At 40.4% G+C, this 249759-nt stretch overlaps 2 protein-coding genes and 1 non-coding gene across 17 annotated transcripts; 1 reads left to right on the top strand and 2 right to left on the bottom strand.

Annotated features, from left to right (window-relative positions):
- The first annotated feature begins 34681 nt into the window (after window positions 1-34681).
- PPEF1 (protein phosphatase with EF-hand domain 1) lies at window positions 34682-146795 on the top strand. 4 transcript variants are annotated; one of them, XM_039365395.1, is made up of 19 exons: window positions 41149-43102; window positions 60172-60210; window positions 62919-63105; window positions 67781-67908; window positions 79140-79200; window positions 80959-81140; window positions 81923-82037; window positions 88175-88221; window positions 92495-92661; window positions 94761-94797; window positions 95016-95165; window positions 95992-96321; window positions 96950-97135; window positions 97909-98051; window positions 100234-100340; window positions 114088-114251; window positions 115399-115483; window positions 116770-116930; window positions 145319-146795. In XM_039365395.1, the coding sequence occupies exons 3-19, from the start codon at window positions 63054-63056 to the stop codon at window positions 145493-145495; spliced, it is 2292 nt and encodes a 763-aa protein (XP_039221329.1). In that variant the 5' UTR covers window positions 41149-43102; window positions 60172-60210; window positions 62919-63053; the 3' UTR covers window positions 145496-146795. The 4 variants fall into 4 exon arrangements, with proteins under 4 accessions (XP_039221330.1, XP_039221329.1, XP_039221328.1 ...); XM_039365396.1 differs by lacking the exons at window positions 41149-43102; window positions 60172-60210 and adding an exon at window positions 34682-34873; XM_039365394.1 differs by lacking the exon at window positions 60172-60210.
- Window positions 35608-35680, bottom strand: TRNAV-UAC. The gene has a single exon. It is a non-coding gene; the product is annotated as a tRNA-Val (tRNA).
- LOC120318111 (phosphorylase b kinase regulatory subunit alpha, liver isoform-like) lies at window positions 65550-241050 on the bottom strand. 12 transcript variants are annotated; one of them, XR_005559414.1, is made up of 35 exons: window positions 240507-241050; window positions 222031-222251; window positions 212134-212292; window positions 210958-211005; window positions 207332-207500; window positions 206465-206547; window positions 204360-204440; window positions 202269-202367; window positions 199506-199652; window positions 199293-199346; window positions 194682-194804; window positions 193957-194052; window positions 193283-193390; window positions 192756-192834; window positions 190251-190385; window positions 188544-188653; window positions 186913-187057; window positions 175716-175794; window positions 174909-175075; window positions 173223-173396; window positions 171547-171635; window positions 170426-170559; window positions 168113-168269; window positions 166729-166808; window positions 165983-166061; window positions 165740-165869; window positions 160308-160409; window positions 160049-160167; window positions 159026-159055; window positions 156227-156280; window positions 150575-150748; window positions 147845-147898; window positions 144477-144677; window positions 135759-136193; window positions 65550-65836 (listed from the first exon to the last, which is right to left on the bottom strand). XR_005559414.1 is itself a non-coding variant. In XM_039365385.1 (34 exons), the coding sequence occupies exons 2-34, from the start codon at window positions 222106-222108 to the stop codon at window positions 136020-136022; spliced, it is 3711 nt and encodes a 1236-aa protein (XP_039221319.1). In that variant the 5' UTR covers window positions 222109-222251; window positions 240507-241050; the 3' UTR covers window positions 134375-136019. The 12 variants fall into 12 exon arrangements, 8 of the variants coding, with proteins under 8 accessions (XP_039221319.1, XP_039221323.1, XP_039221320.1 ...); XR_005559416.1 differs by lacking the exon at window positions 65550-65836 and adding an exon at window positions 87314-87433; XR_005559413.1 differs by lacking the exon at window positions 65550-65836 and adding an exon at window positions 129122-130907.
- Between the last annotated feature and the right edge of the window lie 8709 nt (window positions 241051-249759).

The following is a 249759-nucleotide window of genomic DNA, read 5'->3' on the forward strand; positions in this document are numbered from 1 at the left end:
AAATATTAGAGCGAGTGGTAGAGTCAAAACCAGAACTCTTTCTATTAGGTTTAACTATGCAAAAGCATGATAAAGGCGTGCTTTATTTAATGTTACACATTTTAACGGCTTCCAGACTGGTTTTTGCTCAAAATGGTAAGGAATAAGGGAACTCCAATGGAAGAAGAGATCCTGCATAAAATTTTATCATGTGCTGAGATGGACAGGCTTACAATGATTATGAAAGACAAGACAGAACACGAATACTTCAAAATCTGAGACACATTTTACCTTTGGTATGAATTAAGGAGAACTGCTCGGACTTCAAGTTAATGGTAGAATTAAAAGATATATATATAACTGTACATATAATTGTTTTCTGAGGTTTTTGCGGGTATTTGTATGTAGGTCTTTGGTTGTTCGGGTTTTCTCCCACGTAAAATTGGAAGTGTCTTGGCGACGTTTCGACGAAGTCCCATTCGTCATCTTCAGGCTGGTGCTTTCAGCTTCGTGCTTTGAGCAGCAATGTGTGGTCTTAGCTGTTTATTCCTTTTAACTGCCAGTGGGGGTATGAACTGATTGGGTGGGAGCTTGGCTGTGTTCTGATTGGGTGGAGGTGTGTTCTGAATGGTTAGGGGCTTGGCTGTGCTCTGATTGGCTGGGGGAGTGTTCTGTTTGGTTGTGCTCAGGTTAGTCTGAGTTGCAGAGGGGTTTAAGATTTTGGGCTGCCTTGCTATTTTCTGGCTTCGCGTTCGTGGTCGTGCCTCCTCTTCATGGAGGGTGTCAGTTTGCTTCATGTATGGATTGGAGGGGTTTAAAGTGGCTAATGATGCAGCTGTGGTCTGGCTTCTGGTTTGTGGTCATGCCTCGTCATCGGTGTGGCTTTGGGTTTGTTTTTTGCGTGGATGTGTGGTGGTGACATCCTGTATGGTTTTTGTGAGTGTGGGTCTGGTATCATTTTTTGTGTTAGGGAGTCGTTTGTCAATAAGGGCGGGTTTCCAAATGGCTGGTAGGCGGGAGGTATCATCTCGCTTGTTCATGCTGTGTGGGCGTTTTTCTATCTCGATGGCTTCTCTGATTATTCTGTTATTAAAATGTTCACTTTTGGCAATGGTTCTGGTATTTTTAAAGTCAATTTAAATTTAATTGTATATATAATTGTATTGTATAGAAGGATGAAGCTTATATAGAGGTTAAGAACGATGTATTCAGTTTTTGTACCATGAGAAACAAACTGTTAGGAAAATTCATTCTGGAATGTCATGTTTGTCCATTTTTGTTTTAATTGTATTATGAATAAAAAATTTTTTAAAAAAACTTGATGACCAAAAAAAAGGAAAAAAGTGATAAAGTACAGGTAGTCCTCGACTTACAACAGTTCACTTAATGACTGTTTAAAGTTACAATGGCATTGAAAAAAGACCATTTTTCACACTTATGACTTTTGCAGCATCCCCAGGATCATGTGATTTACATTCGGATGCTTGGCAACTGATTCATACTTATGACAATCACAATGTCCCAGTGTCATGTGATCACCTTTTGCAACTTTGTGACAAGTGAAGTCAATGGCCAGGGGCCGTGGCCAGCTCAACATCGCTCAGGTTGTGGGCACCTGTGGGGATTGCGCATGGGGCTGGGGGGAACCGTGGGTCTCTGGTGGAGGGGGTGGGACTGGGGTAGGCACCAGGGCATGGTCCACTGGAGGAGCCTTGCCATCCCTCTTGGGCTGCACGTGGGACTCCTGGGCAGTGGCATAGGCTTTCCAGAGCCCTGGGCAGTGGAAGGCAAGCACCCAACCTGGCCCTTGAACTCTTGGGGTACCAGGTCCCTGCAGCCCAACCCACTCCAGCCCCACTTCCCTGAGGGGGCGCCTGGCTATGCTTATCTCTTCGTCAAGGCTGATGATGATGATGTGCCCACTCTCCTTGGGCAGGTTGCTCATGGTTGGTGCAGGAGGGCAAAGTGCTTGGGTCAGAGGGAGGCCCACTTCCTCTCCATGTGAGGACACCTGGCTTTGTAACCAAAGCATCCTTAGCAATAGTATGGGAGACCATCAGGACAGGCCAGAAGGAGGGGGCAAGAGGATGGTGAAAGGGCAGCAGGGCTGCTGGTAGCCAAGTGCTAAGGCAGGATTTCGCTCAGTCCTCCCTCCCACTTATTCCAATCTTCCTCGTTCCTTCCTTCCTTGCTTGCTCCCTCCATCCCTCTTTCCCTGCCTCCCTGCTTCTAATCCCAATCTCCTTCCTTCCTTCCCTCCCTGCTCTTATTGTCCCATCCTTCCTTTCCTCCCTCTCATTGTCTCATCCTCCCTTCCTTCCCTCCCTCCCTCCCTCTCATTGTCCCTTCCTTCCCTCCCTCCCTCTCATTGTCCTTTCCTTCCCTCCCTCCCTCTCTCTCATTGTCCCATCCTTCCTTCCTTCTATCCCTTTCCTCCCTCCCTCTCATTGTTCCTTCCTTCTTTCCTTCCCTACTTCCCTCTCATTGTCCCTTCCTTCCTTCCTTCCTTCCTTCCTTCCTTCCTTCCTTCCTTCCTTCCTTCCTTCCTTCCCTCCCTCCCTCCCATTGTCCCTTCCTTCCCTCCTGTCTCCCTTTCTCATTCCCATCTCCTTCCTCCCTCCCTCCCTCCCTCCCTCTCATTGTCCTTTCCTTCCCTCCCTCCCTCTCTCTCATTGTCCCATCCTTCCTTCCTTCTATCCCTTTCCTCCCTCCCTCTCATTGTTCCTTCCTTCTTTCCTTCCCTACTTCCCTCTCATTGTCCCTTCCTTCCTTCCTTCCTTCCTTCCTTCCTTCCTTCCTTCCTTCCTTCCTTCCCTCCCTCCCTCCCATTGTCCCTTCCTTCCCTCCTGTCTCCCTTTCTCATTCCCATCTCCTTCCTCCCTCCCTCCCTCCCTCCATGTCCAGGAAGGGAAAATGAGAGGGGGAGGGGCTGCCGCACAGCCGCACAGCCTTAAGAGCAGAGTGACAGGACGATATTTGCAATGAGGGAGGGAGAAAAACAGGCACGAAATGCAGCAGGGGAAGGGTCCCCCCTCTGTGAGGAATGAAGAAAGGCAGCATCCCCTGAAGGAGACCAACAAATGGTTCTCACCCACTTCACACATCTGGCTCTATGGGCTCTGGGGGAGGGGATGCCGCGAGTGGAATGTGTCCACATTACTTGTTCTATGCTGCCCAGACCCCCCAGCCTGCCTGGTTTCAGCAGGCAGCGGAGTGCTCTCATTGCACAGAGAGGCTGGGCAAGGCGAAGCTGGCGAGAAGTCAAACCTGTCTGGGCGCATGCAGAGGAGGTGGTGAGTGCTGCGTTTCTTGCCTGTTTTTCGCTGCCACCTGTGTGCATGCCCAACATGGATGGCTGCCACAGAATTTGTAGATCAGCTCCTTTCCTCTCTCCCTTCCTCCTCCTTCTTTTCCCTTTGGTGCAGCTCCAACTGACTCCTCCTGTTCCTCCCAAGGCTGCGTCTTTTTTTTCTTTCCCTCTCCCACCCAAATTGCCTCTTTTTATATCCCTTCCTATCTCTGCCCCCCCTCCCTTTCTCTTCCAGGTGTGCTGGAAGTGCCAATTCTGGGACCTTTGCCTTGCCCCAGCAGCCCTACAGCTCCTGATGACTCTCTCACAGCAAGTCCTGCACTGCACCGCTTTGGCTCGTTCTCTCCCTCGCTACACTTGGCTAGGCTGGGCAGGGTCGTGTACTACCTGCCAGGTACACCGGTTGAAAAGTCCTGGACTAGAAGACCTCCAAGGTACTTCCAGCTCTATTCTATTCTATGTGCATTGTATGTGCAATACATATAAAACTAGATCACTGATTATGTGGTCACAGCCACCATCATAAAATTTTGACACCACCCTCCTTCAGATATCTCTACTTATAATAATAATAGTAGTAAAGTTGGAAGGCACCTTGGAGGTCATCTAGTCCAACCCCCTGCTCGGGCAGGAAACCCTACACCATTTCGGACAAGTGGCTGTCCAATTTCTTCTTAAAAACTTCCAGTGTTGGAGCATTTACTGCTTCTGGAGGCAAGCTGTTCCACTGATTAATTGTTCTCACTGTCAGGAAGTTTCTCCTTAGTTCTAGGTTGCTTCTCTCCTTGATTAGTTTCCACCCGTTGCTTCTTGTCCTGCCTTCAGGTGCTTTGGAAAATAGCTTAATTCCCTCTTCTTTATGGCAGCCCCTGAGATATTGGAACACTGCTATCATGTCCCCCCTTGTCCTTCTCTTCGTTAAACTAGACATACCCAATTCTAGCAACCGTTCCTTATATGTTTTAGCCTCCAGTCCCCTAATCATCTTTGTTGCTCTTCTCTGTACTCTTTCTAGAGTCTCAACAACTTTTTTACATCGTGGTGACCAAAACTGGATGCAGTATTCCAAGTGTGGCCTTACCAAGGCATTAAAGAGTGGTATTAATACTTGTTGGAGTTCCATCTACTCCAGATAAAGAACATATGCTCTTTGTTCTGTAAAGTAAGCAGAAAATGCTGCTACATAGGAACAAGTATGGCAATTATGCAGAATTTTAGATTATACATTCTTAGAACCTGTAAGATCAAGAAATACATTCTGATAGCATTTTATATGTGTATTTCAGCCAGATGCATTAATGCTGCTGGAATGTACATAAGCAAACATGCTACACTAAATAAAGCAAGATGGAGATTTAACTCATGTAGGCCCACTTTGTATCTGAAATTAGACCATGGGTTAAACTGTGATTAAAGCAGATCACCACAGCCTTTTAAAGGCATGCATGGGAATTTATCTTTCCTTGACCATTTTCTCTTCCAACCAGGCATTTTCCATGTATTTCCCTTCTATTTCCATGCTCCCTTCCAGATACATTATTGTTCTCTGATTTATGAAGATGCTTTATAATTGGTTGTACAAGTCTGAGTAATATGGGTTAATAAATTAACATTATATATTTTCTATTCAGATACTACCATTTCTGAATTTCAGCAGCCTAAAACTGGTATTCCTAGTTAAACAGCCAAAGAAAACATTTGTCTTTTTACTAAACAGTGCTGCCAAATAACAGATGGAAGGGGAAAACCCAGTAGGAAAAAACAGTATTGAAATAAATCACATTGTATTGATAGTGTGGTCTCCAACAAGCAGCTGTGGCAGTTGCAGAGAAAATAAAAGGATTTATGAGCCACAGTTACAGTATGACTGTTAATTGAAAGGGCAGAGCTTCTGCTCCATATCAAACCTGGATACGTGGAAGCAAAAATCATGCTATGTACTATATTAGGAATTACTGGTCTATCTGTAAACCATGTGTAAGCTACATTAATTAGAGAACCCTGCAACCAGAATATTAATATCAGTATATGGAGATTATTATACAATATACATCATACAATGGCAAGGTATGGTAGTTTTAAGGCATATATTTGTGCAAATTGACATGCATTTAAGATGGAAAATGTGAGATCTAATCAAAGCAGGTCAAGACAGAAATTATATACATAGGAAAATTTTATCTTACAAAGTACTTTGTAGAAGACACAACAAGTTGTGAGAAATTTAGAGCACAAAATTGTTTTCCAAACAAGTGATGATTCCCACGTGAATTAAATGAGACAACTATGATCTGATGGACAAATTCCAAAAGATATGGGGAAAGTGCAAAGATGGGAGTGGCTAGCATCTTTAATGGAGTGCTCAAGCCTTGTTAGAAATACAAAAATGTATAGAAATTGTGTCATTGGCAATCATCACAGAATGAGGTATTCTGTTGTAGTGTCAACTCTACAATGATCTTGGCTGAAGCCATTTTGCTTGTTCTAGGTTACCACAAAAAAGGGAGGGGGTGCAGAGTATTTTTGCTAGTCTAAACAATTCTGGCTTCTGTGGGAACTCATTCTATCAGTTAGCTCGTGGGCTGGACGCTTTGTTAGAAAGTCCGCCAAATTATTATATTGGGGAATGTAGCTGATTGCATAGTGCTGGGGTGGGAAGTTTGACTTTGCAATAGTGTAACTCTTTGGTGGGAATTTCAGACTTGGTCTCACTTTTGACTGTGCCAATATTTTGTAATCAATAAACATGTTCTTTGAGGAAATCTCTAGCCTCGGAGTCCTGATTTTGTTGGTCTTATCATCAGAACCATGACATATAGTTGGGAATCTGAACTGATTCTTTTGAAACTCAAACCTAGCTTGGTTTCAGATCCAAAAAATAGACTAGGCCAAGAAATCAACTTCATAGCATTGAAAGAAAAATTTTCAGCTCAGGTCCAAGCTGGGAATAAGAAAATGGAGATTGCTTTAGGAAAGAAGGTCCAATTTATTGAATTGCCAGAAACTTCAGTGACACAGCATGTGTTTCTGGGGTAGCTGACAAAATGGAGCTGGGAGTGGGTTTTTATACTTTCTTTGGGCTTTGTGTTTGGAGTTGATCCTGTTTGAGGTTGTTCCTGTTCCTATGAAATGAACTTTGACCTGAGGCTCAGTGTGCCCTTTTGGTATTGTAATGGTGGTGGGTTAATCCTATTATGTCCTAAAGGTCATGTCCTGCTTCTCTGGGACTGTGGCTGATGATTATGTTCTGTGTTGGATTTTTACATGAGGAGTTGCTGGTTCTAATCCTATCACTCTGCTGTTGTTAGCTATCAAATCTTGCTCCAAGGGATTTCGAAAGATCCTGTCTTGAATGGGCTTCTGCCCAGTAGTATTTGCTCATGAATGGGGCCTCAGTCTTTCTGAATGGGATTATCAAAACTGCATTTCTACAGAGCTGGCCTGCTTAGTTTCCGCTTGGGGCTATTAAGAAAAACTGGGCCTGTTTTTCTGCCTTTAAGATCCTTGGGGAAATATAATTTTCTGCCTTTTTAATATTCCCCAAAATATTTCCTCCTCTGGAGAGGGGCTGACTTCCCACAATAGGAAAGCTAAAATTACTGAAGTGTGAGGAGAGTTATCAACACTCTAAAGCAACCTACCTCAATCTTTTTATCTTGGAAGAACAATTTTCAGGGTACATAAAAATCTCAAAAAATATGAAAATTCCACAACTCTTACAAACCATTTTACAGTGTTTATAACATCAGCAAAATGGCAGGCTGGCAACTGAGTTGTGGTGTGTAAAAAATACCTTCATAAAACATACAATAATAGAGTTGGAAGGGACCTTGGAGGTCTTCTAGTCCAGGAGACCCTATACCATTTCAGACAAATAGTTATCCAGTCTCTTTTTGAAGAGCCCAGTGCTTTCTTGTAAAAATAGTAAAGCCTTCTGGATTATGATTTGGTGGAACATTCAAAAGGTTTTTTAAAAGGAAGATTAAGTTTACTCCCCAGTTGTTTCTTTTGGGTATTTTTGTGGATTTTGATGCTAAAGAAACTATTTTAATGTTGAATTTAATAACAGCAGCAAGATTATTGGTGGGTCAATATTGGAAGAAGGATTCTCTGCCTTCTTTAGAAGAATGGGTAGTTAAGGTTTCTAATTTAGCAGAAATAGCTAAAATTTCTGCTTATTTAAAGGACCATTCACAAGAGAGATATTTTAATGTATGGAGAAGATGGATAGAATATGTTCAGAAGAAGTATGGAACTACAAAATTTCACTTATTTTATGAGTAATGAATTTGTTTATAAACTTATGATGTTAAAGTTTGAAGAGAATTAAGGGTTAGTATGATTTTGGTTATTGTATAATTAGTAAACTTAAATAGATTATGTTTAATATGTTTGTATAACCCTGTACTTGGTTCTGGGAAGTTGGGGTGGGGGGTAGGGGTAGGGGGATGGGGGGAAGATGGGTTGAAGTTTAAGTAGCTCAGATAAGTAGAAATAGTTTTATTGTATATAATATTGATGTTTTAATTTGGAGAGAGGAATTGCTCGGGCATTTCCCCTGGACCGCATCTGGAGCGAGAAGATAGGAAGAAGGGGAGAAGCAAGTAAGAAGGTTGAGGAGAAGGAGGAGAGGGGGAGAGTGAGGAAGAGGAAGAAGAGGGAAAGAGGGAAGTAGGTTAGAGGGTGGATGCGGTTTGGGGGGAAATGGGTGAGCAATACTGAAAGTTGTGTGTATCAATCTGCTTTATTTTTTTATCTGAAGTATTTTTATGAATGTAATGCATTGTAAAATTTAAAATAAAAATTTTTTATGAATGTAATGCAAAAATTTAAAATAAAAATTTTTTACAAAAAAAAAAAGAGACCAGTGCTTTTTTTGTAAAAAAAAAAAAAAAAAAAGGTGCCGGAACTCACAAACGTCATACAACCCACTTTGACTACCTTACAAGGTTTACCTTTGTAGTTGAAAAAAAACCCTTCAATTTTTAATGTATCTAAAAGACTAGGATTTTGTTCAAGGTAAGTTAATACTATTAATGTTACCATGCACTGTGTGGCTTTAAATTACAAGAAGGCATTTTATTAATCTTTTGAGACATTTACCATTGACATACCCATTTAGTTTAATGAGTGGAAATGTCAGCTTTCTATGTGGAATGAAATTGGCCCAATAAAACAAAATTTGGTTGCTTGTAAAAGGTTGAATTATTTTTAAGAAATTGTCAAACAAGCTAGAAAAATTTACATTTGGAGTTTAATATGGATATTGACTTGAAACAAATTAAAGTTGAAACTTTGTCAGTGAACAGATTACTTTTAATTTACTTTTAAGTTAAACCCAATTTAATAAATAGATCTGATTAAACCTCATACTGTAGGTCTAACTTTACATCTGACCGATACATAATTAATATATATTATTATTAATAATAATAATACCTCCAAATCACTAGACATTGGCTTTATTGTTATTCTTCCCCTCTGCAGTTTGAATATAAAGTATAAAAGACTAAAAAGAGATTTTCGTAGACATCCCAGCCTTTGAACTATCCAAGGAACTGAAACAGCAAAGTTTTGCTGTCGGGCAAGCTTCCACACCAGCTGCCTTTCTTTCCTCTCGCTTCGCCTCTTTTTAACCTCACATCCCACCTTCTGTAAGGGAAGGCAAAAGGCTTGCTCACCCTCTCATGAAAGATGGCCTCCATGCTTATGTGTCTCCTACTACCACCATCGGCTTACCACATGGTCTGACCCAGCCAATCAAGCCATGCTCTGGCTATGGTGCTCCGGCACCTCATGACTCTTCCTAGAGGAGGTAGACAGCGCCGGAGGGGACCCCGCTCGCATTGTACCGCCAGCGGGGCATTTTCAAAAGCAAACAAGAATAGGAAGGGAAACAATAGGAAAAGAACACAGCTCTGGAAAAATCCGTCAAAAAAATGTGCCAGAACTTTGTTCTGGTGCGTTCTATGACAAAAAAAGCCCTGGAAAAGACTGTAAAATTCATGTAAAAATTCCACCCATTGCAGGTGCTAGCATTCATTCTGCTGAACCAGTTAAAGATGGCTGCTCTAAAGTTTGGCAAAGTCCCTGGTAGTAACCACATTTCACCTGAAATTTACTAATGGCTTGTGGGCCTTTGCCTCGGTCTTTCTTTTATAACAGACTAGATGCGATTCTTGCATCATTATTTCAGATATATTTCCTTATTAGATTCCTGAATGCTTTCAACAATGGCAATATTTCCAATGTACTTGAAAAGTTCTTAAAGCTTCAAGAAGATATTCAGCTGTTACTTTGAAAGTAGTTCATGTTGAACTGTATAGTACAAACATCAGAAGATAACCATGTTTTATAACATTTTGTATTATGTCATAAAATGCTTTATGATAATGTTTATGATAAAATGTTTTATAAAATTTGCCAAACTTAAATTCCATGGAGTTTGGATGCATTCTGTAAGTGAGCCATTTGTCAGGACTCCAAAGAAAATTATTGTTTCCCTGTGCCTATTTCTGAACCAGTAACCTTTCTTTGGGGCCTGCCATTCTGTTTGGAGGGGGGGATGCCTTGGGGATGCTTTGCACTGTCTTGCTATTGTGCCCTTCCCCCAGGGGATGGAATGTATCACCTTTATCTGAGAGATGGTTGCGCTTGGACCCAGAAGGAAATGAAAGTGAGGGAGACCTTGAAAGAATGCACCAAAGAACCCAGTTAACAAAACACCATGCCACTGTGGATTGGCTGGAATTCAAATGAACACTGGAATTCTGGAAGGGGGGGAGAATTGAATATTGTTTTTAATATACTGCTTTTGTAGGTTTTCTCAGACCTCACCTTGTTTTCCCTGCTATCACTAGCCCCTAATGAAAGTTCCTTTTGAGACAATGCCTGTTTCAAGAGTTCTGCTTTTTTGGGTGGCTTAGCTGAGGTAGATCCTTACATAAGGCAAGATCTGCATAGTGCCAGCCCAGAGAGGCAGCTGCCCCAATGAGGTGGGTTGCAACCGATGTGCCCCTTCCTAACAGCAAAATGGAAGAGGGTGAAATGAAGAGCTGGAATGGAGATATTACTCTGGCAAACCCTGGGGAAAGCACTTCCAGGGACCTGGGAGTGGCAGAATCCTTGGCAGAAAGTGATCAAGCTAGGTGGTCACTCGGGGTCAGAAAGAAAGAAGACTGGGAAGGAAAGGCTCAGAAAGTAACTCTCATGCAAGGTGGAGGAAAGAAGAAAGCAAAGAAGAAAAATCCAGATCCTATCCCTCCTGAGAAGGAACTAGTGGATCCAAATTCAGAAATGATGAAAGCAATCTTAAAGCAGACAGTGGAATATGTGCAAGAGTCATTCGAGGAATTAAAAGCCCATCTGAAAGAGCAATCGGAATTGGAGGAAGAACCAAAGGGGGAAGCTGGCAAAGAAGAGCTAGTAGGGCTTGAGGTGGAGATGGCAGCTGCCCCCCTGCAATGGTGGCATGATGGGCATGACTGCCCCAAAGACCCAGAGGGGGGGGTACCTCAATCAGCGGAGGTGAAGCCAATTCTGCTGGGGGTGAAATTCTATGGGAATCCCAAGAGACTGGGGTTCTTCCTAGCCAAGTGTTCACCTACATGCAGATATATGGGAGAACACTGCCTACAGATGAGGAGAAAGTCAGAGTGATCACCCTGGTGCTGGAAGACACTGATGCTGATTGGATGGTGACTCTCTACAACTGCAATGCTCCAGAACTGAGAAATTTTAACCAGTTTACAGAAGCCCTCCTATGCCACTTCGAAGATTGCCTGGCAGACTGGAAAGCCTGTGACCGAATAAAAACAGTGAAGCAAGGGCAATCACCAGTAGCCAAGTACACGGAGGAATTCCGAGAGTTGGCCAGCTGCTTAAATTGGCCAGAAGACATCCTGATAAGCTGTTTCCAGGATGGCCTGAATGAAGACTTGTACAACACCTGTGTAGCCCGTGGAGCTCCAGGGTGACTGTACAATTGGTGCCTCCTGGCAGAGGAGGTGGAAATAGATCAACACAATCATCAGCACCGTCCGGTGAGAACCAGCTTGAAGCCAATGCCTGAGAGGAGACTTGAGACCGCATGAGCAATGCTGATCCCATCCTGCTCCATGTCGTGTTTCAAAAGTGGAAAGGGCACTGAGCAGTCAACTGCCACAGCAAAGGGTCGGCAAAGAAAAGTGGCCATCAACCGGCAGGGAGACCTACAAGTACCACACTGCACCTAAGGGTAGTGCCACAGGGGTCGGTCCTCTCCCCCCTCCTATTTAACATTTATATGAAGCCGCTGGGTGAGATCATCAGACAGCACGGGGTGAGGTTTCATCAGTATGCTGATGATACCCAGTTATATATCTCCTCCCCGAGCTCTCTCAGTGAAGCGGCTGATGTGATGGGCCATTGCCTCGAAGCCGTGAGGGTCTGAATGGGGGTTAACAGACTCAGGCTCAATCCTGACTAGACCGAGTGGCTTTGGATGTTGCCTCCCAAGGATCATGTCGACTGTCCAGTGTTGACTCTTGTGGGGGAAAATATATCCCCTTCGGAGCGGGTTCGCAACTTGGGTGTCCTCCTTGATCCACAGCTGAATTTGGAACATCATTTGACAGCTGTGGCGGGGAGGACCTTTGCACAAGTTCGCCTGTTGCACCAGTTGTGACCCTACTTGGACCGGGAGGCTCTCCTTACAGTCACTCATGCCCTTGTCACCTCACGTCTGGACTACTGCAACGCACTCTACATGGAGCTACCCTTGAAAAGTATTCGGAGACTACAGTTGGTCCAGAATGCAGCCGCGCGAGTGATAGTGGGTGCTCCTCGATACACCCACGTTACACCTATCCTCCATGAGCTGCACTGGTTGCCTATTGGTCTCCGGGTCCAATTCAAGGTGTTGGTCATTACCTTTAAAGCCCTATATGGCTCAGGGCCAGGCTATTTGCAAGACTGCCTACTACCTCATAGTTCCCTACGTCCGGTTAGATCCCACAGGCTGGGCCTCCTTCAGGTCCCGTCGGCCAAGCAGTGCCATTTGGCGGGGCCACGGAGGAGGGCTTTCTCTGTGATGGCGCCCACATTTTGGAACCAGCTCCCCCCGGAGATTAGGACCGCTCCCACCCTGTTGGTTTTCCGTAAGCTGCTTAAGACCTGGCTTTTCTGGCAGGCCTGGGGTTTATAAAACCTGACCCCTGGATGATTGTTCTTGTACTGTTTGTTTTGTTATGTTTTATGTGTTTTTTATTGTTAGCTGCCCAGAGTCTTCCATGCCCAAAGATCCCAACAGCCAAAATACTGGCTAAACTTTTTGTGTAGCACATCTACCGATTTCATGGTGCCCCACAATGCATAATTTTGGAGAGGGGGGTTAATTCACCTCCAAGTTCTGAAGAACCTTTTTGGACCTCTTGACTTCTAGTCAAGGGTTATCATCTAGTCATCATCCTCAAACGAATGGGGGGAACAGAAAAATTGAACTCAACTCTAGAATAGTATCTAAGATGTTTTATCGACTATCAACAGGACAACTAGAATGAATGGTTGCCTTTTGCTGAGGTTGTTTACAATAATGCTGTGCATTCCAGTACTGATTATACCCCTTTTCAGGTTGCAAATGGTCAAACATTTGTTCCCATACCAGACTTACCCACTAAGGAACCAATATTCCCTCCTTGCAAGAGCCATGGATGGTAAGAGCCATGTTTTGAGACAATGCCTGTTTCAAGAGTTCTGCTTTCTTGGGTGGCTTAGCTGAGGTAGGTCCTTACAACATTTGAGGAATCTTGCTTCAAAATATTTTGCCCTATGATGCACTGTTTCATCCAGTTAAAGGTTACAGACACAAGAATTTAAGTTTTATATAGATAAACTACCCTGGAAACATATCCTCAGTCTAAGGTATGGGCATAATTGTCCAAGTAGCTCCTGAACAGATCAAGTTTTAGTTCTATATCACCTGATAGAAATATCGATAAGATAGTTATTATTTTAAAGATTCCAGTTGACTTTAGGTGAGTGTTCAGAACCATAGTGCAATATTGTAGAGGAAAACTAGCTAATTCTTTTCAAAAGTTGAAAGTGATTATTTTTACCGTCCCCAGATATACAAGCTGATTTGGATAAAATAGGGACAAGAGATAGAGCAAGTGAGGAATTTTAAATACTTGGCGTGCTTCAAGATTTGGGCTTGTGGAAAGCACACGTGAACTTTAACAATTCTAAAATTACTGAGAGAAGACAATATTTGTAGCTCAAATTTGACCTCACCATTCTAAAATCCTTTATCATTTCTGCAACTATTCAGTGCTAGACCAAATGGTTTTAAGTAGACTAGGAAAAATTTTCAACGTGGCCTCTCTGTAGATTTTCAACATCTTTTTGGATTCACCAAGGACAAGAAAATAAAAGACTTTTAACAGAATCCTACAATGAGACAAGTCAGAGACCAAGTGAAGCATCCTAGATAGCCACTGATTTATTATAGTATATCACTTACTTTGCTATTTCAACCTATTTTTTTAGAGTCATGTTTAAAAGTTTCCCTTTTATTTGAGAAATTGAATAAAATCTCTATAGTTTGCTGATATTGATAGCTCCATCCTTCATGTGTTCCTACATTGTTCTCATACAGTCTTGAGATTTATTGATTGCTAATCATAAAGAGGTCTAAAAAACATATTTCTCAAGACTATAATAGAACAATGAACTGAATCTTTTCTTATGAGAAATGAAATGAAAAATGCTTTCAATCTCCTTTGTTCTTACCTACTAATATTTATTTAAGCATTATTCTTCAGAGAAGAGTGTTCCATTCTACAAAGCCATCCAAAATTATGGAATTTTATTTCAAAATTGGATCTATTACCCACTCTAGCATTCAGTTTTTAACCATAAAAGCAAAAACTATTAATATTAATTTAATATTGGTAATAGAACAACCCGAAGTGCATTTAGCAACATTTGGAATATGTTTTATTCTCAATATTCTGGAAATAAAGAAGAAACATATAAATGAACATACATCTAGTCTAAACTAGAGCAATAAAAATTGACCATTTTATAAATACCATAATTGTTTGTCTAATGTTGGAAGCTCTTTGTTGTTTTATAAAATTATATATATATATATATATATGTGTGTGTGTGTGTGTGTGTGTGTGTGTGTGTGTGTAGGTCTTTGGTTGTTCGGGTTTTCTCCCACGTAAAATTGGAAGTGTCTTGGCGACGTTTCGACGAAGTCCCATTCGTCATCTTCAGGCTGGTGTTTTCAGCTTCGTGCTTTGAGCAGCAATGTGTGGTCTTAGCTGTTTCTTCCTTTTAACTGCCAGTGGGGGTATGAACTGATTGGGTGGGAGCTTGGCTGTGTTCTGATTGGGTGGAGGTGTGTTCTGAATGGTTAGGGGCTTGGCTGTGCTCTGATTGGCTGGGGGAGTGTTCTGTTTGGTTGTGCTCAGGTTAGTCTGAGTTGCAGAGGGGTTTGAGATTTTGGGCTGCCTTCTTATTTTTTGGCTTCGCGTTCGTGGTCGTGCTTCTTCTTCATGGAGGGTGTCAGTTTGCTTCATGTATGGATTGGAGGGGTTTAAAGTGGCTAATGATGCAGCTGTGGTCTGGCTTCTGGTTTGTGGTCGTGCCTCGTCATCAGTGTGGCTTTGGGTTTGTTTTTTGCGTGGATGTGTGGTGGTGACATCCTGTGTGGTTTTTGTGAGTGTGGGTCTGGTATCATTTTTTGTGTTAGGGAGTCGTTTGTCAATAAGGGCGGGTTTCCAAATGGCTGGTAGGCGGGAGGTATCATCTCGCTTGTTCATGCTGTGTGGGCGTTTTTCTATCTCGATGGCTTCTCTGATTATTCTGTTATTAAAATGTTCACTTTTGGCAATGGTTCTGGTATTTTTAAAGTCAATTTCATGTCCTGTGGCTTTAAGGTGTTGGACCAGGGAAGATGTTGGTTCCTCTTTTTTGACTGAGTTCTTATGTTCTTCAATGCGTGCACTTATTCTTCTGTTGGTTTGTCCGATGTATGTGGTGGGACAAGTGGTGCATGGGATTTCGTATACTCCTTGATTTTCTAATTCAATTTTATCTTTGGGGTTTCTAAGGATGGTGGATATTTTTCTGTTTGTGCAGAATGCTGTTTTGATGTTGTGTTTATGGAGGATCTTACTGATTCTGTCTGTGGTGCCTTTTATGTATGGGAGGAGGGCTTTGCCGTTTTCTTGTTCTTTGTCTTGGATTTTAGTGGGGGTTTCTTTTTGGATTAGGTTTGTAATCTTATTTCTATGGAATCCATTGGATGTTAGTACATTGGTGAGAGTGTGTAGTTCGGGTTTTAGGTGTTGTTCGTCAGCTAAGCATTTTGTTCTGGAGATGAGTGTCTTGGCTACAGAGTTGATCTGTGCTGGGTGGTGGTGTGAGAGAGCGTGCAGATAGCGGTTTGTGTGTGTTTTCTTCTGGTAGATGGTGTGTCCTAGGGAGCCATTGGATTTCTTGTAGACTAAGACATCCAGGAAGGGAAGTTGGTTGTTAGCTTCTGTTTCCATGGTGAACTGTATTTTGGGGTGTAGGCTGTTGAGGTGTGTGAGGAAGTTGTCCAGTTTTTCTTTCCCATGTGGCCAGATTATGAAGGTGTCGTCTACGTATCTGAGCCAGAGTTTGGGTTTGTGATCCGATTTTTCTAGAGCTTGGGTTTCAAAGTGTTCCATGTAGAGGTTGGCAATGACAGGTGAGAGGGGTGATCCCATGGGTGCTCCTTCTGTTTGTTTGTATTTTTGTCCATTATAGATGAAGTATGTGTTGGATAGGCAGTGGTTGGTCAGATCTAAGATGTGTTTGGGGGGGTTATATTTGTTTTGAATAGCTGTCAAGGCTTCTTTGATAGGCACTTGGGTGAAGAGGGATATGACATCGAAGCTCACTAGTAGGTCGCTGGGCTGTAAGTTTTGTTTCTTTATGATCTCTATAAACTGGAATGAGTTTTTTACGTGTGAGGTGATGGATTCTGCATAGGGCTGTAGTTGTTTGGCGAGAAATTTGGCTAGGTTTTGTAGAGGTGAGCCTATGGAGCTGACTATAGGTCTGAGTGGGGTTCCTTCTTTGTGTATCTTGGGGAGACCATAGAGTTTGGGGCATCTGGATGATTTCTCTCTGGGAATGATTCTTTGTTGGATCTCTTCGCTAATGGGGGAGGCTTTTATTTTGGATCTGGTGGTTTTTTCCAGGTAGGTGGTGGGATCTGTATTTAGGGGTTTGTATGTGGAGTCTTGGAGTAGGTTGGTTAATTTGGTTTGGTAGTCAGATGGAGGTGTTTTGACAACTGAATTGCAGCAGGAAAGAGAGAGCGAGGTCCCCCCAAGTGGGTCAATAGGAGAAATACGAACGGAGATAACAACTGTGGGGGGAGGAATAGGAAATACAGCATACGATAGAGCGCTCGGACTACAATCGCACATGCCGGGGGGAATGATTTACCCCCCGGGGAGTGAAACAGACACTCTCATTATGCTAGTTGGGCTGGTTTGTGAGAGGGAGGGGAATAGCTCCGTAGTGATTGATCCCTTGGGAGGACAGAAGACTATGAACGGAGCGTGCCTGAGAGATTTCCGATGAAGGATGAGGACAGAAGCCCCAAATGGAGTGAGCAACAGATTGACCGGTTACGAGCTAGGCAATGCCTTGCTGACATGCACACACTCCAGAATGACTCCTCCCAAGAATACAGGGAGGAGAGTGATGATAGATCTAAGGGAGTGATTGAAAGGAATAGGAGGGAGAGTGGTGCAGGACGGGATGGCACACGGGGGCTACGATCTGAGAGAACAGGAGGATTGGAATGTGGCTCGGAGGGGATGGTTGGAGGAACTAGAAGGAAGCAGAAAACAGCAACTACTGCCCGTGACAGACAGAATCACAAACGGGAAACTAGTGAAACATGCACTAACTGCAAGGAAAGGGGAAATACCCCAGCTAATTTTAGAACTAGCGAGAAAGACACACGTAACAGCATACGTAGAAAGGGTGAGAAACAACTACACCCCAATGCAGGACACACACTTGGATTACAACACACACAGCTGGGACCTATAACACGATCCAAGAGCCGAGCGCAAATGATTGGAGGCTGCATATAAGCCCTCCCAACGACTGCCGTTTACACCCTGATGATGTCAAGAGCTCTTGACGAAAGCTAGGTTTAGTAAATAAAAGTTTTAACATTTTTAACTTTTGTATAATTTTATTCTCTTGGTGTTCAACTATTTATTGATTCTAATATGAACATACCCAAGAGTCATATTTTTACTTGCATAGCTGATATATATATATATATATATATATATATATATATATATATATATATATATATATATATATATATATATAAATGCTTTGCTCATACAGGTATTTTTAATGCATAAAACTGAAAAGCAGCATTTATTTTCCTTGAGAACTGAGTTACAAGCTGCTGAATTCTAGGGAATGGAGTATAAATGGTTTCCTGTTTAGAAGAAATAAGAGAGCCAAAAAACTTATTGAAAACAGAAGAAATTCTCAATATTGCAGCAATACAAAATACATTATTCATTCTGGATTTTTATTTCAACTATATCAAAAAGATTACAAAATTACTAGCTTTTGGGAGAAAAACCTAGAAAAAGGGAAGAAAAAAGGCTCAAAATATATTTTACCACATGAAATATTTGTTCCTTATAATAATTGATATGCCACTTACTCATAGACTCTAGGTCAGGGGTAGGCAACCCAAAATACTCAAAGAGCCACTTGGACCCGTTTCCCACTGAAAACAAAACACAGGGAGCCGCAAAACCCTTTGGATATCTAAAATGAAGATAAGACTGCATATATCCATATATATATGGATATATGCAGTCTTATCTTCATTTTAGATGTCAAAAGGATCTCTCTCTCTCTCTCCCTCTCCCCCTCCCTCTTTCTGCCCTTGGTCTGCTAGTCTTCTTCCCCCTGTGTGTGTGTGTGTGTGAGAGAGCACTTGCGCTTCCCCCCCTTTCTCTCTTTCCTCTCCCTCTTTCTTCTCTCCCTTTCTTTCCTCTCCCTCCCTTTCTCTTTCCTCTTTCTTCTCCTTTTCTCTTTCCTCTTTCTCCCTCTTTCTATTTACTCTCTCCCCCTTTCCTCTCCCTCTCCCTTTCTTTCCTTCCTCTCTTTCTCCCTTTCTTTCCTTTCTCCCTTTCTCTCCTCTTTCCTTTCCTTTCTCCCTCTTTCCTCTTTCCTTTCTTTCCTCTCTCTCCCTTTTTTCCTTTCTCCCTCTTTCCCCCTTTCTATTTCTTTCCCCCCTCTCTCTCCCTCCCCTTCTTTCATCTCCCTTTCTTTTTTTCTCCCTCTTTCCTTTCCTTTCCCTTTCTTTTCTTCCTCTTTCCTCTCTTTCTCCCTTTCTATTTCTTTCCTCTCCTCCTTTCCCTTTCTTTCATCTCCCTTTCTCTTTCTCCCTTTCTTTCCTCTTTCCTCTCTCCCCTCCCTTTCTTTCCTCTCCCTTTCTTTTCTCTTTCTTCTTTTCCTTTCTCCCTTTATTTCCTGTCTCCCTCTTTCTATTTCTTTCCTCTCCCTCACCTTCTGTCATCTCCCTTTCTCTTTTCTTTCTCCCTTCCTTTCCTCTTTCCTCTCTCTCCCCCTCCCCCTCTTTCTCTTTCCTTTCCCTTTCTCTTTTCTTCCTTTCTTTCTTTCCTCTTTCTCCCTTTCTATTTCTTTCCTCTCTCCCCCTCTCCCTTTCTTTCATCTCCCTTTCTCTTTTCTCTTTCTCGCTTTCTTTCTTTCCTCTTTCCTTTCTTTCCTCTCTCCCCCTCCCTCTTTCTCTTTCCCCTCCCTTTCCTCTCTCCCTTTCCTCTACCTCCCTTTCTCTTTCCTCTTTCTTCTCCCTTTCTCTTTCCTCTTTCTCCCTTTTTCCTCTTTCCTCTCTCCCCCTTTCCTCTCCCTCTCCCTTTCTTTCTTTCCCCTTTCTCCCTTTCTATCCTTTCTTCCTTTCTCTCCTCTTTCCTTTTTCTTTCCTTTCCTCTTTCTCCCTTTCTCTCTTTCCTCTTTCCTTTCCTCTCTCCCCCTCTCCCTTTCTCTCCTCTTTCCTTTCCTCTTTCTCCCTTTCCTCCCTTTCTCCCTCTTTCTATTTCTTTCCTCTCTCTCCCCCTCTCCCTTTCTTTCATCTCCCTTTCTTTCTTCCTCTTTCTCTTTCTTTCCTTTCTCCCTTTCCTCTTTCTCTTTCCTCTCTCCCCCTCTCACTTCCTCTTTTCTCTCTCCCCCTCTCCCTTTCTTTCATCTCCCTTTCTCTTTCTCCCTCTTTCTCTTTCTTTCCTTTCTCTCCCTCTCCCTCTCTCTTTCCTCTCCCTTTCTCTTTCTTCCTCTTTCCTCTTTCTCTTTCTTTCCTCCCTCTTTCCTCTCTCTCTCCCTCTCTTTTTCTCTTCACCTCCCCCCCCCTTTACTAACAGAACCAGTTCACCGACCAAAACGTTTAACTTCCTCCTTTAGAGATGGGCAATGTAGATTCACCACATTCTGACAAAGAGAAATGCCAGCACCTCTCATCAATTCTGTTGCAGGGACAGCAAACGCTGTATGTTAGCAATATCTGGAGAGCTACAGTTCATCCGCACCCTCCTGAAAGGCTGTCCCATCCATTGCAATGTCACGCTTTGAAAGGCCCCTCCCCCTCCTCCGCTTCAAGCCGACTGCACCCAGCAGGGAGCCTCAGTAGCCGGCGCGGAAGGGAGCAAGGGAGGAAAAGAGACAGACCATCTCCTCGCAGCTCACTTCCAATCCCGAAGTGGTGAATCCTGCTTGAGATTTGGGACTGAGAGGGGGGAAATCCTGGCTCATAAGCTGCAGGGACTTCCAACCACAGAGCTTGCTTGGCTCTGTTCCCAGCCAGCGCCACGCGTGCACAAAACAACAGCAACAAAATACTGCGATCGAGACTTACCCGCCTGCCTGGCTCCCGGGCCTCGGTAGCAAACCATTTGAAGCAAGCAGCCTCGTTCACAGAGAGGAGAGGAGAGAGTGAGGGCGGATGAGCTGAGTTTGTGGCAGGGATAACAAGGGTTCGGGAGAAGCTAGCACGAAAGTTCCGTGTCTTTTGACTTAGCTCGCCTTGTCCCCCACTGGTTCTTTGCCCGAACAAGTCACCCTCTCTCTTTCTCTCTTTCCTCTTCCCCCCCCTCCAGATGAAGAGAGAGAGAGAGAGAAAGAAAGGCAGACGGCGCCAAAGGGGCAGGGAGGGGACGGAGGCAGGAGGCGGTAAAAGTCGCTGAAAGGTGCCCGGGACCCCACGGACCAACCCGGGGAGATACATGGTGAGCTCGGCTGCCTAGGGAACGGCCTGGGGACGGCCCAGGAAGTGATGCCCCCCTGCTGCAGCCTGCCTGGCCCAGGGAGACATATGGCCGGGTGAATGGCCCAGGGACGGCACAGGAAGCAATGTCCCCTGCCACCCAGCCCGGCCTGGGGAGACGCGGCCGCCGCCCCAGCCAGGACTGCCACCTGGCCCGGGCAGACACATGGCCGGCTCGACGGCCCAGGAAGTGATGTTCCTGCCGCCCCAGCCGGGACTGAAGCCTGGGGGGGGCAGCAGGAGGAAGGAGGGGGAGGGGGGAGGAGGAGGCTCCGGAGCCGCAGGAGATGGCTCAAAGAGCCGCATGCGGCTCCGGAGCCACGGGTTGCCGACCCGTGCTCTAGATAGATGGAAGCATTACCATGCTGAAAGCATTAAAATCTTGTGACATATAAGATTAACACATGAAAATCCATTTAGCTGCATTCTGTTAAACATCTTCTACTCCAAAAGCCCTGAAAAAAGGATTGTCTTCTAAAGAACATCAGTGAGGGCTAATAACAGAATCAAACTATTCCATAGTGAGTGAATTAATATTGAAAAGGACACTCTCTGGGCCCCAACTCCCTGATTCTCTAGAAAGTAGGTACTTCTCCCTGGTTGAATCGTAAATTCCATCTGAAATAGACACACCAAAGACAATAAATACTTGAAAGATGTAAGGTTTCACAGGAAACTAACAGTATCTTGACTTGGGCCTATTGTCAACTAATGTTCCCATTTAGGATTAATTTCCTAAATCAGTTGATGACGTATCATCCAGGGTCCTCTGTAGTTAGAGTACAACTACCTTCTCAAGAACCTTGCTAATAAATCCAATCGTTAAATATCTAGGACACGTGATGGATTTTTGAGGATGGGGTCAGAAATATATCTTCCTCTCTGAAGGATGCATTCACTACCTTCTGTACCCATGATATCTCTGGCCATATATATAACCAGGAGGCCCATAGATTCAATTTACATCAGTGGTCCCCAACATTTGCAGCTTGGTGGCCTGGCTTCAGGGGAGGGGAACCGGGCTGCACAAGCAGCGGGTGGGTGCACACATGCACATCTTCATTCGCACGAGTGGTGGGCTGGCATGCATGTGTGTGTGTGCTGGCCTGCCACTTGCATGAGTGGAGCTGCACATACACATGTGTGCCGGCCCACCTCATATGCTGCCCGGTTCTGAATAGGCCACAGCTCGGTAGTGGGCCACTGCTCAGGGATTGGGGACTCAATTTACATCATCATCATCATCATACAGAGGACTCTGATTGTGTCACAGGCTTGAAAGAAACAAAGATCATCTCACAAAATGTCATCCGTGTCATTGCATTATGTCTTGCTCATCGAGCATCCAATTCATAGTGAATTTCAGTGACTTTGTTCTCCATGGGCCTCGCAAATTACCCAAATTGGTCAGGAAAATCTTCCAGATCCATAAAAATTGGTCATTTTAAGCATTCAAACATAGCTTTAAAATATTATTTTTTATTTTTTTGTTACACTATTTACAAGTACTTCTGAAAACTGCAGATTCATCTTTCTCTTCCTTTTACATATCAGTTTATTTATTGCTTTGATATTAGGGAAGAAGTCTACCATTTTTATATTTTTTACTGAGAAATCCTATGTAAAATATAGAGATGTCATAGCGATGTAGATTTTGGCTGATGCTTTTTGCATACTATTTAAAAATATCACATAAGGCTACAAGCCAGTACTCACCTTATTTTCCAACTCTGATTAATAAGAAAATTGGACAAAAAAATTATCTGCATGATTATTACATTGATCAATGGTGATTCCTCAGAAAGTGGTTGTGAGCCCTCTCAAGTAAACCAGACAGGAAATGCAACATGAAGCATTAATTCTACTTTATTGTAAGGGTACTGTTATGTATTAAGACTCGTCTCTTCACTGGCCAATTCTCCTTCACCGATAGACCCCGAAGGGGGTTGAAAGTCACCCTGGAGGGGCGACCACTGATAAGGAGGCTTTCTGGTGACTGCGGGAGGGCGGCAGCTTCTCTCATGGCTCCAGCTAACTCCTTAGGGCCAACGGAGTAAAGATCGCCCTGCAAGATGGCTGATCATGCAGCTGGACCAGCCAAAAGTCACAAGAACAGGTAAGCGTTAAGAACCACCGCGGATGTTTGTAAGGATGTAATTCAGGCTTATTTAAAAGAAGCAAATCTCCCAAAGGTTCCTGAGAATATACTCCAGAGATTAAATGAGAATGTTTCAGTGATGGAGATATCAGAGGCAATAAAAAAGCAAAAGAAAGATAAAACACCAGGACCTGATGGTCTTCCTGCTGAATTTTATGTAGCGTTACAAGATACTATAACTCCAACCTTGAAAGACTTATGTAATGAAGTTTTTACACAGACAAAAATACCAGATTCATGGACTGAAGCTAACGTTACTTTGATACCCAAAGAAGATATTGATCATAAACTAATTAAAAATTACAGACCAATATCACTACTAAATGTGGATTACAAAATCTTTGCTGCAATAATGGCAGAAAGAATGAAAAACATTTTGAATGAATTTATACACCCAGACCAAAATGGTTTCCTACCAAAAAGACAGATAAAGAACAATTTGAGGATTATTTTAAATGTTTTGGAGTACTATGAAATTCATCCAGGGAACCAGATGGCACTTATATTCCTTGATGCACAAAAAGCCTTTGACAACTTAAATTGGCAATTTATGTTTCAACAACTCTAAGAAATGGACTTTGGTGAAAATTTTAACAAAGCAATTCAAGCAATTTATAAGAAACAAACAGCAAGAATACTTTTAAATGGAGATTACACAGATGGATTTGAGATTTAAAAAGGCACTAGACAGGGATGCCCATTGTCCCCTCTGTTGTTTATTCTTACATTAGAGGTTCTGGCAAGAAATATTAGACAAGATACAGAAATTAAAGGTCTGGAGATTAAAGACCAGATGACTTGGCCTTTGCGGATGACTTGGTCTTCATTCTAGAGGAGCCATTGCAAACAGCCGATACTCCTCCAGAAAATTGAGAAATTTGGAGAAGTGGCTGGTATGAAAATAAACAGGGAAAAGACTAAAGTAATAACAAAAAACTTAACAGATAAACAGAAAACCCAACTCGCTAACATGACAAATCTTCAAATAGTTAAAAAAGTTAAATATTTGGGTATTTATTTAACGGCGAAATATATTACACTAAAAGAAGATAATTATGAGAGATTAATGAAACAAATAAAAATAGACTTGGAAAGATGGGGAAATCTTCAACTATCACTTTTAGGAAGAATAGCGATGGTTAAAATGAACATTTTACCAAAGCTAATTTTCTTATTTCAAACAGTGCCTATTAAACTTACTAAGATTTTTTTTGATGATTTAAATGCAATGATTCTAAGATTTATATGGCAAAAAAAGAAAGCGAGAATCAAATGTAAATTGTTACAAAATCTAAGGATAGAAGGGGCTTTGGACTTCCAGATTGGAAACTTTACAAGCGGCTATTTTGCTTTGGCTTAAAGAATGGATTGTATTGAGAAATAAAAGATTGCTTTATTTAGAGGGACATGACCTTCAGCTAGGTTGGCATGCTTTTATATGGTACGAGAAATCTAAAGCAAATAAGTACTTTCAAAATCATGCGATAAGAAACGTACTACTTTCAGAATGGGAGAAAATTAAACATAAAATATATATGAAAATACCTGAGTGGCTTTCAACAATGGAAGCATTTGCTTATCCAAATCTGATTAATTATGACAAACTGGTTAGTTATAAAGATATTTTAGACAAAGAGGGAAAACTTAAGACAGGCAAACTTTACAACTACAAGATATTGACTTGACATGGTGGTCCTACTTGCAAATTCAAACAAGATACAAAAAAGATATAAAACTGACAGGTTTCTACAAAGAACAGACCCCATTGGATAAATTTTTTTAAAAAACAGATGAGAATTTGATTAGAAAACTCTACAAATTTCTTTTAAACTGGAAGATGGAAGAAGAACAAGTGAAAGAAACAGTGATAGTATGGGCAAGGAACTTTGGATATTCTATAGATTTGGAAGACTGGCAAAAACTTTGGGATAAAAATATTAAGCTTACAAAAGCGGTAGCATATAAAGAAAACTTATATAAGATGTTTTATAGATGGCATATGACACCAGTTCACTTAGCGAAAATGTTTAAAAATGTCTCAGATATTTGCTGGAAATGTAAACAACAGCCAGGCACTTATTACCATGCCTGGTGGACATGCCCTATCGCTAAGAAATATTGGTCTAAGATCCATAGATGGTTGGAAAAGATGATGAAACTACAAATAGAATTTAAACCAGAATTGTTTTTGTTAGGAATATTAAGACCTTGACTACTTGATATTGCATGTTTTAACTGCTGCAAGGATAGTATTTGCCCAATTTTGGAAAAATGAGAATCTATCATCTGACCAGATTATTATTACCAAAATTTTAGAGTGTGCAGAAATGGATAGACTAACATTAGAAATGAAAGAAAAAGGTGACTCAATTTATTTTAGAACTTGGGAAAATTTTTATCAATGGTTAGAGACATGGTAGAATTTGAAGGATTCAATATTTTAGAATAGTTGACTGATTTTTAATTGAGTTCTAACTAACATTTTGATGATACAATTACTTTTCCAGATTTACTGATTTTCATTTGTTACTTTTGATTGTTAGGATTTTTTTTGAGATTTTATTAGTAGTGTTTACTTAATAGATCAATGTATTTGTTTACTAATTGTTTTTAATATGTTACAGTTTAAGCTTTGTTAAAAATGGTTGAATATGATATTTACTTATTATTATGATCCGGACGGTTGCTTGTTTGTTGAAATATGTGATTGTACCTATCCTTATTTTACCCTAATTCCTTATTTCCTTCCCCTCCCCCTTTCCTTTTACCCCTCCCTTTACCATACCTGTATTGTTCCTATTTTTCCTCTCTTATATAAATTTAATAAAATTTTGTTTTAAAAAAAAGAACCACTGCGGATGATCCGGGTGAGACCCTTCTTTTCCTCTCTTCACCCTACTTTTCTCTTTCTCTGTAAAAAGCCCTTTTGGAACTATTTCCCTGCTCTGAGAGAGCGGCGTTTGTTTGTGTGGGAAGAAAAGTGCTGAATAAAAGGACAAAATAATTAATTTTAATGACTATATTTTACTTTTATCTACTCTGGGGTCCCAAAAAAACCCTTTTATAGAGCTTTTTTCTAAAAAAAAAAGGAAAATTCATTTTATTGGTGTCTGGGAAAGATTCTGTAACCCACTGAGGACATCTTGTGGTGAAACATAATACTGCAATTGCCTGCTTCTGTTTGGAGATGAGGTTGGCTTGATCTTCAAACTATTATAAAAGGGAAAAGATAAAGAAGTTGATGCAGCTGTTAGAAATTGTGGGGGTGGACATTGGTTAACTCTTATTAAATATAGCCTCCACTAAAAGATAAAAGGACTGCTTCTAATTATTATTGAAATGGAGAAACCCTATTTACAGCTAAACTGTAAACTTATATTGAAAAAAATTCATGAAGCCACTGAGCAAGTATGCACTAAAATAAAAAAGATTACTACAGAAATAAGAGTCAGAAACCTTACTACAAACTCTCAAATTGACTTCCAGACTTCAACTGGTTATCCTATAGGCCAAAATACACCAGAAGAAGAATTAACCTATATTAAAGAGGAATTTATATTACCTTATAAGCATCCTATTGAGATTTCTGAGGATCAAAAGGTAACCTTAATCAAATTACATACAACTCCAAAAATAACAGGAATTGATGTACAAACATGACTTACTGAGAACGATGACAACTTTGATAACCAACTACTAAGCATAAAATTGGATACAACTGAATGTCTTACTCAGCTGAACCAAACATTGAGAGAATTTCTAAAGCAGCAAGGGTCTAACTACAAAGGAGTCAAGCTCCTAAAACAGAGGATGGGATGTCTTCCATTGATCCAAATATCATCACAAGGAATAAAGGGAGACCTATCTGCTGAAATAGAGGCTCTGTTATGGAAACCTTCTTGGCACAAAAAGAAAGCCAGAATAAGACTGAAAAAAGAGACTCAAAATTACATCTAATAGGTTAAAAAGGCTTTATAGAGATACGGATTGATTTAAGGTTTAAGATTCAGATTTAGAAGTGAGAGGAAAACTCGCGATTAGCAGAATATATATGTGAAACAGAGTAAGAATGTACTTTTTGAAATAATATGTTTATTTTATGTATGAAAATTATTTTGTAATGGAACGAGAATAAGAAAATGGAAGAGGCTTCAGAGATTTGGACTGATCTAACAATCAATTGAGTATGTCAAGTTAGTAAGATGATATTTTGTGTAATAATATGTGTGTTTTAGATATGATAATTATTTGGATGAGATTTAAATCCTACCTAATGGACTGAAATGATTTTGTGTTTTGTTTTGTTCTGTTATAGAAATAGATTGATTGATAGACTATATATACATAGAGTAGAGTAATATTTTTGTCTTAACTAGGATAATTATTTTGTAGTGGAAGAAAAAATAAGAGAGATTTGTGATAAAATTAATGATTTATTAGATTAAGAATTAGAATACATCTGAAAATATTAGAATGTTATTGCTGGAGTATTATGTGTATTTTAGAAGGGGTACCCAAAGTGCTAATAATATGTTTATTTAAGATTATATTGGATTATGGTAATTGTAAATTAGTAAAGCTTAAAAACAGGATTTGGATCTATATAAGTGTAATGTAGAAATGGATTATTTTAAATATGCTATACTATTTGAGGGAAACAGAGAGGGAATATCTAATGTATTAATTTAAGTATATGACTTTGTTTTGAGATGATTGATTACCCCATCACCACGGTGTTTCTCGAGCATCTTGTTGTAAAAGTTAAAAAACCAATAAACCAAAAAACCAATAAAACTTGTTTTTTAAAAAAGAAGAAGACAGGACAAGCTGTCTGCACACAAGGGATGTATTCTATGGGGGAGCAGGGTTGTAGTCCCACACACGCTCAGGGAAAGAATCTTAGAATCTCTGCATGAGGGTCATCCTGGAATAGTCAGGATGAAGGCACTCGCGAGAAGCTACCTGTGGTGGCCAGGGTTGGATAAATTGAAGTTCAAGTTAAAGGATGCCAAATTTGTCAACAGTCCAGACCTGAAATACCCCAAGCCCCAGTACATCGCTGGGAAACTATGCAAACTTCCTGGTCTAGGATTCACATAGACTATTCAGGACTCTTCCAAGGACAGGTGTTCCTCATTGTAGTGGACAGTCACTCAAAGTGGCTTGAGGTAGCACCTGTCCCTTCTATGACTACTGCCAGGACCATCCAGGAACTGCACAGAATCTTCTCCATACATGGCTTACCCAATGTAATCATATCAGATAATGGGGTACAATTTACTGCTGCAGAATTTCAGTCATTTCTAAGGTCTAATATGATTAGACACGTCACCTCTGCCCCATTTCACCCGGCCTCTAACGGCCAAGCTGAAAGGATGGTCAGGACAACCAAAGAAGCACTTAAAAGACTAACCAGGGGCGATTGGCATCACAGGTTGGCAGACCTTTTGCTCTGCCAACACATTACTCCATGCACATCAATGGTTCATAACCCAGCAGAGCTGAGATGGGGATGTTGGTTGACCACGAAGCTGGACCATCCAGACTGAATTGCAACAGAGACAGCACAGCCCAAGCCCCTGAGGAATTTGCAAGTCAGTGAATGAGTTTGGGCAAGGAACTATGGTCAAGGGGCACTGTGGGTGGTAGCTGTGGTTTGTAAGGTGTCAGGACCACTCTCTTATGAAGTGGTCCTGGAAGATGGGCGTGTTTGCACCGCTACATCGATCAGCTGCATTGGTGGCAGGCTAATCTAACCCTCACTGCCAACCAGGAGGAGAGTCAAGGATTGCCTGACAGCGGCAGCGCGTCTCGATCTCCGGAATCCTGTGTGACTGAAAGAAACATGCTGGATGATTCAGCCATGGGTGAGTCAATTCTGACCGAAGGAACAGTGCCTGCAGATCACAGCATGCTGGAGGACTTATTTCCCAGCCTTTCAGGAACTGCTCCACTCACAGATGTACAGATCTACCCAAACAGACCAACCAAAAGGAGACCGGTCTACCTGGCCAGCAAAGACAGACTGGTCTAGCTGGCCAGGCAAAGCAAACAGAGACTGGTCTACCCGACTAAAGCTGTCAAAAAGCCTCTGGTCTACCCAGCCAACCGAGGGTAGACCGGGAACCTTAGGCAGAAAGGCAATCGAAACGATCGCGGAAGCCGCCTACTTATGTAAATGAATATGTACAGTTTATGGATATGTATTGATTTAGGGGGAAGGAGTGTTATGTATTAAGCAATTCAAAGGGTCTGTTATAAAGAAACAGTTAACTGTTTGTTTTATTTGAATGATAGACTGTCTGTCTATATAACTTTAAGCCTGCTGTTTTAGGCAGGAATGAGTACTTTAAACTGATTGGCCACCGCCTAGTGGCGGTCCATATAAATATAAGTCAGGCAGCTGCTAGAGCTGGCTTCTGTGAGAACCTAATAAAGAGCTGTTAATTCTACTCTGTGTCTTCAATGCCTAGCTGTTCCCACTACACAACAGGTACATTAACAGAATCTTGTAAGTCTGAAAGTACAGATTTCCCACTACCGCTTTTAACTGCTTTATCCATTAGAGTAGATCCATTCTAAATTTCCTTCTCTGACAATTAAGCCACTGGAGCAGTGGTTCTCAACTTTTTTAATGCCGCGACCCCCAACTGGTCGTAAGTCGAGGACTACTCAACCGGTCGTAAGTCAAGGACTACTCAACTGGTGCAGCACTGTTTGCAGAATGGGACTTTTGGCGGGCTCAGCAGGGCAGAGACAGCCTGGACAATTCCTATTGGCTTTTGAAAGCCAATAGAATTAGACTCTATTCAAGAGAGTCTATTCTATTGGCTTTCAAAAGCCAATAGAATAAAAGGGAGTAGCACAGCTAAGGAAAAGGGGGAAAAAATGGTGGACTGCATTGTTTGGCGACCCCCGTGAAATGGTCGTTCGACCCCAAATGGGGTCCTGACCCACAGGTTGAGAACCACTGCACTGGAGTCTCCTGTTTCTCTTGTCTGATTATTTCCTAGGCAGCGTTTCTTCTTCTCTTTCCCCAAAGTCATTTACACATTCCATTACAGTGGTTCATCCATTAATATTTTCAATATGTTACTTTGATCTAATAAGCCCCTAAGCATATTCACAAAACAAATGAAAAGACTTATCTACATAAATACTTTATGATTGTATTTAATATTCTTCAGCGTTAGGAATGAAAATATATATCATATGATCCAGGAGACAGAGACATGCATGCTTTTCTATTTATATCAATTCAGTCAAAAGCGTATCTGTATCGTTTACATATTAAAACTTGTTATTTTATTTGTCCATTCCCTCATCATATAGGTAATGATAGGACTTGATCCAACACATTTCAAATGAACAATAGTTAGTGTGCAGGCTTGGCATTTGGGCACACAACAGCAACAGCACACAATATTGCATTCCATGGTATTGTGACCTTGGTTTTTAATTGCTTCAGATCAAAGTTTTCATAGTTGAGTATGCAATATCCACTATTCTTCCATATAGCACAATCAGATTGTAGGCATGCAAGAATTAATCAAGGGAGATAATTAGGAGAAGGACTCCTCCCTGAGTTACATGCCAAATTGAACTGAAAGCATGAGCAGGTAACTACAAAGAATAAGAGAATTGCCTTCAGCTTATATAAATGACCTGAAAGACTTGTTGGGATGCAAAGTTAATACAGGGAGTGATGGGAATGTAGAAAATTATTGCATTACTATAATAAAAGAATAGTATGCTAATAAGCAATTAAAATAGATTTTTTAACGATGAATGATGAGATAAGACATAATTGGATATTAGGACAGCATTCAGAGCATTACTAGAATTACATGAAAGTAAAGAAAGTACCAGAATAAATTTTAGGGGAAAAAATTTCCCAAGTGTTTTGACATAGGATACCATTAATTTCAGACAAAAGGTTTTGTAATAAAGTACCCAAAGGAAAAAAAATGTTTAGGTATCAGATCATTTAGGAACAGAATATTTAGAGACTGGAATTAAGATTATGGATCTGTGTCTGTATTTATATGTAATGCATCAATGATAAACAGTATGAATTTCAACTATATGACATCTAAACTGATTTTTAGAGACCCTGTATTGGTGCTGCCCAGCATAAGTAGCCTTGGGGCAAGATATATAAAAGATTTGGTAAATTTCACTATTGCACAAAAGGGTGAATTAAGATCAGGAAATGCTTCCAAAATTGAAATGTTTAACAACTTTCATGAGAATTTTTAAAAATTAAATTCTGCTTTCTATATGTACATGATTTTTTTTAAAAAAAATGTCTTGAAGATATCTGAAATAAGCCTTAAAAATATAAAACAGAATGTTTAGTCTAGTTTAGGGCTCCCAGCCAGCCCTCTGTGAATGATAAATTTATAATTACTCTGCTTACTGAAAATGCAAATGATCTGAAAGGTCTATAATCAAAATCAATGAGCAGATTAAAAATGGGACTAAGATTTAATATAAAGTAGAAAGGGTAAAGTAATGTCAACAGCTACAACAACCAATCTTCAAACTGGCAATAAAAATCTGAAGCAATAGATAGCTTCAACCTTTTAGGATTATCAAAAGTAAAGGATCCAGCAAATACGAAATACACCACAAATAAGCACTTGGTAGGGTATCAATGAAGGGCTTGGAAAAAACTTGTATTCAGACACTGTGACTTGTCTATAGCTAGAAAGATCAGAACTGTGGTGGCTTTTTTATTTCCCCTGTGACACTCCATTGGAAGCAAAAGTTGAGCTTTGAAGAACAGGATGGGAAGTATTTTAACATTTTTGAACAGTAGTATTTGGAAGACTCCTGAGAACACCACTGACAGTCATGAATATGAATAAAGGATCACTGAACAAAACAATCCAGAATTCTAATTCGGGCACAACCAACCAACTCATATTATAGTATTTTGAACACATGATTCAAAGATCAAGATCTCCTGGGAAATCTATAATGCTAAAAAGATAGAAAAGATGATAATCAGCAGTAAGGTAGATGGACTTAATTTCAATAATAATGGATGCATCAGTGGAAGACCTGAAGAGTCAGGTTGAGGGCCAATTATCCTGCAAAAGGTTTACCTTGGTGGTCACTAACAGTCAACAGTGACTTGATGACACATAATCTGTCACTAGCCTTCTGTGGTGGTAGATTCTATATATAATCTTAAATCAGCCATATTCTTCAAGAGTTATGCATTGCTTTCAAAGCTAAGCAGTCCTGACAAGATGTAAAAATATTATCATAAAGATAACTTTGAAAATATAAGCATTTTATTCAATCACAGCATCCATCAATTTCCATCAACTCCATTTTAAAAAAATACCTGGTCTTTTATGGTTACTTTACAAAACACACTTAAAAATGAGAATTCCAAGGTCTAAGAAAAAGTCTTCTGGTCCAGCAATGAAAAATGTAAAACTTTGTGTCTAATCAAGGAACTGAATAGGTTCATGGATAAGAAGTGGTATAAATGACAATTGATGACAAGTAAAAATTATACCATATAATAGAACGCATTCTGTACTGCTTACCTTCAAACCAGAAAAGACACAGAGCCACATTTTTTAGCTGGAAATACATTTTTGCTTGATTTCACCTTCCAACAGTAGCTGCTCAGTGAATGGCGTAGCTGTCTGAACAGAAGGAAGATTAACTTAAACATAGACCCATTAAGCACCTTATCCATGTTATCTCTTAGAGGTTTAATTGACTATGGTAAGCCAAATTCATTTTTGAAGGAATTTCCAAGGGCAACACTCTTTAAAATGATCTAAATATAAATATGCATATATTGTATTCATCTATTGTAGCAAGAAAAAAATCCACCAATAACTTATATTTCTTTAGCTTTATTTTAATCTTTTTTGATGTCTTTTCCTAAATGGACACTGCTGTGTACATGATAAAAAGAAACAACTGAAATAATCATGGTGGGAATATCCCATTGATTCATTTAAAAATACATGAAAGACTGATACCATCTGGAACAGGTTAGCAGTTATTATATGTTAAAAACAGATGTATCTTCAATTGGCCACAGCATCCATTTGATGTGACAAGAGCTACACAGAGACAAAGCAGCTAGTACTTGAATGGGAAATCATCAGGAAATCCAAGGTTGGAAGCTAGAGTGGAAGTTGTAAAATATTCCAAAAAAAAGCACTGCTTTGGTATGTTACCAAATGACTATATGGACACTTAAGTCAAGCTTAATTAAGAGCATCCTTGCCCTAACTTTATATTCAGTGTGTGTCAGCTCTCCATTATGCTGGAAAAGAGTATATATACATACAACTGCTTCTGTATATAGCTACTGTATATTTTCTTACCAATAATTTGTTTCCTTAAACTATGATTTGTGTTATGCCCCAAGAGTCTGGTGCTATTCTGCATATCACTCCAGTCCTTTCAGTCAATTCTCCTGTACTGAGCATCCTATTCATGTTAACAACTGTAACCATGTACTTTACACTCACATGAAGATTCCTGCAATCCTCTGGCACTGAATCAGAAATCCAAGAGACAATGATCTTAGGAATCTTCCATTACAAAATGTTATTGCCTATGGTTTGAATAGAATGGAGCTCCATGTTCATTTCTACTGTATCGATGAGTCAACCATCTAATAGAGTTGCCCTTACTTGAAACAAAAAAAATATTTTAGGCCAAAAAACCCCTCCCTTGGAATGGTGAGTCAAGTTGCATATTCAATGGCACTCAAATATTTATTACTCATAAAATATAGAACAATTTATTTAATACTTTTTATTATAAATTGCAGTTGACACATATTAAGACATGATTTAGAAGTCAGAGAGACTATGTACATCTTATACCAAGCCAAAAACAAATACTTAAGAAGACTTTAGAATTTGAATAATTTATAGGGGTATCCAATTTATCATGATTTACTTGCAAAAAATTCTGAGGTAAATATTTCAGGGAGCAACATGTGACTGAAATTTCAAGTGAAATCAAACTAAGCAACCAAACCTGCTGATTCAAAGGCCCTGTTTATCACAGTAATGCATGTTTACTCAAGAAACAGCTTCAGGGTGCCAAGAAGAAGAAGTCAGTCAATTCCTATTAGTTTCTCCATTGCAATAATCGCCTACAAGGAGAAACTGTTTCAAGCATAGAGGCAAGCAAAAGATGGATTAGAAGAAAACATTGTAATCCCTGTTTGGCAAATCTGAGAGATGAATGGGAAGACAAAGGATCAGGTGGATAGAAAAGATCAGAGTTCACCAGAATGTCCATTAGGGAATTGCAAGCTATTGCCAGAGATAGGAAACTCAGCAACTCTGTCCATTTGGTCAGCACTCGACTGGGTGACCCCTAAACTTCTCTAACAGGGGGCATCCTTCCAATAGCTCAGGGTTGAACTGTGGAATCCTTAATGCTCTCTGTGCCTGGTTGCTTGCTTGCAAACATTTCATTACCCAACCAGGTAACATCATTAATAGACTGTTGCACATATCAAGGCACTGATGATGCTACTCAAGCAACCAACCAGGCTCAGAGAGCACCAAGGCTTCCACTGGGAGGTCTCTATTCCCTCCTGTAAAACATAGAATTGTAGCTTCTTTCAGCGTCAAGCACATGTAGCGATCTGCAGAAATCGGTTCCCCACCTCCACCCCCGCATTTGAAATATTGCGTTCCTTGTGGAAAAACCGGGGAAAGCCCCTTTTTCGTGTCTGCGTCCCCCAGATGGATAAATTGAGAAGCCGCGAAACCGACGCAGCACGCGACTCCCCCATCCCGCCCAGCACCCCGCCTCCTTGCAAGAGGAGTCCGAGCGCGTGGGCGGTTGCGGGCGTGGGCGGGCGCGCGAGGAACGTATCTCCCTCCTCGCTCCCGCGTGGCAAACTGCAGCTTCTTTGTCGCGCGCTCGCGGGGAAAGCGCCTGCTTGCGCCGCACCCCACTGGCCCGTTTGTCAGCAGATACTGTCCGGTTCTGCCATGGTCCGTGCAAGCCTTAACCCACCCTCTGCGATACGCACAGAGCGAAGAGCTGGTAGATTACAAATTCGCACGTTACGATTGTGGTACGTTTGCATATCTCCAGAGGCAAATCCTGGAAGGAAGGCGGAAAGACGACAGCCGTTCAGTGCAGGGCTTCTTCCGCCATCAGGCCTTCTCAGCCCGTATATTTTCCCCGCCTGTTTTTGTAAACGTCTGCCTGAAACGCGAGTCGTGGTGCAAAGATCTTCCATGTTTTATTACCTCGGCTCTTCTGGGAGCATAAACTGAGAATGAGCGCTGTGGCCATAAACCGGCAGCCCCCGAATCTCGATGCAATAGGTCAGCCCGAATAAAAAGGCAATAGTACCACTTAAATTTGTTGGTGAGCGAGTGTAGAATTCCTACTAGTGCCTTAGTGCTTTGACTGGTTTGTGCATAAGTTTTGAATGAATGATCGATTATTCGATCGTAAAAATTTAAGGAAAGGCGGTGCTGGATGACAAAATTTCTAGAGGGGTAAGCGGTTGTTGATCCATTGCCGTAATCGTTTTACTAATCAGATTTCAGGATCCAGGGCAATTATTGACGATGCTGAACATCCTGGATATTGATAAACCTGTGTATGATTCAGCAAGCGAAATATTAATTCCCGATGGGTAGCGTTGTAAGGAGCCCTTGATCGCTTATGCAGAAAATTTGAGATGGTGTTATGAATTATTAGCTTATTTAGAAATGGAATTTGTGTAAGTTGTGAACTGCAATATTAGGTTAGAAGTTAGAACTGAAGTCTACTTGGAACTTAAAAAAAAAAAAAAGGTGGTTCCACTGGGGCTCGAACCCAGGACCTTCTGCGTGTAAAGCAGACGTGATAACCACTACACTATGGAACCTACGTGAAAAACAAGCTTACTGTAAGTCTCCCTATTCTATGTTTTAAAGGCTTCCTAGTTTGACGTGCCATGTTTTAAAGGCTTCCTAGTTTGACGTGCCGTCTGTTCTAATTTTCCCCCAAGTGTACACTGCACAGCGTTGCTAGCAGCTCTTGAACTTATCTGAGACAATACTATTCTTACATAGTAGTCAAAAATTACATTTAGTCCAAAATGCAGCAGCCTCTATATTTTGAGGCTTTCAGAATTGGGAGTACATAGCACAGATTGTGACCTGTATTGGTTGCCAATAAGTTTATTGGTCCGATTTAAAGTGCTCTTAATAGAATTCTTTATTGGCCAAATGTGATTGGACACACAAGGAATTTGTCTTCAGTGCATAAACTCTTACTGTGCATACAAGCAACAAGTGATAAATCATGATCGTAATCATAAAATACAATCATCTTGTTATAGGATCATTCTTTTTCTATAGCTGTGATAGCGAACCTTTTAGAGACCGAGTACCCAAACTGTAACCCAAACCCCACTTATTTATCATTGGATGCTGGATGGGCATGGCCCATTGGATGGGTGTGGCTGGCATGGGGGGAGGGTTTCCTTCCTTCCTTTTTCCCTCCGTCCTTTCATTCCCATTTCCTTCCTTCCTCCCCTCCCTTTTTCCCTCCTTCACATTCCCATCTACTTCCTTTCTTTCTTCCTTCCTCCCCTCATTTTCCCATCTCCTTCCTTCCTTTTTCCCTCCCTCCGTGCCTCCCTCCTTCACATTCCCATCTCCTTCCCTCCTTCCTTCCTTCCTTCCTTCCTTCCTTCCTTCCTTCCTTACTTACTTACTTACTTACTTACTTACTTACTTACTTACTTAATACTGGTGCTTCTTTGGAGCCCTGCAGAATCAACAGGGTCAGCGCTGGGCTCCAGCTGACCAGCATTTCTGGGTGGCTTAGCAAAAGCACCAGGATCAATGCAGGGCTTAGCAGAAGTGCTACGATCAGCACCAAGCTCCAGGTGATTGGCGCTTCTGGGCAGCTCACAAGAAGCACCAAGATCAGCACTGGGCTGGAGCTGATCGGTGATTCTACATGGGTGTCAGGTCTCAGCAGAAGTGCCAGGACCAGTGCTGGGCTCCAGCTGATTGGCGATTCTGGGGGGCTCAGCAGAAGCACCAGGATCAGCGCTGGGCTCTAGTAGATTGGCGCTTCTACAGAGCTTAGGAGAAGCACCAGGATCAGAGCCAGGCTCCAGCTAATTGGCACTTTTGTGGAGCTTAGCAGATCTGCCAGGATCAGTGCTGGGCTCCAGCTAATTGGTGTTTTGGGGCGGCTTAGCAAAAGTGCCACAATCAGTGCAGGGCTCTAGCTGATCGATTATTCTGCAGGGGTGTCAGGTCTCAGCAGAAGCGCCAGTATTAGTGGCGGGCTCCAGCTGATCGGTAATTCTGATGGGCTCAGCAGAAGTGCCAGGATCAGCACTGGGCTCTAGTAGATTGGTGCTTCTACAGAGCTTAGGAGAAACACCAGGATCAGAGCCAGGCTCCAGCTGATTGGCACTTTTGTGGAGCTCAACAGATCTGCCAGGATCAGTGCTGGGCTCCAGCTGATCGGTGTTTTGGGGCGGCTGTAGTTAGTGCCACAATCAGTGCAGGGCTCCAGCTGATCGTTTATTCTGCAGGGATGTCAGGTCTCAGCAGAAGCGCCAGGATTAGCACCAGGCTCCAGCTGATCGGTTATTCTGCACGCGTGTCAGGTCTCAGCAGAAGTGCCAGGAGCAGTGCCGGACTCCAGCTGATTGGCACTTCTGTGGAGCTCAGCAGATCCGCTAGGATCAGTGCCGGGCTCTAGCTGATCAGTGTTTCTGGGCAACTTAGCAAAAGCGCCAGGATGAGTGCAGGGTTCCAGCTAATCGGTGATTCTGCAGGGCTCAGCAGAATCACCAGGATCAGCCCCAGGCTCCAGAGGATTGGCGCTTCTGGGCAACTCACAAGAAGCACCAAGATCAGCACCGGGCTGGAGCTGATCGGTGATTCTACATGCATGTCAGGTCTCAAAAGAAGTGCCAGGACTAGTGTTGGGCTTCAGCTGATCACCGCTTCTGAGCGGCTCAGCAGAAGCACCAGGATCAGCACTGGATTCCACCTGATCAGCAATTCTGTGAGACTGAGCAGAAGCACCATGATTAGCACCAGTTTCCAGCTGATCAGCACTTCTGGGCGGCTCAGCAGAAGTGCCAGGATCGGCGCCGGACTCCAGCTGATCAGTGATTCTGGGCAGCTCAGCAGAAGCACCAGAATCAGTGCCAGGCTCCAGCTGATTGGTCATTCTGCACAGGTGTCATGTCTCAGCTGAAGCACTAGAGCCAGTGCTAGGCTCCAGCTGATTGGCGATTCTGCGGGGTTTTGCAGAAGTGCCAGGATCAGCGCTGGGCTCCAGTAGATTGGCGCTTCTGCAGAGCTTAGGAAAAACACCAGGATCAGAGCCAGACTCCAGCTGATTGGCGCTTCTGTGGAGCTCAGCATATCTGCCAGGATCAGTGCCAGGCTCCAGGTGATCGGTTATTCTGCAGAGTGTCAGGTCTCAGCAGAAGTGCCATGACTAGTGCCAGGCTCCAGAAGATCGGCAATTCTGCAGGGCACAGCAGAAGTGCCAGGATCAGCACTGGGCTCCAGATGATCAGGGATTCTGCAGGGCTCAGCAGAAGTGCCAGGATCAGCGCTGGGCTCCAGCTGATCGGCACTTCTGCTGAGCCCTGTAGAAGTGCCCATTAGCTGGAGCCTGGTGCTGATCCTGGCATTTCTGCTGAGCCCTGCAAAATCGCCAATTGGGCAGATACATTTGCAAGTTACAGCAGAAGAACGATACATTGCAAGCTATAGCAAACACTTTTAAAGTTACAGCTAAGCTTTTTCTTTCTCCTTCGTCAGGACAATTTTTGTTAAGTTATCTCTGAATGAAGTATAGAGTGTGTTAAGTACTCCGTTCACGTGCGAATGATGAATACTCATGGTGAAGTTAAACAGTTCTTTATTTTCTTACAGCAACACCTGGCAAAAGACAAAGGGCTCACAGGCCCCTTTTTATGGCCAGAATTCATACAAAGACAAGTAACAATAACAGAGTGTTTTCGTGGCTTGCGCATGTGCCGGCGCCGCTCTGTCTGGTCCTGGGCAGCTTTTGGAATGCCCGGGACCATTGCTACGTCCAGAGCCTGCTTTTGCAGGCTCAGGAAAACAACATCCCTCCCCCTTAGATGGAGCATAATATGCGCACTCACTTGTATGCCACACTTGGCAGAGTGTCATATAGTTCCATTTAATCAAAGGCAAGGAGTGTGGAATACTCAAGTCTGCTCCCAGGCAAACCTTTTCAATTTTTTGTAATACAATTGAATGTTTCCAAAATCAAAAAATAATACAATAATCTTTCCACGAAGTGCCCCCCCTGCATTCAGGCCTCATGAAACTAACCCTCATTGACTTGACAGCAATTTCACAAACTCTCTAAGATGTTTGGGTGGGCACTTGGCCCGCTGCAACCTTCAAAGGCCAGAAGAGATTGCCTGGCCCACCTGCTCGCCTACCAGGCAAGGCAGGCCACAGTGTTGCTGCTTTGAGCCCCCAGGTGACCCCGGTGAGGATGCCTGGCCTACCTCCTCGCCTACCAGCCTAGGCAGGCCAGGACTTGGCTGCCCCAAATACCCAGTTGACCCGCCCATCTGCTGGCTGGCTGGCCTCTCTAAGTCCAAGCCAGCATACCTTGGAGGAGTAGAAGTCCCCGGGTCCACAGTAGACCCTTCTTGGGAACACTGTCCCTCGAACCCAAGGCCAACAGATGGAGAGTGCTGGGTAGCGGAAGTGCCCCAGTACTCTGTGGCCCCCAAGCACATGCCCAAGGTGCCAGAGTCAGGAGTTGCCTCCATGGCAACCCCCTTTGCTGTTGACCTCCTTTTGGGAGCAATTGCAGAATTTGGCAAGCCCCCTGCTGGAATTCTTTTTCTCTTGCTGCTTGTGATTTGTGTGGATACCCCCGGTCAGTTTCCCTGTCTGGAGCACTATCTGCCATGTATGAATACTGTGGATACCCCCGGTGTGACTCCCTGTCTGGAGTGATTATGGATGTATGGGATGACCCCCTATCCTGTGAATTCCAGTTAGGAGCACTTGCGGAACTCTGGGATGAATCCCAAATAGCCTCAGTAGTGGCTAGTGATGGCCTGTTTGGCCTGTGACATTGAGCCTCAGAATGCATGTTATACTCCTCCTCCCCCCCCCCAGAGCAGAGCCAGGAGCGGAAGGGTGAGAGTCCAGTCTCCAACGCAGTTGGTCTATGTGTCTGCGAAGAACGTGGCCATCTTCCAAGGCAACTTCGTATGAAAGCGGTGCAGAGAGCTTGCAGACCACAGCTGTGATCCAGAGATGACCAGACCCATAGTTTCATGCCCAGACCGAATCACCCACTTGGAGTCCCCTTGGTGCCCGCGGTTGTGACACGTGTGAAGCCACCCGGTCAGGGTGCAACCTGTCCAGTTTAGTGATGAGGCGGCGACCCCAGAAGAATTCAGCAGGGCTCTTCCCTGTGGCAGTACATGGTGTGGTGCGGTGTGCAAAAAGGAAATCTGCTACCTGTGATGCCAGTTACCGTAAGTCAGTTTCTTGAGGGCATCTTTGGTGGTGTGCACCATTCTCTCTGCCATTCCATTGGAGGATGGGTGGAAGGGAGCTGATGTTGCATGCTGGATCAGATTGGCCTGAAGAAAAGCCTTTCAGATGCAATTCTTCATGAGGTTGGACCTTCTGGTGACCCAAACAGATGGATGCGATGTGGCCTTGCTTGCCACGCACTCTGCAAATGGCGGATCGTAACCTGCATTCAGCTCGCTTGTGGCGTCCTCCGCACCCAAAGCATTGAAGAGATGCTGGGGCCTTATCTGGACATTCCTTCTGCCTCCTTTCAGCTGGCTGGTGAAGTCTATCCACCTCTTCTTCAGGATCCGCTTCCGATCCTTCTCGAGCGTCCTCTTGATAGACAGTAGTTGTCTCTGGAGGGCTCCTGGTAAGGCGTAAGGTCTTCACAGCCCTTCCTGCTGCTTCCTCAGCTGTCACCTCTCGTAGAGCATCTTGGAAATAGACTTCTTCTTTAGCAAAAATCTTCTGCTGTAAGTCTCTGTTCCTTAACCCACATACGAAGCGATCTCTCAGCCTCTCTTCCAGATCCTTGAACTCACAGGGTCTGGCTGCTCGCCTTAAGGCTGCAATAAAATCCATAGCAGATTCACCTGGCCTCTGGTCCCTCTGCTCAAATGCGTGCCTCCAAGCAATAACAGACAACTTTGGCTGGAAATGTTCCTTCAACAGTTTCTTCAAGTCAGTATATGTTACTGACTCCAGAGGTTCAGGGGCCACCAGATTCTCTGCAATTTCAAAAGCTTCCTGTCCACAGTCACACAAAAGAGTTGCAGCCTTCAAGCCATACTCTCTAATTTGATTTACTCTGAAGTAATTCTCCACCCTTGCAACATAGAAATTCCATCTCTCTGGGTGTGAGACATCAAAATCAGACAATCTTCGACATCATACTATTACTACCTTCACCACTCGCTCCTCTGCAAACTTCTGTTTGGGGAAAGGTTCTTTTAGCTGAGCTCACCCTCCAGCGACGCTATACTGGCAGGCTGGGATGCTGATTCAGATGCCGTCTTCCCTCTTCAGAACTTCCTGGGTAAGTCTTAAAACTTCCTCTTTAGTTTGCAAAGGATCCCACCTTTGTCACCAGTGTTCATGTGCGAATGATGAATACTCATGGCAAAGTTAAACAGTTCTTTATTTTCTTACAGCAACACCCGGCAAAAGACAAAGGGCTCGCAGGCCCCTTTTTATGGCCAGAACTTATGCAAAGACAAGTAACAGTAACAGCGTTTTCGCGCCTTGCACTTGCGCACAAGGTCATTGCTGCTCTTCTGGTCCCAGGCAGCTTTTGGAATGCCCGGGACCATTGCTACGTCCCGAGCCTGCTTTTGCAGGCTTAGGATACAACAGAGTGCAAACAAGAAAGAATGAGCAATGGCTGGGTTATACACAAAAGATTATATTTTGATCCCTTCATTTATTTTTATGAAAACTATTTAGAGCCAGTATTTAAGGTATAAACATATAGTCAAAGTGCAGCCATATTTAACCTTGCTAAAATGATGACATACACAACTTTTGATTTGAAGCAGGCTCCTATTGTGAGCTGAGTTGGTTGAATGTCACAAACATGAAAAGAGAAAGATAAAGATAAAACAACGGTGAATTATTAATTGTACAGCTGCAGTGTCTAATAATTTTACTAGTGGTTGGAAAGCATGTGACTAGATTGAACCTATCAACTGGGTCTGGAAAGGAAGGACGTGGCATGTTCTTGGGACAGGCATAAAGGTTTATACTGAACTAATTTGGGTGTGGTCTCTGGGATTGTATTTGCCAAGATCCACCAGCCTTTGCAAACACTTCAATAAAACTTGTTTTGTTTTCCAACATCTTTGAAGTGGAATTTATTTTATTCCTCACAGTTCTAAAAGGGTTAACATTAAAAGCCACAAACACAGCTTTTTTCTACTGCTACCCCTTCCCAGGAACATCATCTCCCTTAAAATCAGATGATTACCAAGGATATTTGGATAGAATTGAAATTTGGATTTCCTCTCTGCAATAAGTGAAGTAGCAAATTATTGACTCAAAAATACTTAAATCCAAGTTAGTTACTATTTAGAATCAAACCAATATTGTGGCAAAGATGCAACAAAATGGGGTACTTTATAGCTCTTTCATTACTATATTAAATTGGAGCAATCCTAATTATTTTCATTCTAGAGCTAAAGCTTTGCAACGCTATGGTTCCAAATATATTTCCTGTTTATTTTCTCTCTGATTTCACTGTTCCCAAATTCTTTGTCTGTATATTTGCACTCAGGTAAACATTTAATAAAATATACTGCAATTCAGAAATGTTAGTCTTTTAAAGGGCTTTGATATACTTTGCTATTCTTTCTTATTCTGTGGTTTTTGCAAAGCCCATTTGGCAAGTATAATTGGAACAATGGCCATGCTGCGGGGAAAAGGCCATTTGGATAGGAAGCAGATCTTTCTGAGATTCAGGAAGCTTGTTAACAGAAGTACATTAGTGTGCCTGGCTGTCTGAGCTGCTCTTCCTATCCGCAGTACAGAGCCCTTTTTTCAAGACTGGATGAGGGAGAGGAGTTGTTTATCTATTCACTTCTACTATGCAAAATCTGAATGTGAGATCTTTCAATATAAATACAAAAGGAGTAAAAGTACACCCCTGAGGAGGCAATTGAAGGGTCTATTGATTTCATGCCATATTCTATGCACTCTGCCTGGAAAGAAGATTTGTTTACAAAACCTGCTGATGCATTGAAAGAAAGCAGGTAATTTCTGGGTGATGGGGGGGGGTCCAAGTATCTGTTAATGTTTGCTTTTGTGTGGAGGTGGATGGGTTTTATTTTTCAAAACAAATCAGCCTATGTTGAGAGAAGAAATATACAGTCCAAGAAATTATGATGCTACACACCAGTCCTAATTCTGTTGCAGCTGAAATTTATGGCTAAATAAATGTTTCTGGGATATGATTTGGATCAATAGAAATCTTGATAGAAGACGATCTCGGTGATAGTGAAAGAAGTAAGTATTGTTGCTTTTAATAGGATCTTAAAATTCACTTGTTAATCATCCCAATTTTGAGATTTCTTTGCATTTCTAAGATGTTATTAGCTTATATATTCAGCTGCATATGCAGGGATTTATCTGCCCACTTGGGCCCACAGAATGCTGTATATTTCATGGCTGTGTTCTGCAGAGGAAGGAATGGTAACAGATGCTGCAACTAATAGCACAGAGAAGAAGTTGGGAAAGGAAGTACCCTGCCAGAATGCTCTCTTGTTTGTCACTATTAAAAGACACACCTTTTTCTCTGTTGCATCTGATCATGCTACTCAGAGGAGATCTGGCTTGCAATACAGTACTGCCTCTTTCACTGTCTTTGTTTGAAATCTGACAATTTTGATTCTCACTCCACATTCTAGGATTCTAGAACTACCATTGAAGGGATTTTTGGAGCCTTCAAATAATTCTGTCAAGGCAAATGGTTGATTTTTCGTGTCTTACAAATCAAGCTATTCTTAAAAACCAAGCAAGAGTCACTGAATTTTAATTCTAGATTTTCTGTGCAAAAAGGTGACATTCATTAGAACGATAATTAAATAATCTCTTCTCAAAATCAGTGACATATTTTTCCCTTGCTTCAAGATAAAATTCAATTTGAATGATTAGTGCTAATATTTTAAAATATGAATATCAGTAGAATAATGTACCTCCAGATTTGCATTTAATTTGCTTTTATTTCAAATTTCATTATGCTTGCTCTCAGCAGCCATCTTGGGCATAGTCAAAAAAAGTCAAGATGGTTCATAGATGATAGGATTAAATCCAGCTGCTTTACATGTATTTCATATTTTTTTTAAAAAAGGCAGGGCTTCACCTGTGACATTCAGCCTCATTCTAAATTTTATCCCCTTAGAATGTTAACTAATCAATTTCACAGTAAATATCTTTACACATTATTAAACTAAGTAATCCTTAGCATAACCCAACCTCTTCTGCCCTCCTGGTATTTGAGTAGTTGCAGATGAGGTAGATCTAGTATGGAATACCCAGGAGGAAGAATGGAACTATTGTACACATAGTAGTCTTACTTTATTTGTAAAGTAAATTATATAGTATATATTCATATATAACTGAGCCCCCCCCCCCTCTCTCTCTCAGTCCAACTTACCTCAAAGGGTTGTTACTGTGGAAAAATTAGGAGGAGGCAAGAATATTAGGTATGCTTGCTACCCTGAATTATTTATATAAATAATAAAGGCAGAATATATATTTATTATATAAATAATAAGTCAGGTGAAACAGCTGCAATGACACTTTGCACAATTCTTCCCAGAGTTTTAACCCAGTTCCATCATTTCCAGGACCTCCATGACCCTCAATTTTTAAAGAAATTCTATGTTTGATAGAGATACAAAATATATGAGCATCAGAGGTGAATGCTTCACTATTCTTTGAAAGCCTATAAATTGTGTCTTAGCATTCAGCCTCAATATTTTTTCTTGCCTTGGCTATTAATTCATTTCCTTTGTTACCTTTTTTTCTAGATAGCTTAAAATCATTGCCTTCCCTTCCTGCAAAAACCTTTTTCCTCTCAATAAATAAATTTATAACATTGTTAATCAATGGAATTTGGCCTCTCCCGTTTTTTTAATCCAAGATGCCTAATCCTGCATCATGTCAGCTTTTTTCTCACCATTGAAAACAATGTATTTTCTACCCTCTATCAACCAAGCAACTTCTTCTGCTATTGAGATATTTCACTACAGCCTATGTGTATGTAGTTCTCAAGTATTACTAGAAAGAAAAAAGTATTTCAAAATCGTTACAGAAACTTCTAGTCTCAAAACATTAAATACCCTTTGTTGTGTCCTGAGCCTACAAAAGCAGGCTCAGGACATTGCATTCCAAAAGCTGCGTGGGACCAGCGCAACTGGTTTGTTGTATTATTGTCCGGGTCTCTGGTTGCTTAAAGAGGCCTGCGCGCCTGTTGCTCGTTGTTGGAGTGTTGACTAAAGGAGAAATAAAGAACTGTTAAATTCACCATGCTTCCTCATTTGCAAGCGAATGGAGTATTTTACACTGGCAATGAAGGTGGGATCCTTTGCAAACTAAAGAAAAACTTTTGAGGACTTACTAAGAAAGTCCTGAAGAGGGAAGACGGCTTCTGAATCAGCATCCCAGCCTGCCAGTATAGCGTCGCTGGAGAGTGAGCTCAGCTAAAAGATTCTTTCCCTAAACCGAAGTTTACAGAGGAGCGAATGCTGAAAGAAGCAAGTATGATGGCGAAGATTGGTCATTTGGCTGATTTTGATGTCTCACACCCAGAAAGATGGAACTCCTACGTTGCAAGGGTGGAGAATTACTTCAGAGTAAACCAAATTAGATAGGATGGCTTGAAAGCTGCAACTCTTTTGTGTGTTTGTGGACAGGAAGCGTTTGAAATTGCAGAGAATCTGGTGGCCCCTGCACCTCTGGACTCAGTAACATATACTGATTTGAAGAAAATGCTAAAGGAACACTTCCAGCCAAAGTTATCTGTTATTGCTTGGAGGCACGTGTTCGAGCAGAGAGACCAGAGGCTGGGTGAATCTGCTACGGATTTTATTGTGGCCTTAAGGCAAGCAGCCAGACCATGTGAATTTAAGGATCTGGAAGAGGCTGCGAGATAGCTTCATATGCGGTTTAAGGAACAGAGACTTATGGCAGAAGATTTTTGCTAAAGAAGATGTCTCTTTCCAAGATGCTCTTCGAGAGGTGACAGCTGAGGAAGCAGCAGGGGGGCAGTAAAGACCATACGGCCCACCGAGAGCCCTCCAGAGTCAGCTACAGTCCATCAAGAGGATGCTAGAGAAGAATTGGAAGCGGATCCTGAAGAAGAGGTGGATAGTCTTCACCAGCCAGCTGGAAGGAGGGAGAAGGAATGTCCGGGCAAGGCCCCAGCATCTCTTCAATGCCTCGGGTGTGGAGAACGCCACAAGCAAGCTGATTGCAGATTTCACTCCACCATTTACAGAGCGTGTGGCAGGCAAGGCCACATCGCATCCGTCTGTTTGGGTCGCCAGAAGGTACAACCTCGTGAAGAATTGCGTCTGAAGAATTGGGTCCCCAGCCAACATAGGGTGGGCCTCTGCACATCGCACAGGAGTATTTTAAGGACAGGAACACATAAGCCCCTTAAGAAGAAGCTGTCCATCAATTTAAGGCTGCAAGGGGTTCCCTTATCAATGGAGTTGGACACTGGGTCCGCTTTCTCCATTATTTCCATTAACACATTCAAAAGGATTTGCAGCTACAGCGGCCTTCGAGTTAAACTCAGGCCATCCAATCTAATCCTTACAGATTTTCAGAATTCTATGGTGTGTGTTAAGGGGGAGGCCACCCTTAGAGTACAACATAAGGATTTTGAAGGTCCCCTAGATTTGGTGGTTACTGGGGGTGAACACACGAGTCTTATTGGACTCCATTGGTTCGAGGCCCTGGGAATCCAGGTCACTGGGCTGCACAGTTTGCAAACGTTAAGCCTTACAGAAGTCTGCAAGGAGTTTGCAGATGTGTTTAGTTCAGAATTAGGATCCTACAAGGGGCCCCCAATTTCACTACAGTTAGACCCAAACATCATGCCCATAAGGGTTAAGCCTAGGAGGGTACCTTTTGCCCTCAAAGGCAAGATTGATGCTGAGCTGGACAAACTGCTCCAGCAGGGCATTTTAGAACCTGTAGATTCTAGTCCATGGGAAACTCCCATAGTAACGTCTCTAAAGGCTAATGGGGATATACGTATATGGGCAGACTACAAGTGCACACTGAATAAGGCACTACAACAGCACGATTATCCAGTGCCTGTGGTAAGTCACATTCTGGCCTCCCTCAAGGGGGGTGCACATTTTTGCGAAGCTTGACCTGGCACAAGCCTATCAACAGCTACCTGTTGCTTAGGCAGCTGCTGAGGCCCAGACTATTGTAACTCACAAGGGAGCCTTCAAGGTCAAGAGACTGCAATTTGGGGTAAATGTAGCCCCTGGTATATTCCAAAGTGTCATGGAAAGCACACTTTGAGGTATTCCTGGGATCTGTCCCTACTTTGATGATATCCTCATTGCTGGGGAATAATCTCAAAATTTAGCAGAGAGATTAAGGGCTGTCTTGCTTCGTTTTCGAAGAGCAGGCCTTAAGTTAAAGAAGGACAAGTGTAAGACAGGAGTCACTTCTACTGAATTCTTAGGATTCAGGATAGATGCTCAAGGCATTCACCCTGCTGAATCTAAATTGCAAGCTATCCAGTAGGCCCCAAGCCCTAAGTCTAAAAGTGAGCTGCAAGCCTTCTTAGGGCTATTAAACTTTTACCATGCATTTCTCTCACATAAAGAGGCAGTAGCAGAGCCTTTACACAGGCTCTTAGACAAGCAGGCCTCTTGACAGTGGACCAAAGTCCACAAAAAGAGTTTCAATGAGGTTAAAGCATTGCTCACTTCTAATGCAGTTTTAGCACATTTCAATGAGCAGCTACCTGCTTGCATCGCATGCAATGCATCTCCTTATGGGGTTGGAGCTGTACTCAGTCATCTGAAGGTTGATGGGACGCAGGTCCCTGTGGCCTATTATTTGAGGACTCTGTCTTCTGCAGAGCGAAATTACGTTCAAATTGTCAGAGAAGCCTTGGCCATAGTGGCTGGCATTAAGAAATTTCATGATTTCTTATATGGCCGCCATTTCATGGTCTTTACTGACCGTAAGCCTCTACTGGGGCTGTTTACCACTAACAAACAGACCCCACATATAATTACTCCTTGTATGCTGAGATGGTCCATTTTCCTGTACATTGGTCCACAAACCAGGAAAAGAAATGGGTCATGCAGATGGCTGAGCAGACTACCCCTGAACCAAGTAGAGCCAGATCCAGCTCCAGCCATTAATATTCTGTCTATTCAGGAGCTACCTGAGTCTCCCCTCAATGCTAGGGATGTGGCTGCAGAAACTGCCACTGATCACACGCCTACAGGCGTGCTGACATGGGTGTTGTCAGGATGGCCTGACAAGTGCCCGGATACTGAGTTCCAAAGCTTCTAGCTCAAGAGGCATGAGTTTTGCACTTTCAAGGGTTGCCTGTTATGGGGTAACAGGATAGTGATCCCAACCTCATTGAGGTCTAGAATCTTGATCTCTCTGCATGAGGGACGTCCTGGCATAGTCAGGATGAAAGTGCTTGCGCGCAGCCATCTTTGGTGGCCTGGCCTCGATAAAGCCATCGAGGCCCAGGTGCACGGGTGCCAAGTGTGCCAACAGTCTCGGCCTGAAATGCCTCAGGCCCCAGTACATAGGTGGGAGGAAACTCAAACTCCATGGTCTAGGGTGCATATAGATTACGCTGGGCCCTTTCAGGGGCAATTCTTCCTGGTTGTCGTTGATAGCCATCCCAAGTGGCTAGAAGTTGTTCCTGTTTCCTCTACTACTACTGCCAGGACCATCCAGGCGTTGAGAGGAATTTTTGCATCACACGGTCTTCCAGATGTTCTGGTTTCAGATAATGGTCCTCAATTTACCTCTTCTGAGTTCCAGGTTTTTCTTCAGGCCAATCTGATCTGGCATGCAACATCGACTCCCTTCCACTCATCCTCCAAAGAACTGGCTGAGAGAATGGTGCGCACCATCAAAGATGCCCTCAAGAAACTGACTTACAGTAACTGGCATCACAGGTTAGCAGATTTCCTTCTTGCACACCGCACCACACCATGCACTGCCACAGGGAAGAGCCCCGCTGAACTCCACTGGGATCGCCATCTTATCACTAAACTGTACAGGCTGCACCCAGACCAGGTGGCTTCACAGATGTTGCAACTGCGGGCACCGAGGAGACTCCAAGTGGGTGATCCAGTCTGGGCACAGACTATGGGCCTGGTCATCTCTGGGTCACAGCTGTGGTCTGCAAGGTTTCTGGACCACTTTCATACGAAGTCGCCTTGGAGACAGCTGCGTTCTTCACAGACACATTGACCAACTGCATTGGAGACTGGACTCTCACCCTTCCGCTCCTGGCTCTGCTCTGGGGGGGGGGAGGACCATAATATGCATTCTGAGGTTCAGTTTCACAGGCCATCACTAGCCACTACTGAGGCTATTTGGGATTCATCCCAGAGTTCCGCAAGTCTCCCAACAGGAAGTCACAGGATAGGGGGTCATCCCACACATTCATAAGTACTCCAGACAGGAAGTCACACTGGGGGTAGCCACATTATTCACACATGTCACAGAGTGCTCCAGACAGGGAGACTGACCGGCGGTATCCACATAATTCACAAACAACAAGAGAAAAAGAATTACAGCAGGGGCGCTGGCCCAATTCTGCAATTGCTCCCTGAAGGAGGTCAACAGGGAAGGGGGTAGCCAGGGAGGCGACTCCTGACTCTGGCACTTCCGGCACGTGCTTGGGGGCCACAGAGTACTGGGGCACTTCAGCTACCCAGAACTCTCCATCTGCTGGCCTTGGGTTCGAGGGACAGTGTTCTCAAGAAGGGTCCATTGTGGATCTGGGGACTACCACCCCTTCAAGGTATGCTGGCTTGGACTTAGAGGGTCCAGCCAGCCAGCAGATGGGCGGGTCAACCAGGTATTTGGGGCAGCCAAGTCCTAGTCTGCCTAGACTGATAGGCGAGCAGTTGGGCCAGGCAACCTCACCGGGGTCCCAGGAAAAATTAAGGCAGCCACACACTGGCCTGCCTCGCCTGGTAGGCGAGAAAAGGGGCCAGGAAATCTCTCCTGGCCCTAGGAGGTCACAGCGGGCCAAGTGCCCACCCAAACATCTTAGGGAGTTTGTGAAGTTGCTGTAAAGTTCAAAGGGGTCTGCTCGTAAGGGCCCTGAATAGGAAGATTATTTTGTATTATTTTTTGATTTCGGATACATCTATTCCTGAACAGGTTGAAGGGGTTTTGCCTGAGGGGTAGCCTTGAATATTCCACATTCAGGGCATTTGATTTGTGGAACTATATAACACTTCCCAAGAGATAACGCACTTGTGTGCGTGGAGATATGTTCCATCTAGGGGGGAGGGGTGTTGTGTCCTGAGCCTGCAAAAAGGTTCAGGACGTTGCATTAGTCCCGGGCATTTCAAAAGCTGTCCGGGACCAGACTGAGTGGTGCTGGCCTTGCGCACATGCGCAAGGCGCGAAAACGGCTGCTACTTTGTTGTGTTATTGTCCGGGTCTCTGGTCGCTTAAAGAGGCCTGCGCGCCTGTTGCTCGTTGTTGGAGTACTGACTAAAGGAGAAATAAAGAACTGATGAATTCGCCATGTTTCCTCATCATTCGCAAGTGAACAGAGTATTTTACACCCTTGTGGATTAAAATTGCACATATGTATATGTATTGCAATGTATGTAATTTATTATTGTTTATTTATTATTTTTAAATATTGTATAATAATAATATCCAGAGAGAGAATGAGACAGAGAAAATTTTAAATTAATTGTATTTATGAATTTATTGAAATTAAAATTTTATTTAAATTTTAAAGCTGCCATTTCATAAGCATAGCATTGCAGTGATTGATCTACAAATCCTTAGTTGCTGAGCAACCTTGTTTATTGAGACTGGGGGTGCCGCTAGGCATTATTTTATACATGGCACATTTCTCTGCATTTCTTTTTTGTACATTTAAATTCAAAAGTCAACAAACAATTGCTTTTAAACATGTTTATCCCACTGATTTTAATTAGTGGAAATGTTTAATATTTCGAGTGGCAAAGTTCTGTGGGATTCTCTATGGAAATAAGGACAGGTTCCGATTTTCAGCAGGAATTCAGTAGGCAACAGGACACTGATAACAAAGCTTCCCAATTTAGTTTGGACCATGGCTACAGAGCATATTGTTTGCTGGAATAATAATAAATTTGCTCAAAGGGTTTTTAGATACTAGACAATGATTGTCGTAAAATATAATTTGAATTTGAATTATTTAAATATAATTTAAATAAGCTGAGGCTTATTTAATTTTGTTTTGGAGGAGATGCTGCTTGAGCAGGGGGCTGGACTAGAAGACCTCCAAGGTCCCTTCCAGCTCTGTTCTGTTTTTTTTAAAGTTTTATTATTTTTTTAAAGAGTTCAATAATAATTATTCAACAAAAACGTGTTGTCTGAGTATCTTATTCACTAATACAAATTAAATTCCTAATCCCTAAATCTTTTCTCTAACCATTGTTAAAATAGGTCCCAAGTTTGAAAATATTTTGTTTCTTCTTTTTCTTTCAACCTTAAAGTAAGTCTGTCCATTTCCTCACAGTGTAATATTTTTTTGATTAGTTCTTCTTCTGGTGTTATTTCTTTGTTCTTCCAATATTGTGCAAATATAATTCTTGTCGCTGTTATCACATGTAGAATCAAATACTGTATGTACTTTTCTTATCAGGTTTTTCTGGCATTATACCTAATTTTTAAAAAATCAGGTTTATAGTCTATGTGTTTCTCTAACATTTTTTCTAACTAAGTGTGTATTATTGTCCAATATCTTCTTGCTTTAACACATGTCCATCACATATGATAATAAGTACCTGGTTTGTGTTTACATTTCCAACATTTTTCTGACATGTTTTTAAACATTTTTGCTAATTTTGCTAATTTTGTTGATGGCAAATGCCATCTATAAAACATTTTATATAAATTTTCTTTATATGAAACTGACATTGTCAATTCATAGTTTCTTTCCCACAAACTTTGCCACTTTTTAAAGTCTATATTATATCCAAAATTCTTTGCCCATACTATCATTGTCTCTTTTACTTGTTCATCTTCCATTTTGAAATTTAATAAGAAATTGTACATTTTTAATTAACTTTTCATCAGAAGTTAATAATGTCTGATCAAACATAGTCTGTTCTTTGTAAAATCCATATTATTTAATATCTTTATCATATCTGACTTGCACTTATAAATATGACCACCATGTTAAATCAATGCCCTAATTTTCTATCTCTTGCCTGGATTTTAAGTTCCCTTCAGAATTTAGAATATCTTTGTATGTCCATATTTTATCAAGACTGACTAGATTTGGATGTACAAATGCTTCCTTTATTGAAAGCCATCCTGGAATTTTCAAATAAATTTTACATTTTATTTTTCCCAAGTTAATAATAATGCGTTTCTAATGTAGTGGTTTTGGAAGTATTTATGTATTTTATTTTTTCCATACCATAAAAAAGCATGCCTACCAAGATGCAGGTCATGTTCCTCCAAATACAGCAATCTTTTATTTCTAAGAGTTGTCCATTCTTTTATCCATGTTAACACTGATGCTTGATAATATAAAACCCAATCTAGCAAGCCAAAACCTCCATTCCCCTTGGCTTCTTGTAACATTTTCAATTTAATTCTAGCTTTCTTTCCTTGCCAGATAAATTTTTAAATTAGAGAGTTTAAATCTTCAAAGAATTTTTTCGTCAATTTTGAAACAAAATTAGTATTTTTGGTAATATATTCATTTTCACCGTAGCAATTCTTCCTAACATCAACAGTTGAAGCTTTATTTGATTTAACAATTTAATGTAATTATCTTCTTTTATTGTTGAACATCTTGCTGTCAAATATATTCCCAAATATTTGAACTTTTTGACTATTTGCAATTCTATTTTTTCTGATAATTGCTTTTTTGTTTATCTGTAAAAATTTTAACTATCACTTTAGATTTTTCTCTATTTAACTTTAATCCTGCTATCTCTCCAAATTGTTCTATCTTTTCCAACAGTTAAGGAATCGTCTCTGAAGGTTCCTCTAGAATGAATACCAAATCATCTGCAAATGCTTGCAGTTTGTAGGTTTCACCTTTTATTTTCAATCCTTTAATTTCTAGATCTTGTCTAATATTTCTATTTAAACCTTCCCAGGTTAAGATAAATAGCAATGGGGATAATGGACATCCTTGCCTTGTGCCTTCTCGTATATCAAAATTCTATGTGTAATCCCCATTTACATTACTTTTGCTGTTTGTTTCTGATATATTGTCTGAATCGTATTTATAAAGTTTTGATCAAAGTCCATTGTTTTTAGTTGTTGAATCATAAATTGCCAAGAAACATTATCAAATGTCTTTTGGGCATCTAAAAATACTAATGCCAGTTGTTTCCCTGGATGAAATTTATAATATTCCAATATATCTAGTATTACCCTCAAATTATTTTTTATTTGTCTCTTTGGCAAAAATCCGTTTTGATCTGGATGTATAAATTCAGTCAAAAATCTTTTCAGCCTCTCAGCTATTATTGAAGTGAAGATTTTATAGTCCACATTCAGTAGTGATAATCGGTCTATAGTTTTTGATCTGAGTCAAATCTGAGTTCTCTTTTGGTAGCAAAGTAACATTAGCTTCTGTCCATGTATTTGGGAGTTTTGCCTCCAATAAAAGTTCATTACATACATTTTTCAGTGGTCAGCTTAATATATCTTGTAAGCATTTATAAAACTCTGCTGGGAGTCCATCTGGTCCCGGTGTTTTTTCATTTTTTTTGTCTTTTTATTGCCTCTGTCAATTCCATCATTGTTATTTTTTCATTTAACACAGTCTTAAAGTTTTCTGGAATTTTTGGTAAAATATTTTCTTCCATATATTGAGTCATTTTCTCCCATGGAGTTTCTTCCTTGTCATATAGTTTCTCATAGTATTTGTTGAGTCCTTGGCGAAAAGCAGACACGAGAAGCAGTTGTAGTTCTCAGTTTTCTTTTATTCTGTGTTCAGTTCACAAGTAGATGGCTTCAGCAGCTCCCAGAACCTCCCAGCTTCTTATATAGACATTTCCCGGGTCAATGCGATACTTTTCCCGCGCCAGCACCCGCGCATGCGCACGGCGCTGGCGACAGCCTGTCTGGTCCCGGGCAGCTTTGCACCTGCCCGGGACCGCCTGCAAACGCCCCGAGCCGTTTGCAAGGCTCGGGACATAACACCCCTTTCCCCCGGGCTAAAACTACTATCAACATATAATCATTATTTTATGCAGTGTTCTGCTTCTCAGTGCTCCTATCGTTACCTGGCTTTTGTTTAGCCAGCAATGTTATGTAATCCTCTAAGTATTTAGGAGACTTCCTTGCTCTCTGTGACCTTCTCAGCTCTGGGTTTCTGACAGGTGTTCCCTGACTGAAGGGTGACAAGAGCCTGTTCCCCTTATCATGCCTTGGTGCCTTCCAAGGACTTTGCCCCGATGCCTGGCCTGCTTGCTCGCCCACCGGGCTCGTCAGGCCAGGGCTTCTGTCACTTTGTGACCTGGTTGACCTGCCTAGCTGTAGGCCCTCGGGCCCCTTGAAGTGATAGCCACTGCTGGGCGTCTCTATAGAACCTCCTAGGTCCGTCCAAGACCTGTCAGGAGGCTGTCCAATCCCTAAGCCCCGTTCTGTGTCCGGGCTCGTGTGGGTCTCTGTACCTTCCCAAAACTCAGTTACTTCCTGATTTGGGCTAGAGGTGTTGCGGTCAGGACTTGGTTCCTCGACCACCTCCCTGTAAGTTTGACCCCCTATAGGATTAGGGGTAAGGTCAGGCCAACTCTGGGGATTGTGTGCCAGCTCTCTTGCGGGGAATGATTTGTTGGGATGCTCCCGGGTATCCTCCGTGACTGGAGTGCTGTGTGATGTGTGTGGACAGTGACTCCACACACATCACACAGGGGTGACTCCCTGGCTGGAGTAGGCGTGAGTGCCTGTTGTGTGGGTAAGCTCCATGAATTCCTTTTCGGAGCACTTGCGGAAGCTTGAAATGGGCCGTCAGTGGCTCCATCAGTGGAGATGGGCAGCAACTCGTGCCCTTCCCTTTGCTCCAAAGGGTCCCCCTCCTCCTCTGGAAAAGACCCAGGAGTCTCATCTGAAAGGTCCCGCCTAGGGCGAAGTTGGTCGATGTGCCGGCGCAGGACATGACCGTTGTCCAGGGCTACCTCGTAGGAGAGAGGACCTGTGACCTTGGAAATAGAAGCAGGGACCCATGTATGACCAGGCCCGTAATTGCGAGCCCAAACCGGGGCACCCACAAGTAGTTGTCTAGGTGCCCTAGGATGTGAGGTAGATGAAGGCAGTCTGTCCGGATGCAACCGGTCAAGTTTAGCAGTAAGTTGACACCCCCAACGAAGTTCAGCTGGGCTTCTCCCTGTAGAAGTGGACAGTGTGGTGCGATAAGAAAGGAGAAAGTCAGCCAACCTGTGATGCCAGTCCCCGTAGGTGAGTCTTTTCAAGGCATCCTTTGTGATGCGCACCATGCGTTCAGCCATACCGTTGGTGGTGGAAGGGTGCAGACGTGGCATGACGAATCATGTTAGCCTGTAAGAAAGCTTGGAATTCGGAGGAAGTGAATTGAGGGCCGTTGTCAGACACAATGACATCTGGGAGCCCGTGTGCAGCAAAAATCCCCCTCAGTACCTGAATAGTCTTTGCAGTGTTGGTGGATGAGACAGGTACAACCTCAAGCCATTTTGAATGGCTGTCAACAAGGACCAAGAAGAACTGGCCCTGAAAGGGCCCGGCGTAGTCAATGTGCACCCTAGACCATGGGGACTGTGTTTCCTCCCATCTATGCACGGGAGCTTGGGGCATCTCTGGGCGAGAGCGTTGGCACAGGTGGCATGCATGCACCTTAGCCTCAATATCCTTATCTAAACTAGGCCACCACAAGTGGCTGCACGCAAGAGCCTTCATACGAACAATGCCAGGATGACCCTCGTGGAGGGATTCTAAGACCCTAGTCCTCATTGAGGTGGTAATGACAACTCTGTTTCCCCAAAGCAAACAACCCTGAGAAAGGGACAATTCGTTCCTTTTGGACCAGAAACTCTGAAACTCAGGACTAGGGCAGTGCTCAGGCCAACCAGACAAAACCCAGGAACGGACACGTGAAAGTGTGTGATCTGTACCTGTTTCAGCGGCAACATCCCTGGCACTAAGAGGGAGCTTGGGCAAGGCTTGGATTGTTAGAATGTTGACAGCTGGCGCAGGGTCAGCTTCTACTACTGGCAGAGGCAATCTACTGAGGCCATCAGCATGGCCCATTTCCTTCCCAGGCTTGTGGAGTAAAGAAAAATCATATGCAGACAAAAAAATAGACCACCTAAGCATTCTGGGGGAGATGATCTGGGGAGTCTGCTTACGTGTGGTAAACAGTCCCAGCAGAGGCTTATGGTCAGTGAAGACCGTGAAATGCCTGCCATATAGAAAATCATGGAATTTTTTAATTCCAGCAACAACAGCCAGAGCCTTCCTGTCTATCTGAGCGTAGTTGCGCTCAGCAGAAGACAATGTTCTAGAGTAATATGCAACAGGAACCTGAGTTCCATCAGACCTGAGGTGACTCAGGACAGCTCCTACCCCGTAAGGGGATGCATCACAAGCGATGCACACAGGAAGGGACTCGTTGAAATGTGCAAGTACACTGTTAGAAGTGAGCAAGGCCTTGACTTCGTTAAAACAAGCCTCATGTGTTTGTGACCAGTGCCACACTGCTTGCTTGTCTAGTAGCCTGTGAAGAGGCTCAGCCACACTGGCTTTATGTGGAAGGAAGGAATTGTAGAAATTCAGGAGGCCCAGGAATGCCTGAAGTTCGGCCTTAGACTTTGGCCTAGGTGCTTCTAAAATAGCAGTTAGTTTGGATTCAGCAGGGTGAATCCCAGCAGCATCAATTTTGAACCCCAGAAATTCAGTAGAAGGCACCACAATCTTGCATTTGTCTTTTTTGAGCTTGAGGCCTGTTTTCCTGAATCTTAACAGAACAGCCCTTAGCCTTTCAGCTAGAATGTGTGTGGAGTCTCCTGCAATTAAGACATCATCAAAGTAGGGGCAAACCCCCGGTATGCCCCGTAGTGTGTTTTCCATTACGCTTGGGAAAATCCCAGGAGCGACATTCACTCCAAACTGTAGCCTTTTTACCTTAAAGGCTCCCCTGTGGGTCACAATAGTCTGAGCTATAGCAGCAGCATCATCAACAGGCAGCTGTTGATACGCTTGGGACCCTTCTTGCTTTAATTCTAATGGGAGTGACAGTGGGGTCTAGCTTTAAGGACACAGGGGGTCCTTTGAATGTGCCCAGCTGGGGGCTGAAAACATCTGCAAATTCTTTGCAGACTTCCTGTAGGTCGAGTGTTTGTAAACTGTTGAGTCCTGTGACGTGTATCCCCAGGGCCTCAAACCAATCGAGTCCGATGAGACTCGTTCGTTCACCCCCTACTACTAATAAGTCTAGTGGACCTTCAAAACTCTTGTATTGCACGTTAAGGGTGGCCTCCCCCTTAACACACACTCTTGAATTTTGAAAATCTGTTAACACAATGTCAGAAGGCCTTAACTTGGCCTGAGTTCCACTACCGAAACAAATCTTCCTAAATGTATGCAAGGAGATGATTGAAAGGGCAGACCCTGTGTCTAGTTCCATAGATAATGGAACCCCTTGTAGCTTCACCTTGAGTGACAGCTTTTTCTTAATGGGCTTGTGTGTGCCTGTCCTGAAGATGCTTCTTCGCGAAGCGCAAAAACCTACCCTATTCTGGCTGGGAACCCTGGTACCTTTCAGGCGCAGTTCTTCCTGAGGTTGTACCTTTCGTCGGCCCAGACACACATCTGCAATGTGTCCTTGTTTGCCGCATGCCCGGCAGGTAGCGGAGCGGAACTTGCAGTCGGTTCTCCTGTGGCGACCTCCACAGCCGATGCACTTGAGTGGAGCTGAAGAGCTTCCCTTCTGCTTTCCTTCCTTCGTGGGGTGGAGACGGTCGACTTCCTCGTCCGGATCCTCCTCGGAGTTTCCTTGGACGTCTGCCTGGTGCACGGATGCAACTTCTGGACTGTTTCTGATCGGCCGCATGTTTTTGACGGCGCCGCCTGCTGCTTCTTCTGCGGTGACCTCTCTTAAGGCATCTTGGAAGGACAGTTCTTCTTTGGCGAAAAGCCTCTGTTGTAGATCTCGATGCCGTAAGCCGCACACGAATCGGTCCCTCAGTCGTTCTTCGAGGTCCTTGAACTCGCAGTGCTTGGCGGCCTTCCTCAATGCGGCGATGTATTCTTTGGCCGACTCTCCGGATCGTTGATCCCTCTGCTCGAAGGTGTGGCGCCATGCGATGACGGACATCTTAGGCTGGAAATGCTCCTTCAGTAGCTTCTTTAGATCTGCGTAGCTAACAGACTCTACTGGAACAGGTGCTGCAAGGTTTTCTGCGATTTCGAAGGCGTCTTGACCGCAAACACAAAGCAGGGTGGCAGCCTTCAAGCTCTCTTCCCTCACTTGGTTTGCCTGGAAGTAGTTCTCCACCCTGGCTACGTAGGACTCCCACCGCTCTGGTTGTGAGACGTCGAACTCCGAAAGCCTTCCAACCTTTGCCATCTTCAGGAGACGGGTCTATCAGCCAGCCTACCCCCGAATGCGCACTGGATTGGCGAGTAGCTGCCGAGTCAACGCCGTTCCGCTGCTCAGGACTCACTTGGGTAAGCTTACATTTCTTCCTTTCCAGGTGATGTAAGGCGATCCCATCCTCGTCGCCAGTGTTGAGTCCTTGGTGAAAAGCAGGCACGAGAAGCAGTTGTAGTTCTCAGTTTTCTTTTATTCTGTGTTCAGTTCACAAGTAGATGGCTTCAGCAGCTCCCAAAACCTCCCAGCTTCTTATATAGACATTTCCCGGGTCAATGCGATACTTTTCCCGCGCCAGCACCCGCGCATGCGCACGGCGCTGGCGACAGCCTGTCTGGTCCCGGGCAGCTTTGCACCTGCCCGGGACCGCCTGCAAACGCCCCGAGCCATTTGCAAGGCTCGGGACATAACAGTATTCTTTAATTATCTTTTTTTATTGCTTCATTTTTAAATTGTAAACAGCCTTTTTCATCTACTAAATTGTTTATCAATTTTTTCTCCTTCTGATTTTTAAGTTTATAAGCTAACCATCTTCCTGGTTTGTTTGCATTTTCAAAGAAGTTTTGCTTTGCCCTTTTAATTTGTTGTGCCAATTTTTCTTATTCTATTAAATTTAATTTATGTTTTATTATTTTCCATTTGTCTTTTCAATATTTTCTTTTGTGGGTTTATTTGTAATTCAAGTTCTAATTTTTTAAACTCTTCTCTTAACAACTGACATTGTCTCTTTTCTTTCTTTCTTTCTTTCTTTCTTTCTTTCTTTCTTTCTTTCTTTCTTTCTTTCTTTATTGCCATATATGTTATCGCTAAGTCTCAAAAATATGCTTTGGCTGTATCCCATACATTTTGTAATGTTGTGTCTTCTTTTTTATGTTCTTTGAAGAAAAATTCCATTTCTTTTGTTGCTAAGTCTATAAATTCTTTCTCTTTTAATATAGATTGATTCAAAGTCTATCTTATTTTTTTCTGCATTCCTTTCCACACCATTTTAAGGGGTTATGATCTGCCCAAGTACCTAATTCTATTTCAATTTCCTGCATATTAACCATTAATTCAGGTGTCATCCAAATCATATCAATTCTAGACCAAAATTTAGAATAAAATGTGTATTGTGGTTTTCCTGGATTCGTTTCTCTCCAGATATCTTGTATACCAATTTCCTTGTATCATATTGAAAAAAGTCTTTTTCTTCCTTGTTTCCTTGATTTACTGCTTTTATAGTCTAATGTCCCATCAACTATTGCATTGAAATTCCTCAATTAAGCATATATTTTGATATTCCATTTCTATTATTTTTCTGTGAAGGTTTTGACAGAATTTTTCTTATTTATTATTTGGTGCATATATTGCTATCAAAATATCTGTTTTTGATTTTAAAATATTTCTATCATTAATATTCTTCCTTCTTTCTCTTTTATGACCTTTTATGACCTTGACCTTTTCCCCCCCCAAAAAAACTTTCCTTTGTTTCCTTGCATGCGTCGGCAGCGGATCATGAAGGAGAAATGGCACGGGGCTGGAGGTCAGGTAAGGAAAGAAAGGCAATTTCTGGGTGGAACAAGGATTTCTTTCCTTACCTGCCCCACTTGTTCTGAGGCCGCTTTCCGCTCAACTGCATTGCTCTTGCCAATGACCCAACCGCCCACTTCAGCAATCTCCCTTCCTGAGCCTCCAGCGCTCCACCTGCTGCTTTGGTGGTTCTGTAGGCAGAGCTGCAAAGTTCTCTGTCAGAGAAGAGAACTTTGCAGCTCTGCCTACAGAGCCACCAAAGCTGTATCTGAATGGGAGGTGAGGGGGGAACCTGCCCCACTTGTGCCATGGCATTGCAGCAGTATTGGGCGCAATACATGAGGCGGCAAACAGCCGTGTCACACCAAAACCGGCCGTTTCTGGCCCCTGCCCAATGCCACTGCCATGAGGTCACAGAACAAGCTGGGCAGTGGAAAGGAACCGGTATACTGGTTCCTTACCTCCGCCCGGCTTGTTCCGCAGTCTTATGGCAGCGGCATTGGGTGCGATACACAAGGCAGCAAATGACTGCTTTAGGAAAGAAGGTCCAGTTTATTGAGTTGCCAAAAACTTCAGTGACACCGCATGTGTTTCTGGGATGGCTGACAAAATGGAGCTGGGAGAGGTGGTTTTTATAGCTTCTTGGGCTTTTGTGTTTGGAGTTCTTCCTGTTCCTGTGTCATTGTATTTGTGGCTCTTCCTGTTCCTGTGCAATGAACTTTAACCTGAGGTTCAGTGTGCCCTTTGGTATTCTAGTGGTGGTAGGTTAATCCTATTATGTCCGAAAGGTCACGTCTTTAGATTTTGGGTGGGGAATGTAGATTTTTAGGGGTCTTTATCTTTCTAATCCCATCAGCTCCAAGCTTCCTGGCTCCAATCTTTTTGAAAGGATTATCAAATCTGCATTTGTACAGAGCTAGCCTGCTGAGTTTCTGCTTGAGGGAGACGGAGAGGTTTCTGCCTTTTAAGATTTTCTCCCATTATTTCTTTGGGAAATATAATATTCTGCCTTTTTAAATATTCCCCCAAAATATTTCTTTCTCTGGGGAGGAGTGCTGACTTCCTACAATATATTAGGACATCCTAATTGATAGTACTGATTTAGTTCTGTCATCTATATAGCAGGAATATATTTCACATTTAAGTTAAGTGAATTTTTTTTTAAAAAAAATATCACAATCACATTAGTTCTAGCAAGACTTGTTTATTGTAGCTTATTGACTACCACAGAAAAGCATCAATTAAGCTTCCCCATCTTTAGGAGGTGAGGAATTCAGAAGGCCTCTTGGGTCCTAGAGTACACAAATACCACCTTTAGATGAAGCTGTAAACATTGTAGTATATGATGACTGCTTTCCAATCCATATACCTAGTTGCTTATTAATTCTTTCTTCCTGAATCCATTTGGCCTACTGCTTCATCATTTCTGTTAAGGGTTTTGGTAGCATAGTAAAAAAACAGGACCTCAAACCCTGTTAGATGAAATCATTTTTTTATTTACATTGTGATGTAATAAGTACACATGTATAACATGACTGATAATTGTTATGAAGTTTTTTGAGGAACACAGAAGCTTTGGGAAGGAAACAGTTGATCTTATGTTATTTTGCTGTCTGTGGAAGTGGGAAAAATGTTTTTGTGCTTTAGAAGTGAAAAAAAATGTAAGGGAAAGTGGGGAACTCAGACAAAGAAAAATATTATTTTTTTAAAAAAAATGTTTTGATTCAGCCTCAAAGCAGCAACGTGCTATTTTCAGAACAGGTGTAAAAGCCAGTGTACTATTACACAATGTGCTACTTACATTATGCTATGGTAAAGGTAGCTTTAAAAATACTAGAGACAATAATAAGAATGATTTAGTTGAAGGTACATCCTTACCTTTGCAAAGTAACCAATTAACTTCTCATTGCAGCACTCTTAAATAGACAGGAACTCTCAAGGCAAATTATAGGAGAAACTGAATTTCAGAAGTAGACCAGAAAAATGAGCTTTGAAGTTGTTTCCATTATCCATAGGTAATTACTAAATTGTGGTGTTGTCTGTTCCTGCTACTGGTCTGAACTGGCAATAGGGTAGCCAGGCAATGTCTATAAACCCTAAATTTGATATTGGTGAGGGGTTTCTATCCAGCTGTGGAAAAAGCTTAATATTGGGGGGGGGGGGGAATATGAAGCTTATAAAACAGATGGCAAATGGTATCAGCAAACAGTATGGGCATATCTGAAATTTCTGGAGCTTTAAAAAAAACAACTGTGAAATGCCTGCATTACAAAATGGTAGGAAACTCAAAGGGTTTCTGAGTGCAGAAAACTAGGACTCTGAGGCCCATATGGTTCTGAGACCCCAGGTTGTTCATTCCTGCTGTTATGTGCCTTGGTTACATTTGTCCATTAGTGATCCTACTGAAATACCTCATTTTAGAGATAAACAGGGGGGAAAGTTGAGAAAACAATCCATTGCCTATATGAATATAATTGTATTGAACTACTACAATATAATTCCATTGAACTTTTTTTCCTCAATAATTACATGACAATTCTCTGCCTGCCTGATTCTGATCCTGGGATGTAAAGAGAGTCATCCATGTGAAACTGACAGGACAATAGCTACAGAACAGTGAACCCTCCTACTTTCACTGGTGTATGGATGACTCAGATAATTATATTCCATTGTGTCTTAGCAGCTGACAATACAAAATCAATGTTCATTGCATTCTTTTTTATTAGGAAAAATGAAGAACTGATTCATTACAGCATATTGTGATTAATATAAAGAGGTGCAGTTGGATCGCTATCAGCTAAAGAATTCATCCAGAATGAGGATAATTTAAACCAGCAATTCAGCCTTTACTTTACTGAGTCATGGGATGTGGCAGTTCTAGTACAAAAAGCCAAACAAGTAAATCAGAAAAAGGTAAAACTTGCTTGTGCAATACAATGTTCTATGACAAGTAATATTATTGCACTTTCTTAATTTGTAAGTTTGTGGTTGTACAATTTGCATATGTTTTGTACAATTTGCATATGTTTTGTCATTTGTTTTATATTCTGTGTGTAAATATGTAACTATCTAGGTAGACCCATCTCTCTACTTTCATGCCTTATTGTTTTGAGTGGGATCCAGCATTTCTACATCGGTGAGATGTGAGATATAAAAGATTGAGAATCACTGGTATGTAAGGCACATTAAGATCAAGAAACAGGAGCTTTTACTCAAAGTCCTGAAATTTATTTAAAGGTTCAATTCTGTATTTTAGTCTTCCACATCAAGATTCCTTCGTACCTGGGAGTAAGTTTTGCCAAACTTTTGAATAGGTTCAAATAGAATTGAATTGCACTAATTTATCTTATCTTCTTCCATCTGCTTTTTCAGTAGTTTATATTATTGTAGTTTATATTACAACTTAGCTGTTTCCCCTAAGGATTCAGGTATGTAATAAGGAAGTAGAGATAAAAAAGTATAATAAAATTAGAAGGAGTTACAAAAAAAAACCTGGAAAAACTGTAAGAACAGTATTGAAAATGCATTAACTTCCTGAAACACGCTTAACTTATATCCTGCATCTTACAATAAGCACACAGCAAGCACTACAAAACCAGTGTGTCAGACTGGCTACAGCCTGCTCCCTAGGAAAGAATGACCCTTGACTCCACAGATGTAGAGAAAAGGTACTTTTACTAGAGATGCTAGTAAGAGAAAGCCACCGGACTTAGGGGTTGCTTTGGCGTATTAGCAGTCAGCGGCATGGTGCCCTTCCTTCCCACATTTGAAGCAGCCTGTGGATCAGCATTTGGGGCTGAGGTTGTGCCCAGGTGTTCTCTTCTCCAACAGGGAAGAATGGCACCATCTGTGGGTTGATTTCCACCTCCTCGGCTAGCACGTACCACTGGCAGAGGGTCGGGAGCCTCCTCATGAGATGCAGATGTTGTATACATTGTCATTGAGCCCATCTTGGAAGTATTCTATCAAGACGTCTTCTAGCCATTCAGCTAGCCAGAACTCTTCATTGTAAGCTGCAACCCACCCACCCACCCATGACCCTGGTTGATGGTTTTGAGCAGGGTCACATCTTTCATTGGGCAAGTGGGTCTTTGAATCTTTTGTGCAGGGCCATCATGAACCAATTGAAGCTTCAGAACTCTGGCACATCGTCATTGTGGAGGAATACCATCTACTCCGTTGCAGTGCCTTCCAAAGCCATGGTCATGCAACTGACCCAGGCTACTTCGATATAGGTCCACTCCATACTCTTGCATGTAGTCTACATGGGTGAGGAAAAATCCCAGTTGATTTGGGTCTCTTCCGTACTTCAAGCCCAGGGCTGGGGCCTCGGCGCCCCCTGGAAGATGACCCCCCTTGTGGCAAGGGCTATGCTGCTTGAGTGGCTGGTGGTGGGGCTGCCTGGATTTGAGCGGGTCCAGATGAGATTGCCGCCCCTCTAGCCATGGCCACTTGCATCGTGGCACCATCTCCCACTGGTTCCAGCACCATTCAGGGCTTGGTTAACTGGTCGAGAAGTTCACCGGGTCCCAAAGGTATCTCTCAGTACTCTTCAGGCTTGCTCCACTAGGTCATTCTGCTCAGCCAGCTCCCCTTGGATTTCTTCTTCACCCCAATCGACACGCCATTCTTGACTCTGAGCTCCATGGCTTCCCCTTGTGTACGTTACCCGGAGAGGTTTTCTCTCTATCTTTTGTTCCCAGGGTGAGCGACCACCAGGGCTTTGGCACTTCCTCACTGATGCGCACGTTCCCCAACCATTTGCTCCTCTTTTGGGCGATGTGGTTTGGTGGAGGGTGGGCACAAGCTCCAGCCTCTTCCAAGCCACTTTCATGGCTTGTCATTTTTTTGTTCAGTCCCCTCAGTAGACATTGGTCTCCTGGTTAACTGTTACAGCAGAGCTTGCCTACTGTCAGATTGGTCACAGCCTGCTCCCTAGGAAAGAACGACTCTTGACTCCATAGATGCTACAGAAAAGGTTCTTTTACTAGAGTTGCTGAGTGCATACGAGTGAGGCAAGCTCTGAAGAAAAACCATGTGAAAATCATATATTGAAAGCAACCCCCAATGTCCAAAACCCTTCCCCCAGTGAGAGTAGTCCAATCAGGCTCTGTTCCGATGTTGTGGGAACCTGATGCTTCGAGCACTGTTGTAAATTCCTTTCCCAGGGCTGGCGTCCTTGAAAGCAGGAAGATAGCTCAGTTTGGCACCTCTGGTTCCTGTTAGTGTCCGTACCCCCCAAATTCTCACAGCATTCTTTCACATTTCCAGCACTCCTCCCCTCCCAATTGCCCCCTCCTCCTTGGCTATGGCAGTTGCTAGCTAGCTTCAAGAAAGTGAAGTTAGGCATCTGACACAGTATATGACAGTAAAAAAAAAACATTTTAAAATAAAAACATAATAAAATTAGTAAGATGTACAAAGGAAAAAAAAAGAGCAAGCTTGTAAACAGCGACATGCTGGAATTTTGTTTCTGTTTTATATTCTGTAATACTTTATATTGGAGCTGTGTTTGTTTTATTCATGTAACAAAATTAATGTATCATAATAATATCGCTTCACTATTCCAAAGGAAAATGTTTTGCAAATGTACTCACCAATGCAATGAAAACAGGTCCCATATGCACAGCTGATGACTCTAAAGCTATTGGAAAGGGAGGGGGGAAAACAAAGAAGACTTCAATGGAATTTCTTTTCATGCTAAAAAAGTATACATGAGGATTTTCTGTGATTGCCTAATTTAGTCATTCCAAGGATGTTTGATACCTGTATGAAGGAAAAACATGCATGAAGATGTACTCCATAAGGGTTTTGTAGGAAGTTGCTGTAAGTACATGTGTTTGCTCACCTGGACACCAAATGTTGTAGAAGGAAGGAACAGGAGGGAAGGAGGGAGATTAATTTTCTCTTTGAAGCCTTTATGTCCATTATCACTCTAACATTAATTTGAATTCTTTCATTGATTAGATAAGTTCAGTTATAGCATTTCCATATAGCTCTGAAGAAATTTTGTTTTAATTTAAGAGATATTGTTATTATTTTATTTTTATTTCTTTTATACTGTGTTTTTTATTTCCTGTGTTTTATTTCTTTGAGTCACCATGTGCGAGTAGGTGGCAATATAAATTTTCCAAAGAAATAAGTAAATAAAAATTCAAGGTGAACAGTAAAACAGAAAAGTCCTCCCAATGAAATTACAGGCTATGTGTGATAACTTGTTAATGGTTTCCACCCCAGGTGGCTTCTGCATAGAAGAGTGGGGCTTGTAAAGTACCGTAAATGCCGGCGTACAAGGCGACCCGGCGTATAAGACGACCCCCGTCTTTATAGCCGGGCCGCATTCCTAGAACGTCGTCTTATACGCCGGAAACTACCAGTATTTCCGGCGTATAAGACGACTCGGCGTATAAGACGACCCCCATCTTTGGCGCTGATTTCAGCGCTCGCGGAAGTCGCCTTATACGCCGGCATTTACGGTATATTAGAAGAGGAGTGATTGTAACATCTCAACAGAGTTGAGCACAGATAAGACAGGAAAGCTTTAATATTCAAAGAAAATAACAAAATCAAAGGATAGAAAAGCAAAAGGATCATGAAATTAATATATTTTAAAAGGGGGGACAGTATACTAGTCACTGAGTATTGGAAAAAGTGAAAGCAAGGTGTGTGTCACATTCAAATATTTTAGAATTTCATTCTCTAACTTATAGATATTTCAGATCATATCATACGTGATCACAATATTTCCCTTCAACACCAGATATTTATATGAATTCTTGGAAAGTTCAGCAGTGCCTTAGATACCTGCTGTCTTCTGAATCTTTCAGTTTGCTCCTTCAGGCATATTGAATATGGGCAATTCCTCTTGGGAAGTGCTTTGGTGAGCATCATTGATAAAATACCTTGAGTCTTGATTTATCATCTTAACAACAAAGCAGTATTTCTATTTGAATGAGAATTGGAATAATGAAATTATGAGCAATGATAAGAGCAATGCTCCAAGGGCAACACATTCCTCTGCCAAGTCTGTCATAGTAAAGGCAGGTTATAACTTGTTTGATATGATATGTATGCCTCTTAACAACTTAGTTTGTTCTACACAAAGCAACATTTAGTTTTGCTAGCACTGAATTTAATGATACCTACAGTATATTTAGCTAGGTATTTTTCTATAACTGTTAGCACCTTTTAAAACATATAGTACACATTGTCTAGGTTGCTAATGTCTTCAGGTTTGAAAAATTAGGAGTATTCATTTACAAAAAGGTCAATCAAAGCCTTAAGATTCTGTGTCACAGAATTCAGTACTATCTGCTAATCTGTGTATCTACTTTTTACAATGATACAAAGGATCTCAAACATTACCCTACAAATTATAATAAAATTATCATTGTGTTTGATTTGCAGCGATATTTATAACCTTATTGATTACCCTTCTGTATTTTACAAGAAACCATGTAATAGAAACAAATATGGAATACAGGCTCCGTGAATTTCATTCATTTTAAAACTGTAGAGCCAAAAATCTGCACAAATAATTAGTTGTCGCCAATTAATCTTATTTTGGGGGCACATCCTGTTTTGACAGCTATTAAAGCAGCTATCCTTATTCAAAGATGGTATCGGTCTTACATGGCCCAGCTAGAAATGAGGCGTCGATATTCCCTGACTATTTTCCAATCAATTGAATATGCAGATGAACAAGCACAAATGCAGGTTTGTATTCTACAACATTTCTTTGCCACAAACAGTTAAATCAAGTATACCATGTTTTCAGAGGAAGTTCTCTATAGTTTTTGTGTCTCTTAGTTTTGTGTATATTTACACATTAGAAATTGTAGAGAATATTCATAGCTCGGGTTGTAGATTTAGACAGATGTTACTATTTTGGTAATGAAACCTCTGGGAGTCAAGCAGCAAGCTTGGAGGATAAACCTCTGCCTAAATACTTCATATTGTTTAAGGCTTGCAAAATAATGCCATATTGTTGGCTTTGTAACTGGTATCTCAGGACAGTAATAATATAGTAGAAACATAAATATATAAGTTTATAAATATAACTGTATTTCTACTTTATTATTATATACCAGTCTTTTTTCAAGTGGATTTTAAACAATGCTAGTTTTCATATGACTGAAAACATTTGCCTCTTCCTAAAAGCTGACTTTTTAAAATGCACACTGGATCCAGGTTTTTCTAGCATTTAATCAAGTCTGGAATGCAAATGTTAAGGACCTTGAAGCTGGCCTTAAATCAAGTTATGACATTGACGCATACAGCACAGTATTGGGGGTGGTTTGCAAGGTTTCAGGAAGGACTTTTTCAGCTCTAATGGATAATGCGGAAGATATAGACTTGGATCTTCTGCGTGTGCAGTTCTATCACTGTTGTAAAGATTTAGCGCAAATAAACCTTTTGTTCTTATATATGTTACAGTACTTAAATAATGAAACATTTTAGAGCACAGTTTTAAATACATGGCAGAATGTTATATTGTATCTGCAATGTGTTTAAAGATGCACTGTAAAATCTTAGACCAGGGCTTTTAAACCGGTGGTACGCGTACCACCACTAGTACATCAGCACCTGGCAGGTGGTACATGACTGTCCTAGAGAAGTGGTAGCAGGGGAGGGGGATGAGCTGAAGCAGTGGCAGCACTGTACAAGCCTGAGCGACAGATGGCTAGAGGGGGCATTGTCTTACTTGAACGCCTTTTCTCAGTACGGAGATGGAGAATCCACCAAAGGGTTTTCACTGTCTGCCTGCTTTTGAGATCAAGTAGCCAAACTTGACACGCCCCCTCTTGCTAGGAGATCCAGTCTTGACGAGGGCGAAAGTGGCTGAAGGTGGACGAGGTGTTGGCTCTCAAACCCTTAAATTTGGCCTAACTGACCTAAAGGGTGGGTGTGGATTCTCCATCTCCGTACTGAGAAAAGGCGTTCAGGTAAGACAACGCCCCTTCTCCAGTACAGAAGATAGAGAATCCACCAATGGGACATACCAAAGCCTCACTGTCCTGATGGGTGGGAAATAGATAAGGCCGGACTAGTGCCCCCGGAGACCACCTGCTGAAGGACCCTCTGACCAAAGGAGGGGTCTGCCGCAACAAAGCGGTCGATCCTGTAATGTCGGACAAACAGGGAGGGTGAGGACCATGTCGCAGCCCTGCAAATCTCCTCGATGGATGCCTGAGTGGCCCATGCCGCAGAGGTCGCAGCACTATGAGTGGAATGGGCAGTAAGATGAGTTGGAGCCGGCAGGGAAGAGGACTGGTATGCCTCCACGATACAGGCCCTGATCCATCTGCCAATAGTGCCAGCGGAAATCTTCTGTCCCAGAGAAGGTGGGCGGAAGGAGACAAATAGGGCCTCAGACCTACGAAAAGGCTCTGTGCACTACATGTAATGCCACAGTGCCCTGCGGACGTCCAGTGTGTGCCACTGCCACTCCAAGTCATGGGAAGGATTGGGGCAAAAATTTGGCAAGATGACTTTCCTGTGCTCTGTGGAAGACCGAGTTTACCTTGGGCACAAAGGCGGGGTCCCGACGAAGGACCACCCAATTGCTGCAAAAGATACAACGGTCATTTCTGACCGAAAGAGCAGCCAGCTCAAAGATACGTCTGGCTGATGAGATCAAGAACACAACCTTAAGAGACAGGTTCCGCAATGGAACAGCTATGGGCTCAAAAGGTGTTTTTGTTAGAGCGCAAAGGATGTGAGGCAATTCCCAAGAGGGGTACCTGTGTACCACGGGAGGCCTGGTGTTGCACGCACCCTTGATTAAGGCTCGTATTCTGGGATGGTGAGCTAAGGGAACTGAATCAGCACAAGTGAGTAATGTTGACAGGGCCACCACCTGTCTGCAATTAGTCGCAGGGGCCAGGCCTCTGTCCAGACCATCCTGAAGATAATTTGCGATCTGAGGAATGGTCAATTTGTAGATATCTAATTGTTGCCTTCTACACCAATGGCAAAAATTCTTCCAAGTAGAATCATAAATGCGATTGGTCGCCAGGCGACGAGAGGCCTGAGTCATAGTGATTGCCCGTGATGAGAATAACTTTTGTGTCATGATGCTGCGCTCAAGCACTAAATGTTCAATTGCAACCACTGAGGGTCCGGGTGTTGGAGGACCCCTTGGTGCAAGGACACCCGATGCGGAGGAATCTCCCTCGAGGGAGACCAGGAGAGATTCATCAGATCGGCAATCCAGGGCCTCTGTGATCCGTATGAGGCCATGAGGCTCATTTCCGCCTGTTCCTGGAGCAGTTTGCGGAAGGTCGCTGGAATGAGCGGGAGGGGAGGGAAGGCCTACAGGAAAACCTATGGCCACAGAATCCGCAGGGCAGTTGTTCCCTCCGCCCCTGGAAGATAATAATGGGAGAAGTACCTGGGGAGTTGGGCATTGTTTGATGATGCAAACATGCCGAAGATCGGATGGCCGGGCCTACTGGAGATCTCGGCAAAGAGATCCGGATGCAATCCCCTTCCTGAGATGTGTTTGGCCCTGAGAGGAGCCAGGTTGGGCTCTGTCCAGGGCCCCAGTAGCCGTGTCTTGGACATAAAGAACTTGGACCTGGTGTGCCCCTGCCGGTTCACGTGGGCCTTGGACGCCACTTTGTCCATGAGGACCCATACCTGACGGTCCCTGATCCAAAGCCAGAATTGGCAAAGATCTGAATTCATGGCCCTGAGCTCCAGCCAATTGCTGTTGTGTCTCAAGTCTGCGCGGAACCAATGGCCCATTGCAAACTGAGACCGTAGAAGGGCACCCCAACTGAATAGATGTGCGACCGTCGTGATGGTGGCATGGTCCGGCTCCTTGAAAGATGATCCCTTGGACACCACTTGTGAGAACCACCCTTGTAGATATCTGAGGGTGTGGATCGGGAGCCTGACCTGGCAGTCAGATGCGCTGGCCGCTCGTTGGAATGGTCGGAGGAACCATTAAGGCTCCCGCAAGTTGAGTCTGGCCCAGGGAACTATGGCTATGCCGGAGATCATCTTTCTCAGAAGCTGGGAGATCCAGACTGGTGAAATGGTGCGGCCCTTGTACACCCGACAAGCCAGAACCCTGATGCTGACCAACCACTCCTGGGAGGGATAGACTCTGCAGTTTGTGTGTCTGTGATGGCTCCCAGGTGCAGAAAACTGGATGAGGGAACTGTCTGGCTTTTCTGGAAATTGACCGAGAACCTGTGCTGTTGGAGGACCTGAATAGTTAGTAGCTGGTCCGACTGAGCTGCCCGGAAGGACGACGCTTGGGTCAAGATTTCATCCAGTCAAACTGGACGCGTACCAGTACCTTCCGTACATGGGCGGCCAGTACAGCTGGGATCTTGATGAATATCCTGGGAGCCAAGGAGAGACCAAATCGACGGGCCTTGTACTGGAAATGCCTGCCCCTGTAAGAGAACCTGAGGAACTGCCAGTGAGCTGGAGGGATGGGGATGTGGAGATATGCCTCCATGAGGTCTATTGACTCCAGGGAGTCTCCCTGTCTGATGCCATCCAGGATGGACTGGAGTGATTGCATCGTGCATGTGATGTAATGAATCAGACCCTTGAGGTCCAGAATTGCTCTCCATCCTCCTAAGGATTGGGGAATCACAAAAAGGATGGAGTAGAATCCCCTTCCCATGTGATTCGGAGGTACCAGCTTTATGGCCTGACCCTCTAGAAGATGCTGAATGGCTTCCTGCACGAGTCTCTGTGTGAGTGGATTCCGGGAAATGGGATAAGAGATGAAGCGGTCCAGGGTGCTAACTAGGAACTCCAGGGGCAGACCAAACCAGATGGTTTGTAGGACTCAGGCATCCCTGGATATGAGTTCCCACTGATGGAAGAAGTGGGCCAGCCTTCCCCCAATGGGAAGTGCAGTGTAAGAGTCTCTTGGACCCCTTATAGGGGCGACCTGCCCCTCGAAATGGCCCCTTACATTGGTTCTGTTGCCGATGCTGAAAAACCGGCCTGTCATATGGACGGACATATGGCCTGTCCTGCCTGGCTGTGTATGAACTGGAGGGCTGAGTGGCAGTTGAACTTGCTGCCGGCTGAGAGGACTGCCTGTGGACATATGGAGCAGGACATTTGTCGGACCGTCCATTCAAGTGAGCCATGGCCTTCCGCTTGTCCTTGTTTGCCACCAGGTACGGGACCAGGACTTCCCCAAAAAGACTATAGCCCAGATATGGAGCAGTTGCCAGAGGCCATTTTGCTTTGGCGTCAGCCTGCCAGTATTGCAGCCACAGCATCCTTCTGGCTGTAATGTTGTCTGCAAGGGACCTAGATGCAAAGGTGGCCGACTGAAGCGTTGCATCTGCAGCATACTCAGTGGCTGCCACCATTTTGTTTAGTTCCTGGTGAGTCCGAATGTCCTCAGCAGGGATTCTGGCCTGAAGCTGACGAAGCCATAATAGGGTGGCCCGCACAAAAAGGATGCACAAGTGGCCGTTTTAATTGCCCATGTTGCTGATTGATGGGTCTTCCGAAAGGTGAGGTCCCATTTTCTGTCATCTGCTTTAAGCGCCTCCGCCATGTCCCTAGTGACCGCCTTCTGGGATACCAGAGGGATCCAGGCTTCGTCTACCTTGGGAACCTCCCGGGTCCCAGTGAGATCTGTGAAAGTGCTAAAAATCCATTTATCAGTCTCTCTTACTGAAGGAAGGGAGGAAGGGGAGGCCCACTGTTTTTTTATTTCTTTAAGAAAAATAGAGGGACATGGAACGTGATGTTGTGCTGCCACCGTTGCAACAAATATCGGATTTGGACTGGAATCCGATGTTGCCTGCGGCAGAGGGAACTGATCAGGCCCTATGTTTGCCGTTGATGTGGCATGCGAAACAGGGGAAGAAACAGAGTTGGAATGAACAAGCCTTCCGATGGGGGGAGTTCAGGGGAAGATTCCTCCTCCTCTGATAGGTTAAATTCCGGCTGCTTCTCGCTCTGGGGGGATGAGAATCCGCTCATGGAGGAGTATGCAGGAGATGTGGGTTCCTGAAGTATAGGAAACTCCATAGGAGGGACATAAGGTGGCATGCCCAACGAAGAAGACCCCTGCTCGGATAGATGGAAAGACCGTTCTGTTAGAGCGCGGTCCACAACCCTGGATAGCAAGACCTCAAGGCGGCTGTCAGAGAAAATGTTTCCCAGGTCTGCTCCCCTGAGGCCTGCAGCCGTTGTCGTGAAGGTGGCCCCTGGAGCTGATCCTGAGACGGTAGTTGTGTGTTGTGTCATTTTAGGTGGGGAACTAACTGTCGTGGGTGTCCCTGTGAGAGACCACACACCCTGGGATGAGGTTGAAAAACCTAAAGGAAGGTCAAATTCCGAGGCCACCAATTGATCCTTCTCCAATCCGGTCTGTCTCTGCGCTCTGGAGAACTCCTTCTCCAGAGCCTGGTGCCTACGGCTGGCTTGCTTTTCTGCCAACTTGGAAGGCTTCTTGAACGTCGTCTTGGCCTTAGATTTGCGCTTGCCTGCTGCCTCCTGTTCAGAGAATTTGTGGCAGCCGTAACTGGATGGAGGGACAGTGCCCACTGGGTGAGGCAACATGGAGTCCTCCATCCTAGTTGAGCAGTCTCAGGGAATCTGAGACAAAGCTCTGGCAGACAAGCCGTTGGTGGGAGCGAGATTGGAACAAGTAACAAGACTTCCCCTGACCACCTGACCAACAAAAAATTCTCTCTGGGCTTCGGTCACGGCAATTGAGTCAGATGCCGAAAGCACGTTTGGGGCCACTCTCTGGGCTCTGCCCGGAGGCCTTAGGTGGCCAGTCAAGGTGCACCAGAAAAAAGCCCCAATGAAGGGCGCAGAAGGCCTGAGATGAGGCCTGGCAGAGGCAATGTGAATTTAAAATGGTGGCTTTAAAACAATATGGTGGCCTGAGAATTGGGCCTAGTCAGTTAATTATTGGCTGTAAATAATGTTACAGTTGATAAGGCCTAATGGTAATCGCTGTGCAGGGCTAGAATGGTTTCTCAGCTATGCTGAAATTAATGGCCTGGAGGTATGATGGAAATGCCCTGTAATGTGTTGAGGCCTTCAGTTAATTATTTGGCTGATGGCAATGCAAGGCCGACTGCGCGGCACGCCCAAAATGGCGGCTGCGGCAAATTCTGTTAAGGCTTCCTGAGATTGATTAGAGGACTGCTGTGCAAGCCCCTGTCTCAAAAAGCAGGACTTCAATAATTTTGCTTCAGAAAACTGATTGTAACAGCAAGGAAACCTCCGTTTGAATTTTGGGCTCGTCGGCCATCCAAAATGGCGGCCTCAACTTTCGGGCCGTTTGAAACAGCCTCTGGAGGCTTGGCAAGGTAATATTAATCTGTGGGGGTAAGCTGACTGCACCGCAAAGCGCTGTGCAGGGAAAACAGGGCTCCAATTAAAACTTTGCAGAAGCTGATTGCAAAAGTGAAGGAAAACCTCCGTTTGATTTCTGAGCTCCTCAGCCGTCCAAAACGGCGGCCGCGACTTTCGGCCGTTTAAAACGGCCTCCGAAGGTGTTGTGGACTAGGGGGAAAGCTCTGGGGCTGATAGTGGCTGCAGTGCTGAGCGTCGTAGAAAAGCCCACGGGGAATTGGAAAAAAAATTTTCTTCCCCCTCCCCAGAGTCCTTGGGAAAAGAGCGGAGAAGTACTTTCCCCCCACACACACCCAGAAGCCTCAAATCAGCTGATTAGAGACTGCGCTGAGTCCAGCATCTTGGGGGAAATTAACCTTCTTTTGAGAGAGAATCAGTTATTAAGGAATATAAAATTTAAAAGCAAGTAGAATCCAACAATGGTATCTGACCTGCTAATTGAATTGAAGATCTCTAAACCTGAGAGTCAACCTTGATACGTCTTCAAGAGCTTGAGACCAAGTCAAGATTGGATCTCCTAGCAAGAGGGGGCGTGTCAAGTTTGGCTACTTGGTCTCAAGAGCAGGCAGACAGTGAAAACCCATTGGTGGATTCTCCATCTCCTGTACTGGAAAACTGCAGGGCTGTCAGGGCTCAGCAGAAGCACTACAATCAGCGCCAGGCTCCAGCTGAATGGCAATTCTGCAAGGCTCAGCAGAAGCACCAGGATCAGTGCTGGGCTCCAGCTGATCGGTTCTTCTGCAGGGCTGTCAGGGCTCAGGAGAAGTGTCCGGATAAGTGCCAGGTTCCAGCTGATTGGTGATTTTGCAGGGCTCAGCAGAAACACCAGAATCAGTGCCAAGCTCCAGTTAATCGACACTTCTACAGGGCTCAGCAGAAGTGATGATCAGCTGGGGCCCGGCACTGATCCTGGCATTTCTGTTGAGCTCCACAGAAGCACAGATCAGCTGGAGCCCAGTGCTCATAATAATCCAGAGTGATAGGCAAGTTGTTATAAAAGTGAACAACAAGAAGCCAGGAATCCAGGTGATCAAAAAGGTCTGCAAGTGAAGCTCGGGTTCATTGCAAATGTAGCTTCAAATCAGTGATGGGTTGACACTCCCACTGGGGTAGTAGAATTTTCTTCAATCTGGAAACATGGATCCACGCTTTGATGCCCTTGACATTAGCCTCTGTGGGTGAGCTGAGAAGAACTTGGTGGGACTTGACAATTTGGCAGTTGCTCTCGGAAAGTGTTCCTTTACTCAAATCCACTCTCCAGGCTGGACATACGGTGGTGCTGTTTCACAGCCCTGCAGAATCACTGATCAGCTGGAGCCCGGCACTGATCCTGGTGCTTCTGCTGAACCCTGCAGAATCACCGATCAGCTGGAGCCCAGCACTAATCCTGGCACTTCCGCTGAGCCCTGCAGAATAACCAATCAGCTGGAGCTCAGCACTGATTCTGGTGCTTCTGTTGAGCCGCCCAGAAGCGCCAGGATCAGCACCAGGCTCCAGATGATTGGCACTTCTGTGGAGCTCAGCAGAAGTGCCAGGATCAGTGCTGGACTCCAGCTGAATGGTGCTTCTGCTCAGCCCCGCTGAAGCACTGAAGGAAGGAAGGAAGGAAGGAAGGAAGGAAGGAAGGAAGGAAGGAAGGAAGGAGATGGGAATGTGAAGGAGGGAGGCACGGAGGGAGGGGAAAAGGAAGGAAGAAAGGGAGGAAGGAAGGAAGGAAGGAGATGGGAATGTGAGGCAAGAAAATAAGAAGAGGAAGGAAGGAAGAAAGGAAGGAGATGGGAATGAGAAGAAGGGAAAGAGGGAGGGGACGAAGGAAGGAAGGAATGAGATGGGAATGTGAAGGAGGGAGGCACGGAGGGAGGGAAAAAGAAGGAAGGAAACCCCCCCTGATGGTAACCACAATGCTAATGTGGCCCTCAATGAAATTGAGTTTGACACCCCAATATAAAAGGTTGTTAAGTGAATCTGGTTTCCCCATTGACTTTGCTTGTCAAAAGGTTGCAAAAGGGGATTACGTGACCTTGAGACACTGCAGCCATCATAAATATGAATCAGTTGCCAAGCATCCGAATGTAAATCACATGATCCTGGGAATGCTGAAATGGTCATAAGTGTGAAAAATGATCATAAGTCACTTTTTTCAGTGCCATTGTAACTTTGAACGGTCACTAAGCAAACTTTTGTAAGTCGAGGACTACCTGTACTTTATCACTTTTTTCCTTTTTTTGGACATCAGGTTTTTGACACCTTGCTAGACGACTGGTGGTACTCGAATATTGCCATATCCTAAAAGTGGTACAATGGGTGAAAAGGTTGAAAAGCCCTGCACTACACTGGCAGCAATATGAGTTTTCTTTGGGACACAGGAGGCAGAGAGAGAAAGGCCAGAGAAAGAAACATCTCTTGAACTTTGCTTTATCCTTTTCTCTTCCTGACACTATTGACTTCCCTTGTAACAAGCAAGCCAACACAGATAGTCCTTGACTTACAACTGTTCATTTAGATCATTAGAAGTTACAACATACTGAAAAAAGTGACTTATGAGCATTTTTATACTTACTACCTGTAGCGTCACCCCCAAAGGGTCCGCTGAAGTCTGGGTTCTCCTGGCCCTCTTGCTCTGGCTGCTTGGACACCTCTGCTTGACAGAGACACAAGGTGCGGTGGTGCTCTGTCTCTGTCGGCACCAACTCACGTGCGGTAATGGTGGTCAGTCTCTCAGCAGGCAGCTTGTGTGAGGTGATGGTGGTCAGTCTCTCTCAGCAGCAGCTCACATGAGATGATGATGGTCAGTCTGTGGCAGCAGCAGTTCGCGTGAGGTGAAGATGGTGGTCAGTCTCTGTCAACAAGCAGCTCCCATCTCTGGCAGCAGCAGCTCACATGAGATGATGGTCAGTCTCTCGCAGGCAGCTCATGTGAGGTGATGATGGTCAGTCTCTCTCAGCAGCTCACAGGACCCTCCCTTATTTTATCTTCTCTTCTCTCTCTGACTTTTCCCCACTGAATCCTCTCCTTCTCTCTTCCCTTCTCTCAACCTCTCTTCCCTTCTCTGAAGGCTCTCAACCTGAAAGCTCTCCGGAACCCTTTTCTTCCACTCCAAGAACACATAAGAGTGGGAAGAATCTCGGTCCACCTTTGTCTACCACGTATACCCTCTGGTCAGGGACAGGAGCCCTCAGTGTCTGAAGAATTCACTCTTCTGGCCAAGCATCCCAGGAATGTCAATTGCTATGCTTGATTTTACCGGTCAGTCTCTCTCTCAGCAGCAGCTCACGTGAGGTGATGATGGTCAGTCTCTCTCAGCAGCTCACAGGACCCTCCCCACTTATTCTATCTCCTCTTCTCTCTCTGACCTTTCCCCACTGAATTCTCTTCTTCTCTCTTCCCTTCTCTCTCTCTCAAGCTTGCTCTACAGAAACCTCTCTATCTCTATCCCCCCCCCCGTCTGGCTTGCCCCTGCAGAAAAAGGGATAAAAGCTTCTCCAACCTCCTACCTCGCTCTCCCTCTGCCCGGCTTGCCCCTCTGGAAGAAAAGGGATAAAAGCTTCTTCTTCCCAACTGCCTACCTCGCTGTCCCTCTGCCCGGCTTGCCCCTCTGGAAAAAGGGACAAAAGCTTCTTCTCCCTCAGTCAATCTCCTCTTCCCCTTTAAAAAATCCTTCCCCAAAAGCCATGCCCCACCGCCAGCCACGGTGGAGGCCGCCGGAGCTCCCAACCTCTCCACCGCATCCGCAGAGCTCCAACAAAGCCTCCCAGTCAGCACCGATCCCAGCCAGTGCCGATTCCACCCCAACTCCCCTCTCAGCTACACACCATTACAGCATCCCCATGGTCACATGATCAAAATTTAGACATTTGGCAACTGACTCATATTTATAACAGTTGCAGTGTCCCAGGGTCATGTGATCACCCTTTGCACTCTTTGACAAGCAAAGTCAATGGAGAAGCCAAACTCACTTAACAAACGTGTTACTAACTTAACAAATGTAGTGATTCGCATAATAACTGTGGCAGGAAAGGTTGTGAAATGGGGCAAAAGTCACTTAACAACTATATCACTTAACAACAGAAATATTGGGCTCCATTGTGATCGTAAGTCGACGACTACCTGTACAGTGTGTTCTTGCCATACATCTGAGATGACTGCCTGAAGAAGCTTTAGAAATGAGGCCAATGGCTACAGGAAATTAGGTGGTAGGCATGCTGTAGTGCAAGGGCCAAGAGTTGCTTACTCCTGATCTAACATCTGCTCTGTGCACTAATCAGGAACAGGGAGGAGTGATAGAGAAGTAGACCAGTTTTTATGCACAGAATAGGAGTTATTTATACTTATGTCTTTTGAGCTGGAAAAGGTTTCATGCATGCAAGGGGTAGCATTAAAACTAAGTATGATGCTTGGGATTTTGTCAAGCATTCTTCTAGTACAGGGGTGGGGAACATGGCTGGCTCAGGAATTCTGGGAGTTGAAGTCCACAAGTCATAAAAAGGACATAGTTCCCCACCTCTGTTCTAGTAGGTAGATCCCTGGTAAATGTGTAATAGATCAGTGATTTTGATTTACAAACTAACAGATGTTTTCTTACTCAGCTCTCCAAATTCTTCACGTTTATGCTGGACCATTTTACTCAGACCAGTAAGACAGATCCAGGTGAGAATTTTAGAAAAATACATAATTTTTTATAAATTCCACTGACATATTTTGCTTAGAAAAATGGCAAGTCAGCCACAGACAAACCTATAGGTATCGATACTATTTTTTTGTAAGTATCTCCAGAGCCACTTCAGGATTCACACATGCAAATGAAAACTTTATGTTTTCCAAGAGTGAATATCTAAGAATTGGATAAGTGCCTGTGCTGTTCCAATTAAATGATCAATTAAAATAAGAATCGATTATTCATAACCACAGTGGTATAGGAGAAGAACTAGCACCTTTGCTATCTTGCTCAATATATTTTTAATATTGATATTCAAGAATTCTAGCTCTTATAAAAAGCTTCATTAATTTAGAATCAATAGCAAGTAGAAAACAACAAATATTTTATTTTCATACTCATGCTAAAATATTTTCATGATTACCTAATTTTGAATATGCCAGTGTATTCCTAAGAAAATGTTCCTATGAAAAATTATATCTGGCAATGTTTGTAATTCTGGTGTTAAGTATTTTTTCTGTCTTAAAAATAATTATTAATGAGTTTTTCTATGTAAACTAGTTATTATTTTTTCATGCAGAGGAGAACATGTCCCCCAAAATTTGAACTGCAACTCCCACCAGTTACAGCTAACAAGACTAATGGAGGGATGCTAGAAATGGTGGCTCACTAATATTTATAGTTTAGGAAGTTTAGTTTGTGCACTGTAACGAAAATAGGTGTCCTCTAGTGGAAGAAAAAAAAATATTGATCGTGGGAATAATCCTTTTTGCAATTTCCACAATTAGGGGCTCCCAGGGAGGGAAAAACGGAGGGGGAACAAAGAAAAGTCTGGCTGCACAATTGTGAATCTTTACAAGGTTTCTCAACCTTGGTAACTGTATAGGTGGGCTTCAACAACCAGATTTCCGAAGGCATCCATGCTTAGCGTTGAAGCCCATCTATCTTAAAGTTGCCAGGGTTGAGAAACATTGATATATAGCTCTGAACATGCTATAAACAAATATTTTTTGTAATTATATCCATGAAAAAGAATATACATAGTTTATAGTTTATTGAATCTATGTTATCATGCAACAATTGAAAAAAGCTGTGCTTGACAAGGTAGCATGGAGAGTACTTGCCTATAAAGTCACCAAGAGTTGGACTCGACAAAGTGGTTAAAAACAACATAGTTTATTGAAAGCAGCATTAATTATATCTTGCAATTGCTCTTGCAAAACAACAAACTTTTAAAAGACTGAAAAAGAGAACTTTGCATTTCCATTCTTAAGTGCAGTTTAGCCCAACATGCAAAGCAATACAATACTATAGCTGCAGAATATCCCAAAGGTGCTTTTTCAAGAGGCAACTGGACTTTCTTGTTTTTTCTTTGAAGATGTTTCGCTTCTCATTCAAGAAGCTTCTTCAGCTCTGATTGCATTTATATTCCTTGCATGAAAATGACCAGCTGTCTGCAAGGAATATAAATCCTTCCATTCCCCACCATCCAGTCAGAGCTGAAGAAGCTTCTTGGATGAAAAACAAAGAAAATCCAGTTGCCTCCTGAAAAAGCACCTTTGGGATAACCATGACCTGGATGACTGAGAATCTCCATAGACATTTAATTAAGATGGCACCCCTCTTCCTCCCACTCCCATTGTCTGGCTTAGCCTAGAGTCTGCTCAGAGTAGGAGTAAATGCTACATCTATGGAGATGATTATTAACAAGATAAAATATTTATTAGCTGCATTTTCTGCTTCCTTTATAGAAATCAGCTCCCACTTTTTCTCTGCTAGTAGTGATTTTGATGCCATATCAATCTCAGATCATGCCATGACAGAGTACGAAAGAATAATACAAGTACCAACCTCTTATCCCGGGCCTCACCTTTCTTTTCCTCTCACTGTCACTGATACTGAAGTACTTCTTCAGGCTTTCAAAGATCAACAGGCAAGTTAAGACTAGTGGTTTAATAATTTTAACGTTTTATTTTATAATGTATCATAATTACAAAATGGGAAAATGAAGTATCTCTTATGATAGTCTTTAAAGAAATACATCTACCCAGATGGGATCAAATCAAAGGTAGCTCTAGTACAGGAGTTGGGAACTATGGGCCTTTTATGACTTGTGGATTTCAACTCCAGTAGTAGTAGTAGTAGTAGTAGTAGTAGTAGTAGTAGTAGAAGAGTTGGAAGGGACCTTTGAGGTCTTCTAGTCCAACCCTCTGCTCAGGCAGGAAACTCTATACCATTTCAGACAAATGGTTGTCCAGCCTCTTCTTAAAAATTTCCAGTGTTGGAGCATTCACCACTTCTGGAGGCAGGTTCTGGGAGCTGAAGTCCACAAGTAATAAAGGGGCCGTAGTTCCCCATCTTTACTCTAGTACATCATAATTTGTGGATTTTTTTCTTTTTTATTTCTTTAGTTGGTTTTAAATCCAAACCATGGGCTTTGGATACCTTGACAACCAAGCTGAGACTATTTAGCACTTCATTTTTTTAAAGGAGTGGTGTAATACACTGGTTGAAACCAGTATTGCCCAAGTACAGTTCAGAGATCTTTATTAAAATAGCATTAAAGAATTTGCCCACTTGTTCTTCGAGAGAGCAGGGCCTCTAAATGTCCTCTAAATGTTAAATTTTCTCTCAGACAGACAACATCCTTCTCGCTTAGCTTTAGTGAATGGATGCTAGTAACATGCTGTTTTTGTCTTCATATATGATATGCAGCAGCTACATGCTCGGTATGTGCTTCAGCTGTTTCATGAGACCAGGAAAGTCCTTCAACAAATGCCAAACATCACTCATCTCTCAACTTCTTATGCCAAAGAAGTAACCATCTGTGGTAAGCTAGCAACACTTTTCTTAAGTGACTCATAGTATCAGGGTGATATAGAATCTAAAATATCTCTTGAATTTGGAGGGCTGTGCAATATTTTTAGCTGTCAGTGCCTTTGAGATGATAGTTCCTTCCTCCTAGTACAAATCCTTCCCAATTTTTCTTTATCATTCCAAAAAAGGATTGGTGACTCACACTCCAGAACATATTTTAAGTAAATCAAACAACTTCCTCCCAGTTTTTTTCTGTCAGATGTTACTGAATGAGTCAGTGATCCAACCAGGCAAGCTTTTATGAAAAGAACTACATTTCCATCTATAAAAAGTTCTTTTGCGCGGTAAATAATTAATTTCAACTCTAACCTTCTCCAGTCTTCAAGAAATGGTTCTGATACATTATTACCAATTGGAAGGTACCAAATCTGGGCTACAAAATTCAAGATGAGCACTAGATGGGACCAAAGAGTTAGATATCTGCGCCCTAAAGTTTCTCCAGATTTTTGCCATCCAGATCTGGTCATCCTATTATAATAGAAGGAATGCCTATTGAGAAATGCTTTTTTTCTGGAACTATTAAAATTATGAAAATATACAAAATACTAAGAATTGTAACGTATAAGCTATATTTTAATATATAGCTAAGAGAAAGGGAAAGTAAAAAGGAGAAAAAGTAAAATTTTCCACTCTTGCCTTCTTTAAATTCTTGAAAAGGCATTGATTGAGACTTGGGAATCTTCTGGGTCAAAATAGCACTCTTTGATGACCATAGACCATCCGTGTCTTCTCATTATCATAAATATTATATCAGTAAAGATGTAAACATTTCAAGTTTCCTAATCATTTTTCCTTGATTACATTGACACAATGTGGTTACAGTGGTATAAGTACACAGCATTATTGTAGCACACAAATCAATCAAAGCTCTCCAAAACAACTTAAGTAAACCAAAAGACCCAGTAGCTCAAGTAGAAAAAACAGGTCTTATCTACAATATACAGTGCAACATACAATGTAAGCACTGTAACAGCCATTATGTAGGACAGACAAGCAAAAGGCTAGCAGGGTATACTTTAAACAACTAGCAGTCAGAAGACACAATGATATTCCTTAATCTCACAACCCACAGATAGACTCAATCACAGTTTAAGGGGAGAACTGTGAGCATCCTAGACCAAGCTAAATCCAAAATGATAGGGAATTCCTGGAAATTTAGCATTTAAACAAATCAGCTATCAATAGATATATAGAAATAAACCATATTTATACAGCATTCAAACAAGACAATTAAAAAGCTAAAAAGGAAACAAAAATACTAGAACACATCGTCTCCAGCAGCCAACAACCAGATAAGCAGGATTAACATCAGGCAAACAATCTAGCAGAAAACAATATCCTAAACCTGTGGTGGCGAACCTATGGCACGCGTGCCACACTGGGCACGCAGAGCCCTTTCTGTTGGCAGGCGGGCCAGAGGGATGCTCCTCCCCCTTTCCACGAGCGCCTCACTAGTGGGAACTGGAGAGGGCAGGAAAACCAAATTCAGCAGCGCTCTCATGGGAACAGCTGTGAGAGCTGGGCGGGGAGAGAGGAACCAGTATAAAAGCAGGTTTTGGTGGGAGTGCAGCAAGAGAGTGAGTGAGCGAGGAGACACCCTTTGGAAGCGATGGTGGGATGTGAGTTTGGAAAAGTCAAATAGGATGCAGTATCTGTTTGCGCACTTTGCAAAAAGCTAGCGGGGGGGGGAAGAGGACATGTAAGTTTGGACTTTAGAGAAAGGGAGAGAGAGAGAGGAAGGAAGGAGGGGAGGGAGAAGCAAGGAAGGAAGGAAGAAAGGAAGGAAGGAAGGAAGGAAGGAAGGAAGGAAGGAAGGAAGGAAGGAAGGCCAGGCCTGCCAGTGCTGCTGGGCAGATGCATGGCCAGGCCTGCCCAGGTGACACCAAAGCCAGCCAGCCCTTCTACTGGAGTGGGGGGGAGTGGCTACCCCTGAGCACCACACCTGCCTCCCTTCAGGCTCCCTCGGCCTCTCCCCCCCCCAGGCTGGGACGGGTCAGATTCCCCTCGTGGCAGCGCTGTGCCTGTCACCAGCCCGTCCCCAGCCGGCCCTCCTCCTCCATCCTCCTCGGCGATGCTGCAACAATGGCTTCCCTGCTCCGGGGTCATCTCCTTTCGGGGCCTCTACCAGGTGGCCAGCACACCTCCTGACCAAAGCTGGGGACAATGGCTTCCCTGCCCTCAGCCGATCTGCGATCCCACCTGCTTGGTGGGGAATTGGCGGATCGTCCCGCCCTGCAGCCCCACACTGCCCGCTCTGGGGTCCTCTCCTCCTTTTGCGGCCTCTGCCCAGAGGCTCCCATCCCTCTCCCCTTCGGGTGTGTCAGACTGATCGGAGGGAAACTTCCACAGCTGTGAAGGTGGAAGGCAGGTTGCCGCCGTGACCATTCTTCACTCCGGGTGTCCTGTGTGCAGCCAGTGTGCCGCCTGGCCGAGGCTGGGGCTAGCATTGTTGCGGTTGCCACAACTGAGGTTCGACCTCTTTCCATGCCACCAGTTTCCCTCTCCAACCTGTGGGCCAGGTACCTGAGACATCCTCTGGGGTGGCAGCTCAAAGCCTTGAGCTGCCTCGCATGGCCAGGCCAGGGACCGGGGACCTCCTCCTCAACGTGGCAATGGTGATGCAGGCAATGGCAGAGGCGGGAATGGTGGTGGTGATGGTGGAAATGGCGACAGAGATGAAGGCAATGATGGAGGCGAGAATGGTGGTGGTGATGGCGGGAATGGCAACGATGCAGGCGATGGCAGGAATGGTGGCAGCGATGGTGGAAATGGCGGCAGTGATGCAGGCAATGGTGGTGACGCAGGCAATGGCGGAGGCGGGAATGGCAGCGGCGATGGCGGGAATGGCGACGATGCAGGCAATGGCAGGAATGGTGGCAGCGATGGTGGAAATGGCGGCAGTGATGCAGGCAATGGCGGTGGTGATGCAGGCAATGGTGGTGGCAGAGGTGGGAATGGTGGGAATGGTGGTGGCGCCAGCAACGATACCTCCATTGTTAGGCCAGCCAGCTACGTAGTAGAGGAAGAGATAGCCAGGTGTCTGGAGCTTCCTCAGTTGCTCGCTGGCCCCAACAGGCCCCAACAATGCAGCATTCGCACACCGGCTGCCCACCCTCCTGGCAGCAGCGAGGAGTGGGAGTGCGCCACAGTGTGAAAAATGGTCTTAAGTCATTTTTTAAAGTGCTGTTGTCAGTTTCTGTTGTGGATTGGCGGGGGGGGGGCTTGTTTGGTTTTTATTCCCCTCCCATCTGCTGGATGGTTGCAGCAGGTTTTGGTCTCTTCTGTCATGCTTTGAGGTTACCCACGAAGCACGTTTGTTTTGAGGGGGATCCCCACTCCAATTGCTAAGTGTGCTTAAGCCCTCCTCCTCCTCACCAGAGCCCCCCTTTGTCTGCAACCAGCCCCGGCCCCTGCCTTGCCTTACCTTGCTTTATGACAATGGCATCCCTGCCCTGCCCCCTCCCTCACCTCACCTCACACTGAAGGATGAGCCTTCTGCCCACTGGCCCATCTGCCACAGAATCCCTGGATCTCCCCCAACCCTGCCCGGCCCCCACAGGTATCCCTCCCCAGGAGCAACATCAAGATGGCCATGCCCACCCACACTGCCATGACCATAGCCACGCCCACTCAGTGGTCCTGCCCACTCAGTGGTCCTGCCCCTCAGTGGCCACACCCACTTAGTGGCCACGCCCACAAAGGGGTCTGGGAGGACTCTGATTTCACTTTCACAAAGTATGAGGGTCCCTCCTAGAAGAGTGGAACTTTGCCAAGTTGTTTCAGCCAGTTGCCCAGGTTCAACTCTCTCATTCACTCATTACATTCCATGTTCATACAGCCTCTCCCTTTTTCCTAACAAAAAGTCCTGCACTCTGGGCAAACCCCTATGCTTTCCAGAGTCTATTGGTTGAACAGGTCTTTTGGCGGTTAGAAAAGCCCAGAGGAAGCAAGATCCAACTGTGATAGGGAGAAGGTTTTCTCATTCACACAGACGTACACACATTTCTCTTGCTCCCCTGGGCTTTAAAAGTTAAAATTTTGAAGTACTCACTTTCTTTACCAAGCAGCCCTTGAGCTCAAACTCAAAATTGCCTTTACTACCTTCACTCCAAATGGGCAGAGTCTGGGAAATCCACCCACAGACACAAGAGATCTGTTGCTGGCAAGATGGAGGCTTATTCAGTCCTATCCATTGGAGAGGTTAGCTTGAAGTCCCATTCTGGGTGCCAAATTGTTGAAAGAAAAATCTTCATCAAGGATCCAGTCCAAGCGGGAATAAAAGAAATGGAAACTGCTTTGAAAGAAGGTTGTAGTTTATTGAAGAGCAGAATCACAAGACGTGGCTCTGGAGCATCTGACCACATGGAGCAGGGAGTGGTGTGTTTTTATACGTTCTTGGGCTTTTGTGTTTGGAGTTGTTCTTGTGGCATGAACTTTGACCTGAGTTTCAGTGTGCCTTTCTGATATTCTAATAGTGGTAGACATTAATCTACCACTATTGTCCCAAAGGTCATGTCCTGCTTCCCTGGGGCTATGGCTGATGGCTATGTCCTGTGTTGGATTTTTTGGGTGAGGGGTTGTTGGTTCTAGGGATCTTTGTCTTTCTAATTCCATCAGCTTTAAGTTTCCTGGCTCCAGTCTTTCTGAAAGGATTATCAAATCTGCAATTTCTATAGACCTGGTTTCTGCTTGGGGCAGAGAGATTTGGTGGGGTGTGTGTCTGCCTAAGACAGTATGGTGAACCTTTTAGAGACTGAGTGCCCAAACTACAACCCAAAACCCACTTATGCATCATTGGGTGCCGGGTGGGTGTGGCCCATTTGGTGGGCGTGGCTGGGGTGGTAACAGCAGACTCCGTGGGACTAAAAAGTTCAATCAATTAATTCCAACTTTGCAAGATCTTTTTTTTTCCTGCGAGAAGTTGAAATTGACTGACTGATTGAACCTTTTTTTTTTACATGGCAGCGGAGGCCTAAAGCAAAAAGGTTTTATAAAACCCAGCTGAAGGTCTAGGACTGGGGCTACAGCGCATGTGCCCACAGAGAGGGCTCGGAGTGCTGCCTCTGGCACCCGTACCATAGGTTCACCACCACTGGCCTAAGATTTTCTATTATTCCTTTGGGGAAATATATTCTGATTTTTTTTAATATCCCCCAAAATATTTCCTTCTCTGGGGGGGGGGTGCTGTCTTCCTACATTACCTAGTTGGGTAATGAGATATCTGCAAACAAAAACCAAGCTCAGAAACCTCCAAGGACTCCACAATTCAAGCCTACATATACTCTTTTGTTAGAGCAGTGATATATATTATGGATGAACTCCCTGGGTCTGCTTGAGGAGGTTCAGCAACTGCAAAGAAGAATAATTATTTTGTTATAACTCTCAGACTCAGCATTGTATCTCCCAATCACAGGAGCAGCTAGCAGATTGAATTCATTGTACTCATACAATATAAGAATGTTTTAATCAGCTTTTAATCCGCTCAGTGCAAAGCCACATAAGGAAGCTTCTATTTATATTTTATACAATTCAGTGAGTTCTATTCAGTTACTGCTGTGCATAAGAAAATACCATTATATTTCCTCAAAATGTGAGCCACTTAAATAGGGTGAAATTACAATTGTCTTGCAAGCAAGCCTGTCCTTGCTAATCCATATGTACTTCGTTTAACCGGTATCCTCATTTGCACAACTATAAGAGTATCTGAGAGAGATTATGACCTGCTCTTCAAGCAAATAATAGTTTCTATGGCTGAAATCTGATTAGTGACAGATGAAAGCATCATTTTTATTGAAGCTCAAGCCAAATTTCTGATTAGAAGTAAATGAGACATATCCTACTTCCAGCAAATCCTTTTTAGTTTTCTGAGTTGGCATTGAAATATTTATGTAGTGAGTTTCTTTATGTTGGTTCTTTCCCTTTTGGTTTCCAATTCAAAATCTATTCAAGTACACCTGAGTGCCTACATTTTCTCCTTCACACATATATTTCTTAAATATTGGACAGTTATGATTTCTAATTCTGGCAGCTGATAAGTTTCATCTGAAAGCTTTGTACTATATGCAGCACTAAAACTGTTTTTCTTTCTAGGTGATTTACATGGAAAGTTAGACGATCTTCTGCTGATATTCTACAAAGTAAGTAACTAAAGCATTATTGAGTTTTTAAGATAGTGCTTAGCTCAAATGACCTGCATCCAGATGATCAGCACTTTATGGTATCAGTTATTAAGCTTTGGGCATCTTTCCACAGGCACACTGTTAATTATAATTGGAGGTTGATTGGAAGCACTATTAAAGGATATTGGAAAATGTGAAACTTAAAAACAAGGAGTTTTTGGCATTCTTTACAAAATGTAAATGGAAGTTGAAATAGCTTAGAAGTTTTCTTCTTGAAAAGAAAAGCAATTAGAAGCTTGGATATTATGAAGCATTTTCTTAAATTAAGAAAAGAATTCAGAGTATTTGAACTTATGGGGTTTTTTTTGAAAGACATAAATATATAAAGTGGTGGGGCTATTGCTGGATGGACAGGTAGAAGCTGTGTCCAGGGCCTTTTGCTCAGCTTTGGGTAATGTGCCAGTTGCAAGCCTACCTGGACCTCAAGGACCTTTGTGCAATGGTCTGTGAAAATGTCCTTGAAAGGAGAAAAATCCACAGATTAGACACCAGTCAGATAAGAGACACCTTAGTTCACAGAAGCAAGGGAGGCATGGCAAACATCTTGGAAGGGGCCAGGATTAGACAGGACGTAGAAATCAAAGGATTGAAGATAAAAGATGAAACATATAAATTACAAGCATTTGCCAGAAGAATCTTTAGAGACGATTACTAAGCTATGGGGAAAGATAGAAGAGTATGGAGAAATAGTGGGATTAAAAATAAATAAAGAAAAAAACTAAAGTAATAGTTAAGAACCTCACAGATAAACAGAGAAGGCAAATGCTAAAGAAAACAGGTACAGATAGTGAAAAAAAGTTAAATACTTAGGTATTCATCTTTTGGCCAAATGCTCATCAATAAAAGAAGACAATTATACAAAATTATTGAAACAAATAAAGATAGACTTCGAAAGATGGAAAAATCTGCAGTTGTCAATACTAGGAAGAATTGCTACAGTAAAAATGAACGTACTGCCAAAGATTTTATTTTTAGTTCTGCTTCTTTAATCTTACAAAAGCTAGTATAATACAGTATAAGAGTTGTGGTGGCGCAATGGTTAGAACGCAGTACTGTAGACTAATTCTGCTGACTGCCAGCAATTTGGCAGTTCGATTCCCACTGGCTCAAGGTTGACTCAACCTTCCATCCTTCCGAGGTCAGTAAAATGAGGACCCAGATTGTTGGGGGCATTATACTCATTCTGTAAACTGCTTAGAGAGGGCTGTAAAGCACTGTGAAATGGTATATAAGTGTCAAGCCCCGCGTGGCCGACATGCACAGGCAGACGGGGACCCGTCTGCTGCGCCGTCGCCGCCTCGCAGCCCCTCGCCATGGTCGGAGCCGCCGCTGGACACCCTGCGTGGCTGTCATCCATGGGCAGATGGGGGCCCGTCTGCTGCACCGTCGCCACCCTGCACCCCCTTGCCGTGGTAGGTGCCGCCGCTGGACTCCCCACAGGGCTGACATTCACGGGCAGGCGAGGCGCCGCCTGTCCCACCGCTGCCTCCTCGCCTGTTCTCCAGCCAAAGGGCATGGGCCGCCATTCATGGGCAGGTGGAGAGCCGCCTGCTATACCACCGTCCCCTCACCTGCACAGCCGGTGATACAGGGACTCTTGCCTGCGGTCCAGAGCTTTGGCGGCTCGTAGGAAGGACACCAACGGGGACGACACCCGAGGACCAGCACCTTGCCGGTCCAGAGACTTGGCGGCTCATGGGGAGGACGCCAATGGGGACAACACCCGAGGACCAGCACCTTGCCGGTCCAGAAGGGGAAGAGCCCACGACAGCCTGAGCAACAGCCATGGCGTGGGAATGGAGGAATGTGCGATGACGGACAGTGGAACGGGGAGAGGGGTTACCTGCATCCGGGAACAGCAGACCGGAGGCTTGATTGTGCACCAGCTGGGATGGGGAAAAGGGTGACGCCCCTGCTGGTTGCTTTTGAACCCTGCAGGCTGGATGCCGGCTTGTGGGCTGGGGGTAAGGCTTGCGTGCAGAGGCTATGTAAAGCACTGCGAGCAATTCACTCCCAGGGCTAACTTTATTCCTGTGCGGATTAAACCGTTTGTCAACCGTTCCTGCTTGCTGGCTCTTTCTTGGGCACCGGGGAGGACGTTTTGACAATAAGGCTAAGTGCTATTGCTATTACTGGTTGGTGCTCCTTGTCTGGACTATCTTGAAAGACTGATATCATGCAACAATAACTAAGATTTTCAATACCATGCACATTGACTACTGCAATGTATTCTACATGGGGCTGTCTCTGAAAAATACCTAGAAACTATGCTTGGTACAAAACGCAGTAGCCTGGTTGCTAGCAAGTGTTAACCAACAAGAAAATATTAGACTTGTGCTCAAGTTCCTTTATGAATGATAGTAAATTTCTGTATGCAATTCCAAGTGTTGCTTTTTATCTACAAAGACCAAAGTATCATCATAGCTGTGTTTTGGAGAAACTGTTGGTTCTTCCATATGTTTGTAAATTAAGAGGAGGCTGGAGAAGGAAACAATGTTTCTGGATGAAAGCATCAATGTTGTGGAACAGCCTTCCTTTGTACTTTAGATTAGTCCCCCTGAGGAAGCCTTTTTGCGAACAGTTAAGACCCATTTTTCTTTGGTAGTTCAATGTTACCTTGCCTTTTCCTGTTTAATGATGGGCTGTTGTACGGTATCTAAGGAATATTAAATTTTATATCCTATTTTATTAGGACAGTAAGGTATTATTTAGGACAGTAGGGTATTATAATAGTCATTTATTGTGTTTGTGGATATGTTAATATTTATTGTTACCCTACAACTTAATATAGTTATATGTACCATGGATGTTTTATTTATTTGGTGGTGATACAGCCTTCCATCCTTCCGAGGTCAGTAAAATGAGGACCCAGATTGTTGGGGGCAAGATGCTGACCCTGTAAACCACTAAGAGAGGGCTGTAAAGCACTATGAAGAAGTACATAAGTCTAAGTGCTATTGCTATTATTTGATTTTTTTATTATTTTTATCTAATGAAATAGGAGCAATCTTAGCTCCACAAACAAGCTGTATTTTGCTGCAAAAGATTTCATTTTCATTCCATTTGCAAGTAACTAAAGCTAAAGCTGTTACACACTTAAGAAAAGCAAATGGAGACAGGAAAGTCTTATTATTTTTATTTATTTATTTTATTTTTATTTTTATGAGACTTATATACCGCTTTAAGTGCAAGCACTCTCTAAGCGGTGTACACCAGTAAGCAATGTATATATATTTACATTGCCCCCAACAATCTGGGTCCTCAGATTATATTTTATTTTAAAAAATGTATATTATATATTATATTTTAAAATAGATGGAATGTTTTGCATTTACAATTCAAATTTAATGACAGATTTAAAGATGCTTTAAAAACTAATATTACAACCCCCCCCCCCAAAAAAAAACAACAGCTTTCCCAGCCTGGATAAATGTAATTTGCATATATTTTCAGAATATGCTTCATTTGTTATTGAGGACACTTTTAATTCACTGCTCCAACAAGTGTGTTCTGAAAAGCTTGTGGCTTTTAAGTACTACAAACATATTCCTAATTACATGGGCAGTGAGAGCTGACGCGTGCGTGAGAATGGAAGTAAATATCTATCACAAAATATTATTATATTTATATAAAATCAAAATGCCTCGCATTGCATCGGAGAAAAGAACATTTTAAAATGTCTTTAGTTTCTTGTTGGTAAAGCAGATTCTAAATGTAACAAATTATTGTCATAATAATTTCACTGTAATGAAAACACAGGCAATAAAATATAAAACATGTTTTAACACTGATTTATGTTAGAGTTACTTGCCAAGATTGGCTCAACTAGGACTTATTGTTCTTATACAGAAGTTGATCTGTGTGCTGAAGTATATTGGTGATGGATGTTAATTTATTTTCTATTTGTATGTTTTTAGTTGATTTGTTTTATTTTAATTGTAATGGAGTATTTTATATTATCATTTTTCTTGAATGATCTTGAGTGTTATTTGGAGGGATATATGGATGTAAAAATATTGAATTATCCATTATATTGACATAGAATCTCCAAAGTTAGATAAGGCTATAATGCCTTCATGATTGATATAGCCCTCCTATTATGAGCTCTGGCAGAATTGGAAAAGTGTTGCTAGGAAAGAATATTATACAGTATTCTAGTAATGTTGCAGGGATATTTCTATAAAATTGCATTGCAATGTTAGCTACTCTGCTGTTTTATTTTCTTCTGCAGAATGGCCTTCCTTCAGAAGAAAACCCTTACGTTTTTAACGGTGATTTTGTTGACAGAGGGAACAATTCCATGGAAATACTTATAATCCTGTTTGCATTTCTCCTTGTTTACCCTAACCATTTACATCTGAACAGAGGGAATCATGAGGACTACCTGATGAATCTTAGGTATGGTCATTTTTATTCTTTCTCCAGCTTGAGCTCTTAAATATGCTTTTTTTCTGAGAGTTTTATAATGTTTCTGACTTAACCCTGATTTTCTTGTGTTGGTATTTGGAACTGTATTTTACTATACTTTCCTCATGCATTATTTTAGACCAATGGTGGGGAACTTCAGAGTCACATTTGCCTTCAGAGTCACATTTGGCCTTAAAAACCCATTTGCACACTTGCCATGCGGTAGTTCTAAAAGTGTCCATGTCTGCAGTTTACTAAGAGATGTCATATCTTCATCAGCAACTTTGATCCAACTTTTGTTTTCATGGGTTGGAAGTCTTTGCATCTCATCCCATGAATCTGGCTTTGATTTTAATGCTATGCAGGCAACATAAGACACATTTAGCTGGGATGCCTTTATTGCTTCTGGTGGATCTCCTGATTGAAACCTCTTGTGGCCTGATTTCTTCTTTTATTCCACTTGGACAGTCTTTCTCAGTTAATTTCTTTATTATATCAGGATTTCTGTGTCCAAGTCACCTGTCCCATGTGTGAATGCAGTTTGAATGTTTCTCCCTCTTGGCAGTATTAACCACCTGATTTCAGTTCAGCTGATACAGTTCATCATTGCTTAGATTAGTTCTTCCATGCAACTTTTGTACTCTTTCCCACATTTCTTTAGCATTTTCACACTTACATGCATGTATGATTTGATCATCTTATATACTAAGAGAGATGATGTTCTGAGCTTTCTGAGCTTTCACTATCAACTCATCTGAAGGGTGTTCTGGCCTAACTTCATTTATACATTTCTGCGTATCTTCACTTATTAGCACACTGGTGTCTTCACTTATTAGCACACTGGTGTCAAACTCACTGCATCACGTGATGTGTCATGACGTATTGCACTTTTTGTTTGCATTGTCGGAGCTGGGGTGGGCGCAGCCTCCGTATGATGCAACCGGCCCATGGGCCGGCAGTCTAACACCCCTATATTAGCAGAATTTTCCTCTTGAATTTCCAAGAGTGGTAATTCTGGTTTGTCAGATTTGCAAATGAAACCTTTGTTTCAGCTTTGTTACTGGCCATTTTTTATTTATTTATTTATTCTGTTGCAGTCTTCTTTCTGTTGCTGTATCTTGCACTTATTTCCTGTAGCTGACTATGACTGGCTTGCTCCGTTTTGTGCTGAACTTTATATTTCTCCTCTAATCTGGGTTTAACCTGGGTTTATATTGGGCTTATCTCTGGTTTACCACTGGGTTCTGGATTACTTTGGGTTGAAGCTGATTTACCTGGGTTTATCTCTGGGTTAAAGCCGGTTTATTTTGGTTTACCTGGGGTTTCATCTCTGGGTACTGTGTTTATCTCTGGTTTATCTCTATGTTGAAGCTGGGCCCATAACTTCTTAGAAAATTCTGTTTTATTCTATAGAAATTCTATTTTATTCTATAGAAATTGTAGCAGAAGACTACAGGTAGTCCTCAACTTACAACAGTTTGTTTAGTGATCATTCGAAGTAACAATGGCACTGAAAAAGGTGACATGACCATTTTTCACACGTATGACTGTTGCAGCATCCCCATGGTCATGTGATCTAAATTCAGATGCCTGGCAGCTGACTCATATTTATGACGGTTGCAATGTCTCAAGGTCATGTGATCATCTTTTCTGACCTTCTGACAAGATGGAGAAGCCAGATTCATTTAACTACTGTGTTACTAACTTAACAACTGCAATGATTCACTTAACAACTATGGCAAGAAAGGTTGTAAAATGGGACAAAATTCACTTAACAAAGTCTTACTTAGCAACAGAAATTTTGGGCTCAATTGTTGTAACTCGAGGACTACCTGTATTATACAGCCATGCAGATTGGTAACAGAGGATGGTTACATAGCCATATAGATCAAATAAAATGTACAGTGTACAGTCACCATGAGCTTTGACGGTGTCAACTGTCACAGGAAACTCTCCTCAGAACATAAAGAACCATAGATTATAACTATACATGCAAACTAAACACTGCCATCTACTGGCTGAATAATTTTGTAGTTGTTACAATGCCAAATACATTCTAACATGTATTCCAACAATTATTTTCATTTCAGATATGGTTTCACAAAAGAAATTATGAAGAAGTATAAGGTTAGTATTTTATCTCATTTTGATAAAGGCCATCAAGTTAACAAAGAGACAGAACAGACTGTACTATTTTACAAAAATTAGCAATTACTGGCCTAGAGATGTCCTAAAAATACTTGCCTTCAAATTTGTTCTTGTTTTATTGTAAAGCCAAAATGAAGCTGTCCATAGATTTCTAAGGAATAGTTCAAGAATGTCTAACCCAGTATTTCATTTGACAGACCTATGGGAAACCAATTTTGCATTTTCTACAAGATGTCTACAGCTGGCTTCCTCTTGCTACTATTATTGACAATCAAATTCTTATTTTACATGGTGGAATATCAGATACTACAGATTTGAATTTCCTAAATTCATTTCACAGAAACAAGGTAGGAATTATACATATAAAAGTACTTTTACATTATTGGTTTTAGCTCCAGTCTTGTTTACAAGAAGTAAAATTCTAAATTCAGTGAGCATTAAGCCTACTATTTTGTATGTTTAAAGTACTAGAGATAATGTACATAATATTAGCATAGGTTATATTATTAGCAATTCTATAATAGTATGGATTATTTGTTGTATTATATACACATTAATCTTTGCATTTCATCTTATAGAGGTTGAAGTTATTTTTTTCAATATAAATACTTTCTAATTTTTAATGTAAAGCAAAAATCATGAGGAGGGAGTTAGATTATTACATTATACATATATACTGTACATATATACTCACCTATCTATATACACCATATATGTACATACTCTATACATATCTGTATATGTACTATATATATACTGTACATACATATATCGTTTTAAGCAAGTTCTTCAGAAAGGAAAAAAATTCTTTTTAGATGGTGCTTTCCAATCGTTTAGATTAAACTGATGACAAAGAAGTTTGAAAGAAATGTTACTGAAAGAACAACTACAGGTAATTCTATGGAGTATAATTCTTTGACATTTCTTTGTCAAACAATAAGAGGGTACATTCCAAAGGTTTGTCTTCATAGTTACATACATACATACATACATGCATACATACATATCCTTTAAGTATGTTTTTTTTCTTTGTGTCTCCACTTACATTTGGAATGGGCTCCCAACATACACTGAAAGACAGATTAATCTATTCCTGACCAAACAGCATTTGCATATCTATATATATCAATGTATTTGTTCTGAGGATAATGATCATAAATTTTATCTTCATAGTTGAAGTCTTTGCTGAGGCCAGTGAAGTCAAATAGGGAAGCAATCCAGGAGCCACAGAGAACAAATCTTGTGAAAAACAGTATCAACCTCACAGAAACAAAAAAATGCAATTCTGGGCAAGACATATCCAAGAAAAATGTAATAAAGTCTACATTAGCATCCTGTGAGAGAAGACAATATGGCAAGGAAACGAGTGATGTTAAAGGCAATCTTGATGGCACCCATGACAGAACCAGTTCTAGCCCATTTCAGAATGCACAGTGTCTCAAGCCTTACAACTTGACTATCACAAATACAGCTCCAGAATTAACAGCAAAAGAAAAGGAACAAGTATGCTAAAACTTTATATATAGTCTCTTTTTCCAAAATATGAGTTATAAGGATGTTCAAACTGGTAACAAAGATTGAAAATAAAGCTTTAATTGAGCAACCAACTGCAAGCTGAATAAATGATTTATACTAGAAATTTGCCACCCCAAATTTATCTTGTTTGTTTATAACAAATACTTGCATGTTAACAGAAAATGTGGGGTAATGTGCAGCTCCTGTCTCCTAGAGATTCCATTTTTGTGATGATAAAAAGGCCTTATATTCTTATTAATATATCAATAATTGGGCGTCTATACTGTAATTGTCTCCCATTTGGGGAAGTTCCCTCTAGGCACTTTATTTAAACTTTATTTACCACCAGATGGTAGAATCAACTGCTAGAAGATGGGCAGAGTGTGTCAACATGGGTCTATTTCATTGAAGCTAGAAAGATAATTTTCTCAACTGCAGTTATCAAAACCAGACTGCATTGTGATTTAACTTTCTTACCATTCTAATTAGTCCATCAGTATCATAGGTTTCACCGTCATATATATCATGTGTGGGAATCAGTAAAGACATGAGTTCCAGTATTTCAAATACTGGAAGTTAATAGGATTATTTTATGTTTATTCATTTGCATGGAAAGGTGATGGATATTCTCTGGAGTGATCCTAAGCATCAGAATGGTTGTTCACCAAATAAAATTCGAGGAGGAGGTTGTTACTTTGGTCCAGATATTACTGCCAGATTGCTGCAGCGTTATAATTTGAAATTGCTCATCAGGTCTCACCAATGCAAACAGGAAGGTTATGAGATCGGTCATAATGGAAAGGTAATTGGTACTTTAAAGTTCAAATTTCACAAAAACGTTCACCAGCTAGAAAGATTTTATCAGATTGTACTAGAAAAACAGTTCCAACTCAGTATTGATATGGCAATCATTATCCACCAAAAGGGTACTTAATCATACCACAGTGTAATTTCTTGAGTTTTAATCATGATTTCATTTTTTCCACAATGCAAAGTAGAATAAGGAGGAATCAGTACTCCATATTTAGATGGAAAGACTAGCTGAAAAGAGAAAAATATTCTATTGGCAAATAGTTATGTTAGTTTTCTGCATCTGTAGGAAATTGCTATAACTCTATTTGCCATTTTTTGTTCTACCCTCTTCCATACATTGGAAAATCTAATGACTGCCAGAAGTTTGGATGACTTATTTTTCTTGTCCTTCCTTCAAAATCTCTTCCATATCTGAGAATGTAGAATGTTTGATGAGGGAGAAGCTTTATATACAAGGAAATGGATATTTATAGTTATTCCATTCTTCATCTGTAGGAGTGAGCTATAATATGTGTGCATCAAAACACATTAAAAGATGTGTTCAGAACTTGATTATTTTCATTTTTTAGATACACAGAGCCATAGCTATGAAAACTTCTTTTTCATTGTTTTTCCAACAATGGAAAAAGCTACTTATATAGTGCTCACAGTATATAGAATTATAGCATAATGCTTGGTTAATTCTGTCATTTGTTCACCTGTCACTAGTCTGGTTTGAAGCATACTGTATTTCAAGTGATAGTTGTGTTCTTTTTCAAATAGGTCATCACGATTTTTTCCGCCTCAAACTACTATGAAGAAGGAAGCAATCGTGGGGCCTATATCAAATTAAATCCAGATTTGATTCCTCGTTTTGTTCAGTATCAAGTTAGCAAATCTACACGTAAGCAGACACTTCATCAAAGGTAACACTAAAAAAGCATGCCTATTGCTTAAAACGGGGGTGTCAAACTCAATTTCATTGAGGGCCGCATCAGCATTGTGGTGGCCAGGGTGGGTGCGGCCTACTGGGTGAGCATGAATGGGTGGGTGTGGCCTACTGGGTGGGCATGGCCAGCTCTACATCATTCGCCTCAAGGGTGCCTGTGGGGCCCGGGGCAGGAGTGGGACAGATCTGAGGGTCTCTGGCAGAAGGGGGTGGGACCGGGGCAAGTGCCAAGGCATGGTCCATTTCTTCATTCCTCACAAAGGGTGACACCTCCCTAGCATGCACCCACATGCGGGGCCAACGTGGCAGTGGCTGGGTTCCTTGTTGTTTCTAGACGGCCTTGTGGAGCTAAGACTGAATGCGTTTTAGCATAGATGGCCACCACAAAATTGTACATTGGCCAGGGCCAAGGCAGCGGGGGCCATTCCCTCACTGTTTCCAGGATGGCTTCACGGGCCACATGAAACCACTTCGTGGGCCGCATCCGGCCCCCGGGCCTTGTGTTTGACATGTCTGGCTTAAAATAACATGCATATTTGGAAACAGAATGCTAAACTATCCATTGGTATATATTACAGGTAATCCCTGAGTTATGAGCGTTCACTTAACTCTCGTTCAAAGTTACGTGATGAGTGCCCCCTAGTGCTTACAGCCAAGTCCCAAAGTTACGAATATTGCAGCACCACAGTGGTCGCTTTTACAAGCGATCGCAGTGGCTCTACAACACTCACCCTGGTTATTCCTTCCTTCCCCACTCCCGCCCTGGGTCTCCCTAGGGACCAGGCCATCAATACTCAACCTACAAAGATTGAGATCCTTCACTTTCTTGGCTGCTCCAGGCCTTTGGTGTGTTCGCAGAGAATGGAAGCCTAAAGTAATGCAAGATCACGTGAGATCAGTGGGGCGAGATCTCATGCTACTGAACTTGCGTGATCTCATGGTATTTTAGGCCTCTGTTCTCTGTAACAGAGAATGGAACCGAAGCTGGGGGACACTTCCACGTGCCTCCGAGAGCCTGAATTGGGCCGGGGAGGAATGGAAGTGTTCCCTGGCCTCAAATCCGGGTGGCAGCGGCCTGGAAAAGGGCTCTGGAGCCCGGATCGGGCCGCCAGGGGTTGTGGAAGCATCCCCCAGCCTCAGATCTGGGTGGCAGCAGGAACCGCAGCAGAGAGAAGACGGATCTTTTCCAGATGAGTCCAGCTTGGCAGGAAGGGAGGGGGAAGCATGCGGTATCTTAGGGGGTCGGGGAGGCCTTGGGGACCTGTCCCATCACTATAGGCCCTCCATGGCTTTCCCCACCCTGAGATATCTCATGTTCGCTTAACGAGTGCTTGCGTTTTAATGAGCAAGGGAGTAATCTCGTTCAAGGTACAAGATTCACTACAATTTTTTGAGTTACGAGTGGAATGGGCAGGCTCCATTACACTTGTAACTCGAGGAGTACATGTACTTGATGTCTGGTTGTCTTGGAATTAAGGGGCAACCTATGATTTTAAGCCCAGTGATAGCCAAGAGCTCCTTTAGCTTGTGCCAGAGGCAATTTGATCCTCCTCCTACCTTTTTCAAACCTAACCGGCAACAATGGCTAACAGTTTTGCTTACATTTGCTTCTATTCCACAAAACTAGCTGTTGATCAGCCCTAGCAGTACAAAGGTAAAATGCTGTTTGTAGGACTGCCAGAAAAGTTGAAATTTAGGATAGTAATGCTAATAGCCATCAAACTCAATTTGTACTTAATCCAGTATAGCCCTTACTTATTTATGCTTTGTTTCATCCTTATTATCATGTATATAAATGTGGTAATGTTGGATGTACATATTTCCTGACTGGCCACTTTACTTAGATTTCCTCACTTTTTCAACTTTTTTTTTAGTTTATAACTAAAGAAAAAAATGTAAATTAGTAATATAAAATCTCTGACTACAAGAACTATTGAGATTATATTGCCACTCATGCAGTTGTTTTCCTAAATGCAAGTTCATTTTTTTCCAATTTTTCTAACTGGATATGTAGCACTACTTAAGTTTACCATTATGTTTAAGTATTTTGTTTGTTCTCCATATGGGAGTTTCAGAAATCCTAAAATTCTGTATTCTGACATGGAACTGTAAAGAGATTTTATTGTTCTAATTGCCCAGTTTAACAATTTTCTTTGTAGAGTGACTGCCATTGAGCTTTCTGCTTTAAAGTGTTTGCAAGAGAAACTTTATACCCACAAATCAGACCTCATTGCAGCTTTTACCCAGTATGATCCAATTTGCACAGGTAATGTGATTTGAAAAAGTGTTTCATTTTGTTTGTCAGTTTTGTGTTTCCTTTTATATACAAGTAATTTCATATGTTGCAAGTTATAGGAAGAAAATGTGACAAAGAGCTGTAAAAGTAGTGAATTGTATAACAGAAGAACAGAAGCAATAGATTCTAGATTTGTATGGGACAGATGCCACTATGAATCATTCATAAATGAGGCTGGATTGAGTAAAGTTGCGATTTATGGGTGACATCAAATTATTTAGAATAATGGACACTGCTGCCCCAAAAATAGTGCATGAGCTTGGAGGCTGATCAAAATGACTCATGCGATCTTTTCCAACTCTGTAATTCTTGTTTTTTAAGAATTCCAGTGACAACGTTTACAGTGTGCAGTGTTCTTTTCAGACCATTCTAGCAGTAGAATTTAGTATCTCATTACTTGTATTAACATAAGTATATTTACCAAACCAAGGGAAGTAATTGTTCCAATTTATTCTGAGAGTTCTGGCGATCACCCTTTAAAAGGGATGCAGAGACATTAGAACAGTGGTTCTCAACCTGTGGGTCGGGACCCCATTTGGGGTTGAACGACCATTTCATGAGGGTCACCAAACAAGGCTGTCCGCCATTTTTTCCCCCTTTTCTTTCGCCACGCCCCTGGCACCCGGTGATGTACAAGTGGTTGGGGGTCACCACAACATGGGGAACTGTATTATGGGGTCGCGGCATTAGAAAGGTTGAGAACCACTGCATTAGTAAAAATGATGGCAAGGAAATCAAGGGATTGAAAACCAAGTCCTATGAAAAGGATATTTAGTTTTGAAAAAGGCTAACTGAATATAATAATAGTGGTCTTCAAACACTTTAAATATTGTCATAGAGAACTTTAAGACCTATTTTTTCCATCAGAATGGATGTAGAATTTAATCCCTCCTGCTCAGACTAAGAAACAAAAAAACTTTGCCACACGTCCTTCTGGGTGTAACTTTCCCTAGTTTTTTCTTAGTCTCGAGCTCAGCTAGACGCGTTTTGGAAGGCTCCTCAGCTAGCTTGCTTCTCTAATTGTTTTTTTGGGGGGGAGGGGATTTATCGTTGAACTTGGCTACTCTTAAATTCAAAATTGATTTAAATTGGCTTTTGCTTCACAACTCAGAAATCCTTGGAGATTGTGTGTGGGGGGGTAAGGACTCTGTCCTTGCTCCTCTGCAGCCCTTTGAGCTTTGAAAAAGGGGAGGCTGCAGGCTTTTGTTCGGAAGGAAGCTCCCTTCAACGATCTGTAGCCTATTCGCGATCCCATCGATCAGCCAGACAGCGGAGATCGTTTTGCCTGTGCGGAGGCCTCCGGAACACTATTTCTCACCTTGAGGCCTCGAGGGAGACTTTTCCTGACTCCGGATTGCAGCGGAGGCTGCGCTACCAATCGCAAGTGCTTGGGGACCTGGGGGGGGGGGAAACAAAAAGTCAAGCCTTTTTTTCGTTTCCAGATTCTCCTTTTAAATAGACCCCAGGGTTTTCCCTTGTTGCTTCTCCAAGAGTTTTCAGGCCTAGCGGCCGTCATTTTGACCACATGGCTTAGCGTGGCTGTTACTGAGAGGGCCCACATGGCGGATGCCATTTTGGAGGCCTAATTAAATTTATTTACAACATCATTTGCAGTTATTCCTGCATTATCGCAGATTTGGATTTGTTGCCTGAGTGCCTTGGTCTGTGAGCAGACCCGTTCAGGGGGGGAAGATATTTGTGTACCACAGTGCTTGTGGTGCAGCTTGCGGGGACTACCCCAGGTGTGGGCCTTGGCTGCATCTGAGCAGGCCAAGGTGTTATTTTCTGGGCTTAAGGCCTAGAAAAGGAGGGCGAAGAGATCTTCTTTGTTGACCACCTGTTCTCAGTTAGTCAGTGACCTTTTGTCACAGGACCTACGCAGACAGCATTAGAACACTGTCTGGCTGCTCTTGCCATTGCCTTCTGTTCAGAGCAAGGATCGGTTTTCCATCTCTGACTGTGATCTGCGTGTTGGTTCCCCCCAGCTCTAGATACAACTGCCTAGGCGTACCTAGACTGCAATGGCAGACAGTTCCTCGGCCCAGGCAACTCAGACCAGTGCCCCCCCACACAAGCAAAGCGCAGGTCAGAGGAATTGGATGTGGGGAGGGGAAGAAAAAAGCTAAAACCAAATATTTGTCTTCTAAAGATACCTCCAAGTCAGCCGGGCAAGAGGCCACAAGGAGACACCTAGCACTGGAGAGAGAATTCTCCAAGGCACAAAGGCTCAGGTCCAGTGGGGCTGAAATGGTTTCCCCCGCCCCACTGGACGCCCCTTTGTCGGAACCTCAATTTGAATCATCACAGGAAGCCCCAAGGCCTTGGTCTCCTCAGGAGGAAACTGAGCAGGTTGGTCCTCCTCGTTCCTTCCCTTCACTGTCACACCATACAACTGAGAGCAGGCGTGCCTCAACGGAGGTTGGGGCCAGCTCCAGGGACCAAGGGGAAATGTGGTCCCAGGCTCAATTCCAGGCCTTTATGCACCATGCATTCAGGCAGTTTATGTCATCCACTGAAGGTAGCCAGGTGCAGTCGCATCCTACTCCTCCCACTTCCATTCCCCCACCTCGGGTGGAGCATGGCACTAGACCTAGCTCCGATGTTTCGGAAACCTCCTCACAATTAGGGGAGGAGGGGTCAGTGGAGCTAGGAGTAGCAGACACTCCTTTGTCTGAGGAGGAGGAACCAACACCTGAGCAGGTGACCTCTTCCGGTCTCTTTGATCCGTCCGTTTTTCGGTCTCTCCTCATAAAGGCCATTGACACGGTAAAACTTACCTCGGCCCAGGAGGAGGCACCATCTTCCTCGGCCAACTGGGAAGCAAACCCCTTGTTTGCAGAAAAGGTCAAGGAGGACCCGCAGATCCCATGTCCACTAGTCTTCAAGACTACGGTGGAAAAGCAGTGGGCTTCACTAGCTACCACGCCTTCCCAGAGCAGTTTGGACAAGAAACTTTACAATGTCTCTTCTTCCTTCGCTTCTCTTCTAGAAGTTCCATCTGTGGATGCTCCACTGACTTCTCTGTTCTCCAATACCACAGTTCCTGGGGACATGGCTGAATTCTTGAAGGCTGAGGACAAAAAGTTCGAGTCCTCCTTTCGTAGAGCTCACCAATCTTCAGCTTGGGCCATAAGGGCGGCAACCTCTTCCTCCTTCTTTGCACGTTCAGCAATCGTGGATCCAGGCGCTCATTCCGCCAGATCAGGTCAGAGCGCACCAAGCAATAGGCAAAGTCGTGGCAGCATCCGAATATATTGCGGATGCTTCCTTGCACTCGGCCAGATGTTCGGCCAGATCTATTGCTGCCTCAGTGGCTTCACGCAGGCTGCTCTGGTTGAAGCAATGGTGCACTGATTTAAAGGCAAAGTGGCGCCTAGCAACATCTAAGTACAGTGGCACCCACCTTTTCGGCCCAGTCCTAGAGCCTCACATTATTGAAGGCAAGGACAAGCACAAGGTGATGGCCCATCCCTCCAAAAAATTGGATAGATGGCCCCAGCAGGATTATCATAGACCAGCATTCCGTCCCAGTAGCTCCTGGGACTGGAGACAGCTCTTTTGGGCAGGGCAGTCCTGGGATTGGCCCAGAGGCTCGCGATCCTATTCTTTCAGACAGGATCGCCAACAGGACTGCCAGTTTAGTGGAGCCAGGGGTCAGTCCCAGACCAAGCGTCCCTTTAGGGGCTTGGGCAGTCGTCCTTACAGGCAGTCCAAGTGACGCCAAGGAGGATTACCCCATTGGGGGTCGACTGGCACTGTTTTACGACATCTGGGAGACCACAACCACGGACGCTTGGGTCAGGGAGACAATAAGAAGGGGTCTCTCCCTAGAGTTTCAATCTTCTCCCTCAGATCATTTCATACAGTGCCCGGTTTCAAACAATACTTCAAAAGCACAAATAGTCATGACAGCCATCGCACATTTATTAGAGATCAGAGCCATAGAAAGGGTTCCTCAGGACCAGATTGGGGAAAGGGTTCTACTCCATCCTGTTTGTAGTTCCCAAAGCCTCAGGCAGTTGGAAGGCGATACTGGACCTAAAAGATCTAAATTACTTCCTCACTTACAGGAAATTCAAGATGCAGACCCTAAAGTCCATCTTGGCAAGTATCAGGAAGGGGGATTTCCTTTCCTCCATCGACCTGACAGAGGCTTACCTACACATTCCGATCATCCAGGAACACTGCAGGTTCCTGCGGTTCTGTTATGCACGCAGTCACTACCAGTACCGGGCCCTCCCATTCGGCCTATCATCTGCCCCGAGGGGCTTTACAAAAGTCTTGGTCGTGCTGGCGGCTCATCTAAGGATGAAGCCCATACGGGTACAGTGCTACCTAGACGACATACTGATACAGTCCAAATCTTTCCGATCAGGTCAGTCGGACCTGGTAATCACAATTCAAACACTTCAGGATCACGGGTTTTCCGTGAATTTCAAAAAGAGTCACACTACCCCCACAAGACGCCTGCTCCATCTGGGAGCATTGATAGATTCCAGCCTATGCAAGGTATATCTCTCCCAGGAGCGTCAAGTCAGCATTCGGAAGCTGGCTCAGCAGATCCGAAGGGAAAAGAGGGTACCACTGGTACAACTATCCCAACTCCTGGGGAAGATGGTCTCTTGCTTGGGCATCGTTCCATGGGCCAGGCTACACTCCAGGAACCTCCAGTGGTTCCTCCTTCCCTTTCAAAGATGCAAAGTCAGTGCCTCCAACAGGAAAATCAGGGTTCCCCATCACACTCTGACCTCCCGTCTATGGTGGACTTTGTCCGCCTTGAACAAAGGTACCCTTTTCAAGGAACCTCCCAGAATTACCCTGACCACAGACGCCAGTCTGTTCGGTTGGGGGGGCACATTTTCAGAGCCACATAGCTCAAGGTCAGTGGTCCAGTTCGGACCTGACACACAACATAAATTGGTTGGAACTCAAGTTCATCCACCTGGCTCTCCAAAGGTTTTCTTCCCTTGTGTCAGGGAAACACGTGTTGGTCCTGACAGACAACATTGTGGCCAAGGCTCACGTAAACAAACAAGGGGGGACCCACTCTTGGTCACTCATGCAGGAAGCCCTGGCCATAGGACTTTGGGCAGAGTCTACTCTGAGTTCCATCAGAGCGGAACACATCTCGGGGGAGCGAATCAACAGGCAGACTCCCTGAGCAGGGCCACAGTGGATCACTCAGAGGGGAAACTGGACTCAGGTCTGTTCAGGGAAATATCACACAGGTTCAGGCAGCCCATCTTAGATCTCTTCACCTCCCCAAACAATGCTCAGCTCCCCAGGTTCTTTTCCCGGTTCCTGTTGAGGGGGGCGGAGGGAATGGACGCCCTCCAGAGCAGATGGCCGGAGGGCGTACTTTATGCCTTCCCTCCTCTTCCGCTACTACAAGCAACTATCCGCAAGCTCATCCAGGAACAGGCGGAGCTGATCTTAGTTGCTCCATATTGGCCAAGACGCCCGTGGTTTGCCGACCTGGTGGACCTGTCGCTCTCACCACCATGGAAGATTTCCCCGGACCGAGTAGCTCTCAGCCAGGGGAACCTCCATCATCCGGACCCGCAGTGGCTTCAATTAGCCGCTTGGCACTTGAGTGGGAGAGTCTAGCCAAACAGTTTTTCTCCTCTGGGGTTATCTCTGTCATCCAGGCCTCGCGGCGTCCCTCGACCAACAGGATCTATGATGCCACTTGGAGAGGTTTCTGCTCTTGGTGTACCAAAAAGCGACTTTTGCCGCTTGCTGTCACCATTCCAGACATATTGGACTTCTTACTTGAGGGGCTAACTAGAGATCTCTCAACCAGTACCATACGTCGGCAGTTAGCTGCCTTGTCGACGGTCCTCACCTGTGACAACCAAGTTTCCCTGTCTCAACATCCAGCAGTTAGTGCCTTTCTCAAGGGCGCGGCCAACGTAGGGACACCTACGGTTCATCGTTACCCATCCTGGGACCTGTCCAAGGTGTTACAGGCCTTAGTTTCTCCTCCATTCGAGCCTCTGAGCACTTGCTCCTTTCACTTCCTTACACTGAAGGTGGACTTCCTAGTGGCCATCATGTCGGCCAGGAGAATTTCAGAATTGGCTGCCTTATCGGTCAGGAAGGACTTATGCACATTCCATGAGGACAGAGTGGTCCTCAGGCTGGATCCTGCATTCATTCCTAAGGTCAATACAGAGTTTCATCATTCTCAGGACCTAGTCCTTCCTAACTTCTGTCCTAACCCTTCCCACCGTCTGGAAAGACGGTGGCATACCTTGGATATGCGCAGGGCCCTGCGCCATTACATTAAACAAACCTCGGTCTTTAGGAAATCTGAGGCATTATTTGTGTCCTTTCAGCCCTCTACCATGAGTCGGAAGGTCTCTTCCTCTATTATTGGTCGGTGGATTAGGGCGTGTATTTCCAGGGCTTATATTTCTCAGTCCCTTCACATATTACAGCTCACTCTACACGTAGTGCTGCTGCCTTGGCGGCCTGGTCTACCCAGGCATCACTCGAGGAGATTTGCAGGGCAGCGACTTGGTCCTCTCCCTCCTCATTCATAAAACATTACAGAATAGATCAGTTTGCAGCAGCGGAGGCTGCTTTCGGAAGGAGAGTCCTACAGCGAGTGGTTGGTTCTCAGGGGACACAAGCCTAGACTTCCCTCCCTGTGGGGACATGAGCGGTTTTGGTATGTCCCAATCAGTGGATTCTACATCCATTCTGATGGAGAAAAGAGCGTTGTCTTACCTGAACGCTTTTTCTCATCAGGATGGTATAGAATCCACATCCACCCTGTTAGTGTTAGTCTAGGCATGCATTTTTTTCCCCTTGTTTTTGTTTGGAGCCTTGCGTCTGGATGCTTCGCCTCGAAAAAACTGGGGAAAGTCACACCCAGAAGGAGGCGTGGCAAAGTTTTTTTGTTTCTTAGTCTGAGCAGGAGGGATTAAATTACCCAATCAGTGGATTCTACACCATCCTGATGAGAAAAAGCGTTCAGGTAAGACAACGCTCTTTTCTCTTGTCCCAGAATGCAGAATATAAAATGATGTGAGTTACAGAAAATCAGATTTCAATTGAACGTTAGAAAAAACTCCCTAACAGTAAGAGCAATTCAATAGCATACAACAAATTCCCTGGAAAAGCAGTGGTCTTGTGTTCATTGGATGTGTTCAGGACAGGATTAGAGAGATATCTGACTGTCTGGGGAGCTTTAAGTTGGATCCCTCAGTAGAGGACTCTTTCTAATGGCTTAAATGGTTATTTCCAGCCTTGTGATTCTAGTAACAATCTGAATAAAATCAGATGAGAGGTAGAGACTCTCCTTCAAAAGAACTAGGAAATATTTTGAGGCCAGGATATACCGACAAAACAGCTATTGTGGAAGAGTTACCCGATCAAAAGTTGACTATCATGTAATGTGTTGTAGACAAATACATCTGTGGGCATATTTGTCTGTGGAGAGAATAGCCTTGCAGGACAGGAAGAAGAGCCTTTACCCAGACAACTGTCAGACAAAACGGAACTAAGCCTGGACAAAGAAAGAAAATTGAGAAAAAATCTCAGACAAGCCTCTCTTTAAATCACATGAAGATAAAAGGGAGGGGAGAAAAGCACATTCAGATTTGCAAGATACTGTTACAGTAAAAGTAGTACCGACTTACATGTCATTGGTATCTTAGTCTGATTTCCCTTGCAGGGGGCAATACATATCCAGTCCCAAACAGCCATTTATGAGACATTGAAATAATCCTCCATAGTGCTCTCTCCCACCCAAGCAAGATCTTTCTGGGGCTTCAAGATATGCAAATACCTATAATTTTAGAGTCTGGTCCTTTGCTTTAGAGCCTGCCTGCTTTTTAAAAAAAGGAGTCAGGAAGCCTAGTAAGTACTAAGAGACTCAGAGTGCAGTCGAAATAATAGCTTCCCCTAGAAAATAATGAGAAATCAATAAATTATAAGTATCTCCTCCTATCTTCTGTCCAAATTTTGTAAATTGATATATCATATAGGAAAAGTGGCCTGAAATCTTAGGTAATTTAGGTAAGTTGAAGATCCTCAATAGCTCAGAAGTATCCTTGATTTAATTATTCTTCTCCCACTAAGGAGAAATATCTTGCTGTACAGATGAGATACCAGTTTATCTTCCTTCCTTTTCACATTCATGGCCAGGGATATCATTGGAAGAGACAAAGAATCAAGATGTTGCCCATGACTGCAAGATTCATGCTGTGCCCAAAAAGCATGTGATTGCCACCTTGACCTTTCAAATCCTGCTCTTGGTTGCTCCTGGCTTGGTATTACCAAAGGAAAATTGCTTCATCCTACTTTGTGACTGTTGATGGGGGGGGGGGGGAAGGGAAGATCAGAGATTATTCATTATCTCAATATGAACAAAAAAAGAAAAAGCATATGTTGAAGCCCTCTTGAGACTGCAATTAAAGAATTACACGACTATTGCTTCATATACAATTACCACAGAAGACAAAAAGCCTCTGATAATTAACAGCTGCATTTGAAGTCTAATTCTTCCATAGATAAGGAATGTTGATAGTGCAGAAGAGACATTCTGAAAGCATGGTATTGCCAATATGTATTTGCAGGAGGAGCTACCGTGTTTCTGTTGAGCATATAGCTAACAAGGTTCTTCTTCTGTGCTCCAATTTTGGTGTAACATTACCTTAAGATATTTTTTTTTCTCAGACATGTGCTTGCCCCTGATTTTAAATGAAGATTGCTATTGTTGCATTGGTATATTGAATCCACATGTGTCAGTATTGGATAATTAGGAAAGCATGCAGATGGCATCATAAATATAGATTGTCCACTAACAGGTGATTATTTGCAAAGCCCAATTATGTGAACATACTAATGAACTTAGTAAACTTACTAATGAATTCCTAGATGTACAGAACATCAATCAGTATCCACGAAAAATAACAGTATTTGCAGGGAACTCTCTGCAGGTTTCACAGTCCAAAGCACTAGAGAAGACAATGGTATATGAGATAATATTGTTTTTTCAATGCTTCAGATTATGAAATTATATATCCACTATTTGTGGGGGGGTTTAAATAATATTTTATTGATTTTCTATTTTTACAAATCATAAGTGCATAGTAAACAACATGTTGTCTGGATTCATTTTTTACTTGAAGATACATATTGAATTTCTGATCTCTACCCCTTTTTTCCGGCAAGTGATAACCTATATCCTTTATTTAAAATTATTCTGTGTCTTCTTTTTCTTTGTTCTTCAATATCACTCTGTCCATTTCTACACATTCCAATGTTTTCTTGATCCTCTCTTCTTGAGGTATATTCCTTCATTTTTCAATCACTAAGCAAATACAATTCTTACTGCTATTAATACATATAACATTAAGTATACACTTCCTCAGCTTATTTTTCTAATATTATATCTAATAAAAATAGTTACAGTTTATAACATCTTTTCTATCCAGCTCATATCTCAATTATATTTGCAATTGAGACCACCTTATTGAACCAATACTCTGTTTTCCCAACTCTTATTTCAATGTTGGTTTCCCTTCAGTATTCAACATATCTTTATAGGTTACAATTTTCTCAAAAGTTGGCTACGTTTGATTGAGTTGTTAAGGGGCTTCTGGTTTGGAGCAGTAGCACAGCAACTGAAGGATTGTGGGGTTCTGCATCCTACAGCCGATTTCTGCCTGCTAGGGGACCCTAAATGGACCTGAAATTGCCTCATAGAGAAAGTAAAGAAGGAAGGCAGTCCCACCGATTGTGGAAAGATGGCAGTCGATCCGATTGGTTTGGAAAAAACCCTCCAGAAACCAGCAGGAGAAAGGCTAGCTTAACTTCAGAGTCCAGCCCAAGCTACAAGCAGCCGAAGCCCAAAAGCACTACTTTAAGCTGACTGTAAACAACGTGCTTGGAACTGGGTAAGAACAGTGAATTTTCTCTCTTCTGCTTGAAAATTGATTTTCTGGAAAAAGAAAAAGAAAAACCCCAAGAAGCAAAAAGCTTCCGAAAGTGAGAAGGGGGGTGGGAATCTTGACCACACCCTCCTACAGATGGAAACGGCGAATTAAACTTTTCAGGGGGAACAGAAATATACTGAAATGAAATGAATATAAGACTTAATTTGGATAAGTTTGAAATCGGTGGAATCTGTTAAGATTTTCCTTTTAAATCATGAAAATAGAAGTAAACAATTGTCTGTTACTGACTGGTGCTGACATCCAGTGGTGGATGAAAATATACAACAGTAGTTGCTTTATTACAGGGACTGACAAAGCTGAGGAAAAGATAACTTGGTTTCGGTGACCTTCAATGTCTTAATAAGAGAGAACTGCTGTGACAAAAAAGAAAGAAAACATTTTGGGCTATCTACAAAGTAAGAATTATAAACTCTAAAAAAAAGAATTGACCTTTCTGGATTACCAACTCAACTGTGACTTTAAAGCTGTCTGTAGAGAAAGGAAAACTGATTTTTAGCTATCATGGAAAATCAGAGATCTGCAGAAATAATATACCAAGAAAAATCAAATACTTTCCAGAAGGAGATCTATACTATGTTGCAACTAATCCAAACAACAATGATCTCAAACCACAAGGAAATTAAAAATAACTTTGGAAATATGAAATGAACACATCTCCAATTTAACTTTGCAACACAAAAATTCTCAGAAAATAAAAACAGAGAGTGAGCAGTAAAAACAGACAACTGAATATCAGACAGAGGACAGAGATTTCAAGATGGAACTTAACAATAGAAGAAAGTATGACTTAACTCAGATGGAAAAAAACTTATAGGAAATACTGGACATGAAAAAGGTAACCTATACCCTAAGATTACAAAATAAGTTTGAGGACAAGAAAAAAGATTTGACAAAATGGATTCTGCCAGAAGAACTATGAGAACTTGAGAGACAAAAAATGATAAATAAAATCAAGAAAGAAAGAAAGGAAAAGATTCTCAATGAATATGAAGGGGTCAAACCTTCCTATAAAAACATCTTATCTGTTTTGCCTTTTGTATCTGCAACAACACTTTTAAGATTATGGAAAGAGTCTTTGATTCAGCAAAGCATATTGATCAGGAAAGATGTTTGGCAAAAAAAAAGGCTAAAGTGAGAAATAAGAAATTAGATGATGGGATTTACCCAAGGGAATATTTAAAAATTAAACATCTGTTTGAATATGGTTAAAGAAATAGAAAGATTTTGGATATAAATAAAGATTAGTTTAAGAGGGATGAACCCCTCAAGTAACAGTATTTTTTCTTTCTTTTTTCCTTTGTGTTTTGTTTTTTGACATGAGAAATATAAAAATGTCGGGTTTATATAAAATAAATGTTTCCTCTGGGTTTTTTTTGGGGGGGGGGGTTTAAGAGAAATGTAAACGTATTGGGATGGCTTGTATGAGAAAAAAGACTTAAATACTTAATTGTAACTAATTTTGAGAAAATCTTAACCAGTAAGAATGTTTAAATATTGTGGGAAAAACAAATTTAAATAAGAATTCTGTAAACAGGATCTATGAGGCAATTAGAAAAGAAGCTTTATATTGATGTGTTCAGTGCTTTTTTTGTCATAGAACACACCAGAATGGTGTTCCGGCACCTTTTTTTGAAGGGAAGAACTGGTTCTTTCTAAGCCACCAGCACAAGTAAAGCTCTGGCTTAGTGAAAGGAAGCTGTCTGGGGAAATCAGGGGCATCGAAGGTCAACCCGGAAACACTTCCACAACCCTGAAAGTAGACCCTCTTCTCTGCCTTGATTCACATGGCTCCCCCCACCCCGCATCTGTCCTTACCCCCACATTGGCTGCCAGGGACTAGGACTGGCTTCTGGAGAGAATCTCTTCGAAGGACCAGGTGTGTTCCTAAAGCAGCAGAAGAGGTGGCAAAAGACATCCCAGCTCCAAACAAGCACCCTCTCAAAAGCCGCAGCAATGCGGTCTATCAGCTGATAGTGATCTGCGCCTTGGAAGCTACCTAAAGTGGTCCCCCCCACTCTGTAAAGGGCTTTTGACTGGAGCCATATGCAGCGTGCTAGAGGCTTCTGCCAGTCCACCGGAGCTGTGTGTGAGTTCCGGCACCTTTTTTTTTTTTACAAAAAAAAAAAAAACAGTGGATGTGGTTATTATTTGCAGAAACATGAAAAAAATGTCTATATTTAATAATAAGAACTGTATTAAGGTTGGCAAAAGAGAGTATTATTGGAAGAAGAGAAAATCAAGCAAAGCCATTATATGGACTATAGAATTATAGAAATTAATTGTTATTATTTTTTAAATACTAACCGAGACAATATGCTGTTTACCAAATATTAAGGTGATTATGTTAAAAATCAATAAAACATATTTTTTAAAAAAAAGTTTCCCTTGTTAAGAACCATTCTGATATTTTCATATTTGCCATTCCATATGAAATAATATTTTTTCAATGCTTCAGATTATAAAATTATATATCCACTATTTGTGTTTTTTTAAGTGCTGTTCTCCTGCCATTGTTGCATTTATTACCCTTCAATATATAGAATCTCTTCAATTACAAATTATTTACATCTGGAATGCATAGGATGGAATTGATTCTGTTGTTATACCCAGGCTCACATTTCCAAAGCAGAAGAGGTTAAGACTTTGCCTATGGCAAGGTTTTGCTTTTTCTCTTTCTTCTGTAGCCTCCAAGCTTCTCAAGTAAAGGTTGGGGGCCATGACCAACAGAGGATGGAGCAGAGCAGACAGACAGTAAGCTAAAGATGAGCTGTGATTCCAAGAGGAGTAATTGTGAGCTCATAATTATCAAAGTTTCTAATTTTTCTTCTCATTCCTCATACAATACCAGGAACAGGTAACATTTGAGAAGCCAGATTTTTGCCACCCTCCCCCCATTAATGGTTAAGGGGAGGGAATGGGAAGACCGCAAGCTTAATGTTAAAATCCAATTAACATTCCCAACTTAAATCTTACCCCCAAGTTAGAAACCAGCCATTTTTATTCAAGCAGGGATGACTTTTAAGGAAAGATAGTTTATTGATTGATTAGTCTTACCAACATATCAAAAAGACTCTTAAAGAAGGAAATAACCTTATCTTTGACAGATATTAATTTTTCATTTTCCCCTTTAAGTCCTCCCCCACCCAACAATCACACATATACACACAAGCTGAAATCTGCACACCTTTCATTTCATTTGAGAAATTTCTGATGTTTCATGTTGACAAGAAAAAAAAGCAAAAGCAAATTAAAACTCAGTGCTGAAATGTAATTGTTTCCCCAGATTTCAGTGATGTGCTGCAAATAGTATACCAACAATCTGTAGGTTGGTCACCCTTCTCTATTCCCTATTCTACATAGTGTACTTCATAAGCTCTAGTGAAGCTGGTAGAATGTTTGTGTGTGTGAAAGGGTGTGTGTGTGTCTGGTGGTCTAGTCTTTAGAACAGTGATTTTCAACCTCAGTCAATTTGATATATGTGGACTTCAACTCCCAGAATTCCCCAGCAAGCATGTCTGGCTGTGGAATTCTGGGAGCTAGTCCACATTTAGAAGCTAGCCACTATGCTTGGCCAGTTTTTATTAAAAAGTAGCCCTGTAATTTAGTTTATTGAAATCTCAATGCTACAATACCTCCTGCAATGATGTTTCAATTGAAACTGGAGGGGGTTGTGGTTTGATAAAATGCACATCACATCCTCTTATAAGGAGCTTCCGTTGAAACATAAAATACTTTTCATTTTTTAACAGGAAGGATTTCTCTTAGCCAATGGGCTTCTGCCATGGAATCGGTTCTGCATCTTGACCTACCCTGGAGAACTCTCCGTTCTCGACTAGTTTGCCTGGCTCTGGATGGAAGTGTGGAATATCTTTCGTGTTTTGACAATTTAGAAATCATACTACCCATCAAAGAGGTGAGGTGATTTGGAACAAGGATGATCAACTTTTTTTCAGAGGGTCTGAACTTTATTTTGAACAACAGGCTGGACATTCTGTAGAGAGGCAGGGCAGGACCAAACAGTGTGCAGAGACAGAAGGAAAAAAATGTTATTATTTCATTTAATTATAGTTATTTAAATATAGATATGAAATACAATTACTCTGATCATAACCTCTATTTTTATGTATATGCAAGAAAGAAAGGAAATTCAAATATATATGCTTCTCACGCTGATAAAAGCTGGCCTTGTTTTGTATGCTGCAACATGAAACATTAAATCAGCATTTAAATCAGTGTATTTTAACAATAGCAAAACACGGGGATATATTAATATATACAGTCCAAATTTTAAAATGGTCTTTCAGTTGGGACTTTCAATAGTATATAATCCTTATTCAAGTACATGTTGAATTTTCAGACCATTGATGACTGACAGAAGATACATATCTTTCCAGGCCCTACATGCTCAATAGGGTTTTCTTCTGTCACTTTAGAAATTATAAAAATTCTATTTGGTGACAACCTTTGGATGGGCTTTAAAGGACATAGTAGTGATTCTCAGTCTTGAAGCTCTAGTTGTACACCTTAATGTAGGAAATGGCTGAATTGATAGCATTGTTAAAACGGTTTGTATAATACTATTAATTTTATTTAGAAACTTGTATACACAATTGTGCAATGTGACTCTTAATGTACACATAGGAAAATAACTACTAGCATTACTAATCAATGGCATGCTATTAGTTTCTTCCTTAAGAGAATTTTCTTTTGAAATATGAAGGATGAAAAGTGGCAAAGTTACCAATGGATAAACGTCTGGAGTTATTGTACATTAGAAGTTTAATCTGGAAGCTTTCTTAGGATAATGCATATCTTCAATTAAATTTTAAATTAAAATCTTTTAGAGTTTAGAATTTGGATTCTGGATGTTGGTTTTGCATGAAATAAATTAAATTTTAAAATATATATTTTTACAGGATATAAAATAGGTTGCAGTATTGTGATTTCAACCATAGACTGAGTATTGTATATTATTATTTCTAACTTCTCTCTCTCTCTCTCTCTCTCTCTCTCTCTCTCTCTCTCTCTCTCTCTCTCTCTCTCTTTCTGTCTTATTTTAGGTTCAACCATATTTGGCGGAAACTCTGTGTAGATACAAAGCTGATTTGGAGATTATCTTTAATATGATTGACCAAGACCATTCTGGTATGTTAAAACTTTAGCTTTCCAAAAATAATGCCATAGTAGTGTATCTAAGCCTAGAAAAGAGAGTTACAGATACCATAGTAGGATGAATTAGGGGAAGATGGTCTTGTATTTATTAAATTATCTTAAAATACATTAAGTCGGCTTTTTTAAATTAAAAGCATTCAAATATTGATTGCAGGGATATGTGCAGCAGTTATTTCCACCTAATGAATGAAGTTAAATCACAATACATAACTAAAAATAGAGGCAAATTTTAGTTGATTTTTCTAGTCACTAATTCTCCTAAAAAGTAGTGTCTCTTGATCATGTGATGCTACACTCTAGAGAAAAACTCATTAACATCTTCCTGCCAAATGCCTCCATTTCTCCTTTCCCTCTTTGCAAGTTGAATCCCCAAAGTGATTTGGTTTCAACAGTATGAAACATGATGCTCAAACAAGCCAAGACAATGGCAAAACAGTGTCTTGATGCAAAACAAACTCTGTGTGTCTTATGTCCCTATCCTGCATTTATAGCAATTTCCTTGATTGATGACTATTTTGTTTATTGTGCTACTGATTAGCACAGCATTCAGAAAATAATTTATTGGGTGTTTAAAAAAATCCACTGAATTTTTAAAAATAGAATAATAAGCAAACAGTGCCAATGGAGGGCATGTTAGTATGTTGTGGAGTCTATTCTGCACAGATGTTGCAGAATTGGCTCTTTACATCCTGGACCTTCTCTGAACAGCAGCTATGGAATCTTTGCCCTGAGAGTCACATCAATTTTCTGTATCCATCCAGTCTTGGAACTTACTGCCCAAAGTTATGAATCAAAATTCTTAGTAGAACAATAATCTCTTACAATCTAATAAAATAACAGAAAAAAACTTTTCAGTAATTTTCAAAAACCAAACCAAGCCATGTTTTTTAGGGTAAAGAATTCCATATTATTATTACATGTGCAACCTTCCCTCTCAGCCTCAGCTTTTCTATTTTATGACATATTTTATTTCTAAAAGAAGAGATTCTAGTCATTCACATAGATTACAGAGATTCATATGAACCTAGCCTGCATTTAGATAGGAAGGTCCTATGCTTTTTAAAGTTTTTATAACCAGCTTTTGAAACCACACCAGGCATAGATAGTAACATGTACAACTGATATAGCTTGAAGTTCTACATTGTTTTCTTCAGACTCCCCAATTCTAATTTCATTCTCATACAGAAGTAACATATCGTATTTAAATTATTTATGCAAATTTGCAGTGTTTTTGTAACACCAGATTTCCCTTCGCTTAGGCCTTATTTCTGCTGATGAATTCCGCCAAACATGGAAACTCTTTAATGCACATGTGAAGAATGATGTGAGTGATGAATCCATTGACAGTTTAGTTCGCACCATGGATTTTAATAAAGACGGTAGCATTGACTTCAATGAATTTCTGGAGGCTTTCCATGTGGTACATAAATTTAGAATTGGTACAATCAGTAATGAAGTTGGATTTTAGACTCAGTTTTTTTCTGTCATATTTTGTTATTAATGATTTGTGGCCTTAATGTTTTGTTACAGTTATCAGATTGAAGAACCAACTAGTTGGAAAAAACCTTTCTTCTTTATATATTAATGTTTTATAAAACATGGCAAATTTATTAATGAGAAACAAAAATATACAGATTGGTCAAGATGACTTAAGGAATAATTTAAATAATATTTTTAATTTTATTCTTTTGAAACTCTTCTTTATAAACAGATTTTTCTTAACAAGTTGATCATATTTATTGTTTTTCCTAAGCTGGTGTCTTCAATATGTATTGGTTTTCAACTTCCATAATTCTTAGCACATGCATTATTCATGCTGCTAAGGTAATGTTTAGCAAAAGATATGACCCATGGACATCTTCTCTGATGAGTCATAAACAGTGAAACTGACATTGTATCATCTTCATACAGTTGTGTGTGTTCTTATCATATGTGAAATTGAGAAACAATTATATGATATAAAATAGCTAGAACTTATTTTAATTACAGAATATAGATGAGAGGAGGTGTGAAAGATCACTAATTCTACAAGTATAAACATTTTTTTACTATAACTGTTGTTTACTAGTTTTGACATGACAGAAATTACAAACATATAATTCTAGCTGGATCCAACTATAGGCCTATCTAATCATATCTATAGTGCCAATAGGAGGCCCCCAGGCAAAAAGTAATAGAGGATTATAGGTCAGTGGATGGAAAAGGCCAGTGTATAGCACAATTCAATATGTGGCTAAAGGAGTGGTGTAAAGGGGAAGGGTTTGGATATATTAGTCATGATGTCTGTAGCTGGTCCAATGAAAAAATGTACAAAAGAGATGGTTTGCATCCATCAAAGAAAGGGACTGAGTTACTCGGCTATAAATTCACAGATTTTCTGGAGGAATAGTTAAACTAAATAGCGGGGACAGTGAGTTAATTAATACAGAACATCCCTGTCCCCGGCAATCTAAAAATTATAGGGCTATCATGCATGTAACATAGATGTGCGTGTGGACAAGAATATCAACCTTGCTGTCAAACAAAATCAAGCTTCTAATAGTGAGTGCCATACAAAGTACACTAACCAAATAGGTAGTAAGACAATAGGGGAACTCAGGCACAGGTTACGTAGAAAGTAAACACAGGGTCAGTCATAAAGGTCTCAAATGTCTATACACCAATGCACAGAATATGAACAGCAAACAGGGTGAACTAGAAATTCAGGTTAATGAGGGCAGATATGATATTGTTGCCATTACGGAAACAAGGTGGGATGAAACCCACAAATGGAACACACAGCTAGAGGGATTTAAATTATTTAAAAGAAACAGATCAAATAAAAGAGGAGGTGGAGTTGCTCTATATGTAAAAAATAACTACATCTCTACAGAAATAGAGCACAACAGTGATGAAAACTGTATTGAATGCATTTGAGTCAATATAAAAAGGGGGGGAATGACATTAGCATAAGTGTATACTACAGGCCACCCAACCAAACAGAGGAAATAGATGAATTTTTTGCTAGTCAGCTAACTAAAGTATGTAGGAAGCACATCACAATAGTAATGGGGGACTTTAACTACCCTGACATCAACTGGGAGACAAACTCTGCTCTAAGTGGAAGATCAAACAGATACCTTGTAAACCTAGCAGACAACTTTGTTTCCCAAAAAGTAGAGAAGGGAACTAGGGGATTAGCCATTTTGGATCTCATTCTCACGAACAGAGATGAAATGATAGAAGGTGTTGAAGCCACAACAACCTTGGGAGGAAGTGATCATGCAATAATGGAATTCAACATTATGGAAGCACAAGCAATAGAACACAGTCAAACTAGAGTCTTGGACTTTAAGAGAGCTAATTTCAATAAACGTAGAGAGGACTTGGGAAGGATTCCATGGATGAGAATCCTCAAGGGGAAAACAATGCAAGAAGCTTGGGAAATTTTGAAAAGTGAGATAATAAAAGCCCAGTCTAGCACAATACCAACAAAGAGGAAAAATAACAGCTCTCAAAAGAAACCAGCATGGCTGCATAAAGAACTCTCTGATAAATTGAAAGATAAAAAGGACAAGTATAGAAAGTGGAAAGAAGGGCACATAACTAAAGCAGAATATCAGCAAATAGCCAGAGCCTGCAAAAATGAAGTGAGGAAAGCTAAGGCTCAAAATGAACCAAGTCAAAAATAACAAAAAAAGCTTCTTTCAACATGTAAAAAACAAGAAAAAAGTGTAGGAAATGATTGGTCCATTAGTGGGGGAAAGTGGCAAGAAGGTGACAAGCAACAGGGAGAAAGCAGAACTATTTAACTCGCTTTTTGCATCTGTCTTTACACAAAGGGAAAAAACAGACCAACCTACCAAAAATAGTGCCATAAAAAACAGAATAGAAACGCAAGTTAAGATAGGCAAGAAAACGGTAAGTGAGCACCTGTCCAGCCTAGACAAGTTCAAATCACCAGGACCAGATGGATTATACCCCAAGGTTCTCAAGGAACTGGCTGATGTGATCTCAGAACCATTGAACTATATTTTTCAAAGATCCTGGAGCACTGGGGAACTACCAGAGGACTGGAAAAGAACTGATGTAGTTCCCATCTTCAAAAAAGGAAAAAAATGGACCCAGGAAATTACAGACCTATCAGCCTGACCTCAATACCTGGGAAGATTCTGGAAAAGATAATAACAATGAATCAGCGAACACCTAGAGGCAAACAAAGTCATTACTAAAAGCCAACATGGGTTTGTCAAAAACAGATCATGCCAGACAAATCTTATTGCATTCTTTGACCAACTGACAAAATTAGTGGATCAGAGGAATGCTGTGGATATAATTTACTTGGACTTCAGTAAGGCATTTGATAAAGTAGATCACTTGATAAGATAGAAAAATGTGGGTTAGACAGCATCATCACCAGATGGATCCATAGCTGGCTGACCGGCCGTACTCAGTGTGTGGTCCTCAATGGAACCACATCTAAATGGAGGGAAATGTGTAGTGGGGTGCCCCAAGGCTCTGTTCTGGGCCCAGTGCTCTTCGAAATCTTCATCAACGATTTGGATGAGGGGATAGATGGGGAAATCATCAAATTTGCAGATGACACCAAGCTGGCAGGAATAGCCAACACTCCAGAAGACAGGCTTAGGATACAGGAGGATCTGGACAGACTTGAACACTGGGCGCTATCTAACAAAATGAAATTCAATGATGAAAAAAATAAGGTTCTACATTTAGGCAAGAAAAACCAAATGTACAGATATAGTATAGGGGGTACCTTGCTCAATAGTAGTAACTGTGAGAGGGACCTCGGAGTCCTAGTGGACAATCACTTAAATATGAGTCAGCAGTGTGCTGCAGCTGCCAAAAAAGCCAACACAGTGCTAGGCTGCATTAACAGAGGGATAGATTCAAGATCACGTGAAGTATTAATACTACTTTACAATGCCTTGGTAAGGCCACACTTGGAATACTGCATCCAGTTTTGGTCACCACGATGTAAAAAAGATGTTGAGACTCTAGAAAGAGTACAGAGAAGAGCAACAAAGATGATTAGGGGACTGGAGGCTAAAGCATATAAGAAAAGGCTGCTGGAATTGGGTATGTCTAGTTTAATGAAGAGAAGGACGAGGGGGGACATGATAGCAGTGTTCCAATATCTCAAGGGCTGCCACAAAGAAGAGGGAGTCAAGCTATTTTCCAAGGTGCCTGAAGGCAGGACAAGAAGCAACGGATGGAAACTAATCAAGGAGAAAAGCAACCTAGAACTAAGGAGAAACTTCCTAACAGTTAGAACAATTAACCAGTGGAACAACCTGCCTCCAGAAGTGGTAAATGCTCCAACACTGGAAGTTTTTAAGAAGAGACTGGACAGCCATTTGTCTGAAATGGTATAAGGTTTCCTGCCTGAGCAGCGAGTTGGACTAGATGACCTCCAAGGTCCCTTCCAACTTTATTATTATTAGTGGTGGTGAACCTATGGCACGGGTGCCAAAGGGGGCACTCAGAGCCCTCTCTGTGGGCATGCGCGCCGGAAATGGCAACTGTCCCTCTTCAATCAGCCACCTGCTAACTTACTGAAGTCCCACATGGCCGGATGCATCCCGGCACGGCTGGTTTCCCTCTCCCCCATCCCATCCCTCCTGGCCTCGCATGCTCTCCTTTTCCCGGGCACGACCTACTGCATCACCTCCTCAGCTGTCGGACGGCCATCCAGCTCAGAGGTGGCTTCTTTGAATTGCTGGTGATGGGCTGTGGAACCCCAGAGTGCGCTGGTCAAGGGGACACTGTCAACCCCCATGCGTTTGCTGGCCTCTGTGTGCGGGGGCCGATGGTGTCAGGCAGTAGCCACCTCAGCCCTTGCCTTGCCCAATGGCAATGGCACCCTCTCCCTGCCTCACCTTACCCCGCAGGACAAGCCTCCTGCCGACCACTCCACCTGCCAGAGACCCCCTGGATCTCCCCCAACCCTGCCCACCCCCCATAGGCGTCCCTCCCCATGAGCAACATTGAGGTGGCCACGCCTACTTTGGCCACACCCAACCAATTTGCTATGACCATCACAGCCACGCCTACCCAGTGGGCCATGCCCACCTGGCACCCGGTGATAAATAAGTGGGTTTTGGGTTGCAGTTTGGGCACTCGGTCTCTAAAAGGTTCGCCATCACTGTGATAAGTGATCCTGTATGACTTTGGTTAATTCCCTTTTAAATCCATCAACCAATCATGTTTATACAATTAATTGTATAAATTGTAATTATATAATATTTTTCTTTTTCTACATTTCTTAATTGGATGTCTCCCTCCCCACTTTTTCCATATCATGTACATCTCTTTTAGTATGTCTTTTTTTTCTGAATTAAGAAAACAGAAATAGACATGGTAGCAGTTCCTCACTGAAGAGTTTCTCCAGCCCCTGCAAGATATTCAGATGAACTCACCAATTATCTTGACATTTTAACTGTACTCAGTGGTAGAATCAATGCATTGTTCAATCTGGCTTCCTGGAATTACTTCCCTTAAACGTTCAGTTCTTCCTTGGCTGCTTTTATGTTTTTAAAAATGACTGTGGTTTTCATGCACCACAAGTAAAATGTATTTTGTTTCCAAACTATTACAATTCTTCCTGAAAGAAATGACTTTGAAAGCAGGGCTTTTCAACCTTTTCACCCATTGTACCACTTTTAGGATATGGCAATATCCGAGTACCACCAGTGGCCTAGCAAGGTGTCAAAAACCTGATGACCCCCCAAAAAAGGAAAAAGTGATAAACTACAGGTAATCCTTGACTTACAACAGTTCACTTAGTAACTGTTTGAAGTTACAAAAGCACTGAAGAAAGTTACTTATGACCATTGTTCATATTTATGACCGTTTCAGCATTCCCAGGGTCATGTGATTTACATTCGGTTGTTTGGCAACTGATTCATATTTATGATGGCTGCAGTGTCTCAAGGTCATGTGATCCCCTTTTGCAACCTTTTGACAAGCAAAGTCAATGGGGAAACCAGATTCACTTAACAACCTTTTATATCAGGGGTGTCAAACTCAGTTTCATTGAGGGCTGCATTAGCATTGTGATTAGCGGGGGGAGGGTTCCTTCCTCCTTTTTCCCTCCCACCCTGCCTCCCTTCTTCTCTTTCCTATCTCCTTCCTCCCCTCCTTCTCATTCCCATCTCCTTCCTTCCTTCCTGCCTGCCTGCCTGCGCTGATCCTGGCACTTCTGCTGAGCCATGACAGCTGATCCACGCTTCTGCAGGGCTGTCAGGGCTCAGCAGAAGTGCAAGCATCAGTGCTGGGCTCCAACTGATCGGCGCTTCTTTGGGACTCAGCAGAAGTGCTGATCAGCTGTAGCTGTGTGTGTCAATACTGGGGCTTCTGCCGAGCCCCCATAGCCCTGCAGAAGTGTATGCTGATCTTGGGGCTCCTGCCCAGTTTGCTTGCTCGCCCTTCCCCCAAAAACACACCGCTCGCTCACTCACTCTTCTCAAAACACACCGCTCACTTGCTCGTCCTTCCGAAAACATGCCGCTCACTCACCCTTTTCCCAAAAACACGCTGCTCACTCACTTATCCTTCCTCCAAAAACAGGCCACTCACTCACTCACCCTTCCTCTGAAAACAGGCCACTCGCTCTGTCTCTCCTCACTGCTTTGCTAAGAAAAACCTCTTTGCTTCTTGCTCTTTCTCTCCCTCTCCCGCCAAAACCTGCCCCTTTTATACTTTCTCTTCTCTCCACCCTCCTCCTCCTTTTCTCTTCCGGGTGCGCTGGAAGCTCCAATTACTATGTCGCCATGTGCATCGAACCTGGGGCTTCTGCCAAGCTCTGCAGTTCCAGCTGATCTCCTCCAGGTCGGTGCGGCGCCACTTTAGCTGGTTCCCTCCCCCCGTTACACTTGGCTAGGGGTCATGTACCACTTGCTAGGTGCTAAAGTACCACTGGTGCTACAGGTACCACCAGTTGAAAAGCCCTGCTATAGATAATCAGGACCCTGCTATAAAGGAGAGAGGAGAGACGATGGGAGAGGAGAAGGGAGGAGAGGAATTTCTGAAGGCATGTGGATGGGAGAAGGATCACTTTCAGATCTTCAGGGGATAAATCCTAGTTACTAGGAATGCAGGACTATAAGATTTCTGCCCTACACACCAATTGTGAAAATATAATTTAGATATGTGTAGTTACTCTTCATCTTCAGTTCTGAAGATAGTCAAATTCATTAAAAATGCTAATTTATGTAGCCTGCAATCCTTTATTTTCTTTTGGGATTTCTGTAACCCCTTTTAAAAGTAATTCATTTTCAAAACACTATTTGTGGTGTGTAGGTGCCCTCTAGCTATTGCAGCCTGGGAAATGCCAGGATCTAAGATGATTCAGACTTAATTCATGAATTAATCCAGTTGGATCTAGGTATTGAAATTTTTAAAAAAAAATTCATAAGGAATATAAATTTCTATCTCCTTGTTAATACTTTATATGAAATTGATCAATTTTTAAAGCAAACTTCAGGAATAGTCATACAATATGAGGAATTTGCAAAACTTCAAGAAGCTAAATACCTGATATTAAGTCCCACGTCATGGGGCTTGAGGTTATATGATGTACCTTCTTGACTAAGCTAGCAAATTTGTAATTAATATCTGGAGGGTAGATATCTGAGCACCACTTTAATTTCCAAAATAGAAAAATGAAGAACATAATAAATAATATCTATACTTACTCTGTGAAAAAGGAATACTAGAGGCATTAATGCCATTTTGGATCTCACTTGAGTTTTGACTTCAAACACTGCTGAAACATTTTATGACATTATCTCTCTAGCAGTGACAGAGGAAATACTGTCAGTGGTTGATATACTTTATTATTATACAGAATTACAGAATAACAGAGTAAGAAAGAACATTGGGTATCTTCTAGTCAGACAAAAGGCTGTCCAATCTCTTCTTAAAAACCTCCAGTGATGGAGCTCACAGAACTTCTGGAGGCAAACCATTAAACAAAACAGTTATAGGGTTAAGTTATGTACCGTCATAGGGTTAAGTTATGTATCTTTCCAAAGACAGCATGTTTTTGTATAGCAAATTATTACAAGTAATAATGATAAACCATATATATAAAACTTAGATCATAAAGATTGAATGAACTTTACTTTCACAGGCTTTATAGCTGGTTTTATGGCTAGATTTCTTCTGCATTTAGCTTTTATGTGATTATTTCATTGTGAAATATGCATGTGAATTTGAAGTATCATTATCCAGTAGCCCACTGAATCTGATTATGCAAGCTCAAGGCCAGGAAAACATTGGTAAAACAGACTGTTTGTCAGAAACCCCTTCAATGCTTCTTTTTGGGGGTCTCCCATTCTACTAGGAGGGGGAGGATTTTCTCTGATGGGAGGGGGCCTTGTGGCTGTACTTCCTCTACTTTGTTCTTCCTCAACTTTGATCTATCTCTTTGGGTGTGAAAAGGGGAATGGAATGTGTCAGGGGCCATCTGCCTTATCTTCAATCCCTTGTGAGATGTGGTGAAGTGTCTGGAAACCATCCCTTATTAGCTCCAGTTCCCATAACAACTTTGCACATGTGGATTGGCTGGATGTGAACTGGACAGTTGGGCTCTGAGTTGGGGTTTTGTGAAACAAAAGTTTTAATATAGCAATTTGTGCAGGAAACTGTTAGATCTTGTTTTGTTTCCTTGCTATCACTATCTCTCAATAAAAGTTCCTTCTGAAACAATGCCTGTTTCAAGAGTTCTGCTTTCTTGGGAGGAATAGTTGAGACAGGACTTTACATTAAACAAGTTCTGCAAAAAAAAGGTCAATCCAGATAGGCAACCACCTTACCGTGGGGACCATGCACATCATATCCTTCCATGGCAGAGAACAAGACGAGACGGAGTGTTGGGGAGAGACCCACCTAGAAGAAAGCTCCTCCGGATAGACGGAAGAAATGTAAATGCAGAAAGCTCCATGAAGCCAAGATGGTCGGTTGGAGTAGGGAAGAGAGGAGAGTGGGAAGAAAAGGTCCAGCAAGTAACATTCACCCGAGGCAGCCGGAAGAAAGGCTGGAAGTGGGAGATGGAGCTGCTCTCCGATGACAGGGACAAATCCAAAGGAGAGCAGGAGTCAATGGACTAGATCCTGAAGCAAACCATGCAATATATGGTGGAAGCCTTTCAGGACCTAAAGACAAAGTCCAGGCGATGCAGGAGCAAAAGGAAGGATCAACTGGAAGAAACCAAGTGCGGGGGGAGTGAGTCAGGAGTTGCTGAAGCTCGGCGGGGCCAATTGAATCTACAAAAATGATAATGGCCACCCTGGTGGCACAGCAGCCTACAGCCCCCGGAGGAGGGAACATTTCACCAGCCCCTAGAGGGAGAGCCCCACCGGAGGAACCAAAACTGGTTCCAGTGAAATTTGATGGAGACCCCCAGCAACTGGGCTTCTTCCTGGTCCATGTGTTCATCTACATGCAAGTGTATGGGAGAACCCTCCCCAGTGAGGAGGCCGGAGTCAGGGATGTCATCCTAGTCCTGGAAGGAACCACAGCTTGGTGAATGGTTACCCCACACAACTGCAATGCGCCAGGGCTCCGAAACTTTAATTGTTTCATGCCGCTGAGATGTTCGAAGACCGTCTGGCTGATTGGAAGGCACAGGACCGAATCAAGACTGTGAGGCGGGGTGTTGACCAATGGCAGAGTACACAGAGGAGTTCTGAGACCTGGCATTCTCGGCATTCCGAGACCTGACCCATTGGTAAGTGGGCCGATTGCACCGATGACCATGCCCATAGAACTGTTACATTCCAGGCTGAGAAAGAAAGTAATCCTGACTGCCCTTTTAGACCCAGGTTGCACCCAGATGCCTGGTCAGCCCAGCCCTGGTTGAGAAATAGGGTCCAGTTAAGGAGATTAAGAACCCCCATCTCCTTCTGCCAACTTGACGGTCCATCGCAGAGGGTATCCCAGCCAGACTAGCTACAGAACCCCTACGGTTAATCATAGGGAGCCACTCAGAAACTTTAAACTTCATCGTGGCCACCTGAAATGGAGTGGCCTCTCATCCTGGCATAGGCAAAATAAAGTATATTTTTCTATATATATTAAGATGAGGCAATGTTTGTTTGTACATTAGAGAAGATGTTTCCACAAAGTGATAATTACATTAACATAGTTTATCATGTTTCTTTCATTACATATTGTCTTTGATATAAAACCATGAATGGAAAACCACTTTCAACTGCCCCCTTGGATTTTTCAAGGGAGTTTGGTATATCTGGACTAATCTCCACTTTGATGTTGTTATATTGCGACATTACTTAGTGAAATGCTGAAATAGTAGCAAAACAAGTGTAAAAAAGCACTTATCCAAAACTAGAGGAATAAAATTCTTTGTCTGTCCTACAATAGGTTTTTGCATTTCAGACATTTGCTTTTTTTTTTTTTTTTATTGAAATTTTTCAAAAGTTTTACAAATAAGAATCCACCCCCCCCTCCCCAACCACCCCACCCCCCCCCCGACTTCCCAGAACTGAATATAGGATTATTTAACAAATATTTTAAAAATAACATTTGCAATTTATAAAATAATTAATAATAATAATAAAAATCACAGTAATAATATATATAATAATAATATACATAACATAAACTTTAAAATGAATAATATATACTAAAAAAGAAAAAAAAAATAAAAAAGGAAGAGAGAGAGAGAAAGAAGAAAGAAGAAAGTAGACGAAAAATAAAGCATATATATATATAAAAAAAAGAAAAAAAAATATATGAATAATAATAGGTAAAAAATGTATATATATAAAAAAGAAAAAGAAGAAAGAAAGAAAGAAAAAACAATCATTACAAATTATAAAAAGGCTAAATAATATTTTTCCATATCCAGATTTTGTTGTATAAAATTTATCCATTTTTCCCATACCGCAAAAAATTTTTCTTGAGATTGCTCCTTTAAGAAAGCCGAAATCTTTGCCATTTCTGCCAAATACGAAACTTTATGAAACCATTCTTGTAAAGTAGGCAAAGATTCCTTCTTCCAATATTGTCCTATTAACAACCTAGCGGCTGTAATCAAATTTAACATCAATATAACCTCCTTAGCATCACAGTCAATAACAATACCTAGTAAAAATAATTGCGGAGTAAATTTTACCCTCCTTTTAAAAATTCTTTGAATATTCCACCATATCTTAATCCAAAAAGCTTTTATATGCTTACACGTCCACCAAATATGGTAATAGGTAGCATCCAAATATCCACATCTCCAGCATTTCGGCTGTAGATTAGGGTACATAATGGACATTTTCTTTGGGTCAAGGTGCCATCTATAAAACATCTTATAAAAATTCTCTCTTAAATTTTGCGCTTGTGTGAATTTAACATTTCTTATCCAAATAAGTTCCCAAGTATCCATTGAAATCGTTTCACCAATATTCTGTGCCCATTTAATCATACAATCTTTAACTAGTTCAAGTTCTGAATCTAATTCCACTAAAACCCCATAAACTCTCTTAATATGGGTTGGCCTTTGATCTCTTACTTGTTTTAAAAAAATTTCATCTTCTCTAAGCCAGCCCATTTTACAATCCATCTTCCATCTATCCACTATTTGTCTATATTGGAACCATGAATAAGTTAAGTTTTCATGTGTTAATTCTTCCAAAGATTTTAACTGCCAGTCTTGGCCATCCCATCTTAGTAACTGTACGTAAGAGACCTTGTCCATATTTACCCCTTTCCTTATACCTTCTATGGCATGCCGAGGTATAGCCCATAATGGTATTTTGAAGTCACTTTTATAATACTTTCTCCACACTCTTAGCAAAGAGTTTCTTATAATATGAGACTTAAAAACCCAATCCACTTTTTTATTAAATATTAAATAGGCATGCCATCCAAAAAGTAGGTCCCAGCCTTCCAAATGAAGTATTTCTGTATTTGTTAAATTCACCCAGTCGCTAATCAATGTCAATACTACAGCATCATAATACAATTTCATATTTGGTACCTTGAGTCCACCTCTCTCACGAAAATCTTGCATTATTTTAAGTTTCACCCTTGGTTTTTTCCCTGCCCAAACAAATTTATTAATACCTTTTTGCCATTCATCTAAATTACGTTCGTTCTTTAAAATAGGTAACATTTGAAACAAAAAAATAAACTTTGGCAGGACATTCATTTTAATAACTGCAATTCTGCCCATAAGGGATAACTGTAAATTATTCCAGTTTTTTAAATCCTTCTGTACCTCCATCCACAGCTTTTCATAATTATTTTTATACAATTTTACATTAGAAGCAGATAATGTAACCCCCAAATATTTTACCTTATCAACAATTTCAAAGTCTGTTAAGTTAACTAGAGCCTGTTTATCACCATTAGTCATGTTTTTAGCTAATATTTTGGTCTTATTATTATTAATTTTAAAGCCAGAAACACGTCCATATTGTTGAATCAATTGTAATAATTTCACCACCGAAGAAACAGGTTGAGACAAAGTAACAACCAAGTCATCTGCAAAGGCTCTTAATTTATATTCTTTTTTATTAATTTCTATTCCTTTTATTTCTTGAGACTCCCGAATTTTAATCAACAAAATTTCCAGTGTTAAAACAAACAATAACGGAGACAACGGGCATCCCTGTCTTGTTCCTTTTTCTATTACAAAAGCCTCTGACAAACATTTGCTTCATATTCAATATTTTTCTTTTAAAATGTAGGATAAAATAAATATGAATGTATTTTAATGTTCTATTACCTCTGGAAAATAAATTCATTTCTACTGTATAGGAAAACTTTGTTGAGCTGCATTTGAAATTAAGTGTCTGATGAAAAAATACTATTCTGGCTCAAATCAAGACAATTTTTTCCCAATCATTTCAAAGAAGTAGTATAGGCAGGTCCTTCTTCATAACCACAGCCATTTCAGCTGATAAATGAACTGGCCAATTTTGGCCAGTTGATCCTGCCAACATGCTTATTGTGTCAATGTAGTTTTTAGATGCTTTCTGTTTTACCGTGCTCCAAGTAAGTCTACAGCTACCGCGTTTTCCCAAAAATAAGACCCGGTCTTATATTTTTTTTTTCTTCCAAAAGAGACACCAGGTCTTATTTTGGGGGGGGGATATCTTAGGACTGCTGCAGCCAGGCCTCCCATCCCGATGCCTGTTGTGCTGCTGCTTGACTTCTTCAGCAGCTGCTTGTTGCTGCTTGCGGCCAGACACCACATGGCACATAGTGTTAGAGCCGCTGCTCGTGGCAGGAGGCTGCATGGTGCTTTGGGTCAGTGCTGCTGCTCGTGGCAGGAGGCTGCATAATGCTTCTGGCCGGTGCCACTGCTCACAGCAAGGGGCTGTGCAATGCTTTGGGGCAGTGCCACTGCTCGTGGCTGCATGCCACATGGTGCCAATTGGGCCGGTGCTTCCGCTTGCGGCAGGCCACATAGCACTTCGGGTCGGGCTGCCGCTCATGGCAGGTCACGCAGCACATTGACGCATGTGAGTGGCAGCATGGACACAAAGTGCTACACAGCCTAACATGAGTAGCAGCACTGGTATGAATCACATGGCCTCCTGCTGCAAGCAGCGGCATCGGCCCGAAGCATTGTGTGGCTCCTGCTGCGAATGGCAGCACTGGCCCGAAACACAGTGCAGCCTCCTGCCACGAGCAGCAACACCACCCTGAAGCACCGTGCAGCCTCCTGCCATGAATGGAGGAACCGGTGCAGTCAGCGCAAAGAGCCATGTGGTCACAAGCAGCCACAGAACTTGGGCAGCAGCATGACAGGCATCAGGGCATGGGAGGCCTGGCTGTGATGGTCACACCGGTAAGGAAAGCAGGTTCAGGGCACATGGGGCAGCTCTACCTCCCACCCCCACCCTAGCTAGATTTTTAGGCATGCACCTTGCCCCAAAACTAGGGCTTATTTTTGGGGTAGGGCTTATATTACATCCACCCCCGGAAATCAAGCTAGGGCTTATTTTGGGGGTAGGTCTTATTTTCAGAAAAAACATGGTAGTAATTTCTTGTGGAACAGCTTTACTTATTTTTCAGTCTATGCAGGTGTCTGACAACCAGACAAACCAGTTGCCTAAAACAGATTAGAAATAAAAGAACTGACTGTCAGCATTCTAAAAATACGAATTCATTATAGATAGATCCTTGCTATGATGATGGTGGAATAGCTGCATGCTCTCAAATAGCTTGAGAATAAATACACTCAATTTGAAAAACAGCCTTCACTTCTCCTAACATACTCATTGTTTATTTTTAAAGTTAGATTCCTATATAATAGTATGAGGAAAGCAAACTGCTTCATGAGTGCTTCTGAGTTTTGTCCAAACCAGTCCCTTAGATTTTGAAGCCACGATGTTCTTCTTCTGCCTGGACCTCGTTTGCTTTCAATCTTTCCCTGGAGGATTAAATGGAGTATGCTGTATTTTTCTGGGTGTCGCATCACACGCCCAAAATATTCTAATTTTCATTTTTTAATTGTTTTGATGATTTCCCTTGGCTTTCCCAGGCAGAAATGTATGCTGTACCCAAATTCTTTACACAAGAAAATGAGTATTTTCTTTTTCTCATATAAGTGAGGCTGTGAAACATTATCCAGGACAATTCACAGCCAGCTTTAATGGTATGCACCACTCTCTTGGCAAGGTATGTCCTTATTTGACTTTTCTATTGACCTACCACTGAAACTTGAAGGCAGCAGTGATTAGTTCCTCTCTTACCTACAATTCAGCCAGCACATTTGAACTAATGTAGTACCATTATTTGATGCTATGGAAACCTTGACATTAGTGAGTTTAAACTAAAGAACAAAGATTAGTAAGCCAATGGCTCCTTGGCTGTAATTTGAGCCAAGGAGATTGATTTTGCTAGTATCAGGATTATCTCATATTGAGAGGTGGGAGTATGTCAAGACATGCAATTTAATGATATTTAACAATCAAATATTCAAAATATGAAAAGCTTGTGCCTCCAGTATGTAAAGATATTATTTTCCCTCATTTAATAAATGTAAGTTTCTCTTATGGTAGGGAATAATAAAATGCTGCTAATTCTTGCTTGTGAATGCTCTTGTATAGTTAACCTAAGGTAGTAGAGTTTAGCTGTAAATGGTCTGTTCAACACATTACAATTGGATTACTGTAATGAGTTTTACATGGGGCTGCCCTTGAAGAGTATCCAGAATCTTCCACTGAATGCAGTGCCACAGACTGTTATGTTTGCTCCCAGAAGAGCACATATTACACCTCTACTTTATAAGTCCATTGGTTGCCAGTCTGTTCTGGGTCCAATTCAAAGTGCTAGTTTTAACTGCCCCTTCATTGCAAGGGGCTGAATTATGAGGGACCACCTCTTCCCAATTAGGTCTGGCAAAAAAGGCATATTGCAGGGACCTACATTTTGTGGATCCCAGGAAGTGGGCCTTCTCTGCCATGATGCTGTCCCTATGGAACATTCTTCCCTTTGAACCTCAGGTTAGCTCCATCCCTTTTATTTTGCACAACCCTCAAGAGCTGTTTATGTCACCAGGCCCTGGGGTCCCAGGGAACCAAAGACATTTTAGATGCCTCCAATGTGGTTGATCTTTTTTACTTTCTCTGGATGGTTTGTATATTTTTTTATAGTGCTTTTCATTTTTTGTTTATTTTTTATATTTGTTATTTTATTGATTGGTGTACATCATCCAGAACTGCTTCGTTAAATGGGGAGCCATATAAATATAATAAATAAATAAATAAATATTGACTGTTCTCTTAAGATACATACATTTGAAAGCACAAAATTTCATCTTAGCCTTTATTACATAATCCATTAACAAAATAACTTAATATACACTGTCAAATCACACATATATTAATCAAAATAAAGACACATAGTCCTTTCATAAGCACTAATATGACCTATTAACGTGCTTTTGTTATTAAAGTAGCTTCAGTTCTTTAAGCAGAAATCCAGAATTTCTTCCAGTTTAGACATACTGTATAGCTTCTTGGAGATAATTGATTTTGTTTATTGTTTTTGTCTGGGTTTGCAATATTTGAGTTTGGTTGGTTAATAATGGTTGTTTATGATCATATTACAAGAAAGAGACTACTCCTCCAAATAGCCAAGTCTGGCTTGCTGAGGAATCTTCCTGCAGTTTCATGTATCTTTTGAATGAGAGACACCAAAGAGCTACCTGGACAGGACGACAAGCACAGCAGACAAACCATGCACAGGAAAGTGATCATTATCTCCTCTAATGAGGAACCCCCCACTAGTACCCTGTGACTTCTATGCTCAGAAACAAAATAGTGTAGCCATGCTTGTAATTTACAGGGCCAGTTAAGTTCTTGATCTTCTATCACACATGGTAAATATATCAGCAGTACATTTTGCCCCATCATCTGTCCTTCAGATAGCAAAGTCCATTCATTCCTCAGTGTTATAGATACTAGGAAATGACACCAATTGTTTTTCTTATCTCTTTTCCAATACACTCTGAAGCACAGATTGTTTCACTTGAAAACTCTTAGCATTTGTGGGTAGATAAGCTTTATTTAAGTTGAAACATCCAAGAGAAATAATTCTATTTTGTGAATATCTAAGATATACAACAATATCCTTTCTAATAAAGTATACCCTTATATAATAATTTATCTTATCTCCCCATGGCAAGATTTACAATAATTCTTTTCCTCTTAATTATTAAATACCTTTTTTCAATTTATCTGGGTCATTTTATTTTTGAATTGTCACACAACTAAGTTTCATGGATATAATTCTATAACAAATTACAGTTGTATATATACAATGATGCATTTGCAAACTCCCTGTATTCTGCCTCTGGATCAAACACCCTTTGGGAAGATACTAGAAAAAATAACCCAAAAACAGATCTGTGAACATCTAGAAACAAATAAAGTTATAACTAGTAACCAGCATGGGTTTGTTAAAAACAGATCATACCAAACCAATCTTATTTCTTTCTTTGACAAAGTGACTAAATTAGTAGACAAGCAAAATACTGTGGACATAATATACTTAGATTTCAGCAAGGCATTTGACAAAAGTAGTCCACAATCTATTTCTTGGTAAACTAGAAAAATATGGGATAGACAGCATCACCACCAGATGGATTTGTAACTGGCTGACAGATTGTTCTCAACAAGTATACCTTAATGGTATTACATCTACATGGAGGCAAGTAAGTAGTGGGATATCACAAGGTTTCCTCTTAGGCCCAGCACACTTCAATATCTTCATAAATGACTTAGATGAAGGAATAGAAGGAGAATTCATCAAATTTGCAGATGACACTAAGCTGGCAGGAATAACCAACACCCCAGAAGACAAGCTCACGATCTAAAAAGATCTTGACAGACTTGAACAACAGGCTCTATCCAACAACATGAAATTTAATGTGGAGAAAAGCAAGGTTTTACACCTAGGCAGGAAAAACCAAAGGTACAAGTACAGATTAGGCAAAACCAGGCTCAATTAGTAACTGTGAGAGGGACCTTGGAATCCTAGTGGATGATCACTTAAACATGAGCCAGTAGTGTGCAGCAATCGCCATAAAAGCCAGTACCATCCTTGGTTGTATAAACAGAGGCATAGAGGAATCAAAATCCCGTAACACTTTATAAATCCTTAGCAAGACCACATCTGGAATACTGCATCCAGTTTTGGTCACCACATTACAAAAAATGTTGAGACTTTGGAAAAAGTGCAAAGAAGAGCAACTAAGATGATTAAGGGCCTAGAGGCAAAAATATATGGAGAAGGGTTGCAGAATTTGCATATGGCCAGTCTAGAGAAAAGAAGGGCTAGGGGTGAATTAATAGCAGTATTATGAATAGCATTCTAAATGCTGCTTAGGCCAGCTTACTTTAAAATATAACTTTATTACATGAGACTCTATTTAAAAATACAAAACTAACAGTGCAGTTATTTTAACATGTTCCTAGTACTTTAGCTAACAGTGGTAGTCTTACAAGTAATTTCTCATTACTAACAATGAATTGCTATGTTTAACAGCTATAACTTAGTTCATCTGACATTTTTCTTTGCTATTATTATATATGGAATTTTAAAAGTCCCACAATGGAGGGAAATGTACAAAGAACCTGAAAAAATGACTGATCCCAATAATGTTTTGGACAGCAGAAACAGGCAAACCTATTTTGCAACACTTAATAGTTAAATAAACATTACATAAAGCAGTAACTTAGCTGCTGGACTTTTTTTTCTGTATAAAAGACCTGCCATGTTGTAACAATTTCCTACTCTGACTTTTATATTATAAACTACCTGCCAAGTGGCAAACATTTTTCTGATGCTTAATCTGAAATCTTTCTATAAATACATGTACGCTATCTGAGGAACAATTTAAATCATCTTTAAGATCTCCCTCCGTACAAAAAATTGAAAACAGAGCACTTCAATCACTAGTTGTCCTCCCAGTTTACAATATGTGAACAATTAGCAGAATCAGCAAGCACTCCCAGAAAGCTTCTCTCTCTTCCCTCCCCTCTCTCTCTTTCCCTCTCTTTCTCTCTCTCCCTCTCCCTCTCCCCCTGCCCCCCTCTGTCTCCAGGATTGTCAGAAGTAGTTTGCCATTGTCTTCTTTCCAGGCTGAGAGAGAGAGCGACTAGCCCAAGGGTCCAGCCCTAAGGTTTTTCCGCCGACTGGAGGGGTGTGGTTTTGTGTGCTGCCTGCATCCTGCAGATGGGGCTTTGCTTGTTTGTATAGCCCAGTTGCTGGTATGCCACGGCCAAGTACCAGTCCATGGACTAGGGGTTGGGGACCCCTGTCTTAAAGCATACATTAGCTGTTCAACCAATGATCAGATTGGGGCAGATGTTCTATCCATGGGTTTGCTAGCTAGAAATGCTTCCTTTTTCACTGCATTATCTTTTAGACTTCACTGCTTCAGTATTCTCAAATTCTTAAGTACCCATTTCTCATTATGCCATTCCTCTCCATGGAATTTTCCCCATTAATTTCAGCTTAGATTCATGCTAGCTTTAGGACTCATTTTATTATGAATAGGACTCATTTTATTATGACAATGAAGAGCTGATCACAATTAGAATCTAACATTGATATGCTTAAATTAAACCAACAATGCAAAATTCAAAACTTGAAGCAGGTTTCTATGTGTCTCTGTGTGTGCACATGTGCATACTATAAAGCTACTTCTCTCCCTTGAAATTAAATTTAGCTTTTTTTCCCCTGCACCAATAAGACAATGATTAATTGCAGATACCTGAGTCCAAGATGATCCAGACAATGCTCTGCAGATCTGCACAGAATTGTGCCTTTGGTCTTGCTTCCAAACTGAGGCTTTATGTTAATAATAAAACGATGCAGGTAATGTTGAGGTAGCAGGAGGAGCTACAGGCAGCCTTCCCCAGCAGTCTCCTGATGTAGTGGGACTCAACTTCCAGAAGTCCTAGCCACTGTGGCCTCAAAAAATTATGATTATAGGAAAAATCCTTTAAGAATGGATGCTTGTATTTTGGACAGTTTACTGCATCAAGCAGCCTGTGCTTGGAAGAAATTCATGGAGATAACTAGCTACTGCTTTTGTTAAATAAGTCATGGTTCCATAAGCACCACTTGGAGCACTGTCATAGAAAAAGTAGCAGATACCTGTGCCTACATCTTGTTCCAAGAAGCCATCAGCTGCTCCGAGGGATTTCTGGGGAAAAAAGTGAAGAGAAACAGGTATGTAAACATAAAACAATCCTCAGTTGAATGGTCAAATAGCTTAAAGCATTGTTTTTCAGAGTAGGAGTTCATCAGCTTTAATTTCCAAAAGGGGCTGCTCCTCAATCTTGAATGAGCTGCTGAGACCTGTATGCATGCAGATTTATTGTATGAGGGTCAGTCATATTTTCCCTCCAATTCTATAGTACGTTGTCAATTGAGAGTCAATCAAAGTCAATATGAGTTTGCTCAAGTGCTGACAGCCACTGCAAGGCAAAGGTGAGTCATGCACTTTAAAATAGCAAGAGAGAATGCTACAATAGGAAATTATACAGCAAACACCAAGAATGTAAGTAGAGTCCAGTTAACCTTAAGACAAATGTTGTCAGCCGGTGGTACCTGCAGGCTGTGTTAATTGTGGGTAGCCAGGAGAAAAGTAAAGAAAAGGATTATGTGACCCCTGTTTCTCTACTACCACGAGCAGCACTAGTCCTAAATCCCATAGGAGTCTCTCTGCATTTCAGTCATTAAAATATATCCTTTCCCCCTATTCCCTGTGATTCAGCCACTAGTGACCAGAGTTCTGGAAGGCTGTAGCAAGGAATAAATAACAAGTACCTGCACTACCCAAGATAGCTGGCCTCCTTTAACTATATTTACCCTCATTGGTCAGCACTATGCAGATACAAGGTTGTTGACTGGAGTGGCCACCCCTGCTTTGCCTTTTTTGTAATTAGCTGATCATGAGTTTGTATGGTGGTAATAAAGGAGTGCCAATTCTACTGCCCAGTATTTAAAACAGTGATTTTTAATTCTAATTTTTTTTAATGAAAGTTTTTTATTTTTTCCATATAAACATTATAAAAAAAGTATACAATACAATTTTAAGATAAAATAAACATTATTACGACCTGCACACTCGCCCCAGGCCGTGTCCACCCTCTCTTAAGACATTCCCTACTTCCCTCCTCTTTCTCACCTCCCATCCTACTCTCTTCCCCTCCCCTTCTCCTCTCACTACCCTACTTCCTCTCTACACTTGCCCACCTCTCATCCCTATCAAACCCACGAACGCAGCATAAGGGGAGTGCCCAGGCCCCACCCCTATAAGCAACCATTATCTACATTACACTTACCCCCCCACATTTCCTCCCTCCCACCCCCAACCCCCCTCCTTTCACTTCCCAGAGCAGAATACAGGGTTAATAATTAAAAGGATTTATAATAATAAGAAAAAAGAAAAGAAAAAGAAAAGAAAAAATAATAATAAAAAAAGGAAAAAAAATATCATACTTAACCTTTAACTCCAATAGCCTATAAGACAATTCTCTGTAATATTTACTATAATATTCATTCATAAAATAAGTGAAACTTTTTAGTTCCCTACTTTTTCTGAATATAATCTATCCATCTTCTCCATACAGTGATATATCTTTCTTGTGTATGATCCTTTAAATAGGCAGAAATTTTTGCCATCTCTGCAAAACTAGATACTTTAAATACCCATTCTTCTAAAGTAGGCAAAGAATCTTTCTTCCAATATAAACCTATTAATAACCTTGCGGCAGTTAATAAATTCAACATCAAAATAGTTTCTTTATCATTTAAATCCACAAAGATACCCAATAAAAATAGTTGAGGAGTGAACTTTATCTTCCTTCTAAAAATCTTTTGAATGTTCCACCAAATCATAATCCAAAATGCCTTTACCTTTTTACAATTCCACCAAATATGAAAATATGTCGCATCTTTATTGCCACATCTCCAACATTTGGGCTGTATGTTAGGATACATACAAGATAATTTTTTAGGATCTAAATGCCATCTATAAAACATTTTATAAAAATTTTCTCTCAAATTTTGAGCTTGTGTAAATTTAACATTTCTAGTCCAAATTGTCTCCCATAAATCCAATGAAATCGGTTCCTGTATATTTTGAGCCCATTTAATCATACAGTCTTTAACCAATTCTGTTTCCGAGTCTAACTCTAATAAAACATTGTAAATTCTTTTTATATGGGCCTGACTCTGATTTTTAATCTGAATAACCAATTGTTTATCTTCTAATGTTATTCCCTCTTTCTTATCTACAGTCCATCTATCCACTATTTGTAAGTATTGAAACCATGACTGTAGAGTATTTTCTTGCCTTAATACATCTAGGGATTTCAAATGCCAATTCGAACCAGACCAAATTAACAATTCTTTATACGACATTTTATCGAAATTTGTCCCCTTAGAAATTCCCTCAATTGCATGTCTGGGAATCCCCCAGATAGGTATTTTATAATTCAATCTGTAATAATACTTTTTCCAAACACGAAGTAAGGCATTCCTCAAAATATGTAATTTAAAAATCCGATCAACTTTCTTATTGAAAATCAGATATGCATGCCAATCATATATTAAGTCCCAACCTTCCAAAAACAGAATATCCTTATTTGTTAAGTTGAGCCAATCACTTAACCAAGTTAAAGCGGCTGCATCATAATATAATTTCAAGTTGGGTGCCTTAAGTCCTCCTCTTTCTCGACCATCCTGTAAAATCTTAAACTTAACCCTTGATTTCTTTCCGGCCCATATAAAATTGTTGATACCCCTTTGCCATTCATCCAAATTTGCCTCTTTTTTTAAAATAGGTATCATCTGAAACAAAAAAAGGAACTTTGGTAGAACATTCATTTTTACAGCTGAAATTCTCCCCAACAATGACAATTGCAGTTTTTTTCCAGTCTTTTAAGTCCTTTTGTACTTTTCCCCATAATGGTTCATAATTATTCTTATACAATTTTCCATTTGAAGCGGTTAAATATACTCCCAAATATTTAACCTTTTTTACCATCTGAAAACCTGTGGCTTTGACCAAACTTTCCCTATCCTTAACTAACATATTCTTAGATAATATCTTAGTCTTATAATTATTGACTTTAAAACCAGAGACATTCCCATACTGTGTTATAAGTTCTAATAAACAATCAATCGCTTGATTCAGTTGTTCCAAAATTAAGACCAAATCATCCGCAAAAGCCCGCAATTTATACTCATTCTTCCTTATCTTTACGCCCTTAACTACCTTTGATTCTCGAATCTGAATCAATAAAATTTCCAATGTTAAAACAAATAACAATGGGGATAATGGGCATCCTTGTCTTGTCCCTTTTTCAATATTAAAATTCTCAGTCAATCCCCCATTTACAACGATTTGTGCGGATTGTTGCTGATATATAGCTTTAAGTGCATGTAAAAAATTATCCCCAAAATTCATTTTCTCTACCAATGAAAATAGAAATTTCCAATCTAATTGATCAAAGGCTTTTTCAGCATCCAAAAAGATAAAAGCCACAGGAATCTGATTATTCTTATCCAAGTATTCAATTAAATTTATAATTTGTCTAATATTATATTTCATATATTGCCCTGTTATAAATCCTGCTTGGTCATTATGAATCAAGTCCTTCATAACCTGCATTAATCTGTTTGCCAAAATTTTTGTAAAAATCTTATAATCAACATTTAATAATGAAATTGGCCTATAATTCTTAGGCTCTGTAAGATCCTGATCTTCCTTTGGAATCAGTGATATAAAGGCTCTTTTCCAAGAAGGAGGCACTTGTGTACCCAACATAATACTATTAAAAAGTTCCTTTAGAGGCTCCATCATTTGTTCAGATAAAGTCTTATAATACCTCGAAGTCAATCCATCTGTTCACGGAGATTTTCCAACCTTTAACTGCTTAATAGCTAAACCAATTTCCTCCACAGTAATTAATCTATTCATCCTATTTTGTTGTTCCTCTGAAAGTTTAGGAAAATGCACAGATTGTAAGTATTTGTCTATATCCACACCCTTTATGTTATCACTTGAATATAATTTTGTATAAAAATCTAAAAAACTCTTTTGGATCAAATTTTGCTGAAAAACCTCAGTACCTTTATATTTTACTTTCTCTATAATTCTAGCTTTCTGTTTCTTTCATAACTGATAAGCCAACCACCTCCCAGGCTTATTCGCATTACAGAAAGTATTATGTCTCATGTACGACAGATTAGTAGCCACCTGATCTGCCATCAACATATTAAATTGTTCCTTAAGCATCTTTATAGATACCTTTAAATTATTGTCAGTTGGATTAAGAACAAACTCTTGTTCTTTTAATTTAATCTCTTCTTCTATTTCTCTACGTCTTTTTAACCCCTTTTCCCTAAAAACCTTATTCAATTGAATCAAAATTCCCCTCATATATGCCTTACTGGCATCCCAAACCATGGACATCGATGTTCCCTTATTCATGTTTATAGCAAAAAAGTCCTTTAAATGCTCTTTACATTTTTGTACAAACTCTTCCCGAGTAAACAAATTCTCATTCAATCTCCAGGGTCTTCTATTCCCATCTTCCAAATGTAATTCCATCCACACCGGACTGTGATCTGACAAAGTTCTGGGAAAAATTTTCACCTTCCTCACTCTAGAAAGAAGGTCACTAGTAATCAAGAAAAAGTCAATTCTTGAGAATGATTGATGTCTATCCGAATAAAAAGTGAAATCTCTATCACTTGTATTTGTTTCTCGCCAAATATCAATAAGCTCCAATTCTTCTTTCAAATCAAAAAAAGTTTTAGGTAACCTAGTTTGGGTAAAAGTTTTAGAAGAGCTCCTTTTATCTATAGTTGAATCTAGAACCCCATTCCAGTCACCCATCAAGATTACAGATTTATAATCCAACTGGGACATCTTCCCATGCAAAAACTTATAAAATTGTTTCTGTTGCTGATTAGGAGCATATAATCCAACAATAAGAATTTTTTTACCTTGTAATGATAATTCCACAAAAAGATATCTTCCTTCAGAGTCAGTCTCAATTAATTTAGATGGAAAATTTTTCTTCACGTAAATTACCACTCCCCCTTTTTTCCCTGGAGCTGGAGCAATGAAATATGAACCCAAACGAGGATTCATCAAAAGTTTGGAGTCCTTTAAAGTTATATGAGTCTCTTGCAGACATATCAAATCATTGTTGTGTTGTTTCAAATAATGGAAAACCTTTCTTCGTTTCTGTGGCACATTTAAGCCATTAACATTCCAGGTCAGGAGCCTGGCCATCTCCACCGGCTTGGAGCCTCTGGAGCATGGCCTGCAGATTCACTATCGAAGATCTTTTGGGTCTTGCCCCTCCCACAGGCTCTGTAATAACCATGCCTTCAATTTATCTCCACTCTTCTGCTGCTGCTCTTTTTCTTTACGTTTATGGGAAGCTCGTGTCATCCTTTGTTCTTTTATCTCAAAATTCTGTACAGCTTGTTCCATAACCATCATTGATGAGGCTCCTGCCATAACAGGCTCTTCCATTATCCTTGTTTGTGGGGGTGAAGATGATCTTGCCTTTAAAATAGAATGATAAAAATCTCTTGCCTTCAGAACTGTAGTTAATCTATGACGTATCCCCTCATAATTCACTATTATTCCTCTTGGAATCTCCCATCTAAACTGGATTTGACGATGCTTTAACTCATCAGACAGAAAAGCAAAGTCTTTTCTGCCTCTTAAAATTTTGGGAGGTATTTCTTTTAAAATTATCACATCTTGATCTGCAATTTGAAACTTTTGTTTGTAAAAAGCCTGTATAATTTCATTACGAGTAAATCTTCTAGAAAAGTAGACGTCTCTTGGTAAGTTTCTCTGTCTAGCAACCCGTGAGTTGACTCTAAAAAATTTTTCTATCTCATTCCCGATTATTTCAGGCCTCCAGCCCAGATTAAGAGCGATATCTTTCACAATAAGCATCTTTAAGTCCTCCTGAGGATTCTCTCTCAGCCCCCTGATACGCAATGCATACTCCATCTCTCTATATTGTGACATGATTTGTTCATCCTGTGTGATTTCTATCTTATTCTCTACCTCCTCCATCCTAAATTCCATTCTTGTTGCATTTTCAGTAATCTCCTCGATTCTGTCGTCAATCCTCTCTATGTGCAGAGCAAGGCCCTGGAAGGCAAAAAGTATGTCTTCTCTAATTTGCTTATTTTTTGTCTCCAATAGTTCTTCTGTAACAGCCCTCTCTGCAATTATAAGATCTTTTACTTCCTCCTTAATATCCAAAGCATGCTTTTTTAAAGCTTCTTGTAAATCTTTAAGAGAAATTGCAGGAGGAGGATAGGGTGGAGGTGATTTTGGTTTCTGGGAAACAGGCTGGGTCATTGGGGAAGAGATAGTAGCTTTAGGAGGAGGAGGCAGATGTTTTGAAGCCATTTTCATTAAGTTCTAAGAAGAAAGATTCTTGTTTAAAAAAAAAAGGAAAAGAAAAAATCACAGTTCTTTTAAATATTCCTTAAAAAAGAAAAAAGATTACAGAGAAAAAAGAAAGAACAAGAAATAAAAAGACAAATTCTTGCTTCTATATTTAAAGCATTAGTCTGTATCCGGATTTTAACTTTGTAATGCAGATCAAACAAGAAAGACAATAGCCATTTTGCCTTTCACTTTCCCTTTCTTCAAAAGGGAAAGTAAACAAAAAAAAGAGGGGGAAGATGCTTACAGGAGTTAAAGTCACAATAAATCTTAAATCCACTTTCTCCTGGTCTGCTCCGTCTGTATTTGAATACTCACAAGCCTCCAAAAAAAGCAGATGTGGGAGCGGCGCCTTGCTTCATCCCAGAACTTCAGGACAAAGACGTCCTGGAGTGCGGAGTTGGCTCAGGCTCCGAGGGAGCTCTACCCTCCGATCCCTGAAATTATGGGGATCCAGGGGAGCTCTTACCTCTACCTGAGCAGCTCTTCTCTTCCCTTTCTCCCAGGGAAGAGATTCAAGCCACAGGACAGCTGATTGTAAAAGTCCTGCGGCTTTTACACAACCCAGGAACAGGCTGCTTTGTGAAAAGTAGCCATCGTAGCTGCTTGATCCACAGGAAGTCCTTTAATTCTAATTTTTAAAGTAAACTGATAATCTAGTGTGGAGCAGAGAGCAGCGTGGTGGCCTAGTGGTAAAAATGGTCGCCTCCCACTTGGAAGGTTGAGAGTTCAATCCTAGGTAGCAGCAGATGTTTCTCTTTCAGGGTGCAAAGAGAAAGTATCTGCTGCAAACTCCATGCAGGTGTCAAGAAGGGAATTCGGCCAATAAACGCTCAGCTCTGTTCAGTCACCTGTTTCTATCCCAAATTAAGGGATTATAAGGTCATAAAGAGAGAAAAAATCTAGTGTGGAGCAGATGGAATAACAGAGAGAACACAATATGGTTGATAAGATATTCATTTATCATTTAGTTATTTTATAATAATAAAAATAGTCAGTGAAACTCAGGCTGAAGAAGGAAGGAATAAATCTGCATGCGGATTTTTCTTTTTCAGAAATTACATCAATAGAAGGAAAAAGCCAAGAAAATAAGCCACAATCCACAAGTCAATACAGAAAGAGAATTCAAACAGGGTTTACAGATCATAAAAACAAATTTATTTGGGAAAAAGTTAAATAGGAAAAGTTTAAACCAAAATGATTACAATGATCTGCTTAAGAGAAGGGTGTATTTTTTCAACAATCAGTGGTGAATGAACTATAAATATGGTCATAGAACTAGAATGCAAGAATAATTTAACTGAATAAGATCTAAATGCAAAATTAAATCCAACTTTTTTCTGCATGTGAGAAACAGGGAACCTGTGATACTGGGATCATAAAACAAACAAACAAATAAATGGAAGCTCTAAAACAAACCAGTCACAAATAAGCTAGTCACAGAAGTCAGGGAGGCTTGCTCTATTATCTCAAAAGAATCCAGAAAAAAAATATCCCAATCAAACATGCATATATGATTTGCCTATGATATTTTGTAGCGTCACCTGTTCTACTTAGGTGATTCCCACAAAATCCATTATATAATATAGATAAACAAGAGCAAATGTACTGATAAAGCTACTAGGGATTTTTGATGTAATGCAGAGCACAAATGTAGCTCCAAATAAAGGCCTGATATTAAAATTTACCATAATTGGGTCCTTTCTAAAATATACATCCTATTAAGGATATTTGACAATTGTTCTTTTAACTGTCTCATTAAATGCCTTGCTTGAGAGAATGCAAGCAAGAAAAGCAGCTGCCAATAAGTCATCTCTCTGTACATTGCCCTCAGGATTGAGCAAGCAAATGGGTATTAACAGTGAGCAAGTAGGGTATATAAAAATGGGGACTCTACTATGGACTTCCTACCCAAGAATCCTTCCATATTCTACAGCTCACACATTTAGAAGTCTCTTTAGGTAAGAGGAAATCCTCCATTACACCTACCTGTTCCTGAAGGAAGAGGTCATTTGCTATGTGCACAATCCGATCCACATGAATTATACCCCCAATGCTGTTCACATCTATTTCTGACAATAGGGTCAGTACAAGGATGGCCTCCACTAATAACTGTCTGTATTCGGGCTGGGGTACATGGTTCAGCACTGATTCCACATGGACAGCAAACTTAATTTCACAAGGAGTCATCTATTAAGAAAATATGATATTGGTAGGAAAAAGGGGAAAAGAGAATAAGATTAACAAGAATGGCATCACTGAAACTTCTAAAATAATGTTTAAATGTCAGTGATACTAGAATTGCATTTGAAAGTACCTTAGATTCCAGGAAGCAGACAAGCCGGTTGGCATAGATGATCTGCATCCCATATACTCTAAGCATAATTCCAATTTTAGCAAAAACCTAAGGATATACAGTATGTGGTGCTTTTCATGTTGAATAGGTACCATATATGTATATGTGAACAGAAAGAGATACAAACACTATCTTTTTTGAGAAGAAGAAACCTGGGAAAGTATGGCATTCATAGAGCACAGATTTGTATACAGCTGCAACTTTCATTCTTGCAGATTTCACTTACTTTAGATAGTGTGAGGGCTATATATAAGTCTCCTGCAGTCTCAGGGTAATTGAGAACTGGGTTTATATTAGGATGTGTTCTACAAAAATTTCTGCAAGTGACTCTATTGCATCATCTCTTATACAAAAAGACACCAGGGGAAGGGCTATGATGAATCAGTAAAATTTATTTTGGAGCATTTCCATAAAAAAACACAAATACTTAAAAAAAGAACTAAAATTAGTTTGTGATGTATATTTATATTTATAGGGAGAGGAGAAAGGAGAAACAACCTCAAAATCAAATACATGGAGCGTATTGCCAGAATACTGTCAGAACACAACCATCTCATCACTGCAAGCAAAACCAAGCAATCTCATTTGTGTCAGAAAAATATGGAAATTTCACATGGAATCATTTAGGCTAAGGAGTTCTTGGACTTACTAGGTTTGATTCCTGTTACAGAACAAAATTGAATTCTGTCAAGTTCTGACAGGCCTATTAAACTGATTCCAGGATTTTCAAATCTTCTCACACAATTATATTACCAAGACAAGAAAGATGCCAAAGCGCAACACTGTTTTTAGTTCTTTTTTTTTTTGCAAGTGTACAAATAAACTAGCACCCTGGTATATAATAGCTGGAAATTACTTTTGCCCCTTGGTGGATTCCTGCTCCATCTAAAGTATGATTGGTTGAAAAGAAACAGGCATAGAGTGTACCTTATGTACATTGCTACTCTATTTAGGAAAGAGGCAACAGACATCAGTGGGTCAGGAAGGGTAGACAGATATACTTCTAGCAAGAAGCTGCTCACTTCTTTTTTTTTTTTTAAGTTAAAATGGAGTTACAAAAGAAAAAATACAGAAACCATTTAAAATTGTAAACAGTGACATTGCATTTGGACATTTTTTGAGCAGAGTCCTGTCTATTGCTTACAAGACAGGAGTAGTATGCCCAGGTATAATATTCATCTAGAAATACTTGGCACCTTCAAAAATATTTTTTAAAAGAAGTGGACCAGATTTCTTTCTTTCTTTCTTTTCTTTTTTTTGTGTGCTAGTATTGTGAGAAATTTGAGGGTTCTTTAACTCATACGATTGGTCTTTTCTAGCTATAGATTAGTTTTGATTTCAAATCATAAAGCATATTAAGATCATTTTGGAAATAAATATACTATTTAAAGATATAAGATAGTAAACTATATTTCTAACATACAGAATTTCTATTTTATGTAGAACTTTGGCTCTATTGAGCCTACAGCTTGACAAAGTGGATAATCTAATATAAATGGAAGGATACCTATTTCTCTGACACTAAGGAAGTGATTCAGGATAACAGACAGTTATATTTTTTTAAAGCCTTTACCTTCTGAAAATAATTAGATGAAGCAATGTTTCCACATAAGCTTAAGGATTAAGTTAATTCTGTATTGATTCTAAATGGATACTACTGGATCTTCTTTTTTTCTTTAATTTTTTTCCTTTTTTGTATATTCATTATATATAGTATATTTTCACTGTCACAATATACATAGATTCTTCCTTATTGTCCATCCATTGCTATGTTTTCCCCTTTCCCTTGATATTATAATGGTTTGTATTTTACTAGTATTTTACTAGCATTAAAAATGCTTCTATTAATGTGGAATAATAAACAATCACTAGAATAATGATGTGTGTGCATAATTACTGGAATAATGCTGTGTTAGTAGTATGTGACTAACCTAATGTGCATTGCACTTGGATACAATCTATGTAGCAAACTCCATTGTATACCCATGAGAAATGAACCTAATGTATTACAATGTGTATTACAATGTGTATTCCTTTGTTCCTGAGAAAGGGAAAGTATAAAACTGAAGTCTGAACCCGCCCTTGGGGTTCAGAATTGCTGTTGCTACTGCTTCTGAACCTGTGCAATAAATCTCTCTGCTAAAACCCTCTGGAATTTGTAAGTCCTTCCGTTTTCCACAAGACTATGACCCTAGACAACAACCAACTTTCCATTTTTCTTGCTAAAAACTAAGCAAATAAATATCATCGCTAAAATTAGCATTTGCCACGAAGCCATAATTAAGAACCCTTGGCAAGAACTGAGCTGCTCAAAGCATACAGCTGGCAATGGATTCTCCTCCCTGCCTCTTTTTTCCCCTTCTCCTCAGTAAGTAGCAGGCAAAGGAAAGAAACTCAATTTTTTTCCAAGGGCAGAAAACACAGCAGTAGTAAAAATAGAAAATGCCAAATTATTGTGGATGAAATGCACTGCAAGTTTTTTATATCTTACTAAATAAAATAAAATGTTAATACATTTTAGTTTTATGACATAACCTTAAGAAAAAAAATTGCTTCATATCTATGTGTAACTATTGTTGCACCTGTGTGGAGATAAATCTATCTAAAATAATATGACTAGGGTTGGATTCTAAGGTTTAATTTATTTATTCACAACTTACTAGTTTCTGCTCAAGAATCAACTGAATAATTCAAAAAAGAGAGATGGTTCTTTAGGTACATTGAGTGCTAACCTTAAAAAATTACCATGCTATTGTTTCAAGAGACAGTTGTCATCAATCAATGTGCTTGGAACCAATCATTTTTTTTTCACTTGCCCTCCTAATCCTAAATAGGTAAATAATGGACTGAGTAAGATTCAGAGACACACACTTTTCAATATTAGCAAACCTTGCTATTAACTGCAAGCACCAATACTATTAGGTATTATTTCATTTTATCTCATGCTATACTAGGCTTCCTTGTACCATAGTCTCTATAATAAAATGAAAATTTCTCTTACCTCCCTTGTGGTTGAAGATGGAAGGACATACCCATCAATGGACAGTCCATGACACTACAAAAACAACACTGCTTTACTATAAAAAAATATAAACCAACTATAAATAAACAAATTAATTACAGGAATTTGTTAAGATGGAGGTTGATTTACGTTCTTTCTAGTATTAGTTAATATCACCAACAAATTTAACACTGATTTAGTATAACTTTCAAAGAAAACATTTTCATATCAGACTAGAAGGTGGGCATGGGCATCTCAATTCAGTTTTTTTCGGAAAAGAGCTTGCCATAAATTCTTCTGGAATGTTTCTTGGATTTCTTAGCTTAGCCTACAGCCTTTGGGTTTTTTGGTGGTCTGTAATCCAAGTGCTAATAAGATTGGATCCTTTTGGGGAGGGGGAGGGAGTCAATCAAATTTAGCTAAGTGCTAGTATCTGATGTAACTAGAGCATTGAATCTGGAATTCTCCATGAAAAGCATAGTTTTTGAAACACAAAACCAGCTTCTCTCTTTTTGTCACATTTTGTCTATAAAACAAATTTTACTTGCTCTTTATGGCACTAAGAGTATTAAGAAGTTGATATTTTGCACGAATAATAAAATCATGATAATTTTAGTGGAATTATTTTTTATAAAAAATTAGCAAGCACCAAATATTTTAGAACAGAAAGGGTAACCAGAATAAACAGGAGTATTTTCAGTTAATTCTGCTAAATATGCAATTTTACCCTGAGAAGTTTGTCAAACAAACACGTCATTTCATTTGTTTCATTAAGTTCTCATTAAGACATCTGTCATTTTTACTGCTTAACTTTTATTAAATACAGCCTCCACAAGAAAAAAAGAGAGACTCTCTTTAATTACTATCAAAATGGAGAAAGCTCATCTACAATTAAACTGCAAACTTATATTGGAAAAGATTTATGAGGCTACTGCAGAAATATGTGCTACAATGAAAGAGTTTACTACAGAATTAAGATCCAGAAGTCTCACATCAAACCTTCAAACTGATCTCCAGACTACATCTGACCATTCTATAAATCAAAACATATTAGAAGAGGAAACAACTGAGATAAAAGAGGAATCTATTTTATCTTATAAAAATTCCATCTACAACTTTGAGGATCAGAAGAATCAAAGATTGAGACTGGAATCTTTAAAGCAACAAAGCTTTGAGGATGAGAGAAATAGCTGCCTAATGCAGAAGATGGACTCCTATCATTTCAAAGGGCACTACAAGCAAAGAGAGATCTACTGGCAGAAAGGGAAGCTTGGTTATGGAAACCTGCCTGGCACAGAAAAAAAGCCAGAATAAGACTGAAAAGAGAAATTTAAAATTGTGTAATGGATTAAAAGGCAATGTTGATGTATGGACAGTTTTAAGGATTAAGATTCAGAGTTAGAAGTAAGAAAAAAAAATAGGAGGGTGATTATTAGAACAGATGTCTTAAATAGATTAAGAATGTACTTTTTGGAATAATAGATTTATTTTCATGAAAATCATTATGTATTGGAATGGAAAAAACATTGGCTTTTTAGATTTGGATTGTTTCAATAATTAATTGAATGTTTTAAATTAGTAAGATGATGTTTTTGTATGATAACTTAGATGTGATAAGGCATGATAATCAATTGGATGAAATTTGAATTTTGTTTAATGAATTGAAATGAGTTAAGGCTTAATATTATTTTGTTATGTTAAAGAGATTGATCGATTGATGGATTATATATGTATAGGGTAGATTAATATTTTATCTTAATTATGATATGTATTGTGTAGTGGAAGAAGAAATGAATGAGACTTGTGATAAAATGAGGGATATGAAAAATTAAGAATTAGAATATATTTGAATGGGAAACCTGAATTGATAATTTGTTGATTTAAAGTTAAAATTGATTATGGCAATTGTAAACTTACAAAGTTTTAAAACAGGTTTAGCAGTTATAGAAATTTAAATTAGAAATGGAACATTTTAAATGTACTATGCTATTTGAGGGAAATAGAGAGGGTACATTGATTGTATTGAGTTGAGTTATTTATATATGGTTTTATTATTGATTGTTTGATTACCCAAACACCACGGTGTGTCCTGAGTACTTTTGTTTAAGAATTAAAAAACTAATAAAAGGTGTTTTTTTTTTAAAAAAAAGACATCTGTCATTTTAAGGAGCTTATTGCTGTCAAATGGTTCTCCATTATACTGTGTATTTTGCCTCTCCTCCATTTATTGTAAAAAGGGGAAAGTTTTGACTCTTAACTTTTTACATTTAACCTTACTTTGCATTTTTTGAATGATCAAGATTTTTTTTAAATGTGTGAAAGTGTTAGGGATCAAAATAACTCTGGTGAAAGCAATTTAAAATTGTGATTTGGTATACCTACAAATGCTTGAATGAGTTCTATCTAATTCAAACAAGGATGTACCATAGATTTAAAAAAAAAACTCAAAAGGAAAAAAATATTCTGAAAATATTTTCAGAAAATATATATTTTCTATTTTAATGAACACTGAATTTTTAAATAAAAAATCAAGTATCCTTATTTTATTCATAACTACTTGAAAACACATTTCAAAATATTTCAATATAATAAGTTTAGCCAGAAATTTCACTGACTGTTTTAAGGTTTTTTAAACCAAGTAGCTAGATTCCAAATGTAACAATGCACATTAAATTCACATGGCAGTATTATCAAGCAACATTGTTCTGCCTTCTGGCTTTTTCCAATTACCTTCTGAAGAATCTTCCACACTTTCTGATAGAAACCCACAGGGACTCTATTAATGGCACCATCAAGCCGTCTCCTGCGAAGCCACTGCCCTTGTCGGTCACCCCAGCTAATAAAGTGTCCAACTGACCCAGTTAGGGATGATGTACTAGTAGGAGAAGATGGGCTACTGCATCTCTGTAGAAAAGACAAAATTAATCCCGTAAGGCAACAGAAACACCAATTTCTCAGAAACACCTCTCTGATGCCCCAAAGAAAGAATGCTTGTAGAAGCCATTCCTGTCCTCATATCTTCAGTGCATGCCCAGCCTATTTTCTCTTGTTAATGCAATCTTTTTTTTTTCATATGCCTTTCTTTTTTAAAATCTGTCAAGAATTTCTTGAACATTTGTTGGCAACGTTGAATGAGGAGCTATGTCCACAATATAGATCTAATATTTATAGCCCCATCAAGCTAGATAATGAGATTGCTGGTTATATGAAAAGACATGGACATTTTATTAAAACCACCATAACTCCCCCCCCCAGCCTCATTCAGAAACCTGAAAACCAATGTGGCTGATATAATTACAGTAATAGCAGATGTGCTCATGTAAGCTAACATTTCAAAGCTAACATAGCTTTATTAACTGTATATAAATTAGCAAAATTAAACTGTACTTTATTTAAAATATTTAAACAGCTCACATACTTTAATTAGTTATGAGAATGTGACGGTTAAGAACAAAACATCTATTCTGACCAGTGACTAACATCCTTGTATTTCAAAGGTCTATCTGTTACCCTATTCTATACTATGCATTTATTGAAATGGACAATCAGCACAAAAATGGAGAAGTTAATTATTTAAAATGCTTTTTTCCATAACCTATTTTTGGGGATTATTGTGCTATTCCGCCACCTATTGCTTTGCATGAGCAGAATAAAGTGTGCCTCACCAAGGATAATAAAGGACTGAGGCTTATTTATTTCTTAGATTTATATCCTGCTTTTACTTTGTCTAACTCTAGACAGCATACATAATGCTCCCTTCAACTATTTCCCCCACAACAATGTGAGGTAGGTTGGACAAAAAGAAAAAAGTTGGTTTCTGTGCCTAAGAAAAGGCCACGGGTGGGCAATTAATTTTTCCAAGGGTTCACAAGAGGAACTGGGATTGTTATGGAAGGCCAAACCAATATCTCCTAATTGTGGTCCCCCCACTCACCCTAAGGCCACACTTCAACTGAGGTGGCTGTAGGTGCCAGAGCCTGGATCCCCTCACATGATGAACACTGCCACCTCCACAGTCTGCGCCAGGAGAGGGATGAGCATTGCCAGGTACAGAAAAGCACTTTCTCTCCTTGCCCTCCTGAGACCGCCAGCTGACTGAAGGAGTGCACAGCGACTGCACAGAGCCGGACTCAACTTGACTTCTTCTCTCACCCCCTGTAGCATGCTTATTTATGTTTGATTTCTGATTTCCAATTGACCACACACTGGACATGGATAGCCAAAGGGTTGGATGAGGTCCAGGTGCCGTAAAATGCTCAATTCTGCATATTGAATGCAAAATTGAAATAAAACATTTATTAATTTCTACAATCTCCCCTTTACTGAATCGGGAGAGATTCTTTTGTGAGGTAATTTATACCTCAGTTGCCATTCCTAAGTTAAGTTTTGATGAGCTTCCAATAATGAAGCAATTATATCATGATAAACATATATCAGCACATTAATTACAAAATATTACATTCATTTAACTAGATACAATATTGATTATAAATGTATATATTTTTTGTATTATGTATGCTAAACTAAGGTCTTCAGGCATTTTATGAAGAACTCTGGCCCGCTGGAGAATACAATTTCTAAGGATACATTCTTTAGGTGCTGTGCTACACCAACTAGCCTTACTTAGCTTAGACCAATGTTTTTCAACCTCAGCAACTTTAAGCAGTGTGTACTTCAACTCCCAGAATTCCCCAGCCAGCTCACAACAATATAAATCAACAATATTTTTCAAAATGTTTCACAGAATTTGTAATGGCAGAAAGAAAAAAGAAGTTTGGTTTCCATTGTTAGAATTTGCATTACATCTCAGATCTCAGTTAAGGACCTTTTAGAGCGGCCGCATTTGACACAGCATATTTTTCTAGATTTTCTTTAAGATACCATCCATGCTTCAGGAGCAAACAAAAGAAGCATTTTTGATAGTTGTGTCAAATTTATTATAAAATTTGACACAACTATCAAATTTTATTATTATGAAATCTCCTCCTGGAAGTGATAGAAGAGTAGTTTGCTTTACTTAAAAATTCTTCTCCACTTCAGTCCCCTCCAAATGTTTTGGATTGAAATCTTTATCATTATCAGACAGCATAGCCATTGGCCATGCTGGGATATGGATGATGGGCATGGTAATCCAATACATCTTGATGGCACTGTGTTGGAGAAGATTAGAGTAAAATTAGGATTAAGACAGGTCGATCAGTTTCAGTTCTTTGTTTCTTTAATATATATAATGATAATTTATTGAATATTTAAAATACAATTGAAATAAGTACAAAAGAATCATTTCAACCGATAAAACATTATTCTAGATACACAGTAAAATCCTTAATGCAATTCTATTAAATGATTTTAAACATTGCCAGTGAAAATAATCAAGCTGATGAGACAGAACTCCTGAGTATTTGGAAGTTGTAGGAAAAGGCATATTGGATAAATGTCACATACTAAAATGTTCTTATACAACTATTACAGATATGGATCTTCATACATAAAATCATAATTTTAAGAAGCAAAAACTTCTAAATTCACTTCAAGTAAAGGCAGAATGATCACTTAGACAACTTTTAGTATATTTTGGAAATGAAAATAAAATCTTCTTTATTTAGTTTAATATTCAGCCCACCTTTCCTCCAAGAATTCAAGATGATATATAGTAAATGATTTTCTCCTCCACAGATGTTAACCTTGAGAAAATCTGATAGCTCAAGCTCAAAGTCTCATGACCAATTTTACACTATCCCATACGGTGACTGTTATCAGAGTACCTGGATATGGACTATACCATCAGGTATTAAATAGTCAACCATAAAGTAAACTTCTTGATAGGTTTACTACAATATGCAAAATGTCAGAACATATATGTTAACTATATCATTTATAAGGAATCAAAATAAAGGTTTTGATAGTATTATCTGGCATCTCCAGTAGCATTTGAAAACTCTTGCATCAGAGCCTGGACAGATGCTGCCAATCAATGGGTTACACTGGGCTAGATAGAACAATGAATAATTTGCAGATGTTGCAACTATCTCATCTCTGCACACTTCCTCAGAAATATAAAAATATCCTATGAAAAACCTCATGCTTTGCAAGGCTGATTTATTCTGATGTATAGTGTTATGCTTTGAGAATTGAATTACTGATCTATGTTAATTCTATTTAAACCTAGATCAGAGAAGAAGGAAACAAATCTATCCCCAACCCACTAAAATCATTTGAATGATATATGCCAGGGGTGTCAAATTGCTGGCCCGCAGGCCGGATGCATCATGCTGAAACCGTGCCCACCCCATTGCCAGCAATGGAAAAAAGTCACAATATGTCGCGACACGTCACGTGATGTTATGAGTGTGACACCCCTGATATATGCTGTCAGATATAAATAGTCCTTGAAGTACAACCATTCGCTTAACAATGTTTTGAAATAATGGCAGTGTCAGACTAGCTAAAGCCTGCTCCCTGAATGACCCTTGACTCCATAGGTGTTAGAGAAAAGGTACTTTTACTAGAGATGCTGAGTGCAGCATGAGCTAGGCAAGCTCTAAAGAAAAACTGTACGAAAAGCATATATTGAAAGCAAGTCCCTATGTCCAAAACCCTCCCCTGTGAGAGTAGTCCAGTCAGGCTCTGTTCCAATGTTTTGGGAACCTGGTGTCTTAGACGCTGCTGTAAATTCCTTTCCCGGAGCCGGCATCCTTGGAGGCAGGAAGATGGCTTGGTTTGACACCGCTGGTTCCTGTTATTGTCCATAGTCCCTCAAATTCCCACAACATTCTTTCATACTTCCAGCACTCTTCCCCTCCAAATGCTCCCTCCCCCTTGGTTATGGCAGTTGCTAGTGAACGTCAAAGAAAGCAAAGATAGGCATCTGACAGGCAGCCTCAGAAAGGGTGCTTTACAACCTGTAAAGTACTTCCAACCAGTGGAAAACATCACGCCAACTCTTTTGCCACTCACATGAAAGTGCTCTAGGTGCTAGGAACCTGTTCATACTTAAAACTGCCTGCTAAGTGCCCCATGATCACATGATCACTATTTGCAATCTTCTCTGCTGTCTTCCCCAGAAAGTTAATGGGGAAACCAGCAGAGAATGTGGCAAGCCACTACCACCTGCTGAAAAGATTCCCTCTTGTGTCTGGGAACTAGCTCAAAGAGCTGCCTGTCCATGGATTTTAGCTCCTCAGGGATCTGCTCCCCAGGCATGGAGGGATAGGGACCAGGTCCAGGGCTGTGGCAGGTTTCCACATATTAGTGGGTCTTGTAGCCTGCATCGGGTCTCCCAAGGACTCCCCCAACCCATGAGGCACTCCTGCACTCTGCTTAACATCTTATGCAACTACTTAATGACCACAACTGGTAGTCCTGGGGTTGCAGTCGTTGAGCAAAGCAGTTTTGTTGAGGACTATGTACACTGAAAAAGCTATTCAGCAGAGCCGACACCGAGACACCTTATGTGCCAGCACTGAAGCAATTATAGCCCTAAGTACTGGGATTTTTTTGTTTGTACCTAAAATTGCTAAAATTCTTCTACTAATAAATCATTGCAAATCAATGTTTCAATCTAGGTGAAAGCCTATTCCAATACAATTTCTTTTCTGATGGAAAGGAAGGAATTGGGAAAGAAAAATAAAGTATTCTTCTCTCATATCAGTAGAATTTCAGATTGACCCAGACTGACCATTCACACTGGATTTATTATTATGTAATTTGGCATTACGAAATGTAATAATAGTTATATTAAATCACATTTTAAAAGGATTATATACATATTTTGGGTTTAGACCTCTGAGATTGCCCTTGTGCTCATGGAATTAGGTATTATAATAGTTTCTGATTCTTATTTGATTTTAGTATTTAGATAATTGCATCTTTGTATGTGGAAAGAGATTATGTCAATTTATCCCTGTGCCAAATGTGAAAATATTTTTTATTTAATTAATAGAAACTCATTTTCTACTGTTTAATTTTATAAGCACGTGGCAAATTATGAGTTCACATAATGAATCATTTTAATAAAAAAATAAATTTTAATAAAATAAATTTAGATTATATATTCTGGGATTCATTTCTCTGATAGCATTACAACCAATATTACTAATTAAAGAAAGTGTACAGATTAATAGGGAGCATAAACTGTTACTTTATACAATTTTGTCCCTTTTCTAGCTTTTGTTACTGGAAAATCTACATGCCCTGTAATTCCAATCACATGATGTATATAATACATCATAAAAGCTTAATTTGTAATTAATAATTTGTATGACTTTCACTGTAAAGAAAAACATTACAATATCTTGAGAAATTAAGGCCAGTTGATCTTAGCTATGTGCCTCTCCATAGTAAGGGAAAAGAGAGATTTTAAGTTTCTGAATGATAGATTACCATAGACCTGGATGAATACATGCTGCTGGATGTGGAATGGCCCCCATAGAAGAACTATAAAACAGAAATACAAAACATATTAAAATAATCAGTAGGTAAAATCAACAAAATATGGATAAAATAAGTATGCGTTAAAAAAGAATAAAACTCAAAACGCTCATTTCTCCCTTTGCTAATGTCTGCTAAATGGTTACATTACTGTACTTTCAGTAGTATTAGAGAAAACTGAATATTTTCATTGTGCCTGAATGAAAATATATTCTATTCTGTTTGACATACTTCTGGAATTTGTGTCCAATACTGTTACTGAGAATATTGATGTACGAAATAATGAATGAAATCCACAAACTTTAAAATATGAAGCAAATTTGCAATAAAGATCAAAATCTTGGCCTATACCAAGAAGATGCATGCAAATGCAATGTCAAAGACCAGATTACTGCAAAAATTGAAGTTAATGGATCACTTTGCTGAAAATGCAAGGGTTAAATAAAATTATTCGTGTGTGTCTGTGTGTGTGTGTGTGTGTGTGGTGTTGTTTTATCCATGTTGTAAATCATATGAATCTTCTAGGAGTGCAACAATATAAAAAAGTAAATCATTTCTGAGAAGCCGCTTTCTCTTCTTTCTCTGCAAATACCAATTCAGTACATCTTTTTTCATGAATTTTAAATTCACAGAACCACAGAGAGGAATTCATTTGCTCCATATTTTAACTCTAGTTTTGCATGTTCTCCTTGCTGAGGTTCTAAGCTACTCATTGCTAAATGCAAAATGGAAAGACTAGATTCCTGAAGAGAGATTTGAGAAAGTCTATCAAACTGGCATAGAAGTTGATTCCAAATCTAAAATACTATTTCTAATTTTTGGAAAAAAGGCCAGGACACAAATATATTAACAAACCACCAATTTGCTGCAAAGCAGTGGTATCTGCATTCAGGAAATGGGAGGGTCAAACAGATGAAAGCAGAATCACAATTGCCCCTTTTCTATATCATTCTGGCAAAGGCAGCAATTGCTTCATAGGGTCTGTTCTGGCTTTCGAAGGCTGTGATTAGATAAGTATGAGTTCCATCCTTAAAAATCCGGTTTTGGGATTTGGGGGGGCATCCCATGGTGAACGATGAAAGAAGCACTATGTATTCTTTAAAGACTAAAGCTTATATAAATTTAAAGCAAAAGATATATTCACTATATAAGTTTTCACCATTCTTCCCTAAGTCATTATTTATTATTATTAAAATTTATATATCACTCGACTCCCAATAACCTGGGAAGTACACAAGTAAAAATTCTTTTAAAATGAAGATAAATCTAAGTAAAACGTCAAAATTCTAAACTTGGATCTGTTGTACTCCTGTTAAGTGTCCTGACTTTCAGAAAGTCATTCTTTTACAACCACCCCATCCCACTAATCAGTTTATACTGTAATCCAATAATACCTGTAATGGAAGACTTCTAATGAAAATTATTTCACAGTAAACAGTTAATATACTCACATTACAGAGAAGTGGAATATACATGTATGGCCACATACATTTTGAGATTTTTTTTTTAAAAAAGAGCATTACGTAAACATCTGGTAATAGTGTTATAGGAAAAATAATTCCTAATCATGATTAGGTTCAGGTAAATCATTTCTAAATAATTGGACTTGTATGTAGGAAAAAATATCCTCAACTCATAGTGGCCATTCAAAGTTATAACTTCACTGAAAAAAGTTACTTATGACTGCTTTTCACGCTTATGACTGTTGCAGCATCTCCATGGTCATGTGATCAAAATCTAGATGCTTGGCAATTGGTTCATACTTTTGATGATTGCAGAGTCCTGGGGTCATGTGACCACCTTTTGCAACTTTCTGACAAGAAAAGACAATGGGGAAGCCAGATTCAATCATGCTACTAATTTAATAGCTGCAGTGATTCACTTAACTGCTGTGGCAAGAAAGATTGTAAAATGGGGCAAAACTCACTTAACAACTATACTTATCAATTTTTGATAAGCTCAGTTGTGGCTTAGTTGTGGTTGTAAGCTTAGGACTACCTTTAGTTCAAAGACAGAATATGCCAAGAAATGTCAGATTCAATTCTTGAAGTTCTCTGGGTAAGACTGGTTAGACCTTGTTTGAAATCTGCCAGTCAGTGTAGATAATACTATTGAGCAAGATAGCCCCAAAGACAACTTTCTTTATTCCCTTGGTGGGGGTATGTCTAATAATTGAGACAGCGGTTCTAAACAGTGTAAAAAAAAAGTTGTTAAATCGTATTTATTTCCACTATCACTTTCCGGTCGGGAAAGAAATAGTAAAAAGATATAGCAAATACAGAAACTTCAAGAGCTCTGGGTGGCTGAATCTCTACTTCTCAAAGAGTCAAAAGACAAAAGGAATTCTTGATAGTCCTGGCTTGTTAATTGGCCCTAAATCATACACGTTTTTCTAGTCATCTTTACCCTTTTCATATTGAAATGTGCAAACATAGTGAAATGGCACTGAGAAAATTGCTACTATAGAATGATAAGTGCTGCTATGCTACAGTAACAAATTACAAAAATATTATAGATTCAAGAAAACAGCCTTGAATTAGTGAATCTGGAAACAGTCTGTAGCCCACATAAGCAGAGCAAGCCCATAAAAGCTTCAAATTACACATGTGCCTCATAATCATGTATTAGTAATTTTACTAATAATTTTTAATATTTTATCACATGCATCTGCAAATGCAGTTGAGCGATACCACAGAACAGCATGCAGATTTAACAGCCTCATGTGCATAGAGAGATGATGGTTCATTTCACCTGTTCATTACTACTTAGTCTCCTATGTTTCTAGAAAAAGGGGAAAAAACCATTGTCAATAGTTATATTAATAATGGTATAAACATTAAATAGTCTATAATTATGAATAAGGGTAGTACAATAAGTGCAACCTGCAAGTTACAAATATCATTTCAGAGATATCACAAGTATTTTTCTTTTACAAAGTGTTTGTAAAATAATGATAAAGGGTAAACTTCCCTTTTTCAGTTGCTCATGCAATATTAAGCATTGCTCCAGAAAGCCCATCAGCCTGAAGAGACTGTGATCAACAGTGGCATTCTTATATCATCATTATCACTATTTCAATTTTTCATACACTCATTTAACAAGTCTTTGGGTAAATAAATTTGGCCTAGTGATTAAGGTACCAGCCTAGAAACCAGAAAACTGTTGAAAGCTGGCTGGGTGACTGTTGGCCAGTCACTTTCTCTCAAATTCACTTCACAGGGTTGTTGTGGTGGGGGAAATAGGAAGAGGAAAGAGCATGAGGTATGTTCACCCCTTTGAGTTATTTATAAAAATAATAAACATGGGATATAATAATAAATTAAAATATATAAAAAATAATGACATATGACAATGTTGGTGTAGTTCCAAATCCCTGGTGGATGCAGAAACTAATATACAATCCTGGGCACCCAGGAAAGATATATACAAAAATTAAGAAGTGCTTAGGTCAAAGTTACTGATGGGTTGTAGCCACCATAAAGTAATAGTTTTCTGTCTTAAGATGCTTAAAGAGAGCCGTGGTGGTGCAGTGGTTTAGAATGCAGTATTTGCAGGCTAATGCTGCCCAAAGCCCTGGAGTGTCAATCCTGACTGGCTGAAGGTTGACTCAGCCTTCCATCCTTCCAAGGTCGGTAAAATGAGGACCCAGATTATTGGCAATATGCCAACTCTGTAAACAGCTTAGAGAGGGCTGTAAAGCACCATGAAGCTGTACATAAGTCTAAGTGGTATTGCTCTTGCCTAAAGCTAAGCAAAAAGGAAACGTGTGTTCACCTGCTTCATCTCACTCTTCAGCCTCGTAATGCCACTTCTTTCTGTCTTTGTTGCTCCAGTGTGACCTACTTCATGGATAGATATAGCAGGGCTGGATGTAGAAGAATCAAGGGGACGCACTGAGGATGGAGAAGAAAAGGGAAAGATACCAAAAAACTCTTCAAATACACAAAAGAGGATTTTTAAAATAAGAAAATAAGAATGCTACACATATATGTATGTGTGTGTGTGTGTATATATATATATGTGCATATATTACTGCTCCTTTCGACTCCAAATTCTTTTCCACTGAGAATATGATGAAGGAGATTTTTCATATCAAAGGGACTCAGATTCATTAAACTTTCAGAGGCTTCTTCACCTGTAGGGGGAAAAAATAAGACCCTAAATTTCAAGGGCAAGTAAAATGAATGAAAACATATTCTCAAGAGCATTCATTTTGCAGGGATAAAGTTATTGCTCAGCTTAGTAAAAGTATGATGAACATTGCAGTCAGTTCCTTATCATGTAAAAATAAATAGCTAGTGCAATTGTTTTCAGGAAGATAATTTTAACATTTTTTCTCATTGTTATCCTACCTATAATTCCATCATCAAAAAATATCATGTTGTGCCCATAAAATAAAGTACTACTTTTCCCCCTCCCCTGGCTCAAACCTATATCTCAAAAGAGTATTTCACTTTTGACACCTAGAGCTTAGCCTTTTATTTAGCTACAGTGAGGAAAAAATTATTTGATCCTCTGCTGATTTTGTACTTTGCCCACTGACAACAAAATTATCAGTCTATAATTTTAATGGTAGCTTTATTTTAATAGTGACAGAATAACAACAAAAAAATCCAGAAGAACGCTTTTAAAAAAGTTATAAATGTATTTGCATTTTAATGAGTGAAATAAGTATTTGACCCCTTCACAAACATGACTTAGTACTTGGTGGCAAAACCCTTGTTGGCAATCACAGAGGTCAGATGTTTCTTGTAGTTGGCCACCAGATTTGCACACATCTCAGGAGGGATTCTGTCCCACTCCCCTTTGCAGATTCTCTCCAGGTCATTAAGGTTTTGAGGCCAACGTTTGGCAGCTCGAATCTTCAGCTCCCTCCACAGATTTTGTATGGGATTAAGGCCTAGAGACTGGCTAGGCCGCTCCAGGATCTTAATGTGCTTTTTCTTGAGCCACTCCTTTGTTGCCTTGGCCGTGTGTTTTGAGTCATCCATGACCTATTTTCAATGCCTTGGCTGAGGGAAGGAGGTTCTCACCCAAGATTTGATGTTACATGGCCCATCTATCGTTCTTTTGATGCAGTGAGGTTGTCCTGTCCCCTTAGCAGAAAAACACCTGAAAGCATAATATTTCCACCTCCATGTTTGACAGTGGAGATGGTGTTCTTGAGGTCACAGGCAGCATTCCTCCTTCTCCAAACACGGCAAGGTGAGTTGATGCCAAAGAGCTCAATTTTGGACTCATCCAACCACAACACTTTCACCCAGTTCTCCTCTAAATCATTCAGATGTTCACTGGCAAACTTCACACGGATCTGTACATGTGCTTTCTTGAGCAGGGGGAACTTGTGGGCGCTACAGGATTTCAGTCCTTCATGGCATAGTGTGTTGCCAATTGTTTTCTTGGTGACTATGGTCCCAGATGCCTTGAGATCATTGACAAGATCCTGCCATGTAGTTCTGGGCTGATTCCTCACCGTTCTCATGATCATTGAAACTGAGGTGAGATTGAAACATGAGGTGAGATCTTGCATGGACCCCAGACTGAGGGAGACTGACAGTTATTTTGTGTTTCTTCCATTTGGAAATAATCGCACCAACTGTTGTCACCTTCTCACCAAGCAATAGTCTTGTAGCCCATTCCAGGCTTGTGTAGGTCTACAATCTTGTCCCTGACATCCTTGGACAGCTCTTTGGTCTTGGCTATCATGGAGAGTTTGGAATCTGATTGACGATTGCTTCTGTGGACAGATGTCTTTTATACAGGTAACAAGCTGAGATTAGCTCAGCTCGTTACCAGTATAAAAGACATCTGGGAGCCAAAAATCTTGCTGATTGATAGGGGATTGAATACTTATTTTACTCATTAAAATGCAAATCAATTTATAACTTTTTTGAAATGCATTTTTCTGGATTTTTTTGTTTTTGTTCTGTCTCTCAGAATAAACCTACCATTAAAATTATAAACTGATCATTTCATTGTCAGTGGGCAAATGTACAAAATCAGCAGGGGATCAAATAATTTTTTCTCTCACTGTATATAACAAAATATTTCCTGTACTGAAGCTTTACTTGGACTATTTCTGAAAATGGAATTTGGAGCATATGGTATCAACCACAGAAATCCCAATGAAAACTATTTAACTTGACTGTTTTATTAGAAAATCTGTTGCAGTCTTGTCAAGCACATGAGAAGCTGTGAGATAGAGGGACAAGTAGCAAGCCAATGGATTTTTCTTTTTTTTTCCACAGTAAAATATGAGACATAGACACAACAGGTAGAATATCTTTCTTCAAACTGGTGCTCTCTTGTGTATGGATTACAAATTATTTCTAGTTATGCTTTGTTATCTGGGAATTAGAGAAGCTGTAGCTTGTGAAAAAGAACATCTGGTTGCAAAGATTCTGCAGGAAAAAATAATTGAGCTTGTAATCCTGTGCATGGTAAATCCTCTCTATGGTATATGAGGTCTTATCTCCTTGGAATTTCAATGCAATCCATTAATGCATTTAGTTGCAAACTCAACCTGATATTGAAAAAGAAGCCATATTATCCAGATGAAAGACTTTAAGTTCTGTAACAGTTATTATATAATTACTGGATTGTTTTTAATCTATGTAATAATTACATTAAGACCACTGCCTTTATTATAACTCTAGCCATTATATATCTGTGCTCCATGTTATACTAGGTCATTTATTTATTTGCTCAGAAAAATAACCACTATAAAGGCAAATATAAATCCAAGCAATAGAAACGTCAGATTTTATAACTTGCTTGAAATTATATTCTTTGAAGAAGGAACAGAGAAAATTAACAGGGGAAATTGTAATCACCATTGGGTCAAATGCTCAGAAGGCAAGAACAGGCAGTATCAAGGGATCCCAAAAATATCTTGTCAATTAACAGTGTAAGTTAACAAAAATAAAAAAATGAACTTCCGGTGAAGATGGCCAACTGAATAGATCCCTGAGGGGATTTTCCCAGGAATGTAGCTGCTTCAACTATTAACAGAAGGAATTAGCATTCTTTTAGTTTATATGGCTCTCCTGGGTTAGAGAAAGAATTATTTAGAATTATCCCTCAAGAGCCTCCAATAAAGCAACAGGTCTGCAAGTAGCTTCTGGAGCTGCGCTTTGAAGTAGGTTGTGTGCCTAAAGTTGGGGGTAGGGTTGCAATCAGTTCATGGTTGAAGAAGCAACAGTTTTGGAATTTATTTTTCAAACAGATAGCATGTTGTACATTTCATTTCTTAATTTTTAAGGACTATTAATCTTTATTAAGCTAAAAGATTTCTTTTTGAAGATCTGCGCCATTTTGGGGATTTCTTCTCGTTAAACAACAAGGAACACGGCTGCTTAGGCAAGCTAAACTAAGGAAGTGTGAATTATCTTTTAAAAAAATTGATGAGGAAATATAAGGGCAGAAAATTGGGTTTTAGTTTATTCTTTTTAGTAATTTGTAGCTTGATCTGCTGTGGATGACTGAAACCAAAACTCTCCAATTTTTATGATTCCTAATTGGCCAGCAATTCTTAAGTAACTTACAAAAGCTACTCTTTGACTAAAGAAGGAGTTAAGAAAATAGAGGAGCAAATTATTAGAGATGTATTTGAAAAATCTTTAAATAAAATATATCAGTTTACTGATCAGCTACGTTCCAAGGATTTTAAAAAGACTATTCAAAACTACTTCAGAGATGAAAATATGTGTAGAAAATCACCAAACCACTGAGGCAATTTCACAAATAGCTGACAATGCAGAGGAGTCAACTGTAATTTTGGAATATAAACCTGACACCAGTTTTTATTATGATGGCTAAATAGAAGATTCCCAACACAATTGAAAGAAGAGCTCCAAGAAAATTTGCAACTTTTAAAAGGACAAATTTTAAAATAACCTTCTCCTTATAGATATTAACAAGGTTGAGAAATCCTTGAGAAAAACAAAAGCTTATAAGTACTTGACAAATATTCCAGAGAAGAAAAAGATTTTATCCCATGAAGACAAACTGGAAGGAGTGACTTAAACTTAATGAGTCAATTAGAATTAGGATGGATTTCCATCGGTTTGATATTTGTAATTGAAAGTCTTAATCTAAAATTTGAAAATGTATTTTTTCTTTATATATAAGGCTTAAGTAATTCCTAAAGTTTGTAAAATATTATTGAAAGTGTATTTGAAAATATGTTAAGAAAAAGTTAAAGAAAAAGATATATTAGCTTAAAGAAAAATCTAGACCTTTAAAAAGGATGTATACAAGAAGAAAAATTATTCTATGAGGGTAACTTAGAAGGAGTGATCTAAATTTAATGAGTTAATTGTAGCTGGAATTTTATTGGTTTGAAAGTAAACTTTAAAATATGTATGCCAAGAGGAAGTTTTAAAAAAAGATGCATGAGAATGTTTTAATTTTAGAAATGTTTTTTTAAAAAAGCTTAGTGTTTAAAACTGGATAAAAAAATATTTTCCCTTTAAGGTTAAATAATCTGAAAGAATACCATGGATTTTGTTAATATAAATGGTGATAATTTATAAATATTATTAAGTGCAAATAGAAATACATATTATTTCAACAGCAAAGAAGATAAAGCAGAAATGGTTAAATTGGTTGTTCTATGCCAGTGGTTCTCAACGTTTGTGTGACGGCGACCCCTGTCACACAAATGTTATGCGCATGCGTGGCAGCGCGCACATGGGGGCACCGCCCCCATGCGTGGCACGCATGCGCGGGGCCCCATGCGTGGTGTGCATGCGCGGCGGTGGCCCCATGTGCGGCGCGCATGCGCGGCGCCCCCCATGCGTGGCGCGCCTGCGTGGCGCTGCCCCCTGAGAGAAGAAAATGGCGGATCGCCACCTTTGGTGACCCCCGAAAAATGGTCGATCGACCCCAAATGGGGTCGCGACCCATAGGTTGAGAACCGCTATTCTATGCAAAGAAGAGAATATATTTATGCTTTTTATTTGGATATCACTTCTGGATTTTGTGCTTCTGATAAAAAAATGAAACTTTAACTTTGGTTTTGCCTATTAGATTTGTTGTTATAGAAATGGCTAGTTATATACTAATGTGGTAAAAGTTGAGGTTGTGCTAAAAAGAGTCGGAAGTCAATGCCTTTTTCTTTCTTCCCTTGTACCACACATTTTCTTTCCCTTCTTTTTTCTTCCCTTAATTTCCTATTTTTATTTTTATTTTGTACTTTATACATTGATAAAACAATAAAAGGTTTATTGCAAAAAAATAAAATAAAAAAGTATTACCTATGAGTGTATTACTCCCTTAATATACTTTCTATTGTCCTTTACCCATCATCTTCTCCTACTTTCTCTGGAAGTTCTCTATCTATTTCCTCCATTTTTGACTCCTTTCCACTATACTTATTATATGCAAATCTGCTATTGTCATCCACCTCTGAAATATACTTAGAATCCCTTCTTTGATTCCAGAGTAATAGGAAAGTAGCCTTACCTGAACAATTCAAGCTGCGAGCAAGTTCTGTTGCCATCACTTGAATAATGAGCCCAATGCGGAGTCTGAGCATTTCTGCAAAGAGATTAGGTTGTGACCGGACATACATGGCCAGGTACACTATAATTTCCTGCCAGGATTGGGGAAGAGAAGTGGAATTCATTTTAGAGATCTCTATCCACACAATGGCAATAATAAAATAATGTATTCAAAAACATTAGCAAGGCTTTTTGTTCATGTTACCTGTGTAAGGACTGCAATGCTGATATCCTGGCCACTGGCTTCGTATATTAGTTTGATCAGCTTTTCAGGAGGCAAAGGTCTATGGAAATTGAATTTATTAAAGGCATAAGCAGAACTCTGTCAGTAACTCTATGGATATTTTTCAAGAAGACTTTTCAGTACCTTAGCCTTATAAATTACTCTTCCAAATTATCAGATTGCAATTTTTATTAGATGGCTAGAAGTCTAGCAGGCTGTGTTGCTTGGTTTTAATCTTTTTTGCCCTCTAAATGACTTGTAAAAGAAAGCCTGCCTTTATGCAGCCTAAGACTGGAGAAAAGTAAACTTACAGAATGAGAATCTTTCCCTATCTCTACCAAATGACTAACTTACCTGTTTTGAACTCATAGTTGTTCCTGATTCCCAGGACAGTTAATAAATCTGAAACTGTAGAATACATTGAAAAAATCCTCCTTTTCTAGAATTGATTTTGTATTCAGTTACATGTAATTGGGAAAAAATGGTTCCATTCTTTCAAGCTTTTTCTTGACTATCAAGCCACAACAGTGGTGCTGCTAATGAAAAGGACAATTTTTTGCTATTATATATTTAACAACTTGGCTAAAATCCTGTATGATCTCAGACATGAATCATGCTTCCTAAATTAATACTTTTACTACTAAAATACTTTCTAGACAATCCTATAATATAGCTGTCAAGAAGTATGAAAAATAAGACATTGATTTAAGATGGAGAGGTTCACATACGCTATAATTGTTTTTTCACGGGGCTCAGGTGGGAGGCCAACTGTAAGTTGCTTCTGGTGGGATAAAAGATCTGTACAGGCCTGGCACACAACAAAGGAAAAAGAAGATTCAAGTTATTAAATATGTAGTAGCAATTGCATTACACTTAAATTTTGAAAAATTAATTTAGTCATTCCATATCACTAATTTAATATGAAGACCAAGTCCATATTCTTCTATCTTTGCATCGGAGATAGAAAAACAACAAGATTATCTCTCAATGTTTCATAGGGAGGTCCAGCAAAGGTATCAAGGGTTTATGTTCTTCATCCAGTTAGACTTGCTGGAGAAGGATGCAGAAGAACATGCTTGCCTGCCCCCTTGCAAGTCAGAAGCAAGCATTATAGAACCTGCTGGCATAAGCAGCATTTAGAGTGCTATTCATAATACTGCTATCATGTCACCCTTAGTCCTTTTTTTCTCTAGACTGGCCATACACAATTCCTGCAACCATTCTTCAAGTTTTTGTCTCCAGGCCCTTAATCATCTTAGTTGCTCTTCTTTGCACTTTTTCCAAAGTCTCATCATCTTTTTTGTAATGTGGTGACCAAAACTGGATGCAGTATTCCAGGTGTGGTCTTACTAAGGATTTATAAAGCAGTACTAATACTTCACATGATTTTGATTCTATGCCTCTGTTTATACAGATGTAAAGCCTTGCTTTTCTCCACATTAAATGTTATGTTGTTGGATAGGGTCCATTGTTCAAGCCTTTCAAGATCTTTTTGGATCCTGAGCTTGTCTTCTGGGGTGTTGGCTATTCCTGCCAGCTTAGTGTCATCTGCAGAATTGATGAGTTTCCCTTCTATTCCCTCATCTAAGTCATTTATGAAGATATTGAGGAGTACTGAGCCTAAGACAGAACCTTGTGCTACCCCACTGCTTACTTCCCTCCATATAGCTGTAGTACAGTTAAGGATGACTCATTGAGTACAGTTTGTCAACCAGTTACAAATCTATCTGGTGGTGATGCTGTCTATCCCACATTTTTCTATTTCACCAAGAAGTAGGTTGTGGTCTACTTAGTCAAATGCCTTGCTGAAGTCTAAGTATACTATGTCCACAGCATTTCGCTGGTCTACCAATATAGTCACTCTGTCAAGGAATGAAATAAGATTGGTTTGGCATGAATTGTTTTTAACAAACCCATGCTAGCTACTAGTTATAACTTTATTTATTTCTAGATATTTTTTCTAATATCTTCCCAGGTAAATAACTACTTCTGGCCATTTGAACAGGAATTCTCTGTAGGGCTTGAGTGCATGCTACAGGGGCATTTTTTTAAAAAAAAATGCTCTTCAAGGTTGAGAGAAACTGAAATGGAAACAATGTATTTGATCCATACCTCAGCCAGAACTTCAACTTTTTTTTTCAATATGCCAGAAATGTAGCGGATGAGCCCCCATTCTTGGTTTATGCCTGCTTTGCTGTACAATTCATTGAGGAGGCAATGAACTGTCACTCCACACTGGCCATAGAGATGTGTTTCCCAATCAAGACCTCTTACAAAACAAAAAGTATCATAGTGGTTATATGTTCTTATTTATTTTTTTAAAAGGGAAAGGGGATGTTGTAAGTCATGGGTGTCCAACCTTTTGGTTTGTGTGGGCTGCACTGAGTGAAAAGGAATTGTCTTGAATCACATATAAAATATATCATATAGTTAAGGTATATAAATCAAATAATGTTAAAAGTTTATGATCTTGGGAGGCCACATTACTAGCTGTCCAGGGCCACATGCAGCCTGCAGGCCAAGGGTTGGACATGCATGCCATGGGTTGTATGTATATCAGTCCTAAGTGAATTGCCAGAAGTTAGTAAAAGTTCCAGTCTTCAAAGCAGTTCTTGATTTAAGGTTACAGAATTACAGGTGGTCCTTGTTTACTGAATTGGTTCTGGGAAAATGGATGGTAATCAACACAATTGCTATTTGAATCCCATGACAGAGAGAGATAGAGACAGGCTCATAGGTACACACAGAGAGGGGGGGGAGAGGGAGAGGGAGAAAGATCACTGGTTGCTGCTGTGTTATTCAAATACTCTTGTACAGATAGTCCTCGACTTACAACAGTTCATTTAGTGACAATGGCACTAAAAAGTGACTTAGGGCCATTTTCATACTTATGACCACTGCAGATCCCCATGGTCACATGATCAAACTTCAGACTCTTGGCAACTGACTCATATTTATCATGGTTGCAATGTTCTGGATCCTGTGATCACCTGTTGTAACCTCACAAGCAAAGTCAACGGGGAAGCCAGATTCACTTAGCAACTGTATTACTAACTTCACAACTGAATTGATTTATTTAACTATGGCAAGAAAAGTTGTAAAATGGGGCAAAATTTACTTAACAACTGTCTCATTTAGCAATAGAAAATTTGGGCTCAATTGTGGTTGTAAGTCAATGTACCTGTACGATGTTCTGTGCCTGATCCATCCCCCTCTCTTTTGTTTTGCTTCACAGGGTGGAGAGATTGCTTAAACAAACTATATTTTCCAGAGTTGTTTCTCTTCTGTATTATACCATGTCCCTAAAAAGTGCTAAGAGCAAGTTAACAACCTCACTCTGTAACCTTAATTAGTTGATTAGAATCTTCCCACCAGCCCATAGTTTCTTAGTTTCACACTGAAAGCTTCCGATACTGTAGATGTGTGCTTATTGGTCAAAAAAGGATTTTTATTACTATTTATCACCACTGTATTTGCAAACAGTTGCTATCCAAGGCAGTTGCTAAATAAGGGCGATCTCTACCAATTCAAAATTAAACAAGCATTTATGCATTTTTAAAAAAATTCTTGCTCAAAAGACTTTTGCATGAAAAGAGTTTTATGCCTTTAAAGGCTTAATTTGTAAAAACAAATAGCTGCTCCACTAATGGCAGCTTGTCTGTGATAATAAAATAATAATTTGACAATATGAATATGGAATACTAAGTGAAAACCAGATAATGTGTCAGATGAGTTTATTGGCACAAGTAGTTCTCAACGTATGGTACAATTGAGCCTGGAATTAAGAGTCATAAATTATTGCATTGTAAGTCATGGCATCACAAGACTGGATTCAAAGTTACAACAGTTTTTTTACGATGATTGTTAAGCAAATGCCACAGTTGTTAAGTGAACCCATTTTTGCTAAGGGGCATTTTTTAATTGTTAAAAAAAAGATAAAATCCTTTGTAAATTATAAATTATACATATATTTTGACTGATTGAAAAAGTAAACACTGAAAACATTGCAAATCATGATCACGTGATTGCGGGATACTGGAAATGGAGGTAAAGGTGAACTGGTTGCCAAGCACCCAACAGGTGATCATGCGATTGTGGGTGTCTATGCAGCCATTGTAACTCCAAAAACAGATCATAAGTAGCTCTGGAGAGGTCCATTGTAACTTTGTGAGGCAACCAGTCATAAGTCAAGGACTACCTGCATTATTAAGTAAAATAAATAAAGTAAAATAAGCAATACTAAAGGAATTTCAAGATTAGAATTTCAGGGACCAGGAAATACAAGGTTATAATATAAAACTAAGCAGGATAGAAACAAATGGCAACCTCACATAAAAATTAATACAGCTGAATATTTCGTTTTCTGGAACATCATTTAAAAAAATAAATTAAGAACTGCCTAATAGAACATAAAAGGAAACTTACTTTATTAGATATAAGATGTATAATATATCTGCCTGGTCATGTAAAGTAAGACATTCTGTTAGCTGCCCAACTAATTTCTCACAATCCAAATCACCATGAGCATCCTTTGGCAAATGAAAAGCAGTCTTAGATTCCTATTAATCAAAACAAAATACAAAACACTCTTTTAGAGTATGTAGTTTACCTTAATTTTCCAAATAAAATAAAAATTTATTCAACCACCCCAAAGTGCACACAAAATGACAAAAGTCAAGAGGAGGACATATAAGGATACATGGTAGAATATTCATCATGAGTGCACTCAAGGCAATGCAATATATATAAGCATTCCTATAATGCTCAGATATCTAATATGTTTCTCTATTAATCTCTATTTATTTAAAAAGCATCTGTGACCTGGTGCTTTTTTTAAAAAAAAGATAAAATCCCTTGTAAATTATAAATTATACATATATTTTGACTGATTGAAAAAACAACATGGGTTATAGCTGATAAGTGTCTGAAAACCTGGTATACCATGTTGACGCTATGGAATTAAGGATAGAGTTAGATTTTAGAAGATAACATTGGCAATTAAGTTGCAATCAATTAAGACATAAAAGAACATAACAAGTTGTAAAAGACAAGCTCTAAAATAGCAGAGATGTACAATTTAAAGGATGTATGTCTGTATTTGATTCCTAACAACCTCCAATATTATTACCAGAGATTCCAATAGCTGGTATCAAATAGCAGTTCTTAACATATTAGTAAATCCTGACTGACCATTCTTATTATCCATTACTTATGCATCCACAAAATGGCCCTCAAATGCCACATAAAGCTAGCTAGCAAAAGTGGTTTCCTTTGGGATCAAGGGCTGCCTCACTATTTTTATATGGTTAGGTCTCACATCTGGGTGGGGCCAGGGAAAAAGGATATAATCAAAACAAAATAGTTTATCAAACAGACATTTTCCCCTCCTATCCTTTCTTAAAGCCATTAAATTTAAACTTACACCTGCTGTGTGAAAGTCTATCTCTGTTCCAGTTGTATATCTTCAACTTTGATAGATGAATTACAGTAATTTATATAACTAGTAAGTACAATATTTTCCAAAAGGAAATAATAGAACTTCTTACTTGGTCCACTTGTGGATGAGGGGAGTCAACTAGGTTCAGAGATTTCCGGTGAGTGCTTAAAACCTTTGTAGGCAATGACATTGAAACATCTGGAAAAAAATAATGTAAAGCCATTTTAAAGATCTGCTACTGTACAAATCCAAATGTTGATGGAAATCAAAATATAAATGATACTGAGGATCAGTTAGACGGTATAAGCAAATGAGTTTAACCAAACTCCAAAGATCTTTTACAAGAAAGCTGGCTTGTTATGGAATAGTTTGCCTTGTTGAAAGAGGAGACTATATTGTCATTTCTAAAGTAGATTTTCATAAAAAGAAAAGGCTGGATGATTCAAAGTTTGGTTATAGAAATCTGTAACTTTTATTTAGATTATCAATGTTCTTCTGCCTAGAGAAAAAAATGCTAACATTTGTGTTCAAACCCAGAAAGATATATTGACATGAGAATATTCCAGTATCAGCATATTTAATAATAGCCAAAATATTAATTCCTAAATGCATGAAAACTTACATATGTCCACATTATTTCATGCCCATATGTGATATAAGAATATACAAAGTTGCACATACAGATTTAACAGTAATAATAAAGTTGGAAGGGACCTTGGAGGTCATCTAGTCCAACCCCCTGCTCAGGCAGGAAACCCTATACCATTACAGACAAATGGCTGTCCAGTCTCTTCTTAAAAACTTTCAGTGTTGGAGCATTCACCACTTCTGGAGGCAAGTTGTTCCACTGGTTAATTGTTCTAACTGTCAGCAAGTTTCTCCTTAGTTCTAGATTGCTTCTCTCCTTGATTAGTTTCCATCCATTGCTTCTTGTCCTGATTTGGTTAGGACTTTTATGTGCTTAGTTTACTCTCACAGATTCTAACATACTATGCTATCCAGACCAGAAACTGTGGTTCATCACAAATTCTAAACCAATGTTCTCTTTTTAAATTTTACATGTTAAATTATCCAAATTGTATTATAACTCACATTCTCTCCTCAAGGCAAAACAAATTCAGGAATCTGGAATGAAAAACTGCTAAAGAGAGTAGGAAATGGAAGGGGTGGCCAAGTCTAGAGGCTCATTTTTTGGGCTTTCTCAAAGTGGTAAATCATGGCAGTTTTGTGTGCTAATAGAGCCATATAATTTCCCAAATACTGAACCAAGAATTGTTATAGTTTGCGCTCAATTTTGTCCTGACTTTCCCTTTATTTTTAAATTTTAGCACTTCATAAAGAACTTATCTAACCATGAAATCTCTGTCTCTAGCCAAAATAATCAGAGGAAATATTTTTGAATTTTTAATTAGTTGAAACTTTTCTTCCTCCACCTTTATCACAATGTATTTTGTTGCTTAAAATAACATGATTCACAGCCTGCTCTATTCATCAGTCAATACAGTAGTCTCCAAATGTTGGATTCTTATTTCTACTTTTTTCTAACACTTTGTGACCAACTGGGCAAATTTCCCAATAGGCATGTATCATGATAGTGTCTCTTCTATTAACTATTTCTACAGATACCTGAAAATAAAGCCTTATCTTTTGGGGAAATGTGTTGTAATCTTACTGAAATAAGTTTATTTCATGTGAGATGACAGATTTTTGCAGAAGCAAGATGACAGCATTTACAGGCATTCAATCTGTTAAATAGCATAGATTTAAAATGTTATAAAAACTTACTTGGAACATCCAGTCCCTTAGCCTTGGCCATGATTGATAGTATTTCTCTAGTAGAATGAGCAGCGCTGAACACGTAGGATGAGCCTGTGCCTTTTGTGAGTGGAGGCAAGTATGATTTCAGAGCAGTACTCTGTAACATACTGTTTATGTACTGGTCCAGTTCATCATGGCTTTCTGTCAAAATTTTTTTTAAAAAGTTGTTTGAAGTAAGGCACTTATGCTTCCACCCAATTAACTTTATATTTTGTCATATATAGACAGTCTTCGACTTACGACCAGAATTGAGCCCAAAATTTCTATTGCTAAGACATTAGTTAAGTGAATTTTGCCCCATATTACAACCTTTCTTGCCACCGTTATTAAGTGAATCACGACAATTGTTAAGTTAATAACACAGCTGTTAAGTGAATCTGGCTTCCCCATTGACTCTGCTTGTCAGAAGATCACTAAAGTTAATCAAATGGCCCGGGACACAGCAACTGTCATAAATATGGGCCAGTTGTCAAGTGTTCAAATTTTGATTACTTAATCAGAGGGATGCTACAACAGTCATAAGTGTGAAAAACGGTCATGTCACTTTTTTTTAGTGCTGTTGTAACTTCAAATGGTCACTAAATGAACCATTGTAACTCGAGGACTACCTGTACCTGCTTTGAGCAAGACAAAAACTTTTGTTCTATGTAGCATTCTGATTTGAGTTGCCTTATGGGGGAGATTGATGGTATATAAATTTAATAAATAAATCAATAAATCTACGAATACATAAGATGTTAAAATTAGTGATTGTGCATACTCTCAATATTTAAGATTTTTATATTATTATAACTTTTCCAGCCTTGGTTTTTCATAAATAAGTAGCCTCTTCAACTATTCTGCTATACATTAAGGCCCAAATTCCTTTTTAGAATATCCAGACATCTGGTCCCTCTGCAGTTAAACAAGTTAAGCAACTTTGAACCACACAAGCGTACTTGCTGAAATGTATTTTCTGATATTGTTTTTTTTAGCTTTTTGCTTTTTATTAATATTATCTATCAAATTATTTCCATTTGGCCTGTCATGGACTTAATTTAAATTTTTAATAAAGCTTGAAAAAAATTAAACAGAAAAAACATATTTTAAAATAGAAAAAAATTGAGGTAATTGTAGTATAATTCATATACAGTTTTAATTCCTCTTTTAAAATTAAATGAAAGAACCTCTTTGATTTCCTCAGAAAAATTCCTCCACTGATATCATCCTAGAGAGAACTTTGTCCATCTTTCTGCTAATAAAGCCTTTCTTGATCCTTTCAAGTAAATCTTGATTACAGATTCATTTGAGAGATGGGGGGGGGGGCACTTAGGGATATTATCTTCTCCAAACCATTTGAGAATTTGTAAGTTATAATTCTAACTAAAGAATTATAGTTAGAAATAAATTGATAGTTTATTAACATAATATAGTCAACCAACTCATATCAGAAAACAATCCAGTGTATGCATTTGTACTTACTGTACTATAGCTCCTGAACACTCATCCACTCATCTCATAAAACATGTCATAATACTCATTAAGGCATGATTACTGTGGCTACATATCCAGAAAGGGCATGTTTATCAAATGTGGCCAAAATTGCTCTTGGTTACTATTTGCAATATCTATACATGGATATACTGCTCAAATAAAATGAAAAGACATCATTACCCTTATTACAAAAGTCTGCATAATCTTCTAGTTCATAGCCACTTTCAGGGCTAGAGAAGCTTTCACTTTCATCATCAAACAGTTTGCTGTCACAATCAGGATCCAAGAAGCTTAGGTTTGTATAGAATGAAGTGGTCAGAAAGTCCGAAAGTTTGCCCAACTTCACTCTGGAAAAGAACAGATTGAAGAGGAAGAATACATATTTGTTACGCACATACACACACACACACATCTGTGCACACAGACACATGCAGGCACACAAATATATACATATATGCATACTGTTGAAAAGAGATTCCTAAGTACCACACTGTTCAACAATTGATAAATAAATGGTTTTTTCACAAGTACTTGAATCATGATAGATAAATAACCATATTAATATATATTGTTCCATAGCCAGGTGCTCAGGAAATAAAGATGCCCATTATCATCGCATCTTATTTTTACACTTTGCAGAGTCATCTAATTTGTCTCCTTGCATTACTTTATACTTCCAAACTTTGTATAAACCTCTGGCCTAATTTGTTCTGAATTTTAGAATAAAATAAATAAATAAAAAATAAATAAAATAAAATAAAGAATAAAAGAATTTATTCTTTTATATTGAATTTCTGGAACTTAAAAATATTTTAAAATATACTGAATACTAAAGTAGCAAATGTAAATACAAACAATCCAGCATTTATACAGATTGTACAGTAACATCCAATCAGAAAAAAACATTAGGCAGAAAAGTTTTACCCAATAATCAAAAATAGGAAAAAGGAACTGTCTCAGCTATTTGTAATGCACATTAATGCTCACCTTGCTCCTCCAAAATATCCATCTCCAAGCTTTCTTATGGTGGCAAGAATTGCAGGATCAATATCAGTCCCATCATCCACTAAAATAAATAAACAAACCAACAAACACATACTTATACATATTTTGGAGAAATATTTTTAATGATTCACTTTAAAAAAATCCAGTATGAAAAGTTTTGGCTTAAGAAATATCTAACTTAGATTCTCAATCATTTTGAGTCTTCCCTTCACAGATGAAGAAAAGCAACAACACAGCATGTGTAGACTATTTTATTCACCATACAGAGACATATTACATAGATGTTAAGCATCAGGGCCGAAATCTTGAGTTCAATTGGATTATGGGTTTTCCCAAGAGTGGGAGGAGGGACTGTCATGTATTTCATAATTCACTGCAAAAATTATTAAAATCCTGTACTGCATATCCAACCAAGAAACGAGTCTTGGGTTCACCACAGATAGTTTGATAAAATCATTTACACAGTGTGCTTTAAAGAAGGCAAAAACCATGCTGGTGTCATTCAAAAATCAACTCATAATACAATGATCATATATTAATTGGAAATAGTGCCACCAGACATCTGATAATATGTTTCTGGTTATCAAAAGGAATATTGTTGAAATGGAGAAGGTGCAGAAGGCAATCAAGATAATCAGGGAGCAACACTTAGTTTAGAGAAAAGATTCTTATAAGGAGATATTATAAAATTATGAATTATAAGAAAATGGTGACATTTTTTTACATCATTCATAATACTGGAACAAGAAGCCACCCAATGAAAATAACTAGGAGATGATTTAAAAGATAAATATTTCTTTACATAGCATGTACTAAATTATCTTGTGAAATATGCTGCCTTTCCCAAATGCCAAGGATGCTGAACAGGGGCTGTAAATTAAAGCAATATGATTTCCCTTTGCTCTTAGGAATAAGGAGATCATGTTGTGAAAGGAATATCTTTGTCCTGATATCTTTGTTAAAACAAAGCACCCCTCAAAGAATTGCAGAAGTCTCCTTGGGAAAACCAAAGGAGGTTTTTGCACATGCACATCATCCACATAGAAGCCTCATCTGGCTTTGATAAGCATTTCTGGAGAACACTAAAGGACATGCTAGGAGATCAACAAACAACAGTCAATGCATCTGAGAAAACCTTCAGCTCTCTCTTCTAGCCTTGTTGAAATCCAAAGTTATGGTGTGAAATCAGTAAATGTGCAAACACTTTTTCTAACTTTTCCAGTGCCCTAGGTAAGAGAGAAGAGAATATTTTAAGGCAACAAAAGGGCTTTATTGAAGCAAATCATACTGATTATTTGCTTTGATGAAGAAAATCTGTTTTCCCTGTCTTTTGTCAAGTTGACAATAAGTCACTTTACACAGGACTATCCTAAATGACCCCTTCATGGATTACTGCCTTGTCGTGGTAAAGGGGCTTACGTAACTCAATGAAGCTATGAGCTATGCTGTGCAGGGCCACCCAAGACGGACAGGTCATAGCAGAGAGTTCTGACAAAATGTGATCCACTGGAGAAGGAAATGGCAACCCACTCCAGTATCTTTGCCATGAAAGCCCCATGGACAGTACCAAAAGGCAAAAAGATATGATGCTGGAAGATGAGCCCCTCAGGTCGGAAGGTGTCCAATATGCTACTGGGGAAGAGCAGAGGGCTAGTACTAGTAGTGCCAGAAAGAGTGAAGCGACTGGGCCAAAGCCGAAAGGACACTCAGCTGTGGATATATCTGGTGGTGAAAGGAAAGTCCGATGCTGTAAAGATTTTTTCTCCATAGGAACCTGGAATGTAAGATCCATGAATCAAAGCAAGCTGGACGTGGTCAAACAAGAGATGACAAGACTGAACAGCGACATCTTAGGAATCAGCGAACTAAAATGGACAGGAATGGGTGAATTTAATTCAGAGGACCATCAGGTATACTATTATGGGCAAGAATCCCTCAGAAGAAATGGAGTAGCCTTCATAGTCAATAAAAGAGTAGGAAAAGCAATACTGGAATACAATCCCCAAAATGACAGAATGATCTCAGTGCGAATCCAAAGCAAAACATTCAATATCACAGTAGTCCAAGTCTATGCCCCAAGCACTGGTGCTAAAGAGGATGAAATTGACCGGTTCTATGAAGGCCTACAGCACCTTATAGAATCAACACCAAAAAATGATGTCTCCATCATCATGGGGGATTGGAATGCTAAAGTAGGCAGCCAAAAGATAACCGGAATAACAGGCAAGTTTGGCCTTGGAGTACAAAATGAAGCAGCACATAGGCTGATAGAATTTTGTCAAGAGAATATGATGGTCGTAGCAAACACTCTTTTCCAACAACCCAAGAGACGGCTCTACACATGGACATCACCAGACGGTCAACACGGAAATCAGATTGACTATAGTATGTGCTCTGTAGCCAAAGATGGATTTTAGAGAGCGAGTGCCCAAACTGCAAACCAAAACCCACTTATGTATAATCATTTGCCAGGTGGGCATGGCCCATTGGGTGGGTGTGGCCTATTGGGTGGGCGTGGCTGTGGTGCTAATGGCAGACTGGGTGGGACTAAAAAGTTCAATCAATCAATTCCAACTTTGCGAGATCTTTTCTTTTCCCCATGAGAAGTTGAAATTGATTGATTGATTAACCTTTTTTTTTTTTTGCACACAGTGCTGGAGGCCTAAAGTGAAACGGTTTTATAAAATCCAGATGAAGGACTAGGACTGGGGCAATAGCGCGCGTGTCCACAGAGAGGGCTCTGTGTGCCACCTGTGGCACATGTGCCATAGGTTCGCCACGAAAGATATAGTCAGTAAAAAACAAGACCAGGAGCTGACTGTGGCTCAGATCATGAGCTTCTCGTTGCAAAATTTAGGCTTAAATTAAAGAAAGTAGGGAAAAACACTAGGCCACTCAGGTATGAACTAAATCATTTCCCTGATGAATATACAGTAGAGGTGACAAATAGATTGAAGGAATTAGATCAGATAGACTGAGTGCCTGGAGAACTATGGACGGAGGTTCACAACATTGTACAAGAGGTAGCAACTAAAACCATCCCAAAGGGGGCTTCCGGTGGTCAGCGACGATGATGGCGGCTACTTAGTAGCTGTCCTCCTGGGACGGCGTCAGATCTGCGGAGCACAGCGCGCATCAGCTGGCCCGTGGCTCGAAATCCCCTTCCCGGGCGAAGGGAAGGGGTAGAGACCACACGAATAGAGGTAGAACCTCTTAACCCCCCCCTGGATTTCTTTTTGGGGGGGGTAGAAAGAGTGTTCTCTCGGAGTTCGTGCTTTCTCCGCCTCCCAGCTGTCTTTGTTTCTTCGGAAACAAAGTGAAACGCCGCTACCATCTCCGCGCTTAAAGTTTTCTGGTGAGTGATTTTTAAAGCGGACAGAACTGTTTAAAGGATTTTACTTAGAGTTAGAGTTGTATTTCTTTTTATTTCTCTTTTAGCTTATGCTGATTCTTTTTTCTTTTGTTTGTTTTTTTTTTTGGTGGAGAGTGAGAGTGAAAGTAAAATGGCATTTTGAAAGTGCTTTTTTTTTTTCCTTTCCGGAAAGAAAGAACGGACTTAAATGAGCACAGTTCTTTTCTCTTTCAAGTTTCTTTTTTCCTTTTTTTTTTAAAGCGCTTTGGAAGTTCTTTTTTTTGCACTCTCCCTGGTCTTTTTTTTTAATTTTAAGGATTTTAGTATCTTTTTTTTTAAGAAGAAAGAAAGAGAGAATAAGACTTTTTAAAAAATGGCTTCAAAGAGACAACCAGCTTCTATAGTCTCTAAGGTGGTTTCTTCTCCTGCAATTGCAACTGTACAACAACAACTTAAAGTTACACCACCAGTGCTGCAACCTAAGGTTACACCTCCATCTTCTCCTCCCTTGCCAGGCCTGTCTGCACAAGATATTAAAGATATAATGGGAAATGCTGTATCTCAAATCAGGGAGGAAATGAACAGAGGTCAAAGAGCAGAGAATGACCCGCGCAGCACATAAATGTAAGGAAAAGGAACAACAGAAGAAAGAAGCTAAAGAATCTTCTCATGAGAGTGTTTCAATGCCGGTGGGAGGAGCAAGACCCAAGAGTTCTGCAACACATTCTTCAGTGGCAGATCTTCAGGCAGTTTTCTCCAGGCTCCTGGTCAAGGGAGATGGCAAAGTTCCTGACCTGGAATGTTAACGGCCTCAATTCCCCGCAGAAAAGAAAGAAAATCTTTTATTATCTAAAGCAACATAATAATGATATTATCTGCTTGCAGGAAACTCATATCTTACTTAAAGATCAAAAATATTTAGCTAATGCTCGCTTGGGATCTCATTTTGCATCTCCTGCCCCTGGGAAAAAAGGGGGTGTGGTTATTTATGTTAAGCAAAGTCTACCAGCTTGCCTGGTAGAATCAGATCCTCAAGGAAGATATGTTATGATTGAACTTGGTCTATATGGTAAGAAAATACTTATAGTGGGATTGTACGCACCAAACCAGCAACAGGAACAATTTTATAGATTGTTACATCAGAAAATAACTTCGCTGGACTATACGGTCTGTGATATTAATGGGAGATTGGAATGGTGTTTTAGATACACAAAAGGACAAAAAAGGTTCTTCTACTTTCTTCAAACAGGCTAAATTACCTAAAGCCTTTTTTGATTTGAAAGAGGACTGGGAGTTGAGGGATTATTGGCGTGAACGTAACCAAGAGGAGAGAGATTTTACCTTCTTCTCAGATAGACACCAATCTTTTTCAAGGATTGATTTTTTCTTGATTACAACTGACTTATATAATAGGGTAAAGAATGTAAAAAATTTTCCTAGGTCACTGACGGATCATAGTCCAGTTTGGATGGAATTGGCTGCCGAAAAAGAGGAGAGGAGATCCTGGAGGGTGAATGAGAATTTATTTAAACAAGAAAAAAATGTTCAAAAATTAAAGGAGTGCTTAAAGGATTACTTTGCTTTAAATATGTATAAGGGAACATCATTATCAATGTATGGGACGCAGGTAAAGCCTTCACGCGTGGGATCTTGATAAAGATGAATAATGTTCATAGACAAAAGCAGATTCAGAAACGTAAAGAATTGGAAGATGAGATTAAACTAAAAGAGAAGTTTTTGATTCTAAATCCTTCAGATGAAAAGGTTAAAGAAGCTATAAAGCTGTTAAAAACACAATTTAATATGTTGATGGCTGATCAAGCCGCAACTAATCTAATGTTTATGAAACAAAATACATTTTGTAATGCTAATAAACCAGGGAGATGGTTGGCCTACCAATTAAGAAAGAAACAGAGACAGAGAATTATAGATAAAATAAATTATAATGGTAAATTAGTGTATCAGAAAGGGCTGATCAAGAAATCTTTTCTAGATTATTATCAGAAATTATATAAGAGTACCAATGTACAAATTTTAGATATAAATAATTATTTAAGTGAGGCTAACTTTCCTAAACTAACAGAAGATCAGAAACAAGAAATTAATGGTTTAATTACTAATGAGGAAATTGTGACAGTTATTAAGCAATTAAAATTAGGTAAAGCGCCGGGTACGGATGGTTTGACATCCATTTATTATAAAACCTTAGTAGAAGAGATGACTCAACCTTTATGTGAGCTTTTTAATAATATATTACAGGGTTTAGAGATTCCTCCGTCATGGCGCAGTGCTTTTATATCCTTGATTCCAAAAGAGGATCAAGATCTTACCTTACCAAAGAATTACAGGCCTATATCTCTCTTAAATGTGGATCATAAAATTTTTGCAAAAATTTTAGCTAATAGGTTTATGAGGGTTTTGCAGCAGCTTATACATAAGGATCAATCGGGTTTTATAACCGGAAGGTATATGAAAAATAATGTTAGACAAATTATTAACTTATTAGAATATTTAGAAAAGAATAACCAAATCTCTGCAGGGCTGATATTTTTAGATGCTGAAAAAGCCTTTGACCAACTGAATTGGCAGTTTATGTTAAGATTAATTGAGGAGATGAATTTTGGAGAAAAAATATCACAAGCTCTAGGTGCTATATATCAAAAACAAACGGCACAACTTATTGTTAATGGGGGTTTGTCAGAGGTTTTTACAATAGAAAAAGGGATGTCCATTGTCACCGTTATTGTTTGTTTTAACATTGGAAATTTTGTTGATCAAAATTCGAGAGTCGCAGGAAATAAAAGGAATAGAAGTTAACAAAAAAGAATATAAGTTAAGAGCTTTTGCAGATGACTTGGTGGTTACTCTGTCTCAACCTACTTATTCTGTAGTAAAGTTACTACAACTGATTCATCAATATGGATGTGTTTCGGGTTTTAAAATCAATAATAATAAGACTAAAATATTACCTAAAAACACGACTAACCGGGACAAGCAGATTTTGGTTAATTTAACAGATTTTGAAGTTGTTGATAAGGTAAAATATTTGGGGGTTACTTTATCTGTTTCTAATGTAAAATTGTATAAGAATAATTATGAAAAGTTGTGGATCAGGGTACAGAAAGATTTGAAGAATTGGGATAAGTTACAGTTATCTCTTATGGGTAGAATTGCAGTGATTAAAATGAATGTCTTACCAAAATTTCTTTTTTTGTTTCAAATGCTACCTATTTTAAAGAATGAGCTTAACTTAAATGAATGGCAGAAAGGCATTAATAAATTTATTTGGGCAGGGAAAAAACCAAGGGTAAAGCTTAAAATTATGCAAGATTTTCGTGAGAGAGGTGGACTCAAGGTACCGAATTTGAAATTATATTATGATGCTGTGGTCTTAACATTGATTAGTGATTGGGTAAATTTAACAAATGTAGAAATACTCCATCTGGAGGGTTGGGACTTACTTTTTGGATGGCATGCCTACTTAATTTTTAATAAAAAAGTGGATCGAGTTTTTAAATCACATATTATAAGGATTTCTTTACTTCGGGTTTGGAGGAAGTATTATAAGAGTGATTTTAAAATACCTTTATGGGCCATACCTTGGCATGCGATAGAGGGGATAAGGAGAGGAGTTAAAATGGATAGGGTTTCTTATACACAACTACTTAGATGGGATGGTCAAAATTGGCAGTTAAAATCTTTGGAAGATTTAGTACATGAAAATATTACCTATTCATGGTTTCAATATAGACAAATAGTGGACAGATGGAAGATGGATTGTAATATGGGCTGGCTTAGAGAAGATGAAAATCTTTTTAAACAAGTAAAGGATCAAAGACAAACTCACATTAAGAGGATTTACGGGGTTCTAGTGGAATTGGATTCAGAATCTGAATTAATCAAAGATTGTATGATTAAATGGGCACAAAATTTTGGTGAACCAATCCCACTGGATACCTGGGAAATTATCTGGGTGAGGAATGTTAAATTTACACAAGCCCAGAATTTAAGGGAGAATTTTTATAAAATGTTTTATAGATGGCACCTTGATCCACAAAAATTTTTAATTAAGCCTATATTCAGCTCTGGGAAGCTTGGGGGGGGGATGGAGGGGGTGGTTTGGGAGGGGTTGGGTGAGGGTTGTTTTGTTTTTTTTGTTTGTTTGTTATTGTTCTTTTTTTGTTATTTGTAAAAACTTTTAAAAATTCTCAATAAAAAAAAAACCATCCCAAAGAAAAAGAAATGCAAGAAAGCAAAATGGCTGTCTGAGGAAGCTTTGCAAATAGCTGAGGAAAGAAGGGAAGCGAAAGGCAAGGGAGAAAGAGAAAGATACACCCAATTGAATGCAGAATTCCAGAGAATAGCTAGAAGAGATAAGAATGCCCTCTTAAATGAACGGTGCAAAGAAATAGAAGAAAACAATAGAATAGGGAGAACCAGAGATCTCTTCAAGAAAATTGGAGATATGAAGGAAATGTTTCATGCAAAGATGGGCATGATAAAGGACCAAAATGGCAGGGACCTAACAGAGACAGAAGAGATTAAGAAGAGGTGGCAAAATTACACAGAAGAACTATACAAGAACGAGCTTAGCATCCCTGATAACCACGATGGGGTGGTCACTGACCTTGAGCCAGACATCCTAGAATGTGAAGTGAAATGGGCCTTAGGAAAGCTGAACAACAACAAAGCTAGTGGAGGTGACAGTATTCCAGCTGAGCTATTCAAAATCTTAAAAGACGATGCAGTAAAAGTGCTACACTCAATTTGCCAGCAAATTTGGAAAACTCAACAGTGGCCACAGGATTGGAAAAGGTCAGTTTACATTCCAATTCCAAAGAAAGGCAATGCCAAAGAATGTTCAAACTATCGCACCATTGCACTCATTTCACATGCAAGTAAAGTTATGCTTAAAATCCTACAAGCTAGATTCCAGAAGTATGTGGATCGAGAACTTACAGAAGTACAGGGAGGATTTCAAAGAGGCAGAGGAACTACAGATCAAATTTCCAACATACGCTGGATCATGGAGAAAGCTAGGGAGTTCCAGAAAAACATCTACTTTTGCTTCATTGACTATGCTAAAGCCTTTGATTGTGTGGATCACAACAAATTGTGGCAAGTTCTTAAAAAGATGGGAGTACCAGACCATCTTATTTGTCTCTTGAGAAATCTATATGCAGGTCAAGAAGCAATAGTGAGAACTCGACACAGAACCACTGATTGGTTCAAAATTGGGAAAGGAGTCCGGCAAGGCTGTATTCTGTCGCCCTGCCTATTTAACTTATATGCAGAGCACATCATGAGAAAGCCAGGGCTAGATGAATCAAAAGTTGGAATTAAGATTGCCAGAAGAAATATCAACAACCTAAGATATGCAGATGATACCACGTCACAGAAAGTGAAGAGGAACTAAAGAGCCTCTTTTTTTAACGTTTTTTATTTATAATACAGTTAAAAAAGAAAACATTGGACATGACGTAACATTCCAGTATAAACATTTCTATCAAATTATTTCTCTTCTTACATTTAGTTCTTTATCTCTATAGATACATATAAGTTTTTTATACAATACTTAATTCATTTCTTTATTTGCTAACCTAAGATTACATACATTTCCATATTAACGCTAATCTATAACCCCAACAGTCCTCCTCGACTCCCACCAATAGTAAAATTTATCCCAGATTTCAAAGTATTCAGATCCACTTTTATCCTTCAGTTCCATCGTAAGCCTGTCCATTTCAGCACAAGATAGTATTTTGTATAGTATTTCTTCCTCTGTGGGAATTTCTTCGTTCTTCCATTTTTGTGCTAACGCCAGGCTGGCAGCCGTCAAGATGTGCAACATCAAATAAACTATCCCCTTATCATATTTCTCTGTGGTTATGCCCAATAAAAAAAATTCAGGTTTTAACTCTATCTCCAACATTAGTATTTCTTTCAACCATTTTCTTATCTTATTGCAATAGTCACAAGCTTTAGGACATTCCCACCACATATGATAATAGGTCCCTATTGCTATTTTGCATTTCCAACATATGGGTGAAAGATTTGGGCTCATTTTAGCTAACCTTGTGGGTGGGAAATGCCATCTATAAAACATCTTGTAGAGATTTTCCTTGTAAGAAGTAGCTAAGGTGAGTTTCCTGTTTCTTTCCCACAATTCTTGCCAGAGATGCAGATCAATATTAAAGCCAAAATCCCTACTCCACATTAACGTAGTTTCCTTGACCTGCTCTTCATACATTGCCTGATCTAGAAGGTAGTGGTATATTCTTTTAATCATTTTGTCCTCAGGAACTAAAGAACCTCTTGATGTGGGTGAAGAAGGAGAGTGCAAAAGTTGGCTTGAAACTCAACATTAAGAAAACCAAGATCATGGCATCCGACCCTCTCAATTCCTGGCAAATAGATGGGGAAGAAATGAAGGTAGTGACAGATTTTATCTTCCTGGGCTCCAAGATCACTGCAGATGGGGACTGCAGCCAAGAAATTAAAAGACGCTTGCTCCTGGGGAGGAAAGCTCTGGCAAATCTAGACAGCATACTAAAAAGCAGAGACATCACCCTGCCAACAAAAGTACATATGGTCAAGGCCATGGTTTTCCCAGTTGCAATGTATGGCTGTGAAAGTTGGACCATAAGAAAGGCTGAGTGCAAAAGAATTGAGGCCTTTGAACTATGGTGCTGGAGAAGACTCCTGCGAGTCCCCTAGACTGCAAGGCGATCAAACCGGTCAGTCCTAGAGGAGATCAACCCTGACTGCTCTTTAGAAGGCCAGATCCTGAAGTTAAAACTCAAGTACTTTGGCCACTTAATGAGAAGGAAAGACTCACTGGAGAAGAGCTTAATGCTGGGAAAGATTGAGGGCAATAGAAGAATGGGATGACAGAGAACGAGGGGGCTGGATGGAGTCACTGAAGCAGTAGGTGTGAGCTTAAATGGATTCTAGAAGATAGTAGAGGACAGGAAGGCCTGGAGGAACGTTGTCCATGGGATTGCGATGGGTCGGACACAACTTCGCAACTAACAACAACAAAAGTGTTTTTATTGGTTTTAGTATTTTTATTGTTTTAAAATGTTTCTAAGATTTTCACCTGTAATATATTTTTTGAATTGCAAGCCACTCAGAATCATTAACTAAGATAGGCAGCCATAAAAACAAATCAACTAACAAACTAATAAACAAACCTGGCTGTATTTCCAGTACTATGTTTAGTGTATGCAAAGGGAATTGAAATCATAGAGTTGAAATATTGGAAGGGACACTTGGGTCCTTCCTTACACAGTACAGTAATCCAATTATACATTCTTACAATGGCTTTCTAAATCTACTTGAACACATCCGGTGAAGGGAAATCTGCCATAACCATGCCTAATTGGTTCTACTGTTGAACAATTGTTATTGTCGGGGTACTTTTTCTAATGTTCAATTGGAATCTGTCTTCTGTAACTCAAGTACAAACTATATTGTACCTTTATGGAGAATCTGGATAGATAGATAGATAGATAGATAGATAGATAGATAGATAGATAGATAGATAGATAGATAGACAGACAGACAGACAGACAGACATTACAATTTGGAGAGAGAGAGAGAGAGAGAGAGAGAGAGAGAGAGAGAGATGTATAGATATAGATATATACATATATATTTTATATGTATTTTCAATAGTAAACCAATATTTCCAAACATACTAATTTGTTACTTTGTGTCTTCATGTTGGTATCAAGTAGGGAACATTGCTTGAAATCAAAATGCTAATATTCCATATTATATGAGCTTAAACATTTATAAAAATACCAAATAAGTTTTTTTACTGACCAAGCATTGTACTGGTGATTGGGAAAGTAAGAATTGGTCTTCCAGTCATTCTCCAACAGGAAGTTAGATAAGCCAACTCAGTTCGTAGCATCTCCACAATCATCCGATTGTCTAAAGCCAAGTAGAAGTGATGCTGATCTGTAAACTATGAGGAAATTCAAAGTATTATGCATTTAGAGGTGGAATCCCAAATCTGATGTCTTCCAGATATGTTGGATTACTACTCCCAACACTGCTGGACAGAGTACATATTAGCATCAGACTTATATGACTATAATATATAAAGTCTGTATCACAGCTTTCATCACTTCAGACCGGGACTGATGCTTAGTTAAACATTTGTTAATTTTCCACTTGGTCCATTGCATTTTATAGGGAATTCTCCCTGAAAATGCTTTTGATACTACAGTTACCACAACAATAAGATCAATAATTGGATTAGAAGACCTTCAAATTCCCTTCCAACTCTGTTATTCTGTAAGTTCAACATTTGGATTATAGTCTAATAGTAATCTACAAGGACTAGAATTTGGGACCAGAATCCCTCAAAATCTTCCTACTTCTAGGTAAATCTCAAGCTAGGACTGAGAAACATTTGAGCTACATATGCACTACTTCTGGCTGGATGCAGGAAACTGGAAGGCATGATTCCAAAATTATCAGTTTAGTTTTGAGGATTGCTCGCATTCGTGTTGGAAGCACCTAAGGCATTTTCGGGTTGAAAGGATTAGTCAGTGACATCACCATTGCCCTGAGACACTTGATTGAGGACTCCATTCATGTCCCCATTAATGTGCCTACTGAAGTGGTATCTATCTATCTACTTGTGAATGAGGGTTTAAGAATTTTGGGAATGGAACTAGGAGTTATCTATGATAAGAACCATTACCTTCTCAACTTAAAATAATCTCTAAAATGGCCTGAAATACAAATATTTTGCTGCACAATTTCAGTCTAATGATTTTTAGATACTTAGAAGCCAGAAGTAAGGTACAAGATTGCATGAAGTATGCCCACATTACTTGAGCTTAATGGGATTACTTGTCTCAGCCTAGTGTTACTGGTGGTTGTATTGTTGTTTTTATGTAAACCACTGCATGAAATTTCTAAGATGATCAAAAAATGCATATCACAGTTATGCATTAGAAGTTGGCAAAGAAGTAAAAGAATTATAGTCAGGCATTTTATTTTTTCTAATTAATGGTGATAACAACCTGATACCTAATGCACAAACCAGAATCACTTATCAGGCCAGATTATACCATAAGTACTAATAAATAAAATTAAAGTTATTCATCAAATGAAAGGAGGATTACCAGGAAATGCTATGCTTCTAAGCCTTTTGCACAAACTTTCGAGTAATTTTTAACCTGCAGCACAAGAGCAGTCAACAAAACATATGTAGTACAGTATGAATTTATTATTCCCTTTAAGTTTGTGCCACTGGCAAGGCTAGGATTCTATAAGTGGAAATTAAAGTTTCTCAGTGCTTCTACTTTGTTCTCCTCTACACAGCTCTACACAGCTTAAATAAAGATTTTTATCAGTTCAACCTTTGTAATATCAGTTCCAAAAGCAAGTAGAATAGAGCAGTAGGAAGGAACCAATGTTCTTGATATTTTCAAAATTACCTGAGGGGTAAACGTAAATATTTGGTTTCTTATGATATATAATTTGGATGTTCCCAGGACACCAATATGCCGATAAGGCCTCCCACTCAACTTCATGTTCTTGTTACGCCCTAAATGAAGCAAACAAAAAACATCCCAAAGCTAATATTTGGTGTCTACTTATATTTATCACATTCACATCTTAGAACTGCCCATCTCTGTCACAGATGGACTCTGTATATTGTTATGCAATTCAAATGTTTCATCGCTATATTCTGGTACTTTAAGCAAGTTTGGCTGTACCCTTCACAGCTGGGGATATGTTAGAAAAAATGGATGCTAAGCTATGATTTAATTGTGGTTTACTTTACAAGTAATAGTGACTTGGTTCACACATAAACCATAAGCTACAACAATGTTTTTCTACCTTGGAAACTTTGCTTGAACTCCAACTCTCAAAATGCTAGCATGTTGGCTAGGGAATTCTAGGAATTGAAATCCACACATCTTAACGTTGCGAAGATTGAGAAACACTGAGTTACAATTTCTCCAACTTGCTCAAAATTGTCAACTGAAATGAACACTGCCACTAGAGATTACCTAGTGTTGAACTGTATAGAATAATTATGAGATTATATAATAAAGGCATCTGGGGTTCAACTCCTAACACAGTTTTCTTGACAACAGTATAGAAGAGTTTGTCCAGCCCAGCATATACAGTATCTTTCAAATTTCCTAGTCTCTTCTGCAGATGTTAATCAGTCCAACAGTTCATCATTTTAAATCAACCATGGTGGCATAGACGCTGCCACCTGCTGGGGGGACTAGAAATGAAATTAGTGTATATTTCCTAACTCAAAAAATATAACTGTTAACTACCACTCCGTACGTTTATGGAGAATCAAAAGCTTCTTGGATGAGAAGCAAAACATCTTCCTCAAGGAAAAAACAAAGTCCAGTTGCCTTTTGAAAAAGCACATTGGAGACTTCCAGTCAGTTTGGGTTAAAATAGACAATTTTTTGTAAGTGCTAAGAAGTTAAGGCAACCCAGTTGTGTCTTAACTACATTCCAATCCTGAAAAGAAACCAGTCTGACAATGTTTTCCCTATGCATTTCAAAAGTGCCTTGGGGGCCATAAAAGAGTGCTTGACATCTACCCTACAGGAAGGTCATTTTTGTGTTAAGCCATGGCACGCTTTAATAATTTGTTAAATATACAATGTAACAGCGGAAGCCATAGAAGTTGCTACTTTTGTAAGAATAATAAAGCAACATCCAGGTATTGGATCAGAAGAGACATCACAATGCATTTAGAAAAGAGGTGGGCCTTGCATTGCCATGCCACACTGCCTCTTTTGTCATTCTGAAACTTGTTTGACCACCCTTTCCCCACCATTGGTGCCAATCCAAAATCAGACAAACCATATCATAGCTTAACAAGATGGGTGAATCCTGCTTTTTATAACAATACAAAAGAAACACATTTGTTGTCACAGGTAATGCAACAATTCCTTTAATATAAGAGTACAATTCAGTTTTGAAGTCCTAAAAACATGCAATTGTGCTTCTTATATAAAAACTGCACTTTATAAACCAATACTATCTGTCAGTATTTTTTAAAATAGCTTACTGAAAAACAATAATTAAAATTTATTAAAAATGTCTCAGTGGCGCAATGCTGGAAAAGTCCAATATAATTACTCAGTTGTTTTTTTAATAGCACCTACCAAGCTTAGCATAAAGATTACTCAGAATCCGAGATGGCTGCACTCTGGTGGGACTCAGGTCAGCAATGCTTTGTACATTAATTCCATGATGTCGTAATAGTTTCTTAATTTCATCTGTTTCTGCTAGAACGTTTACTATTCAAAAACAAAATGAAGAACCACAATCAAAGATGACAATTACTTTTATTTTTCTGTGAATAGAGCATAATCAAAGAGGATCTTCAGTAAAAAAAATAAGACTTTTTCACTGGACTAGCGTTGGACTAGTACAAATAAATGGAAATGATTGCCTATTAGAATGACACTTTACTAGGTTTGTACTAAGCATTCCAAATGGTCTTATTATAAAGCATATTAGAATAGAGACAGCATCCTTTCTCAATGTTAGCTACTGTAAATATTCCCTGATTCTTTACACAAGCATTTGCGTACCCAGATAACATCACTTCTAGCACAGCCAGCAATGCAAGTAGACACCTGCAGGCACAGACAGTCAGGGATATCTTTTGGCAAAGTTGTGTAAAGATCCAAGAATTCAGCTGCTTTAATGTTTCAAGGAGAGGGGCTTCACAAAGCACAATCCTATACACCTTTTCCAAAATTTTGGAATACATAGGTATTAAAAATGATGCAATAGAAACATCTGGAGAAGTGGGTTTAAAAAGTCCCCAGATGGCAGTTCCATTGCACAACTGAGTGAAGCCCTGCTCCTTTTATCTGTGTGTCAGCATACAAATAGGAAAAGTTGTGACTGAGTGGTTGTGACTATATCTTGGTCCTATAACCCTGACTCTGCTATGCATCAAAACAGTCTAATTTTTTTCTGACTTTTGTACAAGCCTGAAAACAAGCTGTTGGTGTTACTACAAGGAATTCTCTCATTAAAACTATAATAATTTTTAAAGGAGCAATACCTTCCTTCAATCCTATGTTTAAATCTGTGAGAGATCAGGTTACTTTAATGAACAGCAGTTTGTACAAGGTCTGAAACGCTTTTTTCTGAATCTTTGTGAAGCCATTTTATAACTGAACTAGTTACAACTAGTGGCCATTTTTTTTATCAGATTGATACCCATTTTTGTCCTTATCCTCTGCAGCTTCAATCCAGAATTCTTATAAAGTCAATAAAGCAAAGGCATTGCTTTATTGACTTTATAAGTCTAAATATTCTAAATATTTCTAAATATTTTCCCCAATATGTAAAAAAGATCTAAATAATAGGCATTTCTGAACAACTTAGGTTCAACCTATATTTTAAATATTATTAATGACTATGATTAATTGCTATACGTATGGATTTGCTGACTTGGGGATTTGGGAAGGTACAACATAATGTGATTGAATTTCATAATTAGTATTAAGAAACTGCTCTGACCCCAGCTTAATTTAAAGCATTTCAAAATTTATTTCTGCTGATGACTTAAACTACCATTTGAGTTACAATGAAGTGATTCTTGGAACAAGGTGACATGAAATTGCTAAAAATATATTTTAAACTATGATCAAAGTAAGTTGACCATGACTCTTTACGAATGTTTTTGTATTTGATAAAAATGAATTTCCTTAAAAATATAGTTTCATTCACTGCTACGGTTTAGGGAATATATGTTCCTATGAAAGAATTCCACATTTTTCTTTCTATATTTTTCCCAAAAGAGCGACAGAAATTGTGATGGTATCCAAAAGTTCTGCTTATCCAGGTTTCTCAGTTTCCTTGCTTCAATGTCAAAAGCAGTTTAGACTGCATAACACAGTAAGTATATGTAGAAATACAACATCATTCTGAATAATGATCTTTTACATTACACGTAGTCTTCGACCTACAACAGTTCATTTAGTGACCGTTCAAAGTTATAACGGCACTGAAAAAAGTGACTTATGACTGTTTTTCAAAGTTACCTTTACAGCATCCCCATGATCATATGATCAAAATTCAGATACTTGGCAACTGGTTGATAATTATGATTGTTGCAGCATACTGGGTCATGTGATCACCTTTTGCAACCTTCTGATAAGCAAAGTCAATGAAGCAGCCAGATTCACTTAACAATCAGGTTACTAACTTATCAACTGCACTGGTTCACTTAACAACTGTGGCAAGAAAGGTCATAAAATAGGGCAAAGTTCACTTAAATAACAACAGAAATTTTGGGCTCAACTATGGTCATAAGTCGAGAAATACCTGCATTCACAATGCTGTGAAATATCTACTAAAAGGAACAATTAACTCGATGTGTGGATGCCATGAAGAATCAACAGAAACAGGGAGTGCGATAACTAGGAAAGTGTAATTGTCACACATTTTGATAGCTGAACTGCAGCAGCACTTGTCTAAGCACTTGTCTCACCTGAGACTTAGTGACATGTCTTGTTAGTTGCCACTACCCTTCTATACATATGTTATAACACCTCATGGGTAGAAGTGATAGCCTTCTATTACGTTATTTTGTTTCCTTCTCCACTTTTCTCTACAGAGTTAAAAATTTCACACGAATAATCACCAACCTTGAACAACCACATCAGGCTTAAAAGCTGTTGAAAACCTTCTATTTAATGGATCAATCTCACCCATAGCCAAAAATCCCTAAAATGAAAGAAAGGAAGAAATGAGGCAGATTTCAGTGGTGATAATAATGTTCTTTAACAACTAGTATGGGAACTTCAGAAATATATAAATTCATTAAGAACTATATCAGTAAACTATGTACAATTCTCAGTTTAATGGATAAGGCCTTTGGTCTATTTTCAAAAGACCTCAACAAGCAATTCCAACTTATATAAATATTCTAGCCTGCTGAAGGAGCAGAGGTCTCTGCAAAGGGGGGCAAAATGGCACATGTGAACATTCTATGCGTGAAGAAAAGAGTGGGATATCCAGTGGTGGTCATGCCTGCCATTTTGGCTCACTTGCAGACATGCCTAAAAAGAGGTAAGGACAAAAGGGGAAAAAGTGTTGGAAAAGATATAGAATGAAAAGGATCTTTGCAACAACAACAAAAAAACCCACACAAATTGTATAAAAGAGGACGTACCTCTGCTAGGAGGGCAGAAAGAATATATAATGACTGGCCCCAAAGATGAGGAAGTTTCCCTGCTGGAACACGATCCACTGTGTGAGGATTTTCATACTCTTCACTCACCTGGAAAACCAAACAGTGAATGAGCACTGGTTCATGTGAATTTATTCACAACTTGTAGATTCTCAGTGAATAAAATCTAGAAAGCTTTTTCTCTTTTAGCAAGAGTTTATTTGGCAATTGCAAACAGGTTTTAGACTATGTTTACAGCAAACTCTCTATTGACAAGTACTTTTAAAATATTCTTCAAGACTATAATCTTTGCTTGCAATAAATGAACAAAGAAACAACATGTAAAAGTTATTTGGTATAAGGTAAAATACACTAGCCCATCTATGGAAATGTTAATTTATCCACAGATTTATTTTTTTTTCCAATTTTATAGAGAGCATATGATATTCAGGCTCAAATTCAGTATGGGAGAAGAAACACTTATACTGATAGCAAAATAATTCGAAGCCACAAACTGCAGTGGAGTTTCATCTCTGTAACATCCACAAAAATTCACTAGGTAAATTGGATCAGATTTATAGAGAGATTATGTATACAGTAATCTATCTACAAATCAAGGAAGAGATGTTATGTCACAAGCGAATTATTTACAGATTAAGGCAATTTGGGAGGAAGACCTTATCTGAAGGAACTGCATACAGTTCTGGCATCAGAAGAATTCCATTCTTTTTTCTAATAAGGATCCCTTCCAAAGCTTCTCTGTATTCCTGCACCTGGTAAATACAAAATAATACTTTTACCATGCAGGCTCCTATTTCTAGGAGACAAAAGGAAAACAAAGTGAACAAAAGGAAAAGAAAATGGTGAGATAGTCAGACATATAATCCAATAAATAAAGAACTGTGTTCAAATAAAAGGGGGAAAAAAACTAAACAGTACAGAAACAACCTTATTCTCCTGAACATTCTAATAGTGAGAATGTTGACCTGTTGTTGCTTTGACTTTATAAGTCCTCACCAATGTTGAGCCAGAGAACAAATTTAAGAGAGCAAAGGGCCTGGCTTTGCAACCAGGTAAAAAGCATTTTAGAGTTAAGAAAAAGGTGATATTTATGCTTGCTGCATTTAGAAACTCAGGGCAAAAGTTGAGATTGAAGTTTCTGCTACCTGATGTGTTAGGATTTTTTCACTTACAGGGGATTTCTCTTTGATTTTTTTTTATAGATTAGACCACCTAAATCAACTCTTTTCCAGCATATAGTGTGTGCAGATGTATGGGGTAGAAATGGTGTATGTCTCTATGTGTGTCTGTGCATGTGCATATGCACATGCACTTTAGAGCCCATCCTTCCACTATCCCTTCATCCAGAAAAAGTTGATCCAAAATGTTTTATTTTACCTACCTGAATTCTGTCATCATTGAACACTCCATCAATTAAAAAATATGTCCAGAATACAGGCCATTCACATTCTATGTTCTCAAATAACTTGAGTTCAGCAGGATCATAATGTAATCTGTTTGGATCCTAGAAATACATTAATTACATAGTTTATTGTTACCATTTCACTTTATTGCAGAAAATATTCTGCCACTATTAATATTAACATCCTATCGATTTCCAAGATCCCAAGGAGTTTTGCCTGATTAAATTTTCACCCATTTATATGTAAAGTAATCAAGCCTTAAAAAACACCAAGAAACTGAGAATTCTGGAGGCTTTGTCATCTATCCCTCTAATTCCAAGACGTTTGGAAAGAGAAAGAATAATATGTGTGAGAGAAAAATAATCCTGCAAATGAATTGTGTCAATAGGACAGATTTGATTTCTAGGAACATGGTCTCAACTATCCAATGAATTTCAGCTGGCATAGAATAGGCTGCATCTTATAAGGAATAACAAACTTTATTTCAGTGCATAGTGAGCCTGATCAAGAGGGCTTTCAATTTAATCCTGTGGAGATTGGAAATAAAAATCCTGCAACGCATATCTCACGTTAGAAGGAAGTGAAAGTGCTGCTGTGTGGAACCTATTCTGCATTACTTTAAGTTAATGATTATATCCTAGCACTCTTGAGTATAGGAAATAAACAAGATAAACGGGATGCATCAAAAATAAAAGGAAGAGAAAAGAATCAATATACCTGTTGTTCATGAAGAATATAAATCCGGCATGTTAAACTCGCGACGTCACATGACGTTGCGCGACGTATCGTGACTTTTTCCCATTGCTGGCAATGGGGTGGGCGCTATTTCAGTATGATGCCGGCAGTTTGACATCTTCAGTGGGCCGGCAGTTTGACATCTTCTTCTTCTTCTTGTGCCATATCCGTTATCGGATGTTGGCAATCATGTTGGTGATCCTGTTTTTATCAGCCGCCGCACAAAAAAGTGCTTCTGAGTTTTGTCCAAACCAGTCCCTTAGATTTTGAAGCCATGATGTTCTTCTTCTGCCTGGACCTTCTTTGCCTTCAATCTTTCCCTGGAGGATTAAATGGAGTATGCCATATTTTTCTGGGTGTCGCATCACATGTCCAAAATATTCTAATTTTCATTTTTAATTGTTTTGATGATTTCCCTTGGCTTTCCCAGGTGGCTTATCACCTCCTCATTTCTGATCTTGTCAACCCAGTTTATATGTAACAGCCGCCTGTAAATCCACATTTCAAATGCTTCTAGTCTCTTCAGGTGGCCTTCTGTCAGAGATCAACTCGCTACTCCATAGAGCAGGATAGGAAAAATATAGCATCTGACAAGCCTGATTTTCAGTTTTAGGCTTATGTCGTGACTGCAGAAGACCTTTTTCATTTTTAAGAATGCTGTTCAAGCTTTTTCTATCCTTGTCTTTACTTCAATGGTCATGTCCCAGCTTTCATGTAAATTGGAACCGAGGTGTGTGATCCTTTCAACTTTTTCTAGTGGTATTCCTTCTGAATTTATTGGTGGTAAATTAATGGGTTGTTTACTGACAACCATGATCTTGGTTTTTGAAGCGTTAAGCTTCAAGCCATATTTTTCAGATATTTCTGTGACTCTGTTGATGAGGAGCTGAAGGTCTTCATGCTTACTGGCAAGCAGAACTATATCATCAGCATATCTTCAGTTGTTGATCCAAACACCGTTTACTCGATGTTCTCCAATGCCTCATTGAAGATTGATTCAGAGTAGATATTGAACAACAGTGGAGACAGAATACATCCTTGTCTGACCCCTCTTCTTATTTCTGCATCAGCTGAGTATTTTTGGCCTAGTCTCACATTTGCTACCTGATGCCAATACAGATTCTTTATGATTTGGATGTCTTTGTCATCTAGTACCCCTTGTTTCAGGATTTCTAATAGTTTGCTGTGTCTTATTTTATCAAAAGCTTTTTCGAAATCAATGAAGCACATGTAAACACTGTGACTGACATCTCTACAACGCTGTACAAGAACCTGTATGCTGAACAGCACATCTCATGTACCAAGATTGTTTCTGAAACCAAATTGTGTGTTACCTAGACGCTCTTCAATTTTGTTATATATTCTTGTGTGAATTATTCTCAGGAATATTTTCAGGGCATGACTCATTAAGCTTATTGTGTATTTGGTACACTTCTTTGCATTTATTTTTTGGGGGATTGTCACAAAGGTTGATTTTAGCCAATCATTTGGTATCTTTCCTGTTTGACATGCCGGATATAAATGATCAGAAACATAGGTACTAAGAAAAGAGATTGAAGGAATGTTTAGCTTTGAAATGAAAAGGCTGAAGGGAAGATATGACAGTATTCATCAAATAACGTGGGTCAAAACCTGTTCTCAGAAGAATGGCAGCTAGCTGTGGCCATTTCAAAATGATAACATGTCCATTGTGACATCATAATGCAAGTTTTGCTATGTCTCATGGAAATGTGCCAGGAGTAGAGTTTCCAGTACAACATTGTGATGTATTTTGTGTTACTTGCTACCATCCCTCGTCTGTTCCCTATTGCTCTGAAGTACAAGATAGAGAATAACTGTCAGGTCCCCATAGATCCCTACTGGGACACTGCCATTCTGGAGGGAGGGGGGACCTCGGGGCTTTTCTATGATGTATCCATTTTGTGTTGTTCTCTTTTGCTTTGATGTATCTTCCTGGGAACTGGGGGGAGGAGGAATGCGCCTGGGGCCATCTGCTTTGTCTCATCCCCGGAGAACCAAGTTCGCGGTGTCTGAGAAAAACTTGTTATCACCTTCTCGACTTGGAGTTCCCACAACACCTTCGTATCTCTGAATTGGCTCTCCATGGACTAGGCAGCTGGGAGGGGTTTTGAACAATGGGGTTTAATCTTCCGCGTGGGAACTTTAGGTCCTGCCTATCTTCTCTGCAATCACTTTCTCTCAATAAAAGATCCTTTTGAAATGCTGCCTGCTTCAAGAGTTCTACTTTCATGAGGAATAGCTGAGGCGAGACCTTACAATAACAGCTTTAAGTCAGAGGCAGGCAATTCTGAATCAATGTTAAAAAAACAGCTACTTTATGTTTACCTACAGCAGAGGTCCCCAACCCCCAGGCCGCAGCCCACTACCAGGCCGTGGCATATTTGGAATTGGGCTGTGTGAGGGGACCAAGCTGCCTCAATTTGAATACTTGCACTGAGAAGGGGAAAGGACTCAGTGGCCTCTGTGATTTCCTCTACTATTCTGATATTATCCCCATCTCTCTGTCATTCCCCTTTCCTAAAGCTGCTCTCAACTCCTGGAAGTAAGTTTGGATGGCTAAGGGCAAAGCTCTGGAAAAGCTAGAAAATCATCTTCTGGAACACTGGAGGAATGGAAATGGTAATTCTGCGCTGTTGATTATGAACAGGCTCATACATTATAAATATTTTAAAAGCTAGACATGCTAAAAGTTATGATCCAATTCACATTTTTGTCTAGATGCCATTTGGCACTTTTCATTTGGCATCTCTATCCTAGTATGAATCTAAATTAATCTTAATTAAATTAGTGAAACTGCATGGCTCAAATATTTCATGGTTAAATTTTCCATGCTTTTCTCATATTAAAGTTCTAAATATATTTAGTTCTTTAACATTTTTATACCAACCATTCACAAGACTCAGGATGGTAAATAGCACATAAGATAAATGATTAACACACTAACTCCATGTCATAAAACTGACTAAAATTATTTATTAGAAATATATAAGATTGCCTCAAAATCATATTATTGAAGTTGCACATCTCAGGGGACAACTACAAAATAGGCTGGAAAGATCAATGGCTTAATCATAAAAATTCAAAGCACCCAAGATCCAACAAAAAATGAAATGAAATCAGGTCAAAAATAATCACTGGACTTGCAAATATGGATTTGCTTGATTCCCCTAATTTTGAACATAGCATTTCAGGAAAATATAAAATAAATTACAATTCAGTTTATTCCAGAACCCACATGGACACCCATTTACAATGGCTTCATCAAACAGAATTAAGAATTCTTTTATTCAGTACATTTCAGTGCAAAGCAGCTGAACTCTGTTGTATTGGAATTTTTGGCATAGAGGGTGAACACTACAGAAACACATGAAAAAATATTGGACATAAATTATAATCTGCTGATTACAATGTGATTGTTTAGCATTATAGCACTCTAGACAGTTCTGGAATTTTTATGATTTTACTAAGCAACTGGCAACAGATTTAGTGCCATTTCTCAGTATTGTCCTTTGTTGCTCGAGTAAGAAGTCAAACTCCTTGAATGAGAAAGGAGCTGTGACCCACTTCTCCGGGAAGCCTAACTTTCATTCAATCCTAGTTTCAAGAAGACAACTATCAACAATGGTATTGAAATTTTAAAATGGGATCTTTTGTTCCTGTTTATTTGACCCTGCTAATTTGTTGTTAAATATCATAATGTATACATCTGTACTAATATCTTATAATATTCCAATGTTTAATGTTTATTCGGAAGCTAGGCACAGTCTATGTAAAAATGACATAACATTGTTATTTATAAAATTGTAAAGCTTAGAAAGTTTCAGCAACCCAACCTCTCTTGGTGTTTTATAGCCATCTCGGAGGAAACGACAGCAGCCATAACGCCCCTGTAAAGATATAAAGTGTTTATGATGCAGGAATGGTTTTATATAGAATAATACTATTCTTAATCATATTGCTTATCCTTTGGTAACAAGCAAGGCTGAACATATTACTCAAAAAGAAATTAATCCAAGATTTATTTTAAGCCAAAATTAAGGACCTACTTGCAACTTGGTGATAATTTCATTTTTCGTTGCATTAACAATGTTCATATCTTCTATGGCAAAGGCTGGATAAGAAATAATGGACAAAAGGCCAGCATCAATCTCCTTTGATGTGGATGCCCTTGGTAACATGGAGTATAGAATAGACTGAGCAGGACATACATAAGCAGCATTGAAAAACAAGAAAAAACAAAGATTAAAAAAAAACATTAGTTTCATTCCAAAGTATATTATCAGATGTAGAAATAGTACTAGTTTGGATTCTAAATTGTTATTAACAAGACAGTCTCCAAGAAATTGTCCTCCAATACATCCATGCCTGATTCTTCTAGCAACAGCATAGGACCGTTATTAATCGACTGAAAACCATGATCATCAGGAACTTAATTCAATTACCTATGCATTCCATAGAATAGAATAACAGAGTTGGAAGGGACCTTATAGGTCATCTAATTCAACTCCCTGCTCAAGCAGGAGATCTTATACTATTTCTGAGAAGTGGTTATCCAGTCACTTCTTGAAAGCCTCCAGTGATGAAGAACCTGTAACTTCTGAACTCAAGCTGTTCCATTGGTTGATAGTTCTCACTGTCAGAAAATTTGTCCTTATTTCTAGCTTAAATCTCTCCTTGATCACTATCCATCCATTGTTCCTTGTCTGGTCGTCAGATGCTTTGGGAAATAGGTTGTCCCCCTCTTCTCTATAACAACCCATCAAATATTGGAACACTGCCACGTCACCCCTGGTCCTTCTCTTCACTAGACTAGCCATGCCCAGTTCTTGTAACTGTTCTTCATATGTTTTAGCCTCCAGGCTCCTTTGTTGCTCTTCTCCGCACTCTTTCTAGAGTCTCAACATTTTTTTTTTATTGTGTGGTGACCAAAACTGAATGTAGTATTCTAGGTGTGGTCTTACTAAGTCTTACTTAGAGTGGTACTAGTACCTCACGTGGTCTTTATTCGATCCCTCTGTTAATTGGCTTTTTTGGCTGCTGCCACACACTGCTAGCTCATATTTAATAGATTGTCCACTAGGACTCCAAGATCCCTCTCCTAGTTACTGCTATTAAGCCAGGTTTCACCTAATCTATACGTGTACCTTGGGTTTTTCTTGCCTAGGTATAAGACTTTAGTTTTCTCTACATTAAATTTCATTTTGTTAAATAGGGCCCAATGTTCAAGACTGTCGAGAACCATTTGGATCTTGACTCAATCATTTAGGCTAGGGTATTGGCTATTCCTGCCAGCTTAGTATCATCTACAAATTCGATGAGTTCCCCTACTATTCCCTCATCTAAATCATTTATGAAGATATTGAAGAGTACTGGGCCTAAGAAGAAACCTTACTTCCCTCAATATAAATGTAGTATCATTAAGGACTACTTGTTGAGTATGATTTGTCAGCCAGTTACAAATCCATCAGGTGGTGATGCTATCTATCTCACTGTTTTCTAGCTTACCATGAAGTAGGTTGTGGTTTACTTTGTCAAATGCCTTACTGAAGTTTAAGTATACTATGTCCACAGTATTTCGCTGGTCGACTAATTTAGTCACTTTATCAAAGAATGAAATAAGATTGGTTTGGCATGATCTGTTTTTAACAAACCAGTGCTGGCTTCTAGTTATAATTTTATTTGTTTCTAGATATTCATAGATTTGGTTTTTGTATTATTTTTTCCAGTACTTTCCAGGTATTGATCTTAGGCTGATTGATCTGTAGTTTCCAGCATCTGTTTATTCCCCCTTTTTTGAACATGGGAACCACATCAGCTCTTTTCCAATCCTCTGGTAGTTCCTCAGTCCTCCAGGATTTTTGAAAGATATGGTACAATGTTTCTGAGATGACATCTGCCAGTTCCTTTAGAAATCTGGGATGTAATCCATCAGGTTCTGGTGATTTATATTTATCAAGTTTATTTATCAAGAGAACAAGTGTTCTTACCATTTTCTTGCTTATTTTAATTTTTATTTCTAATCTGTCTTTTACAGTTATGTTTTTGATAGGTTGGGCTATAGTTTCTTTTTGTGTGAAGACAGATGCAAAGAATGAGTTAAGCAGTTCTGCTTTCTCTTTGCTCCCCGTTACTTCCTTGCCATCTTCCCTCTTTAGTGGACCAACTGTTTCCTAGACTTTTTTCTTGTTATTTATATGTTGAAAAAAACTTTTTATTATCTTTGACTTTTGTTACAAGTCTTTGTTCATTTTGAACCTTTGCTTTCCTGAGACTTCATCTTGGCAGATTCTGGCTATTTGCTGATGTTCTGCCTTAGTTATATGTCCCTCTTTCCATTGTTTGTACTTATCCTTTTTGTCTTTCAGTTTATCAGAGAGATCTTTGTGCAACAACGCTGGTTTCTTCTTGGATTTGTTTTTCATTTTCATTGGTATTGTGCTGAAGTGGACTTTTATGATCATATTTTTCAGAGTTTCAAAAACTTCTTGGGTTGTTTTCCCCTTTCCCAAGCTCTGAGTTTGTTAAAATCAGTTCTTAAAAAGAGAAACTGGTAATAGATCTGGGAGATAGATTATGTAAAACTGATTATAATTAATCCTTCAAGTCACTTACCAGATGCTGCTTTCAAGTATGGAAGGAGAAGATTGAAGAATATAAACATTTCAGAATAAATGAAAGAAAATTCATCTTTCTCTCTTTGCCTCCCACCCCCCCACTTCCCTTGACTTCACATATATTGTTTGGTTAAGAGCTTTAAAGGGCTTTGTTACAGCTTCTTGGATATCCCAATGAAAAAGATTCAGATTTACCTGACAATGTTCAACTTCATCTGGGAGTACATGAATGACTGACTTATGTCCTCCTCCAGCTCCAAACAGGTCCAGCTCATCAATTGCTTCCAAAGCAGCCTTCAGAAAAACATATGTCAATTCTTATTACTAGAAAAGGAGATTTAACTCATATGCAGAGTATCCATGAGCCTGCTTGGTGTAGTGGTTAAGTCAATAGGCTAGAAACTGAGAGACTGTGAGTTCTATTCCCGCTTTAGTACGAAGCTAGATAGCATTGGGTCACTCATTCTCTCTCAGCACTAGGAAAGAAGCAGTGAACATAGAACATAGAATAATAGAGTTGGAAGAGACTTTGAGGTCTTCTAGTCCAACCCCCTCCTTGAGGAGACCCTGTATCTTTACAGACAAATGAGATCAATGATGCAAAGTAAAGCATTTCTGAATGGCAAAGCATTTCTGAAGAACCTTACCAAGAAAATTTTAGAGATTGGTCCAGGCAGTTGTCAGAAGTCACGATTGACTCAAAGGGAGTCAATGTATGTATGTATGTATGTATGTATGTATGTATGTATGTATGTATGTCTAAAATAGTTTTGAAGATACAAGTCTCGGGTATATTCATATTAAAAAAACTAAAACACAGATCACCGAGACCAAAGAATTTATTTAAAAACTTAACTTTCGTCAGCATGTGCTGACTGTCAGAGTTCCAGCCAGGATTGAGAATCACGTTCTTATAGTCTCTGTAACGCCAATCGTTTGGCTAACGAGTGTGTTACCCATCTATTCAGCTCCCACCCTCCCGTGGTTAATTGCTCTGTTGTTGTTTCCGTCGCACTCGTTGAATTTCGGCGCCCTGCTCCTCTCCTCGCGCCCTGCCCATGTGGAATGTATGTTCTGCCGTCATCTCACCGCTTAACCAAGGGAGGGCAGGAGCAGAATAGACCAGTAACATGCTTGTTAGCCAAACGATTGGTGTTACAGAGACTATAAGAACGTGATTCTCAATCCTGGCTAGAACTCTGACAATGTCAGCAGACGCTGACAAAAGCTAAGTTTTTAAATAAATTGTTTGGTCTCAGTGATCTGTGTTTTAGTTTTTTGAATATGTATGTATGTATGTGTGTATGTGTGTGTGTATGTATAATTTCATGAATTTCTCCCACGTAAGTGAGCATAGGGATGCAACCAGATATTAAATAGTGTATGTACAAACTATTAAAATAATTAAGTATTAAGGCAGTGCTAAGCATTCCAAAAGAGGTATTTTGTGGCTAGCAGGCATGAGTTTAAAGCATTTATTTTCAAATCATTAATGCAATCAGAATAATGACCATCAGAACCAATTTCCAAAGCAGTTGCACAAGTCTTGCAATCAACTCAGCTGTATTAATACAAAAGACTTCATCCACAGGATTGTGTACTGTGAAACAAGTTTTAATGCTTTGTCATATTAAGTGTTTTCCAATACTTAATTTTAAGTATAAATTTTTAAATATTAATTTTAAAAACAAAAATTTCACAAAAACAGGTGGATCTAGAAATGATCTTGTTTTCTTCAAGGTGACTCAATTTAGTATCTTTATATTGGCCCTGGTTGATATGTACTAACACAACTGCCATATAGTGAAAATATCAGCTTTCATAAAAACAAGCCAGTTTATACTGAGGTATATTAGCACAAGTATCCTCATTAAATTGTGCTTGATCAGAAATATGAATTACAATCCCTTCAGTCAGTTGCAAGAGGATCTATGGTTAGTAATACTTCTATACATCTTGGAACTTTGATCCTGCCACTAAAGATGTGCAAAATCCAGTTTGTTGATTTCCCTATCCCAAAAACCTCAGTTGATCCTTATCCACTGGCTTGTTTGCATATATTTTACTTTCACAGCCAGAAAATTAATCAAGATCCTTATCAAATCAATAACAAATCTATCAGTTACTACAGTATTTTTTATTTCAAAATAGAAATAAACATGTGAATATTCAGAAATAAGCTTTGTTAAATTCAAGTCTATAGGTATAGTTCTTTAAGTTTCAATCAACTCACAAGTAGCTGTGATTATTTCTGATCTATTTATAAAAAAACAGAAACATTCCTACTTTTGCCATTCCAACAGAGCTTGCATTCAACTCAGGAATGCCCTGATTTGTCTTATCACCACGTTCCCACATGCCATAATCCTGAAACAAAACAAGAGAAAAAGAGCAAGGGCATTTTAAAAACACAGATCCAAAAATATGCAGAAACTGTAATAGATTGTTATGAACAATATGGAGCTGCCAACCAATCAATCTGAAAATTGTCATTTTATAGGTTCTAGTTCAAAATTATGTACATGGGCATTTGCATGAGGAGCAGATGAAAAATATGTCTCCTCAAAGACATTGGCTCCCCACATTCCATTAACCTTAGGATAAATATTCTGAAAAAAGAAAAAATTAAGGAAAAAAGAAAGGAAAGGAAAAAAATAGATGGAAGCAGAATCAGGGCTGCTCAGATTCTCTCTTTTCAATCAAGCTCTTCACAATAAACATGGGAGGAGCTTATTTAGGAAGGTTATAAGGATTGGTTTAGCAAGGCTGACTATATGGATTTTATTTGGAATTTTCTGATTGTGGCATTTTGGTTTGAGAAGGAAATTAAGATTTAAAGCCCTCCATACATGCAAGACTGCATAGTTCATAGTTCATCCCTTGTATTCCAGAATTGGAACAAGATTTGTGATATTCTGCATTTCTGGGATTTGGACAATAGGACCCAGAACATGTTCCTTTTTATTTTCCTAGAGCTGGGCTAAAGAGATGTATTAAATAGGATAGGATAGGATAGGATAGGATAAATAGAATAGAATAACAGAGTTGGAAAGGACCTTGGAGGTCTTCTAGTTCAACCCCCTCCTTAGGCAGGAGACCCTACACCATTTCAGACAAATGGTTGTCCAATTTCTTCTTAAAAACTTCCAGTGTTGCATTCACAGCTTCTGGAGGCAAGTTATTCCACTGATTAATTGTTCTAACTGTCAGGAAATTTCTCCTTAGTTCTAGGTTACTTCTTTTTTTGATTAATTTCCATCCGTTGTTTCTTATCTTACCTTCAGGTGGTTTGGAGAATAGCTTGACCCCCTCTTCTTTGTGGCAACCCCTGAGATATTGGAACACTGCTATCATGTCACCCCTTGTCCTTCTCTTTATTAAACTAGACATACCCAATTCCAGCAACCGTTCTTTATATGTTTTAGCCTCCAGTCCCCTAATCATCTTTGTTGCTCTTCTCTGCACTCTTTCTAGAGTCTCAACATCTTTTTACATTATGGTGACCAAAACTGGATGCAGTATTCCAAGTGTGGCCTTACCAAGCCATTATAAAGTGCTATTAACACTTCACATGATCTTGATTCTATCCCTGTTAATGCAGCCTAGCACTGTGTTGGCTTTTTTGGCAGCTGCAACACACTGCTGGCTCATATTTAAGTGACTGTCCACTAGGACTCCAAGATCCCTCTCACAGTTACTATGATTGAGCGAGGTACCACCTCTACTGTACCTGTGTGTTTGGTTTTTCTTGCCTAAATGTAGCACCTTACTTTTTTCACCATTGAATTTCATTTTGTTAGATAGCGCCCAATGTTCAAGTCTGTCAATAGCCTTCTGTATCTTAAGCTTACCTTCTGGAGTGTTGTTGGCTATTCCTGGTGTCATTTGCAAATTTAAAGAGTTCCCCATCTATCCCCTCATCAAAATCATTGATGAAATGTTGAAGAGTACTGGGCCTAAAACAGAGCTTTGGGATACTCTACTGTATACTTCCCTCCATGTAGAGGCAGTTCCATTGAGGACTACACGATGAGTGCGGTTGGTCAGCCAATTACAAATGGTGGTGATGCTGTCTAACCCACATTTTTCTATCTTATTTAGTAGTACTTGTGGTCTACTTTATCAAATGCTTTACTGAAGTCTAAATAAATGATATGCACAGCATTCCTCTGATCCATTAATTTTGTCTCCTTGTCAAAGAATGCAATAAGATTTGTCTGGCATGATCAGTTTTTGATAAACCCAAGTAGCTAAGAACTCTCCAAGTGGAGAGGTTAAACAGGATAAGGAGATGACTATCATTATTAACTTAGAAGAATTTTTTTGACAGGGAGATTTCAAATGATTTCAAATGATACATACTCAATTTGGAATGCCATGAAAATACTTACAGCAACTTTATAGGCAGCCTCAATGTAAAATACAAGATTCTGTATAAAGGTCACTTCATCAAGTGTGAAAATAATACGCAATCCTGATTAAGAAAGAACCATTAATAAGACTTTTAACATAAATCACATGCAATAAAATGAACTATGTGTTTTTATTCTATTCATTTATCATTCTTATAGGAAATTTCTCACAGGAACAAATTTTAAAAGAAGCATGGGCATATAGGTGCTTTCCTTAAAATACAATCCTTTGCAAAACAATCTGTTTACAATTCATACTTAAACCCAGTTAAAATATTTTAGAAAACAAAACATAATATATGACCTTCTCAAGGATGAGGAAGATTAAGAATTTTAGACAGCTATTAGAACAGTGGTTCTCAATCTGTGGGTCAGGACCCCATTTCGGGTCGAACGACCATTTCACGGGGGTCGCCAAACAACGCAGTCCGCCATTTTTTCCCCCTTTTCCTTAGCTGTGCTACTCCCTTTTATTCTATTGGCTTTTGAAAGCCAATAGAATAGACTCTCTTGAATAGAGTCTAATTCTATTGGCTTTCAAAAGCCAATAGGAATTGTCCAGGCTGTCTCTGCCCTGCTGAGCCCACCAAAAGTCCCATTCTGCAAATGGTGCTGCACCAGTTGAGTAGTCCTCGACTTACGACCGGTTGGGGGGGTCGCGGCATTAAAAAGGTTGAGAACCACTGTATTAGAAGCATGAATAGTAACTTATCCACACCTTATTGAATATGGCAAAAACAATAAGTCGAATATTGAAGTTATTTTTTTTTACAGCTAGCTGATTATGACAACATTGAACTCTTCTCAGAAGATTCCAAAGGTCACTTTTATTATGACATAGCTTACCTGATGCTGTCATCTGAGCCAGGAAAAGAAGATAAAGGGAAGTAGCATCTACTTGTAGATGCCCCCACTTATCATCTGCAACTACTGTTCCACAAGTGGCCGTGTTATATTTGGCATGCAGGCAATCCTTGGTACTCTGAGTGTGCTTGAACTTTTCAACTTTATCTACCTAATGAAATCAGGCAACATTCCAAAATCAATTTTTGAAGCATAAACTTTCATAATTATGATTTTGTCTCAAGATCCAAATTTTCACACAGTTTAATTTCAGGAGCTTTAATCAACAAAACTTTAATAAAATATTGTATGTACATCTTTGAATCAATTCTGACTCTTAGTAAGTGCCTGGACTAGTCCTTGCAGAGTTTTTGGCTAAATTTCCGGAATGGTTTGCTACTGCCTTCTTTCTAGGGTTGGCAGAAAGTGACTTGCTCAAAGGCAGATAAATTTAATAACTTACTAAATAAGGTCAACAGCTGTCTTTATGCTAAAGGCAAGATTAAAAGTTATGGTCTCCCCATTTCTATCCTGGTACCTAAACCACTACACCAAACTGACTCTTTCTCATTCTCATTTAAAACATTTATCAAAACCAAATTTAATTGAGCAGGTTACTTTTTTTTTAAACACATTTTATTGGTTTTTTAATTCTTAAGAAAAGGTACTCAGGACACACCATGGTGTTTGGGTAATCAAAAATTCAAAAGTGAAAACATATATAAACAACTCAACTCAATACATTCACTGTCCCTTCTCTATTTCCCTCAAATAGCATAATACGTTTAAAATATTCCATTTCTAATTTAAATTTCTATTACTGCTAAACCTGTTTTGAAACTTTGTCAGTTTACAATTACCATAATCAAATTTAACTTTAAATCAACAAGTTATCAATTCAGGTATCCCTTCAGATATATTCTAATTCTTAATCTCTCACATCCTTCATTTTATCACCAATCTCATTTATTTCTTCTTCCACTTTACAATAGATATCCTAATTAAAATAAAAAAATAATCTGCCCTATACATATATAATCCCACAATCGATCTATCTCTTTAAGATAACAAAATAATGTTAAACCTTAAATCATTTCAATTCATTAAACAAAATTCAAATTTCGTCCAATTGATTAGCATGCCTTATCATATCTATGTTATCATACAGAAAGGTCATCTTACTAATTTAAAACACTCAGTTAATTATTAAAACCATCCAAATCTAAAAAGTCAACATTTTTTCAATTCCAATACATAATAATTTTCATAAAAATAAATCTATTATTTCAAAAGGTACATTCTTAATCTATTTAAAATATCTATTCTAATAATCACCCTCCTATATATATTTTTTCTTACTTATAAGTCTAAATCTTAATCCTTAAAACAGTCCATAAATCCAACATTGCCTTTTAATCCATTACACATTTTTAAAGTTCTCTTTTAAGTCTGATTCTGGCTTTTTTTCTGTGCCAGGCAGGTTTCCATAACCAAGCTTCCCTTTCAGCCAGTAGATCTATTTTTGTTGGTTGCAATGGTCTTTGAAAGGATAGGAATCCCATCCTCTGCATTAGGCATCTATTTCTCTCATCTTTAAAGCTTCGTTGCTTTGTAGTTTTAAATCTCAGTCTTTGCTTCTTCTGTTCCTCAAAGTTACAGATGGAAAGTTTATAAGATAGAATAAGTTCCACTTTGATCTCTGTTGATTCCTCTTGTAGTATGTTTTGATTTATAGAATAGTCAGATGTAGTCTGGACATCAGTTTGAATGTTTGAAGTGAAATTTCTGGATCTTAATTCTGTAGTAAACTCTTTCATTGTAGCACATATTTCTGCAGTAGCCTCATAAATCTTTTCCAATATAAGTTTACAGTTTAACTGTAACTGAGGTTTCTCTATTTTGATAGTAATTAAAGAGTCTCTTTTTTCTTTTTTGTGGAGGCTATATTTAATAAAAGTTAGGCAGTGTCCACCCCCACAATTCTCACAGCTGCACAGCTTATCTTTTCTCTTCAAAAATAATTTGAAAGTCAGTTCTATTCCATCTTCAAAGAGTGTCCAGAAGTTGCAGTATTAGGTTTTCACCACTAGATGTCCTCAGTAGGTTAAAAAAAGATCTTTTCCAGACACCATTTCCTTTTTTCTATCTTGTAAAGTATAATGTGAAAAAAGAAATAATCTTCCAGTATAAGATGATAGTACAGTTCTTAGAAAGAGAAAAAAAAAAATTCTGTGCCCCCCAAAATATGGAAATAAAATATAGTTTTTAAAATGTTGTTCTATTTTTATACAACGCCTTTCTTCCCAAACATGTAGAAGCTGCTTTTTGAAGCCAGGGAAATAATTCCAACAAGGCTCTTACAGGCACAAAAAACAAAATAGAGTAGAGAGAGTAGCAAGGAAAAGTCTCACCCGAATTCACCACGGGGGTTCTTACAGCTTAGATGTTCTTTGACTTGTGGTTTGAAGCGGCAGGTTGATCAGCCATTTTATTGGCCGATCTTCTCCTTCGGCCCTCAGAGATAGCTCGGACAGCTGGAGGAGCCGCCGCTCTTCTACAGCCAAGCAAAGCCTCCTCGACAGAAGTCGCACCCTCCAGGGTGACTTTCGAGTCGCATAAGGGTCTATCGGCAGAGGGAAAACTAGCTGAAGAGGAGACAAGTCTCCCCATGCGACTAGAGACGCTGCGAACTGGAACCGGAAGTCAAGCAGATTACTTTTCAATGGAATCATTCACTCTAGTGTGGCAGCATATTACTGCAACAGTAATACCTTGGTATTTTTTAAAAAAAAAAAACAACAACTGAAAGCTTAACTGGGAAATCCATCACTGTGTAATTAAATATATATTACATCACATTGGGATAACTAGCAAAAATACAATATTTGGAATTAGCAGAGTTAGGTAATATTCTTAATTCTCAGCTGCTAAACAGGGATATAAATTACTCTAAATGCAGCCAATACATCATACTTAAAATATTATGGAAAAAAACCTGAGTTGATACAATTGCTAAAATATTATGGAAAAAAAACCTGAGTTGATACAATTGCTAAACCAATCCATCATCGTGTTCTTATCAATGTAAACAAAATGGAGTTTTACTTAAAGAAAAAAATGAACTACCTAAGCAACTAACTTCAATCTAAAAATAAGCAAGGCTTCATTCCCCATTTTCATCTGTCTATCTATCTATCTTATATTTTTATGACCTTGTAGTCCCTTAATTCGAGGTGACTGGATGGAGCTGAGTATTTACTGTAGCTAAGAAAGCATACTTTGTTATTTACTTACATAATCTATAAATTGTATGTTTATAGTTGACATACCCCAGCTGGAATTGAAACTTTTGGTCAGATTTTTTGGGAGGGAGGGGAACCTTGTGACCATTTAAAGTAATACTATAAACAGATATATTACAGAAACTTAATATATTGATTATAACTCTTTCCCATTCCAAAAAGAGGAGGAAGGGAAATCACACTGTCAAAATTCAGCTTTTTTCCACAATCTTAGTGGGATGCCAGGGCTACTAAATAGTGTTCTTCTTTATACCAAAACTCACAGTCACTTAGATGTTATGCTATCACTTATACATTAAGTTAATAAAGATTTGTGTTGATTTTTACCTGTCTCATCATACACTGTAAGAGCCCCCGCATTAGTTTCACAACATTCTATGGAAGTAAAAGAAAAAGAAAAACCATTACTATCCAATTTAATTTTTAGAAGGTATACCTACGGTATAACTAATGATCAATGTTCATACAAAAATTGAATATCTAGATCTATGCATTTATATACAGTGTTTTAAAACTCTTCCAGTATTTAAGAAAACATTTGTCCTAGATCAGTGGTCCCCAATCTTTGCAGCTTGGCAGCCCAGCAAGTGGTGGGCCAGCACACACGAACTTGCAGTACGCACACCAAGTGCCCACTCAACCGCCATTCCTGCAAGTTGAGCTGCTCGTGTGCAGCCACTCGTGTGCAGCCACTCATGCAGCCCAATTCCGAAAAGACCATGGCCCGGTAGTGGGCCATGGCCCGGGGGTTGAGGAGCCCTGTCTTAGATAACATTTTGACATATTACAATATTAAAGATATGCTGTCAATTTATGTGGTTATAAATTAATCAAGATATCATATAATTAAAAAAAGATGGCATGCCAAAAGCTTTAAAAGAAAGTTGTTCTTATTCAAAAATCCATGTTTATCTTTATCTTCTCAAATTTTAACATTACTCCCAAAATAACAGATTCTGTGATATATTTAAAATAAAGGGCACATTCTTAGAAAAGCACTGGTGACATTTTTTGTTGTTGTTAGTTGCAAAGTCGTGTCCAACCCATCGCGACCCCATGGACAACGTTCCTCCAGGCCTTCCTGTCCTCTACCATCTTCTGGAGTCCATTTATGCTCACGCCTACTGCTTCAGTGACTCCATCCAGCCACCTCATTCTCTGTCGTCCCCTTTTTCTATTGCCCTCAATCTTTCCCAGCATTAGGCTCTTCTCCAGTGAGTCCTTCCTTCTCATTAGGTGACCAAAGTACTCGAGTTTCAACTTCAGGATCTGGCCTTCTAAAGAGCAGTCAGGGTTGATCTCCTCTAGGACTGACCGGTTTGATCGCCTTGCAGTCCAGGGAATTCACAAGATTCTTCTCCAGCACCATAGTTCAAAGGTCTCAACTTTCACAGCCGTACATTGCAACTGGGAAAACCATGGCCTTGACTATACATACTTTTGTTGGCAGAGTATTTCACATACTGTATAAGGAAATAAGTGTAGTAGCAATCAAAGGTCTACCTGTTCTAATTCATATGCTTTGGCTTTATCTTCATCACGGTCTGCATTCTTCCTGTAGGCCATCCCTAGGCCCCAGACAGCCAAAATGCTGTATATATTATCTCGCACCCAAGCATCCTTTTGTTCTGTGCTGGCAGAAAGTAGTCCTGTAACTGGATTCTAAATTTTAAAAAATGAATGGAAGGAAATTAAGAAGCAATTTATTAAACAGGATATAGAGTTACTGTTCCATAGTGGTTGAGGAGTAAACCTGAGAATTAGGAAGGTTTTTTTTTTTCCAAATGTAATCTCTATAATGAAAGTAGATGGCCATGGGCACTCTACTATTTAATTAACCAACATATACAAAGTCTATTATGAAACAGTACCAGCTACATTATAGGGTTACTTTAAAATTTATTAAGATGAGGAACACAATACATTTTGAGACAATGATCACAAGATCCCGTTTACTTCCCTTTAGTGAACAGGAAGCTTTTACACAAAATAAAGACATTCTAAGTTGCCATTTGATAAGCCTCACCAGGCTGAAGTAGGAGATTGCAGGAAAATGAGCAGAATGCAAATCCACTATGATAAAGGCAAGATAGTTAATTCTAACAGTCATTTTGTCTAAGACTTTCTGTTGACCATATAATATTAGAAGATACTAGACAACCCATGACCCGTTGGGTCATCATTTCAGAGAGATTTCCTTACCAGACTCCCAAATGCCTTCAGTAATGACAAGAGCTTCTAATGCACTTGAAAAGTTCTTTAAAATTTAGGGAAATATTCAGAGATTGAAAGTTGCACAGCTCTATAGATACCACACTGCAACAAAATAGTCCAATTGGGAAGTGATCAAAGCATGACTGACATAAAGGGTTTCCCTATCTATGTATGGCACTACTGGCACATGAGATGAATTTGGGCAAAAGACATCCCGATCACAGCTATTATCTTCAGTTCAAGCAGGAGCTGTGAGTCAAAGAAGGACCCCAAATTGACTACCAGTCCTGAAAAGGGAATGCAATCCCATTCAGGAGGAAAGAAGGAAATACTCTAAGCTTAGAGAGTTGAAATATCCATAGCTGCTCAATCTTGTCAGAGTTGATCTATGTTTGTTCTTTCTCACCCAGACTCATACAGCCTTTAGATATTGAGACAAGATCTTTCCAGCATCACCTAATTGATCAGTCGCCAAGCTATATAGCTGGGTATTATCAACATAGTGATGATACTGGACCTCACAATAATATATGACATCACCAAGCGGTCTCATGAAGATGCTAAACAGGACAGGCAAGGGTACTGAGCCTTGAGGCACCCAAAACAGGAGAAGCCTCCAACTCCCCTACCTCGTCAACCCCAACTGGGCCTGAATGCAAAGAAAATAGATGAACCCTTAGTATACCCTGCCTCCCACTTCTAATCCCATTCCAGAAGGATACCATAGTCAATGGTACCAAAAGCCACCAAGAGATCAAAAACAGGAAGTTTCACTATCCCTGACAGAACTCTGCAAAAGTTAATCAACAAGCACAATCAATGGCATCTCAATAGTTGCCTCTAGATGAGAAGGGTGGCACACAAATCAAATAAATAAATACTGCTGCTTTCTGCTATTTAAAGTAATAATGGTTTTTCAAGTATTAGTAGTTTTACAGTTTCTTATTATCACTGTCCTAAGCATCAGTCAGTTTTGGAACTTCTGGGAAGGCCTGTTTGTTATAATAGCACTTCTTTCTCTTACATATTGTATTTATTCTAAGGTTTCACCCAACAATAATATGACAGATTTTTTATTGTGCCATCAGGGTACAATATCAGTCGATGGGAGAGTTTATTTATAGGTAAAGCACTGCTTGCACCCGGCTCATAGATCTCGTCACCGGTCCCAATTTATAGGTAAAGCAGCCCTTTACCTATAAATAAACTCTCCCATCGACTGATATTGTACCCTGACGATGTTGGCGAAAGCCAGGTGATTTATCGTATTAAACTTTTATAGTTTTATAATATTCCTGGTGCTCATGTGTTTTTTGGTTATTTGGAAGATGAATATACCCAGGAATCACACTTTTATTTTTAATGTTTTATATATATATATATATATATATATATATATATATATATATATATATATATATATATATATATATATGTTTTCTGAGGTTTTCGCGGGTATTTGTATATAGGTCTTTGGTTGTTCGGGTTTTCTCCCGCGTAAAATTGGAAGTGTCTTGGCAACGTTTCGACGAAGTCACATTCGTCATCTTCAGGCTGGTGTTTTTAGCTTCTTGCTTTGAGCAGCAATGTGTGGTTTTAGCTGTTTCTTCCTTTTAACTGCCAGTGAGGGTATGAAATGATTGGATGGGAGCTTGGCTGTGTTCTGATTGGGTGGAGGTGTGTTCTGAATGGTTAGGGGCTTGGCTGTGCTCTGATTGGCTGGGGGAGTGTTCTGTTTGGTTGTGCTCAGGTTAGTCTGAGTTGCAGAGGGGTTTAAGATTTTGGGGTTAGGGAGTCGTTTGTCAATAAGGGCAGGTTTCCAAATGGCTGGTAGGCGGGAGGTATCATCTCGCTTGTTCATGCTGTGTGGGCGTTTTTCTATCTCGATGGCTTCTCTGATTATTCTGTTATTAAAATGTTCACTTTTGGCAATGGTTCTGGTATTTTTAAAGTCAATTTCGTGTCCTGTGGCTTTAAGGTGTTGGACCAGGGAAGATGTTGGTTCCTCTTTTTTGACTGAGTTCTTATGTTCTTCAATGCGTGCACTTATTCTTTGTTGGTGTGCCCTATGCAGAATCCATCACCTCACACGTAAAAAAACTCATTCCAGTTTATAGAGATCATAAAGAAACAAAACTTACAGCCCAGCGACCTACTCGTGAGCTTCGATGTCATATCCCTCTTCACCCAAGTGCCTATCAAAGAAGCCTTGACAGCTATTCAAAACAAATATAACCCCCCAAACACATCTTAGATCTGACCAACCACTGCCTATCCAACACATACTTCATCTATAATGGACAAAAATACAAACAAACAGAAGGAGCACCCATGGGATCACCCCTCTCACCTGTCATTGCAACCTCTACATGGAACACTTTGAAACCCAAGCTCTAGAAAAATCGGATCACAAACCCAAACTCTGGCTCAGATACGTAGACGACACCTTCATAATCTGGCCACATGGGAAAGAAAAACTGGACAACTTCCTCACACACCTCAACAGCCTACACCCCAAAATACAGTTCACCATGGAAACAGAAGCTAACAACCAACTTCCCTTCCTGGATGTCTTAGTCTACAAGAAATCCAATGGCTCCCTAGGACACACCATCTACCAGAAGAAAACACACACAAACCGCTATCTGCACGCTCTCTCACACCACCACCCAGCACAGATCAACTCTGTAGCCAAGACACTCATCTCCAGAACAAAACGCTTAGCTGACGAACAACACCTAAAACCCGAACTACACACTCTCACCAATGTACTAACATCCAATGGATTCCATAGAAATAAGATTACAAACCTAATCCAAAAAGAAACCCCCACTAAAATCCAAGACAAAGAACAAGAAAACGGCAAAGCCCTCCTCCCATACATAAAAGGCACCACAGACAGAATCAGTAAGATCCTCCATAAACACAACATCAAAACAGCATTCTGCACAAACAGAAAAATATCCACCATCCTTAGAAACCCCAAAGATAAAATTGAATTAGAAAATCAAGGAGTATACGAAATCCCATGCACCACTTGTCCCACCACATACATCGGACAAACCAACAGAAGAATAAGTGCACGCATTGAAGAACATAAGAACTCAGTCAAAAAAGAGGAACCAACATCTCCCTGGTCAAACACCTTAAAGCCACAGGACATGAAATGACTTTAAAAATACCAGAACCATTGCCAAAAGTGAACATTTTAATAACAGAATAATCAGAGAAGCCCATCGAGATAGAAAAACGCCCACACAGCATGAACAAGCGAGATGATACCTCCCGCCTACCAGCCATTTGGAAACCTGCCCTTATGACAAACGACTCCCTAACCCCAAAATCTTAAACCCCTCTGCAACTCAGACTAACCTGAGCACAACCAAACAGAACACTCCCCCAGCCAATCAGAGCACAGCCAAGCCCCTAACCATTCAGAACACACCTCCACCCAATCAGAACACAGCCAAGCTCCCATCCAATCAGTTCATACCCTCACTGGCAGTTAAAAGGAAGAAACAGCTAAAACCACACATTGCTGCTCAAAGCAAGAAGCTAAAAACACCAGCCTGAAGATGACGAATGTGACTTCGTCGAAACGTTGCCAAGACACTTCCAATTTTACGCGGGAGAAAACCCGAACAACCAAAGACCTATATATATATATATATATATATATATATATATATATATATATATATATATATATTCATGTATATATACAAATAAACAGGTAGTCCTCAAGTTATAAGTGTGATGGAGCCTGCCCATTCCACTTGTAACTCGAAAACTCATAGAGTGAATCTAGTACTTCAAACGAGATCACTCTCCTGCTCTTTAAGACGCATGCAGTTTGTTAAGTGCACATGAGGTATCTCAGGGTAGGGAAGGCCATGGGGGGTCTAGTGATGGAATAGCCCCCCCCAAGGCCTTCCTACCCACTAAGATACTTCATGCTTACTCCTCCCTTCCTGCTGCGCTGGATTCACTTATCTTCCAAAGATCTGTCTCCTCTCTGTCACGGTTTCTGCCTTTGAAGGAGAGGAGAGTCGATGGAAGCTCCTGTGTGCCTATAATATCACACGAGTTCAAGCACTGAACCTCTTTTGCAGAGAATGGGAGTCTGAACTCTTGCAGTGTTAGCTCCAGCCCCCAACTCCTTTCCATTACTGCCAGAACAATTTTCACCAGGACGGAGACCTTAGGAAAACGGGAAGCTCCATCTGCATGCAAATGCACGCTTAGAAACGGAGAACCTCACTTTGTGGCTCCGTTTTCATTGGAAAAAGCCATTTCTCAAGCCCCTTCCTGGTGAAAACAAGCCTCCTTGCAGGATTGCTCTCAATAAGAGTGAGGCGTGCTTGCTCCGGAAGCTTGTTTTCACCAGGAAGGGGCTTGAGAAATGGCTTTTTCCGGAGCTACAGAGGGAGGTGCACTCACTCCAGAGGCTTGTTTTCGCAGAATTGCTCTCAGTAAGGCCAGCTTGCTCCAGAGGCTTGTTTTTGTCAGAAAGGGGCTTGAGAAATGGCTTTTTCTGCGAAAACAAGCCTCCGAGCCCTGAAGCTGGCAGAGGCAGCGGCAGACAGAGCAGACCCTTCCCCATCTCCCCTCGCTTCCCCAAAGCCTCCCTTCACTAACCTCCTTTCCAGCTCCATTCTCCGCCACTGCGTGCAGGGCAACAAAAGAAGCCTGTGGGACTACCAGTAAAAAAAAAGTTCAATCAGACCTCCCAACATTGCGAGATTTTTTTTTTTTCGTGAGATGTTGGAAGGTGATCTCTTTTTTTAGTCTCACAAACTACTTTTGTTGTCCTGCACATGGAGAACAGAGCTGGAAAGGTGGTTAGTGAAGGAATGTGGTTGCCCTGGGGTGTGGATTAGGATTTGGCATTGTGGATGCCCTAGGATGGGGTCGGGGTTAGAATTTGGCATTGTGGATTGTTGAGTGTTTGTGCTCTGGTGCGGCTATTCAAAACGTAGGGATTCCCTGCCTTTTGAAGCACCCTGTGTGACTGCATGGAAAGGAGCGCTCCATTTCTCAAGTGACCCATTCCAGACACACAGAGCTTGCAGTCTCTGCCAGATCTCTGTTGGGATAAAAAAGGCTTTCAGCGCATATAAAGCGCTTTCAAACACAGCCAGTCCAAGCTGAATCTCCTCTCCCTCAAAGAGAAAGAAACCATGGCACAGAAGAGACAGATTTTTCAAGGTAAGTGAGTCCAGTGTGGCAGGAAGGGAGGGGGAAGCAGTTGTGGGGAGCAGGAAGAGAAATAGAGAGAATATTGCAGAGCCTCTGCAGTCAGTTTCTTGTAAGGGCAAACGACTGCTGTGGTGCTGCAATAGTCATAATTTTGGGATTTGCTCATAAACACTAGAGGGCACTGATCATGTAATTTCAAAAGAGTGCTAAGTGAGTGGTCTTAACTCGAGGATTACATATATATGTACACACACACATACAGAGTGTGTGTGTGTCTGTCTAGGTGAATATCTGTAGCTCTGTAACAGAAGTGAAATTATCACAAAACATTATTTTCTACATTGTCTTGAGCAAATACCTATACCTTCTGATCATACATATGTGCATGATATGTACACTTTAAATATAGTATATATTTATAATTGAAGAGGTTCTTAAAATAGATCTAATTCCAATGAGTCTGATATGTGTTTGTTTGTTTGTGTGTGTGTGTGTGTGTGTGTGTGTGTGTGTGTGTGTGTGTGTAGGATGAGGGTGAAGGTTCGTTTTCCGAGCTTGTGGGTTGGTTTCTGAATGTTTCATTACCAGGCTAGGTAACATCTTCAGTGGAGTTTAGGGGATGTCAGTGTCAGCGTTCTTCTGTTTATAAGGGCTTCACTTGTGGGTATATCAAGTGAGGGTTCTGTGAGTCTTGTGATGGGCCAGGTGTAAGTCATCATTGAGTCTTGTATATACAAGAACGGGATCCCCAATTGTGTCTCTGCCTGGAACACCGACATACAAACTAACAAAACCCTGCAGAGGAAACTCAGACATCTGGTCAATGACTCAGCCCACTCAATAAACTCCCCAGAACAATTTCTCCAATGCATCAAACATATCAAGATCAACAAGGAAGAAATTTTGGTCTCCTTTGACATCACCGTTCTCTTCACCTCAATTGACATCGACCTGGCTAAACAAATCATACACCACCTACTCACTAAAAACTATACCCACAAAGATGATGCCGCTACAGAACATTCCATGTCCACAGAAGCCATCATGAATCTCCTGGATCTATGCCACAACACATACTTCAAGTTCAATGGGAAAATCTACAAGCAAGTACAAGGCACCCTGATGGGATCACCCACATCAGGCCTAATAGCAGAAGCAGTCATGCAATGACTCTACCCACTATCCAACCAAAATTCTAGACACACTACATCGATGACACCTTCATCATTATCAAACACTCCCAAATTGAAGAAACACACCAGCTATTTAGTAACATATTACCTGGGATCAAATTCACACGTGAAGCCAAAACCAGCAACTCCCATCCCTTGACATCAATATAAGGAAACTGGTCAACAGAGAACTGGAAACCCGTGTCTACCACAAACCTATGCGCACGGACCAGATCCTCAGCTTCACAGCCACCCCACTGCACACAAAAGAAGCTGTGTCCAGAGTCTCTTCATAAAGGCCAGGACACATTGCAGCACCACAACATTAAGAAAAGCAGAAGAGAAACAACTGTTCAACATCTTTCTCCATAATGGCTATTCAAATAACTTCATATTCCGACACACAGCACCCAAACCACAACTCACCACAAAGCCAACCACCACACAAAAACTAACCCTACCATACACAAAAATGACAGCTAGAATTCGCCAAACTCTAGGAATAGCAATAGCCCACGAACCCACAGCCACATTCCGCCAGGAATTATCCAGAAACAAAGACAAGATACAGAAGGAGGAAAAAAACAATATAACCTACAATGTAACCTACTACATAAACTGTAACCATTGCAACCAATTCTACGTGGGACAAACATCACATCAATTAAAACCCAGGATCCATGAACACTGGCTGATAGGCAAATGACACAATCCCAAATCCTTAATCTCTATCCACACTGACACCAAACTGCACCAGTTCAATTGGAGCAACACAAAAATCATCAGCCACACTACCACCTGCCACACTTGTGAATTCATCAAAGCCTGGCACTCCATAAGCAATTCCATCAACAGACACATTGACCTACAACCAGCCTATGAACCTTCAGAATCCGAATCAACTGCTAAGCAGGACCATCAACCAACCCATGCAAGCCACCCTCCCACCTGCAATTCATCTCCCAAAGACCATGACCTGATGTAACCTCCCCATTACAAGACCCATCACAAGACTCAATGATGACTCACACCTGGCCCATCACAGGACTCATCACAGACCCTCTCTTGACACATCCACACCTGAAACCCTTATAAACAGAAGAACACTGACACTGACATTCTCTAAATTCTGCTGAAGATGTTACCTAGCCTGGTAACGAAACGTTCAGAAACTAACCCACAAGCTCAGAGAACGAGCCTTCACTCCTACACACACACACACACACACACACACACACACACACACACACTATATCAGATTCATTGGAATTAGATCTATTTTAAGGACCTCTTCTATCATAAATATATACTATATTTAAAGTGTACATATCATGCATGTATTTATGTATGAGAAGGTACAGGTATTTGCTGAAGACAATGTAGAAAATAATGACATAGAAGTAAAAATAAGCAAAACAAAAAACAAAAGTAATGCTAACAGTTATACTAACAGAAGTGAAATTGTCACAAAACATTGCAACTATTCCATTCTCCCACTTTTTTATTTAAACCACATCTCAATGTAGTTTGACATTCTATAGCTATTAAGAATGCTCAGTAAATATTAACTTGATACCTCAGTCCTTTTAGGTATTTAGGAAGGCTGGAATTCTAAAAATAGGTTTCCTCAAATCTAATACTCCCTTCTAATGTATTTTTGTTGCTGCTTTGGATACATAAATAAGCAATAGCACTCATAATCTGACCACCAGAATCAACAGGAATGAAGTTTAACCTGTGAAATTCTTACTAGACAGAGCACTCAGCAACTTACTTAGCTATTTCTTAATGGAAATGTTATATTCTATAAGCGTATTTATAGCAAGTCTTTAAAAAGGCCTTTAGTTTGTAACTTTTCTTAATTATGCTATTACAGCTATCAGATTTCCATTCTATGAAAGCATCATGTGAGAGAAATACTTATGGATGAGGCAGTTGCTCGTAAATGATTCCTGGACACTTGTATAGGAAAACCAGAGAGAAGCCTGGGGAGGGAGTAGGACATTCTTCCAGGAACACCACACATTTTATTATTGTCAGATGAGCAAAAATGATAGGAGCAAGGAGAAGACAAGCCTAGTTGGAAGGGGAAGCTAAAAGAACAAATATCTGCATAACTACAGACTTCAGAAAGATCACAGCTGTCTAAGATGCAACCACACAAGTAGAGACCATATGCCATATTTTATTTTTAGGAACATGCCTTTTCACTCTAAACCATTTAAAGCTTTTTCAGCTGCCTCAAAATTTTTTGGAACAGATTAGTAGAATTATTCAGAAATTTACAAAGCTTCTGATTTTAACCAAAGATCAGTGTTTCTTGTAGTATTATTGGCACTTATTCACAAACACCTATCCATATAAAACCAAAGGTTAAGATTTCTTTAAAAATAGGGGAGTTGGAACTTTTATCAGGCTGAAGAATCCTTTAGTTAAAAAAAATCCCAGAAGCCCTGATTAAGAGCAAAGACATAATGATAGAGAATTAGATGAGTTCAAGTGAACTCTTTTTTCCCCTTATTCTAATAAAATGCCATGATAAAGTGGGAAAGAAATAGAATAACATAGAATAAAGAAGAATAAAGTAAAAATAAAGATCTCTCTTTCACCCATGGAATTTCGTAAAAGCCCTTTATTTTTTTAAGGCTTTATTTTTCCACAAGAATGATGTTCTCATTGGCTATTGCTATTGCCATACAATAGGGAAAAAACCAATTCTAAATAACCCCATATATCTGACACAGTAGATTTATTTATAGAGACAACATATCTAGAGAGATGTACCAGATTATAATCAGTAATGTACTGTACTCACCTGATGATTCAAAATTGTCTGTTGAACAAGCCGAGCGTAGCCATCGAGGCGGACTCCAGAATTGCTCCTACTCCTCATTTCCAACCTCCTCACAATCCCTTACGAAACATGAAAAGTGTGGCTGGATACTGTGCAAGTTGACAGAGCCGCTTTCTTTCTCTCTGGCATCCGTTAGCACGTGTGGTTCATTCACTCATTAGCATGAGGAACCGCAATTCTTGCTGGCAACAGGCAACAAGCAAAACAAACAGCAGCTATTAACAAGCAGATAAAGTTTCCCCTTTAGCTACATACCAGGTGCAGTCAAAATGACAACTTGCAACATATGTTGTTTAAAATTATAAATTATTGCAGCCTTTTGCTTATTTTCTTCTTGGGATAACATAGGACCATAAACATCTGACAGTGATTTATTAAAAGAACTGTGGTTTAATATACAATATGAAACAACAATATTCAGGGATCATACAGAATACAAGATAGTCAGTTATATTCAAACAGTTGAAGTGAGCAAGCAGGTTGTAAGAGCACGTCATTTATTAATTGCATGAACACTGCGGGTGCCCCTTGAAGGTCGAAGTGTAGAACCCTGAACTGGTAACACCCTAAGGGGCAGTTGAAAGTAGTTTTCCGCTCATCTCCCTCTTTAATTCTAATCCTGTAATACGCCTCCCTCAAGTCCAGATTTGAAAAGATTTTTCCTTTCGATAGGTGTGCTAGCATGTCCTTCATTAGAGGAAGGGGATATAGGTTACTCTCGCTCACTGCGTTCAGAGAGCTATAGTCTACGCAGAGGCGAAGAGTCCCATCTTTCTTTTCTCAAAATAACACGAGGGCTGCGGTCTTGGGCTTTGCCAGCTGGATGAAACCCCTTTCCAGGTTTTTGTCTATGAACTTTTGCATCTCCTCTAGCTCCCATGGGCTCATGGGATATAGTTTTAGCTTGGATAATTTCACCCTGGGAGGATCTCAATGGAACAGTCCATGGGTCGGTGGGGGGCATTTAGTCAGAGTTCTCCTCACTGAATATTTCAGCTAGGTCCCAGTATTCCTCTTGTAACTCTCTGTCCCCCACAGCCACTGTGCTTTTGGAGGGGCTTCCCCCATTTTGGGGTGAGTCAGGGTTCTTACTGCCTCTCCGTCTGGGAATCTGAGCTCTCCCATCATCCAGTCCATCCACAGTTCCACTTGGTTAGCCATGCCATGTCCAGGATAAGGGGGCATTCCATGCCAGGGGTCACTACAAACATTATAGTCTCTACCCAATCCCCTATGGTGAGTTGGACAGATAATGTGGCGAGAGTAGCCAGTGTCCCCCTGCAATGGACCCATCTAATTGACCAAATGAGATTGGTTTCTTCAGCCTCCTCACTGGAATTCCTAAATTCCCTACTAAAGTTGGGCTTATGAGGCAACAGGTGCAGCTGGAGTCTATTAGTGCTCTGAGTGCAACCCTCTTGGGCATTCCGAGACTAAACAGTTCTACAGTCCTGGTGAGGGGCGCTATGGGTCCACTTACCAGAGGTTCATCTTCCGAGTTGTCGTCTGACGAGTTGGGTGGCTCTCCCGGTGGTGTCAGAGTTCCCTTCCCCTGTTTTGATGGGGTTGGGAACTTGATGACCTCCAGTCTTTTCATGGCCGTTTCCTTTGGTTTCATTGGGGTCTTCCCAGACTTCCTGGCTGGGACTTGGTCAGGCTTCCAGCCGGGGGTCTGCAAGCGGCACTTGGTGGCGTGGTGCCCTTCCTTTCTACATTTGAAACATCCTGTTGCCCTCAGGGTGGTTGGTGATTGCTTCGTTGGTTCTCAAGGTGGCTCCGCTGGCAATTTCCCCCAAGATCTCCCTCTGTGTCATTGTCTTCCGGCTCTATCAATCTCTGCTTCCTCAGCTAGGAAGTACCAGTCTTGGGGCCGGTCTGGGTCTCCTCAAGGGATGCAGGCATCATACAGGTCATAGTTCAGGCCATCTTTGAAATGCCCAATCAAGATATCTTCCAGCCAATTCAGCTTGCTGGCTAGGGCTCAGAATTCTTGGGTATATTCCGCTATGGGTCGTCACCATTGCCTGACAGTTTTGATGTGCTCCCACGTTTTTCAATCAGCCAAGGGGTCTTCAAATCTGTGTTTGAGGGCTGCCATGAATTGAAATTCTGCAGTTCTGGGGAATTGGCATCATGGAGATCCACCATCCAGTCTGATGCGGTGCCATCCAGGGCTGCTTGCACAATCCGTATTTGGCCACGATCACTGGGTATATCACAGCCATATTCCTCCATATAGTTCAACACTTGAGTCAGGAAAACCCCCAGTGGTGCGGCTCCCTGCAATACTTCACTCCTAGCAGTGGGAACTTTTGGATGGATGGATGCCTCTTCTTCCACCTGTGTTGATGGCCATTTCCATCAGCCAGAGCAGCTCATCAGGGGGTGGCAGTGGCTGTAACAACTGCGCTGGTGGAAGGGCCTGGGACTGCTGGTCATCTGTTCCTTTGGCTGAACCTGGGTTGGCAGTTCCCTGGCATGGGTTGGCTTTCTCCTCCTTCATGGAATAAAAGGTGACTATCAACATGTTGATGGCTTGCTCCAGGAACCAGCTGGAACGGGGCGGTCGGTCATCCTCGTCTTCACTAAGGCGAAGCGACCTCTCCATCTTGACTTTCCAGCCTGGTTGGTGACTGCTGTGTCTGAACATCACTTTCCTGGATGTCTTCTCCCAGTCCTCCTTCTTCCCGACATCCATTGGCCACCTGGGCTTGTGGCAATGGCGATGTTCCACGACCACTACTTCGTCTGACGAGCTTGATGATTGAGAACTGTATAGGCTGGGCTCTGCTTCGTGGGAGAGCTCTCCTCCCATGGCAGGTTCTTCCCTTTCCGTTCTGATATCGGACATTGTTTGCTTAGCCCACCGGCAAGAGTCTTCCTTCCAGGTTGACTTTTACTGCTCATCCTGCCTAATGTCAGGGCCCACTCCAAACCTCATCCCAAGAAAGCAGGACACTTGAAACAGTTTCTTTCCAAAAGGAACTTTTATTAGGAGAAGCTGATAGTGGCCATGATAGGCAGGATTTGAGGGTTTCCTGCTCAGATCAATAGGTTAAGAGTCCCAAGCATAACTCCACCCCAATAGATCATCTGGTCAGTTTGAATGGGCCAATCCCCAGGTGTTAAGCCCGCTGTGGGAAAGGAGCTGATAACAGGATCTTTTCCCATGCTTGTAAAGATGTTGTTGGGTCTTTGCACCTTCCCTAGTGAGATAAGCCAAATGGCCGGAGGCACATTCCTTTCTCATCCCAAGATAATATCAAGGGAGAGACAGTTCAAAGAGTATATATAGGAACAGCGGAAAGGATACATTGCAGCAAAGCAGAACACAGAGCCTTCCCCCTCCCCCTTGGGAGAATGGCAGAATCCTCAGGAAGAAATGAATTAGGAAAGAAATGAGATAGATCCCCCCCAGGGGAAAATGGGTTCTGACAGTTCCTTCTACCCTTTTTATCCCTATCCAGTGTTGTTCTTTTGGTGCTGACATGTGTCTACTCAAAATGCTAACTGCATTTGTTATATCAGTCCGTGTCCACTGGGATAAATATAATGAACTACTGATCACTGATTGATATTTCTCTTTAGCATATTCTGTGTCATTTTTCATCTCCATATAATTCTGGAATCCTAAAACCATGGGAGTAATTACTTTGTTACATTCAAGCATCTCATGCTTCTCCAATAGCTGTTCTATCTTTTTTTTTTTTTGCTTATTATAAATCCTCCATTTTTTTAGTTTCTGTATATCTACACCCAGGTAGTACTTTATTTCTCCTAGGCTTTTTAATTTAAATGTCTTTTCCAGTTGACTGGCAAAAGAGTGGGCCTATGAATGATGTATTGTAACTACACATATATCATCTACATAGGTCAACAGCAAGCATTCTGCACCCTCGTATAGCCCAGTGTATAAACAGGGATCTGCTTTACTGCTTTTAAATCCTAATTTCTTTAGAGCAACAACTAGGCAGTAATTCCAGTTCCTAGCTGACTGTTTTACCTCATAGATGGCTTTCTTCAATTTGTATACGTATTCAGGTTGCTTAGTTTCATAGCCTGGAGCTTGTGTCATATATGTCTCCTCTTCCAATTCAATGTCTAAATATGTAGTGGAGATATCATAATGGTACATGACATAATCACATGCAGCTGCTAAAGCTAATGCTAGCCTTATTGTTTCACTCTTAACTGTTGGTGCAAACACCTCATCATAATGAACATTTTTCTTTGCGTGAATCCCTGTGCTACCAGTCTTGCCTTGTACTGCAGTTCATTATTTTGTAACATCTTTTTATATACCCACTTACATCCCATGGCCGTTTTTCCTTCTGGTAATCTCATGGGCGAGAACACTTGATGCACATCCATAGATTCCATTTCCCTATCCATGGCTTCTTTCCATTTTTCTCGTTCTCTTTTTGGTAAAGACATCATTTCTTGGTAATTGCGAGATTTGTAATGCACACTACATACTCTAACCTCACTTGCCTTGTATCTATCAGGAGGTACTCCTTTATTAATTTGTTCTGACCTTGGTAACACCTGTTCCTGTGCTTCTGTGTCTTCACTTTTCATGTCAGGTCTCTCCTCCTTTATTTTTACAGTTTGTCACTTGCTACCCATTTTCTCTGATGATGGGTCTTCTTCTCCCTGAGATCTATTACTATGTGATGGAATAAACACCTCTGTGTTGGCATGTATCCTTCCCAATTACTATGTTCTGCAAAGCGGGGAGAATGTGAACTTTCTGAGTTCCATCAATAAACCTATATCCCTTGGATCCTGGCTCATATCCTATAAACCTCAGTTTTCTGGTCGTTTCCTGTTCTTTCTTTCTAGTGTTCTTAGGATTATATACTCAGGCATAACTACCAAATCTTCTTAGTTGAGCCAATGAGGGTTTCTTACCATATAACAAAAAATATGGAGTTTCATTCACAGCAGAACTTCATAATCTATTTATTAAATAGCTGTTTTTATGGCTTCTCCCCAGTACCTTCTACTCATACTTGCATCTGCAAGTAGTGAGTTCTTCATTGTCTATAAAATGCCATTCCTCCTTTCAGCTACTCCGTTTTCAGGTGGTATATATGGGATTGTCTGTGTCTAATACCTAGACTCCTAAGCCAACATTGAAAATTGTCAGACATAAGTTCTACTCCCCTGTCTGTGTGCAGCTGGCATACTTTACCACCATATCTGCATTCCACAAATGTCACCCATTGTTTAAATTGTTGCAATACCTCTGTTTTGTGTTTGAGTAAATAACAAAATCCATTTCTGGTATAATCATCTACAGTTACCAGAGCATACCTTGCTCCTCCAATAGATAGTGCCATAGGACCTATTTAGTCAGCGTGTACTAACTATAAAATACTAACTAACTATTTAGTCAGTGTGTACTAACTGTAAAACTGTCTTTCTTAAGCTTTTCTTACTAACAGGATAAACCGTAGATTTTGACTCCTTACACATGGCACAATCTAGGTATACATCACAGTTCTTCAGTTTCAGTCCTTGTGCTATTTCTGGCATTTTCTGTAGCACTCTAAAGCTGGCATGACCCAATCTCCTATGCATGAGATGCAGTTATCATGTGTGTGTGTGTGTGTGTTTGTCAGAATACTTGCACAAACATCCTTCTGTTCTAATATGTATAAACCATTCTGTCCAATGCCCCATGCAGAAATCCTCCCATATTTTTCTTGATAGTATATTGCCCTCTAGCAAAAATTACTTCATATCCCTTGCTATCTAGACATGCAACACTTAAGAAATTATGGTCTATGTCTGGCACATATAACACCTTTTCAATGTTACCCCTAGTTCATAGACGTTTCCTTCCCCTTCAACTGCTGATTGTTGTCCATTAACCAGGCTGACAAAATCCTGGTTAGTTGGTCTTAAACCAATAAATGCATGTGGGTTTGCTGCAACATACTTGCTTGCCCCACTGTCTGGTAGCCACTTGTGCGTGTTTTTCTTCATTGCTGCCAGGGTGAATAATGTCTCATCTTTGGTTGGTTGCATAGTTCTATATCCTTATCCTGCTGTACCTGTTTTTTCTCTCTGGACAGGGTCTTTAGAGATGTTCTGTAGAACCACACACATAGCAAAGTTTTACAGTGTAAACAGTCTCAATGTCAAGCTGAGAGCAGCTCCGCTGGCGAACCCAGCAGAGACAACCAGCTGGGAGGTCCGTCAGCCCATTCTCGCTGCCGCCGATCAGTTGGCCATCCAGGATGGCCTCCGCGCAGCTGCAGTAGCGCCAAACAGCCGGGAGACCTACAGGGCTCCGATCAGTTGGCGGCCCAGGGTGGTTTCCACAGAGCAGGCGACCATCCACAGCAGCCCACGGCGCCACCGGACGGCTGGGAAGCCTGCAGCTAGCTACCAGTGGCAAGGAGGCAGCACCAATGCTGCACAGACCATGGGGTGCTTGGGGATAAGGACTTACCAGGACAGAGACAGCTCCGACGCTCCGCTGAGCAATGCTGGCCAGCAGTGACAGGCAGGCAGGCCAGGGAGATCCGGCTGCCTTTAAGGATAAACACCGGATGCTGGCCTACTGTGGGGGGAAGGGTGGAGTTGCAGGAGGGAAGGTATTTAACGCACTGGGAGCAAAACATTCCCAGTGCTGATTTTGTTTGTAACCATTAAAGCATCTGTTGCAACGTTCCTGTGTGCCAGTCGCCTGTCGTTCTGCTATCAGGTTGGAGGAGGCTAGGGTCCGGTAAGGACGTTGACAGGAAAGTCAGTGCTGCTCCTATTTTTGTTACCCTTTCCATTACTCTCTAGGCAATGGCTGAGGGAACGCAGGAGGCAACACTGGTGGCTGAAGAAGGTGAGCCAGCTGAGGCCACCAGACCAACGCCTGATGCTGAAGGTGAGGAGGCCCAGCCAGTGGTAAGGCCCAAGGTGTGGGAGGCACGGCCAGCAGCTCCAATGAGTGAGGCCCAAGATGCAGGGGCCCCAGGGCCTTCGGGGGAGTCGTGGCACAGCTTAGCGTTCACAAACCCAGATGCTGGCCATGCACACACCGGGGGTTGCAGGAACCCCAATGGAGTGGAGGGAGAGGCATCTTACAGACGAGGATGACAGGGATTGGAGTTACTCCACAGCACCTGGAAAAACCACCATGGACATCCTGAGAGATAGATTCGGTGAAGCTGGGTTCCAGGACCCATTCTCGTGGTCAAGATGGGAAGCAGACCATGAGACTGCTTCATGGCCCCGCACAGAGATACAGCCATACAGGTCAGGCCGACCCCGGTTCCATTTGGCCAGCCATAGGTTCACGGTGGCTTCCCAGGTTGGAGACTCCAGTCTGGGAGGACCGGCGGACCATTCACGGCCTCTGTGAGAAGACAGGTCGGTAATGGATGCTGGCAGAGAGCCCACTAGACCGAGGGCTAGGCCATGTGAATCTTTGATCTGGCCAGTGGTGGGATCCGGAAATCAATGCTTTGCACCCGTGGGGAGTACTCTACGGGGCCTCATGGGGCCCAGGGCTGGTCTGAGGTCCTCTACCGTTACCAGCCATATTCGACGGAAACCCAGAGTGCTTGCAAGGTACCTCAGCCAGGCCATAAATCATCTGGATCAGTACGCCGGCCTCTACCCATCCAAGTGGGCTATGGTGGTGGCATTAACGGCAGGATTATAGGGCAAAGCAGCAGACTGGATGGCTGACCTTTACACTGATCACTCCAGGGAATTAGCTGATGCCAGTTTGTTCTTGGAGGCCCTGAGGTCCCAGTTTGAGGATATCTCACGGGTTCAGCGGGCTGAGGCAGAGATCCTGATGCTGAAGCAGCGAGGCTGGACTGTGACGCAATATGTTTGGGACTTTAGGTGGGCAGCTAGTAGGCTGCGCTCCTGGCCAGAACGTCTGTTGGTCCACCAGTTCCAAGCTGGCCTGGACCAGGACTTAGGCCAGGCATGTGTTTTCCGGGGGGGTCCCAAGTAGACTCCAAGAGTGGTTCCGTGTGGTGGTGGATGCAGGGCTGCAAGAGTTCCGGAAAAAAGGGGAGGATTGGCGTACCACGCAGGAGTGTGGAGAACCTGAGGGACGAAGGATGCAGGACCCAGGTTCTGGGTACAGGTTCCTCTGGGCCTCCTTCTCGGCCGTCGTTCAAGTGTTTCCGGTGCAACCAGCTAGGGCATTGGGCAGCAGAGTATCCTGTCCCCGTTCCATGGGGAATCCCACCGACCCTCGGGAAGGGTGGACCCACACCCACACCCAAGAAGAAACCAGAGAGATCAAGGGCGGTGCATCAAGCAGAGGGGGTCACCCGCCCAGCAGAGACCTCAGGAGAAGGAGGAGGCAATGACGGCCACCAGACACCAGCTAGTGGTGTACGAAAGTGAGGACGAGTCGATGGACGATCCTATGGTGAGTGAGCTGATACGTCCATTCGCTATCCCCATCGTGCTGACAAATCCAACAGGCCATCGGGGGGACTACAGGGCCCTAATTGATTCTGGCTGCACCCACTGTCTGATTAGTAAAGCTGTGGTGGTGGAGGCCAGGATTGGGGTAAAACAACTGGTCAGCCCTATTAAATTCGAAGAGGTGGATGGATCCCTTTGGCGGGGGCGCTACCCACATAACGGAGCCTGTCCGATTAGAGATGGGGGCCCATTGGGAGGTCCTCCGCTTTATCGTGGTTCCTTCCATGACCGAGGCCATGATCCTAGGGTGGGCATGGCTGGATAAGTTGGGCCCTACCATTTGGTGGGAAGGGGGATACCGGAAATTACGAATTGGGGTCGGTCCCCAGCCATCAGACCAGGAAAGGGAAAAAGGAGGTGGAGCAGGGAGTGGGGTGGAACCCTGGTAGAGGGAGCCGCCTGTCAAGCCCCATGGGCTCGACATTCAAGGGAGGGGGGAACAGCACAACACCGAGAGCAGCTCTGCTGGCAAACCCAGCAGAGACAACCAGCTGGGAGGTCCGTTGGCCCGTTCTCAGATAGTAGCTCCCATCCTGTTCAAGGAGAAGAAAGATGGCTTCTTGAGGTTGTGTGTTGACTTCCGTGGCATCAAGGGGGGTTGTGTGGAGAATATGTATCCCCTGCCACTCATGAAAGACCTGTTGGCCCATCTGGCAAAGGGGGAGGTGTTTACCAAGTTGGATTTATGGGAGGCATATTACAGAGTCCGCATTAAACGAGGGGATGAATGGAAGATGGCCTTCAACTGCCCACTTGGTAACTACCAGTTCAGGATGATGCCGTTTGGGTTGCAGGGGGTCCCCACAGTATGTATGCAGCTCATCAATGAGGTGCTGCACAAACACCTGTACCGTGGGGTGCTAACATCATTCAGCCGGGATACCACAAAGCCTCCTCCCATAACACCAACAGAGGCCATTTTTTGACTTCTACCTTGTATAGAAGGTAGAAGTCAAAACACACTCAAAACCACAATGCCCAGTTCTTCTGACTGGTCAGGTTCTCACTTGCTTTCTCTTGGCTTTCCTTCACTCTGTTGTTTACTTCACACTGGGCTTTTCTTCATTCTGGGCCCATAACCTGTTGTTTAAAAATATAAGCTATCACAGCCTTTTGCTTATTTTCTTCTTGTGATTACACAGGAACATAAATGTCTGACAGTGGTATGTTAAAAGAACTGTGGTTTAATATACAGTATGAAATAACAATATTCAGGAAGCATACAGAATACAAGACAGTTGAAGTGAGCAAACAGGTTCCAAAGTCATTACTAAAAGCCAACACGGGTTTGTCAAAAACAGATCATGCCAGACAAATCTTATTGCATTCTTTGACCAAGTGGCAAAATTAGTGGACCAGAGGAATGCCGTGGATATAATTTACTTGGACTTCAGTAAGGCATTTGACAAAGTAGATCACAACCTATTGCTTGATAAGATAGAAAAATGCAGGTTAGACAGCATCACCACCAGATGGATCTGTAGCTGGCTGACTGGCCGTATTCAGCGAATGGTCCTCAATGGAACCACATCTACATGGAGGGAAGTGTGTAGTGGAGTGCCCCAGGGTTCTGTTCTGGACCCAGTGCTCTTCAACATCTTCATCAACAATTTGGACGAGGGGATAGATGGGGAACTCATCAAATTTGCAGACGACACCAAGCTGGCAGGAATGGCCAACACTCCAAAAGACAGGCTTAGGATACAGGAGGATCTGGACAGACTTGAACACTGGGTAATATCTAACAAAATGAAATTCAGTGGTGAAAAAAGTAAGGTTCTACATTTAGGCAAGAAAAACCAAATGTACAGGTATAGTATAGGGGATACCTTGCTCAATAGTAGTAACTGTGAGAGGGATCTCGGAGTCCTAGTGGACAATCATTTAAATATGAGCCAGCAGTGTGTTGCAGCTGCCCAAAAAGCCAACACAGTGCTAGGCTGCATTAACAGAGGGATAGAATCAAGATCACGTGAAGTATTAATACCACTTTACAATGCCTTGGTAAGGCCACACTTGGTACTGCATCCAGTTTTAGTCACCATAATGTAAAAAGATGTTCAGACTCTAGAAAGAGTACAGAGAAGAGCAACAAAGATGATTAGGGGACTGGAGGCTAAAACATATAAAGAACGGTTGCTGGAATTGGGTATGTCTAGTTTAATAAAGAGAAGGACAAGGGGTGACATGATAGCAGTGTTCCAATATCTCAGGGGTTGCCACAAAGAAGAGGGAGTCAAGCTATTTTCCAAAGCACCTGAAGGCAGGACAAGAAGTAATGGATGGAAACTAACCAAAGAGAGAAGCAACCTAGAACTAAGGAGAAACTTCCTGACAGTTAGAACAATTAACCAGTGGAACAACCTGACTCTTGATGTTGAATTTAGTAACTGCAGCAAGGTTATTAGTAGGTTTATACTGGAAGAAAGATTCTTTGCCTACGTTAGAAGAATGGACACTTAAAGTATCTAGTTTTGCTGAAATGGCAAAATTTTCTGCTTATTTAAAGGATCATATACAAGAAAGATACATCATTGTATGGAGAAGATGGATAGATTATATTCAGAAAAAGTATGGAATTAATAAGTTTCATTTATTTTATGAATGAATATTATAACAAATATTATAGAGAATTGTCTTATAGGTTATGGAGTTAAAGGTTAATTATGATATTTTCTTTTTTCTTTTCTTTTTTCTTTTTTTTTCTTTTTTTATTATTAAATTTTGTTATTATTAACCCTGTATTCTGCTCTGGGTAGTGAAGGGAGGGGGGTTGGGGGTGGGAGGGAGGGTAAGAGGGGGGGTAAGTGTAGTATAGATAATGGTTGTTTATAGGAGTGCGGCCCGGGCACTCCCCTTATGCTGCGTTCATGGGTTTGATAGGGATGAGAGGAGAGAAGGTGTAGAGAGGAAGTAGGATATTGAGAGGAGAGGGGGAGGGGAAAAGATAGGAGGGGAGGAGAGAAAGAGGAGGGAAGTAGGGAATGTTTTAAGAAAGGGTGGACACAGCCTGGGGGGAATGGGCGGGTCGCACCAATGGTTATGAATTTATCTTATTTTAAAATTGTATTGTATTTTTATAATGTTTAAATGGAAAAAATAAAAATTTTCAATAATAAAAAGAAATTCTTGCCAAAATTTTGAAGTGAACTACACCCCCCAATCTGAGATTATGCATTTTGGAATACCATGCAGCCAATACATGTGTTGTATAAAGAGCTTAGCCAGCCTCCAGGCGGAGGGGATTCTAGGGCATGCCACAAAGTGGGCTTATTTAGAACAGAGCTTTTCATCCAGTGGTACAAGTATCACCTGTGGTACATTGGCACCTGGCAGGTGGTACGCAACCATCCTAGAAAAGTGGTAGCAGGGGAGGGGAATGAGCTGAACCGGTGGCAGCACCGCACAAGCCTGAGCGAGAGATGGCTGGAGCTGCAGGGCTGTCAGGGCTCAGCAGAAGTGCCAGGATCAGCACCAGGTGCCAGCTGGAACTCGGCGCTGATCCTGGCGCTTCTGCTGAGCCCAGAAGAAGCACCAATCTGCTGGAAAGCAGCACTGATACTGGCACTTCTGCTGAGCCAGAAGAAGCGCCAATCAGCTGGAATGTTGCAGCATCTCCAGGGTCTTGTGATTTACATTCAGATGCTTGGCAATTGATTCATATTTATGACGGTCACAGTGTCCCAGGGTCATATGAAGTGACCAAAACCTGCTGCAACCACCCAGCAGATGGGGGGAATAAAAACCAAACACCCCCCACCCCACCCCCAATCCTCAACAGAAATGCTCACAACAATGAAAACCTCGGACAGGAGGAAGAGCGCGGCTGGGCAGGCAGGCAGGTGTCTTGCTTGGTTGTGGCTTGGGGGGCACTTTTTTCAGTGCCACTGTAACTTCGAACAGTCACTAAGCGAACTGTTATAAGTCTAGGACTACCTGTACTTTATCACTTTTTTCCTTTTTTTGGGTCATCAAGTTTTTGGCACCTTGCAAGGCGACTCGTGGTACTCGGATGTTGCCATATCCTAAAAGTGGTTCAATGGATGAAAAGGTTGAAAAGCCCTAATTTAGAAAATAAGTCTGTAATGATCCAGATCACAGTGTCCCCAGCACTCTTCAGCATCTTTACAATAAAGTCCTTAATATCTCCCTCCAGGGGCCTACCATCTGTAAAAGTTCTGGAGACTTGCAGGTTAGCCTTTTCACCGAAGAGCATACAGGACAACTGGCTACGTATGTTTCTATGTCCTTCTTCATTTGTGGCCACCAAAACTGTCTCTTTACAAGGTGAAGGATTTTCACAAAACCAAAATGCTCCGCTGCCTTTGCATCATGGCTTTGTTGCAATACTAAAATCCTCTGGTTCACCAGGACATATAGCTTACTGTACAGTCAGTCCAATCCATTGCTTAATGACAGCTCATTCTTGTATTGCTGGAACCACTAATCCCCTGCCAGGGCTTCTTTTAGTGGCCGAGTTAGGTCCTTGGTCAATGTTGATAACGATGCTTCCTACTGTCTCATGAGGGCTGATGCTATTTGCTTGGAGGGAATGATGGAGTTGACTACCTCCTCTTGAGCAATATTATATAGTGGTATCTGGGAAAGGGAGACTGCCAAGAAGCTCCAGCCTCTTGGTAGGTAGCAAAGGATGAAGTTGAATCAGTCGAAGTATTGGGCCCACTGGACCTGTTTGGGAGAAAGCTTTCAGGGACCCTCAATACTTCTAGATTTTTATGGTCTATACCAGTGTTTCTCAACCTTGACAATTTTAAGGCATGTGGACTTCAATGCTGGCTGTGGAATTCTGGGAGTTGAAGTCCACATGCCTTAAAATTGTCAAGGTTGAGAAACACTGGTCTATACACACTTGAAAAGGGATTTTACTGCCCTCCAGGAATTGTCTCCAAGTAAGGAGGGCCCAACAGACCGCATAGGCTTCCTTCTCCCAGACAGCCCATTGTCTCTCAGTCTCAGAGAGCTTACGGGAGGTGTAAGCACATAGCTGTAATTCTCCCTTTGTGTTCTTCTGAAGCAGCACCGCACCCATGGCCAGGTTCGTGATTAGTAGGGCCATCTGAGCAAACATGGGGATGAACTAATAATAGAAGTTAGTGAAGCCAAGGAAACTTTGTAGTTGTCTCCTTGTTTATGGAGGCACCCACTCTAGGAATGCTTGGACCTTCTTAGGATCCATCTCTATGCCATCATTCAAGATTTGATAGCTTAGGTAGTCCAAGCTGGTCTTATGGAAATCACACTTGGACAGTTTCACAAAAAGCTGAGTCTTCCACAATTTCTCAAGCACCACCCGGCAAACTTCACATGCTTCTCTTGGTATTGGTACAGATCAGTATATCAACCAGTTACACCACAACCTCCTTGTACAAGTGCTCATGTAAGACCTCATTTATTAACTACATGAACACTGTGGGGACTCCTTGTAGCCCAAATGGTATTACCTGGAATTGGTAGCAACCTAGAGGGCAGTTGAACACTGTCTTCCATTCATCCACTGCTTAATTCTCACTTGGTAGTACACCTCCGTCAAGTCTAGCTTTGTGAAAAATTTCCCCTCTGCAAAGTGGCCCAACATGTCTTTCATTAAAAGGAGGGGGTACAAATTCCTCACACACATAAAATTTAGTGCTCTATAGTTGACATACAGCTTAAGGGACCCATCTTCTCTCTGAAGAGCACAGGGGCCACCATTCTCGACTTCACCGGTTGAATGAAGCCCCTAGCTAAGTTCTTGCCTATGAATGTACGGAGCTCTCCCATCTCCCTGGGTGTCATTGAACATAGCTTTGGCAGCTTAGCCCCAGATACAAGTTCAATCATACAGTCTGTGGGATAGTGGGGCAAAAGCGTGTCAGATTCCCTTTCACCAAAGACCTTTGCCAGGTTACAATATTCCTTGAGTATCAGTGATTCTGAGCTATCACTCTCTTTTAGTAAATTGACTGTTTCCGCTTTCACTTTCTTTACTGTAGGCACATGGCAGCTTCTTAGTACTTTCCCTAACTCTTGCTGGCTGGATGCTTTCTTTCACATCTGCCACTTGTCTCTGTCCCAACTGACAGATAGGCTCCATTTTTTCCACCACACTGGGCCCAGGACCATGGCTTCTGTCATCCCCGAGCCACAATAAATCAAATAGTCTCTGTGCGGGTCCCGACTTTTAGCTTCACAGGCTCAGTTAGGCAGGTTGTCGGCAGTCCACCTGTTATTGAACCATCTAGCTGGGGAAATGCTATGGGCTTCTTTAGCTTTGTTTCATTCCTAACTTCTCCACCATGTGGGGACTGACCAAACATCTCCAACCTGTTGCCCCACATGAGTTTTCTCTTTTGGCTTCAATGGAGTTTTTGTCTTCTTCAATTGAGTTGGAGGAGGAGGGGTGGTCATTGGCCATGGTGTGAAACATTCAGCAGCTCAGTGTCCCTCCTTTCAGCAGCAAAAGCAGCCACCAAGGTTCTGCTGGGGTCTTCCTCCTCTGGATGGAGGTGCACTTCTCTCCCTTCCCTGGGAGCTGAAGAAGCTTCTTGGATGAGAAGCGAAATGTCTTCAAAGAAAAATAAGAAAGTCCAGTTGCCTCGTGAAAAAGCTTCTTTGGGATAACTATGACCTGGATGACTGAGAATCTCCACAGACATTATGGGAGCTGCTTGCCTCTCTGCTGGCCAATGGGTCGAGTTTCATGCCTGGTGTCTTCATGGAATTCCAACAGGGTGATCTCCACCTCCGTGGCCATGTGGTACCATGCTCATAGGTTGCACTGCACCCCATGGGCAGGTAATTCTGGTACAGCTCCTTGTTTAACCCTTCTCTGAAATGGTGAACTAGCAAGCATTAAGGCCAGTCTCCTAGGTGGCTGACCAGGCAGCGGAAGTTGTGGATGTACTCTGTCACTGGTCATTTTCCTTGCTTTAAGGAACAGATACAGGCTTCTGCATGTCAAGCCACTATAGGGTCTTCAAATCACTCTCGTAGAGCTTGCATAAAAGCGTCGAGGTCATTCAGCTCTGGGCTTCATCATGCAATGACACCAATCACTCTGAAGTGCTCTCCTCCAGGTTGATTGCTGTAACATGGATCTGATTTGCGTCATCTGGGTACATCGCCCCATAACATTCCATCTGCTGCCAAACTTGAGCAAAGACATGGGCTAGGTAGCTTGGACCACTAAGGGGGGGCTGCTGATCCTCCCATATTAGAACATATCCAGGAGGTGGAATGCCGGCTGTCGCCACCAGTGCTTGGACCCTGGCTACGAGTGCTTGTGCTGGGGCCCCAACCACAGCTGGTGCCATTGGTGCTGCCAGTTGCAGTGGAGGAGGCAGCATGACTGCTGCTTGTGTTGGAGCTCCAGCCACAACTATGGCTACCAGTGCCATCAGCTGAAGTATAGGGGGAGGGGGAATCGCCAGGTCCATCAGGGTTTTCATGGCCACTAGGCAGGCAATAGCAGCCACTGCCTCCTGGCGTCATTGCTGTACAAATCTCCATCCCTCTAAACTTCTTTCTCAACTGTTTCCTGGACAGGCTGTGACCAGCAATTGGGATCTTCCATTCAGCAAGGTCATCCCAGTTGGCTAATCACCTCACTTGCCATTTATTGCCTCAGATCACATTGACCCTGGTAGGGAGAAGGGGGTCTTCGGCCTCTGCTGCCTTACCCATGTTCATCGCCCAGCAGGTCATCAGCCCTGGTAGGGACTTCCCTCACTTGCTGCTTTATGGCTGCAGGTGGCTGCTCAGACCTCTGTTTTTTGCTTCAGAGGCATACCAATAATTTGCGTCCATACTCCAGCATGAAGCAGTGCCGGTTCCTCCCAAGCTGGGATCTCTCCTGGCTTTTCTCCTCTGTGTCTTCGGCTGTAATCAATATCTCAAGATTGACCTCCTGGTGGAGTCCAGGTAGACTATTACTGAGAGAACTGGTTTAATGTTAACCATCCTGTGACATTCTTTTTCTTCAAGAATATACTTTATTGGAAAGCCATGTAAGTACAGAAATGGAAAAAGCAGTTCTAACATTTTGTGCATGAAAGCATAAACTAAATTCCCCTTCCCTCCCCCCCTCACAGTCCTCTCACGGTCTTTTGTCCACCAATCAGTTGCACCTGGGTTGTTTTGAGAACAAAGTTGGTGACCTTGGGGTGGAACTGTCTCTGGCTCCAGATAGCACACTTACATTCCAGAGTTTCCCTCCCAAACTACCATCACATTCCAATGCCTTTCCTTCCCCCTCCCATTATTGTTGCCTGTTGCAAGCAGGCAGCGTAGGAAGTCAACCATGGCAGTTCAGTCTCCAAAGAGCAGAGGTGATATAATTGAAAAGATAATTTTGCTGGAAGGGCAGTGTTTTGTTCTCCTCCCCCCCCCCGCCCAGTTTTGCAGGGTGAAGATGGGCTTAGAAAACAAATTTCCTACCTCCAGCCTTAAAATCCCCCTAACCCCCCAAATTGGCTTAAATTGAATCCTTAATACTATGTATTAACTTGATGTCCTGTTCCACCCTACATATTAAAACATAATATGGTTTGCTTGCTTTGGCTTTGCCATAGTAGTTAATAAACCATGGTTTATAATTTGTCATGCATGAACATAGGCTGCCCAGAACACTTCTTTACCTAAAATGTTATAAAATATGTTTATCAAGTAAACATTACAGCAGGGATGTCAAACTGCTGGCCTGCAGGCCAGATGTGTCACGTGGAAGCCATACCCACCCCAGCTCCGGCAAGAAGAAAAAAGTTGCAATATGTTGCGGCAAGTCACGTGACGCCGCAAGTTTGAAACCCCTGCACTAGAGCTACTAGATCCAGGCTACAAAAATCTATTATGACCACCAGATGAGCAGAAAGAGATACAAAATACTAAACAATTGCTGCTATCTTGGGCCATCTGACCTTTTGAAATACAGCTCACATATTTTTCTTATATCAATCACTGAAATATTTCTATCTGGGAAACATTCTGATAAAACCTCTTAAATTCATAGGAAAATTTGAACAAAGAAAGCAATTGTGCATTTAAACCGGCTGCAATTTTATACAAACTATATTAAATCTATGGCAGTTCTTCTATTTTCTATCTTCTATTTTCTGCTTCTATTAGTCCAGACAGATCTGAAACTTATTTCTGCAAAATGCAGCTCCAAAATTAATCAAAATGTAGAGACAAACTAGTCAACTGCCTAGTTTGCTTACATTCAAGATTATATTTTTCCCTATGTGTGAATCTAGACAGCCATTTCCTGTTTTCTGGAGCATGCCTTATAAGTAAGAATGTGAACTTTATGACCACATCAAGCACAATAGTGTTTGTTAACTGAAGAAAAAAAACACTAGATTTCTATTTGGAAACATTTTAGATAAAAAGCCATATTACTTTCTGTACCTTTTCACTTTTTTTAACTTTAACATGAGTAATTTACAATGTGATATGTAGATCTTGCAAGGAATAGCATGATAGTTATATAATAAAATGAAAACTATAGGATCCAGATTTGAAGACTTAATGTAGTCTTTTCTATCTTGCACAGTCCTCTTGATGCATTGGTCTCTCTTGATTGAGAATTTATGGGAAACATAACCTAACATGTCAGAAAGGGACCAGATCATTATAAAATGGTGAGCATTACAATTTGTGTAGAATGTGATTAGGAGAGCAAAAAAGACTAAAGCCTTTGTGACTTCATATTAAATCATATTACTTCATTACACATTATAGACGTATGTCCAGGGCACTACGATGTCCTCCAATACCAAAGTAAAAGTGATTCCAAAACATTATGACACATAGATGAATAGTTAGATAGAAACACAAATATACGTAGAAGGACTAGGAAGAAGTCCCAAGGTCATCGAGTATGGCTCTCAGTAGATACTTATTTATTAGATACTTCATCGCAAACAAACTAATCCCTCTTCCTCATAACTCCAATGCGCCATAGGCAAAGATGCCGATCTTACCTGCCAAAGACTGACACGGGATCTCATTTTCCAGCTAGCAGCAATCTGCTTCTCGAAGCTATTCTGTCGGAAGGGAATATTCTTCGCCCCCCCCAAAAAAAAACTAAAACCAATCCACCAAATTCTTGCCCAATGCTACAATCGATGTTGTCCTCTAAGAATCCAATGGCTAGTTTGCAAGGTTGCAGCAAGGGAGTCTTTGTAGCCGGTCCCAGAGTTTCGTGGGGTGAAGAAGATTGTTCCTGCGGGAACCCGCGACCCTAAACATGCTAAGCGAGGCTAATTACGTCCACATGCTACCAAGGCCTGAACAGTGTTCCTTCCTCATTAATAGACTCTTCACAGGATCCGCAAAAGCCGGAACCAAACGCCACCTCTTTCTTAAGAGGCTCGCGCTTTAGCCGCGTCCTGAAAGCTCAGTAGAGAGCCTTAAAGCTTAAGATATTGATATCGTTCTTCAGATGCAGGCAAGCGACGGGAAGAGATTTTATTCGATAACGTAATAAGCTCAGGGTAGGGGAAGAGCGCCCTTCGTTTTATTTTCAGCGTTATGTTAAGGTTTCTTTATGAGGCTATCAGGAAGCGAGTGGCTGCAGACCGCCTTTACTTTTGCGTCAGCAGGATCCCCGGGAGCGAGTTGGCGGTTCTGAAGGTCAAAGTTGTGCGTTATGCAGGTCGTGATTGGCTCACATAGAGTTACAAGCTTTCAAGTGGGTTTAAAATTACTGTACTGCTAAAAGAATAGCTATGTTGATACTTGTAAAACATAACCACGAATAATTCTAAAGCATTTGGGCGGATAACTTTAGACTTCAGACTGAATGTCCTTAGGTAACCCCTTTGAATGCATATTTATTTTAAAATTTGACAGCCATATTTTAACTTTTTACCAATTCTGTGTGGTATTTTAGAATCTACAGAGATTTTCTACACTAGAATCTACAGAGATTTTAGAGCTTAAAGTCCTTGTAAGGTCAAATCATATTTATTTTGTAGAATGTGTTTTTATAAGTATCAATTTTTATGGGTGAAAATATTTTGAATGTAGAGATGCAGCATCTATATCGTTGTGATATGTTCACCAAAACACATGGTATCTTGGCTACTACTAGGAGACATTTTATAATGCTTAGATATATCCTTCATTTCATGCATGCTTAAGATTATTTTAAAGAAAAATAATTCATATTTATTTTGCTTATAAGAAACAACTGAAATTGACATGGGGCAATATATTTAGTATGATGACAAACTAATAATCCTCTGTTGGGTGTGTGTGTGTGTGTGTGTGTGTGTGTGTGTGTGTGTATGGGTTAAAAAATAGCTCAAAATTAAATCACTGCAAGAATATAAAAGTAAATTGCTTATATTAAAGTATCAGGCATGGATATAATTGCAGGATGCAATTAAGACTTCATGTCAGCAGTATTAGTGGTCAAGGTAATTATAATTTAATAACTGACCGGCAGAAATAATATATAGAGAATGAGTTCAGCAGAGTATTTGGGGAGTAGTATCTCTTTAAGAGACTGTGCCTGAGGAGAATAGCAGTTGGAACCTGCTTGCTCACTTCAACTGTTTGAATATAACTGACTATCTTGTATTCTGTATGATCCCTGAATATTGTTGTTTCATATTGTATATTAAACCACAGTTCTTTTAACAAACCACTGTCAGATGTTTATGCTCCTGTGTAATCACAAGAAAATAAGCAAAAGGCTGCAATATTTCTAAACAACATTAGTTGCTGAAATGGAAAATAGTACTTGATTTTCTATATTTAAAAATATTGATCCAATTTTAAAGAGACTTTTCTCCTTCAATCAGATATACATTTCTAAAGAGGAAAACAAGAAAAAGAAAAATCCCCCCACTTGTAACTCCACCAGAGGTTCTGGGGTAGAACCTGATGTGGGTTTGGGGGTCTTCTCTTAGTCTGTGACTGTAATGCTACTACTAGGAAGGTAGCCTATTTCTGCATTTTCTTTTCTTCTTTTTCTTCTTCTCTTTCCTCTCGATGAGAATATACAGTAAAAGCTGTTTGAATCAGGACCTCCAAAGATTGGGCAGTTGGAGCATCTAATTTTTGGAGTTTTCTTCTGATATCAGGGGCGCTTTGTCCCACAAAAGTCATTTTCAGAATGACTTCATTCTGAAGGGTATCTGGATCTAGATCAGAAGCCATCTTTTTTTTTTAATTGAAAGTTTTTAAATTTTACAAAACAAATCCCTCCCCCAGACCCCCACACCCTCCCTTACCCTCCCCCACCTCCCCAAACCTCCCATACCCTCCCCCTACCTTCCCAGAGTTGAGTACAGGCTTAATTAAAATTTTTCAAAAAAAAAAAACTTAAAATACATATAAATCCTAAGCAAATCTAAATACATTAAATTAAACAGGTTATCTTCTTTGAAAAATAATAATTACAATCATTAAACACGTTATAATATACTCTAAACATTTTCTAATATCATACTTATATTATTATCCGTCATTCTTTATAAACTCCCTCCAAAACCTAAATTTAAACATTACTTTCTTTAAATATCTATACCCACAATATAAAATCTAATCTCTCCCTCTTTCTTTATCCTAAAACACAAAAATAAACATATAAACATTCATTATACCATTAAGACTAAATACTCTTTTGAATACTTAAACTAAGTACTTAAACTTAAACTTCTTATCTAAAATTTTCATTCAATCTCCATAATCTTCTCTCCTATCAAAAAAAAAACTTAAAAAACATATAATTCCTAAACAAATCTAAATACATTTAATTAAACAAGTTATCTTCTCTTAAAAATAATAATAATAATAGTAAAAAAAACTCAATCATTAAACACATTATAATATACTCTGAACCTTTTCATATCATACTTATATTATTATCCATCATTCTTTATAAACTCCCTCCAAAACACAAATTTGAACATTACTTAAAACATTGAAATTCCCTTATACATATTTAAATCTTTCCCAATAACAAATTCCATCCACAATAAACACATTCCTTATCAGTCTCTCTTATCCATAAACCTCAAAAGAAGTGCTTTGAAATCTACCCTTAAAGATAGCTCCAAAAAGTTTGTGAATTTTGCTTCTCCCGCAAACTCAGTACTCTTTTAAATACTTAAACTAAGTACTTAAACTTAAACTTCTTATCTAGAATTTTCATTCGATCTCCATGATCTTCTCTCCAATAACCAATTCCATCCACAGTAAACACATTCCTTATCAGTCTCTCTTATCCATAAACCTCGAAAGAAGTGCTTTGAAATCTGCCCTTAAAGGTAGCTCCAAAAAGTTTGTAAATCCTGCTTCTCCCACAGACTCAGGAACCAGTACTTGTGAGGCTTCCTTAATCTCCTTCTTCTGTTGCTCTTTTTCTTTACGTTTATATATTGCAGGAGTTGTCCTCTGCTCCTTCATCTCAACTTGTTGAGGCCCCTCGAACTGAGATTTCCCATTTTTCATTAATATAGGCTCTTCAGACTGCAATTCTGCCCTTAAAGGTTGGTCCAAAAAATTTGTAACTCCTACTTCTCCCGCAGATTCAGAAACCAGTACTTGTGAGGCTTCCTTGACCTTCTTCTGTTGCTCCTTTTCTTTACAATTATATGTTGCACAAGTTATCCTCTGCTCCTCCATCTCAACTTGTTGAGGCCTCTCAAACTGAGATTTCCCAATTTTCATAAGTATACGCTCTTCCGACTGCAATTCTACCTTCTTTTCTTCCAAAGCTTTAAACGTAATAAATGGCGATGAACATACCCCCAGGACCAAAGTATAAAAGTCTTTTGCTTTAGAAACAGTATTAAGTCTATAACGTATCCCCAGGTAGCTCACCACCATTCCAGTCGGAACATCCCATCTGAACAAGATTCGTCTCTTTTTAAGTTCATCTGCTAAAAAAGCAAACTCCTTTCTTCTTCTTAAAATTTTAGATGGGATCTCCTTTAAAATTATAACATCTTGTGAAGCAATTTGAAACCTCTTCTTATAAAAAGCTTGTATAATTTCGTTGCGCAGGGATCTTTTCCCAAAGTAAATTATCACATCTCTTGGCAAATTCTTCTGCTCTGTCACCACAGAGTTAACTCTAAATGTTTTTTCAATTTCAGTAAGTATTTCCTCTTTTTCTCTATTCAAAATCACAGCAAAGTCCTTTGCAACCATCTCTCTCAAATCTCCTTGCGCAGACTCTCTCAAGCCTCTGATTCTTAAAGCATATTCCATTTGTCTATATTGAAGCATAAGAATCTCATCTTGAAAATTTTCCATCTCTTTTTCCATGCTTTCAAATTTTCCCTCCATCAATTCCACTTTTTCTTCTACCTCTTCTACGTGAGAGTTCAGCTTTTCAAGAACAGAGGCAACTCCTTTTAAAGCCAAAACTATCTCTTGCCTCAAAATCTTGTTATTTTCCTCTAAAGTCTCTTTCATTTCTCCCCTAATTTGAGATATAACATTTCCCATCATATCTTGCAAATCCTTCACCATTGTTGACTGTGCCAAGGAAGAGGGTGAAGCTATTAATTTAGGTTGTTGCCCTGATGATAACACCGAAGAAGAAACCACCTTGGGAGCTGTAGGAATTACTGGACACTTTGGAGCCATCTTAAAAAAATCTTTCTTTGGAGCCATCTTAAAAAAATCTTTACTCCTTCTTAAAAATTACAAAAATTAAGCAAAAGAAAAAGAGAAATTAACTCCAAAAAATCAAGAAACCCTTCAAAAGGAGATCATTATAATAAAAAGAAAAAAGTTTAAAAGAAAAAAGAAAAGGGAAAGAGAAAAAAATAATTAAATAGAAAAAATCCATTCCATTTTTTAAAAGTACAAAAAACAAAACAAAAAGGTTAAACAAAAATAATAATCCTTCTAAAATCCAAACCCAACATCAAAAAAATCATTATAAATAATCAAACCCACATTCCGTTCCAGTCATTAAAGAAAAGAGGAGAAAGGGAAAAAAAAAACACCGAAAGCCTGCCGATCGCCATTTTACTTTCCCTTTCAACAAAGGAAAAAAATAAAAAATAAAAAGAGGGAATATAAAGATAAATCTTTAAACTTAAAATCCAGATAAAATCAAAGAAAGCAAAAACAAAATCCTCTACTCAGCTCTGTCCGCTTCTAAAAAAAACTCACCAGGTCACTTTAATAGCGGAGGTGGCTGCAGCGGCTTGTTTTGTACCTAGAGACAAAAGCAGCTGGGAAGCGGAGACAGTCTGAACTCCGTGGGAACACTCCATTCACCCCCAAAAGAAAAAGCCTTGGGGGTGCATAGGAGGTTCTACCACTATTCAGACAATCCTCTTCCCCCTCCCTTTGCCTGGGAGGGGGATTTTGAACCGCTGAACAGCTGATGTCCTCTGTTCATAGCGATTCAAACACTTACCCAGGAGGACGGCTACAAAGTAGCCGCCATCGCGCGCGCAGATCCACCGGAAGACCCAGAAGCCATCTTTTAAATGGATTTAAAAGTCTGTTGGGCTTTCTTTTGACTCTTGCATAATTTGGTGCACTTGGTGAAAATGTAGTTTTGGGGACTCCTTTCTTGAGACCCTGAATGACAGCTTCTTGTGTCTCCCTCAAAACTTTCATGTCTATAGGGTTATTGGCACCTATTTCAAAAGCTGGAGCCAATATGTTTGCAGGTTCTGACCAGCATGCCAATGGGGGATTGTTAATGGCTGCCCACTTGGCTTTGTAAGTTTTTTCTGCAGCCTCCAAAATCTGTCACTTGTCTTCTGGGCCCAGGAAGGCAATGAGCAGGGTATGCAGGTCGGGCACAATTGGTCTGTGGGTTGCCACAATCCTTTGAACCCATTCTACATATGCTTGAGGGACTTCTCTATATGGGAGCATTTCCCTTTGCCAGTTGAACAAATCATTGGTTGTAAACAGAGTGGGAACATAAGCAAGATTGTCTCCCATTGGCAATTGCTTTAAAAGGGCCAACGGGGGGGGGGCGTAGATGGCCCATCAAATCCTCCATAAGGTATTCCTTTTTTGGTTTTAGGGGGACTTAACTCCCCTCTCTTTTTATTTGCAGCTGTAAAAGAGCTTGCCGTGTCCTCAGAGCCTGCCACTTCCTCATAGGGCTGAGGAAGGGGGGGGTAAAGAGGTGGAGAACGTTGTGGCAATGGTTCCAGGACTGGAGCATTAATTACTCCTGAATTATAGGGGGGGAATTCTTCTTCCAGTTGATCTTCCAAGATTTCTTCTGGCACAGCTTTTTCCTCCCCCTTTTGAACAGGGCAAATTTTAGATGACATAGATCTGGCGGGCTTAAGATGACATTGTTTTAAGATGTCTTGTCTGAGTGTCAAATTGAGGAAGAAACCCACATTATAATTCCTCTTCTATTCTTCCTTGGGTATTGAGATATTCAGTCAAAGCGTTACTTTCTTCTATATTCACAGAACTTTCTTTTGGCCATGGCAAAAATTGAGATCCAAGGAAATACGTGGGCCAGATGATGGTGTAAAAGGTTCGAAATTTGCTCTTGATAAAGCTTATCTTTATTGCCACCCGGGGTTTTAAAGCTTCACAGTTACTAAAAATACACTCCTTTCCTAAGGTGGTTAGACCAATGATTTTGCTTTCCCTGTTCCCCATAATCCTGTTTTCTTCTGTCTTGTCCTTAAAGGGTTTCTCAGTCTTTTTCCGTCAAGATTAGCTAGCCCCCCCCCCTTTGTGTGTCGGATTAGACCCTGCCTGATACCAACCTGAAACCTGTTCCCAAAATCAACAAGCACTCTCCCTGCCACTTCAGAACAGACCTCTAATAGGAATTTCTCCGTCTCACTCTCTCATCAATTCAAACAAACAGCACCCCCACCTCCCCTTTAACAAAAGTTATACTCACCACCATGTTGGTCTCCCTTTTTCCACCACCTAGATTATCAGAGCCTCGATTTAGCCAGGGCTTTCCGATTCACTCACAATGGAGTCCTCCGTCATCAGTAGTCACGAAATCACCAGGGCAATGGCCCTGAGAGCGCTCTTGATGTCGGGATTGTTGGGTCCGGTTTCCACCAGGAGTTTACAAGAAGGCTCTCTGTCGTATCCAAAATGATGACGGCTAGTGGGGGCTGAATGCAAGTCACTCTAAGGCAATGGTTCTCAACCTTCCTAATGCCACGACCCTTTAATACAGCTCCTCATGTTGTGATGACCCCCAACCATAAAATTATTTCCGTTGCTACTTCATAACTGTAATTTTATTACTGTTATGAATCGTAATGTAAATATCTGATATGTAGGATGTATTTTCATTGTTACAAATTGAACATAATTAAAGCATAGTGATTAATCACAAAAACAATATGTAATTATATATAGTGAAATATTTATTTCTAATTACAAATAAATGAAATTTTGTCTTGAAGCATGGGTGCTCCACCTATGGCTCTGAAGGGAGACCTGACCTTTTCTCTTCTTTAAATGAATCCTTGAAGTTGCCTGATTAGGTTAAGCATGACCTGTGAAAAATTAATATGATTGTGTATGGGGGGGGAGTGCTTATGGGATGGGAGAAAATAAGGATTAGTTGAGGTGATACTCAAGGGGTGATACTCAAATGTCTATACTTGTAGACATTTGTTGTCCATGTGTGATGTGGCCCACACAATTTGCCTCTTCAGCCTGAGCCACTGCCCATTTTTCTACCTCCAGCTGAAATTCACTGAGTGTGTGGAAGAGAACCCCTGTCCTTCCACACACTCAGATCCTAATGACCTTCAGAGCTTCTCTCTCTGAAGAAGGCAGAAGGGAAACCTTGGCTCTTTTATGACTTGTGGACTTCAACTCCCAGAATTCCTGAGCCAGCATAGCTCAATTCTGGAGCTGTGCCTAGCAGAATCTTAGAGATTTTTGGAAGGAGGTCTTGTCCACTGAGGCAGAGGCAGCAGAAGGGAAATCCATTCCTTCCTCCCGCCCCACTGCTGGTTCCACTGAGCAATAATCAACCGCTTTTGGTCCAGCAGCCAGGGCAGGAAGATTGGGGGGCATTACTGCAGCAACTGCAAGAAAAGGCCTCTTGGAGCTTCTTGATTCCACACTAGGAGCAGATTCATTTTGCCCCCCCCCCTTCCCGGCTTTCCAGAGGCACACTAGGAAACAGAAAAGGCAGGCAGGAGGGGAAAGGGAAACACATGCTGCAGACCAAAACATCCACCCAAAGCAACGTTCATCTCCAAAGCCCCCCCCCCTTGATCTCTTCCTTTTCACTGCCTGGACCAGTTTTCCTTCTCCCACCTATAATGAAATGGCGCTCCCTTCCCCTGCATCCCACAAGTAGGAAGCCATGGGGGGGAGGGATCGAGCAGCAGGAATCAAAAAGTATGTGCTGTCTTAAGGAGGGCTGCAGGGATCTCAGAGGAGGAGAGGACAAGGGGGGGGGGGATCAGCTGCCGTGGGAAGAGAGGAAAAAGCTACTATACTTTTATGCCCGCCATATAAGTAGGAACAAAGCTCCCACATTTATCATTAGTGTGATCTATCACTGGGAATTTAGGGGATCTAATGCAAACTTCCAAATGTGAGGATGGGTTATCTGGGAGCTCAGTTAACTCCTGTGCAGCAACTGCCACCAACTTACTTCTCAGAGTTGTGATAAGAGTAATAAAAACAGCTACGCTCTTCATTAGGTTTTGCATTATCACAGGTGGACTGTTTTTGCATGGGGATTGTGTTTTGTTTTTTCCTAACATAGGACACCTTCGACATCATAGGAAAGCAAGGGCATTATATTTTAGCAATGGAGATGTCCTGAGCAGCTTTTTCTGGGAAGCGAACAAACATACCATCATCCCTCCCCCACTCCGGAGCATGAGGAGACTGCTCCTTCCTTTTATAAACCGCCTGCCTCAACGTAAAGCTTGCCAGGCTTCTTGCAAGCTCAGTTGCGTCTACGCACCTGCTCGCGAGATCTCGAAGCTTGGTTTTCTGCCTCCACAGCAGAAGAGTCGGGGAACTTTCCTAGCCGTCCAGCTATCTTTCCGCTCACGGAGGAGCAGTGGCTTCGTAGGCCCGCCCATTCCCCCTTTGAACTGAGCGTCAGTTTTATAACCTGCCATCTGCCTCAAAGCACTTCTCCGTCGCGAGGAGGCAGAGGTAGCAGCCTGCCGGGCGGATGCCTTCTTCTTCTTCCTCTCCCTCCTCCCTGAAACGACAAGAGTAGGATGCTGCTGGCTGGGTCACCCTGCAGGGGAAAGCAGGGCTCTTTCTCTGAAAGGC

Source organism: Crotalus tigris, unplaced genomic scaffold (assembly GCF_016545835.1).
Source record: "Crotalus tigris isolate CLP2741 ecotype Arizona unplaced genomic scaffold, ASM1654583v1 scf7180000020065.321141, whole genome shotgun sequence".
Classification (NCBI taxonomy): domain Eukaryota; kingdom Metazoa; phylum Chordata; class Lepidosauria; order Squamata; family Viperidae; genus Crotalus; species Crotalus tigris.

Excerpts from the sequence above, each read along its gene's own strand:
- LOC120318111 (XM_039365385.1), bottom strand. The coding sequence starts at position 222,108 with ATGAGGAGTAGGAGCAATTCTGGAGTCCGCCTCGATGGCTACGCTCGG. Across the intron at positions 190,386-192,755 it reads GCCTGATGTGGTTGTTCAAG|TAAACGTTCTAGCAGAAACA; the intron begins GTTGGTGATTAT and ends GTTTTTGAATAG. Across the intron at positions 187,058-188,543 it reads TATTTACGTTTACCCCTCAG|TTTACAGATCAGCATCACTT; the intron begins GTAATTTTGAAA and ends ATTTCCTCATAG.
- PPEF1 (XM_039365396.1), top strand. The coding sequence starts at position 63,054 with ATGGGATGTGGCAGTTCTAGTACAAAAAGCCAAACAAGTAAATCAGAA. Across the intron at positions 88,222-92,494 it reads TTCTGCTGATATTCTACAAA|AATGGCCTTCCTTCAGAAGA; the intron begins GTAAGTAACTAA and ends TTTCTTCTGCAG. Across the intron at positions 98,052-100,233 it reads AAGCAGACACTTCATCAAAG|AGTGACTGCCATTGAGCTTT; the intron begins GTAACACTAAAA and ends TTTTCTTTGTAG.